General features: G+C 42.8%; 11 protein-coding genes and 5 long non-coding RNA genes across 18 annotated transcripts; 12 read left to right on the top strand and 4 right to left on the bottom strand.

Moving 5' to 3' along the window:
* Positions 1-343: 343 nt before the first annotated feature.
* Positions 344-21,368, top strand: LOC311226423 (zygotic DNA replication licensing factor mcm6-A-like; the record flags this gene model as incomplete). The annotated part of the gene is made up of 6 exons (XM_084311849.1): positions 344-406; positions 17,230-17,385; positions 17,930-18,058; positions 18,447-18,611; positions 20,245-20,365; positions 21,124-21,368. 6 exons carry the CDS (start codon positions 344-346, stop codon positions 21,366-21,368), a joined length of 879 nt encoding a protein of 292 aa, XP_084167975.1.
* Positions 21,369-25,383: 4,015 nt separating this feature from the next.
* LOC311226422 (DNA replication licensing factor MCM6-like) lies at positions 25,384-38,806 on the top strand (the record flags this gene model as incomplete). The annotated part of the gene is made up of 4 exons (XM_084311848.1): positions 25,384-25,446; positions 37,383-37,538; positions 38,081-38,209; positions 38,612-38,806. The coding sequence occupies 4 exons, from the start codon at positions 25,384-25,386 to the stop codon at positions 38,804-38,806; spliced, it is 543 nt and encodes a 180-aa protein (XP_084167974.1).
* A 1,786-nt stretch (positions 38,807-40,592) lies between these two features.
* LOC311227041 lies at positions 40,593-44,299 on the top strand. The gene is made up of 3 exons (XR_014619564.1): positions 40,593-40,719; positions 41,630-41,769; positions 43,350-44,299. It is a non-coding gene; the product is annotated as an uncharacterized lncRNA (long non-coding RNA).
* A 344-nt stretch (positions 44,300-44,643) lies between these two features.
* LOC311226421 (DNA replication licensing factor MCM6-like) lies at positions 44,644-70,422 on the top strand (the record flags this gene model as incomplete). Its single annotated transcript, XM_084311847.1, has 4 exons — positions 44,644-44,706; positions 68,999-69,154; positions 69,697-69,825; positions 70,228-70,422. 4 exons carry the CDS (start codon positions 44,644-44,646, stop codon positions 70,420-70,422), a joined length of 543 nt encoding a protein of 180 aa, XP_084167973.1.
* Positions 70,423-72,208: 1,786 nt separating this feature from the next.
* On the top strand, positions 72,209-75,915 carry LOC311226323. The gene is made up of 3 exons (XR_014619541.1): positions 72,209-72,335; positions 73,246-73,385; positions 74,966-75,915. It is a non-coding gene; the product is annotated as an uncharacterized lncRNA (long non-coding RNA).
* Positions 75,916-76,259: 344 nt separating this feature from the next.
* Positions 76,260-89,677, top strand: LOC311226420 (DNA replication licensing factor MCM6-like; the record flags this gene model as incomplete). Its single annotated transcript, XM_084311846.1, has 4 exons — positions 76,260-76,322; positions 88,254-88,409; positions 88,952-89,080; positions 89,483-89,677. 4 exons carry the CDS (start codon positions 76,260-76,262, stop codon positions 89,675-89,677), a joined length of 543 nt encoding a protein of 180 aa, XP_084167972.1.
* Positions 89,678-91,463: 1,786 nt separating this feature from the next.
* Positions 91,464-95,170, top strand: LOC311226390. The gene is made up of 3 exons (XR_014619547.1): positions 91,464-91,590; positions 92,501-92,640; positions 94,221-95,170. It is a non-coding gene; the product is annotated as an uncharacterized lncRNA (long non-coding RNA).
* Positions 95,171-95,514: 344 nt separating this feature from the next.
* LOC311226418 (DNA replication licensing factor MCM6-like) lies at positions 95,515-110,657 on the top strand (the record flags this gene model as incomplete). The annotated part of the gene is made up of 4 exons (XM_084311844.1): positions 95,515-95,577; positions 109,234-109,389; positions 109,932-110,060; positions 110,463-110,657. The coding sequence occupies 4 exons, from the start codon at positions 95,515-95,517 to the stop codon at positions 110,655-110,657; spliced, it is 543 nt and encodes a 180-aa protein (XP_084167970.1).
* A 1,786-nt stretch (positions 110,658-112,443) lies between these two features.
* On the top strand, positions 112,444-116,150 carry LOC311227138. Its single transcript, XR_014619572.1, has 3 exons — positions 112,444-112,570; positions 113,481-113,620; positions 115,201-116,150. It is a non-coding gene; the product is annotated as an uncharacterized lncRNA (long non-coding RNA).
* Positions 116,151-116,494: 344 nt separating this feature from the next.
* LOC311226417 (DNA replication licensing factor MCM6-like) lies at positions 116,495-131,578 on the top strand (the record flags this gene model as incomplete). The annotated part of the gene is made up of 4 exons (XM_084311843.1): positions 116,495-116,557; positions 130,155-130,310; positions 130,853-130,981; positions 131,384-131,578. The coding sequence occupies 4 exons, from the start codon at positions 116,495-116,497 to the stop codon at positions 131,576-131,578; spliced, it is 543 nt and encodes a 180-aa protein (XP_084167969.1).
* Positions 131,579-133,364: 1,786 nt separating this feature from the next.
* On the top strand, positions 133,365-136,664 carry LOC311227332. Its single transcript, XR_014619589.1, has 3 exons — positions 133,365-133,491; positions 134,402-134,541; positions 136,120-136,664. It is a non-coding gene; the product is annotated as an uncharacterized lncRNA (long non-coding RNA).
* Positions 136,665-143,172: 6,508 nt separating this feature from the next.
* LOC311227423 (uncharacterized protein) lies at positions 143,173-150,458 on the top strand. The gene is made up of 3 exons (XM_084313062.1): positions 143,173-143,220; positions 145,430-145,733; positions 148,164-150,458. The coding sequence occupies exons 1-3, from the start codon at positions 143,175-143,177 to the stop codon at positions 148,333-148,335; spliced, it is 522 nt and encodes a 173-aa protein (XP_084169188.1). The 5' UTR covers positions 143,173-143,174; the 3' UTR covers positions 148,336-150,458.
* A 133-nt stretch (positions 150,459-150,591) lies between these two features.
* tmbim1a (transmembrane BAX inhibitor motif containing 1a) lies at positions 150,592-194,357 on the bottom strand. The gene is made up of 12 exons (XM_084313063.1): positions 194,115-194,357; positions 163,694-164,074; positions 162,546-162,619; positions 162,087-162,151; positions 159,065-159,118; positions 158,871-158,921; positions 156,580-156,619; positions 156,364-156,401; positions 155,869-155,956; positions 155,424-155,519; positions 153,313-153,366; positions 150,592-152,323 (listed from the first exon to the last, which is right to left on the bottom strand). Exons 2-12 carry the CDS (start codon positions 164,067-164,069, stop codon positions 152,174-152,176), a joined length of 1,086 nt encoding a protein of 361 aa, XP_084169189.1. The 5' UTR covers positions 164,070-164,074; positions 194,115-194,357; the 3' UTR covers positions 150,592-152,173.
* Positions 194,358-195,199: 842 nt separating this feature from the next.
* casp8 (caspase 8, apoptosis-related cysteine peptidase) lies at positions 195,200-209,770 on the bottom strand. 3 transcript variants are annotated; one of them, XM_084312407.1, is made up of 12 exons: positions 209,606-209,770; positions 206,474-206,661; positions 203,851-204,041; positions 203,401-203,506; positions 203,189-203,318; positions 201,834-201,913; positions 201,673-201,733; positions 200,702-200,787; positions 200,425-200,536; positions 199,695-199,822; positions 198,943-199,334; positions 195,200-196,721 (listed from the first exon to the last, which is right to left on the bottom strand). In XM_084312407.1, exons 2-12 carry the CDS (start codon positions 206,579-206,581, stop codon positions 196,592-196,594), a joined length of 1,524 nt encoding a protein of 507 aa, XP_084168533.1. In that variant the 5' UTR covers positions 206,582-206,661; positions 209,606-209,770; the 3' UTR covers positions 195,200-196,591. The 3 variants fall into 3 exon arrangements, with proteins under 3 accessions (XP_084168533.1, XP_084168532.1, XP_084168534.1); XM_084312406.1 differs by having other exon boundaries at positions 206,474-206,627; XM_084312408.1 differs by lacking the exon at positions 209,606-209,770 and adding an exon at positions 209,372-209,485 and having other exon boundaries at positions 206,474-206,627.
* Positions 209,771-212,978: 3,208 nt separating this feature from the next.
* Positions 212,979-223,019, bottom strand: catip (ciliogenesis associated TTC17 interacting protein; the record flags this gene model as incomplete). The annotated part of the gene is made up of 10 exons (XM_084311842.1): positions 222,892-223,019; positions 221,851-222,036; positions 221,683-221,738; positions 220,313-220,399; positions 218,994-219,164; positions 218,394-218,518; positions 215,093-215,169; positions 214,367-214,455; positions 213,509-213,667; positions 212,979-212,999 (listed from the first exon to the last, which is right to left on the bottom strand). Exons 1-10 carry the CDS (start codon positions 222,986-222,988, stop codon positions 212,979-212,981), a joined length of 1,068 nt encoding a protein of 355 aa, XP_084167968.1. The 5' UTR covers positions 222,989-223,019.
* Positions 223,020-224,248: 1,229 nt separating this feature from the next.
* LOC311226944 (caspase-7-like) lies at positions 224,249-234,535 on the bottom strand. Its single transcript, XM_084312409.1, has 7 exons — positions 234,488-234,535; positions 234,131-234,334; positions 229,903-230,396; positions 229,505-229,539; positions 227,675-227,774; positions 226,041-226,626; positions 224,249-224,703 (listed from the first exon to the last, which is right to left on the bottom strand). Exons 3-7 carry the CDS (start codon positions 230,387-230,389, stop codon positions 224,541-224,543), a joined length of 1,371 nt encoding a protein of 456 aa, XP_084168535.1. The 5' UTR covers positions 230,390-230,396; positions 234,131-234,334; positions 234,488-234,535; the 3' UTR covers positions 224,249-224,540.
* Positions 234,536-235,087: the final 552 nt, after the last annotated feature.

The following is a 235,087-nucleotide window of genomic DNA, read 5'->3' as shown; positions in this document are numbered from 1 at the left end:
AACTCACTTGTTGTTCCAAGGTGTTTTAATTGACAAAAAGGCAGTAGATGCAACGTTTCGACCGACCCTTCCGGTCTTCTTCAAGCAATGAAATAAAGATCATTCATCATTCATCCTGCTTAGCACTTTTTTCTTTCTTTTTATATACCAGTGCAGTGACAGTGAGATACCATTAGAGATTAAACACTGTTTTTGATACTTCGCATTTTTGATTATGGTTCTATAGTAGTCCCCTCCACCTCAATTTAGATTTTTCCCAAATCAAAAGCCTTGGGTAGACAAAAGTCCGCCAAGCTCTGAATGCGCTCGCTCAGCCGACAACGTCAGGCTCGTGACGGGCACCATGGACGGGCACAAGGCGGCGCACGACAACCTACGGAGAACAGTGATGGAGGCAAAGGGGGCGGTACAGGGATAAAGTAGAACTTACATTAGTTTGAACAGGCTGATTCCATGGGTATGTGGCAGGGCCTCAGAACGATGACAGACTACAAAGGCACACTGATGAACACTGATGTCTCCTTGGAAAATAAGCTCAATACTTTCTATGCACTACAGCAGGCCACTACAACAGAAAGTAGAGCCAACACAGTGGCGATTATTCATGGGAGCCAAGCTTCTCCAAAAATGTGACCAGTTAAAAAATGTTAATATATATATTTTTTGTTTTTACCTGTTGACTCATCCATAGTTTACAATACTAGAAAATCGTTATTTTTCATCTCTGTGTTATAATAATTTTCCAATAAGAGTGCGTCGCTGGCAGAATCTATCTCCCCTCCTGGGGAAATGCGAAACTGCCCCCTCTCTATATCTTACACTGCAGGCAGGTACACACGCCTCTCTGGTAGCATTATTTTTGATTGATTGAATCAACTCTACCTTGGCATCCATTTACATTTTTTTTTTTTTTTTTTTTTTTTTTTTTATATTATTAGCCAATAAGATTCTAGCTTAATTCAAATGTGGTTGGTCTTTGCACATCAAAACGCCCACCAGGGGGATTCCAGGTGAGGTGTGGCTTCAGAAGTTCAGACCAATCAAATCACATTAAAAGCTAAATGTCATCATATAGCCTTCGTTCTAGCTAGCCACTAGCCAGTTGAACAATATATGATGAGTACCCTTGTTGTTGATTTAGATCTATTAGAGTTAAAGGGAGAAAGGAGATTAACAGTCATATGGTGGAGAGCCGGTAAGCTTGATTGTGGAATTTAACTTTGGCTAAACACAATATATATATATATATAAATGCTGTTGCTCTGGATATGCAATTGAGAAGGTGGAAGGAAGTCTGTTTTGGTACATTGGTCATGGGTTAAAGGGGCAACGAGCGAAAAAAAAAAAAAAAAAATCTGCGTTAAGCGTGGTTAAGCTGCGTTATATTTTCCCGCCCTTTTACTCTTTTTTTTTTTTTTTTTTTTTTTTAATTGGTTAATTGAGTGAACAGATTGCAGGATGGGTACAGTAAGGTACAGCTCAATACATAACATTGTTAAGGGGATGCAGACCAGAGAAAGTCTTTCGTCTTGTTTACATCCTGTGTGTGTGTGCGTGCGTGTGTCTGTGTGTGTGTAAATGGCTGCATTTATATAGCGCTTTACAATAAGAAAAAACATATGTGCGTGCGTGTGTAATAATAATAATAATTTAGGACCTGCTCCGAGGTCATCAATTGGCACACATGCGATGCATGCATGCAATTCGTATCTGCGATTAACCCATCCCGTCGTCCTTCCCCCCCAAGGGCAGCCGGGAGCAGACAGGCACAACGTGAGCCGCGCCAGGGGACCAATCCATGTGCTCCTGTCCGTCTTCGTCAAGGACGCCACGATCTTGTTGTTGTGCATGTTTTTCCATTGGGTTTATCTTATCGGGGGGGAAACCCTTGCGAGCACGGGGAGAACATGCAGACTCCACACAGAAATGTGTGTGTGTGTGTGTGTGTGTGTGTGTGTGTGTGTGTGTGTGTGTGTGTGTGTGTGTGTGTGTGTGTGTGTGTGTGTGTGTGTGTGTGTAAATGGCTGCATTTATAAAGCGCTTTACAATTTGTTCCTCACATTTGACCCATTCCCTCAGACGTTCACACACCGACGGCGGAGGCGACCATGCAAGGTGCCAACCTGCTCATCAGGAGCAATTAGGGGTTAAGTGTCTTGCTCAAGGACACTTGGACACACGCTGCCCGGGAGGAGCGGCAATCGAACCGGTAACCTTTCACTACCACACGACAGCAGGTTAACCCTTTCACTACCACACGACAGCATGTTAACCCTTTCACTGCCACACTACAGAAGGTTAACCCTTTCACTACCACACGACAGCATGTTAACCCTTTCACTACCACACTACAGAAGGTTAACCCTTTCACTACCACACGACAGCATGTTAACCCTTTCACTACCACACTACAGAAGGTTAACCCTTTCACTACCACACGACAGCATGTTAACCCTTTCACTGCCACGTGACAGCGGGTTAACACTTTCACTGCCACAGCATGTTAACCCTTTCACTGCCACACTACAGCGGGTTAACCCTTTCACTGCCACGTGACAACAGGTTAACCCTTTCACTGCCACACTACAGCGGGTTAACCCTTTCACTGCCTCGTGACAGCGGGTTAACCCTTTCACTGCCACGTGACAGCGGGTTAACCCTTTCACTGCCACGTGACAGCGGGTTAACCCTTTCACTACCACACGACAGCATGTTAACCCTTTCACTACCACACTACAGAAGGTTAACCCTTTCACTACCACACGACAGCATGTTAACCCTTTCACTGCCACGTGACAGCGGGTTAACACTTTCACTGCCACGCGACAGCATGTTAACCCTTTCACTACCACACGACAGCAGGTTAACCCTTTCACTGCCACGTGACAGCGGGTTAACCCTTTCACTACCACACTACAGAAGGTTAACCCTTTCACTACCACATGACAGCGTGTTAACACTTTCACTACCACACTACAGAAGGTTAACCCTTTCACTACCACATTACAGACGGTTAACCCTTTCACTACCACACGACAGCAGGTTAACCCTTTCACTACCACACGACAGCAGGTTAACCCTTTCACTGCCACGTGACAGCGGGTTAACCCTTTCACTGCCACGTGACAGCGGGTTAACCCTTTCACTGCCACCTGACAGCCTGTTAACCCTTTCACTGTCACGCAACAGCGGGTTAACCCTTTCACTACCACACGACAGCGGGTTAACCCTTTCACTGCCACGTGACAGCGGGTTAACCCTTTCACTACCACACGACAGCAGGTTAACCCTTTCACTACCACACGACAGCAGGTTAACCCTTTCACTACCACACTACAGAAGGTTAACCCTTTCACTGCCATGTGACAGCCTGTTAACCCTTTCACTACCACACGACAGCGGGTTAACCCTTTCACTACCACACTACAGAAGGTTAACCCTTTCACTACCACATTACAGACGGTTAACCCTTTCAGTGCCACGTGACAGCGGGTTAACCCTTTCACTGCACACCTGTCTCACTGCTCGCATGTCTCACTGCTCGCCTGTCTCACTGCTCGCCTGTCTCACTGCTCCCTGTCTCACTGCTCGCCTGTCTCACTGCTCGCCTGTCTCACTGCTCGCCTGTCTCACTGCTCCCTGTCTCACTGCTCGCCTGTCTCACTGCTCGCCTGTCTCACTGCTCACCTGTCTCACTGCTCGCCTGTCTCACTGCTCGCCTGTCTCACTGCTCGCCTGTCTCACTGCTCACCTGTCTCACTGCTCACCTGTCTCACTGCTCGCCTGTCTCACTGCTCGCCTATCTCACTGCACCCTGTCTCACTGCTCGCCAGTCTCACTGCTCCCTGTCTCACTGCACACCTGTCTCACTGCTCGCCTGTCTCACTGCTCGCCTGTCTCACTGCTCCCTGTCTCACTGCTCTCCTGTCTCACTGCTCGCCTGTCTCACTGCTCGCCTGTCTCACTGCACACATGTCTCACTGCACACCTCTCACTGCTCGCCTGTCTCACTGCTCGCCTGTCTCACTGCTCCCTGTCTCACTGCACACCTGTCTCACTGCTCGCCTGTCTCACTGCTCCCTGTCTCACTGCTCGCCTGTCTCACTGCACACCTGTCTCACTGCTTGGCTGTCTCACTGCTCGCCTGTCTCACTGCTCCCTGTCTCACTGCTCCCTGTCTCACTGCTCGCCTGTCTCACTGCTCGCCTGTCTCACTGCTCGCCTGTCTCACTGCTCCCTGTCTCACTGCTCGCCTGTCTCACTGCACACCTGTCTCACTGCTCGCCTGTCTCACTGCTCCCTGTCTCACTGCTCGCCTGTCTCACTGCTCGTCTGTCTCACTGCACACCTGTCTCACTGCTCGCCTGTCTCACTGCACACCTGTCTCACTGCTCGCCTGTCTCACTGCTCCCTGTCTCACTGCTCGCCTGTCTCACTGCTCGCCTGTCTCACTGCTCCCTGTCTCACTGCTCGCCTGTCTCACTGCTCGCCTGTCTCACTGCTCCCTGTCTCACTGCTCGCCTGTCTCACTGCTCGCCTGTCTCACTGCTCGCCTGTCTCACTGCTCCCTGTCTCACTGCTCGCCTGTCTCACTGCTCGCCTGTCTCACTGCTCGCCTGTCTCACTCTTAATGTCTCACTCTTACTGTCTCACTCTTAATATCTCACTCTTAATGTCTCACTCTTACTGTCTCACTCAATCTTAATCTCTCACTCTTAATGTCTCACTCTTACTGTCTCACTCTTAATCTCTCACTCTTACTGTCTCACTCTTAATGTCTCACTCTTACTGTCTCACTCACTCTTAATCTCTCACTCTTAATGTCTCACTCTTACTGTCTCACTCTTAATGTCTCACTCTTGCTGTCTCACTCACTCTTAATCTCTCACTCTTAATCTCTCACTCTTAATGTCTCACTCTTACTGTCTCACTCTTAATGTCTCACTCACTCTTAATGTCTCACTCTTAATGTCTCACTCTTACTGTCTCACTCACTCTTAATCTCTCACTCTTAATGGCTCACTCTTACTGTCTCACTCTTAATGTCTCACTCTTGCTGTCTCGCTCTTAATGTCTCACTCTTGCTGTCTCACTCACTCTTAATCTCTCACTCTTAATCTCTCACTCTTACTGTCTCACTCTTAATGTCTCACTCTTACTGTCTCACTCACTCTTAATCTCTCACTCTTAATGTCTCACTCTTACTGTCTCACTCTTAATGTCTCACTCTTACTGTCTCACTCACTCTTAATCTCTCACTCTTACTGTCTCACTCTTAATGTCTCACTCTTGCTGTCTCACTCACTCTTAATCTCTCACTCTTAATCTCGCACTCTTAATGTCTCACTCTTACTGTCTCACTCTTAATGTCTCACTCACTCTTAATGTCTCACTCTTAATGTCTCACTCTTACTGTCTCACTCACTCTTAATCTCTCACTCTTAATGTCTCACTCTTACTGTCTCACTCTTAATGTCTCACTCTTGCTGTCTCGCTCTTAATGTCTCACTCTTGCTGTCTCACTCACTCTTAATCTCTCACTCTTAATCTCTCACTCTTAATGTCTCACTCTTACTGTCTCACTCACTCTTAATCTCTCACTCTTAATGTCTCACTCTTACTGTCTCACTCTTAATGTCTCACTCTTACTGTCTCACTCACTCTTAATCTCTCACTCTTAATGTCTCACTCTTACTGTCTCACTCTTAATGTCTCACTCTTACTGTCTCACTCACTCTTAATCTCTCACTCTTACTGTCTCACTCTTAATGTCTCACTCTTGCTGTCTCACTCACTCTTAATCTCTCACTCTTAATCTCGCACTCTTAATGTCTCACTCTTACTGTCTCACTCTTAATGTCTCACTCACTCTTAATGTCTCACTCTTAATGTCTCACTCTTACTGTCTCACTCACTCTTAATCTCTCACTCTTAATGTCTCACTCTTACTGTCTCACTCTTAATGTCTCACTCTTGCTGTCTCGCTCTTAATGTCTCACTCTTGCTGTCTCACTCACTCTTAATCTCTCACTCTTAATCTCTCACTCTTAATGTCTCACTCTTACTGTCTCACTCACTCTTAATATCTCACTCTTAATGTCTCACTCTTACTGTCTCACTCTTAATGTCTCACTCTTACTGTCTCACTCACTCTTAATCTCTCACTCTTAATATCTCACTCTTAATGTCTCACTCTTACTGTCTCACTCTTAATGTCTCACTCACTCTTAATCTCTCACTCTTAATGTCTCACTCTTACTGTCTCACTCTTAATGTCTCACTCTTACTGTCTCACTCTTAATGTCTCACTCACTCTTAATCTCTCACTCTTAATGTCTCACTCTTAATATCTCACTCTTACTGTCTCACTCTTAATGTCTCACTCTTACTGTCTCACTCACTCTTAATCTCTCACTCTTAATGTCTCACTCTTAATGTCTCACTCTTGCTGTCTCACTCACTCTTAATCTCTCACTCTTAATCTCTCACTCTTAATGTCTCACTCTTACTGTCTCACTCTTAATGTCTCACTCACTCTTAATGTCTCACTCTTAATGTCTCACTCTTACTGTCTCACTCACTCTTAATCTCTCACTCTTAATGTCTCACTCTTACTGTCTCACTCTTAATGTCTCACTCTTGCTGTCTCGCTCTTAATGTCTCACTCTTACTGTCTCACTCTTAATGTCTCACTCACTCTTAATCTCTCACTCTTAATGTCTCACTCTTAATATCTCACTCTTACTGTCTCACTCTTAATGTCTCACTCTTACTGTCTCACTCACTCTTAATCTCTCACTCTTAATGTCTCACTCTTACTGTCTCACTCTTAATGTCTCACTCTTGCTGTCTCACTCACTCTTAATCTCTCACTCTTAATCTCTCACTCTTAATGTCTCACTCTTACTGTCTCACTCTTAATGTCTCACTCACTCTTAATGTCTCACTCTTAATGTCTCACTCTTACTGTCTCACTCACTCTTAATCTCTCACTCTTAATGTCTCACTCTTACTGTCTCACTCTTAATGTCTCACTCTTGCTGTCTCGCTCTTAATGTCTCACTCTTGCTGTCTCACTCACTCTTAATCTCTCACTCTTAATCTCTCACTCTTAATCTCTCACTCTTAATCTCTCACTCTTACTGTCTCACTCACTCTTAATCTCTCACTCTTAATGTCTCACTCTTACTGTATCACTCTTACTGTCTCACTCACTCTTAATCTCTCACTCTTACTGTCTCACTCTTAATGTCTCACTCTTGCTGTCTCACTCACTCTTAATCTCTCACTCTTACTGTCTCACTCTTAATGTCTCACTCTTGCTGTCTCACTCACTCTTAATCTCTCACTCTTAATCTCGCACTCTTAATGTCTCACTCTTACTGTCTCACTCTTAATGTCTCACTCACTCTTAATGTCTCACTCTTAATGTCTCACTCTTACTGTCTCACTCACTCTTAATCTCTCACTCTTAATGTCTCACTCTTACTGTCTCACTCTTAATGTCTCACTCTTGCTGTCTCGCTCTTAATGTCTCACTCTTGCTGTCTCACTCACTCTTAATCTCTCACTCTTAATCTCTCACTCTTAATGTCTCACTCTTACTGTCTCACTCACTCTTAATCTCTCACTCTTAATGTCTCACTCTTACTGTCTCACTCTTAATGTCTCACTCTTACTGTCTCACTCACTCTTAATCTCTCACTCTTAATGTCTCACTCTTACTGTCTCACTCTTAATGTCTCACTCTTACTGTCTCACTCACTCTTAATCTCTCACTCTTACTGTCTCACTCTTAATGTCTCACTCTTGCTGTCTCACTCACTCTTAATCTCTCACTCTTAATCTCGCACTCTTAATGTCTCACTCTTACTGTCTCACTCTTAATGTCTCACTCACTCTTAATGTCTCACTCTTAATGTCTCACTCTTACTGTCTCACTCACTCTTAATCTCTCACTCTTAATGTCTCACTCTTACTGTCTCACTCTTAATGTCTCACTCTTGCTGTCTCGCTCTTAATGTCTCACTCTTGCTGTCTCACTCACTCTTAATCTCTCACTCTTAATCTCTCACTCTTAATGTCTCACTCTTACTGTCTCACTCACTCTTAATATCTCACTCTTAATGTCTCACTCTTACTGTCTCACTCTTAATGTCTCACTCTTACTGTCTCACTCACTCTTAATCTCTCACTCTTAATATCTCACTCTTAATGTCTCACTCTTACTGTCTCACTCTTAATGTCTCACTCACTCTTAATCTCTCACTCTTAATGTCTCACTCTTACTGTCTCACTCTTAATGTCTCACTCTTACTGTCTCACTCTTAATGTCTCACTCACTCTTAATCTCTCACTCTTAATGTCTCACTCTTAATATCTCACTCTTACTGTCTCACTCTTAATGTCTCACTCTTACTGTCTCACTCACTCTTAATCTCTCACTCTTAATGTCTCACTCTTACTGTCTCACTCTTAATGTCTCACTCTTGCTGTCTCACTCACTCTTAATCTCTCACTCTTAATCTCTCACTCTTAATGTCTCACTCTTACTGTCTCACTCTTAATGTCTCACTCACTCTTAATGTCTCACTCTTAATGTCTCACTCTTACTGTCTCACTCACTCTTAATCTCTCACTCTTAATGTCTCACTCTTACTGTCTCACTCTTAATGTCTCACTCTTGCTGTCTCGCTCTTAATGTCTCACTCTTGCTGTCTCACTCACTCTTAATCTCTCACTCTTAATCTCTCACTCTTAATCTCTCACTCTTAATCTCTCACTCTTACTGTCTCACTCACTCTTAATCTCTCACTCTTAATGTCTCACTCTTACTGTATCACTCTTACTGTCTCACTCACTCTTAATCTCTCACTCTTACTGTCTCACTCTTAATGTCTCACTCTTGCTGTCTCACTCACTCTTAATCTCTCACTCTTAATCTCTCACTCTTAATGTCTCACTCTTACTGTCTCACTCTTAATGTCTCACTCACTCTTAATGTCTCACTCTTAATGTCTCACTCTTACTGTCTCACTCACTCTTAATCTCTCACTCTTAATGTCTCACTCTTACTGTCTCACTCTTAATGTCTCACTCTTGCTGTCTCGCTCTTAATGTCTCACTCTTGCTGTCTCACTCACTCTTAATCTCTCACTCTTAATCTCTCACTCTTACTGTCTCACTCTTACTGTCTCACTCACTCTTAATCTCTCACTCTTAATGTCTCACTCTTACTGTCTCACTCACTCTTAATCTCTCACTCTTACTGTCTCACTCTTAATGTCTCACTCTTGCTGTCTCACTCACTCTTAATCTCTCACTCTTAATCTCTCACTCTTAATGTCTCACTCTTACTGTCTCACTCTTAATGTCTCACTCACTCTTAATCTCTCACTCTTAATGTCTCACTCTTACTGTCTCACTCACTCTTAATCTCTCACTCTTAATGTCTCACTCTTACTGTCTCACTCTTAATGTCTCACTCTTGCTGTCTCGCTCTTAATGTCTCACTCTTGCTGTCTCACTCACTCTTAATCTCTCACTCTTAATCTCTCACTCTTACTGTCTCACTCTTACTGTCTCACTCACTCTTAATCTCTCACTCTTAATGTCTCACTCTTACTGTCTCACTCACTCTTAATCTCTCACTCTTACTGTCTCACTCTTAATGTCTCACTCTTGCTGTCTCACTCACTCTTAATCTCTCACTCTTAATCTCTCACTCTTAATGTCTCACTCTTACTGTCTCACTCTTAATGTCTCACTCACTCTTAATCTCTCACTCTTAATGTCTCACTCTTACTGTCTCACTCACTCTTAATCTCTCACTCTTAATGTCTCACTCTTACTGTCTCACTCTTAATGTCTCACTCTTGCTGTCTCGCTCTTAATGTCTCACTCTTGCTGTCTCACTCACTCTTAATCTCTCACTCTTAATCTCTCACTCTTACTGTCTCACTCTTACTGTCTCACTCACTCTTAATCTCTCACTCTTAATGTCTCACTCTTACTGTCTCACTCTTAATGTCTCACTCTTACTGTCTCACTCTTAATGTCTCACTCACTCTTAATCTCTCACTCTTAATGTCTCACTCTTAATATCTCACTCTTACTGTCTCACTCTTAATGTCTCACTCTTACTGTCTCACTCACTCTTAATCTCTCACTCTTAATGGCTCACTCTTACTGTCTCACTCTTAATGTCTCACTCACTCTTAATCTCTCACTCTTAATGTCTCACTCTTAATATCTCACTCTTACTGTCTCACTCTTAATGTCTCACTCTTAATGTCTCACTCTTACTGTCTCACTAACTCTTAATCTCTCACTCTTAATGTCTCACTCTTACTGTCTCACTCTTAATGTCTCACTCTTACTGTCTCTCTCACTCTTAATCTCTCACTCTTAATCTCTCACTCTTAATGTCTCACTCTTACTGTCTCACTCTTAATGTCTCACTCACTCTTAATCTCTCACTCTTAATGTCTCACTCTTACTGTCTCACTCTTAATGTCTCACTCTTACTGTCTCACTCTTAATGTCTCACTCACTCTTAATCTCTCACTCTTAATGTCTCACTCTTAATATCTCACTCTTACTGTCTCACTCTTAATGTCTCACTCGTAATGTCTCACTCTTACTGTCTCACTCTTAATGTCTCACTCTTGCTGTCTCACTCACTCTTAATCTCTCACTCTTAATCTCTCACTCTTAATGTCTCACTCTTACTGTCTCACTCTTAATGTCTCACTCACTCTTAATCTCTCACTCTTAATGTCTCACTCTTACTGTCTCACTCACTCTTAATCTCTCACTCTTAATGTCTCACTCTTACTGTCTCACTCTTAATGTCTCACTCTTGCTGTCTCGCTCTTAATGTCTCACTCTTGCTGTCTCACTCACTCTTAATCTCTCACTCTTAATCTCTCACTCTTACTGTCTCACTCTTAATGTCTCACTCACTCTTAATCTCTCACTCTTAATGTCTCACTCTTACTGTCTCACTCACTCTTAATCTCTCACTCTTAATCTCTCACTCTTAATGTCTCACTCTTAATATCTCACTCTTACTGTCTCACTCTTAATGTCTCACTCTTACTGTCTCACTCACTCTTAATCTCTCACTCTTAATGGCTCACTCTTACTGTCTCACTCTTAATGTCTCACTCACTCTTAATCTCTCACTCTTAATGTCTCACTCTTAATATCTCACTCTTACTGTCTCACTCTTAATGTCTCACTCTTAATGTCTCACTCTTACTGTCTCACTAACTCTTAATCTCTCACTCTTAATGTCTCACTCTTACTGTCTCACTCTTAATGTCTCACTCTTACTGTCTCTCTCACTCTTAATCTCTCACTCTTAATCTCTCACTCTTAATGTCTCACTCTTACTGTCTCACTCTTAATGTCTCACTCACTCTTAATCTCTCACTCTTAATGTCTCACTCTTACTGTCTCACTCTTAATGTCTCACTCTTACTGTCTCACTCTTAATGTCTCACTCACTCTTAATCTCTCACTCTTAATGTCTCACTCTTACTGTCTCACTCTTAATGTCTCACTCGTAATGTCTCACTCTTACTGTCTCACTCACTCTTAATCTCTCACTCTTAATGTCTCACTCTTACTGTCTCACTCTTAATGTCTCACTCACTCTTAATCTCTCACTCTTAATGTATCACTCTTAATATCTCACTCTTACTGTCTCACTCTTAATGTCTCACTCTTGCTGTCTCGCTCTTAATGTCTCACTCTTGCTGTCTCACTCACTCTTAATCTCTCACTCTTAATCTCTCACTCTTACTGTCTCACTCTTACTGTCTCACTCACTCTTAATCTCTCACTCTTAATGTCTCACTCTTACTGTCTCACTCTTAATGTCTCACTCTTACTGTCTCACTCTTAATGTCTCACTCACTCTTAATCTCTCACTCTTAATGTCTCACTCTTAATATCTCACTCTTACTGTCTCACTCTTAATGTCTCACTCTTACTGTCTCACTCACTCTTAATCTCTCACTCTTAATGGCTCACTCTTACTGTCTCACTCTTAATGTCTCACTCACTCTTAATCTCTCACTCTTAATGTCTCACTCTTAATATCTCACTCTTACTGTCTCACTCTTAATGTCTCACTCTTAATGTCTCACTCTTACTGTCTCACTAACTCTTAATCTCTCACTCTTAATGTCTCACTCTTACTGTCTCACTCTTAATGTCTCACTCTTACTGTCTCTCTCACTCTTAATCTCTCACTCTTAATCTCTCACTCTTAATGTCTCACTCTTACTGTCTCACTCTTAATGTCTCACTCACTCTTAATCTCTCACTCTTAATGTCTCACTCTTACTGTCTCACTCTTAATGTCTCACTCTTACTGTCTCACTCTTAATGTCTCACTCACTCTTAATCTCTCACTCTTAATGTCTCACTCTTAATATCTCACTCTTACTGTCTCACTCTTAATGTCTCACTCGTAATGTCTCACTCTTACTGTCTCACTCTTAATGTCTCACTCTTGCTGTCTCACTCACTCTTAATCTCTCACTCTTAATCTCTCACTCTTAATGTCTCACTCTTACTGTCTCACTCTTAATGTCTCACTCACTCTTAATCTCTCACTCTTAATGTCTCACTCTTACTGTCTCACTCACTCTTAATCTCTCACTCTTAATGTCTCACTCTTACTGTCTCACTCTTAATGTCTCACTCTTGCTGTCTCGCTCTTAATGTCTCACTCTTGCTGTCTCACTCACTCTTAATCTCTCACTCTTAATCTCTCACTCTTACTGTCTCACTCTTAATGTCTCACTCACTCTTAATCTCTCACTCTTAATGTCTCACTCTTACTGTCTCACTCACTCTTAATCTCTCACTCTTAATCTCTCACTCTTAATGTCTCACTCTTAATATCTCACTCTTACTGTCTCACTCTTAATGTCTCACTCTTACTGTCTCACTCACTCTTAATCTCTCACTCTTAATGGCTCACTCTTACTGTCTCACTCTTAATGTCTCACTCACTCTTAATCTCTCACTCTTAATGTCTCACTCTTAATATCTCACTCTTACTGTCTCACTCTTAATGTCTCACTCTTAATGTCTCACTCTTACTGTCTCACTAACTCTTAATCTCTCACTCTTAATGTCTCACTCTTACTGTCTCACTCTTAATGTCTCACTCTTACTGTCTCTCTCACTCTTAATCTCTCACTCTTAATCTCTCACTCTTAATGTCTCACTCTTACTGTCTCACTCTTAATGTCTCACTCACTCTTAATCTCTCACTCTTAATGTCTCACTCTTACTGTCTCACTCTTAATGTCTCACTCTTACTGTCTCACTCTTAATGTCTCACTCACTCTTAATCTCTCACTCTTAATGTCTCACTCTTACTGTCTCACTCTTAATGTCTCACTCGTAATGTCTCACTCTTACTGTCTCACTCACTCTTAATCTCTCACTCTTAATGTCTCACTCTTACTGTCTCACTCTTAATGTCTCACTCACTCTTAATCTCTCACTCTTAATGTATCACTCTTAATATCTCACTCTTACTGTCTCACTCTTAATGTCTCACTCTTAATGTCTCACTCTTACTGTCTCACTAACTCTTAATCTCTCACTCTTAATGTCTCACTCTTACTGTCTCACTCTTAATGTCTCACTCTTACTGTCTCTCTCTCACTCTTAATCTCTCACTCTTAATCTCTCACTCTTAATGTCTCACTCTTACTGTCTCACTCTTAATGTCTCACTCACTCTTAATCTCTCACTCTTAATGTCTCACTCTTACTGTCTCACTCTTAATGTCTCACTCTTACTGTCTCACTCTTAATGTCTCACTCACTCTTAATCTATCACTCTTAATGTCTCACTCTTAATATCGCACTCTTACTGTCTCACTCTTAATGTCTCACTCTCAATGTCTCACTCTTACTGTCTCACTCACTCTTAATCTCTCACTCTTAATGTCTCACTCTTACTGTCTCACTCTTAATGTCTCACTCTTGCTGTCTCGCTCTTAATGTCTCACTCTTGCTGTCTCACTCACTCTTAATCTCTCACTCTTAATCTCTCACTCTTACTGTCTCACTCTTACTGTCTCACTCACTCTTAATCTCTCACTCTTAATGTCTCACTCTTACTGTCTCACTCACTCTTAATCTCTCACTCTTACTGTCTCACTCTTAATGTCTCACTCTTGCTGTCTCACTCACTCTTAATCTCTCACTCTTAATCTCTCACTCTTAATGTCTCACTCTTACTGTCTCACTCTTAATGTCTCACTCACTCTTAATCTCTCACTCTTAATGTCTCACTCTTACTGTCTCACTCACTCTTAATCTATCACTCTTAATGTCTCACTCTTAATATCTCACTCTTACTGTCTCACTCTTAATGTCTCACTCTCAATGTCTCACTCTTACTGTCTCACTCACTCTTAATCTCTCACTCTTAATGTCTCACTCTTACTGTCTCACTCTTAATGTCTCACTCTTGCTGTCTCGCTCTTAATGTCTCACTCTTGCTGTCTCACTCACTCTTAATCTCTCACTCTTAATCTCTCACTCTTACTGTCTCACTCTTACTGTCTCACTCACTCTTAATCTCTCACTCTTAATGTCTCACTCTTACTGTCTCACTCACTCTTAATCTCTCACTCTTACTGTCTCACTCTTAATGTCTCACTCTTGCTGTCTCACTCACTCTTAATCTCTCACTCTTAATCTCTCACTCTTAATGTCTCACTCTTACTGTCTCACTCTTAATGTCTCACTCACTCTTAATCTCTCACTCTTAATGTCTCACTCTTACTGTCTCACTCACTCTTAATCTATCACTCTTAATGTCTCACTCTTAATATCTCACTCTTACTGTCTCACTCTTAATGTCTCACTCTCAATGTCTCACTCTTACTGTCTCACTCACTCTTAATCTCTCACTCTTAATGTCTCACTCTTACTGTCTCACTCTTAATGTCTCACTCTTACTGTCTCACTCACTCTTAATCTCTCACTCTTAATCTCTCACTCTTACTGTCTCACTCTTAATGTCTCACTCTTACTGTCTCACTCACTCTTAATCTCTCACTCTTAATCTCTCACTCTTAATAGCTACCAAGCTAAGCTATGTTATTTACTAACGTTATAAACACAATATGTGTACAACGACACAATGATTTACATTATTACAAATATGGTAACGTGGTTGTGGCTTTTACAAATAGTGGTTAGCTTTAGAGATGGATGGATGGCTATAATCACGGAGCAATAGTGAGGTGAAACAGATACATTTTCATTCGGCTAGTAGTAACAAGCATATATCTATGGTAGCAAGGCTCTCTGCCTGCCACTAGCTGTGTGACTCTCAGCGCCCCCTGGTGAGCCCCCTGTTGTCCTGCACCTGTTGTGACGATCATTTCGATTACACACGCACGTTATGAACCATTGATTAAAATATGCATGTGCGTGGTGATTGTGTTGGGCAGACAAAATGTTTGTTAAAAACGCTAAAACTGGGTCAATTTCAATACTTTTTTTTCCCTTCTTCATGAAAGCCACTGTTGGCCTAGTCCACATTGTTTATTGAACAAAAATACAACGTGGAGGTTGACCTTTAACGCTGGCGTCAAGGTAAAACACACATCCTCTCCTCCTCTCATTCACCTCTTAACGCTGGCGTCAAGGTAAAACACACGTCCTCTCCTCTTCTCATTCACCTCTAAACGCTGGCGTCAAGGTAAAACACACGTCCTCTCCTCCTCTCATTCACCTCTAACCAGGGGTGTAAAGTACTTGAGTAATTGTACTTTGTTACAATACTTAAGTACTGTTTTGGGGGATTTGTACTTTACGCGAGTATTATTAGGTTTGTATATTTTTACTCAATTACATTTCAGAGAAAAAAAAACATACTTTTTACTCCTTACATTTAAAATGCAGACCTACAAAGTACAAATCTATTAATAATAGTAATAATAGTATAGAATAGAATAGAATAGAATAGAATAGAATAGAATAGAATAGAATAGAAATACTTTAATCATCCCCAGGGAAATTTGGCACTACAAATCGCTCACAGTAAACATTTAGTTAGACAAAACAAATCACGAATACGAATAACAAAAGATTGCCTAAGAATAAGGAATAAAATAAGCCTAAGAATAACATAATAATAATAAACTACGGTCCGTGATCCACATTTCACATTCACATTTCCTCTGTTATGTGTGTACAATCTGATATAAAATATACAGTAAAAAATACAGAGATCTACATTAAGTGTACAGTAAGTGTAATATTGACAATGTTGTTTTAAATGTAAAAGTCCAGGAATATGGTACTGTCACTCTGTGATGCAGTGTATATTTGTTAGTAAAGTTTTTACTTTAACTTTTTAGTACTTAAGTACATTTAAAAGTAGAAACGTTTTGACTTTCACTCAAGTGTTGTTTTTAGCCAGATACTCTGACTTTTACTTGAGTAAGATTTTGAGACGGTACCCATACTTTCACTTAAGTATAATTTCTGGGTACTTTTTACACCCCTGCCTACTTTGTTACAATACTTAAGTACTGTTTTGGGGGATTTGTACTTTACGCGAGTATTATTAGGTTTGTATACTTGTACTTTTACTCAATTACATTTAAGAGAAAAAAAACATACTTTTTACTCCTTACATTAAAATGCAGACCTACAACGTACAAATCTCGCAGGTCCAACAATTTGAATTAGTATTTGTTTCTCTGGCCGAACTAACATTAACGTTATTAATCCTGCGGCCGCACTTTATTTAAAAACAGCCAATCAAATCCCTATCAATGGAAAATTAACCCGCCCATCCCCATGCTGATTGGTCCTTGTGCAAGCCTAGAAAGCGGGGATCTTTGATTAAACACCTGCTATCAGAAGAATAGACAGTCAGAAAAAAAGTTTTTACTTTCACTTTTTAGTACTTAAGTACATTTAAAAGTAGAAACGATTTTGAGACTGTACCCATACTTTAACTTACCGGTAAGTATAATTTCTGGGTACTTTTTACACCTTCTGGGTTTACACCCCTGCCTCTAACACTCTAGGAATAGGAAGAAAAATAATATTCTCATGCATTTTCTCGAAAACAAAGCATCAAATACACAGGAAAAAACGTTTTCCCACATTTCAGTAGGATCAAACTTTGACATCCACTCTGCTCTCCTCTCCGCCCCCCCGCCTCTCTCAGGCCACCCTGAACGCCCGCACCTCCATACTGGCAGCGGCCAACCCGGTGGGCGGCCGCTACGACCGCAGCAAGAGTCTGAAGCAGAACGTCAACCTGAGCGCGCCCATCATGAGCCGCTTCGACCTCTTCTTCATCCTGGTGGACGACTGCAATGAGGTGAACATGTCTCCGTTCGACAACTGTGTGTGGTTGTTAATAGAGCACCCCATTTTGTGGCTTCTAAAGTTAAATCAAATCAAATCAAATTTATTTGTAAGGCCTGACAACACACGTTAATGTCCCCATGGGCCGTACAAGTCTTCTTTAAACAAGTCAAGAAGAAACATAACAATAAGTCAAGAACAGAACAAGAACACCATAAGGTCCAACAAATTTAAAATAAATGCAAATAATGTGTGGTTAACCCTTTCACTACCACACTACCAAAGGGTTAATCCTTTCACTGACAATACAGAAGGTTAACCCTTTCACTGTGACACTACAGAAGTTGAACCCTTTCACTGCCACACGACAAAGGGTTAACCCTTTCACAACCACACTACTACAGAAGGTTAACCCTTTCGGTTAACTGTCTCAGGTAGTGTGGTAGGGAACGGTCAACCTTCTGTAGTGTGGTAGTGAAAGGGTTAATTATACCATAGTACAGCGCCCCCATTTTGTGGCTTCTAAAGTTAAATGACTGTGTGTGTGTGTGTGTTAGGTGACAGACTACGCCATCGCCAGGCGCATCGTGGACCTGCACTCTCGCTTGGAGGAGTCGGTGGACAGACTGTATACTCTGGATGAGATCCGCAGATATCTGCTCTTCGCCAGGCAATTCAAACCCAAGGTGTGAACCACGAAGTCCCTTTCCCTAACCCTGTGCAGAACTATACAACTCCCGAAAGTTCATTTGGGTTTTTTTTTCTTGTAATCTTTTAATATAAGTAAAGGTATATTCTATATTGTAATACACTAAATTATGTTATATCTAGTAAAATTATTGGAAGAACAAATATAAATGTAAGGGGGTAGGGATCAATAAGCTTAGCTTCCCTCTACTCCTTTTTTGGACATGTCTGCTAACCAAACACATTGCTCTTGACCTTTTTCTTTATAATTCCTTATATTTATTTTTTTAATGTTTTTAAAATTAACCTTTTCATTCATTCATTCATTCTCTCGTAATTCCTAATTGTCTCTGTGATCTAAAAAAAAATCCCCCCGCCCGCGTATAGATCTCCAGCGAATCCAAGGAGTTCATCGTGGAGCAGTACAAGCGGCTCCGCCAGCGCGACGGCTCCGGGGGCGTGTCCAAGTCAGCCTGGCGAATCACGGTGCGGCAGCTCGAGAGCATGATCCGTCTCTCGGAGGGCATGGCCCGCATGCACTGCTGTGACGAGGTGCGTACAGAGAGAAGGAGGGTCACCTGAGTCCCGCCTGGTTCCTATATAGGCCACCAGGGGAGTCACGTGATGGTTCTAAGCAAGTCCAAAGCATACGGCGGGGCGAGCGACGTCGCCTGGCGATGCGTTTCAGCTGTCGCTCACAACGACAATCGCTTAGCACCCCACACCACACATGAATCAAATCTAATTTATTTGTAAGGCCCGACGACACACGTTAATGTCTCCATGGGCCGGACATGTCTTCTTTAAACAAGTCAAGAAGAAACATCACAATAAATCGAGAACAAAACAAAAACACCATAAAGTCCAAATATTTTAAAATAAATGCAACACTCCCAGACGTACCCCACGCGAAGGTAAGGACAAACTCACTAAGACCTAGCAGTAGGAAAAAATGCACCACAGGCAATGTGGAGGAGAGAAACCTTAGAAGGGCCGTTCAAGGGGGGGGATCTCCCTTCTTAGATGTCGGTGATAGTAGTGTTGCAAGCTATACGTTCACTACCACCGATTGGCCTGAAGATGTCCTCAGAGATCTACGATAGCCTACTATGACCACTGCTATGACAGCAGCATTAACAACTCATTGACTGCCAATAACGAGTATATTTGTGCAAACTGTTTGTGAGAGAGGTGGCAATATTGATCCAGAAGGTGCGTTTTCACCAGACTACCTTGGGAGTCCGCATTTCTGGTAAATCAGAAAAATACTAAAGCCAAACCGGCGAGGATGTAATGTTACCGGGACATCAAGGGGGGGTGGGGGGGAGACATCCCTTCTCCAACTAATGTTATTTATTTAAATCGTTCCTGTTAATTAATAATTAACATAAGTAGCATGGTAATAATACGTAGGTTATTGATCAATGAATGTATTGATCAATTAATTTATATTACAAACGATACACCAGCAGAAGTCACGTTATTTCCTCATTGTCCTCGCTGTGTCGCCTGCCGTCGCCTAAAAGAGAATTGGATTGAGCCAGGCGACAGAAGTCGCTGCGCAATCGTCGCTCAAAAATCTCCTGCCGTGTGGGTTCTCTCATTCATAACAATGGAAGCGATCAAATTCTGTCGGTCGCCTGGCAAAAAAATCGCCCGCCGTGTGCGTTGGACTTAAGACCCGCCTGGTTCCTATTATAGACCCTGGGGAGTCACGTGATAGTTCTAAGACCCGCCTGGTTCCTATTATAGACCCTGGGGAGTCACGTGATAGTTCTAAGACCCGCCTGGTTCCTATTATAGACCCTGGGGAGTCACGTGATAGTTCTAAGACCCGCCTGGTTCCTAGTATAGACCCTGGGGAGTCACGTGATAGTTCTAAGACCCGCCTGGTTCCTAGTATAGACCCTGGGGAGTCACGTGATAGTTCTAAGACCCGCCTGGTTCCTAGTATAGACCCTGGGGAGTCACGTGATAGTTCTAAGACCCGCCTGGTTCCTAGTATAGACCCTGGGGAGTCACGTGATAGTTCTAAGACCCGCCTGGTTCCTAGTATAGACCCTGGGGAGTCACGTGATAGTTCTAAGACCCGCCTGGTTCCTAGTATAGACCCTGGGGAGTCACGGTGCCTCAGATGTGGTGCAGTGGTTCTTCCGTCTCAACCCGGTTCACTCTGTGCTTCCAGGTCCAACCTAAACACGTGAAGGAAGCCTTCCGTCTGCTCAACAAGTCCATCATCAGAGTGGAGACGCCTGACATCAACCTGGAGCAGGACGAGGAGATGGAGCAGGAGGAGGAGGAGAACGGTACACACACACGTCTCACACACACACACACACACACACACACACACACACACACACACACACACACACACACACACACACACACATAAACACACACAAACACACACACACACACACACACACACACATAAACACACACACGACACACACACACACACACACACACACACACACACACACACACACACACACACACACACACACTCGGGGGTGACGTAGTGTGCAGTTACTGTTAAGTCAACGAATTTTCTGTATTCAAATTAATAATCGAAAACAAACATACATTTGATTTGTAAAATTCACATTAGGTTAGTCCTCTAGCTCTGGCTTGTCGTTTGTGTTCGCCATACTATGGGACTATGCTAAATTACAGGTCATCTCTCAGTGGTGTGTGTGGGCTCAACGAACAACATCCGGCCCTTTGCACAAGTTATATTTTGGGAAGGGGGGGGGGGGGGACTTGGATTTTTTTTAATTTTTTTCAATTTTTTTTTTTAACTTCATTTTTTAGCGTTTATCGCTTTTTTCTGGTCAAGCATGACCGACAGAAACAGGTTGAATGGGATATAGATCAGGGGAAATACAAGTGCCGCCAAAAAAGTGCCACATAGTGGTTAAAGTAACGTTGCATTCGTTCGGTACACGGCACGTACTGAACCGAAGGTCCAGTATCGAAAAGGTTCGGTGCGAATACATGTACCGTTACACCCCTACTGTGTATGTATTAACGAAACCTCCCGCCTCTCTCACACACACAGGTCAGGAGGACGTCCCCAACGGAGTGAACGGCCATGTGAACGGCATCAACGGCCATGTGAACGGCGTGAACGGTCACGTGAACGGCCACGTGGAGCCGGAGAGTCAGCCCAAGCCCTCGCTCCGCCTGTCCTTCGCCGAGTACAGACGCATCTCCAACCTGCTGGTGCTGCACCTCCGCAGGGCAGAGGAAGGTAAAGAGACACGCACGCCTCGCTCTCTGGTTCTGTTCCGCAGAGGAAGGTAAAGAGACACGCCTCGCTCTCTGGTTCTGTTCCGCAGAGGAAGGTAAAGAGACACGCCTCGCTCTCTGGTTCTGTTCCGCAGAGGAAGGTAAAGAGACACGCCTCGCTCTCTGGTTCTGTTCCGCAGAGGAAGGTAAAGAGACACACACGCCTCGCTCTCTGGTTCTGTTCCCAGTTCGATTCCCTCTCAAGGACACATTTACCATTTAATGCTACATTGAGTCCACATTCAACATCCTGATGGCCTGGGGATAGAGGCTCCTTCTGAGTCTCTCTGTACTGGCCATGAGACTCCGGTAGCGCTTGCCTGACCGCAGCAGTGCAAAGAGGCAGTTGCCTGGTGTACGCCTTGGCTGACAGGAGGAGCATGTTCAGTGCTAGACTAACACTCCCAAAATGTAGCACTGAACGGCACAGGAAGTCTTTCATTCCGACAGCCATCAGACTTTACAATGCATCTCTGTGCCTCACTGCATCACTGAGCACAGAGTGACAGTACCATCTTAAAACAACATTGTCAATATCACACTTACTGTACACTTAATGTAGATCTCTATCTTTTACTGTATATTTTATATTAGATTGTACATACATAACAGAGGAAATGTGGATCCCGGATCGTAGTTTATTATTATGTATTCTTATGCTTATTTTATTGCTTATTCTTAGGCAATTTTTTGTTATTCTTATTCGTGATTTGTTTTGTCTACCTAAATGTTTACTGTGAGTGATTTGTAGTGCCAAATTTCCCTCGGGATGATTAAAGTATTTATATTCTATAAATTCTATTAAATGTCCTGGGGATTGGGAATCTCTCTTTGTGTTTCGTTAACCTATATCTGTGTGTGTGTGTGTGTGTGTGTGTGTGTGTGTGTGTGTGTGTGTGTGTGTGTGTGTGTGTGTGTGTGTGTAGCTGTGAGGAAGAGGAGGAGCTGAAGAAGAGCGCGGTGGTGAACTGGTATCTGAAGGAGATGGAGTCGGAGATCGACTCGGAGGAGGAGCTTGTCAACAAGAAGGGCCTGATAGAGAAGGTCGTCCACAGACTGGTGCACTATGTGAGTACAGCTTCCACCGGGCGCCACTGGCACCATTTCCAACACACTGGCACACGCGAAACCAGCACGCCTCCATCAGAATCACTGTGATCGCCAACTACATTTAACGCCTACCAGGGATCCCCCCCCCCCCGTTGATTTGGGTATACGTTCATTCCACAACTAGAATTAAGCAATTGTGGGAAATTAAACAGAATAAAACAATATATTAACACGAGAATGTATACACAGAAGGATATTATTTACACACACACACACACACACACACACACATTTCTATAACGGGTTGCATACATTCGGTTAAGTAATCAGAATTATATGCATATAAATCCTAAGACTGATTAAGTCACTAGGGACTATATCCAGGGCTTGACATTAACGTTTTGGCTCAGCAGCCACTGTGGCTAGTGGTTTTCCAAAGTCACTAGCCACTCAGCATTTTCACCAGCCAAAAATCAAAAGAGAGAGAGAGAGATGCTGTTTTTACCTTATTTTAATTGTATTATTATTTCTCTCTTTTAGGTAGTAAGAGAGTTTAATTTTAAATGTTAAGATATTATAAGAAAGGCTTGGCGGCTGGGTGGCGCAGCGCACATTGCGCTCGTCACCAACGCAAGAGACACCGGTATCGAATCCGGCTGTCGGCGTTGCCTCCGGCTTGCGCCGGCCGTCATACTGACTCAATTGGCGGAGTTAGCGGGAGGGAAGTCGATGGGTGGTAGTCTGGTCGTTGTGAACAGCGACTCCTACAGGTCGGTTGGGTGGGCTTCTATCCTCCTGTGATGGGCTTCTATCCTCCCTACAACCGGCCAGTGGGGGGCACATGCGAGCAACGATCAAGACAGGGGAGGGGAGAATTGGCACGGCTAAATTGGGATGGGAGAAAAAATTGAAAGAGGAGGAGAAAAAGTGGATAAAAAAAAGATATTATGAGAAAGGGGCGGGACTAGATAAGCTGCGCTTCCTTCTGCCCCTCCTCATCCAAACTCATCCTCGTTTGCTTTTCTATGGATGAAGACGGACTTGTTTGTTTACATTTGTGATTCGCATGTTTGTTGTGTTCGAGATAAATCCATATCAAAATCAAGATACTACAATACTGCCTTCTACTGCCTTGGTTTCCAAGTACAAAGGGCTGGGCTGGCTCCACTGTATCTAGCCGAGCTCCTGCATCACCACGCCCCATCCAGAGCCCTAAGGTCTGCTGACCAGCTGCTGCTGGAGGTGCCCAGGACCAGGCTTAAAACCAGGGGAGATATAGAGCCTTTGCTGCTGCTGCCCCCCCCTCTGGAACAGCCCCCCCCCCACATAAGATCTGCCCAGAGCCTAGTATAGAGGCTTTTAAATCACTGCTCAAAACGCACCTCTTTCCCCCTGGCCTTTGACCAGAGTTAGCCTGCCACTTTTATATACGACGTCCGCTGTTACTCTGGACTTTTTATCAAATGTTCTTGTGTGTAAATGTACAATACCTTTTTCTGTAACTTTTGTGTATTTCTTTACTTGTTTCTGCATTGTACTGTATGTGTTTTTATCATGTGAAGCACTTTGGTTTGGCTTTTAGTCATTTGTAAATGTGCTTATATACAAATAGACTTGACTTGACTTGACTACAGATATCTCACACGTCGGCGTCCCTGTGTTCTGTCCCTCTCTCTGCCCAGGACCACATCCTGATCGAGCTGTCTCAGTCCGGGCTGAAGGGCTCGGGGACCCCGGAGGAGGAGGTGGTCCTGGTTGTCAACCCCAACTACACCCTGGAGGATTAAACTCCTCCCGTCATCCCTCCTTTTCTCCCCCTCTCCTCCCCCATAACCTCTTGTTAATTCTTTTTTTTTTTGGTACCCTTTCACTACCAACGCGTTAACCCTTTCACTGTGACAATACAGAAGGTTAACCCTTTCACTGCCACACGGCAAAGGGTTATAACTTATAACCCTTTCACAGTCTGTAGTGTGGTAGTGAAAGGGTTCAACTTCGGTAGTGTGGTTGTGAAAGGGTTAACGTTGAATTCAAAAGACTTTTGAGGTCGTTTTTTTTTTAATTCCGAACGCCAATATGTACGACATACATAGTGACGGCGTGCAACGTCACATTCTCCTTTTTTTTGTATTATGTCTGACTCTTGTTTTTAAGTTGATCAACTCTTGCATTTAGAGTCCAGACTCCTTAAGAAATATAAATATATATTTTGTCACACTGACTCTTGTAAATATGCTGCTCTTATTTCTATTATTATTATTATTTTTTAAGTTCTGTTTAGCTTTATGTCTGAGATGTTTTGGCCCCAGTCATGGGAACCAATTTCAATTTAATTAAATGTGTCACGTACACTAATACAGTTATTTTCCTGCCATGAGTGGTATCTTTAACTGTATACTGTAAGTATACACGTGTAGTTTTAAGAATATGTAAATGTTGTGAAATGCCTTTTTTATAATGTTCATATGCCCCAGGCATTAGTGTCCAAACATCCAAACATGTCCCTGTCCTGGCGATTTAGTGTTTAGTTATCCTATTGTATAGGTTTCCTTGCATCATTGCATTTATACCGTGACGTCTTTTGTTGGTTTACAATGTTGTTCTGAAATAAAGATCATAAGACAAAGCGGGGCTCGCAACTCACTTGTTGTTCCAAGGTGTTTTAATTGACAAAAAGGCAGTAGATGCAACGTTTCGACCGACCCTTCCGGTCTTCTTCAAGCAATGAAATAAAGATCATTCATCATTCATCCTGCTTAGCACTTTTTTCTTTCTTTTTATATACCAGTGCAGTGACAGTGAGATACCATTAGAGATTAAACACTGTTTTTGATACTTCGCATTTTTGATTATGGTTCTATAGTAGTCCCCTCCACCTCAATTTAGATTTTTCCCAAATCAAAAGCCTTGGGTAGACAAAAGTCCGCCAAGCTCTGAATGCGCTCGCTCAGCCGACAACGTCAGGCTCGTGACGGGCACCATGGACGGGCACAAGGCGGCACACGACAACCTACGGAGAACAGTGATGGAGGCAAAGGGGGCGGTACAGGGATAAAGTAGAACTTACATTAGTTTGAACAGGCTGATTCCATGGGTATGTGGCAGGGCCTCAGAACGATGACAGACTACAAAGGCACACTGATGAACACTGATGTCTCCTTGGAAAATAAGCTCAATACTTTCTATGCACTACAGCAGGCCACTACAACAGAAAGTAGAGCCAACACAGTGGCGATTATTCATGGGAGCCAAGCTTCTCCAAAAATGTGACCAGTTAAAAAATGTTAATATATATATTTTTTGTTTTTACCTGTTGACTCATCCATAGTTTACAATACTAGAAAATCGTTATTTTTCATCTCTGTGTTATAATAATTTTCCAATAAGAGTGCGTCGCTGGCAGAATCTATCTCCCCTCCTGGGGAAATGCGAAACTGCCCCCTCTCTATATCTTACACTGCAGGCAGGTACACACGCCTCTCTGGTAGCATTATTTTTGATTGATTGAATCAACTCTACCTTGGCATCCATTTACATTTTTTTTTTTTTTTTTTTTTTTTTTTTATTATTAGCCAATACGATTCTAGCTTAATTCAAATGTGGTTGGTCTTTGCACATCAAAACGCCCACCAGGGGGATTCCAGGTGAGGTGTGGCTTCAGAAGTTCAGACCAATCAAATCACATTAAAAGCTAAATGTCATCATATAGCCTTCGTTCTAGCTAGCCACTAGCCAGTTGAACAATATATGATGAGTACCCTTGTTGTTGATTTAGATCTATTAGAGTTAAAGGGAGAAAGGAGATTAACAGTCATATGGTGGAGAGCCGGTAAGCTTGATTGTGGAATTTAACTTTGGCTAAACACAATATATATATATATATAAATGCTGTTGCTCTGGATATGCAATTGAGAAGGTGGAAGGAAGTCTGTTTTGGTACATTGGTCATGGGTTAAAGGGGCAACGAGCGAAAAAAAAAAAAAAAATCTGCGTTAAGCGTGGTTAAGCTGCGTTATATTTTCCCGCCCTTTTACTCTTTTTTTTTTTTTTTTTTTTTTTTTTTAAATTGGTTAATTGAGTGAACAGATTGCAGGATGGGTACAGTAAGGTACAGCTCAATACATAACATTGTTAAGGGGATGCAGACCAGAGAAAGTCTTTCGTCTTGTTTACATCCTGTGTGTGTGTGCGTGCGTGTGTCTGTGTGTGTGTAAATGGCTGCATTTATATAGCGCTTTACAATAAGAAAAAACATATGTGCGTGCGTGTGTAATAATAATAATAATTTAGGACCTGCTCCGAGGTCATCAATTGGCACACATGCGATGCATGCATGCAATTCGTATCTGCGATTAACCCATCCCGTCGTCCTTCCCCCCCAAGGGCAGCCGGGAGCAGACAGGCACAACGTGAGCCGCGCCAGGGGACCAATCCATGTGCTCCTGTCCGTCTTCGTCAAGGACGCCACGATCTTGTTGTTGTGCATGTTTTTCCATTGGGTTTATCTTATCGGGGGGGAAACCCTTGCGAGCACGGGGAGAACATGCAGACTCCACACAGAAATGTGTGTGTGTGTGTGTGTGTGTGTGTGTGTGTGTGTGTGTGTGTGTGTGTGTGTGTGTGTGTGTGTGTGTGTGTGTGTGTGTGTGTGTGTGTGTGTGTGTGTGTGTGTGTGTAAATGGCTGCATTTATAAAGCGCTTTACAATTTGTTCCTCACATTTGACCCATTCCCTCAGACGTTCACACACCGACGGCGGAGGCGACCATGCAAGGTGCCAACCTGCTCATCAGGAGCAATTAGGGGTTAAGTGTCTTGCTCAAGGACACTTGGACACACGCTGCCCGGGAGGAGCGGCAATCGAACCGGTAACCTTTCACTACCACACGACAGCAGGTTAACCCTTTCACTACCACACGACAGCATGTTAACCCTTTCACTGCCACACTACAGAAGGTTAACCCTTTCACTACCACACGACAGCATGTTAACCCTTTCACTACCACACTACAGAAGGTTAACCCTTTCACTACCACACGACAGCATGTTAACCCTTTCACTACCACACTACAGAAGGTTAACCCTTTCACTACCACACGACAGCATGTTAACCATTTCACTGCCACGTGACAGCGGGTTAACACTTTCACTGCCACAGCATGTTAACCCTTTCACTGCCACACTACAGCGGGTTAACCCTTTCACTGCCACGTGACAACAGGTTAACCCTTTCACTGCCACACTACAGCGGGTTAACCCTTTCACTGCCTCGTGACAGCGGGTTAACCCTTTCACTGCCACGTGACAGCGAGTTAACCCTTTCACTGCCACACTACAGCGGGTTAACCCTTTCACTGCCTCGTGACAGCGGGTTAACCCTTTCACTGCCACGTGACAGCGGGTTAACCCTTTCACTGCCACGTGACAGCGGGTTAACCCTTTCACTACCACACGACAGCATGTTAACCCTTTCACTACCACACTACAGAAGGTTAACCCTTTCACTACCACACGACAGCATGTTAACCCTTTCACTGCCACGTGACAGCGGGTTAACACTTTCACTGCCACGCGACAGCATGTTAACCCTTTCACTACCACACGACAGCAGGTTAACCCTTTCACTGCCACGTGACAGCGGGTTAACCCTTTCACTACCACACTACAGAAGGTTAACCCTTTCACTACCACATGACAGCGTGTTAACACTTTCACTACCACACTACAGAAGGTTAACCCTTTCACTACCACATTACAGACGGTTAACCCTTTCACTACCACACGACAGCAGGTTAACCCTTTCACTACCACACGACAGCAGGTTAACCCTTTCACTGCCACGTGACAGCGGGTTAACCCTTTCACTGCCACGTGACAGCGGGTTAACCCTTTCACTGCCACCTGACAGCCTGTTAACCCTTTCACTGTCACGCAACAACGGGTTAACCCTTTCACTACCACACGACAGCGGGTTAACCCTTTCACTGCCACGTGACAGCGGGTTAACCCTTTCACTACCACACTACAGAAGGTTAACCCTTTCACTGCCATGTGACAGCCTGTTAACCCTTTCACTACCACACGACAGCGGGTTAACCCTTTCACTACCACACTACAGAAGGTTAACCCTTTCACTACCACATTACAGACGGTTAACCCTTTCAGTGCCACGTGACAGCGGGTTAACCCTTTCACTGCACACCTGTCTCACTGCTCGCCTGTCTCACTGCTCGCCTGTCTCACTGCTCCCTGTCTCACTGCTCGCCTGTCTCACTGCTCGCCTGTCTCACTGCTCACCTGTCTCACTGCTCGCCTGTCTCACTGCTCGCCTGTCTCACTGCTCGCCTGTCTCACTGCTCACCTGTCTCACTGCTCACCTGTCTCACTGCTCGCCTGTCTCACTGCTCGCCTATCTCACTGCACCCTGTCTCACTGCTCGCCAGTCTCACTGCTCCCTGTCTCACTGCTCCCTGTCTCACTGCTCTCCTGTCTCACTGCTCGCCTGTCTCACTGATCGCCTGTCTCACTGCACACCTGTCTCACTGCTCGCCTGTCTCACTGCTCGCCTGTCTCACTGCTCCCTGTCTCACTGCTCTCCTGTCTCACTGCTCGCCTGTCTCACTGCTCGCCTGTCTCACTGCACACATGTCTCACTGCACACCTCTCACTGCTCGCCTGTCTCACTGCTCGCCTGTCTCACTGCTCCCTGTCTCACTGCACACCTGTCTCACTGCTTGGCTGTCTCACTGCTCGCCTGTCTCACTGCTCCCTGTCTCACTGCTCCCTGTCTCACTGCTCGCCTGTCTCACTGCTCGCCTGTCTCACTGCTCCCTGTCTCACTGCTCGCCTGTCTCACTGCTCGCCTGTCTCACTGCTCGCCTGTCTCACTGCTCCCTGTCTCACTGCTCCCTGTCTCACTGCTCTCCTGTCTCACTGCTCGCCTGTCTCACTGCTCGCCTGTCTCACTGCACACATGTCTCACTGCACACCTCTCACTGCTCGCCTGTCTCACTGCTCGCCTGTCTCACTGCTCCCTGTCTCACTGCACACCTGTCTCACTGCTTGGCTGTCTCACTGCTCGCCTGTCTCACTGCTCCCTGTCTCACTGCTCCCTGTCTCACTGCTCGCCTGTCTCACTGCTCGCCTGTCTCACTGCTCGCCTGTCTCACTGCTCGCCTGTCTCACTGCTCGCCTGTCTCACTGCTCCCTGTCTCACTGCTCGCCTGTCTCACTGCTCGCCTGTCTCACTGCTCGCCTGTCTCACTCTTAATGTCTCACTCTTACTGTCTCACTCTTAATCTCTCACTCTTAATGTCTCACTCTTACTGTCTCACTCAATCTTAATCTCTCACTCTTAATGTCTCACTCTTACTGTCTCACTCTTAATCTCTCACTCTTACTGTCTCACTCTTAATGTCTCACTCTTACTGTCTCGCTCTTAATGTCTCACTCTTGCTGTCTCACTCACTCTTAATCTCTCACTCTTAATCTCTCACTCTTACTGTCTCACTCTTAATGTCTCACTCTTACTGTCTCACTCACTCTTAATCTCTCACTCTTAATGTCTCACTCTTACTGTCTCACTCTTAATGTCTCACTCTTACTGTCTCACTCACTCTTAATCTCTCACTCTTACTGTCTCACTCTTAATGTCTCACTCTTGCTGTCTCACTCACTCTTAATCTCTCACTCTTAATCTCTCACTCTTAATGTCTCACTCTTACTGTCTCACTCTTAATGTCTCACTCACTCTTAATCTCTCACTCTTAATGTCTCACTCTTACTGTCTCACTCACTCTTAATCTCTCACTCTTAATGTCTCACTCTTACTGTCTCACTCTTAATGTCTCACTCTTGCTGTCTCGCTCTTAATGTCTCACTCTTGCTGTCTCACTCACTCTTAATCTCTCACTCTTAATCTCTCACTCTTACTGTCTCACTCTTAATGTCTCACTCTTACTGTCTCACTCTTAATGTCTCACTCTTACTGTCTCACTCTTAATGTCTCACTCACTCTTAATCTCTCACTCTTAATGTCTCACTCTTAATATCTCACTCTTACTGTCTCACTCTTAATGTCTCACTCTTAATGTCTCACTCTTACTGTCTCACTCACTCTTAATCTCTCACTCTTAATGTCTCACTCTTACTGTCTCACTCTTAATGTCTCACTATTGCTGTCTCACTCACTCTTAATCTCTCACTCTTAATCTCTCACTCTTAATGTCTCACTCTTACTGTCTCACTCTTAATGTCTCACTCACTCTTAATGTCTCACTCTTAATGTCTCACTCTTACTGTCTCACTCACTCTTAATCTCTCACTCTTAATGTCTCACTCTTAATGTCTCACTCTTGCTGTCTCGCTCTTAATGTCTCACTCTTGCTGTCTCACTCACTCTTAATCTCTCACTCTTAATCTCTCACTCTTACTGTCTCACTCTTAATGTCTCACTCTTACTGTCTCACTCACTCTTAATCTCTCACTCTTAATGTCTCACTCTTACTGTCTCACTCTTAATGTCTCACTCTTACTGTCTCACTCACTCTTAATCTCTCACTCTTACTGTCTCACTCTTAATGTCTCACTCACTCTTAATCTCTCACTCTTAATCTCTCACTCTTAATGTCTCACTCTTACTGTCTCACTCTTAATGTCTCACTCACTCTTAATCTCTCACTCTTAATGTCTCACTCTTACTGTCTCACTCACTCTTAATCTCTCACTCTTAATGTCTCACTCTTACTGTCTCACTCTTAATGTCTCACTCTTGCTGTCTCGCTCTTAATGTCTCACTCTTGCTGTCTCACTCACTCTTAATCTCTCACTCTTAATCTCTCACTCTTACTGTCTCACTCTTACTGTCTCACTCACTCTTAATCTCTCACTCTTAATGTCTCACTCTTACTGTCTCACTCTTAATGTCTCACTCTTACTGTCTCACTCACTCTTAATCTCTCACTCTTAATCTCTCACTCTTAATGTCTCACTCTTACTGTCTCACTCTTAATGTCTCACTCACTCTTAATCTCTCACTCTTAATGTCTCACTCTTACTGTCTCACTCTTACTGTCTCACTCTTAATGTCTCACTCTTACTGTCTCACTCACTCTTAATCTCTCACTCTTAATCTCTCACTCTTAATGTCTCACTCTTACTGTCTCACTCTTAATGTCTCACTCACTCTTAATCTCTCACTCTTAATGTCTCACTCTTAATGTCTCACTCTTACTGTCTCACTCTTAATGTCTCACTCTTACTGTCTCACTCACTCTTAATCTCTCACTCTTAATGTCTCACTCTTACTGTCTCACTCTTAATGTCTCACTCTTACTGTCTCACTCACTCTTAATCTCTCACTCTTAATCTCTCACTCTTAATGTCTCACTCTTACTGTCTCACTCTTAATGTCTCACTCACTCTTAATCTCTCACTCTTAATGTCTCACTCTTAATGTCTCACTCTTACTGTCTCACTCTTAATGTCTCACTCTTGCTGTCTCGCTCTTAATGTCTCACTCTTGCTGTCTCACTCACTCTTAATCTCTCACTCTTAATCTCTCACTCTTACTGTCTCACTCTTAATGTCTCACTCTTACTGTCTCACTCACTCTTAATCTCTCACTCTTAATGTCTCACTCTTACTGTCTCACTCTTAATGTCTCACTCTTACTGTCTCACTCACTCTTAATCTCTCACTCTTACTGTCTCACTCTTAATGTCTCACTCACTCTTAATCTCTCACTCTTAATCTCTCACTCTTAATGTCTCACTCTTACTGTCTCACTCTTAATGTCTCACTCACTCTTAATGTCTCACTCTTAATGTCTCACTCTTACTGTCTCACTCACTCTTAATCTCTCACTCTTAATGTCTCACTCTTACTGTCTCACTCTTAATGTCTCACTCTTGCTGTCTCGCTCTTAATGTCTCACTCTTGCTGTCTCACTCACTCTTAATCTCTCACTCTTACTGTCTCACTCTTACTGTCTCACTCACTCTTAATCTCTCACTCTTAATGTCTCACTCTTACTGTCTCACTCTTAATGTCTCACTCTTACTGTCTCACTCACTCTTAATCTCTCACTCTTAATCTCTCACTCTTAATGTCTCACTCTTACTGTCTCACTCTTAATGTCTCACTCACTCTTAATCTCTCACTCTTAATGTCTCACTCTTACTGTCTCACTCTTAATGTCTCACTCTTACTGTCTCACTCTTAACGTCTCACTCACTCTTAATGTCTCACTCTTAATATCTCACTCTTACTGTCTCACTCTTAATGTCTCACTCTTAATGTCTCACTCTTACTGTCTCACTCACTCTTAATCTCTCACTCTTAATGTCTCACTCTTACTGTCTCACTCTTAATGTCTCACTCACTCTTAATCTCTCACTCTTAATGTCTCACTCTTAATATCTCACTCTTAATGTCTCACTCTTAATGTCTCACTCTTAATGTCTCACTCTTACTGTCTCACTAACTCTTAATCTCTCACTCTTAATGTCTCACTCTTACTGTCTCACTCTTAATGTCTCACTCTTACTGTCTCTCTCACTCTTAATCTCTCACTCTTAATCTCTCACTCTTAATGTCTCACTCTTACTGTCTCACTCTTAATGTCTCACTCACTCTTAATCTCTCACTCTTAATGTCTCACTCTTACTGTCTCACTCTTACTGTCTCACTCTTAATGTCTCACTCACTCTTAATCTCTCACTCTTAATGTCTCACTCTTAATATCTCACTCTTACTGTCTCACTCTTAATGTCTCACTCGTAATGTCTCACTCTTACTGTCTCACTCACTCTTAATCTCTCACTCTTAATGTCTCACTCTTACTGTCTCACTCTTAATGTCTCACTCTTACTGTCTCTCTCACTCTTAATCTCTCACTCTTAATCTCTCACTCTTAATGTCTCACTCTTACTGTCTCACTCACTCTTAATCTCTCACTCTTAATGTCTCACTCTTACTGTCTCACTCTTAATGTCTCACTCTTACTGTCTCACTCTTAATGTCTCACTCACTCTTAATGTCTCACTCTTAATGTCTCACTCTTAATGTCTCACTCACTCTTAATGTCTCACTCTTAATGTCTCACTCTTACTGTCTCACTCACTCTTAATGTCTCACTCTTACTGTCTCACTCTTAATGTCTCACTCTTGCTGTCTCGCTCTTAATGTCTCACTCTTGCTGTCTCACTCACTCTTAATCTCTCACTCTTACTGTCTCACTCTTAATGTCTCACTCTTACTGTCTCACTCACTCTTAATCTCTCACTCTTAATGTCTCACTCTTACTGTCTCACTCTTAATGTCTCACTCTTACTGTCTCACTCACTCTTAATCTCTCACTCTTACTGTCTCACTCTTAATGTCTCACTCTTGCTGTCTCACTCACTCTTAATCTCTCACTCTTAATCTCTCACTCTTAATGTCTCACTCTTACTGTCTCACTCTTAATGTCTCACTCACTCTTAATATCTCACTCTTAATGTCTCACTCTTACTGTCTCACTCACTCTTAATCTCTCACTCTTAATGTCTCACTCTTACTGTCTCACTCTTAATGTCTCACTCTTGCTGTCTCGCTCTTAATGTCTCACTCTTGCTGTCTCACTCACTCTTAATCTCTCACTCTTAATCTCTCACTCTTACTGTCTCACTCTTACTGTCTCACTCACTCTTAATCTCTCACTCTTAATGTCTCACTCTTACTGTCTCACTCTTAATGTCTCACTCTTACTGTCTCACTCACTCTTAATCTCGCACTCTTAATGTCTCACTCTTACTGTCTCACTCTTACTGTCTCACTCTTAATGTCTCACTCACTCTTAATCTCTCACTCTTAATGTCTCACTCTTACTGTCTCACTCTTAATGTCTCACTCTTACTGTCTCACTCTTAATGTCTCACTCACTCTTAATCTAGCACTCTTAATGTCTCACTCTTAATATCTCACTCTTACTGTCTCACTCTTAATGTCTCACTCTTAATGTCTCACTCTTACTGTCTCACTCACTCTTAATCTCTCACTCTTAATGTCTCACTCTTACTGTCTCACTCTTAATGTCTCACTCACTCTTAATCTCTCACTCTTAATGTCTCACTCTTAATATCTCACTCTTACTGTCTCACTCTTAATGTCTCACTCTTAATGTCTCACTCTTACTGTCTCACTCACTCTTAATCTCTCACTCTTAATGTCTCACTCTTACTGTCTCACTCTTAATGTCTCACTCACTCTTAATCTCTCACTCTTAATGTCTCACTCTTAATATCTCACTCTTACTGTCTCACTCTTAATGTCTCACTCTTAATGTCTCACTCTTACTGTCTCACTAACTCTTAATCTCTCACTCTTACTGTCTCACTCTTAATGTCTCACTCTTACTGTCTCTCTCACTCTTAATCTCTCACTCTTAATCTCTCACTCTTAATGTCTCACTCTTACTGTCTCACTCTTAATGTCTCACTCACTCTTAATCTCTCACTCTTAATGTCTCACTCTTACTGTCTCACTCTTACTGTCTCACTCTTAATGTCTCACTCACTCTTAATCTCTCACTCTTAATGTCTCACTCGTACTGTCTCACTCTTAATGTCTCACTCTTACTGTCTCACTCACTCTTAATCTCTCACTCTTAATCTCTCACTCTTAATAGCTACCAAGCTAAGCTATGTTATTTACTAACGTTATAAACACAATATGTGTACAACGACACAATGATTTACATTATTACAAATATGGTAACGTGGTTGTGGCTTTTACAAATAGTGGTTAGCTTTAGAGATGGATGGATGGCTATAATCACGGAGCAATAGTGAGGTGAAACAGATACATTTTCATTCGGCTAGTAGTAACAAGCATATATCTATGGTAGCAAGGCTCTCTGCCTGCCACTAGCTGTGTGACTCTCAGCGCCCCCTGGTGAGCCCCCTGTTGTCCTGCACCTGTTGTGACGATCATTTCGATTACACACGCACGTTATGAACCATTGATTAAAATATGCATGTGCGTGGTGATTGTGTTGGGCAGACAAAATGTTTGTTAAAAACGCTAAAACTGGGTCAATTTCAATACTTTTTTTTCCCTTCTTCATGAAAGCCACTGTTGGCCTAGTCCACATTGTTTATTGAACAAAAATACAACGTGGAGGTTGACCTTTAACGCTGGCGTCAAGGTAAAACACACATCCTCTCCTCCTCTCATTCACCTCTAACGCTGGCGTCAAGGTAAAACACACATCCTCCTCCTCTCATTCACCTCTAAAGCTGGCGTCAAGGTAAAACACACGTCCTCTCCTCCTCTCATTCACCTCTAACGCTGGCGTCAAGGTAAAACACACGTCCTCTCCTCCTCTCATTCACCTCTAACGCTGGCGTCAAGGTAAAACACACGTCCTCTCCTCCTCTCATTCACCTCTTAACGCTGGCGTCAAGGTAAAACACACGTCCTCTCCTCTTCTCATTCACCTCTAAACGCTGGCGTCAAGGTAAAACACACGTCCTCTCCTCCTCTCATTCACCTCTAACCAGGGGTGTAAAGTACTTGAGTAATTGTACTTTGTTACAATACTTAAGTACTGTTTTGGGGGATTTGTACTTTACGCGAGTATTATTAGGTTTGTATATTTTTACTCAATTACATTTCAGAGAAAAAAAAACATACTTTTTACTCCTTACATTTAAAATGCAGACCTACAAAGTACAAATCTATTAATAATAGTAATAATAGTATAGAATAGAATAGAATAGAATAGAATAGAATAGAATAGAAATACTTTAATCATCCCCAGGGAAATTTGGCACTACAAATCGCTCACAGTAAACATTTAGTTAGACAAAACAAATCACGAATACGAATAACAAAAGATTGCCTAAGAATAAGGAATAAAATAAGCCTAAGAATAACATAATAATAATAAACTACGGTCCGTGATCCACATTTCACATTCACATTTCCTCTGTTATGTGTGTACAATCTGATATAAAATATACAGTAAAAAATACAGAGATCTACATTAAGTGTACAGTAAGTGTAATATTGACAATGTTGTTTTAAATGTAAAAGTCCAGGAATATGGTACTGTCACTCTGTGATGCAGTGTATATTTGTTAGTAAAGTTTTTACTTTAACTTTTTAGTACTTAAGTACATTTAAAAGTAGAAACGTTTTGACTTTCACTCAAGTGTTGTTTTTAGCCAGATACTCTGACTTTTACTTGAGTAAGATTTTGAGACGGTACCCATACTTTCACTTAAGTATAATTTCTGGGTACTTTTTACACCCCTGCCTACTTTGTTACAATACTTAAGTACTGTTTTGGGGGATTTGTACTTTACGCGAGTATTATTAGGTTTGTATACTTGTACTTTTACTCAATTACATTTAAGAGAAAAAAAACATACTTTTTACTCCTTACATTAAAATGCAGACCTACAACGTACAAATCTCGCAGGTCCAACAATTTGAATTAGTATTTGTTTCTCTGGCCGAACTAACATTAACGTTATTAATCCTGCGGCCGCACTTTATTTAAAAACAGCCAATCAAATCCCTATCAATGGAAAATTAACCCGCCCATCCCCATGCTGATTGGTCCTTGTGCAAGCCTAGAAAGCCTGAAAGTTTTTACTTTCACTTTTTAGTACTTAAGTACATTTAAAAGTAGAAACGTTTTGACTTTCACTCAAGTGTGTTTTTAGCCAGATACTCTGACTTTTACTTGAGTACGATTTTGAGACTGTACCCATACTTTAACTTACCGGTAAGTATAATTTCTGGGTACTTTTTACACCTTCTGGGTTTACACCCCTGCCTCTAACACTCTAGGAATAGGAAGAAAAATAATATTCTCATGCATTTTCTCGAAAACAAAGCATCAAATACACAGGAAAAAACGTTTTCCCACATTTCAGTAGGATCAAACTTTGACATCCACTCTGCTCTCCTCTCCGCCCCCCGCCTCTCTCAGGCCACCCTGAACGCCCGCACCTCCATACTGGCAGCGGCCAACCCGGTGGGCGGCCGCTACGACCGCAGCAAGAGTCTGAAGCAGAACGTCAACCTGAGCGCGCCCATCATGAGCCGCTTCGACCTCTTCTTCATCCTGGTGGACGACTGCAATGAGGTGAACATGTCTCCGTTCGACAACTGTGTGTGGTTGTTAATAGAGCACCCCATTTTGTGGCTTCTAAAGTTAAATCAAATCAAATCAAATTTATTTGTAAGGCCTGACAACACACGTTAATGTCCCCATGGGCCGTACAAGTCTTCTTTAAACAAGTCAAGAAGAAACATAACAATAAGTCAAGAACAGAACAAGAACACCATAAGGTCCAACAAATTTAAAATAAATGCAAATAATGTGTGGTTAACCCTTTCACTACCACACTACCAAAGGGTTAATCCTTTCACTGACAATACAGAAGGTTAACCCTTTCACTGTGACACTACAGAAGTTGAACCCTTTCACTGCCACACGACAAAGGGTTAACCCTTTCACAACCACACTACTACAGAAGGTTAACCCTTTCGGTTAACCGTCTCAGGTAGTGTGGTAGGGAACGGTCAACCTTCTGTAGTGTGGTAGTGAAAGGGTTAATTATACCATAGTACAGCGCCCCCATTTTGTGGCTTCTAAAGTTAAATGACTGTGTGTGTGTGTGTTAGGTGACAGACTACGCCATCGCCAGGCGCATCGTGGACCTGCACTCTCGCTTGGAGGAGTCGGTGGACAGACTGTATACTCTGGATGAGATCCGCAGATATCTGCTCTTCGCCAGGCAATTCAAACCCAAGGTGTGAATCACGAAGTCCCTTTCCCTAACCCTGTGCAGAACTATACAACTCCCGAAAGTTCATTTGGGTGGACTCTCAAGTTTTTTTTTCTTGTAATCTTTTAATATAAGTAAAAGTATATTCTATATTGTAATACACTAAATTATGTTATATCTAGTAAAATTATTGGAAGAACAAATATAAATGTAAGGGGGTAGGGATCAATAAGCTTAGCTTCCCTCTACTCCTTTTTTGGACATGTCTGCTAACCAAACACATTGCTCTTGACCTTTTTCTTTATAATTCCTTATATTTATTTTTTTAATGTTTTTAAAATTAACTTTTTCATTCATTCATTCATTCTCTCGTAATTCCTAATTGTCTCTGTGATCAAAAAAATAAATTCCCCCCGCCCACGTATAGATCTCCAGCGAATCCAAGGAGTTCATCGTGGAGCAGTACAAGCGGCTCCGCCAGCGCGACGGCTCCGGGGGCGTGTCCAAGTCAGCCTGGCGAATCACGGTGCGGCAGCTCGAGAGCATGATCCGTCTCTCGGAGGGCATGGCCCGCATGCACTGCTGTGACGAGGTGCGTACAGAGAGAAGGAGGGTCACCTGAGTCCCGCATGGTTCCTATATAGGCCACCAGGGGAGTCACGTGATGGTTCTAAGCAAGTCCAAAGCATACGGCGGGGCGAGCGACGTCGCCTGGCGATGCGTTTCAGCTGTCGCTCACAACGACAATCGCTTAGCACCCCACACCACACATGAATCAAATCTAATTTATTTGTAAGGCCCGACGACACACGTTAATGTCTCCATGGGCCGGACATGTCTTCTTTAAACAAGTCAAGAAGAAACATCACAATAAATCGAGAACAAAACAAAAACACCATAAAGTCCAAATATTTTAAAATAAATGCAACACTCCCAGACGTACCCCACGCGAAGGTAAGGACAAACTCACTAAGACCTAGCAGTAGGAAAAAATGCACCACAGGCAATGTGGAGGAGAGAAACCTTAGAAGGGCCGTTCAAGGGGGGGGATCTCCCTTCTTAGATGTCGGTGATAGTAGTGTTGCAAGCTATACGTTCACTACCACCGATTGGCCTGAAGATGTCCTCAGAGATCTACGATAGCCTACTATGACCACTGCTATGACAGCAGCATTAACAACTCATTGACTGCCAATAACGAGTATATTTGTGCAAACTTTTTTTTTTTTTGTTTGTGAGAGAGGTGGCAATATTGATCCAGAAGGTGCGTTTTCACCAGACTACCTTGGGAGTCCGCATTTCTGGTAAATCAGAAAAATACTAAAGCCAAACCGGCGGGGATGTAATGTTACCGGGACATCAAGGGGGGTGGGGGGGAGACATCCCTTCTCCAACTAATGTTATTTATTTAAATCGTTCCTGTTAATTAATAATTAACATAAGTAGCATGGTAATAATACGTAGGTTATTGATCAATGAATGTATTGATAAATTAATTTATATTACAAACGATACACCAGCAGAAGTCACGTTATTTCCTCATTGTCCTCGCTGTGTCGCCTGTCTGCCTAAAAGAGAATTGGATTGAGCCAGGCGACAGAAGTCGCTGCGCAATCGTCGCTCGAAAATCTCCTGCCGTGTGGGTTCTCTCATTCATAACAATGGAAGCGATCAAATTCTGTCGGTCGCCTGGCAAAAAAATCGCCCGCCGTGTGCGTTGGACTTAAGACCCGCCTGGTTCCTAGTATAGACCCTGGGGAGTCACGTGATAGTTCTAAGACCCGCCTGGTTCCTATTATAGACCCTGGGGAGTCACGTGATAGTTCTAAGACCCGCCTGGTTCCTATTATAGACCCTGGGGAGTCACGTGATAGTTCTAAGACCCGCCTGGTTCCTAGTATAGACCCTGGGGAGTCACGTGATAGTTCTAAGACCCGCCTGGTTCCTATTATAGACCCTGGGGAGTCACGTGATAGTTCTAAGACCCGCCTGGTTCCTAGTATAGACCCTGGGGACTTGGAGTTTTTTATTTTTATTTTTATTTTTTAAACTTCATTTTTTAGCGTTTATCGCTTTTTTCTGGTCAAGCATGACCGACAGAAACAGGTTGAATGGGATATAGATCAGGGGAAATACAAGTGCCGCCAAAAAAGTGCCACACGTGCGCTCCTTTAGTGGTTAAAGTAACGTTGCATTCGTTCGGTACACGGCACGTACTGAACCGAAGGTCCAGTATCGAAAAGGTTCTGTGCGAATACATGTACCGTTACACCCCTACTGTGTATGTATTAACGAAACCTCCCGCCTCTCTCACACACACAGGTCAGGAGGACGTCCCCAACGGAGTGAACGGCCATGTGAACGGCATCAACGGCCATGTGAACGGCATCAACGGCCATGTGAACGGCGTGAACGGTCACGTGAACGGCCACGCGGAGCCAGAGAGTCAGCCCAAGCCCTCGCTCCGCCTGTCCTTCGCCGAGTACAGACGCATCTCCAACCTGCTGGTGCTGCACCTCCGCAGGGCAGAGGAAGGTAAAGAGACACACACGCCTCGCTCTCTGGTTCTGTTCCGCAGAGGAAGGTAAAGAGACACGCCTCGCTCTCTGGTTCTGTTCCGCAGAGGAAGGTAAAGAGACACGCCTCGCTCTCTGGTTCTGTTCCGCAGAGGAAGGTAAAGAGACACGCCTCGCTCTCTGGTTCTGTTCCGCAGAGGAAGGTAAAGAGACACACACGCCTCGCTCTCTGGTTCTGTTCCCAGTTCGATTCCCTCTCAAGGACACATTTACCATTTAATGCTACATTGAGTCCACATTCAACATCCTGATGGCCTGGGGATAGAGGCTCCTTCTGAGTCTCTCTGTACTGGCCATGAGACTCCGGTAGCGCTTGCCTGACCGCAGCAGTGCAAAGAGGCAGTTGCCTGGTGTACGCCTTGGCTGACAGGAGGAGCATGTTCAGTGCTAGACTAACACTCCCAAAATGTAGCACTGAACGGCACAGGAAGTCTTTCATTCCGACAGCCATCAGACTTTACAATGCATCTCTGTGCCTCACTGCATCACTGAGCACAGAGTGACAGTTACCATCTTAAAACAACATTGTCAATATCACACTTAATGTAGATCTCTATCTTTTACTGTATATTTTATATTAGATTGTACATACATAACAGAGGAAATGTGGATCCCGGATCGTAGTTTATTATTATGTATTCTTATGCTTATTTTATTGCTTATTCTTAGGCAATTTTTTGTTATTCTTATTCGTGATTTGTTTTGTCTACCTAAATGTTTACTGTGAGTGATTTGTAGTGCCAAATTTCCCTCGGGATGATTAAAGTATTTATATTCTATAAATTCTATTAAATGTCCTGGGGATTGGGAATCTCTCTTTGTGTTTCGTTAACCTATATCTGTGTGTGTGTGTGTGTGTGTGTGTGTAGCTGAGGAAGAGGAGGAGCTGAAGAAGAGCGCGGTGGTGAACTGGTATCTGAAGGAGATGGAGTCGGAGATCGACTCGGAGGAGGAGCTTGTCAACAAGAAGGGCCTGATAGAGAAGGTCGTCCACAGACTGGTGCACTATGTGAGTACAGCTTCCACCGGGCGCCACTGGCACCATTTCCAACACACTGGCACACGCGAAACCAGCACGCCTCCATCAGAATCACTGTAATCGCCAACTACATTTAACGCCTACCAGGGATTCCCCCCCCCCCCCCCCCCCCGTTGATTTGGGTATACGTTCATTCCACAACTAGAATTAAGCAATTGTGGGAAATTAAACAGAATAAAACAATATATTAACACGAGAATGTATACACAGAAGGATATTTACACACACACACACATTTCTATAACGGGTCGCATACATTCGGTTAAGTAATCAGAATTATATGCATATAAATCCTACGACTGATTAAGTCACTAGGGACTATATCCAGGGCTTGACATTAACTTTTTGGCTCAGCAGCCACTGTGGCTAGTGGTTTTACAAAGTCACTAGCCACTCAGCATTTTCACCAGCCAAAAATCAAAAGAGAGAGAGAGAGATGCTGTTTTTACCTTATTTTAATTGTATTATTATTTCTCTCTTTTAGGTAGTAAGAGAGTTTAATTTTAAATGTTAAGATATTATAAGAAAGGCTTGGCGGCTGGGTGGCGCAGCGGACATTGCGCTCGTCACCAACGCAAGAGACACCGGTATCGAATCCGGCTGTCGGCGTTGCCTCCGGCTTGCGCCGGCCGTCATACTGACTCAATTGGCGGAGTTAGCGGGAGGGAAGTCGATGGGTGGTAGTCTGGTCGTTGTGAACAGCGACTCCTACAGGTCGGTTGGGTGGGCTTCTATCCTCCTGTGATGGGCTTCTATCCTCCCTACAACCGGCCAGTGGGGGGCACATGCGAGCAACGATCAAGACAGGGGAGGGGAGAATTGGCACGGCTAAATTGGGATGGGAGAAAAAAAATTAAAATTAGGAGAAAACGTGGATATAAAAAAAAGATATTATGAGAAAGGGGCGGGACTAGATAAGCTGCGCTTCCGTCTGCCCCTCCTCATCCAAACTCATCCTCGTTTGCTTTTCTATGGATGAAGACGGACTTGTTTGTTTACATTTGTGATTCGCATGTTTGTTGTGTTCGAGATAAATCCATATCAAAATCAAGATACTACAATACTGCCTTCTACTGCCTTGGCTTCCAAGTACAAAGGGCTGGGCTGGCTCCACTGTATCTAGCCGAGCTCCTACATAGAGCCTTTGCTGCTGCTGCCCCCCCCCCCCTCTGGAACAGCCCCCCCCCCCCCACATAAGATCTGCCCAGAGCCTAGTATAGAGGCTTTTAAATCACTGCTCAAAACGCACCTCTTTCCCCCTGGCCTTTGACCAGAGTTAGCCTGCCACTTTTATATACGACGTCCGCTGTTACTCTGGACTTTTTATCAAATGTTCTTGTGTGTAAATGTACAATACCTTTTTCTGTAACTTTTGTGTATTTCTTTACTTGTTTCTGCATTGTACTGTATGTGTTTTTATCATGTTGAAGCACTTTGGTTTGGCTTTTAGTCATTTGTAAATGTGCTTATATACAAATAGAGCTGACTTGACTTGACTACAGATATCTCACACGTCGGCGTCCCTGTGTTCTGTCCCTCTCTCTGCCCAGGACCACATCCTGATCGAGCTGTCTCAGTCCGGGCTGAAGGGCTCGGGGACCCCGGAGGAGGAGGTGGTCCTGGTCGTCAACCCCAACTACACCCTGGAGGATTAAACTCCTCCCGTCATCCCTCCTTTTCTCCCCCTCTCCTCCCCCATAACCTCTTGTTAATTTTCTTTTTTTTTGGTACCCTTTCACTACCAACGCGTTAACCCTTTCACTGTGACAATACAGAAGGTTAACCCTTTCACTGCCACACGGCAAAGGGTTATAACTTATAACCCTTTCACAGTCTGTAGTGTGGTAGTGAAAGGGTTCAACTTCGGTAGTGTGGTTGTGAAAGGGTTAACGTTGAATTCAAAAGACTTTTGAGGTCGTTTTTTTTTTTATTCCGAACGCCAATATGTACGACATACATAGTGACGGCGTGCAACGTCACATTCTCCTTTTTTTTTTATTATGTCTGACTCTTGTTTTTAAGTTGATCAACTCTTGCATTTAGAGTCCAGACTCCTTAAGAAATATAAATATATATTTTGTCACACTGACTCTTGTAAATATGCTGCTCTTATTTCTATTATTATTATTATTTTTTAAGTTCTGTTTAGCTTTATGTCTGAGATGTTTTGGCCCCAGTCATGGGAACCAATTTCAATTTAATTAAATGTGTCACGTACACTAATACAGTTATTTTCCTGCCATGAGTGGTATCTTTAACTGTATACTGTAAGTATACACGTGTAGTTTTAAGAATATGTAAATGTTGTGAAATGCCTTTTTTATAATGTTCATATGCCCCAGGCATTAGTGTCCAAACATCCAAACATGTCCCTGTCCTGGCGATTTAGTGTTTAGTTATCCTATTGTATAGGTTTCCTTGCATCATTGCATTTATACCGTGACGTCTTTTGTTGGTTTACAATGTTGTTCTGAAATAAAGATCATAAGACAAAGCGGGGCTCGCAACTCACTTGTTCCAAGGTGTTTTAATTGACAAAAAGGCAGTAGATGCAACGTTTCGACCGACCCTTCCGGTCTTCTTCAAGCAATGAAATAAAGATCATTCATCATTCATCCTGCTTAGCACTTTTTTTTTCTTTTTATATACCAGTGCAGTGACAGTGAGATACCATTAGAGATTAAACACTGTTTTTGATACTTCGCATTTTTGATTATGGTTCTATAGTAGTCCCCTCCACCTCAATTTAGATTTTTCCCAAATCAAAAGCCTTGGGTAGACAAAAGTCCGCCAAGCTCTGAATGCGCTCGCTCAGCCGACAACGTCAGGCTCGTGACGGGCACCATGGACGGGCACAAGGCGGCGCACGACAACCTACGGAGAACAGTGATGGAGGCAAAGGGGGCGGTACAGGGATAAAGTAGAACTTACATTAGTTTGAACAGGCTGATTCCATGGGTATGTGGCAGGGCCTCAGAACGATGACAGACTACAAAGGCACACTGATGAACACTGATGTCTCCTTGGAAAATGAGCTCAATACTTTCTATGCACTACAGCAGGCCACTACAACAGAAAGTAGAGCCACTGCCAACGCAGTGGCGATTATTCATGGGAGCCAAGCTTCTCCAAAAATGTGACCAGTTAAAAAATGTTAATATATATATTTTTTGTTTTTACCTGTTGACTCATCCATAGTTTACAATACTAGAAAATCATTATTTTTCATCTCTGTGTTATAATAATTTTCCAATAAGAGTGCGTCGCTGGCAGAATCTATCTCCCCTCCTGGGGAAATGCGAAACTGCCCCCTCTCTATATCTTACACTGCAGGCAGGTACACACGCCTCTCTGGTAGCATTATTTTTGATTGATTGAATCAACTCTACCTTGGCATCCATTTACATTTTTTTTTTTTTTTTTTTTTTTTTTTTTATTATTAGCCAATACGATTCTAGCTTAATTCAAATGTGGTTGGTCTTTGCACATCAAAACGCCCACCAGGGGGATTCCAGGTGAGGTGTGGCTTCAGAAGTTCAGACCAATCAAATCACATTAAAAGCTAAATGTCATCATATAGCCTTCGTTCTAGCTAGCCACTAGCCAGTTGAACAATATATGATGAGTACCCTTGTTGTTGATTTAGATCTATTAGAGTTAAAGGGAGAAAGGAGATTAACAGTCATATGGTGGAGAGCCGGTAAGCTTGATTGTGGAATTTAACTTTGGCTAAACACAATATATATATATATATAAATGCTGTTGCTCTGGATATGCAATTGAGAAGGTGGAAGGAAGTCTGTTTTGGTACATTGGTCATGGGTTAAAGGGGCAACGAGCGAAAAAAAAAAAAAAAATCTGCGTTAAGCGTGGTTAAGCTGCGTTATATTTTCCCGCCCTTTTACTCTTTTTTTTTTTTTTTTTTTTTTTTTTTTAAATTGGTTAATTGAGTGAACAGATTGCAGGATGGGTACAGTAAGGTACAGCTCAATACATAACATTGTTAAGGGGATGCAGACCAGAGAAAGTCTTTCGTCTTGTTTACATCCTGTGTGTGTGTGCGTGCGTGTGTCTGTGTGTGTGTAAATGGCTGCATTTATATAGCGCTTTACAATAAGAAAAAACATATGTGCGTGCGTGTGTAATAATAATAATAATTTAGGACCTGCTCCGAGGTCATCAATTGGCACACATGCGATGCATGCATGCAATTCGTATCTGCGATTAACCCATCCCGTCGTCCTTCCCCCCCAAGGGCAGCCGGGAGCAGACAGGCACAACGTGAGCCGCGCCAGGGGACCAATCCATGTGCTCCTGTCCGTCTTCGTCAAGGACGCCACGATCTTGTTGTTGTGCATGTTTTTCCATTGGGTTTATCTTATCGGGGGGGAAACCCTTGCGAGCACGGGGAGAACATGCAGACTCCACACAGAAATGTGTGTGTGTGTGTGTGTGTGTGTGTGTGTGTGTGTGTGTGTGTGTGTGTGTGTGTGTGTGTGTGTGTGTGTGTGTGTGTGTGTGTGTGTGTGTGTGTGTGTGTGTGTGTGTGTAAATGGCTGCATTTATAAAGCGCTTTACAATTTGTTCCTCACATTTGACCCATTCCCTCAGACGTTCACACACCGACGGCGGAGGCGACCATGCAAGGTGCCAACCTGCTCATCAGGAGCAATTAGGGGTTAAGTGTCTTGCTCAAGGACACTTGGACACACGCTGCCCGGGAGGAGCGGCAATCGAACCGGTAACCTTTCACTACCACACGACAGCAGGTTAACCCTTTCACTACCACACGACAGCATGTTAACCCTTTCACTGCCACACTACAGAAGGTTAACCCTTTCACTACCACACGACAGCATGTTAACCCTTTCACTACCACACTACAGAAGGTTAACCCTTTCACTACCACACGACAGCATGTTAACCCTTTCACTACCACACTACAGAAGGTTAACCCTTTCACTACCACACGACAGCATGTTAACCATTTCACTGCCACGTGACAGCGGGTTAACACTTTCACTGCCACAGCATGTTAACCCTTTCACTGCCACACTACAGCGGGTTAACCCTTTCACTGCCACGTGACAACAGGTTAACCCTTTCACTGCCACACTACAGCGGGTTAACCCTTTCACTGCCTCGTGACAGCGGGTTAACCCTTTCACTGCCACGTGACAGCGAGTTAACCCTTTCACTGCCACACTACAGCGGGTTAACCCTTTCACTGCCTCGTGACAGCGGGTTAACCCTTTCACTGCCACGTGACAGCGGGTTAACCCTTTCACTGCCACGTGACAGCGGGTTAACCCTTTCACTACCACACGACAGCATGTTAACCCTTTCACTACCACACTACAGAAGGTTAACCCTTTCACTACCACACGACAGCATGTTAACCCTTTCACTGCCACGTGACAGCGGGTTAACACTTTCACTGCCACGCGACAGCATGTTAACCCTTTCACTACCACACGACAGCAGGTTAACCCTTTCACTGCCACGTGACAGCGGGTTAACCCTTTCACTACCACACTACAGAAGGTTAACCCTTTCACTACCACATGACAGCGTGTTAACACTTTCACTACCACACTACAGAAGGTTAACCCTTTCACTACCACATTACAGACGGTTAACCCTTTCACTACCACACGACAGCAGGTTAACCCTTTCACTACCACACGACAGCAGGTTAACCCTTTCACTGCCACGTGACAGCGGGTTAACCCTTTCACTGCCACGTGACAGCGGGTTAACCCTTTCACTGCCACCTGACAGCCTGTTAACCCTTTCACTGTCACGCAACAACGGGTTAACCCTTTCACTACCACACGACAGCGGGTTAACCCTTTCACTGCCACGTGACAGCGGGTTAACCCTTTCACTACCACACTACAGAAGGTTAACCCTTTCACTGCCATGTGACAGCCTGTTAACCCTTTCACTACCACACGACAGCGGGTTAACCCTTTCACTACCACACTACAGAAGGTTAACCCTTTCACTACCACATTACAGACGGTTAACCCTTTCAGTGCCACGTGACAGCGGGTTAACCCTTTCACTGCACACCTGTCTCACTGCTCGCCTGTCTCACTGCTCGCCTGTCTCACTGCTCCCTGTCTCACTGCTCGCCTGTCTCACTGCTCGCCTGTCTCACTGCTCACCTGTCTCACTGCTCGCCTGTCTCACTGCTCGCCTGTCTCACTGCTCGCCTGTCTCACTGCTCACCTGTCTCACTGCTCACCTGTCTCACTGCTCGCCTGTCTCACTGCTCGCCTATCTCACTGCACCCTGTCTCACTGCTCGCCAGTCTCACTGCTCCCTGTCTCACTGCTCCCTGTCTCACTGCTCTCCTGTCTCACTGCTCGCCTGTCTCACTGATCGCCTGTCTCACTGCACACCTGTCTCACTGCTCGCCTGTCTCACTGCTCGCCTGTCTCACTGCTCCCTGTCTCACTGCTCTCCTGTCTCACTGCTCGCCTGTCTCACTGCTCGCCTGTCTCACTGCACACATGTCTCACTGCACACCTCTCACTGCTCGCCTGTCTCACTGCTCGCCTGTCTCACTGCTCCCTGTCTCACTGCACACCTGTCTCACTGCTTGGCTGTCTCACTGCTCGCCTGTCTCACTGCTCCCTGTCTCACTGCTCCCTGTCTCACTGCTCGCCTGTCTCACTGCTCGCCTGTCTCACTGCTCCCTGTCTCACTGCTCGCCTGTCTCACTGCTCGCCTGTCTCACTGCTCGCCTGTCTCACTGCTCCCTGTCTCACTGCTCCCTGTCTCACTGCTCTCCTGTCTCACTGCTCGCCTGTCTCACTGCTCGCCTGTCTCACTGCACACATGTCTCACTGCACACCTCTCACTGCTCGCCTGTCTCACTGCTCGCCTGTCTCACTGCTCCCTGTCTCACTGCACACCTGTCTCACTGCTTGGCTGTCTCACTGCTCGCCTGTCTCACTGCTCCCTGTCTCACTGCTCCCTGTCTCACTGCTCGCCTGTCTCACTGCTCGCCTGTCTCACTGCTCGCCTGTCTCACTGCTCGCCTGTCTCACTGCTCGCCTGTCTCACTGCTCCCTGTCTCACTGCTCGCCTGTCTCACTGCTCGCCTGTCTCACTGCTCGCCTGTCTCACTCTTAATGTCTCACTCTTACTGTCTCACTCTTAATCTCTCACTCTTAATGTCTCACTCTTACTGTCTCACTCAATCTTAATCTCTCACTCTTAATGTCTCACTCTTACTGTCTCACTCTTAATCTCTCACTCTTACTGTCTCACTCTTAATGTCTCACTCTTACTGTCTCGCTCTTAATGTCTCACTCTTGCTGTCTCACTCACTCTTAATCTCTCACTCTTAATCTCTCACTCTTACTGTCTCACTCTTAATGTCTCACTCTTACTGTCTCACTCACTCTTAATCTCTCACTCTTAATGTCTCACTCTTACTGTCTCACTCTTAATGTCTCACTCTTACTGTCTCACTCACTCTTAATCTCTCACTCTTACTGTCTCACTCTTAATGTCTCACTCTTGCTGTCTCACTCACTCTTAATCTCTCACTCTTAATCTCTCACTCTTAATGTCTCACTCTTACTGTCTCACTCTTAATGTCTCACTCACTCTTAATCTCTCACTCTTAATGTCTCACTCTTACTGTCTCACTCACTCTTAATCTCTCACTCTTAATGTCTCACTCTTACTGTCTCACTCTTAATGTCTCACTCTTGCTGTCTCGCTCTTAATGTCTCACTCTTGCTGTCTCACTCACTCTTAATCTCTCACTCTTAATCTCTCACTCTTACTGTCTCACTCTTAATGTCTCACTCTTACTGTCTCACTCTTAATGTCTCACTCTTACTGTCTCACTCTTAATGTCTCACTCACTCTTAATCTCTCACTCTTAATGTCTCACTCTTAATATCTCACTCTTACTGTCTCACTCTTAATGTCTCACTCTTAATGTCTCACTCTTACTGTCTCACTCACTCTTAATCTCTCACTCTTAATGTCTCACTCTTACTGTCTCACTCTTAATGTCTCACTATTGCTGTCTCACTCACTCTTAATCTCTCACTCTTAATCTCTCACTCTTAATGTCTCACTCTTACTGTCTCACTCTTAATGTCTCACTCACTCTTAATGTCTCACTCTTAATGTCTCACTCTTACTGTCTCACTCACTCTTAATCTCTCACTCTTAATGTCTCACTCTTACTGTCTCACTCTTAATGTCTCACTCTTGCTGTCTCGCTCTTAATGTCTCACTCTTGCTGTCTCACTCACTCTTAATCTCTCACTCTTAATCTCTCACTCTTACTGTCTCACTCTTAATGTCTCACTCTTACTGTCTCACTCACTCTTAATCTCTCACTCTTAATGTCTCACTCTTACTGTCTCACTCTTAATGTCTCACTCTTACTGTCTCACTCACTCTTAATCTCTCACTCTTACTGTCTCACTCTTAATGTCTCACTCACTCTTAATCTCTCACTCTTAATCTCTCACTCTTAATGTCTCACTCTTACTGTCTCACTCTTAATGTCTCACTCACTCTTAATCTCTCACTCTTAATGTCTCACTCTTACTGTCTCACTCACTCTTAATCTCTCACTCTTAATGTCTCACTCTTACTGTCTCACTCTTAATGTCTCACTCTTGCTGTCTCGCTCTTAATGTCTCACTCTTGCTGTCTCACTCACTCTTAATCTCTCACTCTTAATCTCTCACTCTTACTGTCTCACTCTTACTGTCTCACTCACTCTTAATCTCTCACTCTTAATGTCTCACTCTTACTGTCTCACTCTTAATGTCTCACTCTTACTGTCTCACTCACTCTTAATCTCTCACTCTTAATCTCTCACTCTTAATGTCTCACTCTTACTGTCTCACTCTTAATGTCTCACTCACTCTTAATCTCTCACTCTTAATGTCTCACTCTTACTGTCTCACTCTTACTGTCTCACTCTTAATGTCTCACTCTTACTGTCTCACTCACTCTTAATCTCTCACTCTTAATCTCTCACTCTTAATGTCTCACTCTTACTGTCTCACTCTTAATGTCTCACTCACTCTTAATCTCTCACTCTTAATGTCTCACTCTTAATGTCTCACTCTTACTGTCTCACTCTTAATGTCTCACTCTTACTGTCTCACTCACTCTTAATCTCTCACTCTTAATGTCTCACTCTTACTGTCTCACTCTTAATGTCTCACTCTTACTGTCTCACTCACTCTTAATCTCTCACTCTTAATCTCTCACTCTTAATGTCTCACTCTTACTGTCTCACTCTTAATGTCTCACTCACTCTTAATCTCTCACTCTTAATGTCTCACTCTTAATGTCTCACTCTTACTGTCTCACTCTTAATGTCTCACTCTTGCTGTCTCGCTCTTAATGTCTCACTCTTGCTGTCTCACTCACTCTTAATCTCTCACTCTTAATCTCTCACTCTTACTGTCTCACTCTTAATGTCTCACTCTTACTGTCTCACTCACTCTTAATCTCTCACTCTTAATGTCTCACTCTTACTGTCTCACTCTTAATGTCTCACTCTTACTGTCTCACTCACTCTTAATCTCTCACTCTTACTGTCTCACTCTTAATGTCTCACTCACTCTTAATCTCTCACTCTTAATCTCTCACTCTTAATGTCTCACTCTTACTGTCTCACTCTTAATGTCTCACTCACTCTTAATGTCTCACTCTTAATGTCTCACTCTTACTGTCTCACTCACTCTTAATCTCTCACTCTTACTGTCTCACTCTTAATGTCTCACTCTTGCTGTCTCACTCTTAATGTCTCACTCACTCTTAATCTCTCACTCTTACTGTCTCACTCTTAATGTCTCACTCTTGCTGTCTCACTCACTCTTAATCTCTCACTCTTAATCTCTCACTCTTAATGTCTCACTCTTACTGTCTCACTCTTAATGTCTCACTCACTCTTAATCTCTCACTCTTAATGTCTCACTCTTACTGTCTCACTCACTCTTAATCTCTCACTCTTAATGTCTCACTCTTACTGTCTCACTCTTAATGTCTCACTCTTGCTGTCTCGCTCTTAATGTCTCACTCTTGCTGTCTCACTCACTCTTAATCTCTCACTCTTAATCTCTCACTCTTACTGTCTCACTCTTAATGTCTCACTCTTACTGTCTCACTCTTAATGTCTCACTCTTACTGTCTCACTCTTAATGTCTCACTCACTCTTAATCTCTCACTCTTAATGTCTCACTCTTAATATCTCACTCTTACTGTCTCACTCTTAATGTCTCACTCTTAATGTCTCACTCTTACTGTCTCACTCACTCTTAATCTCTCACTCTTAATGTCTCACTCTTACTGTCTCACTCTTAATGTCTCACTATTGCTGTCTCACTCACTCTTAATCTCTCACTCTTAATCTCTCACTCTTAATGTCTCACTCTTACTGTCTCACTCTTAATGTCTCACTCACTCTTAATGTCTCACTCTTAATGTCTCACTCTTACTGTCTCACTCACTCTTAATCTCTCACTCTTAATGTCTCACTCTTACTGTCTCACTCTTAATGTCTCACTCTTGCTGTCTCGCTCTTAATGTCTCACTCTTGCTGTCTCACTCACTCTTAATCTCTCACTCTTAATCTCTCACTCTTACTGTCTCACTCTTAATGTCTCACTCTTACTGTCTCACTCACTCTTAATCTCTCACTCTTAATGTCTCACTCTTACTGTCTCACTCTTAATGTCTCACTCTTACTGTCTCACTCACTCTTAATCTCTCACTCTTACTGTCTCACTCTTAATGTCTCACTCACTCTTAATCTCTCACTCTTAATCTCTCACTCTTAATGTCTCACTCTTACTGTCTCACTCTTAATGTCTCACTCACTCTTAATCTCTCACTCTTAATGTCTCACTCTTACTGTCTCACTCACTCTTAATCTCTCACTCTTAATGTCTCACTCTTACTGTCTCACTCTTAATGTCTCACTCTTGCTGTCTCGCTCTTAATGTCTCACTCTTGCTGTCTCACTCACTCTTAATCTCTCACTCTTAATCTCTCACTCTTACTGTCTCACTCTTACTGTCTCACTCACTCTTAATCTCTCACTCTTAATGTCTCACTCTTACTGTCTCACTCTTAATGTCTCACTCTTACTGTCTCACTCACTCTTAATCTCTCACTCTTAATCTCTCACTCTTAATGTCTCACTCTTACTGTCTCACTCTTAATGTCTCACTCACTCTTAATCTCTCACTCTTAATGTCTCACTCTTACTGTCTCACTCTTACTGTCTCACTCTTAATGTCTCACTCTTACTGTCTCACTCACTCTTAATCTCTCACTCTTAATCTCTCACTCTTAATGTCTCACTCTTACTGTCTCACTCTTAATGTCTCACTCACTCTTAATCTCTCACTCTTAATGTCTCACTCTTAATGTCTCACTCTTACTGTCTCACTCTTAATGTCTCACTCTTACTGTCTCACTCACTCTTAATCTCTCACTCTTAATGTCTCACTCTTACTGTCTCACTCTTAATGTCTCACTCTTACTGTCTCACTCACTCTTAATCTCTCACTCTTAATCTCTCACTCTTAATGTCTCACTCTTACTGTCTCACTCTTAATGTCTCACTCACTCTTAATCTCTCACTCTTAATGTCTCACTCTTAATGTCTCACTCTTACTGTCTCACTCTTAATGTCTCACTCTTGCTGTCTCGCTCTTAATGTCTCACTCTTGCTGTCTCACTCACTCTTAATCTCTCACTCTTAATCTCTCACTCTTACTGTCTCACTCTTAATGTCTCACTCTTACTGTCTCACTCACTCTTAATCTCTCACTCTTAATGTCTCACTCTTACTGTCTCACTCTTAATGTCTCACTCTTACTGTCTCACTCACTCTTAATCTCTCACTCTTACTGTCTCACTCTTAATGTCTCACTCACTCTTAATCTCTCACTCTTAATCTCTCACTCTTAATGTCTCACTCTTACTGTCTCACTCTTAATGTCTCACTCACTCTTAATGTCTCACTCTTAATGTCTCACTCTTACTGTCTCACTCACTCTTAATCTCTCACTCTTAATGTCTCACTCTTACTGTCTCACTCTTAATGTCTCACTCTTGCTGTCTCGCTCTTAATGTCTCACTCTTGCTGTCTCACTCACTCTTAATCTCTCACTCTTACTGTCTCACTCTTACTGTCTCACTCACTCTTAATCTCTCACTCTTAATGTCTCACTCTTACTGTCTCACTCTTAATGTCTCACTCTTACTGTCTCACTCACTCTTAATCTCTCACTCTTAATCTCTCACTCTTAATGTCTCACTCTTACTGTCTCACTCTTAATGTCTCACTCACTCTTAATCTCTCACTCTTAATGTCTCACTCTTACTGTCTCACTCTTAATGTCTCACTCTTACTGTCTCACTCTTAACGTCTCACTCACTCTTAATGTCTCACTCTTAATATCTCACTCTTACTGTCTCACTCTTAATGTCTCACTCTTAATGTCTCACTCTTACTGTCTCACTCACTCTTAATCTCTCACTCTTAATGTCTCACTCTTACTGTCTCACTCTTAATGTCTCACTCACTCTTAATCTCTCACTCTTAATGTCTCACTCTTAATATCTCACTCTTAATGTCTCACTCTTAATGTCTCACTCTTAATGTCTCACTCTTACTGTCTCACTAACTCTTAATCTCTCACTCTTAATGTCTCACTCTTACTGTCTCACTCTTAATGTCTCACTCTTACTGTCTCTCTCACTCTTAATCTCTCACTCTTAATCTCTCACTCTTAATGTCTCACTCTTACTGTCTCACTCTTAATGTCTCACTCACTCTTAATCTCTCACTCTTAATGTCTCACTCTTACTGTCTCACTCTTACTGTCTCACTCTTAATGTCTCACTCACTCTTAATCTCTCACTCTTAATGTCTCACTCTTAATATCTCACTCTTACTGTCTCACTCTTAATGTCTCACTCGTAATGTCTCACTCTTACTGTCTCACTCACTCTTAATCTCTCACTCTTAATGTCTCACTCTTACTGTCTCACTCTTAATGTCTCACTCTTACTGTCTCTCTCACTCTTAATCTCTCACTCTTAATCTCTCACTCTTAATGTCTCACTCTTACTGTCTCACTCACTCTTAATCTCTCACTCTTAATGTCTCACTCTTACTGTCTCACTCTTAATGTCTCACTCTTACTGTCTCACTCTTAATGTCTCACTCACTCTTAATGTCTCACTCTTAATGTCTCACTCTTAATGTCTCACTCACTCTTAATGTCTCACTCTTAATGTCTCACTCTTACTGTCTCACTCACTCTTAATGTCTCACTCTTACTGTCTCACTCTTAATGTCTCACTCTTGCTGTCTCGCTCTTAATGTCTCACTCTTGCTGTCTCACTCACTCTTAATATCTCACTCTTACTGTCTCACTCTTAATGTCTCACTCTTACTGTCTCACTCACTCTTAATCTCTCACTCTTAATGTCTCACTCTTACTGTCTCACTCTTAATGTCTCACTCTTACTGTCTCACTCACTCTTAATCTCTCACTCTTACTGTCTCACTCTTAATGTCTCACTCTTGCTGTCTCACTCACTCTTAATCTCTCACTCTTAATCTCTCACTCTTAATGTCTCACTCTTACTGTCTCACTCTTAATGTCTCACTCACTCTTAATATCTCACTCTTAATGTCTCACTCTTACTGTCTCACTCACTCTTAATCTCTCACTCTTAATGTCTCACTCTTACTGTCTCACTCTTAATGTCTCACTCTTGCTGTCTCGCTCTTAATGTCTCACTCTTGCTGTCTCACTCACTCTTAATCTCTCACTCTTAATCTCTCACTCTTACTGTCTCACTCTTACTGTCTCACTCACTCTTAATCTCTCACTCTTAATGTCTCACTCTTACTGTCTCACTCTTAATGTCTCACTCTTACTGTCTCACTCACTCTTAATGTCTCACTCTTACTGTCTCACTCTTACTGTCTCACTCTTAATGTCTCACTCACTCTTAATCTCTCACTCTTAATGTCTCACTCTTACTGTCTCACTCTTAATGTCTCACTCTTACTGTCTCACTCTTAATGTCTCACTCACTCTTAATCTAGCACTCTTAATGTCTCACTCTTAATATCTCACTCTTACTGTCTCACTCTTAATGTCTCACTCTTAATGTCTCACTCTTACTGTCTCACTCACTCTTAATCTCTCACTCTTAATGTCTCACTCTTACTGTCTCACTCTTAATGTCTCACTCACTCTTAATCTCTCACTCTTAATGTCTCACTCTTAATATCTCACTCTTACTGTCTCACTCTTAATGTCTCACTCTTAATGTCTCACTCTTACTGTCTCACTCACTCTTAATCTCTCACTCTTAATGTCTCACTCTTACTGTCTCACTCTTAATGTCTCACTCACTCTTAATCTCTCACTCTTAATGTCTCACTCTTAATATCTCACTCTTACTGTCTCACTCTTAATGTCTCACTCTTAATGTCTCACTCTTACTGTCTCACTAACTCTTAATCTCTCACTCTTAATGCCTCACTCTTACTGTCTCACTCTTAATGTCTCACTCTTACTGTCTCTCTCACTCTTAATCTCTCACTCTTAATCTCTCACTCTTAATGTCTCACTCTTACTGTCTCACTCTTAATGTCTCACTCACTCTTAATCTCTCACTCTTAATGTCTCACTCTTACTGTCTCACTCTTACTGTCTCACTCTTAATGTCTCACTCACTCTTAATCTCTCACTCTTAATGTCTCACTCTTACTGTCTCACTCACTCTTAATCTCTCACTCTTAATGTCTCACTCTTACTGTCTCACTCTTAATGTCTCACTCTTGCTGTCTCGCTCTTAATGTCTCACTCTTGCTGTCTCACTCACTCTTAATCTCTCACTCTTAATCTCTCACTCTTACTGTCTCACTCTTACTGTCTCACTCACTCTTAATCTCTCACTCTTAATGTCTCACTCTTACTGTCTCACTCTTACTGTCTCACTCACTCTTAATCTCTCACTCTTAATCTCTCACTCTTAATGTCTCACTCTTACTGTCTCACTCTTAATGTCTCACTCACTCTTAATCTCTCACTCTTAATGTCTCACTCTTACTGTCTCACTCTTACTGTCTCACTCTTAATGTCTCACTCACTCTTAATCTCGCACTCTTAATGTCTCACTCTTAATGTCTCACTCTTACTGTCTCACTCTTAATGTCTCACTCTTGCTGTCTCGCTCTTAATGTCTCACTCTTGCTGTCTCACTCACTCTTAATCTCTCACTCTTAATCTCTCACTCTTACTGTCTCACTCTTACTGTCTCACTCACTCTTAATCTCTCACTCTTAATGTCTCACTCTTACTGTCTCACTCTTAATGTCTCACTCTTACTGTCTCACTCACTCTTAATCTCTCACTCTTAATGTCTCACTCTTACTGTCTCACTCTTACTGTCTCACTCTTAATGTCTCACTCACTCTTAATCTCTCACTCTTAATGTCTCACTCTTACTGTCTCACTCTTAATGTCTCACTCTTACTGTCTCACTCTTAATGTCTCACTCACTCTTAATCTAGCACTCTTAATGTCTCACTCTTAATATCTCACTCTTACTGTCTCACTCTTAATGTCTCACTCTTAATGTCTCACTCTTACTGTCTCACTCACTCTTAATCTCTCACTCTTAATGTCTCACTCTTACTGTCTCACTCTTAATGTCTCACTCACTCTTAATCTCTCACTCTTAATGTCTCACTCTTAATATCTCACTCTTACTGTCTCACTCTTAATGTCTCACTCTTAATGTCTCACTCTTACTGTCTCACTCACTCTTAATCTCTCACTCTTAATGTCTCACTCTTACTGTCTCACTCTTAATGTCTCACTCACTCTTAATCTCTCACTCTTAATGTCTCACTCTTAATATCTCACTCTTACTGTCTCACTCTTAATGTCTCACTCTTAATGTCTCACTCTTACTGTCTCACTAACTCTTAATCTCTCACTCTTAATGCCTCACTCTTACTGTCTCACTCTTAATGTCTCACTCTTACTGTCTCTCTCACTCTTAATCTCTCACTCTTAATCTCTCACTCTTAATGTCTCACTCTTACTGTCTCACTCTTAATGTCTCACTCACTCTTAATCTCTCACTCTTAATGTCTCACTCTTACTGTCTCACTCTTACTGTCTCACTCTTAATGTCTCACTCACTCTTAATCTCTCACTCTTAATGTCTCACTCTTGCTGTCTCACTCACTCTTAATCTCTCACTCTTAATCTCTCACTCTTACTGTCTCACTCTTAATGTCTCACTCTTACTGTCTCACTCACTCTTAATCTCTCACTCTTAATGTCTCACTCTTACTGTCTCACTCTTAATGTCTCACTCTTACTGTCTCACTCACTCTTAATCTCTCACTCTTACTGTCTCACTCTTAATGTCTCACTCACTCTTAATCTCTCACTCTTAATCTCTCACTCTTAATGTCTCACTCTTACTGTCTCACTCTTAATGTCTCACTCACTCTTAATGTCTCACTCTTAATGTCTCACTCTTACTGTCTCACTCACTCTTAATCTCTCACTCTTACTGTCTCACTCTTAATGTCTCACTCTTGCTGTCTCACTCTTAATGTCTCACTCACTCTTAATCTCTCACTCTTACTGTCTCACTCTTAATGTCTCACTCTTGCTGTCTCACTCACTCTTAATCTCTCACTCTTAATCTCTCACTCTTAATGTCTCACTCTTACTGTCTCACTCTTAATGTCTCACTCACTCTTAATGTCTCACTCTTAATGTCTCACTCTTACTGTCTCACTCACTCTTAATGTCTCACTCTTACTGTCTCACTCTTAATGTCTCACTCTTGCTGTCTCGCTCTTAATGTCTCACTCTTGCTGTCTCACTCACTCTTAATCTCTCACTCTTAATCTCTCACTCTTACTGTCTCACTCTTAATGTCTCACTCTTACTGTCTCACTCTTAATGTCTCACTCTTACTGTCTCACTCTTAATGTCTCACTCACTCTTAATCTCTCACTCTTAATGTCTCACTCTTAATATCTCACTCTTACTGTCTCACTCTTAATGTCTCACTCTTAATGTCTCACTCTTACTGTCTCACTCACTCTTAATCTCTCACTCTTAATGTCTCACTCTTACTGTCTCACTCTTAATGTCTCACTATTGCTGTCTCACTCACTCTTAATCTCTCACTCTTAATCTCTCACTCTTAATGTCTCACTCTTACTGTCTCACTCTTAATGTCTCACTCACTCTTAATGTCTCACTCTTAATGTCTCACTCTTACTGTCTCACTCACTCTTAATCTCTCACTCTTAATGTCTCACTCTTACTGTCTCACTCTTAATGTCTCACTCTTGCTGTCTCGCTCTTAATGTCTCACTCTTGCTGTCTCACTCACTCTTAATCTCTCACTCTTAATCTCTCACTCTTACTGTCTCACTCTTAATGTCTCACTCTTACTGTCTCACTCACTCTTAATCTCTCACTCTTAATGTCTCACTCTTACTGTCTCACTCTTAATGTCTCACTCTTACTGTCTCACTCACTCTTAATCTCTCACTCTTACTGTCTCACTCTTAATGTCTCACTCACTCTTAATCTCTCACTCTTAATCTCTCACTCTTAATGTCTCACTCTTACTGTCTCACTCTTAATGTCTCACTCACTCTTAATCTCTCACTCTTAATGTCTCACTCTTACTGTCTCACTCACTCTTAATCTCTCACTCTTAATGTCTCACTCTTACTGTCTCACTCTTAATGTCTCACTCTTGCTGTCTCGCTCTTAATGTCTCACTCTTGCTGTCTCACTCACTCTTAATCTCTCACTCTTAATCTCTCACTCTTACTGTCTCACTCTTACTGTCTCACTCACTCTTAATCTCTCACTCTTAATGTCTCACTCTTACTGTCTCACTCTTAATGTCTCACTCTTACTGTCTCACTCACTCTTAATCTCTCACTCTTAATCTCTCACTCTTAATGTCTCACTCTTACTGTCTCACTCTTAATGTCTCACTCACTCTTAATCTCTCACTCTTAATGTCTCACTCTTACTGTCTCACTCTTACTGTCTCACTCTTAATGTCTCACTCTTACTGTCTCACTCACTCTTAATCTCTCACTCTTAATCTCTCACTCTTAATGTCTCACTCTTACTGTCTCACTCTTAATGTCTCACTCACTCTTAATCTCTCACTCTTAATGTCTCACTCTTAATGTCTCACTCTTACTGTCTCACTCTTAATGTCTCACTCTTACTGTCTCACTCACTCTTAATCTCTCACTCTTAATGTCTCACTCTTACTGTCTCACTCTTAATGTCTCACTCTTACTGTCTCACTCACTCTTAATCTCTCACTCTTAATCTCTCACTCTTAATGTCTCACTCTTACTGTCTCACTCTTAATGTCTCACTCACTCTTAATCTCTCACTCTTAATGTCTCACTCTTAATGTCTCACTCTTACTGTCTCACTCTTAATGTCTCACTCTTGCTGTCTCGCTCTTAATGTCTCACTCTTGCTGTCTCACTCACTCTTAATCTCTCACTCTTAATCTCTCACTCTTACTGTCTCACTCTTAATGTCTCACTCTTACTGTCTCACTCACTCTTAATCTCTCACTCTTAATGTCTCACTCTTACTGTCTCACTCTTAATGTCTCACTCTTACTGTCTCACTCACTCTTAATCTCTCACTCTTACTGTCTCACTCTTAATGTCTCACTCACTCTTAATCTCTCACTCTTAATCTCTCACTCTTAATGTCTCACTCTTACTGTCTCACTCTTAATGTCTCACTCACTCTTAATGTCTCACTCTTAATGTCTCACTCTTACTGTCTCACTCACTCTTAATCTCTCACTCTTAATGTCTCACTCTTACTGTCTCACTCTTAATGTCTCACTCTTGCTGTCTCGCTCTTAATGTCTCACTCTTGCTGTCTCACTCACTCTTAATCTCTCACTCTTACTGTCTCACTCTTACTGTCTCACTCACTCTTAATCTCTCACTCTTAATGTCTCACTCTTACTGTCTCACTCTTAATGTCTCACTCTTACTGTCTCACTCACTCTTAATCTCTCACTCTTAATCTCTCACTCTTAATGTCTCACTCTTACTGTCTCACTCTTAATGTCTCACTCACTCTTAATCTCTCACTCTTAATGTCTCACTCTTACTGTCTCACTCTTAATGTCTCACTCTTACTGTCTCACTCTTAACGTCTCACTCACTCTTAATGTCTCACTCTTAATATCTCACTCTTACTGTCTCACTCTTAATGTCTCACTCTTAATGTCTCACTCTTACTGTCTCACTCACTCTTAATCTCTCACTCTTAATGTCTCACTCTTACTGTCTCACTCTTAATGTCTCACTCACTCTTAATCTCTCACTCTTAATGTCTCACTCTTAATATCTCACTCTTAATGTCTCACTCTTAATGTCTCACTCTTAATGTCTCACTCTTACTGTCTCACTAACTCTTAATCTCTCACTCTTAATGTCTCACTCTTACTGTCTCACTCTTAATGTCTCACTCTTACTGTCTCTCTCACTCTTAATCTCTCACTCTTAATCTCTCACTCTTAATGTCTCACTCTTACTGTCTCACTCTTAATGTCTCACTCACTCTTAATCTCTCACTCTTAATGTCTCACTCTTACTGTCTCACTCTTACTGTCTCACTCTTAATGTCTCACTCACTCTTAATCTCTCACTCTTAATGTCTCACTCTTAATATCTCACTCTTACTGTCTCACTCTTAATGTCTCACTCGTAATGTCTCACTCTTACTGTCTCACTCACTCTTAATCTCTCACTCTTAATGTCTCACTCTTACTGTCTCACTCTTAATGTCTCACTCTTACTGTCTCTCTCACTCTTAATCTCTCACTCTTAATCTCTCACTCTTAATGTCTCACTCTTACTGTCTCACTCACTCTTAATCTCTCACTCTTAATGTCTCACTCTTACTGTCTCACTCTTAATGTCTCACTCTTACTGTCTCACTCTTAATGTCTCACTCACTCTTAATGTCTCACTCTTAATGTCTCACTCTTAATGTCTCACTCACTCTTAATGTCTCACTCTTAATGTCTCACTCTTACTGTCTCACTCACTCTTAATGTCTCACTCTTACTGTCTCACTCTTAATGTCTCACTCTTGCTGTCTCGCTCTTAATGTCTCACTCTTGCTGTCTCACTCACTCTTAATATCTCACTCTTACTGTCTCACTCTTAATGTCTCACTCTTACTGTCTCACTCACTCTTAATCTCTCACTCTTAATGTCTCACTCTTACTGTCTCACTCTTAATGTCTCACTCTTACTGTCTCACTCACTCTTAATCTCTCACTCTTACTGTCTCACTCTTAATGTCTCACTCTTGCTGTCTCACTCACTCTTAATCTCTCACTCTTAATCTCTCACTCTTAATGTCTCACTCTTACTGTCTCACTCTTAATGTCTCACTCACTCTTAATATCTCACTCTTAATGTCTCACTCTTACTGTCTCACTCACTCTTAATCTCTCACTCTTAATGTCTCACTCTTACTGTCTCACTCTTAATGTCTCACTCTTGCTGTCTCGCTCTTAATGTCTCACTCTTGCTGTCTCACTCACTCTTAATCTCTCACTCTTAATCTCTCACTCTTACTGTCTCACTCTTACTGTCTCACTCACTCTTAATCTCTCACTCTTAATGTCTCACTCTTACTGTCTCACTCTTAATGTCTCACTCTTACTGTCTCACTCACTCTTAATGTCTCACTCTTACTGTCTCACTCTTACTGTCTCACTCTTAATGTCTCACTCACTCTTAATCTCTCACTCTTAATGTCTCACTCTTACTGTCTCACTCTTAATGTCTCACTCTTACTGTCTCACTCTTAATGTCTCACTCACTCTTAATCTAGCACTCTTAATGTCTCACTCTTAATATCTCACTCTTACTGTCTCACTCTTAATGTCTCACTCTTAATGTCTCACTCTTACTGTCTCACTCACTCTTAATCTCTCACTCTTAATGTCTCACTCTTACTGTCTCACTCTTAATGTCTCACTCACTCTTAATCTCTCACTCTTAATGTCTCACTCTTAATATCTCACTCTTACTGTCTCACTCTTAATGTCTCACTCTTAATGTCTCACTCTTACTGTCTCACTCACTCTTAATCTCTCACTCTTAATGTCTCACTCTTACTGTCTCACTCTTAATGTCTCACTCACTCTTAATCTCTCACTCTTAATGTCTCACTCTTAATATCTCACTCTTACTGTCTCACTCTTAATGTCTCACTCTTAATGTCTCACTCTTACTGTCTCACTAACTCTTAATCTCTCACTCTTAATGCCTCACTCTTACTGTCTCACTCTTAATGTCTCACTCTTACTGTCTCTCTCACTCTTAATCTCTCACTCTTAATCTCTCACTCTTAATGTCTCACTCTTACTGTCTCACTCTTAATGTCTCACTCACTCTTAATCTCTCACTCTTAATGTCTCACTCTTACTGTCTCACTCTTACTGTCTCACTCTTAATGTCTCACTCACTCTTAATCTCTCACTCTTAATGTCTCACTCTTACTGTCTCACTCACTCTTAATCTCTCACTCTTAATGTCTCACTCTTACTGTCTCACTCTTAATGTCTCACTCTTGCTGTCTCGCTCTTAATGTCTCACTCTTGCTGTCTCACTCACTCTTAATCTCTCACTCTTAATCTCTCACTCTTACTGTCTCACTCTTACTGTCTCACTCACTCTTAATCTCTCACTCTTAATGTCTCACTCTTACTGTCTCACTCTTACTGTCTCACTCACTCTTAATCTCTCACTCTTAATCTCTCACTCTTAATGTCTCACTCTTACTGTCTCACTCTTAATGTCTCACTCACTCTTAATCTCTCACTCTTAATGTCTCACTCTTACTGTCTCACTCTTACTGTCTCACTCTTAATGTCTCACTCACTCTTAATCTCGCACTCTTAATGTCTCACTCTTAATGTCTCACTCTTACTGTCTCACTCTTAATGTCTCACTCTTGCTGTCTCGCTCTTAATGTCTCACTCTTGCTGTCTCACTCACTCTTAATCTCTCACTCTTAATCTCTCACTCTTACTGTCTCACTCTTACTGTCTCACTCACTCTTAATCTCTCACTCTTAATGTCTCACTCTTACTGTCTCACTCTTAATGTCTCACTCTTACTGTCTCACTCACTCTTAATCTCTCACTCTTAATGTCTCACTCTTACTGTCTCACTCTTACTGTCTCACTCTTAATGTCTCACTCACTCTTAATCTCTCACTCTTAATGTCTCACTCTTACTGTCTCACTCTTAATGTCTCACTCTTACTGTCTCACTCTTAATGTCTCACTCACTCTTAATCTAGCACTCTTAATGTCTCACTCTTAATATCTCACTCTTACTGTCTCACTCTTAATGTCTCACTCTTAATGTCTCACTCTTACTGTCTCACTCACTCTTAATCTCTCACTCTTAATGTCTCACTCTTACTGTCTCACTCTTAATGTCTCACTCACTCTTAATCTCTCACTCTTAATGTCTCACTCTTAATATCTCACTCTTACTGTCTCACTCTTAATGTCTCACTCTTAATGTCTCACTCTTACTGTCTCACTCACTCTTAATCTCTCACTCTTAATGTCTCACTCTTACTGTCTCACTCTTAATGTCTCACTCACTCTTAATCTCTCACTCTTAATGTCTCACTCTTAATATCTCACTCTTACTGTCTCACTCTTAATGTCTCACTCTTAATGTCTCACTCTTACTGTCTCACTAACTCTTAATCTCTCACTCTTAATGCCTCACTCTTACTGTCTCACTCTTAATGTCTCACTCTTACTGTCTCTCTCACTCTTAATCTCTCACTCTTAATCTCTCACTCTTAATGTCTCACTCTTACTGTCTCACTCTTAATGTCTCACTCACTCTTAATCTCTCACTCTTAATGTCTCACTCTTACTGTCTCACTCTTACTGTCTCACTCTTAATGTCTCACTCACTCTTAATCTCTCACTCTTAATGTCTCACTCTTACTGTCTCACTCACTCTTAATCTCTCACTCTTAATGTCTCACTCTTACTGTCTCACTCTTAATGTCTCACTCTTGCTGTCTCGCTCTTAATGTCTCACTCTTGCTGTCTCACTCACTCTTAATCTCTCACTCTTAATCTCTCACTCTTACTGTCTCACTCTTACTGTCTCACTCACTCTTAATCTCTCACTCTTAATGTCTCACTCTTACTGTCTCACTCTTACTGTCTCACTCACTCTTAATCTCTCACTCTTAATCTCTCACTCTTAATGTCTCACTCTTACTGTCTCACTCTTAATGTCTCACTCACTCTTAATCTCTCACTCTTAATGTCTCACTCTTACTGTCTCACTCTTACTGTCTCACTCTTAATGTCTCACTCACTCTTAATCTCGCACTCTTAATGTCTCACTCTTAATATCTCACTCTTACTGTCTCACTCTTAATGTCTCACTCTTAATGTCTCACTCTTACTGTCTCACTCACTCTTAATCTCTCACTCTTAATGTCTCACTCTTACTGTCTCACTCTTAATGTCTCACTCACTCTTAATCTCTCACTCTTAATGTCTCACTCTTAATATCTCACTCTTACTGTCTCACTCTTAATGTCTCACTCTTAATGTCTCACTCACTCTTAATCTCTCACTCTTAATGTCTCACTCTTACTGTCTCACTCTTAATGTCTCACTCATTCTTAATCTCTCACTCTTAATGTCTCACTCTTAATATCTCACTCTTACTGTCTCACTCTTAATGTCTCACTCTTAATGTCTCACTCTTACTGTCTCACTAACTCTTAATCTCTCACTCTTAATGTCTCACTCTTACTGTCTCACTCTTAATGTCTCACTCTTAATGTCTCACTCACTCTTAATCTCTCACTCTTAATGTCTCACTCTTACTGTCTCACTAACTCTTAATCTCTCACTCTTAATCTCTCACTCTTAATGTCTCACTCTTACTGTCTCACTCTTAATGTCTCACTCACTCTTAATCTCTCACTCTTAATGTCTCACTCTTACTGTCTCACTCTTACTGTCTCACTCTTACTGTCTCACTCTTAATGTCTCACTCACTCTTAATCTCTCACTCTTAATGTCTCACTCTTAATATCTCACTCTTACTGTCTCACTCTTAATGTCTCACTCGTAATGTCTCACTCTTACTGTCTCACTCACTCTTAATCTCTCACTCTTAATGTCTCACTCTTACTGTCTCACTCTTAATGTCTCACTCTTACTGTCTCTCTCACTCTTAATCTCTCACTCTTAATCTCTCACTCTTAATGTCTCACTCTTACTGTCTCACTCTTAATGTCTCACTCACTCTTAATCTCTCACTCTTAATGTCTCACTCTTACTGTCTCACTCTTAATGTCTCACTCTTACTGTCTCACTCTTAATGTCTCACTCACTCTTAATCTCTCACTCTTAATGTCTCACTCTTAATCTCTCACTCTTACTGTCTCACTCACTCTTAATGTCTCACTCTTAATGTCTCACTCTTACTGTCTCACTCTTAATGTCTCACTCTTGCTGTCTCGCTCTTAATGTCTCACTCTTGCTGTCTCACTCACTCTTAATCTCTCACTCTTAATCTCTCACTCTTACTGTCTCACTCTTAATGTCTCACTCTTACTGTCTCACTCACTCTTAATCTCTCACTCTTAATGTCTCACTCGTACTGTCTCACTCTTAATGTCTCACTCTTACTGTCTCACTCACTCTTAATCTCTCACTCTTAATCTCTCACTCTTAATAGCTACCAAGCTAAGCTATGTTATTTACTAACGTTATAAACACAATATGTGTACAACGACACAATGATTTACATTATTACAAATATGGTAACGTGGTTGTGGCTTTTACAAATAGTGGTTAGCTTTAGAGATGGATGGATGGCTATAATCACGGAGCAATAGTGAGGTGAAACAGATACATTTTCATTCGGCTAGTAGTAACAAGCATATATCTATGGTAGCAAGGCTCTCTGCCTGCCACTAGCTGTGTGACTCTCAGCGCCCCCTGGTGAGCCCCCTGTTGTCCTGCACCTGTTGTGACGATCATTTCGATTACACACGCACGTTATGAACCATTGATTAAAATATGCATGTGCGTGGTGATTGTGTTGGGCAGACAAAATGTTTGTTAAAAACGCTAAAACTGGGTCAATTTCAATACTTTTTTTTCCCTTCTTCATGAAAGCCACTGTTGGCCTAGTCCACATTGTTTATTGAACAAAAATACAACGTGGAGGTTGACCTTTAACGCTGGCGTCAAGGTAAAACACACATCCTCTCCTCCTCTCATTCACCTCTAACGCTGGCGTCAAGGTAAAACACACATCCTCCTCCTCTCATTCACCTCTAAAGCTGGCGTCAAGGTAAAACACACGTCCTCTCCTCCTCTCATTCACCTCTAACGCTGGCGTCAAGGTAAAACACACGTCCTCTCCTCCTCTCATTCACCTCTAACGCTGGCGTCAAGGTAAAACACACGTCCTCTCCTCCTCTCATTCACCTCTTAACGCTGGCGTCAAGGTAAAACACACGTCCTCTCCTCTTCTCATTCACCTCTAAACGCTGGCGTCAAGGTAAAACACACGTCCTCTCCTCCTCTCATTCACCTCTAACCAGGGGTGTAAAGTACTTGAGTAATTGTACTTTGTTACAATACTTAAGTACTGTTTTGGGGGATTTGTACTTTACGCGAGTATTATTAGGTTTGTATATTTTTACTCAATTACATTTCAGAGAAAAAAAAACATACTTTTTACTCCTTACATTTAAAATGCAGACCTACAAAGTACAAATCTATTAATAATAGTAATAATAGTATAGAATAGAATAGAATAGAATAGAATAGAATAGAATAGAAATACTTTAATCATCCCCAGGGAAATTTGGCACTACAAATCGCTCACAGTAAACATTTAGTTAGACAAAACAAATCACGAATACGAATAACAAAAGATTGCCTAAGAATAAGGAATAAAATAAGCCTAAGAATAACATAATAATAATAAACTACGGTCCGTGATCCACATTTCACATTCACATTTCCTCTGTTATGTGTGTACAATCTGATATAAAATATACAGTAAAAAATACAGAGATCTACATTAAGTGTACAGTAAGTGTAATATTGACAATGTTGTTTTAAATGTAAAAGTCCAGGAATATGGTACTGTCACTCTGTGATGCAGTGTATATTTGTTAGTAAAGTTTTTACTTTAACTTTTTAGTACTTAAGTACATTTAAAAGTAGAAACGTTTTGACTTTCACTCAAGTGTTGTTTTTAGCCAGATACTCTGACTTTTACTTGAGTAAGATTTTGAGACGGTACCCATACTTTCACTTAAGTATAATTTCTGGGTACTTTTTACACCCCTGCCTACTTTGTTACAATACTTAAGTACTGTTTTGGGGGATTTGTACTTTACGCGAGTATTATTAGGTTTGTATACTTGTACTTTTACTCAATTACATTTAAGAGAAAAAAAACATACTTTTTACTCCTTACATTAAAATGCAGACCTACAACGTACAAATCTCGCAGGTCCAACAATTTGAATTAGTATTTGTTTCTCTGGCCGAACTAACATTAACGTTATTAATCCTGCGGCCGCACTTTATTTAAAAACAGCCAATCAAATCCCTATCAATGGAAAATTAACCCGCCCATCCCCATGCTGATTGGTCCTTGTGCAAGCCTAGAAAGCCTGAAAGTTTTTACTTTCACTTTTTAGTACTTAAGTACATTTAAAAGTAGAAACGTTTTGACTTTCACTCAAGTGTGTTTTTAGCCAGATACTCTGACTTTTACTTGAGTACGATTTTGAGACTGTACCCATACTTTAACTTACCGGTAAGTATAATTTCTGGGTACTTTTTACACCTTCTGGGTTTACACCCCTGCCTCTAACACTCTAGGAATAGGAAGAAAAATAATATTCTCATGCATTTTCTCGAAAACAAAGCATCAAATACACAGGAAAAAACGTTTTCCCACATTTCAGTAGGATCAAACTTTGACATCCACTCTGCTCTCCTCTCCGCCCCCCGCCTCTCTCAGGCCACCCTGAACGCCCGCACCTCCATACTGGCAGCGGCCAACCCGGTGGGCGGCCGCTACGACCGCAGCAAGAGTCTGAAGCAGAACGTCAACCTGAGCGCGCCCATCATGAGCCGCTTCGACCTCTTCTTCATCCTGGTGGACGACTGCAATGAGGTGAACATGTCTCCGTTCGACAACTGTGTGTGGTTGTTAATAGAGCACCCCATTTTGTGGCTTCTAAAGTTAAATCAAATCAAATCAAATTTATTTGTAAGGCCTGACAACACACGTTAATGTCCCCATGGGCCGTACAAGTCTTCTTTAAACAAGTCAAGAAGAAACATAACAATAAGTCAAGAACAGAACAAGAACACCATAAGGTCCAACAAATTTAAAATAAATGCAAATAATGTGTGGTTAACCCTTTCACTACCACACTACCAAAGGGTTAATCCTTTCACTGACAATACAGAAGGTTAACCCTTTCACTGTGACACTACAGAAGTTGAACCCTTTCACTGCCACACGACAAAGGGTTAACCCTTTCACAACCACACTACTACAGAAGGTTAACCCTTTCGGTTAACCGTCTCAGGTAGTGTGGTAGGGAACGGTCAACCTTCTGTAGTGTGGTAGTGAAAGGGTTAATTATACCATAGTACAGCGCCCCCATTTTGTGGCTTCTAAAGTTAAATGACTGTGTGTGTGTGTGTTAGGTGACAGACTACGCCATCGCCAGGCGCATCGTGGACCTGCACTCTCGCTTGGAGGAGTCGGTGGACAGACTGTATACTCTGGATGAGATCCGCAGATATCTGCTCTTCGCCAGGCAATTCAAACCCAAGGTGTGAATCACGAAGTCCCTTTCCCTAACCCTGTGCAGAACTATACAACTCCCGAAAGTTCATTTGGGTGGACTCTCAAGTTTTTTTTTCTTGTAATCTTTTAATATAAGTAAAAGTATATTCTATATTGTAATACACTAAATTATGTTATATCTAGTAAAATTATTGGAAGAACAAATATAAATGTAAGGGGGTAGGGATCAATAAGCTTAGCTTCCCTCTACTCCTTTTTTGGACATGTCTGCTAACCAAACACATTGCTCTTGACCTTTTTCTTTATAATTCCTTATATTTATTTTTTTAATGTTTTTAAAATTAACTTTTTCATTCATTCATTCATTCTCTCGTAATTCCTAATTGTCTCTGTGATCAAAAAAATAAATTCCCCCCGCCCACGTATAGATCTCCAGCGAATCCAAGGAGTTCATCGTGGAGCAGTACAAGCGGCTCCGCCAGCGCGACGGCTCCGGGGGCGTGTCCAAGTCAGCCTGGCGAATCACGGTGCGGCAGCTCGAGAGCATGATCCGTCTCTCGGAGGGCATGGCCCGCATGCACTGCTGTGACGAGGTGCGTACAGAGAGAAGGAGGGTCACCTGAGTCCCGCATGGTTCCTATATAGGCCACCAGGGGAGTCACGTGATGGTTCTAAGCAAGTCCAAAGCATACGGCGGGGCGAGCGACGTCGCCTGGCGATGCGTTTCAGCTGTCGCTCACAACGACAATCGCTTAGCACCCCACACCACACATGAATCAAATCTAATTTATTTGTAAGGCCCGACGACACACGTTAATGTCTCCATGGGCCGGACATGTCTTCTTTAAACAAGTCAAGAAGAAACATCACAATAAATCGAGAACAAAACAAAAACACCATAAAGTCCAAATATTTTAAAATAAATGCAACACTCCCAGACGTACCCCACGCGAAGGTAAGGACAAACTCACTAAGACCTAGCAGTAGGAAAAAATGCACCACAGGCAATGTGGAGGAGAGAAACCTTAGAAGGGCCGTTCAAGGGGGGGGATCTCCCTTCTTAGATGTCGGTGATAGTAGTGTTGCAAGCTATACGTTCACTACCACCGATTGGCCTGAAGATGTCCTCAGAGATCTACGATAGCCTACTATGACCACTGCTATGACAGCAGCATTAACAACTCATTGACTGCCAATAACGAGTATATTTGTGCAAACTTTTTTTTTTTTTGTTTGTGAGAGAGGTGGCAATATTGATCCAGAAGGTGCGTTTTCACCAGACTACCTTGGGAGTCCGCATTTCTGGTAAATCAGAAAAATACTAAAGCCAAACCGGCGGGGATGTAATGTTACCGGGACATCAAGGGGGGTGGGGGGGAGACATCCCTTCTCCAACTAATGTTATTTATTTAAATCGTTCCTGTTAATTAATAATTAACATAAGTAGCATGGTAATAATACGTAGGTTATTGATCAATGAATGTATTGATAAATTAATTTATATTACAAACGATACACCAGCAGAAGTCACGTTATTTCCTCATTGTCCTCGCTGTGTCGCCTGTCTGCCTAAAAGAGAATTGGATTGAGCCAGGCGACAGAAGTCGCTGCGCAATCGTCGCTCGAAAATCTCCTGCCGTGTGGGTTCTCTCATTCATAACAATGGAAGCGATCAAATTCTGTCGGTCGCCTGGCAAAAAAATCGCCCGCCGTGTGCGTTGGACTTAAGACCCGCCTGGTTCCTAGTATAGACCCTGGGGAGTCACGTGATAGTTCTAAGACCCGCCTGGTTCCTATTATAGACCCTGGGGAGTCACGTGATAGTTCTAAGACCCGCCTGGTTCCTATTATAGACCCTGGGGAGTCACGTGATAGTTCTAAGACCCGCCTGGTTCCTAGTATAGACCCTGGGGAGTCACGTGATAGTTCTAAGACCCGCCTGGTTCCTATTATAGACCCTGGGGAGTCACGTGATAGTTCTAAGACCCGCCTGGTTCCTAGTATAGACCCTGGGGACTTGGAGTTTTTTATTTTTATTTTTATTTTTTAAACTTCATTTTTTAGCGTTTATCGCTTTTTTCTGGTCAAGCATGACCGACAGAAACAGGTTGAATGGGATATAGATCAGGGGAAATACAAGTGCCGCCAAAAAAGTGCCACACGTGCGCTCCTTTAGTGGTTAAAGTAACGTTGCATTCGTTCGGTACACGGCACGTACTGAACCGAAGGTCCAGTATCGAAAAGGTTCTGTGCGAATACATGTACCGTTACACCCCTACTGTGTATGTATTAACGAAACCTCCCGCCTCTCTCACACACACAGGTCAGGAGGACGTCCCCAACGGAGTGAACGGCCATGTGAACGGCATCAACGGCCATGTGAACGGCATCAACGGCCATGTGAACGGCGTGAACGGTCACGTGAACGGCCACGCGGAGCCAGAGAGTCAGCCCAAGCCCTCGCTCCGCCTGTCCTTCGCCGAGTACAGACGCATCTCCAACCTGCTGGTGCTGCACCTCCGCAGGGCAGAGGAAGGTAAAGAGACACACACGCCTCGCTCTCTGGTTCTGTTCCGCAGAGGAAGGTAAAGAGACACGCCTCGCTCTCTGGTTCTGTTCCGCAGAGGAAGGTAAAGAGACACGCCTCGCTCTCTGGTTCTGTTCCGCAGAGGAAGGTAAAGAGACACGCCTCGCTCTCTGGTTCTGTTCCGCAGAGGAAGGTAAAGAGACACACACGCCTCGCTCTCTGGTTCTGTTCCCAGTTCGATTCCCTCTCAAGGACACATTTACCATTTAATGCTACATTGAGTCCACATTCAACATCCTGATGGCCTGGGGATAGAGGCTCCTTCTGAGTCTCTCTGTACTGGCCATGAGACTCCGGTAGCGCTTGCCTGACCGCAGCAGTGCAAAGAGGCAGTTGCCTGGTGTACGCCTTGGCTGACAGGAGGAGCATGTTCAGTGCTAGACTAACACTCCCAAAATGTAGCACTGAACGGCACAGGAAGTCTTTCATTCCGACAGCCATCAGACTTTACAATGCATCTCTGTGCCTCACTGCATCACTGAGCACAGAGTGACAGTTACCATCTTAAAACAACATTGTCAATATCACACTTAATGTAGATCTCTATCTTTTACTGTATATTTTATATTAGATTGTACATACATAACAGAGGAAATGTGGATCCCGGATCGTAGTTTATTATTATGTATTCTTATGCTTATTTTATTGCTTATTCTTAGGCAATTTTTTGTTATTCTTATTCGTGATTTGTTTTGTCTACCTAAATGTTTACTGTGAGTGATTTGTAGTGCCAAATTTCCCTCGGGATGATTAAAGTATTTATATTCTATAAATTCTATTAAATGTCCTGGGGATTGGGAATCTCTCTTTGTGTTTCGTTAACCTATATCTGTGTGTGTGTGTGTGTGTGTGTGTGTAGCTGAGGAAGAGGAGGAGCTGAAGAAGAGCGCGGTGGTGAACTGGTATCTGAAGGAGATGGAGTCGGAGATCGACTCGGAGGAGGAGCTTGTCAACAAGAAGGGCCTGATAGAGAAGGTCGTCCACAGACTGGTGCACTATGTGAGTACAGCTTCCACCGGGCGCCACTGGCACCATTTCCAACACACTGGCACACGCGAAACCAGCACGCCTCCATCAGAATCACTGTAATCGCCAACTACATTTAACGCCTACCAGGGATTCCCCCCCCCCCCCCCCCCCCGTTGATTTGGGTATACGTTCATTCCACAACTAGAATTAAGCAATTGTGGGAAATTAAACAGAATAAAACAATATATTAACACGAGAATGTATACACAGAAGGATATTTACACACACACACACATTTCTATAACGGGTCGCATACATTCGGTTAAGTAATCAGAATTATATGCATATAAATCCTACGACTGATTAAGTCACTAGGGACTATATCCAGGGCTTGACATTAACTTTTTGGCTCAGCAGCCACTGTGGCTAGTGGTTTTACAAAGTCACTAGCCACTCAGCATTTTCACCAGCCAAAAATCAAAAGAGAGAGAGAGAGATGCTGTTTTTACCTTATTTTAATTGTATTATTATTTCTCTCTTTTAGGTAGTAAGAGAGTTTAATTTTAAATGTTAAGATATTATAAGAAAGGCTTGGCGGCTGGGTGGCGCAGCGGACATTGCGCTCGTCACCAACGCAAGAGACACCGGTATCGAATCCGGCTGTCGGCGTTGCCTCCGGCTTGCGCCGGCCGTCATACTGACTCAATTGGCGGAGTTAGCGGGAGGGAAGTCGATGGGTGGTAGTCTGGTCGTTGTGAACAGCGACTCCTACAGGTCGGTTGGGTGGGCTTCTATCCTCCTGTGATGGGCTTCTATCCTCCCTACAACCGGCCAGTGGGGGGCACATGCGAGCAACGATCAAGACAGGGGAGGGGAGAATTGGCACGGCTAAATTGGGATGGGAGAAAAAAAATTAAAATTAGGAGAAAACGTGGATATAAAAAAAAGATATTATGAGAAAGGGGCGGGACTAGATAAGCTGCGCTTCCGTCTGCCCCTCCTCATCCAAACTCATCCTCGTTTGCTTTTCTATGGATGAAGACGGACTTGTTTGTTTACATTTGTGATTCGCATGTTTGTTGTGTTCGAGATAAATCCATATCAAAATCAAGATACTACAATACTGCCTTCTACTGCCTTGGCTTCCAAGTACAAAGGGCTGGGCTGGCTCCACTGTATCTAGCCGAGCTCCTACATAGAGCCTTTGCTGCTGCTGCCCCCCCCCCCCTCTGGAACAGCCCCCCCCCCCCCACATAAGATCTGCCCAGAGCCTAGTATAGAGGCTTTTAAATCACTGCTCAAAACGCACCTCTTTCCCCCTGGCCTTTGACCAGAGTTAGCCTGCCACTTTTATATACGACGTCCGCTGTTACTCTGGACTTTTTATCAAATGTTCTTGTGTGTAAATGTACAATACCTTTTTCTGTAACTTTTGTGTATTTCTTTACTTGTTTCTGCATTGTACTGTATGTGTTTTTATCATGTTGAAGCACTTTGGTTTGGCTTTTAGTCATTTGTAAATGTGCTTATATACAAATAGAGCTGACTTGACTTGACTACAGATATCTCACACGTCGGCGTCCCTGTGTTCTGTCCCTCTCTCTGCCCAGGACCACATCCTGATCGAGCTGTCTCAGTCCGGGCTGAAGGGCTCGGGGACCCCGGAGGAGGAGGTGGTCCTGGTCGTCAACCCCAACTACACCCTGGAGGATTAAACTCCTCCCGTCATCCCTCCTTTTCTCCCCCTCTCCTCCCCCATAACCTCTTGTTAATTTTCTTTTTTTTTGGTACCCTTTCACTACCAACGCGTTAACCCTTTCACTGTGACAATACAGAAGGTTAACCCTTTCACTGCCACACGGCAAAGGGTTATAACTTATAACCCTTTCACAGTCTGTAGTGTGGTAGTGAAAGGGTTCAACTTCGGTAGTGTGGTTGTGAAAGGGTTAACGTTGAATTCAAAAGACTTTTGAGGTCGTTTTTTTTTTTATTCCGAACGCCAATATGTACGACATACATAGTGACGGCGTGCAACGTCACATTCTCCTTTTTTTTTTATTATGTCTGACTCTTGTTTTTAAGTTGATCAACTCTTGCATTTAGAGTCCAGACTCCTTAAGAAATATAAATATATATTTTGTCACACTGACTCTTGTAAATATGCTGCTCTTATTTCTATTATTATTATTATTTTTTAAGTTCTGTTTAGCTTTATGTCTGAGATGTTTTGGCCCCAGTCATGGGAACCAATTTCAATTTAATTAAATGTGTCACGTACACTAATACAGTTATTTTCCTGCCATGAGTGGTATCTTTAACTGTATACTGTAAGTATACACGTGTAGTTTTAAGAATATGTAAATGTTGTGAAATGCCTTTTTTATAATGTTCATATGCCCCAGGCATTAGTGTCCAAACATCCAAACATGTCCCTGTCCTGGCGATTTAGTGTTTAGTTATCCTATTGTATAGGTTTCCTTGCATCATTGCATTTATACCGTGACGTCTTTTGTTGGTTTACAATGTTGTTCTGAAATAAAGATCATAAGACAAAGCGGGGCTCGCAACTCACTTGTTCCAAGGTGTTTTAATTGACAAAAAGGCAGTAGATGCAACGTTTCGACCGACCCTTCCGGTCTTCTTCAAGCAATGAAATAAAGATCATTCATCATTCATCCTGCTTAGCACTTTTTTTTTCTTTTTATATACCAGTGCAGTGACAGTGAGATACCATTAGAGATTAAACACTGTTTTTGATACTTCGCATTTTTGATTATGGTTCTATAGTAGTCCCCTCCACCTCAATTTAGATTTTTCCCAAATCAAAAGCCTTGGGTAGACAAAAGTCCGCCAAGCTCTGAATGCGCTCGCTCAGCCGACAACGTCAGGCTCGTGACGGGCACCATGGACGGGCACAAGGCGGCGCACGACAACCTACGGAGAACAGTGATGGAGGCAAAGGGGGCGGTACAGGGATAAAGTAGAACTTACATTAGTTTGAACAGGCTGATTCCATGGGTATGTGGCAGGGCCTCAGAACGATGACAGACTACAAAGGCACACTGATGAACACTGATGTCTCCTTGGAAAATGAGCTCAATACTTTCTATGCACTACAGCAGGCCACTACAACAGAAAGTAGAGCCACTGCCAACGCAGTGGCGATTATTCATGGGAGCCAAGCTTCTCCAAAAATGTGACCAGTTAAAAAATGTTAATATATATATTTTTTGTTTTTACCTGTTGACTCATCCATAGTTTACAATACTAGAAAATCATTATTTTTCATCTCTGTGTTATAATAATTTTCCAATAAGAGTGCGTCGCTGGCAGAATCTATCTCCCCTCCTGGGGAAATGCGAAACTGCCCCCTCTCTATATCTTACACTGCAGGCAGGTACACACGCCTCTCTGGTAGCATTATTTTTGATTGATTGAATCAACTCTACCTTGGCATCCATTTACATTTTTTTTTTTTTTTTTTTTTTTTTTTTTATTATTAGCCAATACGATTCTAGCTTAATTCAAATGTGGTTGGTCTTTGCACATCAAAACGCCCACCAGGGGGATTCCAGGTGAGGTGTGGCTTCAGAAGTTCAGACCAATCAAATCACATTAAAAGCTAAATGTCATCATATAGCCTTCGTTCTAGCTAGCCACTAGCCAGTTGAACAATATATGATGAGTACCCTTGTTGTTGATTTAGATCTATTAGAGTTAAAGGGAGAAAGGAGATTAACAGTCATATGGTGGAGAGCCGGTAAGCTTGATTGTGGAATTTAACTTTGGCTAAACACAATATATATATATATATAAATGCTGTTGCTCTGGATATGCAATTGAGAAGGTGGAAGGAAGTCTGTTTTGGTACATTGGTCATGGGTTAAAGGGGCAACGAGCGAAAAAAAAAAAAAAATCTGCGTTAAGCGTGGTTAAGCTGCGTTATATTTTCCCGCCCTTTTACTCTTTTTTTTTTTTTTTTTTTTTTTTTTTTAAATTGGTTAATTGAGTGAACAGATTGCAGGATGGGTACAGTAAGGTACAGCTCAATACATAACATTGTTAAGGGGATGCAGACCAGAGAAAGTCTTTCGTCTTGTTTACATCCTGTGTGTGTGTGCGTGCGTGTGTCTGTGTGTGTGTAAATGGCTGCATTTATATAGCGCTTTACAATAAGAAAAAACATATGTGCGTGCGTGTGTAATAATAATAATAATTTAGGACCTGCTCCGAGGTCATCAATTGGCACACATGCGATGCATGCATGCAATTCGTATCTGCGATTAACCCATCCCGTCGTCCTTCCCCCCCAAGGGCAGCCGGGAGCAGACAGGCACAACGTGAGCCGCGCCAGGGGACCAATCCATGTGCTCCTGTCCGTCTTCGTCAAGGACGCCACGATCTTGTTGTTGTGCATGTTTTTCCATTGGGTTTATCTTATCGGGGGGGAAACCCTTGCGAGCACGGGGAGAACATGCAGACTCCACACAGAAATGTGTGTGTGTGTGTGTGTGTGTGTGTGTGTGTGTGTGTGTGTGTGTGTGTGTGTGTGTGTGTGTGTGTGTGTGTGTGTGTGTGTGTGTGTGTGTGTGTGTGTGTGTGTGTGTGTAAATGGCTGCATTTATAAAGCGCTTTACAATTTGTTCCTCACATTTGACCCATTCCCTCAGACGTTCACACACCGACGGCGGAGGCGACCATGCAAGGTGCCAACCTGCTCATCAGGAGCAATTAGGGGTTAAGTGTCTTGCTCAAGGACACTTGGACACACGCTGCCCGGGAGGAGCGGCAATCGAACCGGTAACCTTTCACTACCACACGACAGCAGGTTAACCCTTTCACTACCACACGACAGCATGTTAACCCTTTCACTGCCACACTACAGAAGGTTAACCCTTTCACTACCACACGACAGCATGTTAACCCTTTCACTACCACACTACAGAAGGTTAACCCTTTCACTACCACACGACAGCATGTTAACCCTTTCACTACCACACTACAGAAGGTTAACCCTTTCACTACCACACGACAGCATGTTAACCATTTCACTGCCACGTGACAGCGGGTTAACACTTTCACTGCCACAGCATGTTAACCCTTTCACTGCCACACTACAGCGGGTTAACCCTTTCACTGCCACGTGACAACAGGTTAACCCTTTCACTGCCACACTACAGCGGGTTAACCCTTTCACTGCCTCGTGACAGCGGGTTAACCCTTTCACTGCCACGTGACAGCGAGTTAACCCTTTCACTGCCACACTACAGCGGGTTAACCCTTTCACTGCCTCGTGACAGCGGGTTAACCCTTTCACTGCCACGTGACAGCGGGTTAACCCTTTCACTGCCACGTGACAGCGGGTTAACCCTTTCACTACCACACGACAGCATGTTAACCCTTTCACTACCACACTACAGAAGGTTAACCCTTTCACTACCACACGACAGCATGTTAACCCTTTCACTGCCACGTGACAGCGGGTTAACACTTTCACTGCCACGCGACAGCATGTTAACCCTTTCACTACCACACGACAGCAGGTTAACCCTTTCACTGCCACGTGACAGCGGGTTAACCCTTTCACTACCACACTACAGAAGGTTAACCCTTTCACTACCACATGACAGCGTGTTAACACTTTCACTACCACACTACAGAAGGTTAACCCTTTCACTACCACATTACAGACGGTTAACCCTTTCACTACCACACGACAGCAGGTTAACCCTTTCACTACCACACGACAGCAGGTTAACCCTTTCACTGCCACGTGACAGCGGGTTAACCCTTTCACTGCCACGTGACAGCGGGTTAACCCTTTCACTGCCACCTGACAGCCTGTTAACCCTTTCACTGTCACGCAACAACGGGTTAACCCTTTCACTACCACACGACAGCGGGTTAACCCTTTCACTGCCACGTGACAGCGGGTTAACCCTTTCACTACCACACTACAGAAGGTTAACCCTTTCACTGCCATGTGACAGCCTGTTAACCCTTTCACTACCACACGACAGCGGGTTAACCCTTTCACTACCACACTACAGAAGGTTAACCCTTTCACTACCACATTACAGACGGTTAACCCTTTCAGTGCCACGTGACAGCGGGTTAACCCTTTCACTGCACACCTGTCTCACTGCTCGCCTGTCTCACTGCTCGCCTGTCTCACTGCTCCCTGTCTCACTGCTCGCCTGTCTCACTGCTCGCCTGTCTCACTGCTCACCTGTCTCACTGCTCGCCTGTCTCACTGCTCGCCTGTCTCACTGCTCGCCTGTCTCACTGCTCACCTGTCTCACTGCTCACCTGTCTCACTGCTCGCCTGTCTCACTGCTCGCCTATCTCACTGCACCCTGTCTCACTGCTCGCCAGTCTCACTGCTCCCTGTCTCACTGCTCCCTGTCTCACTGCTCTCCTGTCTCACTGCTCGCCTGTCTCACTGATCGCCTGTCTCACTGCACACCTGTCTCACTGCTCGCCTGTCTCACTGCTCGCCTGTCTCACTGCTCCCTGTCTCACTGCTCTCCTGTCTCACTGCTCGCCTGTCTCACTGCTCGCCTGTCTCACTGCACACATGTCTCACTGCACACCTCTCACTGCTCGCCTGTCTCACTGCTCGCCTGTCTCACTGCTCCCTGTCTCACTGCACACCTGTCTCACTGCTTGGCTGTCTCACTGCTCGCCTGTCTCACTGCTCCCTGTCTCACTGCTCCCTGTCTCACTGCTCGCCTGTCTCACTGCTCGCCTGTCTCACTGCTCCCTGTCTCACTGCTCGCCTGTCTCACTGCTCGCCTGTCTCACTGCTCGCCTGTCTCACTGCTCCCTGTCTCACTGCTCCCTGTCTCACTGCTCTCCTGTCTCACTGCTCGCCTGTCTCACTGCTCGCCTGTCTCACTGCACACATGTCTCACTGCACACCTCTCACTGCTCGCCTGTCTCACTGCTCGCCTGTCTCACTGCTCCCTGTCTCACTGCACACCTGTCTCACTGCTTGGCTGTCTCACTGCTCGCCTGTCTCACTGCTCCCTGTCTCACTGCTCCCTGTCTCACTGCTCGCCTGTCTCACTGCTCGCCTGTCTCACTGCTCGCCTGTCTCACTGCTCGCCTGTCTCACTGCTCGCCTGTCTCACTGCTCCCTGTCTCACTGCTCGCCTGTCTCACTGCTCGCCTGTCTCACTGCTCGCCTGTCTCACTCTTAATGTCTCACTCTTACTGTCTCACTCTTAATCTCTCACTCTTAATGTCTCACTCTTACTGTCTCACTCAATCTTAATCTCTCACTCTTAATGTCTCACTCTTACTGTCTCACTCTTAATGTCTCACTCTTACTGTCTCGCTCTTAATGTCTCACTCTTGCTGTCTCACTCACTCTTAATCTCTCACTCTTAATCTCTCACTCTTACTGTCTCACTCTTAATGTCTCACTCTTACTGTCTCACTCACTCTTAATCTCTCACTCTTAATGTCTCACTCTTACTGTCTCACTCTTAATGTCTCACTCTTACTGTCTCACTCACTCTTAATCTCTCACTCTTACTGTCTCACTCTTAATGTCTCACTCTTGCTGTCTCACTCACTCTTAATCTCTCACTCTTAATCTCTCACTCTTAATGTCTCACTCTTACTGTCTCACTCTTAATGTCTCACTCACTCTTAATCTCTCACTCTTAATGTCTCACTCTTACTGTCTCACTCACTCTTAATCTCTCACTCTTAATGTCTCACTCTTACTGTCTCACTCTTAATGTCTCACTCTTGCTGTCTCGCTCTTAATGTCTCACTCTTGCTGTCTCACTCACTCTTAATCTCTCACTCTTAATCTCTCACTCTTACTGTCTCACTCTTAATGTCTCACTCTTACTGTCTCACTCTTAATGTCTCACTCTTACTGTCTCACTCTTAATGTCTCACTCACTCTTAATCTCTCACTCTTAATGTCTCACTCTTAATATCTCACTCTTACTGTCTCACTCTTAATGTCTCACTCTTAATGTCTCACTCTTACTGTCTCACTCACTCTTAATCTCTCACTCTTAATGTCTCACTCTTACTGTCTCACTCTTAATGTCTCACTATTGCTGTCTCACTCACTCTTAATCTCTCACTCTTAATCTCTCACTCTTAATGTCTCACTCTTACTGTCTCACTCTTAATGTCTCACTCACTCTTAATGTCTCACTCTTAATGTCTCACTCTTACTGTCTCACTCACTCTTAATCTCTCACTCTTAATGTCTCACTCTTACTGTCTCACTCTTAATGTCTCACTCTTGCTGTCTCGCTCTTAATGTCTCACTCTTGCTGTCTCACTCACTCTTAATCTCTCACTCTTAATCTCTCACTCTTACTGTCTCACTCTTAATGTCTCACTCTTACTGTCTCACTCACTCTTAATCTCTCACTCTTAATGTCTCACTCTTACTGTCTCACTCTTAATGTCTCACTCTTACTGTCTCACTCACTCTTAATCTCTCACTCTTACTGTCTCACTCTTAATGTCTCACTCACTCTTAATCTCTCACTCTTAATCTCTCACTCTTAATGTCTCACTCTTACTGTCTCACTCTTAATGTCTCACTCACTCTTAATCTCTCACTCTTAATGTCTCACTCTTACTGTCTCACTCACTCTTAATCTCTCACTCTTAATGTCTCACTCTTACTGTCTCACTCTTAATGTCTCACTCTTGCTGTCTCGCTCTTAATGTCTCACTCTTGCTGTCTCACTCACTCTTAATCTCTCACTCTTAATCTCTCACTCTTACTGTCTCACTCTTACTGTCTCACTCACTCTTAATCTCTCACTCTTAATGTCTCACTCTTACTGTCTCACTCTTAATGTCTCACTCTTACTGTCTCACTCACTCTTAATCTCTCACTCTTAATCTCTCACTCTTAATGTCTCACTCTTACTGTCTCACTCTTAATGTCTCACTCACTCTTAATCTCTCACTCTTAATGTCTCACTCTTACTGTCTCACTCTTACTGTCTCACTCTTAATGTCTCACTCTTACTGTCTCACTCACTCTTAATCTCTCACTCTTAATCTCTCACTCTTAATGTCTCACTCTTACTGTCTCACTCTTAATGTCTCACTCACTCTTAATCTCTCACTCTTAATGTCTCACTCTTAATGTCTCACTCTTACTGTCTCACTCTTAATGTCTCACTCTTACTGTCTCACTCACTCTTAATCTCTCACTCTTAATGTCTCACTCTTACTGTCTCACTCTTAATGTCTCACTCTTACTGTCTCACTCACTCTTAATCTCTCACTCTTAATCTCTCACTCTTAATGTCTCACTCTTACTGTCTCACTCTTAATGTCTCACTCACTCTTAATCTCTCACTCTTAATGTCTCACTCTTAATGTCTCACTCTTACTGTCTCACTCTTAATGTCTCACTCTTGCTGTCTCGCTCTTAATGTCTCACTCTTGCTGTCTCACTCACTCTTAATCTCTCACTCTTAATCTCTCACTCTTACTGTCTCACTCTTAATGTCTCACTCTTACTGTCTCACTCACTCTTAATCTCTCACTCTTAATGTCTCACTCTTACTGTCTCACTCTTAATGTCTCACTCTTACTGTCTCACTCACTCTTAATCTCTCACTCTTACTGTCTCACTCTTAATGTCTCACTCACTCTTAATCTCTCACTCTTAATCTCTCACTCTTAATGTCTCACTCTTACTGTCTCACTCTTAATGTCTCACTCACTCTTAATGTCTCACTCTTAATGTCTCACTCTTACTGTCTCACTCACTCTTAATCTCTCACTCTTAATGTCTCACTCTTACTGTCTCACTCTTAATGTCTCACTCTTGCTGTCTCGCTCTTAATGTCTCACTCTTGCTGTCTCACTCACTCTTAATCTCTCACTCTTACTGTCTCACTCTTACTGTCTCACTCACTCTTAATCTCTCACTCTTAATGTCTCACTCTTACTGTCTCACTCTTAATGTCTCACTCTTACTGTCTCACTCACTCTTAATCTCTCACTCTTAATCTCTCACTCTTAATGTCTCACTCTTACTGTCTCACTCTTAATGTCTCACTCACTCTTAATCTCTCACTCTTAATGTCTCACTCTTACTGTCTCACTCTTAATGTCTCACTCTTACTGTCTCACTCTTAACGTCTCACTCACTCTTAATGTCTCACTCTTAATATCTCACTCTTACTGTCTCACTCTTAATGTCTCACTCTTAATGTCTCACTCTTACTGTCTCACTCACTCTTAATCTCTCACTCTTAATGTCTCACTCTTACTGTCTCACTCTTAATGTCTCACTCACTCTTAATCTCTCACTCTTAATGTCTCACTCTTAATATCTCACTCTTAATGTCTCACTCTTAATGTCTCACTCTTAATGTCTCACTCTTACTGTCTCACTAACTCTTAATCTCTCACTCTTAATGTCTCACTCTTACTGTCTCACTCTTAATGTCTCACTCTTACTGTCTCTCTCACTCTTAATCTCTCACTCTTAATCTCTCACTCTTAATGTCTCACTCTTACTGTCTCACTCTTAATGTCTCACTCACTCTTAATCTCTCACTCTTAATGTCTCACTCTTACTGTCTCACTCTTACTGTCTCACTCTTAATGTCTCACTCACTCTTAATCTCTCACTCTTAATGTCTCACTCTTAATATCTCACTCTTACTGTCTCACTCTTAATGTCTCACTCGTAATGTCTCACTCTTACTGTCTCACTCACTCTTAATCTCTCACTCTTAATGTCTCACTCTTACTGTCTCACTCTTAATGTCTCACTCTTACTGTCTCTCTCACTCTTAATCTCTCACTCTTAATCTCTCACTCTTAATGTCTCACTCTTACTGTCTCACTCACTCTTAATCTCTCACTCTTAATGTCTCACTCTTACTGTCTCACTCTTAATGTCTCACTCTTACTGTCTCACTCTTAATGTCTCACTCACTCTTAATGTCTCACTCTTAATGTCTCACTCTTAATGTCTCACTCACTCTTAATGTCTCACTCTTAATGTCTCACTCTTACTGTCTCACTCACTCTTAATGTCTCACTCTTACTGTCTCACTCTTAATGTCTCACTCTTGCTGTCTCGCTCTTAATGTCTCACTCTTGCTGTCTCACTCACTCTTAATCTCTCACTCTTACTGTCTCACTCTTAATGTCTCACTCTTACTGTCTCACTCACTCTTAATCTCTCACTCTTAATGTCTCACTCTTACTGTCTCACTCTTAATGTCTCACTCTTACTGTCTCACTCACTCTTAATCTCTCACTCTTACTGTCTCACTCTTAATGTCTCACTCTTGCTGTCTCACTCACTCTTAATCTCTCACTCTTAATCTCTCACTCTTAATGTCTCACTCTTACTGTCTCACTCTTAATGTCTCACTCACTCTTAATATCTCACTCTTAATGTCTCACTCTTACTGTCTCACTCACTCTTAATCTCTCACTCTTAATGTCTCACTCTTACTGTCTCACTCTTAATGTCTCACTCTTGCTGTCTCGCTCTTAATGTCTCACTCTTGCTGTCTCACTCACTCTTAATCTCTCACTCTTAATCTCTCACTCTTACTGTCTCACTCTTACTGTCTCACTCACTCTTAATCTCTCACTCTTAATGTCTCACTCTTACTGTCTCACTCTTAATGTCTCACTCTTACTGTCTCACTCACTCTTAATCTCGCACTCTTAATGTCTCACTCTTACTGTCTCACTCTTACTGTCTCACTCTTAATGTCTCACTCACTCTTAATCTCTCACTCTTAATGTCTCACTCTTACTGTCTCACTCTTAATGTCTCACTCTTACTGTCTCACTCTTAATGTCTCACTCACTCTTAATCTAGCACTCTTAATGTCTCACTCTTAATATCTCACTCTTACTGTCTCACTCTTAATGTCTCACTCTTAATGTCTCACTCTTACTGTCTCACTCACTCTTAATCTCTCACTCTTAATGTCTCACTCTTACTGTCTCACTCTTAATGTCTCACTCACTCTTAATCTCTCACTCTTAATGTCTCACTCTTAATATCTCACTCTTACTGTCTCACTCTTAATGTCTCACTCTTAATGTCTCACTCTTACTGTCTCACTCACTCTTAATCTCTCACTCTTAATGTCTCACTCTTACTGTCTCACTCTTAATGTCTCACTCACTCTTAATCTCTCACTCTTAATGTCTCACTCTTAATATCTCACTCTTACTGTCTCACTCTTAATGTCTCACTCTTAATGTCTCACTCTTACTGTCTCACTAACTCTTAATCTCTCACTCTTACTGTCTCACTCTTAATGTCTCACTCTTACTGTCTCTCTCACTCTTAATCTCTCACTCTTAATCTCTCACTCTTAATGTCTCACTCTTACTGTCTCACTCTTAATGTCTCACTCACTCTTAATCTCTCACTCTTAATGTCTCACTCTTACTGTCTCACTCTTACTGTCTCACTCTTAATGTCTCACTCACTCTTAATCTCTCACTCTTAATGTCTCACTCGTACTGTCTCACTCTTAATGTCTCACTCTTACTGTCTCACTCACTCTTAATCTCTCACTCTTAATCTCTCACTCTTAATAGCTACCAAGCTAAGCTATGTTATTTACTAACGTTATAAACACAATATGTGTACAACGACACAATGATTTACATTATTACAAATATGGTAACGTGGTTGTGGCTTTTACAAATAGTGGTTAGCTTTAGAGATGGATGGATGGCTATAATCACGGAGCAATAGTGAGGTGAAACAGATACATTTTCATTCGGCTAGTAGTAACAAGCATATATCTATGGTAGCAAGGCTCTCTGCCTGCCACTAGCTGTGTGACTCTCAGCGCCCCCTGGTGAGCCCCCTGTTGTCCTGCACCTGTTGTGACGATCATTTCGATTACACACGCACGTTATGAACCATTGATTAAAATATGCATGTGCGTGGTGATTGTGTTGGGCAGACAAAATGTTTGTTAAAAACGCTAAAACTGGGTCAATTTCAATACTTTTTTTTCCCTTCTTCATGAAAGCCACTGTTGGCCTAGTCCACATTGTTTATTGAACAAAAATACAACGTGGAGGTTGACCTTTAACGCTGGCGTCAAGGTAAAACACACATCCTCTCCTCCTCTCATTCACCTCTAACGCTGGCGTCAAGGTAAAACACACATCCTCCTCCTCTCATTCACCTCTAAAGCTGGCGTCAAGGTAAAACACACGTCCTCTCCTCCTCTCATTCACCTCTAACGCTGGCGTCAAGGTAAAACACACGTCCTCTCCTCCTCTCATTCACCTCTAACGCTGGCGTCAAGGTAAAACACACGTCCTCTCCTCCTCTCATTCACCTCTTAACGCTGGCGTCAAGGTAAAACACACGTCCTCTCCTCTTCTCATTCACCTCTAAACGCTGGCGTCAAGGTAAAACACACGTCCTCTCCTCCTCTCATTCACCTCTAACCAGGGGTGTAAAGTACTTGAGTAATTGTACTTTGTTACAATACTTAAGTACTGTTTTGGGGGATTTGTACTTTACGCGAGTATTATTAGGTTTGTATATTTTTACTCAATTACATTTCAGAGAAAAAAAAACATACTTTTTACTCCTTACATTTAAAATGCAGACCTACAAAGTACAAATCTATTAATAATAGTAATAATAGTATAGAATAGAATAGAATAGAATAGAATAGAATAGAATAGAAATACTTTAATCATCCCCAGGGAAATTTGGCACTACAAATCGCTCACAGTAAACATTTAGTTAGACAAAACAAATCACGAATACGAATAACAAAAGATTGCCTAAGAATAAGGAATAAAATAAGCCTAAGAATAACATAATAATAATAAACTACGGTCCGTGATCCACATTTCACATTCACATTTCCTCTGTTATGTGTGTACAATCTGATATAAAATATACAGTAAAAAATACAGAGATCTACATTAAGTGTACAGTAAGTGTAATATTGACAATGTTGTTTTAAATGTAAAAGTCCAGGAATATGGTACTGTCACTCTGTGATGCAGTGTATATTTGTTAGTAAAGTTTTTACTTTAACTTTTTAGTACTTAAGTACATTTAAAAGTAGAAACGTTTTGACTTTCACTCAAGTGTTGTTTTTAGCCAGATACTCTGACTTTTACTTGAGTAAGATTTTGAGACGGTACCCATACTTTCACTTAAGTATAATTTCTGGGTACTTTTTACACCCCTGCCTACTTTGTTACAATACTTAAGTACTGTTTTGGGGGATTTGTACTTTACGCGAGTATTATTAGGTTTGTATACTTGTACTTTTACTCAATTACATTTAAGAGAAAAAAAACATACTTTTTACTCCTTACATTAAAATGCAGACCTACAACGTACAAATCTCGCAGGTCCAACAATTTGAATTAGTATTTGTTTCTCTGGCCGAACTAACATTAACGTTATTAATCCTGCGGCCGCACTTTATTTAAAAACAGCCAATCAAATCCCTATCAATGGAAAATTAACCCGCCCATCCCCATGCTGATTGGTCCTTGTGCAAGCCTAGAAAGCCTGAAAGTTTTTACTTTCACTTTTTAGTACTTAAGTACATTTAAAAGTAGAAACGTTTTGACTTTCACTCAAGTGTGTTTTTAGCCAGATACTCTGACTTTTACTTGAGTACGATTTTGAGACTGTACCCATACTTTAACTTACCGGTAAGTATAATTTCTGGGTACTTTTTACACCTTCTGGGTTTACACCCCTGCCTCTAACACTCTAGGAATAGGAAGAAAAATAATATTCTCATGCATTTTCTCGAAAACAAAGCATCAAATACACAGGAAAAAACGTTTTCCCACATTTCAGTAGGATCAAACTTTGACATCCACTCTGCTCTCCTCTCCGCCCCCCGCCTCTCTCAGGCCACCCTGAACGCCCGCACCTCCATACTGGCAGCGGCCAACCCGGTGGGCGGCCGCTACGACCGCAGCAAGAGTCTGAAGCAGAACGTCAACCTGAGCGCGCCCATCATGAGCCGCTTCGACCTCTTCTTCATCCTGGTGGACGACTGCAATGAGGTGAACATGTCTCCGTTCGACAACTGTGTGTGGTTGTTAATAGAGCACCCCATTTTGTGGCTTCTAAAGTTAAATCAAATCAAATCAAATTTATTTGTAAGGCCTGACAACACACGTTAATGTCCCCATGGGCCGTACAAGTCTTCTTTAAACAAGTCAAGAAGAAACATAACAATAAGTCAAGAACAGAACAAGAACACCATAAGGTCCAACAAATTTAAAATAAATGCAAATAATGTGTGGTTAACCCTTTCACTACCACACTACCAAAGGGTTAATCCTTTCACTGACAATACAGAAGGTTAACCCTTTCACTGTGACACTACAGAAGTTGAACCCTTTCACTGCCACACGACAAAGGGTTAACCCTTTCACAACCACACTACTACAGAAGGTTAACCCTTTCGGTTAACCGTCTCAGGTAGTGTGGTAGGGAACGGTCAACCTTCTGTAGTGTGGTAGTGAAAGGGTTAATTATACCATAGTACAGCGCCCCCATTTTGTGGCTTCTAAAGTTAAATGACTGTGTGTGTGTGTGTTAGGTGACAGACTACGCCATCGCCAGGCGCATCGTGGACCTGCACTCTCGCTTGGAGGAGTCGGTGGACAGACTGTATACTCTGGATGAGATCCGCAGATATCTGCTCTTCGCCAGGCAATTCAAACCCAAGGTGTGAATCACGAAGTCCCTTTCCCTAACCCTGTGCAGAACTATACAACTCCCGAAAGTTCATTTGGGTGGACTCTCAAGTTTTTTTTTCTTGTAATCTTTTAATATAAGTAAAAGTATATTCTATATTGTAATACACTAAATTATGTTATATCTAGTAAAATTATTGGAAGAACAAATATAAATGTAAGGGGGTAGGGATCAATAAGCTTAGCTTCCCTCTACTCCTTTTTTGGACATGTCTGCTAACCAAACACATTGCTCTTGACCTTTTTCTTTATAATTCCTTATATTTATTTTTTTAATGTTTTTAAAATTAACTTTTTCATTCATTCATTCATTCTCTCGTAATTCCTAATTGTCTCTGTGATCAAAAAAATAAATTCCCCCCGCCCACGTATAGATCTCCAGCGAATCCAAGGAGTTCATCGTGGAGCAGTACAAGCGGCTCCGCCAGCGCGACGGCTCCGGGGGCGTGTCCAAGTCAGCCTGGCGAATCACGGTGCGGCAGCTCGAGAGCATGATCCGTCTCTCGGAGGGCATGGCCCGCATGCACTGCTGTGACGAGGTGCGTACAGAGAGAAGGAGGGTCACCTGAGTCCCGCATGGTTCCTATATAGGCCACCAGGGGAGTCACGTGATGGTTCTAAGCAAGTCCAAAGCATACGGCGGGGCGAGCGACGTCGCCTGGCGATGCGTTTCAGCTGTCGCTCACAACGACAATCGCTTAGCACCCCACACCACACATGAATCAAATCTAATTTATTTGTAAGGCCCGACGACACACGTTAATGTCTCCATGGGCCGGACATGTCTTCTTTAAACAAGTCAAGAAGAAACATCACAATAAATCGAGAACAAAACAAAAACACCATAAAGTCCAAATATTTTAAAATAAATGCAACACTCCCAGACGTACCCCACGCGAAGGTAAGGACAAACTCACTAAGACCTAGCAGTAGGAAAAAATGCACCACAGGCAATGTGGAGGAGAGAAACCTTAGAAGGGCCGTTCAAGGGGGGGGATCTCCCTTCTTAGATGTCGGTGATAGTAGTGTTGCAAGCTATACGTTCACTACCACCGATTGGCCTGAAGATGTCCTCAGAGATCTACGATAGCCTACTATGACCACTGCTATGACAGCAGCATTAACAACTCATTGACTGCCAATAACGAGTATATTTGTGCAAACTTTTTTTTTTTTTGTTTGTGAGAGAGGTGGCAATATTGATCCAGAAGGTGCGTTTTCACCAGACTACCTTGGGAGTCCGCATTTCTGGTAAATCAGAAAAATACTAAAGCCAAACCGGCGGGGATGTAATGTTACCGGGACATCAAGGGGGGTGGGGGGGAGACATCCCTTCTCCAACTAATGTTATTTATTTAAATCGTTCCTGTTAATTAATAATTAACATAAGTAGCATGGTAATAATACGTAGGTTATTGATCAATGAATGTATTGATAAATTAATTTATATTACAAACGATACACCAGCAGAAGTCACGTTATTTCCTCATTGTCCTCGCTGTGTCGCCTGTCTGCCTAAAAGAGAATTGGATTGAGCCAGGCGACAGAAGTCGCTGCGCAATCGTCGCTCGAAAATCTCCTGCCGTGTGGGTTCTCTCATTCATAACAATGGAAGCGATCAAATTCTGTCGGTCGCCTGGCAAAAAAATCGCCCGCCGTGTGCGTTGGACTTAAGACCCGCCTGGTTCCTAGTATAGACCCTGGGGAGTCACGTGATAGTTCTAAGACCCGCCTGGTTCCTATTATAGACCCTGGGGAGTCACGTGATAGTTCTAAGACCCGCCTGGTTCCTATTATAGACCCTGGGGAGTCACGTGATAGTTCTAAGACCCGCCTGGTTCCTAGTATAGACCCTGGGGAGTCACGTGATAGTTCTAAGACCCGCCTGGTTCCTATTATAGACCCTGGGGAGTCACGTGATAGTTCTAAGACCCGCCTGGTTCCTAGTATAGACCCTGGGGACTTGGAGTTTTTTATTTTTATTTTTATTTTTTAAACTTCATTTTTTAGCGTTTATCGCTTTTTTCTGGTCAAGCATGACCGACAGAAACAGGTTGAATGGGATATAGATCAGGGGAAATACAAGTGCCGCCAAAAAAGTGCCACACGTGCGCTCCTTTAGTGGTTAAAGTAACGTTGCATTCGTTCGGTACACGGCACGTACTGAACCGAAGGTCCAGTATCGAAAAGGTTCTGTGCGAATACATGTACCGTTACACCCCTACTGTGTATGTATTAACGAAACCTCCCGCCTCTCTCACACACACAGGTCAGGAGGACGTCCCCAACGGAGTGAACGGCCATGTGAACGGCATCAACGGCCATGTGAACGGCATCAACGGCCATGTGAACGGCGTGAACGGTCACGTGAACGGCCACGCGGAGCCAGAGAGTCAGCCCAAGCCCTCGCTCCGCCTGTCCTTCGCCGAGTACAGACGCATCTCCAACCTGCTGGTGCTGCACCTCCGCAGGGCAGAGGAAGGTAAAGAGACACACACGCCTCGCTCTCTGGTTCTGTTCCGCAGAGGAAGGTAAAGAGACACGCCTCGCTCTCTGGTTCTGTTCCGCAGAGGAAGGTAAAGAGACACGCCTCGCTCTCTGGTTCTGTTCCGCAGAGGAAGGTAAAGAGACACGCCTCGCTCTCTGGTTCTGTTCCGCAGAGGAAGGTAAAGAGACACACACGCCTCGCTCTCTGGTTCTGTTCCCAGTTCGATTCCCTCTCAAGGACACATTTACCATTTAATGCTACATTGAGTCCACATTCAACATCCTGATGGCCTGGGGATAGAGGCTCCTTCTGAGTCTCTCTGTACTGGCCATGAGACTCCGGTAGCGCTTGCCTGACCGCAGCAGTGCAAAGAGGCAGTTGCCTGGTGTACGCCTTGGCTGACAGGAGGAGCATGTTCAGTGCTAGACTAACACTCCCAAAATGTAGCACTGAACGGCACAGGAAGTCTTTCATTCCGACAGCCATCAGACTTTACAATGCATCTCTGTGCCTCACTGCATCACTGAGCACAGAGTGACAGTTACCATCTTAAAACAACATTGTCAATATCACACTTAATGTAGATCTCTATCTTTTACTGTATATTTTATATTAGATTGTACATACATAACAGAGGAAATGTGGATCCCGGATCGTAGTTTATTATTATGTATTCTTATGCTTATTTTATTGCTTATTCTTAGGCAATTTTTTGTTATTCTTATTCGTGATTTGTTTTGTCTACCTAAATGTTTACTGTGAGTGATTTGTAGTGCCAAATTTCCCTCGGGATGATTAAAGTATTTATATTCTATAAATTCTATTAAATGTCCTGGGGATTGGGAATCTCTCTTTGTGTTTCGTTAACCTATATCTGTGTGTGTGTGTGTGTGTGTGTGTGTAGCTGAGGAAGAGGAGGAGCTGAAGAAGAGCGCGGTGGTGAACTGGTATCTGAAGGAGATGGAGTCGGAGATCGACTCGGAGGAGGAGCTTGTCAACAAGAAGGGCCTGATAGAGAAGGTCGTCCACAGACTGGTGCACTATGTGAGTACAGCTTCCACCGGGCGCCACTGGCACCATTTCCAACACACTGGCACACGCGAAACCAGCACGCCTCCATCAGAATCACTGTAATCGCCAACTACATTTAACGCCTACCAGGGATTCCCCCCCCCCCCCCCCCCCCGTTGATTTGGGTATACGTTCATTCCACAACTAGAATTAAGCAATTGTGGGAAATTAAACAGAATAAAACAATATATTAACACGAGAATGTATACACAGAAGGATATTTACACACACACACACATTTCTATAACGGGTCGCATACATTCGGTTAAGTAATCAGAATTATATGCATATAAATCCTACGACTGATTAAGTCACTAGGGACTATATCCAGGGCTTGACATTAACTTTTTGGCTCAGCAGCCACTGTGGCTAGTGGTTTTACAAAGTCACTAGCCACTCAGCATTTTCACCAGCCAAAAATCAAAAGAGAGAGAGAGAGATGCTGTTTTTACCTTATTTTAATTGTATTATTATTTCTCTCTTTTAGGTAGTAAGAGAGTTTAATTTTAAATGTTAAGATATTATAAGAAAGGCTTGGCGGCTGGGTGGCGCAGCGGACATTGCGCTCGTCACCAACGCAAGAGACACCGGTATCGAATCCGGCTGTCGGCGTTGCCTCCGGCTTGCGCCGGCCGTCATACTGACTCAATTGGCGGAGTTAGCGGGAGGGAAGTCGATGGGTGGTAGTCTGGTCGTTGTGAACAGCGACTCCTACAGGTCGGTTGGGTGGGCTTCTATCCTCCTGTGATGGGCTTCTATCCTCCCTACAACCGGCCAGTGGGGGGCACATGCGAGCAACGATCAAGACAGGGGAGGGGAGAATTGGCACGGCTAAATTGGGATGGGAGAAAAAAAATTAAAATTAGGAGAAAACGTGGATATAAAAAAAAGATATTATGAGAAAGGGGCGGGACTAGATAAGCTGCGCTTCCGTCTGCCCCTCCTCATCCAAACTCATCCTCGTTTGCTTTTCTATGGATGAAGACGGACTTGTTTGTTTACATTTGTGATTCGCATGTTTGTTGTGTTCGAGATAAATCCATATCAAAATCAAGATACTACAATACTGCCTTCTACTGCCTTGGCTTCCAAGTACAAAGGGCTGGGCTGGCTCCACTGTATCTAGCCGAGCTCCTACATAGAGCCTTTGCTGCTGCTGCCCCCCCCCCCCTCTGGAACAGCCCCCCCCCCCCCACATAAGATCTGCCCAGAGCCTAGTATAGAGGCTTTTAAATCACTGCTCAAAACGCACCTCTTTCCCCCTGGCCTTTGACCAGAGTTAGCCTGCCACTTTTATATACGACGTCCGCTGTTACTCTGGACTTTTTATCAAATGTTCTTGTGTGTAAATGTACAATACCTTTTTCTGTAACTTTTGTGTATTTCTTTACTTGTTTCTGCATTGTACTGTATGTGTTTTTATCATGTTGAAGCACTTTGGTTTGGCTTTTAGTCATTTGTAAATGTGCTTATATACAAATAGAGCTGACTTGACTTGACTACAGATATCTCACACGTCGGCGTCCCTGTGTTCTGTCCCTCTCTCTGCCCAGGACCACATCCTGATCGAGCTGTCTCAGTCCGGGCTGAAGGGCTCGGGGACCCCGGAGGAGGAGGTGGTCCTGGTCGTCAACCCCAACTACACCCTGGAGGATTAAACTCCTCCCGTCATCCCTCCTTTTCTCCCCCTCTCCTCCCCCATAACCTCTTGTTAATTTTCTTTTTTTTTGGTACCCTTTCACTACCAACGCGTTAACCCTTTCACTGTGACAATACAGAAGGTTAACCCTTTCACTGCCACACGGCAAAGGGTTATAACTTATAACCCTTTCACAGTCTGTAGTGTGGTAGTGAAAGGGTTCAACTTCGGTAGTGTGGTTGTGAAAGGGTTAACGTTGAATTCAAAAGACTTTTGAGGTCGTTTTTTTTTTTATTCCGAACGCCAATATGTACGACATACATAGTGACGGCGTGCAACGTCACATTCTCCTTTTTTTTTTATTATGTCTGACTCTTGTTTTTAAGTTGATCAACTCTTGCATTTAGAGTCCAGACTCCTTAAGAAATATAAATATATATTTTGTCACACTGACTCTTGTAAATATGCTGCTCTTATTTCTATTATTATTATTATTTTTTAAGTTCTGTTTAGCTTTATGTCTGAGATGTTTTGGCCCCAGTCATGGGAACCAATTTCAATTTAATTAAATGTGTCACGTACACTAATACAGTTATTTTCCTGCCATGAGTGGTATCTTTAACTGTATACTGTAAGTATACACGTGTAGTTTTAAGAATATGTAAATGTTGTGAAATGCCTTTTTTATAATGTTCATATGCCCCAGGCATTAGTGTCCAAACATCCAAACATGTCCCTGTCCTGGCGATTTAGTGTTTAGTTATCCTATTGTATAGGTTTCCTTGCATCATTGCATTTATACCGTGACGTCTTTTGTTGGTTTACAATGTTGTTCTGAAATAAAGATCATAAGACAAAGCGGGGCTCGCAACTCACTTGTTCCAAGGTGTTTTAATTGACAAAAAGGCAGTAGATGCAACGTTTCGACCGACCCTTCCGGTCTTCTTCAAGCAATGAAATAAAGATCATTCATCATTCATCCTGCTTAGCACTTTTTTTTTCTTTTTATATACCAGTGCAGTGACAGTGAGATACCATTAGAGATTAAACACTGTTTTTGATACTTCGCATTTTTGATTATGGTTCTATAGTAGTCCCCTCCACCTCAATTTAGATTTTTCCCAAATCAAAAGCCTTGGGTAGACAAAAGTCCGCCAAGCTCTGAATGCGCTCGCTCAGCCGACAACGTCAGGCTCGTGACGGGCACCATGGACGGGCACAAGGCGGCGCACGACAACCTACGGAGAACAGTGATGGAGGCAAAGGGGGCGGTACAGGGATAAAGTAGAACTTACATTAGTTTGAACAGGCTGATTCCATGGGTATGTGGCAGGGCCTCAGAACGATGACAGACTACAAAGGCACACTGATGAACACTGATGTCTCCTTGGAAAATAAGCTCAATACTTTCTATGCACTACAGCAGGCCACTACAACAGAAAGTAGAGCCACTGCCAACGCAGTGGCGATTATTCATGGGAGCCAAGCTTCTCCAAAAATGTGACCAGTTAAAAAATGTTAATATATATATTTTTTGTTTTTACCTGTTGACTCATCCATAGTTTACAATACTAGAAAATCATTATTTTTCATCTCTGTGTTATAATAATTTTCCAATAAGAGTGCGTCGCTGGCAGAATCTATCTCCCCTCCTGGGGAAATGCGAAACTGCCCCCTCTCTATATCTTACACTGCAGGCAGGTACACACGCCTCTCTGGTAGCATTATTTTTGATTGATTGAATCAACTCTACCTTGGCATCCATTTACATTTTTTTTTTTTTTTTTTTTTTTTTTTTATTATTAGCCAATACGATTCTAGCTTAATTCAAATGTGGTTGGTCTTTGCACATCAAAACGCCCACCAGGGGGATTCCAGGTGAGGTGTGGCTTCAGAAGTTCAGACCAATCAAATCACATTAAAAGCTAAATGTCATCATATAGCCTTCGTTCTAGCTAGCCACTAGCCAGTTGAACAATATATGATGAGTACCCTTGTTGTTGATTTAGATCTATTAGAGTTAAAGGGAGAAAGGAGATTAACAGTCATATGGTGGAGAGCCGGTAAGCTTGATTGTGGAATTTAACTTTGGCTAAACACAATATATATATATATATAAATGCTGTTGCTCTGGATATGCAATTGAGAAGGTGGAAGGAAGTCTGTTTTGGTACATTGGTCATGGGTTAAAGGGGCAACGAGCGAAAAAAAAAAAAAAAATCTGCGTTAAGCGTGGTTAAGCTGCGTTATATTTTCCCGCCCTTTTACTCTTTTTTTTTTTTTTTTTTTTTTTTTTTTAATTGGTTAATTGAGTGAACAGATTGCAGGATGGGTACAGTAAGGTACAGCTCAATACATAACATTGTTAAGGGGATGCAGACCAGAGAAAGTCTTTCGTCTTGTTTACATCCTGTGTGTGTGTGCGTGCGTGTGTCTGTGTGTGTGTAAATGGCTGCATTTATATAGCGCTTTACAATAAGAAAAAACATATGTGCGTGCGTGTGTAATAATAATAATAATTTAGGACCTGCTCCGAGGTCATCAATTGGCACACATGCGATGCATGCATGCAATTCGTATCTGCGATTAACCCATCCCGTCGTCCTTCCCCCCCAAGGGCAGCCGGGAGCAGACAGGCACAACGTGAGCCGCGCCAGGGGACCAATCCATGTGCTCCTGTCCGTCTTCGTCAAGGACGCCACGATCTTGTTGTTGTGCATGTTTTTCCATTGGGTTTATCTTATCGGGGGGGAAACCCTTGCGAGCACGGGGAGAACATGCAGACTCCACACAGAAATGTGTGTGTGTGTGTGTGTGTGTGTGTGTGTGTGTGTGTGTGTGTGTGTGTGTGTGTGTGTGTGTGTGTGTGTGTGTGTGTGTGTGTGTGTGTGTGTGTGTGTGTGTGTGTGTGTAAATGGCTGCATTTATAAAGCGCTTTACAATTTGTTCCTCACATTTGACCCATTCCCTCAGACGTTCACACACCGACGGCGGAGGCGACCATGCAAGGTGCCAACCTGCTCATCAGGAGCAATTAGGGGTTAAGTGTCTTGCTCAAGGACACTTGGACACACGCTGCCCGGGAGGAGCGGCAATCGAACCGGTAACCTTTCACTACCACACGACAGCAGGTTAACCCTTTCACTACCACACGACAGCATGTTAACCCTTTCACTGCCACACTACAGAAGGTTAACCCTTTCACTACCACACGACAGCATGTTAACCCTTTCACTACCACACTACAGAAGGTTAACCCTTTCACTACCACACGACAGCATGTTAACCCTTTCACTACCACACTACAGAAGGTTAACCCTTTCACTACCACACGACAGCATGTTAACCATTTCACTGCCACGTGACAGCGGGTTAACACTTTCACTGCCACAGCATGTTAACCCTTTCACTGCCACACTACAGCGGGTTAACCCTTTCACTGCCACGTGACAACAGGTTAACCCTTTCACTGCCACACTACAGCGGGTTAACCCTTTCACTGCCTCGTGACAGCGGGTTAACCCTTTCACTGCCACGTGACAGCGAGTTAACCCTTTCACTGCCACACTACAGCGGGTTAACCCTTTCACTGCCTCGTGACAGCGGGTTAACCCTTTCACTGCCACGTGACAGCGGGTTAACCCTTTCACTGCCACGTGACAGCGGGTTAACCCTTTCACTACCACACGACAGCATGTTAACCCTTTCACTACCACACTACAGAAGGTTAACCCTTTCACTACCACACGACAGCATGTTAACCCTTTCACTGCCACGTGACAGCGGGTTAACACTTTCACTGCCACGCGACAGCATGTTAACCCTTTCACTACCACACGACAGCAGGTTAACCCTTTCACTGCCACGTGACAGCGGGTTAACCCTTTCACTACCACACTACAGAAGGTTAACCCTTTCACTACCACATGACAGCGTGTTAACACTTTCACTACCACACTACAGAAGGTTAACCCTTTCACTACCACATTACAGACGGTTAACCCTTTCACTACCACACGACAGCAGGTTAACCCTTTCACTACCACACGACAGCAGGTTAACCCTTTCACTGCCACGTGACAGCGGGTTAACCCTTTCACTGCCACGTGACAGCGGGTTAACCCTTTCACTGCCACCTGACAGCCTGTTAACCCTTTCACTGTCACGCAACAACGGGTTAACCCTTTCACTACCACACGACAGCGGGTTAACCCTTTCACTGCCACGTGACAGCGGGTTAACCCTTTCACTACCACACTACAGAAGGTTAACCCTTTCACTGCCATGTGACAGCCTGTTAACCCTTTCACTACCACACGACAGCGGGTTAACCCTTTCACTACCACACTACAGAAGGTTAACCCTTTCACTACCACATTACAGACGGTTAACCCTTTCAGTGCCACGTGACAGCGGGTTAACCCTTTCACTGCACACCTGTCTCACTGCTCGCCTGTCTCACTGCTCGCCTGTCTCACTGCTCCCTGTCTCACTGCTCGCCTGTCTCACTGCTCGCCTGTCTCACTGCTCACCTGTCTCACTGCTCGCCTGTCTCACTGCTCGCCTGTCTCACTGCTCGCCTGTCTCACTGCTCACCTGTCTCACTGCTCACCTGTCTCACTGCTCGCCTGTCTCACTGCTCGCCTATCTCACTGCACCCTGTCTCACTGCTCGCCAGTCTCACTGCTCCCTGTCTCACTGCTCCCTGTCTCACTGCTCTCCTGTCTCACTGCTCGCCTGTCTCACTGATCGCCTGTCTCACTGCACACCTGTCTCACTGCTCGCCTGTCTCACTGCTCGCCTGTCTCACTGCTCCCTGTCTCACTGCTCTCCTGTCTCACTGCTCGCCTGTCTCACTGCTCGCCTGTCTCACTGCACACATGTCTCACTGCACACCTCTCACTGCTCGCCTGTCTCACTGCTCGCCTGTCTCACTGCTCCCTGTCTCACTGCACACCTGTCTCACTGCTTGGCTGTCTCACTGCTCACCTGTCTCACTGCTCCCTGTCTCACTGCTCCCTGTCTCACTGCTCGCCTGTCTCACTGCTCGCCTGTCTCACTGCTCCCTGTCTCACTGCTCGCCTGTCTCACTGCTCGCCTGTCTCACTGCTCGCCTGTCTCACTGCTCCCTGTCTCACTGCTCCCTGTCTCACTGCTCTCCTGTCTCACTGCTCGCCTGTCTCACTGCTCGCCTGTCTCACTGCACACATGTCTCACTGCACACCTCTCACTGCTCGCCTGTCTCACTGCTCGCCTGTCTCACTGCTCCCTGTCTCACTGCACACCTGTCTCACTGCTTGGCTGTCTCACTGCTCGCCTGTCTCACTGCTCCCTGTCTCACTGCTCCCTGTCTCACTGCTCGCCTGTCTCACTGCTCGCCTGTCTCACTGCTCGCCTGTCTCACTGCTCGCCTGTCTCACTGCTCGCCTGTCTCACTGCTCCCTGTCTCACTGCTCGCCTGTCTCACTGCTCGCCTGTCTCACTGCTCGCCTGTCTCACTCTTAATGTCTCACTCTTACTGTCTCACTCTTAATCTCTCACTCTTAATGTCTCACTCTTACTGTCTCACTCAATCTTAATCTCTCACTCTTAATGTCTCACTCTTACTGTCTCACTCTTAATCTCTCACTCTTACTGTCTCACTCTTAATGTCTCACTCTTACTGTCTCGCTCTTAATGTCTCACTCTTGCTGTCTCACTCACTCTTAATCTCTCACTCTTAATCTCTCACTCTTACTGTCTCACTCTTAATGTCTCACTCTTACTGTCTCACTCACTCTTAATCTCTCACTCTTAATGTCTCACTCTTACTGTCTCACTCTTAATGTCTCACTCTTACTGTCTCACTCACTCTTAATCTCTCACTCTTACTGTCTCACTCTTAATGTCTCACTCTTGCTGTCTCACTCACTCTTAATCTCTCACTCTTAATCTCTCACTCTTAATGTCTCACTCTTACTGTCTCACTCTTAATGTCTCACTCACTCTTAATCTCTCACTCTTAATGTCTCACTCTTACTGTCTCACTCACTCTTAATCTCTCAATCTTAATGTCTCACTCTTACTGTCTCACTCTTAATGTCTCACTCTTGCTGTCTCGCTCTTAATGTCTCACTCTTGCTGTCTCACTCACTCTTAATCTCTCACTCTTAATCTCTCACTCTTACTGTCTCACTCTTAATGTCTCACTCTTACTGTCTCACTCTTAATGTCTCACTCTTACTGTCTCACTCTTAATGTCTCACTCACTCTTAATCTCTCACTCTTAATGTCTCACTCTTAATATCTCACTCTTACTGTCTCACTCTTAATGTCTCACTCTTAATGTCTCACTCTTACTGTCTCACTCACTCTTAATCTCTCACTCTTAATGTCTCACTCTTACTGTCTCACTCTTAATGTCTCACTATTGCTGTCTCACTCACTCTTAATCTCTCACTCTTAATCTCTCACTCTTAATGTCTCACTCTTACTGTCTCACTCTTAATGTCTCACTCACTCTTAATGTCTCACTCTTAATGTCTCACTCTTACTGTCTCACTCACTCTTAATCTCTCACTCTTAATGTCTCACTCTTACTGTCTCACTCTTAATGTCTCACTCTTGCTGTCTCGCTCTTAATGTCTCACTCTTGCTGTCTCACTCACTCTTAATCTCTCACTCTTAATCTCTCACTCTTACTGTCTCACTCTTAATGTCTCACTCTTACTGTCTCACTCACTCTTAATCTCTCACTCTTAATGTCTCACTCTTACTGTCTCACTCTTAATGTCTCACTCTTACTGTCTCACTCACTCTTAATCTCTCACTCTTACTGTCTCACTCTTAATGTCTCACTCACTCTTAATCTCTCACTCTTAATCTCTCACTCTTAATGTCTCACTCTTACTGTCTCACTCTTAATGTCTCACTCACTCTTAATCTCTCACTCTTAATGTCTCACTCTTACTGTCTCGCTCACTCTTAATCTCTCACTCTTAATGTCTCACTCTTACTGTCTCACTCTTAATGTCTCACTCTTGCTGTCTCGCTCTTAATGTCTCACTCTTGCTGTCTCACTCACTCTTAATCTCTCACTCTTAATCTCTCACTCTTACTGTCTCACTCTTACTGTCTCACTCACTCTTAATCTCTCACTCTTAATGTCTCACTCTTACTGTCTCACTCTTAATGTCTCACTCTTACTGTCTCACTCACTCTTAATCTCTCACTCTTAATCTCTCACTCTTAATGTCTCACTCTTACTGTCTCACTCTTAATGTCTCACTCACTCTTAATCTCTCACTCTTAATGTCTCACTCTTACTGTCTCACTCTTACTGTCTCACTCTTAATGTCTCACTCTTACTGTCTCACTCACTCTTAATCTCTCACTCTTAATCTCTCACTCTTAATGTCTCACTCTTACTGTCTCACTCTTAATGTCTCACTCACTCTTAATCTCTCACTCTTAATGTCTCACTCTTAATGTCTCACTCTTACTGTCTCACTCTTAATGTCTCACTCTTACTGTCTCACTCACTCTTAATCTCTCACTCTTAATGTCTCACTCTTACTGTCTCACTCTTAATGTCTCACTCTTACTGTCTCACTCACTCTTAATCTCTCACTCTTAATCTCTCACTCTTAATGTCTCACTCTTACTGTCTCACTCTTAATGTCTCACTCACTCTTAATCTCTCACTCTTAATGTCTCACTCTTAATGTCTCACTCTTACTGTCTCACTCTTAATGTCTCACTCTTGCTGTCTCGCTCTTAATGTCTCACTCTTGCTGTCTCACTCACTCTTAATCTCTCACTCTTAATCTCTCACTCTTACTGTCTCACTCTTAATGTCTCACTCTTACTGTCTCACTCACTCTTAATCTCTCACTCTTAATGTCTCACTCTTACTGTCTCACTCTTAATGTCTCACTCTTACTGTCTCACTCACTCTTAATCTCTCACTCTTACTGTCTCACTCTTAATGTCTCACTCACTCTTAATCTCTCACTCTTAATCTCTCACTCTTAATGTCTCACTCTTACTGTCTCACTCTTAATGTCTCACTCACTCTTAATGTCTCACTCTTAATGTCTCACTCTTACTGTCTCACTCACTCTTAATCTCTCACTCTTAATGTCTCACTCTTACTGTCTCACTCTTAATGTCTCACTCTTGCTGTCTCGCTCTTAATGTCTCACTCTTGCTGTCTCACTCACTCTTAATCTCTCACTCTTACTGTCTCACTCTTACTGTCTCACTCACTCTTAATCTCTCACTCTTAATGTCTCACTCTTACTGTCTCACTCTTAATGTCTCACTCTTACTGTCTCACTCACTCTTAATCTCTCACTCTTAATCTCTCACTCTTAATGTCTCACTCTTACTGTCTCACTCTTAATGTCTCACTCACTCTTAATCTCTCACTCTTAATGTCTCACTCTTACTGTCTCACTCTTAATGTCTCACTCTTACTGTCTCACTCTTAACGTCTCACTCACTCTTAATGTCTCACTCTTAATATCTCACTCTTACTGTCTCACTCTTAATGTCTCACTCTTAATGTCTCACTCTTACTGTCTCACTCACTCTTAATCTCTCACTCTTAATGTCTCACTCTTACTGTCTCACTCTTAATGTCTCACTCACTCTTAATCTCTCACTCTTAATGTCTCACTCTTAATATCTCACTCTTAATGTCTCACTCTTAATGTCTCACTCTTAATGTCTCACTCTTACTGTCTCACTAACTCTTAATCTCTCACTCTTAATGTCTCACTCTTACTGTCTCACTCTTAATGTCTCACTCTTACTGTCTCTCTCACTCTTAATCTCTCACTCTTAATCTCTCACTCTTAATGTCTCACTCTTACTGTCTCACTCTTAATGTCTCACTCACTCTTAATCTCTCACTCTTAATGTCTCACTCTTACTGTCTCACTCTTACTGTCTCACTCTTAATGTCTCACTCACTCTTAATCTCTCACTCTTAATGTCTCACTCTTAATATCTCACTCTTACTGTCTCACTCTTAATGTCTCACTCGTAATGTCTCACTCTTACTGTCTCACTCACTCTTAATCTCTCACTCTTAATGTCTCACTCTTACTGTCTCACTCTTAATGTCTCACTCTTACTGTCTCTCTCACTCTTAATCTCTCACTCTTAATCTCTCACTCTTAATGTCTCACTCTTACTGTCTCACTCACTCTTAATCTCTCACTCTTAATGTCTCACTCTTACTGTCTCACTCTTAATGTCTCACTCTTACTGTCTCACTCTTAATGTCTCACTCACTCTTAATGTCTCACTCTTAATGTCTCACTCTTAATGTCTCACTCACTCTTAATGTCTCACTCTTAATGTCTCACTCTTACTGTCTCACTCACTCTTAATGTCTCACTCTTACTGTCTCACTCTTAATGTCTCACTCTTGCTGTCTCGCTCTTAATGTCTCACTCTTGCTGTCTCACTCACTCTTAATATCTCACTCTTACTGTCTCACTCTTAATGTCTCACTCTTACTGTCTCACTCACTCTTAATCTCTCACTCTTAATGTCTCACTCTTACTGTCTCACTCTTAATGTCTCACTCTTACTGTCTCACTCACTCTTAATCTCTCACTCTTACTGTCTCACTCTTAATGTCTCACTCTTGCTGTCTCACTCACTCTTAATCTCTCACTCTTAATCTCTCACTCTTAATGTCTCACTCTTACTGTCTCACTCTTAATGTCTCACTCACTCTTAATATCTCACTCTTAATGTCTCACTCTTACTGTCTCACTCACTCTTAATCTCTCACTCTTAATGTCTCACTCTTACTGTCTCACTCTTAATGTCTCACTCTTGCTGTCTCGCTCTTAATGTCTCACTCTTGCTGTCTCACTCACTCTTAATCTCTCACTCTTAATCTCTCACTCTTACTGTCTCACTCTTACTGTCTCACTCACTCTTAATCTCTCACTCTTAATGTCTCACTCTTACTGTCTCACTCTTAATGTCTCACTCTTACTGTCTCACTCACTCTTAATCTCTCACTCTTAATGTCTCACTCTTACTGTCTCACTCTTACTGTCTCACTCTTAATGTCTCACTCACTCTTAATCTCTCACTCTTAATGTCTCACTCTTACTGTCTCACTCTTAATGTCTCACTCTTACTGTCTCACTCTTAATGTCTCACTCACTCTTAATCTAGCACTCTTAATGTCTCACTCTTAATATCTCACTCTTACTGTCTCACTCTTAATGTCTCACTCTTAATGTCTCACTCTTACTGTCTCACTCACTCTTAATCTCTCACTCTTAATGTCTCACTCTTACTGTCTCACTCTTAATGTCTCACTCACTCTTAATCTCTCACTCTTAATGTCTCACTCTTAATATCTCACTCTTACTGTCTCACTCTTAATGTCTCACTCTTAATGTCTCACTCTTACTGTCTCACTCACTCTTAATCTCTCACTCTTAATGTCTCACTCTTACTGTCTCACTCTTAATGTCTCACTCACTCTTAATCTCTCACTCTTAATGTCTCACTCTTAATATCTCACTCTTACTGTCTCACTCTTAATGTCTCACTCTTAATGTCTCACTCTTACTGTCTCACTAACTCTTAATCTCTCACTCTTAATGCCTCACTCTTACTGTCTCACTCTTAATGTCTCACTCTTACTGTCTCTCTCACTCTTAATCTCTCACTCTTAATCTCTCACTCTTAATGTCTCACTCTTACTGTCTCACTCTTAATGTCTCACTCACTCTTAATCTCTCACTCTTAATGTCTCACTCTTACTGTCTCACTCTTACTGTCTCACTCTTAATGTCTCACTCACTCTTAATCTCTCACTCTTAATGTCTCACTCTTACTGTCTCACTCACTCTTAATCTCTCACTCTTAATGTCTCACTCTTACTGTCTCACTCTTAATGTCTCACTCTTGCTGTCTCGCTCTTAATGTCTCACTCTTGCTGTCTCACTCACTCTTAATCTCTCACTCTTAATCTCTCACTCTTACTGTCTCACTCTTACTGTCTCACTCACTCTTAATCTCTCACTCTTAATGTCTCACTCTTACTGTCTCACTCTTACTGTCTCACTCACTCTTAATCTCTCACTCTTAATCTCTCACTCTTAATGTCTCACTCTTACTGTCTCACTCTTAATGTCTCACTCACTCTTAATCTCTCACTCTTAATGTCTCACTCTTACTGTCTCACTCTTACTGTCTCACTCTTAATGTCTCACTCACTCTTAATCTCGCACTCTTAATGTCTCACTCTTAATATCTCACTCTTACTGTCTCACTCTTAATGTCTCACTCTTAATGTCTCACTCTTACTGTCTCACTCACTCTTAATCTCTCACTCTTAATGTCTCACTCTTACTGTCTCACTCTTAATGTCTCACTCACTCTTAATCTCTCACTCTTAATGTCTCACTCTTAATATCTCACTCTTACTGTCTCACTCTTAATGTCTCACTCTTAATGTCTCACTCACTCTTAATCTCTCACTCTTAATGTCTCACTCTTACTGTCTCACTCTTAATGTCTCACTCATTCTTAATCTCTCACTCTTAATGTCTCACTCTTAATATCTCACTCTTACTGTCTCACTCTTAATGTCTCACTCTTAATGTCTCACTCTTACTGTCTCACTAACTCTTAATCTCTCACTCTTAATGTCTCACTCTTACTGTCTCACTCTTAATGTCTCACTCTTAATGTCTCACTCACTCTTAATCTCTCACTCTTAATGTCTCACTCTTACTGTCTCACTAACTCTTAATCTCTCACTCTTAATCTCTCACTCTTAATGTCTCACTCTTACTGTCTCACTCTTAATGTCTCACTCACTCTTAATCTCTCACTCTTAATGTCTCACTCTTACTGTCTCACTCTTACTGTCTCACTCTTACTGTCTCACTCTTAATGTCTCACTCACTCTTAATCTCTCACTCTTAATGTCTCACTCTTAATATCTCACTCTTACTGTCTCACTCTTAATGTCTCACTCGTAATGTCTCACTCTTACTGTCTCACTCACTCTTAATCTCTCACTCTTAATGTCTCACTCTTACTGTCTCACTCTTAATGTCTCACTCTTACTGTCTCTCTCACTCTTAATCTCTCACTCTTAATCTCTCACTCTTAATGTCTCACTCTTACTGTCTCACTCTTAATGTCTCACTCACTCTTAATCTCTCACTCTTAATGTCTCACTCTTACTGTCTCACTCTTAATGTCTCACTCTTACTGTCTCACTCTTAATGTCTCACTCACTCTTAATCTCTCACTCTTAATGTCTCACTCTTAATCTCTCACTCTTACTGTCTCACTCACTCTTAATGTCTCACTCTTAATGTCTCACTCTTACTGTCTCACTCTTAATGTCTCACTCTTGCTGTCTCGCTCTTAATGTCTCACTCTTGCTGTCTCACTCACTCTTAATCTCTCACTCTTAATCTCTCACTCTTACTGTCTCACTCTTAATGTCTCACTCTTACTGTCTCACTCACTCTTAATCTCTCACTCTTAATGTCTCACTCGTACTGTCTCACTCTTAATGTCTCACTCTTACTGTCTCACTCACTCTTAATCTCTCACTCTTAATCTCTCACTCTTAATAGCTACCAAGCTAAGCTATGTTATTTACTAACGTTATAAACACAATATGTGTACAACGACACAATGATTTACATTATTACAAATATGGTAACGTGGTTGTGGCTTTTACAAATAGTGGTTAGCTTTAGAGATGGATGGATGGCTATAATCACGGAGCAATAGTGAGGTGAAACAGATACATTTTCATTCGGCTAGTAGTAACAAGCATATATCTATGGTAGCAAGGCTCTCTGCCTGCCACTAGCTGTGTGACTCTCAGCGCCCCCTGGTGAGCCCCCTGTTGTCCTGCACCTGTTGTGACGATCATTTCGATTACACACGCACGTTATGAACCATTGATTAAAATATGCATGTGCGTGGTGATTGTGTTGGGCAGACAAAATGTTTGTTAAAAACGCTAAAACTGGGTCAATTTCAATACTTTTTTTTCCCTTCTTCATGAAAGCCACTGTTGGCCTAGTCCACATTGTTTATTGAACAAAAATACAACGTGGAGGTTGACCTTTAACGCTGGCGTCAAGGTAAAACACACATCCTCTCCTCCTCTCATTCACCTCTAACGCTGGCGTCAAGGTAAAACACACATCCTCCTCCTCTCATTCACCTCTAAAGCTGGCGTCAAGGTAAAACACACGTCCTCTCCTCCTCTCATTCACCTCTAACGCTGGCGTCAAGGTAAAACACACGTCCTCTCCTCCTCTCATTCACCTCTAACGCTGGCGTCAAGGTAAAACACACGTCCTCTCCTCCTCTCATTCACCTCTTAACGCTGGCGTCAAGGTAAAACACACGTCCTCTCCTCTTCTCATTCACCTCTAAACGCTGGCGTCAAGGTAAAACACACGTCCTCTCCTCCTCTCATTCACCTCTAACCAGGGGTGTAAAGTACTTGAGTAATTGTACTTTGTTACAATACTTAAGTACTGTTTTGGGGGATTTGTACTTTACGCGAGTATTATTAGGTTTGTATATTTTTACTCAATTACATTTCAGAGAAAAAAAAACATACTTTTTACTCCTTACATTTAAAATGCAGACCTACAAAGTACAAATCTATTAATAATAGTAATAATAGTATAGAATAGAATAGAATAGAATAGAATAGAATAGAATAGAAATACTTTAATCATCCCCAGGGAAATTTGGCACTACAAATCGCTCACAGTAAACATTTAGTTAGACAAAACAAATCACGAATACGAATAACAAAAGATTGCCTAAGAATAAGGAATAAAATAAGCCTAAGAATAACATAATAATAATAAACTACGGTCCGTGATCCACATTTCACATTCACATTTCCTCTGTTATGTGTGTACAATCTGATATAAAATATACAGTAAAAAATACAGAGATCTACATTAAGTGTACAGTAAGTGTAATATTGACAATGTTGTTTTAAATGTAAAAGTCCAGGAATATGGTACTGTCACTCTGTGATGCAGTGTATATTTGTTAGTAAAGTTTTTACTTTAACTTTTTAGTACTTAAGTACATTTAAAAGTAGAAACGTTTTGACTTTCACTCAAGTGTTGTTTTTAGCCAGATACTCTGACTTTTACTTGAGTAAGATTTTGAGACGGTACCCATACTTTCACTTAAGTATAATTTCTGGGTACTTTTTACACCCCTGCCTACTTTGTTACAATACTTAAGTACTGTTTTGGGGGATTTGTACTTTACGCGAGTATTATTAGGTTTGTATACTTGTACTTTTACTCAATTACATTTAAGAGAAAAAAAACATACTTTTTACTCCTTACATTAAAATGCAGACCTACAACGTACAAATCTCGCAGGTCCAACAATTTGAATTAGTATTTGTTTCTCTGGCCGAACTAACATTAACGTTATTAATCCTGCGGCCGCACTTTATTTAAAAACAGCCAATCAAATCCCTATCAATGGAAAATTAACCCGCCCATCCCCATGCTGATTGGTCCTTGTGCAAGCCTAGAAAGCCTGAAAGTTTTTACTTTCACTTTTTAGTACTTAAGTACATTTAAAAGTAGAAACGTTTTGACTTTCACTCAAGTGTGTTTTTAGCCAGATACTCTGACTTTTACTTGAGTACGATTTTGAGACTGTACCCATACTTTAACTTACCGGTAAGTATAATTTCTGGGTACTTTTTACACCTTCTGGGTTTACACCCCTGCCTCTAACACTCTAGGAATAGGAAGAAAAATAATATTCTCATGCATTTTCTCGAAAACAAAGCATCAAATACACAGGAAAAAACGTTTTCCCACATTTCAGTAGGATCAAACTTTGACATCCACTCTGCTCTCCTCTCCGCCCCCCGCCTCTCTCAGGCCACCCTGAACGCCCGCACCTCCATACTGGCAGCGGCCAACCCGGTGGGCGGCCGCTACGACCGCAGCAAGAGTCTGAAGCAGAACGTCAACCTGAGCGCGCCCATCATGAGCCGCTTCGACCTCTTCTTCATCCTGGTGGACGACTGCAATGAGGTGAACATGTCTCCGTTCGACAACTGTGTGTGGTTGTTAATAGAGCACCCCATTTTGTGGCTTCTAAAGTTAAATCAAATCAAATCAAATTTATTTGTAAGGCCTGACAACACACGTTAATGTCCCCATGGGCCGTACAAGTCTTCTTTAAACAAGTCAAGAAGAAACATAACAATAAGTCAAGAACAGAACAAGAACACCATAAGGTCCAACAAATTTAAAATAAATGCAAATAATGTGTGGTTAACCCTTTCACTACCACACTACCAAAGGGTTAATCCTTTCACTGACAATACAGAAGGTTAACCCTTTCACTGTGACACTACAGAAGTTGAACCCTTTCACTGCCACACGACAAAGGGTTAACCCTTTCACAACCACACTACTACAGAAGGTTAACCCTTTCGGTTAACCGTCTCAGGTAGTGTGGTAGGGAACGGTCAACCTTCTGTAGTGTGGTAGTGAAAGGGTTAATTATACCATAGTACAGCGCCCCCATTTTGTGGCTTCTAAAGTTAAATGACTGTGTGTGTGTGTGTTAGGTGACAGACTACGCCATCGCCAGGCGCATCGTGGACCTGCACTCTCGCTTGGAGGAGTCGGTGGACAGACTGTATACTCTGGATGAGATCCGCAGATATCTGCTCTTCGCCAGGCAATTCAAACCCAAGGTGTGAATCACGAAGTCCCTTTCCCTAACCCTGTGCAGAACTATACAACTCCCGAAAGTTCATTTGGGTGGACTCTCAAGTTTTTTTTTCTTGTAATCTTTTAATATAAGTAAAAGTATATTCTATATTGTAATACACTAAATTATGTTATATCTAGTAAAATTATTGGAAGAACAAATATAAATGTAAGGGGGTAGGGATCAATAAGCTTAGCTTCCCTCTACTCCTTTTTTGGACATGTCTGCTAACCAAACACATTGCTCTTGACCTTTTTCTTTATAATTCCTTATATTTATTTTTTTAATGTTTTTAAAATTAACTTTTTCATTCATTCATTCATTCTCTCGTAATTCCTAATTGTCTCTGTGATCAAAAAAATAAATTCCCCCCGCCCACGTATAGATCTCCAGCGAATCCAAGGAGTTCATCGTGGAGCAGTACAAGCGGCTCCGCCAGCGCGACGGCTCCGGGGGCGTGTCCAAGTCAGCCTGGCGAATCACGGTGCGGCAGCTCGAGAGCATGATCCGTCTCTCGGAGGGCATGGCCCGCATGCACTGCTGTGACGAGGTGCGTACAGAGAGAAGGAGGGTCACCTGAGTCCCGCATGGTTCCTATATAGGCCACCAGGGGAGTCACGTGATGGTTCTAAGCAAGTCCAAAGCATACGGCGGGGCGAGCGACGTCGCCTGGCGATGCGTTTCAGCTGTCGCTCACAACGACAATCGCTTAGCACCCCACACCACACATGAATCAAATCTAATTTATTTGTAAGGCCCGACGACACACGTTAATGTCTCCATGGGCCGGACATGTCTTCTTTAAACAAGTCAAGAAGAAACATCACAATAAATCGAGAACAAAACAAAAACACCATAAAGTCCAAATATTTTAAAATAAATGCAACACTCCCAGACGTACCCCACGCGAAGGTAAGGACAAACTCACTAAGACCTAGCAGTAGGAAAAAATGCACCACAGGCAATGTGGAGGAGAGAAACCTTAGAAGGGCCGTTCAAGGGGGGGGATCTCCCTTCTTAGATGTCGGTGATAGTAGTGTTGCAAGCTATACGTTCACTACCACCGATTGGCCTGAAGATGTCCTCAGAGATCTACGATAGCCTACTATGACCACTGCTATGACAGCAGCATTAACAACTCATTGACTGCCAATAACGAGTATATTTGTGCAAACTTTTTTTTTTTTTGTTTGTGAGAGAGGTGGCAATATTGATCCAGAAGGTGCGTTTTCACCAGACTACCTTGGGAGTCCGCATTTCTGGTAAATCAGAAAAATACTAAAGCCAAACCGGCGGGGATGTAATGTTACCGGGACATCAAGGGGGGTGGGGGGGAGACATCCCTTCTCCAACTAATGTTATTTATTTAAATCGTTCCTGTTAATTAATAATTAACATAAGTAGCATGGTAATAATACGTAGGTTATTGATCAATGAATGTATTGATAAATTAATTTATATTACAAACGATACACCAGCAGAAGTCACGTTATTTCCTCATTGTCCTCGCTGTGTCGCCTGTCTGCCTAAAAGAGAATTGGATTGAGCCAGGCGACAGAAGTCGCTGCGCAATCGTCGCTCGAAAATCTCCTGCCGTGTGGGTTCTCTCATTCATAACAATGGAAGCGATCAAATTCTGTCGGTCGCCTGGCAAAAAAATCGCCCGCCGTGTGCGTTGGACTTAAGACCCGCCTGGTTCCTAGTATAGACCCTGGGGAGTCACGTGATAGTTCTAAGACCCGCCTGGTTCCTATTATAGACCCTGGGGAGTCACGTGATAGTTCTAAGACCCGCCTGGTTCCTATTATAGACCCTGGGGAGTCACGTGATAGTTCTAAGACCCGCCTGGTTCCTAGTATAGACCCTGGGGAGTCACGTGATAGTTCTAAGACCCGCCTGGTTCCTATTATAGACCCTGGGGAGTCACGTGATAGTTCTAAGACCCGCCTGGTTCCTAGTATAGACCCTGGGGACTTGGAGTTTTTTATTTTTATTTTTATTTTTTAAACTTCATTTTTTAGCGTTTATCGCTTTTTTCTGGTCAAGCATGACCGACAGAAACAGGTTGAATGGGATATAGATCAGGGGAAATACAAGTGCCGCCAAAAAAGTGCCACACGTGCGCTCCTTTAGTGGTTAAAGTAACGTTGCATTCGTTCGGTACACGGCACGTACTGAACCGAAGGTCCAGTATCGAAAAGGTTCTGTGCGAATACATGTACCGTTACACCCCTACTGTGTATGTATTAACGAAACCTCCCGCCTCTCTCACACACACAGGTCAGGAGGACGTCCCCAACGGAGTGAACGGCCATGTGAACGGCATCAACGGCCATGTGAACGGCATCAACGGCCATGTGAACGGCGTGAACGGTCACGTGAACGGCCACGCGGAGCCAGAGAGTCAGCCCAAGCCCTCGCTCCGCCTGTCCTTCGCCGAGTACAGACGCATCTCCAACCTGCTGGTGCTGCACCTCCGCAGGGCAGAGGAAGGTAAAGAGACACACACGCCTCGCTCTCTGGTTCTGTTCCGCAGAGGAAGGTAAAGAGACACGCCTCGCTCTCTGGTTCTGTTCCGCAGAGGAAGGTAAAGAGACACGCCTCGCTCTCTGGTTCTGTTCCGCAGAGGAAGGTAAAGAGACACGCCTCGCTCTCTGGTTCTGTTCCGCAGAGGAAGGTAAAGAGACACACACGCCTCGCTCTCTGGTTCTGTTCCCAGTTCGATTCCCTCTCAAGGACACATTTACCATTTAATGCTACATTGAGTCCACATTCAACATCCTGATGGCCTGGGGATAGAGGCTCCTTCTGAGTCTCTCTGTACTGGCCATGAGACTCCGGTAGCGCTTGCCTGACCGCAGCAGTGCAAAGAGGCAGTTGCCTGGTGTACGCCTTGGCTGACAGGAGGAGCATGTTCAGTGCTAGACTAACACTCCCAAAATGTAGCACTGAACGGCACAGGAAGTCTTTCATTCCGACAGCCATCAGACTTTACAATGCATCTCTGTGCCTCACTGCATCACTGAGCACAGAGTGACAGTTACCATCTTAAAACAACATTGTCAATATCACACTTAATGTAGATCTCTATCTTTTACTGTATATTTTATATTAGATTGTACATACATAACAGAGGAAATGTGGATCCCGGATCGTAGTTTATTATTATGTATTCTTATGCTTATTTTATTGCTTATTCTTAGGCAATTTTTTGTTATTCTTATTCGTGATTTGTTTTGTCTACCTAAATGTTTACTGTGAGTGATTTGTAGTGCCAAATTTCCCTCGGGATGATTAAAGTATTTATATTCTATAAATTCTATTAAATGTCCTGGGGATTGGGAATCTCTCTTTGTGTTTCGTTAACCTATATCTGTGTGTGTGTGTGTGTGTGTGTGTGTAGCTGAGGAAGAGGAGGAGCTGAAGAAGAGCGCGGTGGTGAACTGGTATCTGAAGGAGATGGAGTCGGAGATCGACTCGGAGGAGGAGCTTGTCAACAAGAAGGGCCTGATAGAGAAGGTCGTCCACAGACTGGTGCACTATGTGAGTACAGCTTCCACCGGGCGCCACTGGCACCATTTCCAACACACTGGCACACGCGAAACCAGCACGCCTCCATCAGAATCACTGTAATCGCCAACTACATTTAACGCCTACCAGGGATTCCCCCCCCCCCCCCCCCCCCGTTGATTTGGGTATACGTTCATTCCACAACTAGAATTAAGCAATTGTGGGAAATTAAACAGAATAAAACAATATATTAACACGAGAATGTATACACAGAAGGATATTTACACACACACACACATTTCTATAACGGGTCGCATACATTCGGTTAAGTAATCAGAATTATATGCATATAAATCCTACGACTGATTAAGTCACTAGGGACTATATCCAGGGCTTGACATTAACTTTTTGGCTCAGCAGCCACTGTGGCTAGTGGTTTTACAAAGTCACTAGCCACTCAGCATTTTCACCAGCCAAAAATCAAAAGAGAGAGAGAGAGATGCTGTTTTTACCTTATTTTAATTGTATTATTATTTCTCTCTTTTAGGTAGTAAGAGAGTTTAATTTTAAATGTTAAGATATTATAAGAAAGGCTTGGCGGCTGGGTGGCGCAGCGGACATTGCGCTCGTCACCAACGCAAGAGACACCGGTATCGAATCCGGCTGTCGGCGTTGCCTCCGGCTTGCGCCGGCCGTCATACTGACTCAATTGGCGGAGTTAGCGGGAGGGAAGTCGATGGGTGGTAGTCTGGTCGTTGTGAACAGCGACTCCTACAGGTCGGTTGGGTGGGCTTCTATCCTCCTGTGATGGGCTTCTATCCTCCCTACAACCGGCCAGTGGGGGGCACATGCGAGCAACGATCAAGACAGGGGAGGGGAGAATTGGCACGGCTAAATTGGGATGGGAGAAAAAAAATTAAAATTAGGAGAAAACGTGGATATAAAAAAAAGATATTATGAGAAAGGGGCGGGACTAGATAAGCTGCGCTTCCGTCTGCCCCTCCTCATCCAAACTCATCCTCGTTTGCTTTTCTATGGATGAAGACGGACTTGTTTGTTTACATTTGTGATTCGCATGTTTGTTGTGTTCGAGATAAATCCATATCAAAATCAAGATACTACAATACTGCCTTCTACTGCCTTGGCTTCCAAGTACAAAGGGCTGGGCTGGCTCCACTGTATCTAGCCGAGCTCCTACATAGAGCCTTTGCTGCTGCTGCCCCCCCCCCCCTCTGGAACAGCCCCCCCCCCCCCACATAAGATCTGCCCAGAGCCTAGTATAGAGGCTTTTAAATCACTGCTCAAAACGCACCTCTTTCCCCCTGGCCTTTGACCAGAGTTAGCCTGCCACTTTTATATACGACGTCCGCTGTTACTCTGGACTTTTTATCAAATGTTCTTGTGTGTAAATGTACAATACCTTTTTCTGTAACTTTTGTGTATTTCTTTACTTGTTTCTGCATTGTACTGTATGTGTTTTTATCATGTTGAAGCACTTTGGTTTGGCTTTTAGTCATTTGTAAATGTGCTTATATACAAATAGAGCTGACTTGACTTGACTACAGATATCTCACACGTCGGCGTCCCTGTGTTCTGTCCCTCTCTCTGCCCAGGACCACATCCTGATCGAGCTGTCTCAGTCCGGGCTGAAGGGCTCGGGGACCCCGGAGGAGGAGGTGGTCCTGGTCGTCAACCCCAACTACACCCTGGAGGATTAAACTCCTCCCGTCATCCCTCCTTTTCTCCCCCTCTCCTCCCCCATAACCTCTTGTTAATTTTCTTTTTTTTTGGTACCCTTTCACTACCAACGCGTTAACCCTTTCACTGTGACAATACAGAAGGTTAACCCTTTCACTGCCACACGGCAAAGGGTTATAACTTATAACCCTTTCACAGTCTGTAGTGTGGTAGTGAAAGGGTTCAACTTCGGTAGTGTGGTTGTGAAAGGGTTAACGTTGAATTCAAAAGACTTTTGAGGTCGTTTTTTTTTTTATTCCGAACGCCAATATGTACGACATACATAGTGACGGCGTGCAACGTCACATTCTCCTTTTTTTTTTATTATGTCTGACTCTTGTTTTTAAGTTGATCAACTCTTGCATTTAGAGTCCAGACTCCTTAAGAAATATAAATATATATTTTGTCACACTGACTCTTGTAAATATGCTGCTCTTATTTCTATTATTATTATTATTTTTTAAGTTCTGTTTAGCTTTATGTCTGAGATGTTTTGGCCCCAGTCATGGGAACCAATTTCAATTTAATTAAATGTGTCACGTACACTAATACAGTTATTTTCCTGCCATGAGTGGTATCTTTAACTGTATACTGTAAGTATACACGTGTAGTTTTAAGAATATGTAAATGTTGTGAAATGCCTTTTTTATAATGTTCATATGCCCCAGGCATTAGTGTCCAAACATCCAAACATGTCCCTGTCCTGGCGATTTAGTGTTTAGTTATCCTATTGTATAGGTTTCCTTGCATCATTGCATTTATACCGTGACGTCTTTTGTTGGTTTACAATGTTGTTCTGAAATAAAGATCATAAGACAAAGCGGGGCTCGCAACTCACTTGTTCCAAGGTGTTTTAATTGACAAAAAGGCAGTAGATGCAACGTTTCGACCGACCCTTCCGGTCTTCTTCAAGCAATGAAATAAAGATCATTCATCATTCATCCTGCTTAGCACTTTTTTTTTCTTTTTATATACCAGTGCAGTGACAGTGAGATACCATTAGAGATTAAACACTGTTTTTGATACTTCGCATTTTTGATTATGGTTCTATAGTAGTCCCCTCCACCTCAATTTAGATTTTTCCCAAATCAAAAGCCTTGGGTAGACAAAAGTCCGCCAAGCTCTGAATGCGCTCGCTCAGCCGACAACGTCAGGCTCGTGACGGGCACCATGGACGGGCACAAGGCGGCGCACGACAACCTACGGAGAACAGTGATGGAGGCAAAGGGGGCGGTACAGGGATAAAGTAGAACTTACATTAGTTTGAACAGGCTGATTCCATGGGTATGTGGCAGGGCCTCAGAACGATGACAGACTACAAAGGCACACTGATGAACACTGATGTCTCCTTGGAAAATAAGCTCAATACTTTCTATGCACTACAGCAGGCCACTACAACAGAAAGTAGAGCCACTGCCAACGCAGTGGCGATTATTCATGGGAGCCAAGCTTCTCCAAAAATGTGACCAGTTAAAAAATGTTAATATATATATTTTTTGTTTTTACCTGTTGACTCATCCATAGTTTACAATACTAGAAAATCATTATTTTTCATCTCTGTGTTATAATAATTTTCCAATAAGAGTGCGTCGCTGGCAGAATCTATCTCCCCTCCTGGGGAAATGCGAAACTGCCCCCTCTCTATATCTTACACTGCAGGCAGGTACACACGCCTCTCTGGTAGCATTATTTTTGATTGATTGAATCAACTCTACCTTGGCATCCATTTACATTTTTTTTTTTTTTTTTTTTTTTTTTTTATTATTAGCCAATACGATTCTAGCTTAATTCAAATGTGGTTGGTCTTTGCACATCAAAACGCCCACCAGGGGGATTCCAGGTGAGGTGTGGCTTCAGAAGTTCAGACCAATCAAATCACATTAAAAGCTAAATGTCATCATATAGCCTTCGTTCTAGCTAGCCACTAGCCAGTTGAACAATATATGATGAGTACCCTTGTTGTTGATTTAGATCTATTAGAGTTAAAGGGAGAAAGGAGATTAACAGTCATATGGTGGAGAGCCGGTAAGCTTGATTGTGGAATTTAACTTTGGCTAAACACAATATATATATATATATAAATGCTGTTGCTCTGGATATGCAATTGAGAAGGTGGAAGGAAGTCTGTTTTGGTACATTGGTCATGGGTTAAAGGGGCAACGAGCGAAAAAAAAAAAAAAAATCTGCGTTAAGCGTGGTTAAGCTGCGTTATATTTTCCCGCCCTTTTACTCTTTTTTTTTTTTTTTTTTTTTTTTTTTTTAATTGGTTAATTGAGTGAACAGATTGCAGGATGGGTACAGTAAGGTACAGCTCAATACATAACATTGTTAAGGGGATGCAGACCAGAGAAAGTCTTTCGTCTTGTTTACATCCTGTGTGTGTGTGCGTGCGTGTGTCTGTGTGTGTGTAAATGGCTGCATTTATATAGCGCTTTACAATAAGAAAAAACATATGTGCGTGCGTGTGTAATAATAATAATAATTTAGGACCTGCTCCGAGGTCATCAATTGGCACACATGCGATGCATGCATGCAATTCGTATCTGCGATTAACCCATCCCGTCGTCCTTCCCCCCCAAGGGCAGCCGGGAGCAGACAGGCACAACGTGAGCCGCGCCAGGGGACCAATCCATGTGCTCCTGTCCGTCTTCGTCAAGGACGCCACGATCTTGTTGTTGTGCATGTTTTTCCATTGGGTTTATCTTATCGGGGGGGAAACCCTTGCGAGCACGGGGAGAACATGCAGACTCCACACAGAAATGTGTGTGTGTGTGTGTGTGTGTGTGTGTGTGTGTGTGTGTGTGTGTGTGTGTGTGTGTGTGTGTGTGTGTGTGTGTGTGTGTGTGTGTGTGTGTGTGTGTGTGTGTGTGTGTGTAAATGGCTGCATTTATAAAGCGCTTTACAATTTGTTCCTCACATTTGACCCATTCCCTCAGACGTTCACACACCGACGGCGGAGGCGACCATGCAAGGTGCCAACCTGCTCATCAGGAGCAATTAGGGGTTAAGTGTCTTGCTCAAGGACACTTGGACACACGCTGCCCGGGAGGAGCGGCAATCGAACCGGTAACCTTTCACTACCACACGACAGCAGGTTAACCCTTTCACTACCACACGACAGCATGTTAACCCTTTCACTGCCACACTACAGAAGGTTAACCCTTTCACTACCACACGACAGCATGTTAACCCTTTCACTACCACACTACAGAAGGTTAACCCTTTCACTACCACACGACAGCATGTTAACCCTTTCACTACCACACTACAGAAGGTTAACCCTTTCACTACCACACGACAGCATGTTAACCATTTCACTGCCACGTGACAGCGGGTTAACACTTTCACTGCCACAGCATGTTAACCCTTTCACTGCCACACTACAGCGGGTTAACCCTTTCACTGCCACGTGACAACAGGTTAACCCTTTCACTGCCACACTACAGCGGGTTAACCCTTTCACTGCCTCGTGACAGCGGGTTAACCCTTTCACTGCCACGTGACAGCGAGTTAACCCTTTCACTGCCACACTACAGCGGGTTAACCCTTTCACTGCCTCGTGACAGCGGGTTAACCCTTTCACTGCCACGTGACAGCGGGTTAACCCTTTCACTGCCACGTGACAGCGGGTTAACCCTTTCACTACCACACGACAGCATGTTAACCCTTTCACTACCACACTACAGAAGGTTAACCCTTTCACTACCACACGACAGCATGTTAACCCTTTCACTGCCACGTGACAGCGGGTTAACACTTTCACTGCCACGCGACAGCATGTTAACCCTTTCACTACCACACGACAGCAGGTTAACCCTTTCACTGCCACGTGACAGCGGGTTAACCCTTTCACTACCACACTACAGAAGGTTAACCCTTTCACTACCACATGACAGCGTGTTAACACTTTCACTACCACACTACAGAAGGTTAACCCTTTCACTACCACATTACAGACGGTTAACCCTTTCACTACCACACGACAGCAGGTTAACCCTTTCACTACCACACGACAGCAGGTTAACCCTTTCACTGCCACGTGACAGCGGGTTAACCCTTTCACTGCCACGTGACAGCGGGTTAACCCTTTCACTGCCACCTGACAGCCTGTTAACCCTTTCACTGTCACGCAACAACGGGTTAACCCTTTCACTACCACACGACAGCGGGTTAACCCTTTCACTGCCACGTGACAGCGGGTTAACCCTTTCACTACCACACTACAGAAGGTTAACCCTTTCACTGCCATGTGACAGCCTGTTAACCCTTTCACTACCACACGACAGCGGGTTAACCCTTTCACTACCACACTACAGAAGGTTAACCCTTTCACTACCACATTACAGACGGTTAACCCTTTCAGTGCCACGTGACAGCGGGTTAACCCTTTCACTGCACACCTGTCTCACTGCTCGCCTGTCTCACTGCTCGCCTGTCTCACTGCTCCCTGTCTCACTGCTCGCCTGTCTCACTGCTCGCCTGTCTCACTGCTCACCTGTCTCACTGCTCGCCTGTCTCACTGCTCGCCTGTCTCACTGCTCGCCTGTCTCACTGCTCACCTGTCTCACTGCTCACCTGTCTCACTGCTCGCCTGTCTCACTGCTCGCCTATCTCACTGCACCCTGTCTCACTGCTCGCCAGTCTCACTGCTCCCTGTCTCACTGCTCCCTGTCTCACTGCTCTCCTGTCTCACTGCTCGCCTGTCTCACTGATCGCCTGTCTCACTGCACACCTGTCTCACTGCTCGCCTGTCTCACTGCTCGCCTGTCTCACTGCTCCCTGTCTCACTGCTCTCCTGTCTCACTGCTCGCCTGTCTCACTGCTCGCCTGTCTCACTGCACACATGTCTCACTGCACACCTCTCACTGCTCGCCTGTCTCACTGCTCGCCTGTCTCACTGCTCCCTGTCTCACTGCACACCTGTCTCACTGCTTGGCTGTCTCACTGCTCGCCTGTCTCACTGCTCCCTGTCTCACTGCTCCCTGTCTCACTGCTCGCCTGTCTCACTGCTCGCCTGTCTCACTGCTCCCTGTCTCACTGCTCGCCTGTCTCACTGCTCGCCTGTCTCACTGCTCGCCTGTCTCACTGCTCCCTGTCTCACTGCTCCCTGTCTCACTGCTCTCCTGTCTCACTGCTCGCCTGTCTCACTGCTCGCCTGTCTCACTGCACACATGTCTCACTGCACACCTCTCACTGCTCGCCTGTCTCACTGCTCGCCTGTCTCACTGCTCCCTGTCTCACTGCACACCTGTCTCACTGCTTGGCTGTCTCACTGCTCGCCTGTCTCACTGCTCCCTGTCTCACTGCTCCCTGTCTCACTGCTCGCCTGTCTCACTGCTCGCCTGTCTCACTGCTCGCCTGTCTCACTGCTCGCCTGTCTCACTGCTCGCCTGTCTCACTGCTCCCTGTCTCACTGCTCGCCTGTCTCACTGCTCGCCTGTCTCACTGCTCGCCTGTCTCACTCTTAATGTCTCACTCTTACTGTCTCACTCTTAATCTCTCACTCTTAATGTCTCACTCTTACTGTCTCACTCAATCTTAATCTCTCACTCTTAATGTCTCACTCTTACTGTCTCACTCTTAATCTCTCACTCTTACTGTCTCACTCTTAATGTCTCACTCTTACTGTCTCGCTCTTAATGTCTCACTCTTGCTGTCTCACTCACTCTTAATCTCTCACTCTTAATCTCTCACTCTTACTGTCTCACTCTTAATGTCTCACTCTTACTGTCTCACTCACTCTTAATCTCTCACTCTTAATGTCTCACTCTTACTGTCTCACTCTTAATGTCTCACTCTTACTGTCTCACTCACTCTTAATCTCTCACTCTTACTGTCTCACTCTTAATGTCTCACTCTTGCTGTCTCACTCACTCTTAATCTCTCACTCTTAATCTCTCACTCTTAATGTCTCACTCTTACTGTCTCACTCTTAATGTCTCACTCACTCTTAATCTCTCACTCTTAATGTCTCACTCTTACTGTCTCACTCACTCTTAATCTCTCACTCTTAATGTCTCACTCTTACTGTCTCACTCTTAATGTCTCACTCTTGCTGTCTCGCTCTTAATGTCTCACTCTTGCTGTCTCACTCACTCTTAATCTCTCACTCTTAATCTCTCACTCTTACTGTCTCACTCTTAATGTCTCACTCTTACTGTCTCACTCTTAATGTCTCACTCTTACTGTCTCACTCTTAATGTCTCACTCACTCTTAATCTCTCACTCTTAATGTCTCACTCTTAATATCTCACTCTTACTGTCTCACTCTTAATGTCTCACTCTTAATGTCTCACTCTTACTGTCTCACTCACTCTTAATCTCTCACTCTTAATGTCTCACTCTTACTGTCTCACTCTTAATGTCTCACTATTGCTGTCTCACTCACTCTTAATCTCTCACTCTTAATCTCTCACTCTTAATGTCTCACTCTTACTGTCTCACTCTTAATGTCTCACTCACTCTTAATGTCTCACTCTTAATGTCTCACTCTTACTGTCTCACTCACTCTTAATCTCTCACTCTTAATGTCTCACTCTTACTGTCTCACTCTTAATGTCTCACTCTTGCTGTCTCGCTCTTAATGTCTCACTCTTGCTGTCTCACTCACTCTTAATCTCTCACTCTTAATCTCTCACTCTTACTGTCTCACTCTTAATGTCTCACTCTTACTGTCTCACTCACTCTTAATCTCTCACTCTTAATGTCTCACTCTTACTGTCTCACTCTTAATGTCTCACTCTTACTGTCTCACTCACTCTTAATCTCTCACTCTTACTGTCTCACTCTTAATGTCTCACTCACTCTTAATCTCTCACTCTTAATCTCTCACTCTTAATGTCTCACTCTTACTGTCTCACTCTTAATGTCTCACTCACTCTTAATCTCTCACTCTTAATGTCTCACTCTTACTGTCTCACTCACTCTTAATCTCTCACTCTTAATGTCTCACTCTTACTGTCTCACTCTTAATGTCTCACTCTTGCTGTCTCGCTCTTAATGTCTCACTCTTGCTGTCTCACTCACTCTTAATCTCTCACTCTTAATCTCTCACTCTTACTGTCTCACTCTTACTGTCTCACTCACTCTTAATCTCTCACTCTTAATGTCTCACTCTTACTGTCTCACTCTTAATGTCTCACTCTTACTGTCTCACTCACTCTTAATCTCTCACTCTTAATCTCTCACTCTTAATGTCTCACTCTTACTGTCTCACTCTTAATGTCTCACTCACTCTTAATCTCTCACTCTTAATGTCTCACTCTTACTGTCTCACTCTTACTGTCTCACTCTTAATGTCTCACTCTTACTGTCTCACTCACTCTTAATCTCTCACTCTTAATCTCTCACTCTTAATGTCTCACTCTTACTGTCTCACTCTTAATGTCTCACTCACTCTTAATCTCTCACTCTTAATGTCTCACTCTTAATGTCTCACTCTTACTGTCTCACTCTTAATGTCTCACTCTTACTGTCTCACTCACTCTTAATCTCTCACTCTTAATGTCTCACTCTTACTGTCTCACTCTTAATGTCTCACTCTTACTGTCTCACTCACTCTTAATCTCTCACTCTTAATCTCTCACTCTTAATGTCTCACTCTTACTGTCTCACTCTTAATGTCTCACTCACTCTTAATCTCTCACTCTTAATGTCTCACTCTTAATGTCTCACTCTTACTGTCTCACTCTTAATGTCTCACTCTTGCTGTCTCGCTCTTAATGTCTCACTCTTGCTGTCTCACTCACTCTTAATCTCTCACTCTTAATCTCTCACTCTTACTGTCTCACTCTTAATGTCTCACTCTTACTGTCTCACTCACTCTTAATCTCTCACTCTTAATGTCTCACTCTTACTGTCTCACTCTTAATGTCTCACTCTTACTGTCTCACTCACTCTTAATCTCTCACTCTTACTGTCTCACTCTTAATGTCTCACTCACTCTTAATCTCTCACTCTTAATCTCTCACTCTTAATGTCTCACTCTTACTGTCTCACTCTTAATGTCTCACTCACTCTTAATGTCTCACTCTTAATGTCTCACTCTTGCTGTCTCGCTCTTAATGTCTCACTCTTGCTGTCTCACTCACTCTTAATCTCTCACTCTTAATCTCTCACTCTTACTGTCTCACTCTTACTGTCTCACTCACTCTTAATCTCTCACTCTTAATGTCTCACTCTTACTGTCTCACTCTTAATGTCTCACTCTTACTGTCTCACTCACTCTTAATCTCTCACTCTTAATCTCTCACTCTTAATGTCTCACTCTTACTGTCTCACTCTTAATGTCTCACTCACTCTTAATCTCTCACTCTTAATGTCTCACTCTTACTGTCTCACTCTTAATGTCTCACTCTTACTGTCTCACTCTTAACGTCTCACTCACTCTTAATGTCTCACTCTTAATATCTCACTCTTACTGTCTCACTCTTAATGTCTCACTCTTAATGTCTCACTCTTACTGTCTCACTCACTCTTAATCTCTCACTCTTAATGTCTCACTCTTACTGTCTCACTCTTAATGTCTCACTCACTCTTAATCTCTCACTCTTAATGTCTCACTCTTAATATCTCACTCTTAATGTCTCACTCTTAATGTCTCACTCTTAATGTCTCACTCTTACTGTCTCACTAACTCTTAATCTCTCACTCTTAATGTCTCACTCTTACTGTCTCACTCTTAATGTCTCACTCTTACTGTCTCTCTCACTCTTAATCTCTCACTCTTAATCTCTCACTCTTAATGTCTCACTCTTACTGTCTCACTCTTAATGTCTCACTCACTCTTAATCTCTCACTCTTAATGTCTCACTCTTACTGTCTCACTCTTACTGTCTCACTCTTAATGTCTCACTCACTCTTAATCTCTCACTCTTAATGTCTCACTCTTAATATCTCACTCTTACTGTCTCACTCTTAATGTCTCACTCGTAATGTCTCACTCTTACTGTCTCACTCACTCTTAATCTCTCACTCTTAATGTCTCACTCTTACTGTCTCACTCTTAATGTCTCACTCTTACTGTCTCTCTCACTCTTAATCTCTCACTCTTAATCTCTCACTCTTAATGTCTCACTCTTACTGTCTCACTCACTCTTAATCTCTCACTCTTAATGTCTCACTCTTACTGTCTCACTCTTAATGTCTCACTCTTACTGTCTCACTCTTAATGTCTCACTCACTCTTAATGTCTCACTCTTAATGTCTCACTCTTAATGTCTCACTCACTCTTAATGTCTCACTCTTAATGTCTCACTCTTACTGTCTCACTCACTCTTAATGTCTCACTCTTACTGTCTCACTCTTAATGTCTCACTCTTGCTGTCTCGCTCTTAATGTCTCACTCTTGCTGTCTCACTCACTCTTAATCTCTCACTCTTACTGTCTCACTCTTAATGTCTCACTCTTACTGTCTCACTCACTCTTAATCTCTCACTCTTAATGTCTCACTCTTACTGTCTCACTCTTAATGTCTCACTCTTACTGTCTCACTCACTCTTAATCTCTCACTCTTACTGTCTCACTCTTAATGTCTCACTCTTGCTGTCTCACTCACTCTTAATCTCTCACTCTTAATCTCTCACTCTTAATGTCTCACTCTTACTGTCTCACTCTTAATGTCTCACTCACTCTTAATATCTCACTCTTAATGTCTCACTCTTACTGTCTCACTCACTCTTAATCTCTCACTCTTAATGTCTCACTCTTACTGTCTCACTCTTAATGTCTCACTCTTGCTGTCTCGCTCTTAATGTCTCACTCTTGCTGTCTCACTCACTCTTAATCTCTCACTCTTAATCTCTCACTCTTACTGTCTCACTCTTACTGTCTCACTCACTCTTAATCTCTCACTCTTAATGTCTCACTCTTACTGTCTCACTCTTAATGTCTCACTCTTACTGTCTCACTCACTCTTAATCTCTCACTCTTAATGTCTCACTCTTACTGTCTCACTCTTACTGTCTCACTCTTAATGTCTCACTCACTCTTAATGTCTCACTCTTACTGTCTCACTCTTACTGTCTCACTCTTAATGTCTCACTCTTACTGTCTCACTCTTAATGTCTCACTCACTCTTAATCTAGCACTCTTAATGTCTCACTCTTAATATCTCACTCTTACTGTCTCACTCTTAATGTCTCACTCTTAATGTCTCACTCTTACTGTCTCACTCACTCTTAATCTCTCACTCTTAATGTCTCACTCTTACTGTCTCACTCTTAATGTCTCACTCACTCTTAATCTCTCACTCTTAATGTCTCACTCTTAATATCTCACTCTTACTGTCTCACTCTTAATGTCTCACTCTTAATGTCTCACTCTTACTGTCTCACTCACTCTTAATCTCTCACTCTTAATGTCTCACTCTTACTGTCTCACTCTTAATGTCTCACTCACTCTTAATCTCTCACTCTTAATGTCTCACTCTTAATATCTCACTCTTACTGTCTCACTCTTAATGTCTCACTCTTAATGTCTCACTCTTACTGTCTCACTAACTCTTAATCTCTCACTCTTAATGCCTCACTCTTACTGTCTCACTCTTAATGTCTCACTCTTACTGTCTCTCTCACTCTTAATCTCTCACTCTTAATCTCTCACTCTTAATGTCTCACTCTTACTGTCTCACTCTTAATGTCTCACTCACTCTTAATCTCTCACTCTTAATGTCTCACTCTTACTGTCTCACTCTTACTGTCTCACTCTTAATGTCTCACTCACTCTTAATCTCTCACTCTTAATGTCTCACTCTTACTGTCTCACTCACTCTTAATCTCTCACTCTTAATGTCTCACGCTTACTGTCTCACTCTTAATGTCTCACTCTTGCTGTCTCGCTCTTAATGTCTCACTCTTGCTGTCTCACTCACTCTTAATCTCTCACTCTTAATCTCTCACTCTTACTGTCTCACTCTTACTGTCTCACTCACTCTTAATCTCTCACTCTTAATGTCTCACTCTTACTGTCTCACTCTTACTGTCTCACTCACTCTTAATCTCTCACTCTTAATCTCTCACTCTTAATGTCTCACTCTTACTGTCTCACTCTTAATGTCTCACTCACTCTTAATCTCTCACTCTTAATGTCTCACTCTTACTGTCTCACTCTTACTGTCTCACTCTTAATGTCTCACTCACTCTTAATCTCGCACTCTTAATGTCTCACTCTTAATATCTCACTCTTACTGTCTCACTCTTAATGTCTCACTCTTAATGTCTCACTCTTACTGTCTCACTCACTCTTAATCTCTCACTCTTAATGTCTCACTCTTACTGTCTCACTCTTAATGTCTCACTCACTCTTAATCTCTCACTCTTAATGTCTCACTCTTAATATCTCACTCTTACTGTCTCACTCTTAATGTCTCACTCTTAATGTCTCACTCACTCTTAATCTCTCACTCTTAATGTCTCACTCTTACTGTCTCACTCTTAATGTCTCACTCATTCTTAATCTCTCACTCTTAATGTCTCACTCTTAATATCTCACTCTTACTGTCTCACTCTTAATGTCTCACTCTTAATGTCTCACTCTTACTGTCTCACTAACTCTTAATCTCTCACTCTTAATGTCTCACTCTTACTGTCTCACTCTTAATGTCTCACTCTTAATGTCTCACTCACTCTTAATCTCTCACTCTTAATGTCTCACTCTTACTGTCTCACTAACTCTTAATCTCTCACTCTTAATCTCTCACTCTTAATGTCTCACTCTTACTGTCTCACTCTTAATGTCTCACTCACTCTTAATCTCTCACTCTTAATGTCTCACTCTTACTGTCTCACTCTTACTGTCTCACTCTTACTGTCTCACTCTTAATGTCTCACTCACTCTTAATCTCTCACTCTTAATGTCTCACTCTTAATATCTCACTCTTACTGTCTCACTCTTAATGTCTCACTCGTAATGTCTCACTCTTACTGTCTCACTCACTCTTAATCTCTCACTCTTAATGTCTCACTCTTACTGTCTCACTCTTAATGTCTCACTCTTACTGTCTCTCTCACTCTTAATCTCTCACTCTTAATCTCTCACTCTTAATGTCTCACTCTTACTGTCTCACTCTTAATGTCTCACTCACTCTTAATCTCTCACTCTTAATGTCTCACTCTTACTGTCTCACTCTTAATGTCTCACTCTTACTGTCTCACTCTTAATGTCTCACTCACTCTTAATCTCTCACTCTTAATGTCTCACTCTTAATCTCTCACTCTTACTGTCTCACTCACTCTTAATGTCTCACTCTTAATGTCTCACTCTTACTGTCTCACTCTTAATGTCTCACTCTTGCTGTCTCGCTCTTAATGTCTCACTCTTGCTGTCTCACTCACTCTTAATCTCTCACTCTTAATCTCTCACTCTTACTGTCTCACTCTTAATGTCTCACTCTTACTGTCTCACTCACTCTTAATCTCTCACTCTTAATGTCTCACTCGTACTGTCTCACTCTTAATGTCTCACTCTTACTGTCTCACTCACTCTTAATCTCTCACTCTTAATCTCTCACTCTTAATAGCTACCAAGCTAAGCTATGTTATTTACTAACGTTATAAACACAATATGTGTACAACGACACAATGATTTACATTATTACAAATATGGTAACGTGGTTGTGGCTTTTACAAATAGTGGTTAGCTTTAGAGATGGATGGATGGCTATAATCACGGAGCAATAGTGAGGTGAAACAGATACATTTTCATTCGGCTAGTAGTAACAAGCATATATCTATGGTAGCAAGGCTCTCTGCCTGCCACTAGCTGTGTGACTCTCAGCGCCCCCTGGTGAGCCCCCTGTTGTCCTGCACCTGTTGTGACGATCATTTCGATTACACACGCACGTTATGAACCATTGATTAAAATATGCATGTGCGTGGTGATTGTGTTGGGCAGACAAAATGTTTGTTAAAAACGCTAAAACTGGGTCAATTTCAATACTTTTTTTTCCCTTCTTCATGAAAGCCACTGTTGGCCTAGTCCACATTGTTTATTGAACAAAAATACAACGTGGAGGTTGACCTTTAACGCTGGCGTCAAGGTAAAACACACATCCTCTCCTCCTCTCATTCACCTCTAACGCTGGCGTCAAGGTAAAACACACATCCTCCTCCTCTCATTCACCTCTAAAGCTGGCGTCAAGGTAAAACACACGTCCTCTCCTCCTCTCATTCACCTCTAACGCTGGCGTCAAGGTAAAACACACGTCCTCTCCTCCTCTCATTCACCTCTAACGCTGGCGTCAAGGTAAAACACACGTCCTCTCCTCCTCTCATTCACCTCTTAACGCTGGCGTCAAGGTAAAACACACGTCCTCTCCTCTTCTCATTCACCTCTAAACGCTGGCGTCAAGGTAAAACACACGTCCTCTCCTCCTCTCATTCACCTCTAACCAGGGGTGTAAAGTACTTGAGTAATTGTACTTTGTTACAATACTTAAGTACTGTTTTGGGGGATTTGTACTTTACGCGAGTATTATTAGGTTTGTATATTTTTACTCAATTACATTTCAGAGAAAAAAAAACATACTTTTTACTCCTTACATTTAAAATGCAGACCTACAAAGTACAAATCTATTAATAATAGTAATAATAGTATAGAATAGAATAGAATAGAATAGAATAGAATAGAATAGAAATACTTTAATCATCCCCAGGGAAATTTGGCACTACAAATCGCTCACAGTAAACATTTAGTTAGACAAAACAAATCACGAATACGAATAACAAAAGATTGCCTAAGAATAAGGAATAAAATAAGCCTAAGAATAACATAATAATAATAAACTACGGTCCGTGATCCACATTTCACATTCACATTTCCTCTGTTATGTGTGTACAATCTGATATAAAATATACAGTAAAAAATACAGAGATCTACATTAAGTGTACAGTAAGTGTAATATTGACAATGTTGTTTTAAATGTAAAAGTCCAGGAATATGGTACTGTCACTCTGTGATGCAGTGTATATTTGTTAGTAAAGTTTTTACTTTAACTTTTTAGTACTTAAGTACATTTAAAAGTAGAAACGTTTTGACTTTCACTCAAGTGTTGTTTTTAGCCAGATACTCTGACTTTTACTTGAGTAAGATTTTGAGACGGTACCCATACTTTCACTTAAGTATAATTTCTGGGTACTTTTTACACCCCTGCCTACTTTGTTACAATACTTAAGTACTGTTTTGGGGGATTTGTACTTTACGCGAGTATTATTAGGTTTGTATACTTGTACTTTTACTCAATTACATTTAAGAGAAAAAAAACATACTTTTTACTCCTTACATTAAAATGCAGACCTACAACGTACAAATCTCGCAGGTCCAACAATTTGAATTAGTATTTGTTTCTCTGGCCGAACTAACATTAACGTTATTAATCCTGCGGCCGCACTTTATTTAAAAACAGCCAATCAAATCCCTATCAATGGAAAATTAACCCGCCCATCCCCATGCTGATTGGTCCTTGTGCAAGCCTAGAAAGCCTGAAAGTTTTTACTTTCACTTTTTAGTACTTAAGTACATTTAAAAGTAGAAACGTTTTGACTTTCACTCAAGTGTGTTTTTAGCCAGATACTCTGACTTTTACTTGAGTACGATTTTGAGACTGTACCCATACTTTAACTTACCGGTAAGTATAATTTCTGGGTACTTTTTACACCTTCTGGGTTTACACCCCTGCCTCTAACACTCTAGGAATAGGAAGAAAAATAATATTCTCATGCATTTTCTCGAAAACAAAGCATCAAATACACAGGAAAAAACGTTTTCCCACATTTCAGTAGGATCAAACTTTGACATCCACTCTGCTCTCCTCTCCGCCCCCCGCCTCTCTCAGGCCACCCTGAACGCCCGCACCTCCATACTGGCAGCGGCCAACCCGGTGGGCGGCCGCTACGACCGCAGCAAGAGTCTGAAGCAGAACGTCAACCTGAGCGCGCCCATCATGAGCCGCTTCGACCTCTTCTTCATCCTGGTGGACGACTGCAATGAGGTGAACATGTCTCCGTTCGACAACTGTGTGTGGTTGTTAATAGAGCACCCCATTTTGTGGCTTCTAAAGTTAAATCAAATCAAATCAAATTTATTTGTAAGGCCTGACAACACACGTTAATGTCCCCATGGGCCGTACAAGTCTTCTTTAAACAAGTCAAGAAGAAACATAACAATAAGTCAAGAACAGAACAAGAACACCATAAGGTCCAACAAATTTAAAATAAATGCAAATAATGTGTGGTTAACCCTTTCACTACCACACTACCAAAGGGTTAATCCTTTCACTGACAATACAGAAGGTTAACCCTTTCACTGTGACACTACAGAAGTTGAACCCTTTCACTGCCACACGACAAAGGGTTAACCCTTTCACAACCACACTACTACAGAAGGTTAACCCTTTCGGTTAACCGTCTCAGGTAGTGTGGTAGGGAACGGTCAACCTTCTGTAGTGTGGTAGTGAAAGGGTTAATTATACCATAGTACAGCGCCCCCATTTTGTGGCTTCTAAAGTTAAATGACTGTGTGTGTGTGTGTTAGGTGACAGACTACGCCATCGCCAGGCGCATCGTGGACCTGCACTCTCGCTTGGAGGAGTCGGTGGACAGACTGTATACTCTGGATGAGATCCGCAGATATCTGCTCTTCGCCAGGCAATTCAAACCCAAGGTGTGAATCACGAAGTCCCTTTCCCTAACCCTGTGCAGAACTATACAACTCCCGAAAGTTCATTTGGGTGGACTCTCAAGTTTTTTTTTCTTGTAATCTTTTAATATAAGTAAAAGTATATTCTATATTGTAATACACTAAATTATGTTATATCTAGTAAAATTATTGGAAGAACAAATATAAATGTAAGGGGGTAGGGATCAATAAGCTTAGCTTCCCTCTACTCCTTTTTTGGACATGTCTGCTAACCAAACACATTGCTCTTGACCTTTTTCTTTATAATTCCTTATATTTATTTTTTTAATGTTTTTAAAATTAACTTTTTCATTCATTCATTCATTCTCTCGTAATTCCTAATTGTCTCTGTGATCAAAAAAATAAATTCCCCCCGCCCACGTATAGATCTCCAGCGAATCCAAGGAGTTCATCGTGGAGCAGTACAAGCGGCTCCGCCAGCGCGACGGCTCCGGGGGCGTGTCCAAGTCAGCCTGGCGAATCACGGTGCGGCAGCTCGAGAGCATGATCCGTCTCTCGGAGGGCATGGCCCGCATGCACTGCTGTGACGAGGTGCGTACAGAGAGAAGGAGGGTCACCTGAGTCCCGCATGGTTCCTATATAGGCCACCAGGGGAGTCACGTGATGGTTCTAAGCAAGTCCAAAGCATACGGCGGGGCGAGCGACGTCGCCTGGCGATGCGTTTCAGCTGTCGCTCACAACGACAATCGCTTAGCACCCCACACCACACATGAATCAAATCTAATTTATTTGTAAGGCCCGACGACACACGTTAATGTCTCCATGGGCCGGACATGTCTTCTTTAAACAAGTCAAGAAGAAACATCACAATAAATCGAGAACAAAACAAAAACACCATAAAGTCCAAATATTTTAAAATAAATGCAACACTCCCAGACGTACCCCACGCGAAGGTAAGGACAAACTCACTAAGACCTAGCAGTAGGAAAAAATGCACCACAGGCAATGTGGAGGAGAGAAACCTTAGAAGGGCCGTTCAAGGGGGGGGATCTCCCTTCTTAGATGTCGGTGATAGTAGTGTTGCAAGCTATACGTTCACTACCACCGATTGGCCTGAAGATGTCCTCAGAGATCTACGATAGCCTACTATGACCACTGCTATGACAGCAGCATTAACAACTCATTGACTGCCAATAACGAGTATATTTGTGCAAACTTTTTTTTTTTTTGTTTGTGAGAGAGGTGGCAATATTGATCCAGAAGGTGCGTTTTCACCAGACTACCTTGGGAGTCCGCATTTCTGGTAAATCAGAAAAATACTAAAGCCAAACCGGCGGGGATGTAATGTTACCGGGACATCAAGGGGGGTGGGGGGGAGACATCCCTTCTCCAACTAATGTTATTTATTTAAATCGTTCCTGTTAATTAATAATTAACATAAGTAGCATGGTAATAATACGTAGGTTATTGATCAATGAATGTATTGATAAATTAATTTATATTACAAACGATACACCAGCAGAAGTCACGTTATTTCCTCATTGTCCTCGCTGTGTCGCCTGTCTGCCTAAAAGAGAATTGGATTGAGCCAGGCGACAGAAGTCGCTGCGCAATCGTCGCTCGAAAATCTCCTGCCGTGTGGGTTCTCTCATTCATAACAATGGAAGCGATCAAATTCTGTCGGTCGCCTGGCAAAAAAATCGCCCGCCGTGTGCGTTGGACTTAAGACCCGCCTGGTTCCTAGTATAGACCCTGGGGAGTCACGTGATAGTTCTAAGACCCGCCTGGTTCCTATTATAGACCCTGGGGAGTCACGTGATAGTTCTAAGACCCGCCTGGTTCCTATTATAGACCCTGGGGAGTCACGTGATAGTTCTAAGACCCGCCTGGTTCCTAGTATAGACCCTGGGGAGTCACGTGATAGTTCTAAGACCCGCCTGGTTCCTATTATAGACCCTGGGGAGTCACGTGATAGTTCTAAGACCCGCCTGGTTCCTAGTATAGACCCTGGGGACTTGGAGTTTTTTATTTTTATTTTTATTTTTTAAACTTCATTTTTTAGCGTTTATCGCTTTTTTCTGGTCAAGCATGACCGACAGAAACAGGTTGAATGGGATATAGATCAGGGGAAATACAAGTGCCGCCAAAAAAGTGCCACACGTGCGCTCCTTTAGTGGTTAAAGTAACGTTGCATTCGTTCGGTACACGGCACGTACTGAACCGAAGGTCCAGTATCGAAAAGGTTCTGTGCGAATACATGTACCGTTACACCCCTACTGTGTATGTATTAACGAAACCTCCCGCCTCTCTCACACACACAGGTCAGGAGGACGTCCCCAACGGAGTGAACGGCCATGTGAACGGCATCAACGGCCATGTGAACGGCATCAACGGCCATGTGAACGGCGTGAACGGTCACGTGAACGGCCACGCGGAGCCAGAGAGTCAGCCCAAGCCCTCGCTCCGCCTGTCCTTCGCCGAGTACAGACGCATCTCCAACCTGCTGGTGCTGCACCTCCGCAGGGCAGAGGAAGGTAAAGAGACACACACGCCTCGCTCTCTGGTTCTGTTCCGCAGAGGAAGGTAAAGAGACACGCCTCGCTCTCTGGTTCTGTTCCGCAGAGGAAGGTAAAGAGACACGCCTCGCTCTCTGGTTCTGTTCCGCAGAGGAAGGTAAAGAGACACGCCTCGCTCTCTGGTTCTGTTCCGCAGAGGAAGGTAAAGAGACACACACGCCTCGCTCTCTGGTTCTGTTCCCAGTTCGATTCCCTCTCAAGGACACATTTACCATTTAATGCTACATTGAGTCCACATTCAACATCCTGATGGCCTGGGGATAGAGGCTCCTTCTGAGTCTCTCTGTACTGGCCATGAGACTCCGGTAGCGCTTGCCTGACCGCAGCAGTGCAAAGAGGCAGTTGCCTGGTGTACGCCTTGGCTGACAGGAGGAGCATGTTCAGTGCTAGACTAACACTCCCAAAATGTAGCACTGAACGGCACAGGAAGTCTTTCATTCCGACAGCCATCAGACTTTACAATGCATCTCTGTGCCTCACTGCATCACTGAGCACAGAGTGACAGTTACCATCTTAAAACAACATTGTCAATATCACACTTAATGTAGATCTCTATCTTTTACTGTATATTTTATATTAGATTGTACATACATAACAGAGGAAATGTGGATCCCGGATCGTAGTTTATTATTATGTATTCTTATGCTTATTTTATTGCTTATTCTTAGGCAATTTTTTGTTATTCTTATTCGTGATTTGTTTTGTCTACCTAAATGTTTACTGTGAGTGATTTGTAGTGCCAAATTTCCCTCGGGATGATTAAAGTATTTATATTCTATAAATTCTATTAAATGTCCTGGGGATTGGGAATCTCTCTTTGTGTTTCGTTAACCTATATCTGTGTGTGTGTGTGTGTGTGTGTGTGTAGCTGAGGAAGAGGAGGAGCTGAAGAAGAGCGCGGTGGTGAACTGGTATCTGAAGGAGATGGAGTCGGAGATCGACTCGGAGGAGGAGCTTGTCAACAAGAAGGGCCTGATAGAGAAGGTCGTCCACAGACTGGTGCACTATGTGAGTACAGCTTCCACCGGGCGCCACTGGCACCATTTCCAACACACTGGCACACGCGAAACCAGCACGCCTCCATCAGAATCACTGTAATCGCCAACTACATTTAACGCCTACCAGGGATTCCCCCCCCCCCCCCCCCCCGTTGATTTGGGTATACGTTCATTCCACAACTAGAATTAAGCAATTGTGGGAAATTAAACAGAATAAAACAATATATTAACACGAGAATGTATACACAGAAGGATATTTACACACACACACACATTTCTATAACGGGTCGCATACATTCGGTTAAGTAATCAGAATTATATGCATATAAATCCTACGACTGATTAAGTCACTAGGGACTATATCCAGGGCTTGACATTAACTTTTTGGCTCAGCAGCCACTGTGGCTAGTGGTTTTACAAAGTCACTAGCCACTCAGCATTTTCACCAGCCAAAAATCAAAAGAGAGAGAGAGAGATGCTGTTTTTACCTTATTTTAATTGTATTATTATTTCTCTCTTTTAGGTAGTAAGAGAGTTTAATTTTAAATGTTAAGATATTATAAGAAAGGCTTGGCGGCTGGGTGGCGCAGCGGACATTGCGCTCGTCACCAACGCAAGAGACACCGGTATCGAATCCGGCTGTCGGCGTTGCCTCCGGCTTGCGCCGGCCGTCATACTGACTCAATTGGCGGAGTTAGCGGGAGGGAAGTCGATGGGTGGTAGTCTGGTCGTTGTGAACAGCGACTCCTACAGGTCGGTTGGGTGGGCTTCTATCCTCCTGTGATGGGCTTCTATCCTCCCTACAACCGGCCAGTGGGGGGCACATGCGAGCAACGATCAAGACAGGGGAGGGGAGAATTGGCACGGCTAAATTGGGATGGGAGAAAAAAAATTAAAATTAGGAGAAAACGTGGATATAAAAAAAAGATATTATGAGAAAGGGGCGGGACTAGATAAGCTGCGCTTCCGTCTGCCCCTCCTCATCCAAACTCATCCTCGTTTGCTTTTCTATGGATGAAGACGGACTTGTTTGTTTACATTTGTGATTCGCATGTTTGTTGTGTTCGAGATAAATCCATATCAAAATCAAGATACTACAATACTGCCTTCTACTGCCTTGGCTTCCAAGTACAAAGGGCTGGGCTGGCTCCACTGTATCTAGCCGAGCTCCTACATAGAGCCTTTGCTGCTGCTGCCCCCCCCCCCTCTGGAACAGCCCCCCCCCCCCCACATAAGATCTGCCCAGAGCCTAGTATAGAGGCTTTTAAATCACTGCTCAAAACGCACCTCTTTCCCCCTGGCCTTTGACCAGAGTTAGCCTGCCACTTTTATATACGACGTCCGCTGTTACTCTGGACTTTTTATCAAATGTTCTTGTGTGTAAATGTACAATACCTTTTTCTGTAACTTTTGTGTATTTCTTTACTTGTTTCTGCATTGTACTGTATGTGTTTTTATCATGTTGAAGCACTTTGGTTTGGCTTTTAGTCATTTGTAAATGTGCTTATATACAAATAGAGCTGACTTGACTTGACTACAGATATCTCACACGTCGGCGTCCCTGTGTTCTGTCCCTCTCTCTGCCCAGGACCACATCCTGATCGAGCTGTCTCAGTCCGGGCTGAAGGGCTCGGGGACCCCGGAGGAGGAGGTGGTCCTGGTCGTCAACCCCAACTACACCCTGGAGGATTAAACTCCTCCCGTCATCCCTCCTTTTCTCCCCCTCTCCTCCCCCATAACCTCTTGTTAATATCTATTTTTTTTACCCTTTCACTACCAACGCGTTAACCCTTTCACTGGGACAATACAGAAGGTTAACCCTTTCACTGCCACACGGCAAAGGGTTATATAACCCTTTCACAGTCTGTAGTGTGGTAGTGAAAGGGTTAAACTTTGGTAGTGTGGTTGTGAAAGGGTTAACGTTGAATTCGAAAGACTTTTGAGGTCGTTTTTTTTTTTTATTCCGAACGCCAATATGTACGACATACATAGTGACGGCGTGCAACGTCACATTCTCCTTTTTTTTTTATTATGTCTGACTCTTGTTTTTAAGTTGATCAACTCTTGCATTTAGAGTCCAGACTCCTTAAGAAATATAAATATATATTTTGTCACACTGACTCTTGTAAATATGCCGCTCTTATTTCTATTTTTTTTTGTTTTTTAAGTTCTGTTTAGCTTTATGTCTGAGATGTTTTGGCCCCAGTCATGGGAACCAATTTCAATTTAATTAAATGTGTCACGTACACTAATACAGTTATTTTCCTGCCATGAGTGGTATCTTTAACTGTATACTGTAAGTATACACGTGTAGTTTTAAGAATATGTAAATGTTGTGAAATGCCTTTTTTATAATGTTCATATGCCCCAGGCATTAGTGTCCAAACATCCAAACATGTCCCTGTCCTGGCGATTTAGTGTTTAGTTATCCTATTGTATAGGTTTCCTTGCATCATTGCATTTATACCGTGACGTCTTTTGTTGGTTTACAATGTTGTTCTGAAATAAAGATCATAAGACAAAGCGGGGCTCGCAACTCACTTGTTGTTCCAAGGTGTTTTAATTGACAAAAAGGCAGTAGATGCAACGTTTCGACCGACCCTTCCGGTCTTCTTCAAGCAATGAAATAAAGATCATTCATCATTCATCCTGCTTAGCACTTTTTTTTTCTTTTTATATACCAGTGCAGTGACAGTGAGATACCATTAGAGATTAAACACTGTTTTTGATACTTCGCATTTTTGATTATGGTTCTATAGTAGTCCCCTCCACCTCAATTTAGATTTTTCCCAAATCAAAAGCCTTGGGTAGACAAAAGTCCGCCAAGCTCTGAATGCGCTCGCTCAGCCGACAACGTCAGGCTCGTGACGGGCACCATGGACGGGCACAAGGCGGCGCACGACAACCTACGGAGAACAGTGATGGAGGCAAAGGGGGCGGTACAGGGATAAAGTAGAACTTACATTAGTTTGAACAGGCTGATTCCATGGGTATGTGGCAGGGCCTCAGAACGATGACAGACTACAAAGGCACACTGATGAACACTGATGTCTCCTTGGAAAATAAGCTCAATACTTTCTATGCACTACAGCAGGCCACTACAACAGAAAGTAGAGCCACTGCCAACGCAGTGGCGATTATTCATGGGAGCCAAGCTTCTCCAAAAATGTGACCAGTTAAAAAATGTTAATATATATATTTTTTGTTTTTACCTGTTGACTCATCCATAGTTTACAATACTAGAAAATCATTATTTTTCATCTCTGTGTTATAATAATTTTCCAATAAGAGTGCGTCGCTGGCAGAATCTATCTCCCCTCCTGGGGAAATGCGAAACTGCCCCCTCTCTATATCTTACACTGCAGGCAGGTACACACGCCTCTCTGGTAGCATTGTTTTTGATTGATTGAATCAACTCTACCTTGGCATCCATTTACAATTTTTTTTTTTTTTTTTTATTATTATTAGCCAATAAGATTCTAGCTTAATTCAAATGTGGTTGGTCTTTGCACATCAAAACGCCCACCAGGGGGATTCCAGGTGAGGTGTGGCTTCAGAAGTTCAGACCAATCAAATCACATTAAAAGCTAAACGTCATCATATAGCCTTCGTTCTAGCTAGCCAGTTGAACAATATATGATGAGTACCCTTGTTGTTGATTTAGATCTATTAGAGTTAAAGGGAGAAAGGAGATTAACAGTCATATGGTGGAGAGCCATATCAGGTTAATATAATATATGGAGAAAGACTGGTGGCTTATACTGATGCATCTAAGATAGAATCAAATGGAGTGGGTGCTGCATTTACAATCCCCAGTCTTAGAATTTCAAAAAGAAAAAAGATTAAGTAACAGACTAGCAGTCTATTCAGCAGAACTAGTAGCTATAATGATAGCTTTATCCTGGATAGAGGAGAATATACCTAAGAGTGAGGTCTTAATTGTGTCGGACTCAATGTCTTCATTGATAAGTATTCAAGATGTTGTGTCCCAGTTAAGGCTGGATATTATGCTGGAAATAGAAATAGTGCAGATGGTAGAAAGACTTCGGCACTCAAGTATCAATGTTGTATTTTTGTGGGTTCCGGCCAATATAGGAGTTTGAGGGAATGAGTTGGCGGATAAGTTGGCCAAAAAGGCTTGTGAACTTCCTTGAGTCACAATAAATATACAGAGTAGTAAAGCTGAAATCCAATGTATAGTCAAACTAAAGGCTAAGGAAAAATGGAAAGTCATGTGGGATAATGAGTTTGATTGATTGAAAATTTTATTAACATGCAGAATGGGTACAATACAGTACGGCTCAATACACAATTGTTAAGGGGATGCAGACCAGAGAAAGACTTTCGTCTTGTTTACATCAGGGTCCCCCATTTTCAATTCATAACATTTATGACATACACAACATACAGATATACAGTACTGTTACATCCAGACATTTATGACATACAAGATATACAAATATACAGTACTGTTACATCCAGACATTTATGACATACAAGATATACAAATATACAGTACTGTTTATTTACAGACAGAGTTTCTAAAAGAGAATATATACATTTGAGGGGGATGGAACTGTACATTGGGGGGGGGGGTGGACATTTACAGGGGCCAGTTTAGAATTGCAGTCTCCCGTAGGTGCTCTTTGAGAGTGGTTTTGAAGGTGGGTAGGGAATCACATTCCTTTACAGCTGTGGGTAGGGCGTTCCACATTGTTGTGGCATAATTGCGAAACGTGTTTAGTCTCTTGTTTGAGCCGAATCTGGGTTTAACATGATTTGTGGAGCTCCCTCTGGTGTTGTGGTCGTGGTATTCACTGACCTTTGGGAAGTATTTCGACATGTACATGGGTACCGGGGAGGACAGGGAGATGGTTTTATGGGGTTCAAAAAAGGGTGGGTTGGAGTAGGGCTACTAGTAGAAATAAGCAAGAAGAGGACATGTTTACAAGAATGAGGTTGGGACATACAGGGTTGAACAGTACGTTAGTAAACTTAAAAAAACATACTAATGGCCAATGTGAGTGCGGTGTTAGTCAAGAAACGGTAGAACATGTTGTAGAACAGTGTCCATTTATTATATCAACGACAAAGAACAGTTCTTATCAGGAAATTGCAGAGTGAACAGATTGCACAAAAAATAACTGACATATTGCAAAGAAATTCTGCAGAAGTTTGTCTGAAGAGTTTATTTTATTTTCTGAGAACAACGGGTTTATTTGATAGGATTTAGATTAGAACATCCAGATCCACACTCCTCGTCAGTAGATGGCGGTAATGCTCATGGAAAGTGATTGCCAACCGCCAATAAAATGGAAAGAAGAAGAAGAAGAAGAAGAAGAAGAAGAAGAAGAAGAAGAAGAAGAAGCACAACAACAACAACAACAACAAGTTGAACAATGGAAGGTGAGGGAGTTCTGGAGTATCTGATAGTAAATGATTTCACCAAATTAACATTTGAACAACAATTACAAATTAAAGAAAACGGAAGGCCGACACCACGTCTGTGCATCAATCAGCCAAGGAGCAGTAATAACGTGGGGCAGGGGCCGCGTTCGTTTAATGTCGACAATTATAAAAGAACAGAATGGCTAACCGGTTCGGCTCAGAGTGGGAAACTGTTTTGCTGGCAGTGTCTTTTGTTTGACAAAGAAGCCCTTTCGCAATCGGATCTAAAAAACCCATGGATCAACACTGGGTATTCGGACCTAGCCAACCTGGGCAGGTAAATAAATGTCATTTATTTACCCCCACCCCCACCTACCCAATCCAATGTACAGTTTCCACGCCTAATGTATATACTCTTTTCTTTCTGGACTCTTTTTGTATCACAAACAGTACTGTAATTGCAAATCTGGTATGTCATAAATGTATAGATGGAGCAGTACTGTCTATCTGTATGTCATGTATGTCATATATGTTACGATGAATTGAAAATGGGGGACCCTGATGTAAACAAGACGAAAGTCTTTCTCTGGTCTGCATCCCCTTAACAATTGTATGTATTGAGCTGTACTGTACTGTACCCATTCTGCAATCTGTTAATAAAGTTTTCATTCATTCATTCATTCATTCATGTACGGTATGTGTATGTCATAAATGTCACTATGAATTGAAAATGGGGGACCCTGATGTAAACAAGACAAACGTCTTTCTCTGGTCTGCATCCCCTTAACAATTAATTGTGTGTATTGAGCCGTACTGTATTGTACCCATTCTGCAATCTGTTAAATAAAGTTTTCATTCATTCATTCAGGTCCATCTCCAGGCATGCCAAGTCAAAGCGCCACATCACTGCGACCCTCAAGCTGAAACTTCTCGGTAAAGTAAGAATCAACGAGGAGGCTCTCGAGTCGAACCACGACAGTCTCGACCAAACAAGTGTCCAAAGACACAACCAGCAAGTGGCGACGAACAGGGACATGTTGAGGAAGCTAATAACGGCTGTGACCTACTTGGGAAGGCAGGAACGGGCATCCAGACGCCACGATGAGTCAACAACAACAACAACAAGCATCAACAACAGAGGACATTTTGTGGAACTATTAAATGCCTTTGCAGAGTTTGACACTGCCATGGCAGAACAACTCGGGTCCTCAACGGTGTTTACGGGGACGTCCTCTTCTACCATCCAAGATGAAATCATTCAAAGCATCGCAGAGGTCATACAAAAAGAGATGGACGGTGAAATCGGTTCTGCACCATTTATATCCGTCCAAGTGGACGACACCACAGACGTTTCACGTAAATGCCAGCTGTCGATCATAGTACGCTATGTAAACGATAAGGGTGTTATCTGCGAGAGGTTCTTGGGGTTTATCGACGTGAGCGCGGAGAGAAACGCAGAGGCCATCACTGCTGTCGTCATGGAAACCATAGGCGGATACAACCCATCGGCCAAACTGATCTGTCAGACATATGATGGGGCGAGCTGTATGAGTGGGCAGCGAGGTGGTGTCCAGGCTCTTGTGAAAACCCATTGTCCATATGCCCTTTTTATTCATTGTTATGCCCATAAATTAAATTTGGTTTTAGCTCAGGGGGTTAGCAATATCCAAGATGCAAAGGTGTTTTTTGCAGCCGTTGACAGCTTTCACAACTTTTTTACCCGGTCATGCAAAAAAACAGCTATGCTGACCAAGGTTGACAACAGCATTCGGGTACCAGGTGGTCGTGTGACACAGTGGGATTTCAAAAGCAGAGCGGTGCATGCTATACATGAAGGCCAAAGGTCACTGAATATTGTTTTTGATAGGATCATGGCTGAGCCCGGCTGGGACAACGAGTCAATCTCCCAGAGCGGTGCTCTTAAACAAAAACTGAACGAGTTTATGTTTATTTTTTTACTTGGGGTTTTCCAGGTCATTTTTGGCATAACGGAACCACTGTTTCAGGCTCTACAGAGCAAGTCTCTGGATGTGAGGAATGCCTGTGTACGAGTGGCGCGTACACAAGATGCTTTGAAGGCTATAAGAAGTACCACAAAGTTCCAAGCGATATATGACGACACTGTCGAGACGGTAGGACATGAAGACCAAAGACGGAAAAGACGTCGTCGTGGATGGGATGACTATGAGTCAGGACTCAGCCCCCACGCTGACAACGACCCAGGCCCCCAGGACCATTACAGGCGACTGTACTATGAAGTGATCGATGGAATCACACTTCACATGGGAGAGAGATTTGCAGACATGAAGAGCATCGGCTTTTTCCGTCTTCTGGACCACAGCCTATTCCCCAGGTACTTCCAGGAGTTTCCTGCCAGTGATGTCACACAGCTGATCAAGGCCTACAATTTTTTTGACAACCAGGGGATCAAGAATGAGTTACAGGTTGTCTATGCTGACGTCTCCTTCCATAAACCACCAGGTGAGCTGCTGCAATTACTTGTTGAAGCAGACCTGGTCACCACCTTACCCGAGTTATGCAAACTCCTGAAACTGATGCTCACCATTCCTGTGACAAGTACATCAGCTGAAAGGTCATTCTCCTGTCTGAAACGTGTCAAAACCTATCTTCGCAATAGCTGTGGACAAGAGAGACTCACACATTTGACCAAAATGTCGACGGAAGAGTCTGTGCTGCATGAACTAAAGGCCTGCGGAGTGTTTTATGACCGAGTTATTGACTGTTTTGCCAACATGAAGCAGAAGGAGAGAAGGATGTCATTCTTCTACAAATAGCATGGGGTGAGTGATTATTTTTAAAATTTAAAACACACACACACACTTAAAACACTTATTTCCAAAGTGGTCCTAGATGGAAAACATAAAAACACAGTAAAAACATAGCACACACTCACTTTAAACATTCACTTTAGTCACTTTAACACCACTTTCTAATACTACACCATGTTATTTATTACTAACATATTTGCACATATTTTTGCATTTTAGTTTTGTATATTTTGTATAGTGTTTGGTCTTTATTCTGTAATTTTTTTTACTGTATGAAGCACAATTCCACGAGGGTCATACAGAACCGAGCATTTCACTATAATGTACATGTAATGCTATGTACCTGAACTAACTGTAGGCTGCTGGAGCCAGTGCAGAGATACTGAATCTGTCCGCTTGGTGGCAGCAGAGCTCTCAATAACAATGCTCTGCGCATGCTTGCCAGAAATTAAATTGCACAACAAAAATGGCTGCGCCCTGTACGCGGCTTGCGAGGTCGGCCCTGCTGAAAGGTAATAATATAGTTGGCTAATGGCTATGTAGCTATATTATAATATCTGTTATGTGACGGTCATGGATGATGGTGACAAAAGTGGAATTATAATGCAAATCTATCGGGGGGATCATAGCCCCCTAGCCCCTTTCGGGATTGTGATGCACCGTGTGAATACACGGTCCCTTGTCCGTGTCCCACCATGTAAACATCCTACAATGAAATCTGCCTGGCTGCCTGGTGCGCATGCGCGGTGATCACGCACCAGGCAGCCAAAGCCGGAAGTAACGCCGCTTTGAGCAGTGTTGCCATGTTTTATAACATTTACATTTACATTTACATTTAGTCATTTAGCTGACGCTTTTATCCAAACATTTAAAATGTTGATTATTAGCAACGCCGAGCTCTCAAACCCTAGCGTTTGTCTGTCCGAAACCCTCGTGAATTTGTGAGTACCTTTGAAATTTCTCTGCGATGCATCATACTTGTACGAGAAGCGTTTTGATAGAGAAAAGCGAGATGTAGGATTTCTACATGGTGGGACAAGGGATGAATGAAAACTTTATTTAACAGATTGCAGAATGGGTACAATACAGTACGGCTCAATACACACAATTGTTAAGGGGATGCAGACCAGAGAAAGACGTTTGTCTTGTTTACATCAGGGTCCCCCATTTTCAATTCATAGTGACATTTATGACATACACAACATACATGACATTTATGGCATAGGGACATACATGACATACAGGTATTTAGTACTGTTACATTTGTGCCATATATACGATATGCAAATATACAGTACTGTTACCCATAGATCCTGACAGAGTATATACATATGATGGGGAGACTGTACATTAGGAGGGGGTGGGTGGGTGGGAGAGAAATATACATACGGTGGGGAGAGAATATATACATACAGTGGGCAGGAGACTGTACATTATGAGGGGGTGGTCGTGGGTGGGTGGGAGAGAAATATACATACGGTGGGGAGAGAAAGTACAGTACAGAAAGGGGCTAATAGCCCCCTGAAAGAACCCATACTCCATTGTCTATTTATGCCCTTACGTCATGGGGAGATGCAAAAGTATTTGGACGGTGATGTCAAAATAGGTTGTTTTCCCTTTTTTGAACATAATGGTAAACTCTATTAGAAGAGTGGCATTCAATCTGTCATGTGTCCCAATTTACCATGTACATGATAGGGACAAATGACTTGTCAGGTGTTTCAAAATTGCCCAGGTGTTCTACATTGTTGTAACATTATTAACATCGTATTGTATCCATCGGTTTTGGTTCTGATTAAACTGTACAACAAAAGAGTAATTGGTTGAACTTCAAAGTAGCGACATCAGAACAGCACCGCAGGTGAAATCTCTAGCCCAATCTGCTCTGCCTTGTTGTTGGTGAAATGTCCTACTCTTCAATTATGTTGTCTTAACCCTTTCACTGCGACACAACAAAGGGTTAACCCTTTCACGACCACACACTACAGAAGTTGAACCCTTTCACTACCGCACTACAGACGGTTAACCCTTTCACTACCGCACTACAGAAGGTTAACCCTTTCACTACCACACTACATACGGTTAACCATCTGTAGTGTGGTAGTGAAAGGTTAACCTTTCTAATACTCTTTTCTTTCTTTCACTCCCTTCTAATGGACCGAGTGTGGTCATTCAGCCAACGAAGGGAATGAAGTATAGGAAGGAAGGACTGGAGCTTGTTGGGTGCCCTAAAATCGACCCACCTGCCTGTTCTTTCCTCTCCCTCCCTATCCTAGATGTAAAGACAATACGCTGTTGTGAACCGGCGATTAGGTTGAAACTAGGGATGCTCGATATTGGCTTTTTTTTACCGATATAGTATACCGATATTGTCCAACTCTTAATTTCCGATACCGATATCAACCGATACCGATATATGCAGGGTCCTCCCCCAAAAAACTGAATAATTTCAGGTAATTAACATTACATATCTCTTGTCGTGTAATTAACACAACATTATGCATACTTTGACAATAAATAAAATAATAATTTGTTCTTACTTGCTTGCCTGGGTAAATAAAGGTTAAATAAATGTAAAGAAAAAGAAAAGTATTCTTTATTTATTTTAATTTTTTTAACCGATACCGATATTTTCCGATATCACATTTTTATGCCAATATCGGCCGATAATATCGGACATCCTTAGGTTGAAACTGAACGGCGGCGTCTCTTGTGTCTCAGGTTCGCCCCTCGCTCGGTGCGGCTCGCTGCTGTGGACGCAGACGAGCCAGAAGACGGCAGCAGTGCCTCTGTGTCTGCGACTCGCGGCGGCCGTCGGGTGTCGACCGCTCCACCTCTCCTCGGCGGGGCGAGCCGCGGCTTCCGGCACCAAGGTCCACCCGCAGCAGAACACAGAACCACAGAAGAAGACAGGCACCCAGAAAGACGGCAAGAAAGAGGAGGAGGAGGAGGAGGAATATGACGGTCCCGAGTACATTCCTAGGAGGAAGGCGAAGAACCCCATGGTGAAGATCGGCTACGCCTGGTGAGATTAGATTAGATTGTACTTTTTTTTTTTAACTTAATTTTTTTAGCGTTTATCGCTTTTTCTGGTCAAGCATGACCGACAGAAACAGGTTGAATGGGATATAGATCAGGGGAAGACACTTGAGAAAATACGGCGAGTCCGGGAGTCGAACTCGTGTACCCCAGATCCGTGACGAGCACGGTTATCCCCGACGCCGAAATAGCGCCGAGATACGCGGTGAGCTACGGGAGCTCGCCTAGATTGTACTTTTTATTGTCATTTTATTTCCATACAACAAGATTTGGGACTCAAACTTGACACTTTCACTACCACTCTACCAAATGGTTAACCCTTTCACTGCGACAATACGGAAGGTTAACCCTTTCACTGCCACACGACAGCGGGTTAACCCTTTCACTACCACACGACAGAAGGTTAACCCTTTACTTTATCACACTGTGATAGTACAGGGTTAACCTTCTGTAGTGTGGTAGTGAAAGGGTTATGGCGCAGTAATAAAATCACAAGTAATAAAAGAGAAACATAAAATACTAATACAGAAACATTAAATACTATACAATAAGACAGAAACATTAAATACTACACAAGAAACATTAAATACTACACAATAAGACAATGTTACAGTCCTGTACAATATACAAAATAACAACAATACACAAATAACGATCACCGTGTCGGACGGTAGTGGGTGGGTATTGCACTGTGGATATTGCACATCAGGATGTTGCACAGTGTGGGAGGACGGGGAAAGGTGAATTATTAGTGCATGTTAGAGTTCAGGGTGGCTCTGGGCAAGAAACTGTTCTGGCTCTGATGCACCTGTAACGCCTGCCCGATGGCAACAGGTCGCTTGCCCGAGATCCAGGGGCGTTTGTATTGTGCTGTTGTTCCAGCAAAATGAAAGGTTGATGAGCTGTGTTTCGTGAGCTCTAATGGGCTAATACTTCTTTTTTTATTCTATTTATTTTTGGGCTTTCTGTATTTTTCACCCATCCCAATTTAGTCGTAAATCCCTTCCTGGTCGTTGCGCACGTTGCCCCACTGTCGGCCTGGGGAGGGTGTAGAACTACCACATGCCTCCTCCGATACATGCCAGCTGCTTCTTTTCACCCGACAGCGGGGAGTTTCACTCCCACCCGCTTGTGTTAGTAGGGAAGACTGACCAAGCCGGACTGCTGACAGCTGGATTCGATCCCAGGGTCTCTGCGGTGCTTAGTCTACTGCGCTACCCAGCTGCCCCCCCGCCGGGCTAATCTTTTTAAGCTAATGTGAAGGTAATAGTATCATATGAAATGAGAGATCGGGAGGAATTGGCAGATAAGAGCCAGGTCATGCTAGCTCACCAGGAACGGGAGTAAATATATAGCTCCGTCTAACACGGACGACGGGATGGGAGGTGCAGAGAACATTTCGTCAGCGACTCAGTCAGCGTTTCCGTTAGCCGGTAATTACCGGTATTTGACCGGCAAAATCTGTTGAAGTCCGACATATTTCATCTCTCCGGTCTTAATGTCCGGTGAAAATAATTCCCTGAGTCTAAGCACAATTTGATTATTTGAATTGTATTAAAATAGTCTCAAATTAAATAGCCTATGCGATGAACGAAACGATCATTACATTTGTTTCCTCGTTGCTTCTAATAATGACAACGACGTTGTCAGACGGGAGCTTAGTGCTGGGTGTGCGAACTTGTGAGAAGCTGCAGAGCCAGAGCACTATCAGCACAATGCAGTATTCCAGCAGTACTCCAATTCAGCCATTTTCAGCCAATGTTGGGTGGGGGGCGCTGCTGTGCGGTTCCCAGAAAAGAGCCAATAACAGCTAAATCAGCTTCTCTGCAGCGCCATACTCTTTGCAAATAAGTCGTTGCGAGGTGGAGAGAGTCGTCACGCAAACCACGATAATGTTGCCGTCTCTCTGCTTTCTCAGTTCTTCGCTTGATATAATTAATACAAATGTCCAATATAACGGAATTCGTTAGCTCATAAAAATGTGATTATAACAGACTGCTGTTTAGTGTCGGACCGACTGCCCACATATACGCGGTCTATTTTATTTCAAGTCAGCAGCAGCACGGAGTATCGAGGGACTTATTTTATTTGGAATATATTAATTAATGACTGTATACGCAAAAGTAGACTAGTTTTAAGTAATAATATTATAAATCTACATGCCTTGAGGATGACATTCTTTATATAGCCTGCCTATCAATTGTTTTAAAGCTCAAACTATGACCGGAATTAATCTCATTTGTCCGGTAGATTGAAATCTTGCAGGTCACGGAGACCGGCAACAATTTTTTCTAACTGAAACCCTGGCATGCGTGTTCCTGTGGGTTGCCTATCGCGCGTGCATGTGTTAATCTGATGACAAATAAAGACTTGTAAATAAATAAAAATGAATCCCATCTCTCCCTCCTCTCTCCAGGATGATAGGCCTGCCTACGGGTATCATTGGCTTCGTCTTGGCCAAGAGGGAAGTGGACAAGAACCGCCTCAAGCAGCTGAGGATCCGACAGAGGATGAAGAAGTCGAACGAGGGAGACTACGACCGGAGCCGCTACCTGCATCACTCGGAGACGGCTGAGCTGGGCCGATGATGTCAGAGCTGGGCCGATGATGTCAGAGCTGCCGGGGGGGAAGTGGGTGGGGTTAGGAGGACTCCCCAACCACTGTTGTTGTTAGGACATTTGAACCAATGGACTGTTGGCAGCTAACGTTATCTTCATATACTGGAGCTGCGTGCAGGTCGTCCCACAGGACCGCGGGGGATGAGAAATGACGTTCTAACCCAACAGTTAACGTTACCGTAACCTTACATGTTATGTGGTGGGCATGGATGATTAGGGCTGTACCGAATAGTTTGAAGCTTCGAAGCTTCATTCATAACGTTGACATTCAAATTCTAAATCAACGTTCGATCTTTTTTTATATATATAATATATATTTGTTTTTGTCTATTCATTCTGTTTAAACCAATGGGGTTTTTCTTCACAGTTGCAGATAAAGATTAGGCTACACTAATATTATAGTATTATAGTATATGACTCGTCATAAAAAATTAAATAAAACATTTATCATAAATCAAAAATGTAGCCTATCCGCATCCGCTCGGCGCTCCATCAAGACGTCACCATCACTTTCGTTACCAACCGTGCCCTTATTGGATTATTTATTTATTATTTATTATTTATGTTGACAAAACTGACGAGTTATATTCATTAAAGAAAGTTGATTTAATAAAAGAAATACTCATTTAATCAGATTAATCACTTTATTCAAATTGAGGATTTAGTTTGAGGATTCTTTTTGTGCGATTACGTCATAAAATTACAGACATTCGAAGCTTCATTCGAAAACTGCTTTGAATGTAAAAAATAAAATAAATAAATGACATTCGGTACAGCCCTATGGATGATGGTGACAAAAGTGGAATTATAATGTTATGACTTCAACCACTGCCATTTAGTCCCCTGGGACTGTTCTATCCGGCACTTTAAACGCTGATCTGAGACCAGATCGGCTCATACGTCAACAGTGAGGGCGGGGTGTATATGGATGTGTGACCCGAGTGCTGATCCTAGATCAGTACTCATAGACTTGTGATGTATACGGGCCCTGGCCTCTTATCTTTGGTCTCTTGCCACAACTGCCTCAAAGCTGGAGAGATTTAACCCTTTCACTACCACACTACAGGTTTACCCTTTACTATCACACTACAGGCGGTTAACCGTCTGTAGTGTGATAGTAAAGGGTTAACCTTCTGTAGTGTGGTAGTGAAAGGGTTAACCTTCTCTATTGTCGCAGTGAAAGGGTTAAGTGTCACAAGTTGCTCTTTGGCTCTGTTCACACTGCAAGCCAGAGTGCTCAATTCTGATTTATTGCTCAGATCTGATTTGTTTTTGTTTGGCTGTTTTGATTTTTTTTTTTTATAAATGTGGCCAATATCAGATTCCAGTGGGAACTGGTCATGCTCCTGAACTGACCCGCATGCACAAATGATCAATAAAGAAGATGGATGTAAAAAAAAAAAATAATAATAATAGTGACAATGTTAATCTAGACTAGAGTGATGTAACGGTCGCACGACTGTGTTCAGACTGAGGTTGCGTTGTTGCAAAAAGTCAGACCTGTATCTGATTTAGGACCACATTATGAAAGTGGGCCAAATTTAGAATGGGAAAAGATCAGGTCCCATCCATGTGATGTGTGCTGTTCACACACACACTGTCATGGAAGAATAAGATCAGTCTCTCTCATGAGCAAAATAAATCAGATTTGAGCCAATTTAGCCTCTTTAGCCGTGAACGTGTCCTTTGAGGACGCTTGCACCTGGTTCAGTTACTGTGTTACCATTTCATCCGCAGGTCATTGTAGATAATGGGCTGTGGATTGGGAGGGTTGTCCCCAACGCCTGTGACTTTTATTCCAAATAATAATATGGAATCCCTTTTCTCAAAGTGGCAGAAGGGTAGCGTGAAATGACAGGCAGTCAATATTATACAGTATTGTGTATTGATGAGTCCCCTCTTACTGTACCGTGAAGTGCAGCGACCGTTCAACTCTGCTGTAACAGTCATCCAGTGACTTGACGGTTCATAATATCCCTTCAGGGTGTAGTCTTAAAATATTGTACAGTACACGTCTACACTCTATATAGTATATATATGATTCTAAGAGAAAACAATATTAAAGAATATAACAAATATGATGTAAATCAAAACTGTTCTACTGCTCAATGTACAATGCTTATGTCACCTGTAACTACAAATGGAACGCATCACAATTGTCTCAAATAAACATATTTTATTTGTTAAGAAAAGGTATACAGAATCTCCCACAGCAGCGATATGTATTTCTACAAGGCAGTCTCCCTAATTTACTAGCTAGCTCTACACAAATACCAAATGTCCCAATTGGCATTAAATGTAAATCTCCCCGGTTCCAAGGTAGGGCTTACCCGAATTGACACTTCGAAGCTTCAATCACTGCCAAGATCGCAGTTTGAATGCATTGTCGTCTTTGTTTTTAATTAGCCTAGCATAAGAAATAGCTTGTAGAAATAATGATCCAACATTAATTTTGAAAATCAGTTATTCTCAGACAAGGACAATTTAGTCACGTGAACTTAATTGAAAAACGATCTACCTCGTAGTCGTAGCTCATTTCGCCGCTGCATTGAAACGTTGCGAGCAGGAAGAATGGAGCTTCGATTTTTTGCCGATGATTACTACTGAAGCTTCGAAGCCCAAAACATTGTAAGTGGGACAGCCCTATTCCAAGGTAACGAGAACCATCTGTTTCTAACAGGAGTGCAAAGTGCCAGAACAGCAGGCACAGGAAACGCAATGAAAGACTAGCTATCTAATTTGTTAATAGTTATATTGCAACACACACACACATTACCTAACGGCATATTAAAGACTAACTGTTAAAGCTTACTAGTATGAACCTATGACCCATTTCCAGATCATAGAAAGCTGTAAGAGGTTAGTATAAAACAACTCTTTCTTCCCTGTGAAATACAGGAGCCTAGCGTCCACACGTTGCTCGAAATGCTCCTATGAAAGGTATTTAATACGGATTGAATGTTCAATCGTAACAAAAAGATCTGCGCGGATCCGAAATGATCTGTAAGTGAAAACGTACTTGTGGGAGCATGTCAGCAGTGTATGGAGCCTGTTGGTCTAGCACCTATTATAATAAAACGGCTGTGCAAACTTCATCTTTGCTCAAGTTCAACAGCAACATTAGAAGTGTCTCCTGTATTTTCTTTTCAATTCAACCAATATCCTCCCATTTAATACAACGGGACCCGTTCTAGACAAACATTTAAGTTAGTCCATGAACAGCGACATACAAGTAGTTTCCTTTAACGTTTGTTCAGCAGATATCTGGATACATGTTACAGCTGCTATATTTCCTGTCCATAGATACTGTATTTTGTGATATTTCCAACCTAGAAGATTGCATATTGCAGAAGTGTATAGCTGGCAGAAAGTGCATTATATGTGCATAAATATGGCCAATATTATCTCTCAATACTAAATGGACCCGAAGCCCTTTCCCTTGAGGCACTTCTTGGGTTTCATTTGATTGATTCTGGCTTGATGCTAACAACACTTAATGATGATCCCAAAGAAATCTACTACAAGTGTTCTATACAAATGATGATGTCAAGCCAAGTGATAATACTCCCAATTCTACCTATCTTTGTGTTAAAACGGACAGGATTAAAGCCTTGTGCCTTCATATACTTACTGCCTCACTGTACTTCTCCACAATGAGGGAAAGGCACGAACTGCCCCACAATCATTATGTTAAACTTCGGTCTACAATAATTAAAAAAAATAAAACACAACAATATGCTGAGCCATGTAGTATGGAATGGTTTTGCAAGAGGGTATCCTCCCAGGTTATGGATGATTCCCTGGGACCCTATTTGGAGGAGGCGCCGATGATTTGCAGAAGGAAAACGAAGATCTGGACAATGTCGACGTAGATGCAGAGGGCGGCGAACACGTACTCCTCAGGGCTGATGGAGTGCTTCCTGTTGCCAATCAGTAGCTGAGTGTGGTAGGCCAGGAACTGGAAGAGACACAAACCACTCGTTTAAAAAGTACACATCTGAAATGCAATGAATACCCATACATATTTGGACAACAATATACTTTTTTTTTCTTCACTTTTTCTCCTTTTTTTTTTCTCCCATCCCAATTTCCCTGTGCCAATTCTCCCCTCCCCTGTCTTGAACGTTGCTCGCATATGCCCCCCACTGGTCGGCTGTAGGGAGGATAGAAGCCTTGCATCACGTGTCCCCCCCCCCATACACGAGGAGGCAGCCTGTCACATCTTTTCACCTGCCAGCGCGGACTCTAATTGGCGAGGTGTAACGTGTGGGAGGCTCACACCACCCCCGCCACTCCCTGTCTCTGCTGTGCAGGCGTCCCCCAACCGACCTGTAGGAGTCGCTGTCCACAACACCACCCATCGACTTCCACCCGCTAACTCTGCCAATTGAGTTAGTATGACGGCCGGCCCAAGCCGGAGGCAACGCCGACAGCCAGATTCGAACCCGGTGTCTCTTGCGTTGGTGACGAGTGTAATGTCCGCTGCGCCACCCAGCCGCCATAGCAATATACTGTTTGACATTTGAGCTAAATTCAATACAAAATAAATACATTTGTGTATATATATATACACACAAACATGTATTTGGACAGATAAAGATTAATAGAGTGGCTTTACAGATTACGTAGTCAAAACTTTTGTATATACTGTTATAATGTGGGTCTGGAAGCAGGCAGATTAATTTATTAACCATGTGGAGGTCTGATGATTGTGAAAACAATCGCTCTAGTCTAGTTGAACTCCATTTACCAAAGGCAAACTAGTAAATAGAGAGAAAATACCAGCCATAGACTACAGATTCATCACAGAGAAAAGCAGTGTAGCCCCCAGAGACACTACATGAAATTACAATCGGAGAATCAGAAGATGTGCTGCCAAGTACGTTTGACCAGAAGGTAGTATGGAAGTATGCAGAGAGTAGTATGGAAGAACAATACTGTACTTACCAGTGTGTAAACGATAGCTCCTAAGCCTGCATAGAGCATGTGAAGCCAATAAATCTGCCAATGACAAAAATATTGTTAGAATGATAGGAACTGTAGAATAAAATAAATAATAATAAATGAGAGAGAAGCTATTAGGGCAGGAAACGTTTTCATCCACTGTCCAATAATAATCTTTTTGGAGTTATTGTAGATGAAGGTTTAAATTGGCATAACCACATTGATAATGTTAGCAAAAAATCTATGATGATGCTACTGTAATATAGTCTGGGCTGCTACGTATCCATATCTCAACAAATTAGTCATAATCCAGAAGAGGTTTCTCAGGATGTCTAACAAATATGAATCATCTGCACCTCTGTTCAGGAAATATAATCCCTATTATCAATTGACAAACTAAATGCTTTTCAAACATGCTCATTTCAGTTTTAGAGGTCCTAAACTCTGGAACACTCTAAGGGCTTGTGTCCATAGCGGACGTTTTATGAGTTGTCGGCTCCTTTTTGTCATTAATTTCTATGCTACAGAGGCGACAGGCGCGCTCCTTTTCCCAGCGCCGCGCCTCGCGTTTTATCGCTCTCGGCGGCAGCGTTTTTGGGCCGAGCGCTCCCAGCGCCTAAAGTTGAAACTAGTTCAACTTTTGGAAAGGAGCGCGCTCATCAATGTAACTTTTTTCGACCGACCAATCAACATCGAGCAGGTGGGGGTGCCGCGGCAGTCGCGAGACTCAGGAAAACGCTCTGAGCTTTTTTGTTTTTGTTTTTCAAAGCGGTCCGCCTTGAAAAAAACGTCCGCTATGGACACAAGCCCTAAGTTTATCATTGAGGTCAACAACCTCCTTCTCGGTCTTTAGGAAGCAACTAAAATGCCATTTAATTTCATCAGAAATCATCAACTTATTAAGTTAGTCCTGTGTAACAGTGTTACCAATATGGCTGGTTCTTTTGTTCTGTTTCTTCATTATATATTTTTCATATGTTATTCTCCTCTCTTGCCTTCTTGTACTTTTTTCATTTTCCCCTCGTTATTGGCTCTTGTTGCTGTGTTTTGAACATGATATCTATCCGTGTCTATCTTCCATTTTTTTCGTTATATAGTGCTTGCCTTATGTCTCTGATCTTGTTTTGGGTTCTTTTTCTTGACCATGTTTACATGCATTACGTTCATATTTGATTATGGACATTGATGGGACGGGAGTGGAACTTTGTACAAGCCCTTCGGGCTTCGTTCCCTCCTAGCACTGTTTTTAAATAATGTGCTAAATAAATCAACTAAACTAAGAATAGAATAGAATAAGAAAGAGTCTCACTCTTTAACTGCCCACATGTCTAGTAGAGTGGAAACACTTACCAGCTACAGACTAAATTAACCACCATTTGGCTTAGAGTGTGTGTGTGTGTGTGTGTGTGTGTGTGTGTGTGTGTGTGTGTGTGTGTGTGTGTGTGTGTGTGTGTGTGTGTGTGTGTGTGTGTGTGTGTGTGTGTGTGTGTGTGTGTGTGTGTGTGTGTGTGTGTGTGTGTGTGTGTGTGTGTGTGTGTGTGTGTGTGTGTGTGTGTGTGTGTGTGTGTGTGTGTGTGTGTGTGTGTGTGTGTGTGTGTGTGTGTGTGTGTGTGTGTGTGTGTGTGTGTGTGTGTGTGTGTGTGTGTGTGTGTGTGTGTGTGTGTGTGTGTGTGTGTGTGTGTGTGTGTGTGTGTGTGTGTGTGTGTGTGTGTGTGTGTGTGTGTGTGTGTGTGTGTGTGTGTGTGTGTGTGTGTGTGTGTGTGTGTGTGTGTGTGTGTGTGTGTGTGTGTGTGTGTGTGTGTGTGTGTGTGTGTGTGTGTGTGTGTGTGTGTGTGTGTGTGTGTGTGTGTGTGTGTGTGTGTGTGTGTGTGTGTGTGTGTGTGTGTGTGTGTGTGTGTGTGTGTGTGTGTGTGTGTGTGTGTGTGTGTGTGTGTGTGTGTGTGTGTGTGTGTGTGTGTGTGTGTGTGTGTGTGTGTGTGTGTGTGTGTGTGTGTGTGTGTGTGTGTGTGTGTGTGTGTGTGTGTGTGTGTGTGTGTGTGTGTGTGTGTGTGTGTGTGTGTGTGTGTGTGTGTGTGTGTGTGTGTGTGTGTGTGTGTGTGTGTGTGTGGACTCACATATTTGAAGGAGAGCGCGATGCATGAAATGATGCCAACGACCAACATAACAATCCCCAGCACACAAAACAGCCCCTGGCACTTGGTGAAGTCAACCTGAGAAGAGAAACCACAACAATCAAACTAAAACACACGCACACACACACCTACACACACACAGGCAGACACACACACACACAGACAGACACATACACACAGACACCGACACACACAGACACCGACAGACACTGACACCGACACCGACACCGACACCGACACACACACACACACACACACACACACACTGACACCGACACAGACACACACACCGACAGACACACACAGACACACCGACACACACTGACACCGACACACACTGACACCGACACAGACACACAGACACACACCGACACAGATACACACACAGACACACACACACACACACTAAGCCAAACACACCCTTTACCTTTGTCTGGAAACAGAAGATGGTGACAGCAATACAGACGACAGCGGTGATTCCCAGAGCAAGGAACACTGCCTTAGTGTCATTATATATACATACTCACTCAGTTATCCCCAGTTGGTTTGATGAGCATGCAGTGATGAGTGTGTGTGTGTGTGTGTGTGTGTGTGTGTGTCTGTTCATTATCTAAAAAACAAAAACAAAAAAAACTCCCTAACTAACCTTACGGTCATGCCCTTACTTACTAACTTACTGTCATGTCCTAATATACTAACCTACACTATAGCACACTCAACACTTTGATGAACATTGTTACTCAGCTGATAGAGTTGTGCCCTTCCTGCTGTCTTGTTGTACAAAACTTGTAAGTCGCTTTGGATAAAAGTGTCAGCTAAATGACTAAATGTAAATGTATGTAAATGTGTGTGTGTATGTGTGTGTGTGTGTGTGTGTGTGTGTGTGTGTGTGTGCGTGTGCGTGCGTGTGTGTGCGCCTCACCTGGCTAGAGCCCCTGTCATGTAGGACATGGCCAGAGTCTGCAGAAATAAACAAATCATTCAGAGGAGAGAAAAAATAAATTGCAGTAGAGAATCTGGAATAATATATTTGCGAGAGGGTGATATTAGTCTAACCACTAAATTACAATATCACAAACTACGGGATGGTAACCGTAGATGTTCAAGAAATAAAAAATTTCAAAGTGTTTTCACTCACAAAGATGAGCAGCAGGATCACATTCCAGGGGAACTTCCTCCTGCAGAGAGTGTTTGATTAGAAGAAGAAAAAGATCCTTTGTGACAATAGGGAGGTGTAGTGGTTACGTCATTGCTGTTTCCGGCCGGTCCACCATCTTGAAAACGCAATGTATTCCCCCATTGCCCATTTCTAAATCGTCTCATTTAAAGGAAAACTCCAACATTTTGGGAAATTAGCTTATTTAACATCTTCCCTGGAGTTAGACAAGAAGATACATACCTTTTTTGTCTCTGTGCGTGCATTTAGCTTTGGGAACAGTCGCTCCGTTAGCGTAGCTTAGCTTCATCACTGGAAGTGGGGGGGGGGGGGGGGGGGGGGCGGAGCCTGACGTTCCCTACAGGGTCTTACAGTCACCAAATACAACTCCAAAACGTTCCTGTAAACATGTTGTGACCTGTGTATTCACCACGTGGAGAAATAAAAAATTATTGAATTAGACAATTATGTTTTATAAGCAAATATACTCTGAAATTTTTTTTGCCTAACCACTCAAGTCTCTGGGCGCAGTCAGTGGTTTCAACGTGAAGCCGTGTTTGTTGATATTCTCATTCCTTCAAAGGATCCGAACCGATTGAAGTTTATGGATACCATGACTTAAAATCCTCTTACCTTGACGATTAAAAGCCTCCCCAATTTAGAAAACAGTAATCCAATGGCTGGTATTGATAATATAATACTAACTACTGCACGCTCGGAGCTAACCGGAGCTAACACAGAACAGGATGGTAAAGCAAATATAATGACTTCCTTTCTGGGGTTTTCAAAATAAAAGTGCGACGTTTATAGCAGCGGAAAACGTTTATTTTGTACATTATCTAACGTTAACACGAACCTAAACTAACTTTAGGTTAGTTGTAACGTTAGTTTAGGTTAGTATTATATTATCAATACCAGCCATTGGATTACTGTTTTCTAAATTGGGGAGGCTTTTAATCGTCAAGGTAAGAGGATTTTAAGTCATGGTATCCATAAACTTCAATCGGTTCGGATCCTTTGAAGGAATGAGAATATCAACAAACACGGCTTCACGTTGAAACCACTGACTGCGCCCAGAGACTCGAGTGGTTAGGCAAAAAATAGTTCCGAGTATATTTGCTTATAAAACGTAATTGTCTAATTCAATTATTTTTTGTGAATACACAGGTCACAACATGTTTACAGGAACGTTTTGGAGTTGTATTTGGTGACTGTAAGACCCTGTAGGGAACGTCAGGCTCCGCCCCCCCCCCACTTCCAGTGATGAAGCTAAGCTATGCTAACGGAGCGACTGTTCCCAAAGCTAATCTTCTTGTCTAACTCCAGGGAAGATGTTAAATAAGCTAATTTCCCAAAATGTTGGAGTTTTCCTTTAAAACAAATAAAGCATGAACATTTGCATGGTGTACCTTTCTGTGCGTATTCATCCACAATCTATAGCTCAACATGAAAACATTCGCAATTAACAGTAAAAAAAATTAAATCGACACATTTTATTTCAACCAGAAATGCTTAAACAATAATGTTAGTGATAGAAGGGAACTCATTTTGTGCAAAAAATGGAAAGCTTTTCAATGTTCACGAGGCAGAATTGTTACAATAGCCGATAATCCATGTTCCCAATGATAAATCCCTATACGGGTGGACCTCGCGGGGGCGGTCCAAAGTGACGTCAGACTACACCTCCCTATAGAGGCCTTTTCACGGAATGTTTAGAATGCCCATTCGTCCTCCACGTTGGAGCGTCTTATTACTGGATCTTGTAAACAAGTCGCAGTGGAACAGTAATATCTGACATTTTACCCACACCCCCACCACTGCTCAAGAACGCACCTTCTCTGTTGAACGCAGTGTAGTGACTTTCCAAACCAAAACTAAACTGACCACCGAGGGGCTGCGATGTCTGAATTACACTGAATTACCTGTGCCAGGCTTACTACCTAAATACAAGTTCCCATCTCACACATGCCGCCCTATGTGCAAAATAGGTACTGCTAGACACTAAGTGCACCAACAGTAAATACAAGCGTAAAGAAAACAAATAGATGACAGGTATAAATGGCTCCAACACGCGAGTTATCGACGGCAGCCATGTTGGAAGAAAGATAACGTTCCACGCGAGGCCTCTATTACGTAACAGCTCTCCCTATCTCAAGCGATGCACAGTTCTTCATCCAATTGGCCTATATCAAACCCCGCCCTCTTTTCCCTGATCCTCTAATCACAACCGATTGGAGGATCCAGAAAAGAGGGCGGAGCTGACGTGTGCTCACCTGGGTCCCTTGCAGCACACCAGCACCATGTGTGTGACAAAATACACGCCGCTGAAAAGACACAATATCATCAAGACATCAGGACTAGGGAGGGAAGGGGGGGGGGTGTTATGTAATATTGCTGTCAATCAAACTATGTCAATCATATATATGGTTTGTGTGACTTTATGCCAGTATTATGGAACAGCACTTACAACGATGCCCAGTAGACTGCTTGGTTCCTTTGCACAAAGGTTCTGACAGGCTCACTATGAAAAATAAGAGCATGGTTACAGAGTGTCACACGCACACGCACACACAGTTACAATTAGGGCAATACACACAAGTGCACACCCAGTTACAATTAGTGCAATACACACAAGTGCACGCCCACACACAGTTACAATTAGTGCAATACACACAAGTGCACACCCAGTTACAATTAGGGCAATACACACAAGTGCACACCCAGTTACAATTAGTGCAATACACACAAGTGCACACCCAGTTACAATTAGTGCAATACACACAAGTGCACGCCCAGTTACAATTAGTGCAATACACACAAGTGCACGCCCACACACAGTTACAATTAGTGCAATACACACAAGTGCACACCCAGTTACAATTAGTGCAATACACACAAGTGCACGCCCACACACAGTTACAATTAGTGCAATACACACAAGTGCACACCCAGTTACAATTAGTGCAATACACACAAGTGCACGCCCACACACAGTTACAATTAGTGCAATACACACAAGTGCACGCCCACACACAGTTACAATTAGTGCAATACACACAAGTGCACACCCAGTTACAATTAGTGCAATACACACAAGTGCACACCCAGTTACAATTAGTGCAATACACACAAGTGCACGCCCACACACAGTTACAATTAGTGCAATACACACAAGTGCCAGCCCACACACACACACACACACACACACACACACACACACACACACACACACACACACACACACACAGTTACAATTAGTGCAATACACACATGTGCATGCCCACACACACACACAGTTACAATTAGTGCAATACACACATGTGCACGCCCACACACACACACACACAGTTACAATTAGTGCAATACACACAAGTACACATACACAGACACACACACACAGTTACAATGAACTTGAACTTAACACTTTGAGTGCCAAAAGACGTGTTAAGACGTCATTCCTAGCCATGCTCAAGTTGCCGAAGACGCCGTAACTCGTCTTTGATATCAATATTTCAAAAATCTGTGATCGGAATCATATTTTCCACCCGCAGCCCTGAGACCCACCGAAATGCCCCACTGAACTCTCTAGCGGTTCAAGAGCGCCATCTTAGGGGTGGACGGTATGGTCTAAAATTTATATCACGGTATAATTTGAAGCATAGACGGTAACGGTATATATCACGGTATCAGTGTTTCTGTTAGAATAATTTTTTTTGCCTGATAGGCAGGCTATATAAAGAATGACATCCTCAAGGCATGTAGATTTATAATATTTTAACTTAAAACTAGGCTACTTTTGCATATAAAGTCATTATATTCCAAATAAAATAAGTCCCGAGTCGAGACTCCTGCTCCCATTGCAAACAGCGGGGCTGGATTTTGCTAGAAGCATATGTAGCTGCAGAGCCGCAGAGCGAATTGAATTGAATAAGAATTGAGACAAAGGTGCCACTCATCCTCAGCTTTAAGAATTGACAATTGTGTCAACAAATTGACACATGTGTCAACAAATTGACACATGTGTCAACAAATTGACACACAAAATGCTTAGAGACGATGGGGGTCAGAACGGCGCAAGGGTGGGGGGGCGCTGTTTGACGGGCCTGTGACCAGACCTGAAAGAGCCACAGGCTCTGCGGCTCTGCAGCTGCATGCTATTCGCAAATCCACTGCTGCACGCCTTCCTCCCGGCTCCCGCTGCTGCCGTCGTTATCATAACACTACACACATATCGTAATGTTTACAGCAAACTGTAGTTGATCACCAGGTATGTTTTATTAACGTAGAATAATTCATATAAGAAAAACGATAGGGAAATATCTTACCTTTCTCCACTGGTTAAAAATGCCAGGAACTGAAATTGAAACTTGCTGTGCGCTGCAGTGATATGTGTTTATTATGAAATGACAATTGCGTGTTGACACGCCCACTGCGCGAAGCCTCCTAAATAACTTTTTCCAGTTTGCACATATCTATTATCTATGACTAATTCTATCTATTTTTAGGGGCAAATGCGATTGAAATAGTCGCGCTGTGGTTACATGACGTCATTGCTATTTTAGAGCTGCTCTACCGGTTAAACGGTATAGTCAAAATCCATACCGTAGAGCAAATTAATACCGTTTATACCGTATACCGTTTATACCGTCCACCCCTACGCCATCTGGTGGCCGATCGGCGCAATCGCCAAACAGGAAGTGATATGGGTGAAGTGCTGATCGCCCATATTACTTCCGGGCACTCTCTATAGCTCCCGGCACTCGCGCTCGATACAATACATAGCGATCCGTTGCCAATAACTCGATAAACAACATGATTTGGACGTATATACTATTATACAACCTGGAAATGGACCGGATATTTCTACATCCCATAATAGGAAAATGTCTGTTCCACGCTCATCGCCCAACGGCGCGAGGAAGATACGGTAAGATTCAGCGTTATTTTTCAATGTGTACGATACTAACTGCTATGATGAACATTTGACCCACATTAGATGATTGGTATAACGCTGCCCACGGAATTATAAACGCCCCCTCGGCCATCCGGTCAACATCAGATGACGTGTAGTAACTTCCAGAAGTACGTGCCGTTGAAATTTATTATCTGGCACAGATCGCTATCAAACTGTATTTCATCATCAATATAATGCATTTGGAGCTATAAATCACGTTCTGGAGAAAGCTGCAGAAAGAGATGAAAACATACTTATACATTAGACCATATTTTAGTATGAATATGTGAATGAAAAAGTTTAACGTTGCTTCACCCTGAACAATACATATAGGACTTTGAATGGGCCATAATAATGGCAATGTAGCAATAGAATTTAAAAAGTTATAGCCCTGCAAAGAAGGGGAACTTCTCCATAGACAAATAGAGCTGGCAACCCATGGTATATAATGAATTTAACCTTAGGCAACCAAAGTGTTAATTAGTGCAATACACACAAGTGTACGCGCCCACACACACAAACACACACAACTCACACAAATGTGAAGACAGCCACAATAGCTGTAGTGACAAGGAGTTGAGATGCCAGAATCATGTATACCTGAGAGGTGGAGAGAAAACAAGATGTTATATACTGTACATCTCTTATATACTGTACATATCACTGTACATCTCTTATATACTGTACATCTCTTATATACTGTACATCTCACTGTACATATCTTATATACTGTACATATCTTATAAACTGTACATCTCTTATATACTGTACATCTCTTATATACTGTACATATCTTATATACTGTACAATCGTATATACTGCACATATCTTATATACTGTACATATCTTATATACTGTACATATCTTATATACTGTACATCTCTTATACTGTACATCTCTTATATACTGTACATCTCTTATATACTGTACATCTCTTATATACTGTACACACACGCTGGGGCAGTTCTATCTCTCTTCTTCACGTGTGCTTTACCTTCCTGATGAAGGCATGACGAACGCTCAGGTTGTCGAAGCCGCTGCCGCTCGCAGCAAACCCGTTCTCCTCGTCTGGAACGTTCCACAACACGTCAACACACACACACACACACACACACACACACACGTCAACACACACACACACACACACACACACACACACACGTCAACACACACACACACACACACACACACACACACAAATACAGTGATGAACAGGTCATAGGGAGGTGTAGTCTGACGTCACTCTGGACCGCCCGCAAGGTCCACCCGTATAGGGATTTATCTTTGGGAAAATGGATTATCGGCTATTGTAACTAACAATTCTACCGCATGGACATTGGAAAGCTTTCCATTTTTTTTGCACAAAATGAGTTCCCTTCTATCACTGACATTCTTTTTGTAAGCGTTTTTGGTTGAAATAAAATTAGAATTTTTTTTTTAAGATTAATTTGCGAATATTTTCATGTTGAGCTATAGATTGTGGATGAATATGCACAGAAAGGTTTGCACCATGCAAATGTTCATGCTTTATTTGTTTTAAACGAGACGATTTAGAAATGGGCAATGGGGGAATACATTGCGTTTTCAAGATGGTGGACCGGCCGGAAACAGCAATGACGTAACCACTACACCTCCCTATAGATAGAGCTTGAACTGAACTGAACATTCGCAACAGTAGTTGTAATTGGAGGATCAATAAAAGAGGGCGGGGTTTGGGATAAGTCTATTTTTTCTTGATTTTTTTCTAATTTTACCTTCATTTAACCAGGCAGGTAAATTAAGACCAAATTCTTATTTACAATGACGGCCTGGCGAGAGGAGAAAAGGGTAACAGGGAAAGGGGACAAAATAAATAAAATAAAATAGAAAAGAAACATACATCACAGAGGTAAGAGACAGGTGATACATACATCACAGAGGTAAGAGACAGACGATACATACATCACAGAGGTAAGAGACAGGTGATACATACATCACAGAGGTAAGAGACAGACCATACATACATCACAGAGGTATATATACATCACAGAGGTAAGAGACAGGCCATCTTGTTTGAAAATCCTGGAGGAAAAAGCCCTGATGGGAAGAGCAGAGAGAGTGAAACGTCCACTTGTTTTAGCCTAACCAATCCGTGAAGCTTACCCGAGCTGCTCATGACATCCGCTGGCATGGTAGGAGGGATTATGGGGGGCATCGGGGGCATGGGGGCGTTGGTGCTGGGGTAGCCGGCTCCTGGCTGCCTGGGGCAGCCGGCTCCTCCTCCCCCTGGGTAGCCGGGGTAACCGCCGGGCTGAGGCTGCCCCCCTGGGTAGGGAGCCGAAGGGTAGCCCCCCGGCTGGCCCGGGTACGGTGGCGCATTGGGATCGGCGGGGTAGGGGGCAGAGGGCTGGCCCGGAGGGGGACCACCGTAGGCAGGGAAGCCGTAGGCAGGGGGAGGAGGGTAGCCCCCACCCTGAGGGCTGTACAGCGGGGCGCGGGGCGAGTCATCGTACCCTGGAGGGTAGTCTGACCGGGACATATCGCCTGGGGGAGGAGGGGAGGGAGGAGAGAGAATGAGATGGACACCCACTGAGGCACTAATACAATAATAATAATAATAAACTTTATTTGTATAGCACCTTTCATACAGAAACTGCAGCTCAAAGTGCTTCACAACAGAAAAAAGACAAAGGCATAAAATGAGCACATAAAGTGCAGACATATAAGATCACAGTTTTTCCACATTAGGATCTAACCAACCAACAGGCCGCCTTGTTTATGGTTTGATTCAGTTTTAAACAACAATAACATTCATATAGTAGAAAGAAGTGATGCGACCGCCAGTATCTGCATTATCGGGGTCGACCTCGAACATCCCTGCCTAAAACGCACACTGGAAAATGTACCCCGTCCCCATAACACCAAATACTTGCAGCGGGGGAGAGAAATGTCTGCCATGTGGTGGAGCTTTGCGGTCTTATCTTATATACTGTACATCTCTTATATACTGTACATCTTATATAAACTACATCTCTTATATACTGCACATCTCTTATATACTGTACATCTCTTATATACTGTACATCTTATATAAACTACATCTCTTATATACTGCACATCTCTTATATACTGTACATATCTTATATACTGTACATCTTATATACTGTACATCTCTTATATACTGTACATCTTATATACTGTACATCTCTTATATACTGCACATCTATTATATACTGTACATCTCTTATATACTGTACATCTTATATACTGTACATCTCTTATATACTGTACATCTCTTATATACTGTACATCTTATATACTGTACATCTCTTATATACTGCACATCTATTATATACTGTACATCTCTTATATACTGTACATCTTATATACTGTACATATCTTATATACTGTACATCTCTTATATACTGCACATCTCTTATATACTGTACCGGTAAACAACGTGGTGGAGGTATTGCCTTCATGTTTAACAAAAATTGGAGTGATCCAACGAATGTGAAGGAATTATCCAACTACTGCTCCCCAGAACTGGAATATATAACCATCAAGTGTCGTCCTTTCTTCCTCCCGAGGGAGTTAACGGCGATCGTCCTGGTCGGAGTGTATATTCCACCGCAAGCCAACAACAACGCCGCGCTCTCCAGACTACACGACGAGGTAAATAATATACAAGCGACGAACGTTAACGCCGCCATTTTAGTACTGGGAGATTTCAATAGCGCCAATCTGAGAAAGGTATTGCCTGATTTCTACCAGCATGTGACTTGCAACACCAGAGGCGGTAACATCCTAGATCACTGTTACACGCAATTTAAAGGTGGCTACAAGGCTCATTCTGATAGTGGCTTTGGCAAGTCAGATCACGCATCCATTTTCCTTACACCAAAGTACAGACAAAGAATTAAAAGTACTCCCGTAGTCTCGCGAGAGGTGCAGAAATGGGATGTGACGTCAGAGGATACGATCCGGTCAGTGTTCCACAACACAGACTGGATTGTATTCCGCGACACAGATAACATTAATGCCTACACGGAGACAGTGCTGGACTATGTCTGTACTAGGGTGAAAGAAACAATCCCCACTACCAAAATGAAAGTTTACCCAAATCAAAAACCCTGGGTAGACAAATCCGTCCGTGAAGCCCTGAGAGAGCGCACCAAAGCATACAATGACGGCCTAGTGGCAGGCAACATGAATGACCACAAGGTGGCGCAACACAACGTAAGGAGGACAGTGTCAGAGGCCAAACGGCGCTACAGGGATAAAATTGAACTCCAGTTTGAACAAGCTGACTCTAGAGCTATGTGGCAGGGGCTCAAAACGATGACAGACTACAAAGGCGCCTCCCTCAAACTGAACAATGACATCTCCTTAGCAAACGACCTCAATACCTTCTATGCGAGGTTTGATGCTGGTAATAACAACACCAGCTCACAAGCCTCGGCAATGGGGGGGGGGGGGTCGGCTGCTGATGGAGGCGCAGTGTTCAGGGTAACAGAGCATGAGGTGAGGCGGACCTTTAAAAAAGTGAATATCAGGAAGGCAGCAGGTCCGGACGGCATCCCCGGCCGCGTCCTAAAAGTCTGTGCCGACCAACTGGCCCCAGTATTCACTGACATATTTAACCTGTCCTTAGAACAGGCTGTCATCCCCACCTGCCTGAAGAAGTCCACTATTATCCCTGTACCCAAAAAATCCAAGCCTGCTTGCCTCAACGACTACCGCCCTGTAGCTCTCACCTCCATAGCCATGAAGTGCTTTGAGAAGCTAGTAAAGGGCTACATCTGCTCCTCCCTCCCCATCAACATGGACCCCCTGCAATTTGCATACCGCCCCAACAGGTCCACGGAGGACGCCATATCCCATGTGCTGCACACAGCAGCATCACACCTGGACAAGAGGCAGGGGAACTATGTGAGAATGCTATTCATCGACTACAGCTCGGCATTCAATACCATAGTCCCCTCCATACTCATAGCCAAGCTCAGGGACCTGGGCTTGGGCTATGACCTCTGCCAGTGGGTCTTGGACTTCCTGACTGGCAGACCCCAGGTGGTGAGAGCAGGCAACTGCACCTCCTCATCCATCACCCTCAACATAGGGGCCCCCCAGGGCTGTGTTCTGAGTCCCCTCCTCTACTCCCTGTACACACACGACTGTGTGGCTCAGCGGAGTAGCAATACAATCGTCAAATTTGCTGACGACACAGTGGTGGTGGGCCTGATCTCTGCCAACGACGAGAGGGCCTACCTGGAAGAGGTCAAGGTCCTGGCGGGATGGTGCCAGGAAAACAGCCTCTCCCTGAACGTCAGCAAAACAAAGGAGATGATTGTGGACTTCAGGAGGTCGGGGGTCAAGGACTACAGCCCCCTCAGCATCGACGGGGCACCGGTTGAGAGAGTCAACAGCTTCAAGTACCTCGGAGCCCACATATCCGAGGACTTGAAATGGACCATACACATTAACAGTGTGGTGAAGAAGGCACGACAACGCCTCTACTTCCTCAGGCGCCTAAGGAAGTTCCAAGTCAGCCAGAAGATCCTTAAGAACTTCTACTCATGTACAATAGAGAGCATCTTGACCGGCAACATCACCTCCTGGTTTGGGAATAGCACTGCAAAAGACCAAAGCAGACTACAAAGAGTGACACGTTCAGCCGAACGCACAATTGGAGGGGGGCTCCCCACTCTCCAGAACATTTACAACAAGCGTTGCAAGGGGAAGGCTAAGAGAATTATTAAGGACTCGAGCCACCCGAACAACTGCCTCTTTGAACTGCTGCCGTCAGGCAAGCGACACAGGAGTCTCAAGGCGAGCACAGAAAGACTCAGAAGTAGCTTCTATCCCCAGGCCATCAGGCTGCTAAACGAACAATGAATGAACACTACACAACAACAACCACCAAACACACATAGCACACACATCCACACGCACACACTCACTTTAAACAAACACACTGTAGCACCCACTACACACACTTTATAGCACACACCCACTTTAAACAAACACACTGTAGCACCCACTCCCCACACTTTATATTATGGATGAAGGATTGCACTACAACTCGTACACCTTACTGTAAATTGTACCTAAAATTGTACCTCATCCCATTTCTGCTTTGCACTAGATAGTACTGCACATTAGTACACTGCATAGTATTGTGTATTGTATATTATATGGTAACTCAGAACATTGTACATATGTCTATACCGAACAACTGTGACCTCATTCTTCTTCTAAATTCATGCTATATTATGTTATTATGTTATTTGATACTATCTTGTCTAGCACAGTCTCTGGAGCGTAACAGTAAGAAGCATTTTGTATGAAAGTATTCTGTACTTCTGTATGACAACTATTAAAGAACTTGAACTTGAACTTAAAGAACTTGAACTACATCTTATATACTGTACATCTCTTATATACTGTACATCTCTTATATACTGCACATCTCTTATATACTGTACATCTTATATACTGTACATCTCTTATATACTGTACATCTCTTATATACTGTACATCTCTTATATACTGTACATCTCTTATATACTGTACATCTTATATACTGTACATCTCTTATATACTGCACATCTCTTATATACTGTACATCTTATATACTGTACATCTCTTATATACTGTACATCTCTTATATACTGCACATCTATTATATACTGTACATCTCTTATATACTGTACATCTTATATACTGTACATCTCTTATATACTGCACATCTCTTATATACTGTACATCTCTTATATACTGCACATCTCTTATATACTGTACATCTCTTATATACTGTACATCTCTTATATACTGCACATCTCTTATATACTGTACATCTCTTATATACTGCACATCTCTTATATACTGTACATCTCTTATATACTGCACATCTCTTATATACTGTACATATCTTATATACTGCACATCTCTTATATACTGTACATATCTTATATACTGCACATCTCTTATATACTGTACATATCTTATATACTGTACATCTCTTATATACTGTACATCTCTTATATACTGCACATCTCTTATATACTGTACATCTCTTCCCCATAACACCAAATACTTGCAGCGGGGGAGAGAAATGTCTGCCATGTGGTGGAGCTTTGCGGTCAATGAGGACGATTATAAACGGCCTAAAGATTGTGTGGTGGAACCGGACTCATCAATTATGGCCGTGGACGGATCTTCAGGATAAATAGTTTAGTGATGAAGCACATAGTTCAAAGTACATGTAGGTTAACTGTTGTGAAGGGCCAGATTAAACCGAATATATATATTTATTTATATATATTTAATTGTATTTGTATATTCTCTAATATTCCCTGATATCCCTTGTATATTCCTTGTACAATATGCATTGAATATCCATTCTAGCCTACTGAACATCCCATAATAGTCTCCATTCTACTATTGGTCGAGACCTTGGTGCCAGGCTGCCATACCCCTCAGACCCAGTTCAAACGTACCGCTCCACATGTACGAACAAGTCCTAGTTCCGCGTAGGAATCTGGCTACCGCACCACTAATGGGACTATTTGTTCATAGTGCGTATATATACTGCGCTACTAAAGTAGGACTTTCTTTTCAGTCCAGTTTCTTACCCTCCAATAGAGTCACAGACGTAAAGCCTCCCCGCGACGCCACGTGTGGGAGTAAGGCCAAGTTCGCCTACCATCGGTATTGAGACATCGTGTATATTAATATTTGAATAGTCATATTTGGCACTATATCGTCGAGTTGGACGTAGTCTATTAAGCTAATAATAGTCTGTTAATATATAGTGCTTCGTGCGGTGAGAATACTACCGTAGTCAGTACCCCATCGTTTCGGGCAGAGAACTGGCTGCTTACCCAGGGTGGTTGACCCCATGTGAAGCTGCACCCGAGGAGCCCCAGAGCCGACGAGCGAGTGGACCTGTATACCGGATTATTCTACCGACGACAGCCCGCCTTCCCAGGCACGGATTATGCTTTGTATACTTTGATTATTCCATGGATAAAGACCCCCGACACTGCCGTGTGTTGGAACCCCCCCCCCTGGAGAGGACGCAAGGTGAGGAGACGCTCTGCAAGACGAGGTCGCTTCACGTCTCTCCCCCGTGGACCGGAGAGAGCCGGCCCACAAAGAGTCCACCTGCTTTCATCTGTGGTCCAAGGATCGCCGGCGCATTGAACGGCACTACAGTGGGTTCACCTGGGATACCCTTGGCCGGACGAGGCAGCCGGATTCTACCCCCCCCCCCCCCCTCCTACTCCTGTCGGCTTACAAGCGACCGGATTAACCCCCTCTAGTGTATCTAGTATATAATCATTAAAGTATCATTGCTGTTATTCCTTAACTATTCCAGGTCGTATATTTACCACCTGCGCCTTCAGAGATTGGACATTCTCTATTGATATACCGACGAATACTCTTTGCCATAAAAGTGCATACTATTTCAATTCATAAATGTAATTAAGTGATTAAGTGCTTGTTCTACACACCATCGCTGTGTAGAAATAAAGACCTGTTTCGACTTCGTACATTTGTGTTGGATCCGTTTCATCTACGTGAGAGTGTTTATGATAATATATTTATGCCGTGTACTGGGTGGCCGAATATTAAGTACAAAGGTAGTGGTAGTAAGTATCATATCTAGTAATACAGTCAGGGAATTGTACCCCTCAGTTACAATTGGTCCTTCGAGCCGGAGGGTAATTAGTGTAATATTAATATAGTGTTATTAATATTGAAATGGCCTATGATGAACACTCCACGAAACGATCCTCCTAACCAACGCCCGCAGCGCGAACGACGGCTCCCTCAGTACTTAGAGGCTTACGCTGTCAGTCAACAACCTAGTCTTCTACTAACAGTAAACGCGGTAAAACTAGAAAGTAAAAGTATGTCTAACCCCAACGCCCAGACTACCCCGACCATAGAGGCCCCTACGGGCTCTAATGTAACTGACCAAGTTCACGGTGGGGACCAGTGGGAACCAGACATGACTTCACACCCCGCCAGTACTGAAGAAGTAGTCCCCGATGAGTCCCGGGAGGAATACAACGCTACCGAGAGAGAACTCGGCACGGAAGAAGACGGGGAGAGCACCGTGGAGATAGAACTCCAAGGCTCCGCAAGGAGTACCCCAAGGGAAGGCTCCCCTATACAACCGCCTTCTCCCAGCGAGGCAGAGAGGACCCTACAGCAGGCCTTCCTCATCAGCCTGAACGCCGCTGCTGAACGCGACCGACTGCAGATCCAGCAGCGAAGCGAACACGAGCAGATACGTCTAGAAATAAGACGCATTCAGATGGAAGAGAATGTGGCCCGAGAACGAGCCGGTGCTCAACGGGACGCAGTGCGCGACAGACAGCAGTCGCAACTAATAGAACAGCTGATCAGACGGACAACACCCTCTCCCTCCGCCAGAGGCTCCAGGAACTCGTCTAGACACACCTCCAGGGCGGCGTCCCCTAGCCGAGTAAACAACCCTGAACTTGACCAACAGACGAGGTCTATACCCCCCACAGACCACCTCCCCCCACCGGTCCAAGCGAGACCTAGCAACCGGGAAGGAGCAGCATATCCTGTGGAGAGGCTAAACCAGAGACTACAAGCACTGGATGACCTAACTGAAGACGAAGAGGAAGAGGAGGAGAACCACGCCCGAAGACAGCACAGTACTCTACCGGACCAGGAGGCCCGGTACAGCCCAGGCTATACTCCCGCGGAGCTGCGCTACAGACCCCCGACTCTATACCCGGGTGAGCACGACGCACGACCCGCACCGAGGAACAGCACCTGGACAAGCGGGCCATGGTACACTGCCGGTACCAGCCCATACCAAGGAGCGGGAGGAGACTCGCCTAGGAGGCCTCTCCCCCAACGCTCGCCGATGTATCCACAGTCAGCGTCATACATTGGCACGCCTATGGTACCCGACTTCACCCAAGAGAACCGGGCCCAGTATACAGAACTCCGCATGTGTCTGGAGACCATGTTGGTGGATGTATTGGATGAACGCCACAAATACGCCATCCTACTGAAGCACTTAAAGGTACCCCGCGCACATAATATAGCGCTCGCCTACGCGACTTCCACCACCCCATACACAGCAGCGCTGGTAGCATTGGACCAGAGGTATGGGCGCATATGGGATTACGTGATCCAGGAGATCCGACACATCGACCGCTTACCCCCAGCAATAGACAATCGAGCACTGGACGACCTGTCCATCAGAGTGCAGTCCCTGGTAGGGATGTTGGGAGCGCAAAGAGAGAAGGGGAGGCATGAACTTTACGCCAACTCAAATGTGGAAAGGATCCTGGAGAAGCTGCCGCCCGCTCGTCAGGAGCGCTTTAGGCGGCAGAGGGACCACAGAGACCCGAATGGCCCCGAACCGAACCTCCTCGATCTAGCAGACTTCCTGGCGAGAGAAGTCAGCAGCCTACGGCTAGATACATTCGGACGGAGCACCCCTGGCTCCAGAGAAGGAACCAGACGACTAAATGATGGAAGAAGATCGGTGACTGTGATGCACCAATCGGAGTCAGTACCGAGCAGCAGGAGCCACAGTACCCCCTCCAGAACGGAGAAGTGGAAGATAGTGTGCCCCTACTGTGAGAAAGAACACTGGCTAGCGCAATGTGACTCCTTCCCCAAGCTGAACGCGGAGGAAGCAGGTCAATGGATAAAGTCCAACAAGCGCTGTTTGTTTCCCGCACACCTTGCATCCACCTGGAGAGAGTGGGAGATGGAGCTCCACTCACTCCCAGGCGTTAATATGCGCCGAAGCTACTTCCCACCCACGGTGAGGCCAGAGACATGTAAAATGGACTTACACGTCTTCAGTGACGCCTCAGAGGTCGCATACGGATCAGTAGCCTACGTGCGGGCCCAAGACCAGGGGGGAGAGATCTACACAGCATTTGTCCTCGCCCGCTCGAGAATAGCCCCACGCAAGCAACAATCTATCCCACGTCTAGAGCTCTGCGCAGCCCTAGCCGGAGCGCACCTAGCCACGCTCATCCAACGTGAGCTCACCATACCGGTGTCTAGAACAATCCTGTGGTCAGATTCCACGACGGTACTCGCCTGGATCAAATCGGACTCATGCAAGTACAAAGTCTTCGTGGGAGTCAGAGTCACCGAGATTCAAGACTTAACCGAAGAGTTAACCGGAGAAACAGAGTGGCGCTACGTTGATACAAAACAGAACCCAGCTGACGTCATCACCCGGGGGATGCCCCTGGATGACCTCACCCGTCGCAATGTCTACAGTGACGGCCCCGCATTCCTAAGACTCCCGGAAGGACAGTGGCCCATGCCTATCCCGAGGGAAGCAAGTCCAGAGGAGGTGGAAAATAAGAAGTCTGTGTTCTGTGGATTGAGCACCGTAGCCTCCACCGACCCTAACATAGACGATTGCACGTCCATAGAGAGTGCACAACAAAGAACATTCCTGCGGTACCGGCCTGAAGAAGCGAACGGCCGACGAATGTGGAGGTACAGCCAAGTATTAGCCGACAAGTTTTGGAACAGTTTCCTACTGCACTACCTACCGTCTCTACAGACCCGCCAGAAGTGGGTAAAGGAGAGAGACAATTTGACAGAAGGAACAGTCGTCATGATTATTGATCAATCACTGCCCAGAGCTATGTGGCCGGCCGGCCGCGTAAGCAAAGTGATCACCGGTGCCGACGGCAAGGTCCGAGCAGCTGAAGTGCTCGTCCAGGGTCGCACTTACACCCGTCCCGTGGCAAGGCTCATAGAACTGCCTCGACTCCCAGACACAATCGATGATGACCATGACCCTACAACCCTATGACTTTGTGAAGTTGACTGACCCCTACAGCAAACCCTTATGTGTAAATAGACAACGCGATTAATCTGTCTCTGTTTAACTGATTAGGTCTGGGACCTATTCAGGGGGTGGCTGTTGTGAAGGGCCAGATTAAACCGAATATATATATTTATTTATATATATATATTTAATTGTATTTGTATATTCTCTAATATTCCCTGATATCCCTTGTATATTCCTTGTACAATATGCATTGAATATCCATTCTAGCCTACTGAACATCCCATAATAGTCTCCATTCTACTATTGGTCGAGACCTTGGTGCCAGGCTGCCATACCCCTCAGACCCAGTTCAAACGTACCGCTCCACATGTACGAACAAGTCCTAGTTCCGCGTAGGAATCTGGCTACCGCACCACTAATGGGACTATTTGTTCATAGTGCGTATATATACTGCGCTACTAAAGTAGGACTTTCTTTTCAGTCCAGTTTCTTACCCTCCAATAGAGTCACAGACGTAAAGCCTCCCCGCGACGCCACGTGTGGGAGTAAGGCCAAGTTCGCCTACCATCGGTATTGAGACATCGTGTATATTAATATTTGAATAGTCATATTTGGCACTATATCGTCGAGTTGGACGTAGTCTATTAAGCTAATAATAGTCTGTTAATATATAGTGCTTCGTGCGGTGAGAATACTACCGTAGTCAGTACCCCATCGTTTCGGGCAGAGAACTGGCTGCTTACCCAGGGTGGTTGACCCCATGTGAAGCTGCACCCGAGGAGCCCCAGAGCCGACGAGCGAGTGGACCTGTATACCGGATTATTCTACCGACGACAGCCCGCCTTCCCAGGCACGGATTATGCTTTGTATACTTTGATTATTCCATGGATAAAGACCCCCGACACTGCCGTGTGTTGGAACCCCCCCCCCTGGAGAGGACGCAAGGTGAGGAGACGCTCTGCAAGACGAGGTCGCTTCACGTCTCTCCCCCGTGGACCGGAGAGAGCCGGCCCACAAAGAGTCCACCTGCTTTCATCTGTGGTCCAAGGATCGCCGGCGCATTGAACGGCACTACAGTGGGTTCACCTGGGATACCCTTGGCCGGACGAGGCAGCCGGATTCTACCCCCCCCCCCCTCCTACTCCTGTCGGCTTACAAGCGACCGGATTAACCCCCTCTAGTGTATCTAGTATATAATCATTAAAGTATCATTGCTGTTATTCCTTAACTATTCCAGGTCGTATATTTACCACCTGCGCCTTCAGAGATTGGACATTCTCTATTGATATACCGACGAATACTCTTTGCCATAAAAGTGCATACTATTTCAATTCATAAATGTAATTAAGTGATTAAGTGCTTGTTCTACACACCATCGCTGTGTAGAAATAAAGACCTGTTTCGACTTCGTACATTTGTGTTGGATCCGTTTCATCTACGTGAGAGTGTTTATGATAATATATTTATGCCGTGTACTGGGTGGCCGAATATTAAGTACAAAGGTAGTGGTAGTAAGTATCATATCTAGTAATACAGTCAGGGAATTGTACCCCTCAGTTACATTAACCCTTTCACTACCACACTACAGAAGGTTAACCTTTCACTACCACACTACAGAAGGTTAACCTTTCACTACCACACTACAGAAGGTTAACCCTTTCACTACCACTACAGAAGGTTAACCCTTTCACTGCCACACTACATAAGGTTAACCCTTTCACTACCACACTACAGAAGGTTAACCTTTCACTACCACACTACAGAAGGTTAACCTTTCATTACCACACTACAGACGGTTAACCTTTCACTAGAGCTGCCGCGGTATTGATGTTTTCCTTACCGCACAAATTTGCTAAATATTTCCTACCGCTGCGGTATTACCGCACACAAAAAAAAAAAAAAAAAAAAAAATGTGAATGCATTTTTTTTTGTAGTCTACTCTTTATAGCATATAGCCTACCTCTAGTCTAAATGTCTATCTTTAGAGGATGACTTTGCAGCATGAATATTGTTTGGGATTCGGCATGCACGCATTCGCTATTAAAAGTGAAACACGGATTCGAAGTCTCCCCTCTGTGTCGCGGGCAGGTGTGGTAGCGGCGCGCCCGCCGGTTACCCCCCCGACCCTTTCTTATTATTATTATTATTATTATTATTATAACGTTACTACTTATGATTACAAAGGCATTCGTTTTGTGGCATTGACGTTATATAGTTACACGTTCGTATTTACCGGACCATAGCAAGGCAAGCGTTACTCAATTCATATCTTAGTTCCTTTCTTTGCTCAGAGCGTGCCGAGTTGTACCCATTCTGCGGTCTGTTAATAAAGTTTTCAATCAGACAAGTGTATAGAACGAAGGGCTTTTATTATAACATTTCGTTGCAGTAAAATCATTATGCCTCGTTCCCTGAGGAGCGACGGTAATCGACTCCGGACTCCGGTCTCCGGTGGGAGCTAACGTACTATTAGCCGTGTTGTGACTGAGCTCTGATCAATGGCTGAGATTCAGGAAGTAAAAGCACTGCAAGATGCTCCAAAGTGTGACGCGTCTCTCTTCTGACCAATCAGTGGTCTGCAATGTTTCACGTGACTTTTCTGGTACCCAATAGGGTCGCTTGGAACCTCGATAGAGGAGTAGGGTATATCTGCAGAGCCGCAAGCCCAACGAGAGGAGAAACTTTATTTATTATTATAAAAAACAGCGGTGATGCGGTATTCAGCCTACACTTGCGGTGGACGTGATGTAACAGCGATACCGCGGTAATGCGGTAATCGCGGCAGCTCTACCTTTCACTACCACACTACAGACGGTTAACCTTTCACTACCACACTACAGACGGTTAACCTTTCACTACCACACTACAGAAGGTTAACCCTTTCACTACCACACTACAGAAGGTTAACCTTTCATTACCACACTACATACGGTTAATCAAAATAAACACTCCTGGGGGTTTGGTACAATCATGGCTGGGAAGGTCCCTTTCAAAATGTAATTGGTTACAGATTACTGATCAACTGCTTAACCTTCTGTAGTGTGGTAGTGAAAGGGTTAACCCTTTGTCATGTGGTAGTGAAAGAGTTAACCTTCTGTAGTGTCGCAGTGAAAGGGTTAACCTTCTGTAGTGTGGTAGTGAAAGAGTTAACCTTCTGTAGTGTCGCAGTGAAAGGGTTAGCCTTCTGTAGTGTGGTAGTGAAAGGGTTAACCTTCTGTAGTGTGGTAGTGAAAGGGTTAACCTTCTGTAGTGTGGTAGTGAAAGAGTTAACCTTCTGTAGTGTGGTAGTGTAAATGGTAAATGGCTGCATTTATATAACCCTTTGTCGGGTGGCAGTGAAAGGGTTAACCTTCTGTATTGTCGCAGTGAAAAGGGTTAACCCTTTGGTAGTGTGGTAGTGAAAGGGTTAAAGGAGCTTTGCTGAGAGGAGTGTTTTCCAGTGGCCACCTGGGAGACACTAAGGGGGAGAAGGAGACACTGAGGGAGAGAAGGGAGGGAGAGAAGGAGACACTGAGGGAGAGAAGGAGACACTAAGGGGGAGAAGGAGACACTAAGGGGGAGAAGGAGACACTAAGGGAGAGAAGGAGACACTGAGGGAGAGAAGGAGACACTGAGGGAGAGAAGGAGACACTGAGGGAGAGAAGGAGACACTGAGGGAGAGAAGGAGACACTGAGGGAGAGAAGGAGACACTGAGGGAGAGAAGGAGACACTGAGGGGGAGAAGGAGACACAGAGGGAGAGAAGGGAGGGAGAGAAGGAGACACTGAGGGAGAGAAGGAGACACTGAGGGAGAGAAGGAGACACTGAGGGAGAGAAGGAGACACTGAGGGAGAGAAGGAGACACTGAGGGGGAGAAGGAGACACTGAGGGAGAGAAGGAGACACTGAGGGGGAGAAGGAGACACTGAGGGGGAGAAGGAGACACTGAGGGGGAGAAGGAGACGGAGACACGGGGAGAAGGATACACTAAGGGAGAGATGGGGACACTGAGCCTCCCACTCTCCAGGACATACACCAGGTGTTGCAAGGCCATGGCTAAGAGAATAATCAAAGACTCTAGCCACCCAAACAACTGCCTCTTTGCACTGCTGCGGTCAGGCAAGCGCTACCGGAGTCTCATGGCCAGTACAGAGAGACTCAAAAGGAGCTTCTATCCCCAGGCCATCAGGATGCTCAATGTGGACTCTATGCAACACTAACTCATCCCTTCTACACAACATCCACATGCATACGCTCACTTTAAACATTCACCTTTAACATTCACTTGAGACACTTTAAACACTACACCATATTTTATCTATTTATTACTAAAATATTTGCACTACCTCATTTTGCTTTTGCATTTTATACATTTAGTTTTGTATATTGTATATTTTGTATAGTGCTTGGTCTTTATTCTTTCACTTTTTACTGTATGAAGCACAATCTCAGGAGGGTCATACAGAACCAAGCATTTCACTATAATGTACATGCACCTTATATGTGACAAATAAATCAAAACTTGAACTTGAACTTGAAACTGTAGAGGGGGTGATTAAAGCTTTAGCTTTAGATTTAAGCTATTGTTGGCACAACCAAAAGGGATTCCTCCACATTCAGAAACTAGGATAAAATAACCCTAAGTATAGTTGTCCAATAACAGTCTGACTGTAAAACGAGTCACTCGTACGTACCACCAAGTAGTTGGTAATGTTATTGGTGCATTTAGCCTGAGGCAACCCAGTGGTAGGAAGGCCTAACAAAACACGTGTCTAAATTGGAAACAGTAGGGGTGCAAAGATTCAAGATTTTGCCTGTTTCGCCGCATGTAACAAGCACAATGGAACTTATACTCTCCGCTCATTCCACAGCATAAGATAATATGAAACACGGTAATAATCCCAATACAGTTAGGCTACTTCTTGATAATATAGACCTATACAAAAAATACTGTAATGAATACTGTGAAAGAAATAGTCTATTACAGTGGCTAAAAGAAATCCGGCTGGTCTTGGTCTGAATGCTGTGGTGCCGGTGGTGGGAACCACAGAGGGCCCGCTGTGAGGGGAACGGTTCATGCCCCACTGGGTGACTGGGATGATGAAGTGGGCCTCACTCTGACACCTGTATGCTTACATATCTACTGTATGTAATGTATGCTCTCTCTCTCTCTCTCTCTCTCTCTCTCTCTCTCTCTCTCTCTCTCTCTCTCTCTCTCTCTCTCTCTCTCTCTCTCTCTCTCTCTCTCTCTCTCTCTCTCTCTCTCTCTCTCTCTCTCTCTCTCTCTCTCTCTCTCTCTCTCTCTCTCTCTCTCTCTCTCTCTCTCTCTCTCTCTCTCTCTCTCTCTCTCTCTCTCTCTCTCTCTCTCTCTCTCTCTCTCTCTCTCTCTCTCTCTCTCTCTCTCTCTCTCTCTCTCTCTCTCTACCACACTCTTAAAATAGCTGTGCCTTTCACTCCAAACCACACACACCCATGATGCGGAAACACTGTCACACACACACACCACACACACACACACACACGCACACAAGCTCCAAGTAATATTATGAAAACTATGGTCACCATATATGTTTTTATTTATTTTCCTATTCTTTTTTTTTCTAGGGATGTCCAGATCTAATCGGAGTCTGACCTTAATTGATCGATAACAGCTATATTAAACCTTTTTTTATTGAAAAATAAACGAGAACCATTAACTCAATCTGCACCAACAACGTTTATATACGTGTTTGCTCGACAACCGTTGAACACCAACCACGTATTATTTGGTCCGTTTTCCTTTTTTTCCGATTTTAATATTCTATTCAATGTCACGGACCTGTATGTTGCCGTTAAAAGGCATACTGGGACCCGAGGGTGCAGTACCGGCCAGATCCTACTAGGTGGCAGTATCAAGAGTGCAGTAAACCCTGTTCCAGACCGTGTGTTAGGTTTAAACACCTCCGGGCGCTGAATTTAGATGGAGCCAAGTAGATCGCTTCATCCGACCACTTGATCCATAAATTGTGCCAAATTATGTCCGGGACCAGATGGACACCAATACTGGACAATTGGAATATTCTTTTTAGAATACCCCCGGTCAAAGGTAAGGACTATCTGACGTCAATTCCAGCTTGATCGTACAATGTTTTCATATCGATCCAGCTGATCAGCATGTTTTGTGTTCACAACGAATGCCATTACTGGCAATCAAAGCATCAGAAACGACCCCCCCCCCCCCCCCCCTTCCATGCATTCATGATGAAACATAATACCTATTATATACATTTGATTTGGAAATAGTAGCGTGTCCAGGGGATGAAACGCCAATGCTTTTAGTAGAATTCACGTAGAGCCCTATAACACAGCTTTCCAGGAATTAGCCCGGATCACTCCGAAACTATACTTATATTCACCACGGGATAACGCGCGAACGTATACATGGAACATTTATACTTTTTTGCATGTTCGATGGAAGATGCTGTCTGTCAAATGATCATAGTATTGTATACATAGCTATAATATAGAATATAGATATAGCTCTACAAACGGCCTATATAAAGTGTGGCCTAGCTAGAACAGGATGAGGAAAATGGCCGGCGCAGAATGAGTTAAGGGAAAACTGTGATGTATGTTATATTTAAGCAGAGCTAATCAATTACCAAGCATATCTTACCTACATTGGATTGGTGTTTACTAGCTTTAATATACTTGGAGGTGTGCACTGTGCAGATGTATTAGGGACTTGGAGGTGTGCAGCTGTATTGTCTAGGGCAGTGGTTCTCAAACTATGGGGTCGCAGGTATATAACAGTGGGGTCGCACATTGGCAAGTAGTTTATTTTTTTTCTTTTTTATGTTCTGGCAACATATTTTGGCTAAATATGCCTAGTTTTATAAATGTGCATTGATAACATACTGCTGTAATCCAATTTTATAATAAATATGTATGATCAAGTTGAATGAATGAATAGTTTATTTTCGGTCTTTGTTTACAACAAATCAAAAACACACTTGTGTGGACTTACAAAAAGAAAAAAAATCACAAATGTACATATTCAAAGTAAGCTCACACACAAAATTCAAACTCAATGACCGAAAAAAGGAATAGGCTGAAGCACATGCTTATTTTTGCCTATCCTTTACAATTCTTAAAAACTAAATATATTTGAATATAAAACAATAAAACTGAAAATATGCTGCAAGATATCTTTTGAAAAAGTTTGATGTTTTACTCAAAACTGTACTCCTGAATTATTTGACCTTTTAAGGCTTTTTTAAATCTCCCCTGAGAAGTACACAACTTCAACCCGTCACTAAGGCTATTCCATAGTTTAACTCCCAAAATTGAAACACATCTAGCTTTTACATTAGTTCTTACTTTTTTACGTGTTTTAAGAATACATATTGGATTGTGACACTCTGGTAAAAAAAAAATGTACACTTGCGCAATAACATTTTAAATTATGTTGCTCCTTTTAAAACACGGAAAGCACCCACGGAAAACCCCACCCCATGGATCAATGAGGATATACGTGTTTTTAAAATACTTTGTAGAAGAACTGAGAGGCTATGGCCTGTTCATTACCAACATTTGAAAGACATGCTTACCAAATATAACAAAATTGTCATAGATGCGCTAGGGCAAGCTATTTCTCCAACCTAATAAGGGATAGTAAATGCAGCCCCAGAGTCCTATTTGAAACCATACACAGAATTGTAACACCTGCTTCTCCATCCACTTCTGCTCTCACTCAGGATGATTGCAATTCATTTCTGTCATTTTTTGTGGACAAAATCTCAATTATTAGAGCACATTCTTCTCCTTTGCCACTCCATGCAGTGTTTCCACCCAAACCCACAATATTTGACCAGTTTGCTCCTCTGACGTTGCAAGAGCTCACCACAATTATTAACAAAATGTCTTCTTCTACATGCACCCTTGATGTAATTCCCACCACTTTTCTTAAGAACTCACTACCTACTATTGGTTAGAGTTGTTCCGATACCGATACCAGTATCGGAAATGCCTCCGATACAGCCTAAAATGCTGGTATCGGCGAGTACGCCGAAAGTCTAGCCTCCGATCCCATATGACGTAATTTATCAACAACACGCGGTATCCTCCTGCTGAGAGTGAGCATTATAAAACAAACATGTTTTTAATCGACCGTGAATTAAAGTGTCAATGCTGTTTGTTATTTTAACAGTAGATACTTTCTTAAATGCCATCGTGTTGATGGGGAGCTCTGATGTGTTCGCTTGCTGGTGTTATTAGCATTAGCTGAAGAGCTAGTTTTAGCTTAACGTTACCTTGGCTAAAGTTGGAGCTATTCATAATCCAGCAATAATGGCTGCAGACCTGCAAGCAAAGTACAGCAAGTTGGCAAAGGAGTATTCCAAGGTAACTCACTTTTTCACCAGTAACGTTATTGTCTTTCCATCTAGCTCACGTTAACTGGCTAACCTAAGTGTCGTCACTGATCGACCTCTCCCACACATGCACGCAATTAATGACATAATGTGGACAGCCATACCGGCGACAATGTTTAGCTTTTAGTGCCAAAGGATAAGAGTCTGAGGCGGAGTCTCAAAAAAGAATGTTGAATATTTATTGTGCATTCAAAATCACAACAGAGCCTCTGCTACTAGCTAACTGTACCGGAGCCTGGATAGCAAGTGCAACAATGTATAACGTCCGTGCGGAACCAATGTCCCAACAACATTTCCGTGGGTGAACTCATTGAGCATAGTTGTCAATTAATGACACTAATACTAATCTATACAATCACCTGTTGTTGAATAAATACCATTACTTTCTACTAGTTATTACTAAAAAACAGTATATATAAAACAGTAGCTAAATATATATATATTTTTTTTATATAATGTATATAATATAATTAAAAATAAAAATTATGTTTGCACTGGTATCGGTATCGGCCCAAAGCTTAGGTATCGGAATCAGATCGGGAAGGAAGAAATGGTATCGGATCTCTACTATTGGTCCTTCTCTTCTAGCCATAATAAACAGTTCTCTCTCCTCAGGCTGTATCAGGCGACTTAAAAAAAGCTATAGTTGAACCTTTGTTAAAAAAGCCAAATCTTAGGGCGGTCAGGTGGCGTAGCGGAGATTGCGTTCGTAACCAATGCCGGAGATGCTGGATTAGCCTCCACTCTCCCAGACCGACTGTGGGGGGTAAGTGCGCAGCGACCAGGAAGGGGATTGGGAATTGGCATAACGACTAACATTGGGATGGGAGAAAATCGGAGGAAAAGGGAGGGGGAAAAAGATAATAAAAAAAAAAAAAAAAAAGCCAAATCTTGACCCTTCATCACCTCAAACTACAGGCCTATATCTAAATTCCCCTTCATTTCTAAAGTCACTGAAAAGGCTGTAGCAAAACAGCTTCTTGAGATTCTGGAGGAACATAATATTTTAGACAAAATTCAATCTGGTTTCCGTCAGCGGCACAGCATAGAAACCGCGCTCTTATGAATTACAAATGATATTCTAATAAATGCTGATCATGATCAATGCACTGTCCTTCTTCTACTTGATCTGACAGCTGCATTTGATACTGTAGATCACAACGCACTTCTTCACAGGCTTGAGCACGAGGTTGGGGTAGGTGGGACTGTACTGAAGTGGTTCACTTCCTACCTGTCAGGAAGATATTTTTCTGTTTCTGTTGGTGGACATATGTCAGTCAGCCATCTCTCCACTGACGTGTGGGGTCCCCCAGGGATCAGTTCTGGGGCCGCTGTTGTTTTCCGTCTATATATGCTGCCCCTTGGACAGCTTATCAGCTCATTTAAAGACATTTTCTATCATTTTTATGCTGACGACAGCCAGTTATATTTTTCTTTTAAACCCCAAAATGTTCACAAGCTGTCAGCTCTTGTTGATTGTTTTTCCAAGATCAAAACCTGGATGGATAGTAATTTCTTACAGCTGAATAGGGGAAAAACAGAGTTAATATACTTCGGGCCTGACAAAAAAAAAGCTGATGTTGTAACTGCACTTGGTCCACTAGCCGCTTACCTGAAGCCAAGCTCAAGAAATCTGGGGGTCATCTTTGATCAGTTTCTAAATTTTAACGAGCACTTAAAGTCACACCCGGTCTTGTTTTTTCCAGCTAAGAAATATTTCAAAATTGTGCCCCAATATCCCATATCATGGTCTTGAACAGGTTATTCATGTTTTTATTTCTTCACAAATTGATTACTGTAATTCTCTGTTCACTTGCTTTGACAAAGCAGCTTTGGCTAAACTTCAAACTATTCAGAATGGGCCGCCAGATTGTTGACCAGAACCAAAGGGACGCAGAGAACACATTACCCCTGTATTAGCCACGCTACATTGGCTACCTGTAAAATACAGGATTGATTTTAAAATTGCGCTCACCACCTACAAGCGGTCGAAAGTCATGGAAAAAATAGTCTACGAACAGGTCGAAAAGTACCTAGCGGAAAAAAATCTAATCTACGAATTCCAATCTGGCTTCAGAACATCCCACTCCACTGACACATGCCTTCTCTATTTGAATGACCACATCAAACAAGAGGTGGACGCAGGCAAATACTGCGGCATGGTCATGCTGGACCTACAAAAGGCCTTTGACACGGTCAATCACTCCATTCTGATTGACAAGCTAAAAGCAATTGGTTTTGATAGTCTATCAGTGAGCTGGATGCAATCCTACCTTGAGGGGAGGGAACAGATGGTGGAGGTAAACGGTACCCTATCCCCCCCCCTCACAGTGAGCTGTGGTGTTCCACAAGGAAGCATACTAGGACCGCTACTGTTCCTAATTTATGCAAATGACATGTCGTCAGCTTGTGACTGCAACTTGTTCCTGTTTACGGACGACTCAGCCCTGCTGGTCTCTGACAAGAACAAGTTACAGGTTGAAAAAACCCTCAGCTTGGAACTAGGCAGAATCTGCATATGGCTCGCTGATAACAAACTATCATTACACATGGGCAAAACAGAGTCCATTCTCTTCGGTTCAAATAACAAACTCAGCAAGACCGACGGCTTCTCAGTTACAGTGGGTGACAATATTGTCACAAGGAAAGATGAAATTACCTACCTGGGTTCCATCCTAGAGGCTAATCTCTCCTGTGACAAAATGGCATCCAATGTAATAAAAAAAGTCAACCAACGAACTCGATTCTTGTACCGGATCTCCTCTCTGGTAAACAAGAACACCCTGAAGACTCTGGCAGGAGCACTCATTCAGGGGTACTACGACTATGCTTGCACCTCATGGTACCAAAGCACCTCAAAGGCGCTAAAAACAAAATTACAAACATCTCAAAACAAACTGGTCAGACTACTGCTTGACCTTACTCCTAGAACCCACCTCACCCCTGCCCACTTTGACAACCTATAGGATGGCTTAGAGTAGACGACAGAGTACAACAACTTGCAATGGGCCTGGTCTACAAGATACACTACACGACCAAGGTACCCATGTACATGTTAAAATACTTCCCAAAGGAAGTATTCGTGAATACCACGATCACAACACCAGAGGGAGCTCCACAAATCATGTTAAACCCAGATTCGGCTCAAATAAGGGACTAAACACGTTTCGCAATTATGCCACATCAATGTGGAACGCCCTACCCAAAGCTGTAAAGGAATGTGGATCACTACCCACTTTCAAAACCTCTCTCAAGGGACACCTACGGGAGACTGCAATTCAACACTGGCCCCTGTAAATATCCTAACCCAACCCCCTCCAATGTACAGTCATTTACCTAGTATGGTTTTGTCAATAGTTCAATGTACAATTTTGTTTGTTTGTACAGTGTCTCCTCCCCCCCCCCCCTCAATGTACAGTATTACTTGTTTATACAGTGTGCCCCCCGCCCCCCCCAACCACCTCCAATGTAAATTACCCAGTATGGTTGTCAATATCCCAATGTACCCAACCCCCCCCACACAACCTCCTCCAATGTACAGTTTCTACGTCAAATGTATATACTCCCTTTTCTTGACTCCTTCTGTATCACAAACAGTACTGTATTTGCAAATCTGGTATGTCATAAATGTATAGATGTAGCAGTACTGACTATCTGTATGTCATGTATGTCATATATGTCCTGATGAATTGAAAATGGGGGACCCTGATGTAAACAAGACGAAAGTCTTTCTCTGGTCTGCATCCCCTTAACAATTGTGTGTATTGAGCTGTACTGTATTGTACCCATTCTACAATCTGTTAATAAAGTTTTCAATCAATCAATCAATCAAGCCTTGAAGCCCCAAGCTACATTGCTGAGCTTATAACCCCCTACTGCCCCAGGGCTCTCCGCTCCTCCGACGAAGGAGCGCTCGTCGTCCCCCGGACCAAACTAAAAACCAAGGGTGACCGGGCTTTTTAAGTCGTAGCACCCAAACTATGGAATCAGCTACCTTGTGAAATCAGGTCTGCTGATAGTGTGGAGTCTTTTAAACAAGGTCTTAAAACCTTTTTATACAGTCAGGCTTTTAAATGATCATGTATGCAGTGTAACATTTGTGTATGTGGTTGTTATTTTAATAAATATTTTGTTTTTAAAGTATTTTACAAACTTGTATGTGATGTAACATGTGTGGTTATTTTATTCTGATAAACTTTTTACTGCCTGTAAAGCACTTTGTGATTTTAATCAGCGCTATACAAATTAAATGTACCTTACCTTACCTTACATAACCCTCTTAAATTATACTTTCCTTCTCTTGGTTTAAAGAGAAACGGGTAGGCTTTTACTCTTAGCACGAAAAAGAATTTCCACGGTTTTTATGCACACCATATCTACAAATTTCAATGTGCAGGACTTTATGAATAATGGATTTGACGATTCAAGGTAACTAGCTTTGTTTATTATTCTAAAAGCTCTTATTTTTTGTTTAATAAAGTTCAACAACGTGTGCTTTTATTTTTATATTCCTTGATTCCATGTTGAAATTATGCGATACATTAAGTGTGGGGTCCCCAAAAAAAATCCTAAATAAAAAAGGGACATAGAAAAGACTTGATTGGGACATCCCTATTAAAAAAAAATTAAATAAAAAATAAATCTGTGTTGTTGTTGTTGTTTTTGGTCTGTGTTTACCTCTAAGGGTTCAAAGTAAGGATTATAGAGGCAGTGATAATAATAATAATAATAATAATAATAATAATAATAATAATAATAATAATAATAATAATAATAATAATAATAATAATAATAATAATATAATAATAATAATAATAATAATAATAATATAATAATAATAATAATAATAATAATAATAATAATAATAATAATAATAATAATAATAATAATAATAATAATAATAATAATAATAATAATAATAATAATAATAATTAATAATAATAATAGGCAACTGGTTCTGGACTTAGGGGGGACTTAGCAGAAAAGGGTGTCTATAAGGCTGGGCTCTATTGGGTTGACGTGAAACATATGGTTCTCTTTAGAAATGTGGTTCAAAGGAACCGCCAGAGGCCAACCACACGTGGCCACCACTATTAGTCGTACAACCACATCGCAAGGGGAAATATAATAACCATTAGGCCTATACCATTGCACAAACCCCACACATCATTGGATATAAGTATGCAAGGAGTAACACATGTACTATGTTTTTGCTTATATACAGATTGAGACCATGCTCCCTCCATATAAAAGTACATAGTCCTTGACTACATCTAAATCAGTACATATCCTACTCTTACTAGTTACGCTGCTGGCCAGTAGTAGTCATACTGTCTTTATTTATTATACTACAACTCTGTACACATACATCTGATTAGCACTAGACTCAGTAGTACTAATTTGTATATTTTGTACCCAGTTTAACCACCTGTACATTGTATATTGCTGTTGCACTTTACTGTTACATTTGCACTCTGGTTGGATGCCAAACTTCTTTTCGTTTGTACTGTACTTGTGCTGTATAATGACAATAATATAATTAAAATATAATATAAAAGGGTGGTCACTCATAGCCTACACATTAAAAAGGCAACACGTGTGTATGCGTGAGCGGTTCTGTATACAAAGTAGTGTTGTGTCACGGTACCAGAATTTGGACTTTGATACCGATACCAGCCTAAGTATCACGATACCGGTTCTAAAACGATACAACGGTAAAAACTTTAAAAAATCAGGAAAAGTAATGTATATATATATATATATATATATATATAATATATATATATATATATAGTGAGATCACTATACTCAGCCTGGGTATCACAATACTTTCCTAGTATCGCTGTATCGTGAACCCAAATCCCCAAAGTGGATTTCTTTGCATTGGATTAGCATGACATTGAGAAAGAAGTAGAAAGTCCAGTTCCACTTCCACTTTTAGGGGGAACACAAGTTAGAAAAGGAATTCATAGGACGGCTCCACCCTCCACCGATGACATCACATCTCAAGCGCTAGGCAACACGATAGAAAACACTAAATGGAAAAAATTACGCCCCGTAGAACAGTGTTGCTGAATGACTCAACAGTCCTGATCACCGCTGTGTTCATTCACACACACCCAAACGGCAGGAAAGTTTGTGGGTTTGTTTGAATAAGGGGAGGGGATTACAGGACTAGAAACAATTTAACCCACTGGTTACAGTGACTTGTGGATCCTAGTTGTAACCTTTTGTTTTTGCAAAATGATGTACTGAATTATGTATTTTTTTTGTAAATAATGTAATGAAAAAAGAGCAGGCAATTATAAGCCTCGGCTTCAGCCTACACCTTTTCGGTAATTTTCTTTCTTTTATACATTTTTTTAAATAAAGACAAATAAAATAAAATAAAAAGTTAACTGGCCAATTAAGTTTTTTATTTTTATTTTGTATCCACTTTTTCTCCTCTTTTTCTATTTTTTCTCCCATCCCAATTTTTGCCGTGCAAATTCTCCCCTCCCCTGTCTTGAACGTTGCTCGCATGTGCCCCACACTGGCCGGTTGTAGGGAGGATAGAAGCCCATCGCATGTCCCCTCCGATACATGTGTAGGCAGCCAGTCGCATCTTTTCACCTGCCAGCGCAGACTCTCATTTGGCGAGGAGTAACGTGTAGGAGGCTCACACTGCCCCCGCCATTTTCCTGTCTCTGCTGTGCAGGCGCCCCAACCGACCTGTAGGAGTCGCTGTTTACAACGTCCAGATTACCACCCATCGACTTCCCACCCGCTAACTCTGCCAATTGAGTCAGTATGACGGCCGGCCCAAGCCGGAGGCAACGCCGTCGCCGACAGCCGGATTCAATACCGGTGTCTCGTGCGTTGGTGACGAGCGCAATATCCGCTGCGCCACCCAGCCGCACCAATTACGTTTTTTCAAATTCGTTTTTAGAATGGAAGAGCTTCACTTTCGAACAGTGCTGATGACCTACTGAAGTGGTTGGTGGACACACAGCCACAGGCCCAACGTTCAACTCGGGGGCGATCAACTCCACAACAACAACAACAACAACAACAACAACAAAAAGGCTCAGCAGAGGATGTCACTTCCTGTGGCTGTGACAGCTGGAGAAATTCAACCTGCCGCTGGCTATGATGGTCCAGTTCTACACCGTCCTCCTCACCTCCTCAGTTGGCTGAATATCTGGCTCAGGTCGACCAGCAGCACTCAGGACAAGACCCTTCAGGACCTCTACAACTCAAGGACCACAAACAAGGTCATTGCTGATCTCTCTCTCACACCCTGAACACCATATCTTCCTTCCTTCCTTCCTTCCTTCCTTCCGCACGCTATGAGGACTAAAAACAACCAGACGCAGGAACAGCTCTCTCCCACCCACTATACACAGACTTGGCTGACAGAAGGAGCACGTTCAGTGCTAGACTAAGACTCCCGAGATGTAGCACTGAACGGCACAGGAAGTCCTTCATTCCGACAGCCATCAGACTTTATAATGCATCACTGTGCCTCACTGCTTGCCTGACTACAGAGAGTGGCCCGTTCAGCCGAACGCACAATTGGAGGTGGGCTTCCCACTCTCCAGGACATATACAAAAAGCGTTGCAGGGCCAAGGCTAAGAGAATAATCAAAGACTCTAGTCACCCAAACAACTGCCTCTTTGAACTACTGCGGTCAGGCAAGCGCTACCGGAGTCTCATGGCCAGTACAGAGAGACTCAGAAGGAGCTTCTATCCCCAGGCCATCAGGATGCTCAATGACAATGACACTATGTAACAACCCATCATCTACACTCACTGCACACACATCCACATGCACACACTCACTTTAAACAAACACTCACCTTACCACTCACTTTAGACACTTTATATTTATCTATTATTAAAGAGATTTAATTTTGCACCCTACCCTAAGTTTTGTACCTCATCTCATTTCTGCATTGTATCTCACTCATTTTACTCTGTATTGTATAATTGTATATATGTATATTGACTGAACATTCCTTTACTTACTTCTTAATTACTTTTGTTACTGTATGTAGCACACTCTCAGGGGCTCATACAGAAACAAGCATTTCATCATAAAGTATTCTGTCTTTTGTTGTGACAAATAATAAACAAACTTGAACTTGAAACACTGCATCACTGAGCGCACAGGGGGGGTGACAGTACTATCTTCCTGGACATAACCTTTACTTTTGAAACAGACATTGTACAATTTTACACTACTGTATATTTCTGTATATTTTAACTGTATATTTTATATTAGAATGTATATAGATAACATAGGAAATGTATATCCCGGACCGTATTTTATTTTATTCTTATTCGTGACTTTTGCTTTTTTGCCTACCTAAATGTTTACTGTGAGCGATTTCATCTGTAGTGCCAAATTTCCCTCGGGATGAATAAAGTATTTCTATTCTATCCGAGCTGTGGCCCTCATTAACAAGTGACCTGAAGAACCCCAGGCCCTCTGTCGCATGACAACCCTTACATGCTGCATCACGGTCTGGTATGGAAACGGCACTGCTAAGGACAGGAAGGCACTCCAGCGAGTGATTTAAAACTGCTCAGTACATCTCTGGAGCAGCCTTCCCCTCACTACAGGATGTTTACTCTACCAGGGCCACCATGAGAGCACATAACACAATTATTAAGGACAGTACACACACCCCCAGCACAGACTCTTCAACCTCTTGCCATCAGGCAGGCGATACAAAAGCCAGAACTACGAGACTGACAAACAGTTTCTACCCACAGGCCATCAGGCTTGTGAATGCTAGCTCCCCCACCTAGCCCCTCCCCCCCACACACACTTTTCTTTTGAAACAGTGATCCCCCCACCCCTCTTTTGCTTTTGTGCCAGGCAGGCTTTTGTGACCTCACTGTCACCCTTCCCCTGAACTGTGAATCACTAAAGACACTTTAACTGCTGCTGTGACCCAGTCACCTCGATATTTATATAGTAAACACTGTGAATAGGAACGTGCAGTAATGTCAATGTTACTCACTTACCCACCTCACCCCTGCCCACTTTGACAACCTAGGATGGCTTAGAGTAGACGACAGAGTACAGCAACTTGCAATGGGCCTGGTCTACAAGATACGCTACACGACTAAGGTACCCATGTACATGTCAAAATACTTCCCAAAGGTCAGTGAATACCACAATCACAACACCAGAGGGAGCTCCACAAATCATGTTAAACCCAGATTCGGCTCAAACAAGGGACTAAACACGTTTAGCAATTATGCCACATCAATGTGGAACACCCTACCCACAGCTGTAAAGGAATGTGAATCACTACCCACTTTCAAAACCACTCTCAAAGAACACCTACGGGAGACTGCAATTAGAAACTGGCCCCTGTAAATGTCCTAACCCAACCCCCGCCAATGTACAATAAATATCCTATTAAACCCAATACACAAGACCCACTTCTTGGGACCAAGTAAGGTTTAGTCGATAATTCAATGTACAGTCACCCCCCCCCCCCCCACCTCCAATGTACTGTGTGTTGTTATTGTGTATTATGTAGTGTACACACATCACGTGTGTTGTTATTGTGTATTATGTAGTGTACAGTACACACAGCACTATGCGTGTTGTTATTGTGTATTATGTAGTGTACAGAGCATTATGTGTTGTTATTGTGTATTATGTAGTGTACAGAGCATTATGTGTTGTTATTGTGTATTCTGTAGTGTACAGTACACACGGCACTACTGTGTGTTGTTATTGTGTATTATGTAGTGTACAGTACACACAGCACTACTGTGTGTTGTTATTGTGTATTCTGTAGTGTACAGTACACACAGCACTACTGTGTGTTGTTATTGTGTATTATGTAGTGTACAGTACACACAGCACTACTGTGTGTTGTTATTGTGTATTCTGTAGTGTACAGTACACACAGCACTACTGTGTGTTGTTATTGTGTATTATGTAGTGTACAGTACACACAGCACTACTGTGTGTTGTTATTGTGTATTCTGTAGTGTACAGTACACACAGCACTACTGTGTGTTGTTATTGTGTATTCTGTAGTGTACAGTACACACAGCACTACTGTGTGTTGTTATTGTGTATTATGTAGTGTACAGTACACACAGCACTACTGTGTGTTGTTATTGTGTATTCTGTAGTGTACAGTACACACAGCACTACTGTGTGTTGTTATTGTGTATTCTGTAGTGTACAGTACACACAGCACTACTGTGTGTTGTTATTGTGTATTATGTAGTGTACAGTACACACGGCACTACTGTGTGTTGTTATTGTGTATTCTGTAGTGTACAGTACACACAGCACTACTGTGTGTTGTTATTGTGTATTATGTAGTGTACACACAGCACTACTGTGTGTTGTTATTGTGTATTATGTAGTGTACAGAGCATTATGTGTTGTTATTGTGTATTATGTAGTGTACACACAGCACTACTCTGTGTTGTTATTGTGTATTATGTAGTGTACACACAGCACTACTCTGTGTTGTTATTGTGTATTATGTAGTGTACACACAGCACTACTCTGTGTTGTTATTGTGTATTATGTAGTGTACACACAGCACTACTGTGTGTTGTTATTGTGTATTCTGTACAGTGTACACAGCACTATGCGTGTTGTTATTGTGTATTCTGTAGTGTACGTACAGCACTACTGTGTGTTGTTATTGTGTATTCTGTAGTGTACAGTACACACGGCACTACTGTGTGTTGTTATTGTGTATTCTGTAGTGTACACACATCACGTGTGTTGTTATTGTGTATTCTGTAGTGTACAGTACACACGGCACTACTGTGTGTTGTTATTGTGTATTCTGTAGTGTACACACAACACTATGTGTGTTGTTATTGTGTATTCTGTAGTGTAGACCCGGCACTATGTGTGTTGTTCTTGTGTATTATGTAGTGTAGACACTAGACACAGCAGCAATGTGTTATTATTGTGTATTCTGTAGTGTACACACAACACTGTGTGTTGTTATTGTGCATTATGTAGTGTGCAGCACTGTGTGTTGTTTCTTGTGTATTCTATAGTGCACACAACACTATGTGTGTTGTTCTTGTGTATTCTGTAGTGTACACACACAACACTACTCTGAGATTTTCGGCTCCATTTGTATGCCTGCTTTGCTTGTTTTTAATAATATTCTAGGTATGCAAACAGTGCAATCGTCTTCTTTGTGTGAACAACCCATCAAACCAGATTCCTGGACAAATGGGCCTAATACCAATTTTCCACCTGTAGGATTATCATCATCATCATCATGTGACCATTCTGGTTCATGATGGGATGGATGGCCAGTGTGGAAAGTTAGTTTACCAACGTGTACAACAAACCAGAAAGCATGCAAATATGTATAACAGGCAAATGGCATTTGGCATATTGATTGATTGATTAAAAACTTTATTAACAGATTGCAGAATGGGTACAATACAGTACGGCTCAATACACACAATTGTTAAGGGGATGCAGACCAGAGAAAGACTTTCGTCTTGTTTACATCAGGGTCCCCCATTTTCAATTCATCATACCATATATGACATACAGGTAGACAGTACTGCTACATCTATACATTTATGACATACAAGATTTGCAAATACAGTACTGTTTGTGATACAAAAATAGTCCAGAAAAGAGAGTATATACATTTGACGTAGAAACTTGTCAATTTAAACTGGAGGACTGGAAACTGACTATTTAGGCAGGCTAATCTTTTTTGATGATGTTGTCTTTGCATGTAGGCAGACATGCTGTGTGTAGGGGGAAGAGGCTATGGGTGTGTAAATCACTGAATGAACCAGCCGGAACATGACTGTCACTTGGCATTTTCCAGTAGCAGTTGGGTCACCAACCCTGGCCATTGAATCCTACATATTGTAGGCTATGAAATTATCTGGAGGTATTGGACTTTCTATTGATTGATTGAATTAACAGATTGCAGAATGGGTACAGTACAGTACGGCTCAATACATACAATTGTTAAGGGGATGCAGACCAGAGAAAGACTTTCGTCTTGTTTACATCAGGGTCCCCCATTTTCAATTCATCATAAATATACACCTACACGACATATACTGTCTATTTGAGCCAATAACTTAAGTGCGAGACCTACATGGCCGACTCCCTTCGCTTACCAAGGTGGAAACTGAAGTGTACAAGGCGGCTATTCAGGTACTGTAGCTGACAAGGTAGATCTGTAATGAATAGCCTATTATATTATTGGCTGATCTGAAAAGAGCCCACATAGAAAATGATGGCGAACTCGCTGTAAAAATCGTAGATAACTTAATTTTAGACTACGACTTAATGATCTAACACAAACAGAATGTGTGGCGGAAATTAATACCAAAACAAGTATGTACGACTCACCAATAAAATAAAAAAAAATCCAAAAGTCCCAAGAGAGAAGGAAACACTGGCTGCGATATGCGAAAGTAAACGACACTTATTAACTTATAAGTCCAATCACACACAGTCCGAATACAAACACACAAAAGCTAGCGTATAGTTTGTCCTTTCTTCTTGTCCGACGTTAAACCAAGCCGCTCCTTATTATGTTCTGTGTAGCACTAGCAGATGCAGCAGCGGCCAGATGTCAGGCTTGTTGCGAACATTTCCTGGAACTTTGTGCGTGAGTTACAGGGTGGAGCCCGGGGAGCCAACATGGAGACCAGGGTGGAGCCCGGGGAGCCAACATGGAGACCAGTGGATTCTGCCCATGCCTTCCATACAGTGTGTGTGTGTGACTAGTGCGTGAGTCAGTGTGGTTACTGTGGTAATAACCTCGTTCCCAGCTTTATCTCGAGATGTGGTAATACAGCGAGAGGTGTGGCATTCTGGGTTTCCTGTGTTAAATTAAGCACAGCTTGACAAGAAACCAAAGCTGTTTCAACAGCAGGCAGCATGTTGAAAAGTTTCCAATTAATGTAATCTATAATATCAGTACTGTATATTTGCATATCGTATATGTCACAAATGTAACAGTACTATATACCTGTATCACTGTATGTCATGTATGTCCCTATTTATTTATTTTAAATCTTTATTTCGAACATGCAATGAATACAAACAAACAATAACAAAAGCAAAACACAACTCAATCTACATGTTCGAAAAGGAGTAGGAAGAAGTATACACTTTTTTAATCCTACCCCTTTTCCACTACTCAAATGAGTGTACTATGCCATGAATATCATGATGTCATGTATGTTGTGTATGTCATAAATGTCACTATGGATTGAAAATGGGGGACCCTGATGTAAACAAGACAAACGTCTTTCTCTGGTCTGCATCCCCTTAACAATTGTGTGTATTGAGCCGTACTGTATTGTATACCCATTCTGCAATCTGTTAAATAAAGTTTTAATTCATTCATCAATCAATCAATCAATCAATCAATCAATCCAACACCACCAGTGAATGAACGCAAGATCAAACTCTTTAACACTACACCATATTTGTATCTTTTTTATAGACAATGTGCATTTACATTAATCATTGTTACATGAAAATATGTTTGCACCAGATTTAGCAGAAGCTCATTTCCATCTGTAGTCTATCCAAAACACATGAAATACAAACAGTGCAAGAGTTCAAAATATATATACACCATACACCAATCTCTCCATTACAAAAATATTTGCACTACATCCCTCCCTACCTAAAGTTTGCATTTTGTACTTCATTTGTCCTTTAGGTTGTACTTTAGTTTATATATTGTATAGTGTTTGGACTTTATTCTTTTTACTGTATTTTTTGCAAACTTGTTGATACACCTTGTGGCACTTATTAAATATAAGTTCACTTATATAAAAATATAAATGAAAAACTCTTTACACATTTGCTGGAAAATGTGTTTTTTCTTCTTTTCCAAACATCTTGGAAAAATCACTTAGGCAATTATCATATGAGGTATTGAAGATATAATGTTTGTAATGTTTTTTTGCTGCAGCCACTTTATCCAGAACGGCAACTCGGGTCAGAGAGCAGAGCGGACACAGGCCGAGAATAGTCCTTTGTATTTGAATGAGGATCAGAATGATTGAGTGGTTTCCTGCAACCCAATAACAGAACAAGTCATTAGCAGAGGTAAGTATAACATGCTGGTATTCAGAATGCACAAAACTGAAAGGATGCTATTCAGCATTATTAGCATTATCACAATGCTAACAATGTGCACTCAACTCATTCTCTGCTAGATTCACTCACTCAATCGCTCAAGCCTCTTGAACAACATTAAAATACAAAGGACTGTTCTGTCTCTGTGTAGGCTCTCTGACCGAACACCGTTGCTGTTCTGCATCAAGTGGCTCCAGCACAAACATTACAAACATTATATCTTCACTTCAATATCAATATTATATGTGACAAACAAAACAAAACTTAAACAGCACTGATCACATTCAACAAACTTTCTTTGACAACACACCACCAACAATAAACATTCAAACTTAGCATACAGCATGCATATATAATAGCACATTATTCTCAAGATCAAATTAGTATTTCGGACTAAGAACCATATAAGGAGGAACAATGTTTTAAAACTTTATTATCCAAAGAAGGTAAGCTAGAGTGTTGTGTCCTTCATAGTTAAAAGGCAGTAGAAATCGAGTACCACTTTCTTCTGATGCATCGCATTCACATTTCACACTGCAAGCCGATATGGATCAACTTGCTAATACATGGGCTGTCCAAAACATGGCAAGACGGGATTCATATGGTTCTTCAATGCAAGGGTTCAAATGTCCACATACATAATACACATGACTTGAGAAGTCGTTATTATGGGATATCTCAGTCAATTCCCAGATTTGGCACGTTTTCCCAACTTGGTCACAGCCTTCTCAGACGAAGGTGAGGATGAGTTTCTTGGTGAGCGTGTATTTTGGCTCTGGCATTTGCTTGTGCCTCAAATACTCTCCTCTGCTGACCTCCCGGTTCACACGCGTCAGGACTGTGAGAATGTCCTCCTTGCTGCACAGAAGACAGTAGGTAAACATTACAGAAAGGAAAGGTATTGTGTTTCAGCTTAAACAGTTTGCCATCGCTACGTGCTTCGGCCTGTCCTGGTATGAGACGTCACGTCCCCCGTACAGCCCCACTGAGAAGGAATTTATATACCATTATATATACTCTTATTAAATATATATTATTTAATAAGAGTACATTTTCCGATTAAGAACTGCTGGCACTGTAATGAAAGACATCAGGATGTGAAAGGTCTTAATTAAATGTTTGAGCTTTCACTTTGTTTTGTATTAGACCGTTTAAGGCCCTGGGAATCATAATTACTTAATTAAATTGGGCAGTATTTGTGAGTGGGTTTTAAGGGTATCTGCAGGTTTCAACAAGTACAATTTAAGACTTTTAAAGACCTTTTTAATAGCAATTTTATACCAATTTCACGACCATACTAGCAAAATATTTTAATAAAAAACACATAGCGACACTGAACTTGTATTTATTGGTTTAAAATACAGAGACAGTGCATATTAAGGAACATTTGACTGTAAATATGCCAGTTTAGCCAGGTTGGCTAATTTTCAACTGTAGTCTCTGGGGCAGGTGACATGAGCACTACAATAATTAAGACATAGTACAATAATTAAAACACAGTAGGAATCAGTATAGGTTACAATACACTAAAATACATACAAATAAATACATTAAAATACATTACAATACATCACAACCCCTCAGTTAAAATGGTCGCACACTTGACCATCTCTCAACCATGATTTTAAGTTAGTTTGAAATGAAATGTAACTTTGATACTCCCTGAGCCGTATTGGCAGACTGTTCCCAGGTGTGGGCTGCTCTCATGGAAAAGGCTGCCTGACTAAAAGCAGACCTCCTGTTTGGGACTACACAGTCCCCTCTGACTACAGACCTGGTATATCTGTCAGCAGATGCTTTCTGTTTTATGAAAGTACAGAGGGGGGGAGGAGCCAAGCCATGTAGGATTTTATAGGTAAGGCAGGCATCTTTGAATTTGACGAGATTGTCCCAGCTCAGTAGGTTCTGGTTTGCTATGCTATGACAATGGTGGTGGCTGTTTGTTTTCCTGTCCAGAACTTTCACAGCCTGATGGTAAACTACCTGTTCAGATCGTAGTGTTGTACAGGAGGCTTGTGTCCAGCTAGTCAGACAGTATGTTAAATGTGACATAATAATGGCATTAAAATACAGTGCTGCTGCTTTTGTTGACCGAGAGTTTCTGATGTGACGGAAGTTTGATAAGTGAAACTTTGCGTCGTTTACTACCGATTTGATTTGTTTTTTTAAATGTAAGATTGGAGTCCATTTTTATCCATGCAAACTGGCGGCTGCACTTGCGCAAAATTCTTGCGCGTTCCATATAAGCTCTTGCCAGACGCACCAAGCTCCTGGTAGCCCTGCAAGAAACAACGCCTTGAATACAAAAACATTTAATATATTCAATATATATCCCATGCAAATTAAATATAAGACTTTTTAAAACCTTTTAAGGCCTTAAATAGAGAATTATGAATTTAAGACATTTTAATACCCCGCAGATACCCTGTTTGAGCTTTCACTTTTTTTGTTTCGTTTTGTATTACACCGTTTAAGGCCCTGGGAATCTGTGAATTAAATTGGGCGGTATTCCCCTTTAACCCTCTGTGACGTGTGAGTTTTAAGCCGAGCTGTTCACATCCTAGATATATATAACTAGATGGTGCAAGGCGGAGTCTCCAGCGTAGTTCACCTTGCCACAGGCAGCACGCCCACTCATAACATGAATGTCTATGGTGCATGTACTATTGAAATAACCGTAGCGTGCTAAATTTTCAACCGATGTACAAACGGTTTGGTTTATTACAAACATTATTTACGTGGCTATGATTCAGGATGCTTGGACATGTTGAAATTATTTTCATATGAAAGTCCATTATAAGTAATGCAATATGATAACTACATCTCTGGCGTTTATAACAAACCAAACCGTTTTGAAAATCGGTTGAAAATTGAGCAAGCTATGGTTATTTCAATAGTATTGTACATGCACCATATAGACATTCATGTAATGAGTGGGCGTGCTGCCTGTGGCAAGATGGCCGCCATGTGGCAACGTCGGTCTCCATTGGCCAGCAGCGTGGGTGAGTCATCTAGCCTTTATATACGTCTATGGTTCACATCACGTGCGTTGGTCTCTGGAGCCCCTCCCCCCTCTCACCTGGCCGCAGCCCTCTCCAGCTGCCGACACAGCTCCTGGATGTAGATGGAACCCGTGCTAGTGTTGCGGAACGACTTGCACTCCTCCACCGTCGCCATGCCCACCAGGACGTCAGCGGCCCACGGGACCGACTCGCCCGGGGCCGAGCTGGCGTCCTCCTGCCAGCTGCTCCGCTCGCCCCCCTCTCCCTCCCTCGGTGTCGAGGGGCAGGGCAACGCGCCCCGCTGGTAAGCGCTGCCCTGGCACGCCTGGATGAAGAAGAGCTTGGGTTTCCCCGCCAGGGTGGGGGCGCGCCCGCCCGTGAAGGGCTGGGTTAATTCGCGGAGAGACACCTTCTGCTCGTCGGTCCCGAACACGCACCCCATCTCTCCGTGGGACAGCACGCACACCACCTGAGGTCAGATTAGATTCGATTATATGCCTTTATTGTCATTATATATGCATACAACAAGATTTGGGACTCAAAATTTAAGGTGCAGTAGTGGAAGCAAATATAAAATCACACAAGTAATAAAAGTGAAACATAAAATACTATACAATAAAACAATGTTACAATACTGTACAATATACAAAATAACAACAATATACAAAATAACAATATACAAAATAACAATCACAGTGTCAGACGGTAGTGGGTGGGTATTAAGAGGTCGAATGGGTCATGACTTCAGTCGAGCCGTCTGAAAGAACGGGGATTGCGTATCGCTAGAGATTATGTACATTTGGATAAACTGTAATGTCATGTCACTCACCAAGGCGTCTGCCATCATGAAATCCTCTTTTCCCAGAGACTCCAGGACTTTCCGTGTTTCGTTCGCGGTCATATCTTTATGCACTTTCACCTCAAAGCCGAGCCTGGAGAAGACGCTATGCAGAGCCTCTGTGAGAGATGGACGGAGAGAACTTTGAATAGCATATCAAAGTCGATGAATGCCAACTCTGAACTACATTAGACTCTAGCTGTAGATAGGGCTGTTTCCCCGAAGCTGGTTTTTGGGCTTCGAACTTCGTCAGGGTTTTTCGAACGGACGTTCGAACCTTCGTTTTTAATAATAAAAAAATATATATATAAATATCCTCAAACTAAATCCTCAATTTGAATAAAGTGATTAATCTGATTAAATTAGTATATATATATTTTTTATTAAATCAACTTTCTTTAATGAATATAACTCAGTTTTAATACTATAATATTAGTGTAGCCTAATCTTTATCTGCAACTGTGAAGAAAAACCCCATTGGTTTAAACAGAATGAATAGACACATGAAAAAAAGTTATTAAAAGATAAAATAATAATAATATTTCTTAATAAAAATTTGAATGTTGATTTAGAATTCGAATGACAACGTAACGAACGAAGGTCCGAATGTTCGGGCTCAGCCCTAGCTGTAGAGAGAGAGAGAGAGAGCGAGAGAGACACACACACACACCGGATCAGAGTGGCATCTGGCCCTGAGCTAATCAAATACAGTGGTACTTACTCTCGTCCTCCCGAGTTCCTGGTCGATTCTTCAGCTCATTCCCCGCAAACTGCTCGTTGTTGATGATTAAACATAACCCACGAGGATTATGGGTCAGTGTGTAGCACTCCGTCTGCAGGAAAGTGTACACGTATACAAAAAAAAAGAAAACACAATTTGCTCCAATGACAACTTTGTAATTGATTTCAAATCAATCGATTTGTTAATGAATTCACAAATTTTCACGATTTGACCCGATTTGCTCGACGTCGGAGCGAAGCGCCGTGGGACGGGTTACCTGATCTCGGAGAGAGGCGGCCTCTGCGACCGGGTCCGAGTCCGAGTGAAGACTCTGGCCCTCTCCATTGGACAACCTGTGCTCACCTATACAGGCCAAAGCACACTGGAGTTATTCAAGTGAGAATGTCGTGTGTGCGTGTGGCTGATCACTGTGATGCCTATTGTTATGAAATATGGGTGCCGTGTGTGGGTGGGGGATGGATTTGTTGGGAGGAGTTAGCCATCACCTGTACCACAGAAATGATGGATCTATGCTTGAGAATGTCTTTTAAGAACACTTGTAAAAATATATATATATCTGCGTGTATGTGTGTGTGATATAAATGAGCAAGTAATAATAATAATAATAATAATAAACTTCATTTGTATAGCACCTTTCATACAATAATTGCAGCCCCAAGTGCTTCACAGCAGTGATGTAGACACAAAATAGACAGGCATAAAACGAGCATAAAATTGGCATAATTATAGACAGGCATAAAATGAGAAGAGAATTGATTTGTAATTGAAGTCATTAAAATAAAAATTTAATTAAAAGATTGCAATAGATTTCTGTGTTTGTTAACCCTTTCACTGCCGCACTACCAAACGGTTAACCCTTTCACTGTGGCAATACACAGAAGGTTAACCCTTTCACTGCCACACGACAGCAGGTTAACCGTCGGTAGTGTTATAGTAAAGGGTTAACCTTCTGTAGTATGGCAGTGAAAGGGTTAAAACCCAAGAGAGGTTCCTGCACAGGTCTCCCCCACCTCCAGGGTCTCTGAGGCCCCACTTGTATTGGGAATCGTGCGGTTTCAATCTTATTGATTAGGATAGATTTCTGACATTAACTAATTAACTATAAAAGACTATTTGCGGGTTTCTGACAAAATACAGAATACGAACAGTGCAATAATATAGACATAAATTAGTCATTCACGTCTAGTAATTAGTAATATAATAAGTGAGTAATCCTGTGAGACTTACGGCTGGACTGCGTCTCTGATATCGACAGGCTGTGTTGTGGTTGAGGGGAGTCACAGACCCTCTATATACGAAGAGAAGAAACACAAACAGAATGGTCAGCAAGTTGGTTATTCAGAGGGAGTGTCTCATCTTTCTCTCACGCACAAGCAGCATACACACACCCGATTGTCCATGCTGAAATGGGAAGATGATCTAGACGGAGAATCCAGGTTGCTGAATGGCTGAATGGAAGGCTGACGACCTGCAAATAACAACAAATGATCACGCTGTCCGATGACAAACACTGTACACTGCAAATAAAACAACCACATAATCAATTCAGATGCTAATAAGTTATATACGGAACCCTTCAGGTGAAGCGCCACAAGTCCATTTTATATTTTGAGGAGAGCGATGTTTTCAGATCTCAGTTTTTTTTTTTTGTAAGTGAGACTGTACACTTTTGGGTGAAGAATCGCATGAACACATTGGACGCCAGACCCGAGTATAGTCGGGTTAACACGCCGACGCTTGAGCGCCAATCACGACTATAGTCGGGTTTTAATCGTTATTTCTTTTATTAGCGATATCCATTCATTTTCATCCATCCAACCTGATGTTATCATTGGGAATGGGTCTGAGCTCGCAAAAGGGCAAATACCGCCGCCTATCGTCTCCCGGATGGTATTGCACATCATTGGATTGGATTGGCTGGGGATGTGCATTAAAAAAAAGTCCGGTCTAGGTTTTCCTTCTTTATATACCACATTGACTGGGGACACTCTGAACAGCGTGGATTATGTGTTTTGGATATATAACGTTGGATCAATAAACGCGATCAATATTTGGAATGGCGATCAGGAATTGGATTAAGCTTTTTGCAGGACATCAGATGTGAGGTAAGGACTCTATGTTACCAGTCTTGGGTTAATCAGATGTTTTTTTCACAGCGATCACAGTGTCTGTGTGTGTGTGTGTGTGCCGTTGGCGCTGACCAAGGCACGGATAAGCGATTTTTCAGCCCGCTTCTGTATCGTGCATAAGGACACATATACTATCGATAATCTAGCGTTTATTTGAAAACGATTCATAAATCAGCCGAAAAATGACAACGTGTTTTGTGTATTCCACTAAAGGGCTATTATCGTGTCTTTCTCTGGAATTACTAAAAATCACCAAAACTATACTCGTATTCAAAGCGGTATAAAACGGAAATGTATCGATGAAAAAACAATCCGTTTTGTACATGTTGACTGCAAGCAACTCATTGATAAGCGACGTGTGTATTAGACCCATAGCCATAATTTAAGATATATTTTAAGCACTCGCAAATATCCCCGTCCTCTCATTGATTAAAGCGGTGGCCATCTAGGCCTAATTTCCCGGAAGGGGCGTGGCGCTCAATGTGTTAAGGTAATATGGACTAGCTATATATAACGCAGCGTACACATACAAAAAATAGGTGTTGGAAGAAATGATGAACAGACTTATATGGGTTTTCCTCTCTTCAGCGCACAACCCGCACGTGCACACATACCTGGTCGGTACTGTTGCATTCTCTGGGCCAGTTGTTGATCACATTCCATTAGAATTCCATGCAGCTCTTCCAGTCTGTCTTTTGCCAGCAAACCCCTCCTCTCCATTTCAGCCAGTACATCCAATGGTGTCTATAAGAGAGAGAAACTGGTTGTGGCTGGCTGTGTGTCTGTGTGTGTGTGTGTAGCACTTTTCCCTTATATTCATCCTCACATTGCAAGCCTCCAGAGGTCCTCTGCCTAGCTTGTCGCTGAGCAGAAATTTCATCTTTTCCAGATTCTCCCGAGTTATATCCTCATGTATCCGATACAACATCACCCTGACAGAGGAAAAGGGAGCGATGAAAAACAGGAATAACAAGGATAAGAGGAAATGGGTCAGAGGAAGACAAAGAAAAAGTTTTTATTGTCAGCTTTGTTATCCTTCAAGTTCAAGTTTGTTTATTATTTGTCACAACAAAATACAGAATACTTTATAATGAAATGCTTGTTTCTGTATGAGCCCCTGAGAGTGTGCTACATACAGTAAATAGAAAGTAAGTAAAAAAAAATTAAAATAAAAGTTATTATAAGTAAGTAAAGTCAATAATTATACAATATACAATACCTTAGCATCAGGGCGGTGTGGTGTTGGAAGGTTAAATAACTTTGTGGCTGCTTTTACCTGTAATGTGATAGAACGGGACTTGCATCCGTCTGTGGGCCATAACTCTCCTCTGATTGGCTGCCGTTGGTCTCCAGCAGGCTGAGGAGGTCTTCTCGACCAATCACTAGGAGCAGCTGGGACAGGAAGTGATGGTTTTCCAGCAAACCTTTCTCTTCCAGCCTCAAAAACAATTCTTTACCATCCTTCACCTACATCAAAAGGACACACACACAAAAAACATACCTTGGTTTACAATCTGTGTCCAAGATGTAACTCAGAAGGCAAGAGAAACACTAACTGTTACACAAGCCAAACGCACCTTGAGGGTTCGTATTGTAGGTCAGAAATGAGATTAGATTATACAGCACATATAAAATAAAATGCTAATGTAACAGTAAGGTACAATAGTAATATACAATGTACAGAGTGTAGTGCTAATCAGATGCATGTACAGAGTTGTAATATTAATATGTACAGTGATAAAGGTATAAAGACAGTAGCGTAACTAGTAAGAGTAGGTAAGGGATATGTACAGATATAAATATAGTATGCAGATATGTAAAAATTATTATATGCAGGTATGTACAGACAGATGTGGATAAATATATACACAGTAAAAATTTAAATTTTAATATATATATATATATATACAGCATTATTGTACATGCTGTATTGTACATGCTACCTAAGAGAAGAACCGGAATTGCAAAGGGCGCATTCTGGAACCATAGAGAATTATTGAGAAGAAACATAAGTTGGAAAACGAAGACCAGGATTTTGGAAATGTATGTTATGTCAGTCTTTTCATACGGAGCAGAAGCATGGGCGCTGAATGAAGAGGCAAAGAGGATGATAGACTCTTTTGAAATGTGGACGCTGAGGAAGATGCTGAAGATAACATGGAAGGATAAGATCAAGAATGAGGAGGTACTGAGAAGAGGGTATGGAAGGAGGACAGCTGCTGGAGAGGCTGAAAAAGAGAAAGATGGAGTTGTGCGGGCATGTTCTGAGAGGATCCAGCGGGGAGATGTTCAAGAAGGTGGTGATGGGGAAGGTGGATGGAAAGAGAGGAAGTGAAAGACCAAGAAGAGGCTGGGTAGACGACGTCTGTGATTGGAGCGGAGTGAGAGGCGGAGTCACGGAGTTGGAGAGAAGAAGTGGGGACAGAATGGGTTGGAGAGTGATAGGCAACCTTCGAAACGAAGAAGCCACCTGACGATGATGATCATACAGAGTTATATGCAGGTGTATAAGTAGGTATATAGGATTATAATTATGCACGTATATTCATATATATATATATATATATGGTAAATATAAATGTATTATATACGGTATATACAGCACTATTGTACATGCTATCATACAGAGTTAAATGGGTAAACTATAGTATGAGGTAGGTAGTTATGATTATTATGATTACAGGGCGGCTACGTGGCGTAGTGGGCAAGGCGCTCGCCACGAATGCGGAGACCCAGCGCTCCACATTGCTTTCAGTTTAGCTGGTCGTTCATACTAATTACACATTGGCCGTATTAGGGGGTGGGAAACTGATGGGTGGGGATCGGGCGTTGTGGACAGCGACTCCTATAGGTCGGTTGGTGCGCCTGCACAGTAGAATCAGGAAGTGTCGGGGGCAGCGTGAGCCTCCCACGCGTTACTCCTCGCCACTGAGAGATCGAGCTGCGCAGGTGAAAAGATGCGACTGCTGTTACCTCAAGTACCGGAGGGGACTTGTGCTATGTATGACTTAGTCCACATTGCAGCCGGCTTGTGGGAGGCAAGAAACAGCGTTCGTGACAGGGGAGGGTTGAATTGGATAATACGAAATTGGGATGGGAGAAAATATAGAAAATGGGAGAAAAAGTGGATAAAAAAAAAAGAAGATTATTATGATTACAGTGTAGACAGTGAAAGCAGTAGGTAGGTATAAATTAAGTATAGACAACAGGGTTCAAAGTTGTACAGTACGGGTAACAGAGCCTAGGGTGTAGGCAATGGAGTCAGAGTTCAGAGTTGATATGGTATGGGGGGGGGGTACTAATGTTGTACTCTGGATTAAGAAAGGTGGGAGAGGTGCGGCTGGATAGCGCAGTGGAGAATTATTCAATCTTTATTTATACTCGATAATACACTGAGTAATTAAACTCATTTACAGTGCCGTCGAGATGCACTCGCCTACCACCGCAGAGACACTGTCTGTGATCGGATCCAGCTGTCAGCGGTACCTCCGGCTTGGTCAGTCATCCCTACTAACACAATTGGCAGTGTTAGCGGGTGGGAAGCCGGCGGGGTATGTGTCTTGGTCGTTGCAAACTGCGGTACCTACTGGTCGGTCGGGGAGCCTGGTCAGTAGGGAGGGGATGGGGAGGGAAATAGCGTGAACCTCCGCACACGTTACATTCCCCCAGTGAGAGTCCTCGCAGTCAGGTGAAAAGAAGCGGCTGGCTGACTCCACATGTATCGGAGGAGGCATGTGGTAGTTCTACACCCTCCCTAGGCCGACAGTGGGGCAATGCGCACAACGACCAGGAAGGGAATTGGCATAACGATTGGCATGGGAGCAAAATACAGAAAAAAGTGAGAACAAAAAAATTAAAAAGAAAATTAAAAAGTGGGAGAGAGATGTGGGGAGACCCACCGTCTCCAGGCGTTTCCTGTTGACTACATCGCGACACAGGAAGCACAGGGCAGCCACTTCCGAGGATTCCAGGTCCTCGTCGATGCGAGAGAGCGTCAACTTATCCATCACTCACATCCATGTATTGTAAACAGACCCAGTCCTCAACTCCCACCTGGACAGAAGAAGGGGAGATGTTAGCAGGAACTCTGTGGGGGGCAAAGGAGAAAGGGTGCGGTATTAAGTTGTGTCCATAAGCTACTTTAGAAACTACCTACCTCAACTATAGTCTACCCATTTAACTCTGTATGATTAGCATGTACAATAGTGCCTTATATACCGTATATATATACATTTATATTAGGTTAGATTAAAATGTATTGTCATCATACAGCACAAGTACAGTACAATGAAAAGAAGTTTGACATCCAACCAGAGTGCAAATGTAGCAGTAAAGTGCGATAGTAATATATAATGTAATTTTATTTGGTTGTTTGCTTGATTGATGTGTTTTAATTATTTCCCTTACAGGCAACAGGGTTCAAAGTTGTACAGTACGGGTAACAGAGCCTAGGGTGTAGGCAATGGAGTCAGAGTTTATATGGTATGGGGGGGGGGGGGGGGGTCACCATGGCACAGAGTTCAGAGAGATGACAGCTGACTCGGGTAAGAAGCTGTTCCAGAGTCTGCTTGACTTGGAGTGGAGGTTCCTGTAGTGTCTCCCGGAGGGGAGGAGGGTGAGAGGCGTCCTTGACAATGCTGCATGCCTTCCTCAGACACCGTTTATGATGGATAGACTCAAATGGCAGGGAGTGGTGTACCGGTGGCGTCTATGCCTCTACAACGCTGTTCGGTTTCCGGGTTCCTCCGATTGGCCACTAAGCCCACGTGACCTAGCACGTGGCTAGCACGCCCCCCCCCCCCCCTTATCGCCGCCAGTTCGCGCGACAAGCCCCTTCAATGACAGAGCTCCCATATTTGCGAATGCATAGACTATATCTTAAATTATGGCTATGTGTCTAATATGGCCGTAGCTTATCAATGACTTGTTTTGTTTACATCAGGGTGAACGCTGTTGCATTCGCAAATATGAGAGCCAGCAATACGCAGCTATGTTGTGTCTTTACACATATGTTGGATTATGTAATTGGTTTGTCATGACAAACCAATAAAAAATCGGACTTGTTTTGTTTACATCAGGGTGAACGCTGTTGCATTCGCAAATATGAGAGCCAGCAATACGCAGCTATGTTGTTTCTTTACACATATGTTGGATTATGTAATTGGTTTGTTATGACAAACCAATAAAAAAATTGCTACTTTACATCAGGGTGAACGCTGTTACGCTGCCACCACCCTTGCGAATGTCATTGAAGGGGCTTGTCGCGCGAACTGGCGGCGATAAGGGGGGCGTGCTAGCGCAGGGTCACGTGGGCTTAGTGGCCAATCAGAGGAACCCGGAAACCGAACAGCGTTGTAGAAGGCATAGACGCGTACCGGTGATGCGTTCGGTGGTTATCACCACACCCTCTGCAGTGCTTTCCGGTCAGAGGCAGTGCAGTTGCCGTACCAGACTGTGATGCAGACAGTTAGTGAGTATGCCTTTTTAAGGGCGCACCGGTAGAAGAAATCTGAGCAGACAGGTGGGCTTTCTTCAGTCTCCTTAGGAAGAAGAGGCGCCCGGTGAGCCTTCTTGACCAGTGACGAGCCGGTGTGTTGTGCTGCCATCTGAAAACTTGATAACAATGGTGTTGGTGCCATGTATAGGAGTGCGGTCGTGGGTGAAGAGGGAGTAGAGAAGGGGGCTCAGCATGCGGCCTTACGGGACGCCGGTGATCAGGGTGAGGCTGGAGGACGCGAGATTGTCCATCCTAACAAACTGAGGTCTGTTATCCTGAAGTCTAGTACTATCCAGTTGCAGGTTTCCACAAGGTCACCAAGTTTGGAGATGAGTTTGGAGGGGATGATGATGGTGTTGAATGCTGAGCTGAAGTCGATGAACAGCATTCGCACACATGGGTATTGCTCTCATCCAGGTGGGAGAGGGCGGAATGTAGCGGTGTCTGAGGAGATGGCGCCCTCTGTGCTCCTGTTCTCACGGTAGGCAAATTAGTGACTTTCCAGTGAGGGTGAGAGGCCAGATTTGAGGTGAGCCAGGACCAGCCTCTCGAAGCACTTCATGGTGAGTGCAACAGGGCGGAAGTCATTAAGGCTCGAAGCAGAGGATTGAGCCATTGAGCCTGCGAAGGAGGCAATTTCCAGCCTTGATTGATTGATTGAAAATGTTATTAACAGATTGCAGAATGGGTACAATACAGTATAAGGCTCAATACACACAATTGTTAAGGGGATGCAGACCAGAGAAAGACTTTCGTCTCGTTTACATCAGGGTCCCCCATTTTCAATTCATCATTCATCACCCTACATTGTGGGGAGCGCTTTGAGTGTCTAGAAAAGCGCTATATAAAATGTAATGATCATTCATTCATTCATTAACGCGCTATATAAATGCACCATTTATACATATATGTCTGAATATACCTGCATATAATCCGTAGATACTATATCTAATATATCCCTTATATTACGCTGCTGGTCAGTATGACTACTACTACCATATTGTCTTTATACCTGTATGTATCACTGTACATACTAATATTACAACTCTGTACATACATCTGATTAGCACTACTACACTCAGTCAGTAGTTTACTCATTTATATATTTTATACCCAGTTTAATCTCCTGTACATTGTATATTGATATTGCGCTTTACCTTTACATTTGCACTCTGGTTGGATGCCAAACTTATTTTCGTTGTACTGTACTTGTGCTGCTGTATGATGAAATACATTTTAATCTAATCTAAATGGTGAACCCGTAGGAAACCCAGTCAGATGGTGTAGTGACGTCACTTACTTACTAACTTAACACCTAGGTTCCCGTACAGCGTCGTTTCCGCGCTGCCCAAAGAAAGGTTAGTTACCTTCAATTTTATATACTGTGTTAACCCCAGTTTTCTGGGAATAATGTCTTGAATGTGTCTAGCCGGTCTGTATTTGAGTTAACTTGCAATTTTGTGAGTTACTATGATGACTGGAATTTAGCTTTTTATTTCGTCAAGTGCAGTCGGGAACAGCAAACAAAACTCACCCGACACCAGAATCAACTTTTGTCAGCTCCTTAATAAAGCATAAAAACAACGTTACACACGTCTTCTGTAGCCTACTTTTTCCACTTCCACTAAGTAAGTGAACGGCGAAGAATTGTCCCTGACGGTGTCTACTTCTGTTCTGTCCCTAATGGGGCCGCCTGTAGTTTCTGTTTGAACGGAAAATAGACCACTGCACTTCCGCGTTACATGGAGCTCGTGAGGGGGATGGGGAAGGGGGGGGGATAACATGGGGGAGGAGGGGGGGGGGATAACATGAATGAATGTTGATTAGAGCCTCTCTCTAGGCTCTAATTGATTGATTGATTGATTGATTGATTGATTGACATTTGTATTAACAGATTGCAGAATGGGTACAATACAGTATGGCTCAATAGAATACACACAATTGTTAAGGGGATGCAGACGGTACTGACCAGAGAAAGACTTTTGTCTTGTTTACATCAGGGTCCCCCATGTTCAATTCATCATGACATTTATGACATACAGATACTTACATTTATCACATAAAATATATACAAATATACAGTACTGTTTAACAGAGATCCTAACAGAAACTATATATATTCGAGGGGGAGGAAACTGTACATTGGAGGGGGTTGGGTGGGGGGGTTTGGACATTTACGGGGTCCAGTTTCGAATTGCAGCCTCCCGTAGGTGCTCTTTAAGAGCGGTTTTGAAAGTGGGTAGTGATTCACATTCCGGTAGGGCGTTCCACATTGATGTGGCATAATTGCGAAAGGTGTTTAGTCCCTTGTTTGAGCCGAATCTGGGTTGAACATGATTTGTGGAACTCCCTCTGGTGTTGTGGTCATGGAATTCACTGACCTTTGGGAAGTATTTCGACATGTACATGGGTATCTTAGTGGTGTAGTGCATCTTGTAGACCAGGCCCAAATCAATCAACATTCATCCACACGCCGTGGAATCGATAATGTCCTTTAACATCACATCATGGTTGGGCGGCTACGTGGCGTAGTGGGCAAGGCGCTCGCCACGAATGCGGAGACGCTGGGCTTGCCTGTTCGAGCCCAGCGCTCCACATTGCTTTCAGTTTAGCTGGTCGTTCATACTAATACACATTGGCCGTATTAGGGGGTGGGAAACTGATGGGTGGGGATCGGGCGTTGTGGACAGCGACTCCTACAGGTCGGTTGGTGCGCCTGCGCAGTAGAATCAGGAAGTGTCGGGGGCAGCGTGAGCCTCCCACGCGTTACTCCTCGCCACTGAGAGATCGAGCTGCGCAGGTGAAAAGATGCGACTGCTGTTACCTCAAGTACCGGAGGGGACTTGTGCTATGTATGACTTAGTCCACATTGCAGCCGGCTTGTGGGAGGCAAGAAACAGCGTTCGTGACAGGGGAGGGTTGAATTGGATGATACGAAATTGGGATGGGAGAAAATATAGAAAATAAGAGAAAAAGTGGATACAAAAAAAAAAACATCACATCATGGTTTGGAGTGATGCGTGCCATCAACCGGAAACCTCTCGACAGGGTCGTTAAGATCAGCGGCAAGATAATTGAGGACGACCAGGAGCCACTCAGCAGCATCGACAAGAAACGGACAGTTAAAAAGGCCTCCCAAATAGTTGAAGACAACACACACACCCTTCACACCCATTACAAACTAATGCCCTCAGGCCGTCGATACAGAGCTTCATCACTGAACAAAAGGGGCTTAGGTAGCTTCGTGCCAACCTCCATCAGACTGCTGAACACCTAGGTCTGGTGGAGGCCGGACTCCCCCTTCCACCTGATGGACATATTATGTACCTGTACTACTATTATTTATATACATAAATAATTTCCCTGTGGTTTTTGTTGCTTTGTTTTCTTTTTTGCCTTTTGTCAGCGACTTTGGGTCTTTGAAAAGCGCTATACAAAATCAATGAATTATTATTATTATACAGAACTGCTCCACATGGTTTTTAATATATCATGCTTTAAGTACTGTAGTTTTAATGTAGTTGGTGTTTTTCTATATAGTGGTCTTTTTATTGTAGTTTTAACAATTTTTTATATATAGTGGTGAGTGTCTATGTATTGTGACTGTATGTTTGTCTTTCAACCACTGCACAAATGAAGTTCCGAAAGGAAAATAAAGTAATTTGAAGTGAAGTTGAAGTATTCAAACTTAATTGAAACACACCCAGCTCAAATGAAGTCTTCACACATCATTATCTTGCCTTTCCCCTCCACAGCTCTAAGCTATGTCATATGTCACACAGCAGAGAAGGCAGACATTCACAAGCCTTCTGTGGCGTTTTTAGGGAACTGCAGGCGAATGCTGGGAGATAAAACAGGAGATGCCCATGATAATACAAATAAAGTATTATTATTATTATTATTATAATACCTTCTCAAGGTGATCCTGATCCTACAAAATTGGGATATGGATTTCCAAATCAAATGTTGTTTTTGGGTATTTCAAAACAATAAGGTGGAGATTAGGATAGTTTTGATGCTGGAAGAGTGGATGCAGCATGGATTCAAGGTGGATTTAGACACATGGCACATATTCAATCAGTTTTATTCAATGCTTGCATATTAACCATACCAAAGCAATATCCATTCTAAATGAAATAATTAACCAATACAATATTTTCAATTAGAACACCAAAAGACTAGGTGCAAAACCTACAAGATCAATTTGATCTGGGATAGCAAAAAAAAAGATGATTACAAAATAATAATATACAAAATCTGGATAATTCTGATCTAGATTAAAGGTTTTGAACTACTGGGGGGACATTCACAAGCCTTATGTGGCGTTTTTAGGGAACTGTAGGCGAATGACGGCCCGGGAGGTAAAAACAGGAGATGCCCATGCTAATGCCTTCTCTTTTTTTTATCCACTTTTTCTCCCCATTTTCTATTTTTCTCCCATCCCAATTTCATGTATCCAATTCGTCCCTCCCCTGTCTTGATCGTTGCTAGACTATGCCTCCCACAGGTCGGCTGTAGTGAGGACAGAAGCCTTGCATCACGTGTCCCCTCCGATACACGAGGAGGCAGCCTGTCGCATCTTTTCACCGCAGCAGCTCGAACTCTGTGGCGAGGAGTAACGCGTGAGAGGCTCACGCTGCCCCAGACACTTCCTGCTTCCGCCGCACCGGCATCACCAAACCGACCTGTAGGAGTCGCTGTCCACAACGTCAAATCCCCACCCACCGGCTTTCCCACCCTCTAACACTTGCCAATTGTGTTAGTATGAATGACCGGCCAGCCGGTAGCAACGCCGAGAGCTGGGCTCGAACCCAGCGTATCCTGCGTTAGAGGCGAGCGCCTTGCCCACTGCGCCAATCAGCCGCTAGATTAAAGGTTTTGAACTACTGGGGGGACATTCACAAGCCTTATGTGGCGTTTTTAGGGAACTGTAGGCAAATAACGGGAGGTAAAAACAGGGGATTCCTATGCTAATGCCTTCTCAAGGTGAGGGAGCTTGGTTCTGCTAATGCCTTCTCAAGGTGAAGGGGTACTGAAGCTTGGTTCTGCTAATGCCTTCTCAAGGTGAGGGGATACTGAAGCTTGGTTCTGATGATGCCTTCTCAAGGTGAGGGGGTACTGAAGCTTGGTTCTGCTAATGCCTTCTCAAGGTGAGGGGGGTACTGACGCTTGGATCTGATGATAATGCCTTCTCAAGGTGAGGGGGTACTGAAGCTTGGTTCTGATGATAATGCCTTCTCAAGGTGAGGGGGTACTGACGCTTGGTTCTGCTAATGCCTTCTCAAGGTGAGGGGGTACTGAAGCTTGGTTCTGATGATAATGCCTTCTCAAGGTGAGGGGGGTACTGACGCTTGGTTCTGACCATGCCTTCTCAAGGTGAGGGGGGTACTGACGCTTGGTTCTGACCATGCCTTCTCAAGGTGAGGGGGGTACTGACGCTTGATTCTGGAAGACTACAGGAGGTGAAGTATTCTCTGGCAAACTGAGAGATGTCATCTGGTTTCCTCAGCAACACAAACTGCAGGAAGTCGGCCATGAGGGCACGGAGCTCCGGATGCCGTCTCAGGTACGCAGCGTGATCCGCCTTCAGCTCCTCCTGTAAGACGACACACATACAGATCTATATCTGTACATTAAATCCCCTACCTTCTCTTTTTTTTTTAAACTTTTTTTTTTAGCGTTTATCGCTTTTCTGGTCAAGCATGACCGACAGAAACAGGTTGAAATGGGATGTAGAGCAGGGGAAGACATTCTGAGAAATGACGGCGGGCCCGGGAATCGAACTCGTGTCCCCCAGATCCGTGACGAGCACGGTTTTCCCCGACGCAGAAATAGCGCCGAGATATGCGGTGAGCTACGGGAGCTCCCTCCCCTACCTTCTCTTACTAGTTACACTGCCGGCCATTATGACTGCTACCATATTGTATTATATATTTAATATGATTTCATCTCCCGACAGCCGGGCTACCCCCCCCCAAAAAATGTATACTGTCTTGTGCAAATTAAATGTAAGACTTTATGATTTTTTTTTGTTGCATTTATTGCTTTTCATGGTCAGACATGACCGACAGATGAGGAGAGGATGAACGGGGAGAAGAGGCGGGGAAGACATGCGACAAATGTTACCGGGAGCGGGAAGCGAACCCGGGACGGCCGCGTATAGGTGTGCGATGCACTAACGTGGTGCGCCGTGTGGGCAGTGGAAGGGTTAACCTTCTGTGTTGTCGCAGTGAGTGGGTTAACCCTTTGGTGGTGCGGTAGTGAAAGGGTTAACAACTGTCTAAACTCTGGTCACCTTTCTGTCCAGGAACCTGGAGTGCATCTGCATGTCCTCCGTCCACGGCAGAGCTCTCTTCTCAAAGACTGGCTTGTCCTCCATCAAGTCTGACACACACAGTCAAATATTCAAAATTGTACATTTACATTTTGTCATTTAGCTGACGCTTGACTTTTATCCAAAGCGACTTACAAGTTCTGTACAACAAGTGAGCGGGAAGGGTACAACTCTTTCAGCGGAGCAACAATGTTCATCAAACAGTGTTGAAACTTGGGTGCTACAGTGTTGAGTGCATATTAGTAAAGACACATTAGCATAGTAGGTACTACGGTAGTAATATAGGCAAGGAAGATTATTTAGTGGAAAAGTGCATGATCGTAAACGACAAACTACAAAGGTTCTTTCTTTTTCTCTTCAATTCAGATATTGATTGAAGAAGTGTGTTTTTAGTCGACGGCGAAAGATTGGGCTGGTTTCGGCCGTCCTAACTGTGGTGGCAAGTTCGTTGCACCATTGTGGAGCAAGGACTGACAATAGCCGGCTTCTCTTTGATGACCCTCCCGGAGCTCGGATAGGAGTGGGTCTGAGGCGGCCAGAAGATGTAGAGCGGAGGGGTCATCAGGGTGTATAGTGAGAGACCATTGACCGAAGGTAGGCGGGAGCCGTTCAAAATGTTTCTTACACCAAATATGAGTATGTGTGTGTGTGTGTGTATATATATATATATGGTGGGGTGGGGCATACCTTTTTCTAGCTCTGGTGGTAGCTGCAGAAGTCTCATGGTGATGGGAGATCCCACCTGAATTCTGCTGGCCAGGTGCCTTAATAGGAAAAACTATTTTCATGAATGCATGATGACTGCAATGATTTAGATCAGCGGTTCCCAAACTTTTTTGACCATGCACCCCCCCGTCACATCCCGACCTAGCTGACGCACCCCCCCAATGCCCAACATAAAAAAGACAACCCAGTCTATTCATACATAGGCGCACTAAAGGCATCAGGTTTAATCCAATAAGAACACATACCAAAGTATGACAAACAAAATAAAATACTTCACCACACGAAAGAACAAAATTGTCCAAAAAACAAAAAAAATTGTTGAATCCACGTCTGAGATGCATCCATAGGTGGGAAATATGTCCGTAGCTGCTCAGCGAGTTGGTTGAGGTGTTCTGTTATTAGGCTTTTTACAGGTTCACCCATGACAACTTTGTGTCCCTCCAAGAACGCATGAAGTGTATAGGGGGAAACACATGAGCATAATACGCTGCCACAATAATAGCACACCGGTCCCAGTCGCTCGCCTATGGCATTTTGGCAGGAAGTAAAGTGCATTTTGGATACACATTTTTTTTTATTATTATTAAAACGTACGTTTTTTATTTAAAAGTTTAGTAAATTTCATGATTTACACAGTGAAAATCCCCATTTGAAATAATGTATATTAGTTATATTTATTAGTAAAATAACACCATAGCACCCCCAAGAGGGCTGCGCGCACCACAGTTTGGGAAACACTGATTTAGACCAAGAACATCACACAGTCCCTTTTGGAATAAATCGGAGACCTTTTCAAACACACAGTTCCTTTTCTACCATAAAAGAATCCCTAAACTATAGGTCCTACTTCTCTCATGGGCATTTCTAAAACAAAATCCCCATATCTAGGTAATTTATAAATAGCATATTGTGCAATCGATGACCCGATATATGAAACGAAAAGCTTTGCGCCGTGGTACAGTATGCGTTAAGGAGAGCCGTCCGATCATCAGGGCCCAGGGATTCCAAAACATTTCATCTAGATCAGAATGATCCGGATAGGGGCGGTTAGGTGGCGTAGCGGAGATTGCGTTCGTCACCAACCCCGGAGACGCTAGGATTCGCCTGTTCGAATCCAGCTCACAGCTCCGGGGTTGTCACCAGCTTGGCTGGCAGTTCACACGATATACAATTGTCAGTATTAGAGGGTGGGAGAAGCTGGCGGGGTGGGTCCGGTCGTTGTAAACAGCGACTCCTACAGTTCGGTCGGGGCGCCTGCTAAGCGCGGATAGGACCTGAGTGGGATAGTGTGATCCTTCCAAAAAAGGTGATTGGCTGGACGTGTGTCGGAGGAAGCACGTGGTAGCCTCCACTCTCCCAGACCGACTGTGGGGGGTAAGTGCGCAGCGACCAGGAAGGGGATTGGGAATTGGCATAACGACTAACATTGGGATGGGAGAAAATCGGAGGAAAATGGAGGGGGAAAAAGATTAAAAAAAATAAAAAATTATCCGGATAGGATTACATCTCAAAATTGGGTATTTCAAACCAGGAGATGTGATCCTGATCCTACAAAATTGGGATATTGTTGGGGAAAATGTGTATATGAGGTGAACTAGTTTAATATGGGTCAACTAAGCAGTGCTGAAAGACGGTCTGGCTGACGTTCTTAAAACAACTTGGACAGATGGACATTTCAGTACGGCACGTTGTGTGCTTGTAATCTCGTACATCATATCGCTTTCATATCTTGTTCTTCTCTCTCTTTCACACACACACATATACTCTTTCACATTCACACACACACACACACACACTCATTTTCACATTCACACACACACATATACTCTTTCACACTCACACACACACACACTCATTTTCTCTTTCACTAATCTTGACTCCAGACTCCAGCTTTGTCTCAGGACGATAAACCTTTAGACTTATCTTCGAGGTTCTTAATGTTTTTATCTCTCTTCGATGTTCTTAATGTTTTTATCTAAATCTATGTTCTTCTTAATGTCTTTATCTCTCTTCGATGTTCTTAATGTTTTTATCTCTCTCCGATGTTAAATCTACGTGTCACCTTAATGTACGTCATGTCATATCTGACATGATATGACACGTCATCATATCTGTCATGTGGGGGCAGGACTGAGAGGGGATTTAGGGGACAAGCAGAGGGATTGAGAGGTTAGAGTGTTTTCCTTCAACTGTGGTGACCGTCTACTGAGCCATAGCTTTTGCTGTTAAAACTTCTTTTCCTAAATAAATTACCTACTTGTTAAAATTGGAAATATCGTCTCCTGCTGTGTTAAACAACCATCAGCCACAACAATATCAATGTTGTTTTTGGGTATTTCAAAACATTAAGGTGGAGATTAGGATAGTTTTGATGCTGGAAGGGTGGATCCAGTGTGGATTTAGACACATGGCACATATTCAATCATAGTTTTATTCAATGCTTGCATATTAACCATACCAAAACAATATCCATTCTAAATTAAATAATTAACCAATACAATATTTTCAATTAGAACACCAAAAGACTAGGTGCAAAACCTACAAGATCAATTTGATCTGGGATAGCAAAAGAAGAAAAAAAAGATTATTACAAAATAATAATATACAAAATCTGGTCATTCTGATCTAGATGAAAGGGTTTGAACTACTGGGCCCAGGACCTAGGTAAGTTTAGTTTATTTATTTAGCACATTATTAAAAAAAAAAAAAAAAAAGTGCTAGGAGGGAACGAAGCCCAAAGGGCTTGTACAAAGTTCCACTCCCATTCCATTGTCCATAAACAATATGAACGAATTACATGTGTAGCATGGTCTACAAAATAAACTACAAAACAGGATCAGAGACATAAGGCAGACACTATAGCGAAAACATGGAAGATTGACACGAGTCAGTAACGAGAACACATTTTTTTATTTTAATTTTAGTACAAGAGGGCAAAGAAGAGGAGAATAACATTGACGGTATATAATGAGGAAAAGGAAACAAGCAGTCATACTAACAGTAGATGTAACACTGATGACACAGGAGTAACTTAATGTGATGGTGATTTATGATGAAATTAAATTAGATTTTAATTGTTTTTTGAATATGGATAAGGAGGTTGCTGACCTCAATGATGAATTTAGAGTGTTCCAGAGTTTAGGACCTCTAAAGCTAATGTTGAATTGATGGCTAGTTGTCCGACAGAAAGGTAAGTGGAGTTTATTGCTATGGTTTGTTGGATATGAGTGAAATTCTGATGAAGTGATGTCATCAACCTTACCCATCAGGCAGGAAGTAGCAGTGCCAGGTAGCAGGTGTGCTCTCTGCAGAGTCAAGGACCCGCTGGATCCCGAAGACCTCCACCGTCTTGCACCCTACTTCCTGCTGCCTCAGACCCAGCTCACTCTGACCACAGACGGACACAAAGACAGACCCTCTCCATGAGATTAAACTGGACAGGGAAAGAAGTCTTAAAGGAACACACCAACATCATGGGAAATGCGCTCATCATCTTGTCCAGAGTCAGACAAGAAGATAGTTAATAATAATGTTCTCTCTGTGCATTCAGTAGAAAGCTATCCGGCTGCAAGCTATAGCCTAGCTTAGCACAAGTGAATGGAAGCGGATACGGATCAGCTAGCCTAGCTTAAAACTCCGGGAGAGGTGTTTTTTGGCCAACAGCTATAGGCTAGCCGATCCGTATCCACTTCCATTCACTTGTGCTAAGCTATAGGCCAGCTTGCAGCCGGATAGCTTCCTACTGAACACATAAGAGAGGAAATATTGGTATCCATCTTCTTTGTCTGACTCTGGAGAAAAGGTGGTAAGCGCATTTCCCATAATGTTCCCCACAATAAACACACAAGATGGACACACTCACATAGGTGACGTGTGTGACGTCGTGCGATTCCTGGTTGAGGGAGACGAAGGTGGCGTCCCGCGGAACGTCCCTCCTCAGAGCAAACAGCCGCAGCAACAGCAGGTTGGAACCTTCGGTTACCAAGCCTCTCAGAGCAGACAGTGGATGGGACACGCTCTCCCTCGTCACCTCCTGGACGCGTTGCACAAACACAAAGGTTACCCTTCCCCCTCAAATGTATATATATCTTTTTAGACTCTTTTTGTACTCGTAAACAGTACTGTATATTTGTAGATCTGGTATGTCATAAATGTCTAGATGTAGCAGTACTGTCTACCTGTATGTCATATACGTTATGATGAATTGAAAATGGGGGACCCTGATGTAAACAAGACGAAAGTATTTCTCTGGTCTGCATCCCCTTAACAGATTGCAGAATGGGTACAATACAGTACGGCTCAATACACACAATTGTTAACCCTTTCACTGCCGCACTACCAAAACAGTTAACCCTTTCACTGCGACAATTCACAGAAGCGACCGTCGGTTGTGTGATAGTAAAGGGTTAACCTTCTGTCGTGTGGCAGTGAAAGGGTTAACAATTGTGTGTATTGAGCCGTACTGTATTGTACCCATTCTGCAATCTGTTAATACAATTTTCAATCAATTTCATATCAATCAACCCTTTCGTCAGGAGAGACTCCTCTTGAACGGCGACCAGAGATAACAGATAAATGGGCAGTGAGAATGACGTTCCACCTCCACCCCACTGTGATAGGCCCAATAGGCCCAACCAATAGGAAGAAGGATTTATGATATGGCGGTGGTGGGAGGCGTTGTGTGGGTTAATTTTTTGAACCCTTTCACTGCCACACTACCAAAGGGTTAACCCTTTCACTGCGACAATACAGAAGGTTAACCCTTTCACTGCCACACTACCAAAGGGTTAACCCTTTCACTGCGACAATACAGAAGGTTAACCCTTTCACTGCCACACTACCAAAGGGTTAACCCTTTCACAACCACACTACAGAAGGTCAACCTTTTCACTGCTACACAGCAAAGGGTTAACCCTTTCACAACCACACTACAGAAGGTTAACCCTTTCACTACCACACTATATAGACAGTTAACCGTATGTAGTGTGGTAGTGAAAGGGTTAACCTTCTGTAGTGTGGTAGTGAAAGTGTTAAAACAAGCACACCGGTGATCATATTACTTGGATGGAGTTTCTATGTACACACTCGAATTCGGGGGCAGGTTGGACAACAACATTTTAACACTTGTTGCCAGGACAACACGATACCCCCCCCCCCACCCCCACACTCATCTTCTCTCACCTCTCCTACAGTGGTGACTTTGTTGACCATCATCTGTCCGTCACGCTGCACCATGTGACATCTCCGTTCCAATCTGTGCCCCTGAAGCTGAACATGAGGTTGATGTGGTTTAGATTAGATTAGATTAAAATGTATTGTCATGATACAGCACAAGTACTGTACAACGAAAAATAAGTTTGGCATCCATTCCAACCAGAGTGCAAATGTAACAGCAAAGTGCAATAGTAATATACAATGTACAGATAAGATGTATGTACAGAGTTGTGGTATTAATATGTACAGTGATACAGGTATAAATACACTATGGTAGTAAGTCATACTGGCCAGCAGCGTAACTAGTAAGAGTGGGTATGTACAGATCTAGATATCGTATCTACAGATATGTAAAAGGGTTACAGTATGTGCAGGTATGTACAGACAGATGTGAATAGATGGAAAGAATAAATATATATATATATATATATATATATATATATATATATATATATATATATATATGGTATATACATGCTATCATCGATCAATCGGTGTGGTTTAAGGGCAGGAACAGGAAATCCAGAACAAGCTCTGGTGGAAGAATAGAAGAGGCCGAGCTAGAGCGCCCAACCTCTTCATTGACTGCTGTGACATAAAGGCTATATATATATATATATATATATATATATATATATATATATATATATATATATATATATCCAGGGGTGTAAAAAGTACCCAGAAAAAAACACACTTGCGTGAAAGTAAAAAAGTTTCTACTTTTAAATGTACTTAAGTACTAAAAGGTAAAAGTAAAAACCTTTTTTTATTCCGGGGCAATGAAATGTTCCGTTGCGTCCTCTTCATCACTCGTACTATCGTTTGTGGCCATCTTCTGTAGCTTGTCACTCTGACTGTCTATTCTTCTGATAGCAGGTGTTTAATCAAAGATCCCCGCTATAGTCTTGCACAAGGACCAATCAGCATGGGTATGGGCGGGTCAATTTTCCATTGATGGGGATTTGATTGGCTGTTTTTAAATAAAGTGCGGCCGCAGGATTAATAATAACGTTAACGTTAGTTCGGCCAGAGAAACAAATATAGTAATTCAAATAGTTGGACCTGCAAGATTTGTACTTTGTAGGTCTGCATTTTAAATGTAAGGAGTAAAAAAGTATGTTTTTTTTCACTGAAATGTAATTGAGTAAAAGTACAAGTATACAAACCTAATAATACTCGAGTAAAGTACAAATCCACAAAAACAGTACATAAGTATTGTAACGAAAAGTACAATTACTCAAGTACTTTACACCCCTGTATGTATCTATGGCTGTGATGGTGAGCCACGATGCTGAAATGACGGTAATAACAGCACACGAGACAGACGGACTCACCTTGACATACTCGCGCTGGTCTTGCTCCAGCGTCTCCAGGTCCATGGATAGGTAGGCTTACGTAGAGATGGAAACAGAAGGAAGGAGATTAGATGGGTGTTTGTAACTTTATAAATCAGACAAAAAGAGAAAAGGGATCATCTTAGCCTCCACCTCGCCGCCCATCACCTGTGATTGTTGTGCCACAGGGCGCCTCGTCAATGGCACCACGGCTGTGGGCATGCAGCAGTAAACAGGGCCGCTGGCCTCGGTTGGTAAACTCCACTGTCACAATGAACTCCCCCAACTCTCTGTCACCCTCAGACATTGTCACCAGAGCATCTGAAAACATACACTTCTGCAGCTCCACAGGGTCTACATCACACAGGCAGAGAGAGAGAGAGAGAGAGAAGGAGCTTAACATGGATCATGCAACAAGCTGCAGCACACTGCCTGGACGAAACGCATGCAAGGTTATCCAATTCAATCCACTTTATTTATAGAGCACATTTAAAAACAAGAAAGTTGACCAAAGTGCTGTACAAGTCCCACAACATAAGATAAAAGCACCCAATAAAAACATATACAATATGTCACGTAAAAAAAGGCAGGTATCTCAAACTGTTTAAAAGCCAAAGCAAATAAATGTGTTTTGAGGCGTGATTTAAACACCTGCAGTCGTGCAGGGGCCTGCTAACATGCAGTGGCAGCTCATTGCAGAGCTTTGGGGCTGCCACTGCAAACGCACGGTCCCCCCTAAGCTTCAGCCTGGACTTAATTAGGAACAGCCAAGAGGAGCTGATCAGAGGAGTTTGATTGATTGATTGAAAATTGTATTAACAGATTGCAGAATGGGTACAGTAGGCTCAATACACACAATTGTTAAGGGGATGCAGACCAGAGAAACACTTTCGTCTTGTTTACATCAGGGTCCCCCATTTTCAATTCATCGTAGCTGAGGGACCTGGCTTGGAGGAACATAAGGTTCCAGCAGGTCCGAGAGGTAGGCAGCCCGGTGCCAAGCCGTTCAGACATTTAAAAGCAAACAGTAAAACCTTGAAATCAACCCTAAAAGTTCAAACGCACAGGAAGCCAGGTTATATTTATTACAGCTCTTTGATAACAGCGCTGGGGTGGGTGCGCAGTGCGCCGTGGTGCTGTAACGGTTCTCTCAAAAGAAACGGACACGGAGAACATGATCTGGCAGTGTGTATACTAGTAGTAACTTACGAATGCTGGACAGAAAGTTGATGGCCTCCTCGGAAGCTCTCAACCCGCCGACGTCGGGTTGTTCAACCTCAGCAGCAACAACTGTCTTCTCTTCCATGGCTGCCAGCCTGCCACAGGGTGGAATTAACGTTAACGCATTTCCTAAAAGAAAATTATGTTACCTTAGCAACGACAACGCCGCGCTGGCCGTAGTAGTAACGTGACGTTTTTGTAGTACCGTAAAGGTTTAATATCCGCGCAGTCATTTTCTGTAATGTTACTTCACTGTTTGTTACAACCTGCAGTAGTCTCTTCTGTGCCTCCATCGTTGTTTTTGGCTCTCAATAATTTGAGATTCATGCCATGTCTTTGTCATGCAGCAAACACACACACACATCATGTAAGATGGGCGACAGCGACACACAGGAACACACACACGGATTGGGTCGCCGATGTATTACCTACTTGACCCCATCGGACTCCTTCCCCCGTTATGATTTAGCCCTTGGTCCATCATGCAAAACATTTGGGTATGAATGAATGAATGAACCAGGGTATCCACGAATGAATGAACCAGGGATATCCACGAAGCCTTGGTTTCTTTTACTTTTCAGGGACCCAAATCTTAAGAGGACCCAGGTTCAATATTGAAACATACCACACACATATTACTACTGAAGTCATTTGGTGGACCCACCTCCAATTGAGTCCACATCCATAGTTTAATGTTTATGTGTTTCAGGGTCCAACGATATGACTACAAAAAAAATGCATCTGGGTCAAAGAGTTCACACACCCATGATTTAAGTTTGAGGATGGCATGGCATGGATCATGATGTAGATGTAATTGTAGAACATGTACACAGCCCTATTTGAATGACCAAAAAGGTGTAAATTACGTTTAATCAGGAAGTAATTACTGGAATGTGCTGAGCATTGATTGATTGATTGGAAACGTTATTAAAACAATTGACCATTTCTAACACCGGATATCTGCAGGTTTCAACCAGTTAAATTTACGTTTTAATACCACTTATAGGCAAATGTAATACCAATTTCACAACCATACTAGAAAAAAATAAAACACAAAACTGCCGGCTGCACTTACACGCCAATTTTAATTATTGCGCGTTCCATACAAGCGCTCGGTAGCCCTGCAAAAACACAAAGACTTGTTGAATACAAAAATATTACAGCAACCCCCCCCCCCCCCCCCAAATGTAATAGCTGTGCAAATTAAATTGAATACTTTTTAATACCGTTTAAGGCCATATATTGAGAATTAATACCCTGCAACAGCGTAAAAATATCAGAGTATTCCCTGCAAAGCATTCACCTCGCTACAACCAGCCACACAAATTATCACCAATAGTTTCTGATTCAGACTCCTTTTATTGTCACGTCATTAAATACCTTTTACAAAAAAAAAGAAAGTAAAATTCCCTTTGTGGTTTCTCAACCACATCAATCAATCAATCAGCATCCAATATAATATAAAATACAAATGTTTGAAGTTTCAATGATAATGTTTATGTTCATACACAAAGCTCCAAGAATATATAAAATGTGTTTCTTAAACATGGTGGAAAAAAAGACATTAGGAATGAGAAGAAAATAAAAAAAGATCAATACAAATGCAGCTTGGGAGGAAAAAAAGCCAAGACTTGATACTAAGGCCGTTTCATGGGGGGTGAGAACACCACTTTCTTCCTCAGGGTGAAGTTAGCCACAGGCATCTGCTTTACTAACTCTGGGCCATGACCTAACCATTCCTCCTGCATCTGGCTTACTTCGTCATTGACCCGATAGAGAATGGCCACGATATCATCACCTCTGAAACAAATACACAAAAGACAGTGCACAGTAACTTTAGCATTACTAGGATCTAGCAGTGGATACAACTGTAGTCAATAACACTAGCATTACTATGATCTAGCAGTGGATACAACTGTAGTCAATAACACTAGCATTACTATAATTTAGCAGTGGATACGACTACTCAATAACGCTAGCATTACTATGATCTAGCAGTGGATACAACTGTAGTCAATAGTGCTAGCATTACTATGATCTAGCAGTGAATACAACTGTAGTCAATAACACTAGCATTACTATGATCTAGCAGTGGATACAACTGTAGTCAATAACGCTAGCATTACTATGATCTAGCAGTGGATACAACTGTAGTCAATAGTGCTAGCATTACTATGATCTAGCAGTGAATACAACTGTAGTCAATAACACTAGCATTACTATGATCTAGCAGTGGATACAACTGTAGTCAATAACGCTAGCATTACTATGATCTAGCAGTGGATACAACTGTAGTCAATAACGCTAGCATTACTATGATCTAGCAGTGGATACAACTGTAGTCAATAACGCTAGCATTACTATGATCTAGCAGTGGATACAACTGTAGTCAATAATGCTAGCATTACTATGATTTAGCAGGGGATACAACTGTAGTCAATAATGCTAGCATTACTATGATCTAGCAGTGGATACAACTGTAGTCAATAACGCTAGCATTACTATGATCTAGCAGTGAATACAACTGTAGTCAATAACACTAGCATTACTATGATCTAGCAGTGGATACAACTGTAGTCAATAACGCTAGCATTACTATGATCTAGCAGTGGATACAACTGTAGTCAATAATGTTAGCATTACTATGATTTAGCAGGGGATACAACTGTAGTCAATAATGCTAGCATTACTATGATTTAGCAGTCGATACGACTAGTCAATAATGTTAGCATTACTATGATTTAGCAGTCGATACGACTAGTCAATAATGCTAGCATTACTATGATTTAGCAGTGGATAGATACGCCTGTAATCAATAACGCTAGCATTACTATGATTTAGCAGTGGATACGACTCAAATACGTTGCTCGGTATATTCAGCAGGCCTATAAAGTACCGTGGAAAAAGTAAGACTTTAGAATTTTCTGGAACTAGAGGCTTTCTTATCCTAAGACTTTCAATATCGTACCATATATTTGTATGTCATAAATGTCTTGATGAATTGAAAATGGAGGACCTTTATGTAAACAAGACAAAAGTATTTTTCTGGTCTTCATTCTCTTAGCAGTTGTTAGTATTGAGCTGCTGTACTGCATTGTAATAAAGTTTTCAATCAATCAATCAATATTGAGCCTTACCTCTGACAGCCCTCTTTTAGCTTTCGACACAAAGTCTGAATGAACCAGCTTCCCTCGTCCTTGTTCCTGAAAGCTTGACACTGGTCTACAGTGGCAATGGCAACCAGCATGTCTGCTTCCACAGGCAGCAGAAATGGACTTGCATCTGCCTGCAGATCTGTTTCTGCCTGCAGATCTGTTTCTGCCTGCAGATCTGTTTCTGCACAGTCCGCCACCACTCCACGTTGTATACTCGACCCCTGGCAGGCCTGGATGAAGACCACTTTGGGCTTGCCGATGAGGGCAGAGCAGTTCTCTCCATTGAAAGTTGAAGTTATTTCAGCAAGGGGGAGGGGCTCTCGATCAATCCCATGGACAACCCGACTCGAGCCATGACTCAGAAGGCAGCAGACAAAGGCATCGCCGTGCTGAGGTAGTGTCTTAAGGTCTGTGAATTCACCGCCAGACCATTCCTTAATGTTGCACTCCTCAGGAAGGGCCTTCAAGGAAGCGAAGACCTTCAGTGCCTTATCCATTTGGTCCTTGGTCTGGTCCTTACACATGAGAACTTTGAAGCCAAGCCAGCTGAATACCTTTGCCAAACTTTCTACAGGGGAAGAAAAAAGAACAATCATTAAGTCCTAAAAATCACCCTAATCACCAAAGAAACCCAGTGATCTCAGTGACCTATCTACTGCATAACATACCAGAGACCTCAATGACCTATCTACTGCATAACATACCAGAAACCCAGTAACCTACTGCATAACCTACCAGAAACCCAGTGACCTATCTGGTGGATAACCTACCAGAAACCCGGGGCGGCTAGGTGGTGTAGCGGGCAAGTCGCTCGCCACCAACGCTGGAGACGCTGGGTTCGAGCCCAGCTCTCGGCGTTGCTATCAGCTTGGCTGGTCGTTCACACACACAATTGGCAGTGTTAGGGGTGGGGAAAGCTGATGGGTGGGTCCTGGGCGTTGTGGACAGCGACCCCTACAGTTCGGTCGGGGCGCCTGCACAGCGAGGGTAGGATCTGGAGAAAGGTAGTGTGACCTTCCACACGTTACACTCTCCCGGTGAGAATCTGCGCTGCCCGGCTGGCTGCACATGTGTCGGAGGAAAGCATGTGTCTCCGGCCTCCCGGACCAACAGTAGGGGGGGGGGTGCGCAACAACCAGGAAGGGGGTTGGGAATTGGCATAACGACTAACAGTGGGATGGGAGAAAAATCGGAAAAAAGGAGGGGGGAAAAAGATAATAAAATAAAAAAAAAAAAAAAAAAACGACCAGAAACACAGTGACCTATCTATTGCATAACCTACCAGAAACCCAGTGACCTATCTACTGCATAACCTACCAGAAACCCAGTGACCTATCTACTGCATAACCTACCAGAAACCCAGTGATAAGATAAGATAATCCTTTATTGATCCCCTTGGGGAAATTCGGGTGTCAAAGCAGCATGGGGGGGGGGGGGGGGGATACAGGGTGGGGGATGTATAGCTTCACAGTCCTATACAGTCCAGTATCTATATACACTATAGATACACTTAAGATAATATATACAAATACAATACCAGAAACGCAGTGATCTAAATGACCTATCTACTGCATAACATACTAGGAACCCAGTGACCTATCTACTGCATAACATACCAGCGTCCTTGTCTGTTCCACGCCTTGGTGGATCAAATTTCTCATTGTTAATGATCACACAGAGACCTATGGGGGTGCTGGTCAATTGATACTGGTCATCCTAAAAAATGTAAAAGAACACAGAATCAGTTTGACAATTATAATAATAACAATAATAAACTTTGTATAGCACTTTTCAAATCATTGTTACAAGGCACTTTACAGAAACAGAAGAATGGAAGTTTTTTTTTTAATTGCACCAACAAAGCAGCAAACGAGAGCAGCAGCAAATGAGAGCAATTATGAATTAACAAAAAAAAAAAAAAAACATGGAGAAATTGACACTGCAATAATCAAAATGTTACGAAAGGATAATAATAAATAAAAAAAGTTGCAACATTGTTGCATTTTTCATTTGATTCCGTTAGCTTTCACACTGCACTTTGTCAAGCGCACCAAACTGTCTAAACGAAAGCCATGTGGTCACGCAGGTATGCTGTGAAAAAGGGACTTTTCAAACTTGCAGGAATATTTCTTTCATTTTGGTAGTGCTTGTCGTCTGAGCTTTGACTATGCACAGTAACTGAGGAGATGGTTTACTCTGGGTTGCCAGGATGTGCAGGAATAATTAAACGTAGTCTATGAACACATATCCCCCATACAAAGCCGGATTTAATTCACGTCACAATACAACTTAAGATCTTCCAAATCCAGCTGCATCGCAAGGTAAGAGATTATACTGTATATGTGGACAAAGAAAATAATGTGATCACCTTGGCACAAATGTTTTCTAATTCACTGTCAGTGATTAATTATGCGCCAGTAGGCTACTGTCACCTTGTTACATAGGTAGGCTGGTCATTGTTATTTTATTGTTACATTTATTGTAACATTCATACAGTCATACCATGTAAGACATTAGGTTAGTATAGGTAAGTTATCACATTCATTCATATTATAGTTGATATGGTGCTATATTCACCTATTCTACAAATGTTCATTTATATATTCCCCTTCTCAGGTAGCAGGTGGATCAAACCCGAGACCAGTCAAGGGCCTTTGGCCATTATTATTTTGTGGTGTATGTGGTGTAACCTGTTGGTTCACTTTTGCTTTGGTAGCCTTATCTTTGGTTTATCTGCTACCAGAGGTTGGTTGTGTCTGGTGACTGTTGCTTTTGTGTTGCTTTACCTTGTTTAGTTTTCCCTTGGTTTTTCTTTATTGAGTTGAGTTGTAGTTATTATTTGTTAGGTGTTTATCCCTTGTATTGTTGTGTTTGTCTTGTTTCATTATTCCTTGAGTTCCATTCCCCTTTATTGAATAAATATGATTTACTTTGAAAATGTTTGGTTATTCATCCTACCTCTTACCGTGACTTGCATTACTGTGCTCCCCAAATTCCACCAACATGTCTCTTGTCCCACAAGAGGAGACAAAACACTAGACCATGTCTAAACCAACATAATGGATTTACCATGTGGAGAGAAAAAAGAATTAGACATTTTCGCTTTCTAAGCAGATATATACTCTGAACTATTTTTTTGCCGAACCACTGCTGCCTGGGCGCAGTGATTTTATCACCTCAAAAGCCCATTTAAAAAAAATAAAAACAGGGCTTTTGAGGTGATGAAATCACTGCGCCCAGGCGGAAGTGTTCCGAGTATATATCGGCTTAAAAAATGAAAATGTCTAATTGATTATTATTATTTTCTCCACGTGGTAAATACACAGGTCACAATATGTTTACAGGAACGTTTTGGAGTTGTATTTGGAGTGTATTTCGTGACTGTTGGGAACTAGTTACATAATCTGTCTTCAGAGTCTGTCTTCAAAGTTAAATTAATGTGTCACCTCCTTTCGTCTTTTGCGTTCTTGCACTGGACCATCTGAAGAATAAAGAGTAAAAAAACACAATTACACCCAAGAAGCCATGAAAGATTTTGATAACTTATTGATAATACAGTTAAACAAGTCCTTAAACTAGGACAACATGCATCTATGTCAAAACAGAGTATTATGTAATATTATATTGGCATACTAAGGGCAGTGTAACAGAGTATTATGTAATATTATATTGGCATACTAAGGGCAGTGTAACAGAGTGTTATGTAATATTATATCGGCATACTAAGGGCAGTGTAGCAGAGTGTAATGTAATAATACTAAGGGCAGTGTAGCAGAGTGCAATGTAATAATACTAAGGGCAGTGTAGCAGAGTGCAATGTCGCTCCTGTAGCTTGTTACTGTACCTTCATTGAGGCCTGGGGTAGATCCCTTGAGATCTGGTTTAGGTGCTGGGTTAGATCCATTGAGATCTGGTTTAGGCGCTGGGTTAGATCCATTGAGATCTGGTTTAGGCGCTGGGGTAGATCCCTTGAGATCTGGTTTAGGGGAGCCACTGGGAGCTGAATCAGGACCAGGACTTAGGGAGCGTTTAGTTGACAGACTGCTGTTGTCCCACTGTATGGTCTTCAGACCAGGGAAGATGTCTCTGAGGTATTTGGTTTGCAGTAGGCTTGTGAAGTCTAGGCAGGTGTCCTCTCCTTTATTCATGATCTTGTCCACCAGGTTCATTATACACCCCTCCGCAGTCTCTCTGTTACTAGTCAGGTTGTTGTATTCACGCTGCGTAATCAAGTTATTCTCAAACACTTTGCTAAGGACGGGTTTGTGGTCTGCAGACAGTATGTCTTGAAGACGTGTCTTATTGCGTCTGATTGCATCTTGAGCTGCCATTGTGAACCTGTAGGGAGGGAGAGAGAGAGAGGCAGACGTTAGGGGCCCAATGAGAAAGCCAGTGTGAGGCTGATAAGATATTTCTTTATTGATTCTCTTGAGGAAATTCAGGCATCATGTAATAAGTGTATAATAAGTCATATATATATATATATATATATATATATTTCTTTTTTTAAGTAAAGTGAAACAATTCACTATTAAGTGAATGCAGACTAATTGTTCATTATCAAATGTTTTTGCCCTGAAGGGCGCTCTGCTTGCTGCCTACCTACCTGGTAAAAACTAAAAACTACCCCAGAGGGAGCAAATAGGGAGGGAGGCTCAGGTTACGGCCATCCCCTCCTCTGGTTCAATGAATGAATGAAAACTTTATTTAACAGATTGCAGAGTGGGTACAATACAGTACGGCTCAATACACACAATTGTTAAGGGAATGCAGACCAGAGAAAGACGTTTGTCTTGTTTACATCAGGGTCCCCCATTTTCAATTCATAGTGAATGAATGAATGAAAACTTTATTTAACAGATTGCAGAATGGGTATACAGTACAGCTCAATACACACAATTGTTAAGGGGAAGCAGACCAGAGAAAGACTTTTGTCTCGTTTACATCAGGGTAAAAAGCAATGTTGAAAATGTTGAAGCTACATGTAGTCAAAAAAGCCGCAAGGGGCTCAACAGAGGAGTATAAACACTGTGGCGCGCATAGAAGAATATCCTTTAGTTTACTTTAAACGATTTAATCTTTCACTTAATGAAACACACGTAAATACATAAACGAATAGCCTACTGTTGCGATATTGCGTTACTTGCGGTCAATAGAAACAATACACTCCCTGAGCTCACCCCCTCTCCGTAGAATGTCAACACAAATAAAAATGCTAATGAAATCCCATATTGATTGATTGAAAATTGTATTAACAGATTGCAGAATGGGTACAACACAGAACAGTACAGCTCAATACACACAATTGTTAAGGGGATGCAGACCAGAGAAAGACTTTCGTCTTGTTTACATCAGGGTCCCCCATTTTCAATTCATCATAACATATATGACATGTACATGACATACAGATAGACAGTACTGCTACTTCTATACATTTATGACATACCAGATCTACAAATATACAGTAGGCCTACTGTTTGTGAGTACAAAAAGAGAGTATATACATTTGAGGGGGAAGAAACTGTACATTGGAGGTGGGGGGGTTGGGTAGGCGGGGAAACGGTACATTGGAGGGGTTGAATACTACTATTCTCGAAGTCAACTTCCTTTCTGTTGTTGCTACGCAACTGCGGCGTGGGGGAAACAATCAGGGCGAGCTTCTTTGAATCATATCTCGCCATAGAATCACCAGAAAGGCTTTCGAAGTAGTGAAATGCCATGTTGGCCTCAATATTTTCAAAACAAATCGTATGAACATTTTATGAAATGAACAAGAATGTGATAAAACATGTAATAAAAACAGAGCTCAACACATACATTTGATCGTGATGTACAGTAATTTACCTAGTATGGTTGTCAATATTCCAATGTACAGTTTTGCTTGTTTGTACAGTGTTTCCCCCCCAACCCCCTCCAATGTAAATTACCTAGTATGGTTGGCAATATCCCAATGTACAGTTTTGCTTGTACAGTTGTACAGTGTTTCCCCCCCCCCAAACAACCTCCTCCAATGTACAGTTTTTACGTCAAATGTGTATATACTCCCTTTTCTGGACTCTTTTTGTATCACAATCAGTACTGTATTTGCAAATCTGGTATGTCATAAATGTATAGATGTAGCAGTACTGTCTGTCATGTATATGTCATACATGTCCTGATGAATTGAAAATGGGGGACCCTGATGTAAACAAGACGAAAGTCTTTCTCTGGTCTGCATCCCCTTAACAATTGTGTGTATTGAGCTGTAGTGTATTGTACCCATTCTGCAATCTGTTAATAAAGTTTTCAATCAATCAATCGTCGAAATCCGTTTGTTTTCCCTCATACCAAGATGGCGGCGGTCTCGTGATGTCAGTGTCTTCGAGAATTACCGCCAAACCCCAGTGAACACGCCCGCCATCTAAAGTGAAAGTACAACGAACAAATACAACAGAGAATACTGAAACGTATTTGCTCCTACACCCACCTCCAATTGTGCGTCTCTGCACCCCTCAGGGATAGAGGCTAATCTTTCCTGTGACAAAATGGCATCCAATGTAATAAAAAAAGTCAACCAACGAACTCGATTCTTGTACCGGATCTCCTCTCTGGTAAACAAGAATACCCTGAAGACTCTAGCAGGAGCACTCATTCAAGGGTACTACGACTATGCTTGCACCTCATGGTACCAAAGCACCTCAAAGGCACTAAAAAACAAATTACAAACATCTCAAAACAAGCTAGTCAGACTACTGCTTGACCTGACTCCTAGAACCCACCTCACCCCTGCCCACTTTGACAACCTAGGATGGCTTCGAGTAGACGACAGAGTACAGCAACTTGCAATGGGCCTGGTCTACAAGATACACTACGTGACCAAGGTACCCATGTACATGTCAAAATACTTCCCAAAGGTCAGTGAATACCACGATCACAACACCAGAGGGAGCTCCACAAATCATGTTAAACCCAGATTCGGCTCAAACAAGGGACTAAACACGTTTCGCAATTATGCCACATCAATGTGGAACGCCCTACCCAAAGCTGTAAAGGAATGTGAATCACTACCCACTTTAAAAAACACTCTCAAAAAACACCTACGTGAGACAGCAATTCGAAACTGGCCCCTACAAATGTCCTAACCTAGTTGTACAGTAAATGACCAAGTAAGGCTTTGTCAGTATTCCAATGTACAGTGTAAAATGTGTGTGTGTCCCCTACCCAACCCCCCCCCCCCCCCCCACCTCCAATGTACAGCCCCCACCCACCCACCCCACCCACCTCCAATGTACAGACTACGTCAAATGTATACTCTTTTTCTGGACACTTTTGTATCACAAACAGTACTGTATTTGCAAATCTGATATGTCATAAATGTATAGATGTAGCAGTACTGTCTATCTGTATGTCATGTATGTCATATATGTTATGATTAATTGAAAATGGGGGACCCTGATGTAAACAAGACGAAAGTCTTTCTCTGGTCTGCATCCCCTTAACAATTGTATGTATTGAGCTGTACTGTACTGTACCCATTCTGCAATCTGTTAATAAACTTTTCAATCAATCAATCACACACGTTGTTAGCCTAAGACTAGAGGCTGGGTGATTCTTATTATAAACTTAGAAAACTAGCAACAATGACCATTCTCCATTCTATTTATAATATGATAACTCTACATAACCTTCCATTGTTGTAGGCTAAAACTAGAGTAGACGACTTGTTCTGTCTCAAATATTTAGCCCAAAGTATTATAGCCCTGCTGCACCGGTACCGCGGTACCTGTACCCAAAAAATACGTTTACAGAAACGACGACGCCTATTAATTGAAAATGGGGGACCCTGATGTAAACAAGACACACGTCTTTCTCTGGTCTGCATCCCCTTAACAATTGTGTGTATTGAGCCGTACTGTATATTGTACCCATTCTGCAATCTGTTAAATAAAGTTTTCATTCATCATTCAGCCCTACTGTAAACTACTAACAAGTCGGTCGCAGTCAACCAGCACCTAACGGGTTTGTTTGATCCTTTATGTCTCAGCTGGTATCGTGGTATCCTATATCCACGATAGGCCAGTTGATTTACTTACCGTTGTGCAAGAATTTCCCCTCGAAATAGGCTTGTTGTGTTTTGGGCTTTCGTTTCGGCTCGCCTCGTCTTGAAAGTAAGCGAGGGGAAAAGATTACAGCCGGGAGAGGAAGTCCAAAAGTCGACTCTGGGAACGAGGTTATTGAAGAAACACACTCCTCAATGTCAGTTTCAGTATTTAATAAAAGACAAAGATGAAGACACCCTGAAACAGACACAGACAGCACAGTCAGCTGACAACGTATATCCTGAATACACGATCACACTATAGTAACACATAAATATATATATCTATATAATGCATATATAATATAATATATAATATGTAAGAACAGTAATAGTGCATAGAGCATCTCACATGAATGAATGAACGACGTCTCTGCAGGAGGCGAAGTGAAGAATGACAACTAAGATGGCCGCTCAGCGTAGTGCACGGCATATGACTTTTTCTGTTTAACAGATACTTGGCAACATCCCAATGACTTCTCTCAGCTGAACGAGTCTACACCACCTGGGTTTGTTTACATCTGCCAACCCCGTCTCACCCAATAGTCTCACCGGCAGAGGGGGAGGTCTCGCGCTAATCTACCGCGAGACTTGGAAGGTCTCATCTGTTACACTACCAGTGTCTCAATCATTTGAGTCTGTAGCTCTACAGTTAAATGGACCTACACCAACTATTTTAGTAAATATCTACCGCCCACCCAAACCAAACAAGGATTTCATTGATGAATTCAACACATTTCTCACCCACATCTGTTCACTCTCATCCAACATAATTCTGTTGGGTGATTTAAATATTCACATGGACAACACGAATCATGCTCTCACTAAGGACTTCATCTCTTGCCTGGACAGTTATGGTCTCAAACAACACATAGATTTCCCAACCCATTCTAAAGGTCATATTTTGGACTTGGTCTGTTGCTCTGGTGTCACCCCTCTCAACTGTTCTGCT

Source organism: Notolepis coatsorum, assembly GCF_963971535.1.
Source record: "Notolepis coatsorum genome assembly, chromosome: 4".
NCBI lineage: Eukaryota > Metazoa > Chordata > Actinopteri > Aulopiformes > Paralepididae > Notolepis > Notolepis coatsorum.
This window is presented reverse-complemented; position numbering and strand designations above follow the sequence as displayed.

Excerpts from the sequence above, each read along its gene's own strand:
- LOC311226944 (XM_084312409.1), bottom strand. The coding sequence starts at position 230,389 with ATGGCAGCTCAAGATGCAATCAGACGCAATAAGACACGTCTTCAAGAC. Across the intron at positions 227,775-229,504 it reads AACGCAAAAGACGAAAGGAG|GATGACCAGTATCAATTGAC; the intron begins GTGACACATTAA and ends TACATTTTTTAG. Across the intron at positions 224,704-226,040 it reads CTAAAAGAGGGCTGTCAGAG|AGGTGATGATATCGTGGCCA; the intron begins GTAAGGCTCAAT and ends TATTTGTTTCAG.
- tmbim1a (XM_084313063.1), bottom strand. The coding sequence starts at position 164,069 with ATGTCCCGGTCAGACTACCCTCCAGGGTACGATGACTCGCCCCGCGCC. Across the intron at positions 162,152-162,545 it reads GTCATGCCTTCATCAGGAAG|GTATACATGATTCTGGCATC; the intron begins GTAAAGCACACG and ends TCCACCTCTCAG. Across the intron at positions 156,402-156,579 it reads TGATCCTGCTGCTCATCTTT|ACTCTGGCCATGTCCTACAT; the intron begins GTGAGTGAAAAC and ends TTATTTCTGCAG.
- LOC311227423 (XM_084313062.1), top strand. The coding sequence starts at position 143,175 with ATGGCTGCGCCCTGTACGCGGCTTGCGAGGTCGGCCCTGCTGAAAG. Across the intron at positions 143,221-145,429 it reads GAGGTCGGCCCTGCTGAAAG|GTTCGCCCCTCGCTCGGTGC; the intron begins GTAATAATATAG and ends CTTGTGTCTCAG. Across the intron at positions 145,734-148,163 it reads GTGAAGATCGGCTACGCCTG|GATGATAGGCCTGCCTACGG; the intron begins GTGAGATTAGAT and ends TCCTCTCTCCAG.
- casp8 (XM_084312407.1), bottom strand. The coding sequence starts at position 206,581 with ATGGATAAGTTGACGCTCTCTCGCATCGACGAGGACCTGGAATCCTCG. Across the intron at positions 203,507-203,850 it reads CCCGTTCTATCACATTACAG|GGTGATGTTGTATCGGATAC; the intron begins GTAAAAGCAGCC and ends TTCCTCTGTCAG. Across the intron at positions 199,823-200,424 it reads AGGAACTCGGGAGGACGAGA|AGGCTCTGCATAGCGTCTTC; the intron begins GTAAGTACCACT and ends CATCTCTCACAG.